The 288,358-nt window shown below is 41.5% G+C and overlaps 1 protein-coding gene and 1 long non-coding RNA gene across 4 annotated transcripts; both read right to left on the bottom strand.

The window, feature by feature from the left end:
• Positions 1-65,351: 65,351 nt before the first annotated feature.
• CHD7 (chromodomain helicase DNA binding protein 7) lies at positions 65,352-254,141 on the bottom strand. Of its 3 annotated transcripts, none has more exons than XM_050938872.1 (39): positions 254,037-254,141; positions 252,159-252,261; positions 185,755-187,593; positions 132,557-132,987; positions 123,708-123,843; positions 118,920-119,057; positions 117,695-117,760; positions 112,070-112,125; positions 109,652-109,766; positions 106,742-106,825; positions 105,372-105,509; positions 105,154-105,275; positions 104,409-104,652; positions 97,543-97,719; positions 95,235-95,378; positions 92,263-92,518; positions 87,139-87,349; positions 86,295-86,490; positions 85,897-86,064; positions 85,407-85,586; positions 84,951-85,061; positions 84,665-84,870; positions 83,808-84,007; positions 83,127-83,286; positions 79,555-79,644; positions 78,986-79,089; positions 77,453-77,582; positions 77,021-77,093; positions 76,711-76,768; positions 75,324-75,552; positions 74,953-75,161; positions 74,091-74,768; positions 73,159-73,319; positions 71,080-71,311; positions 70,408-70,847; positions 69,562-69,783; positions 68,968-69,108; positions 68,162-68,266; positions 65,352-67,250 (listed from the first exon to the last, which is right to left on the bottom strand). In XM_050938872.1, exons 3-39 carry the CDS (start codon positions 187,417-187,419, stop codon positions 66,318-66,320), a joined length of 9,009 nt encoding a protein of 3,002 aa, XP_050794829.1. In that variant the 5' UTR covers positions 187,420-187,593; positions 252,159-252,261; positions 254,037-254,141; the 3' UTR covers positions 65,352-66,317. The 3 variants fall into 3 exon arrangements, with proteins under 3 accessions (XP_050794829.1, XP_050794831.1, XP_050794830.1); XM_050938874.1 differs by having other exon boundaries at positions 73,159-73,316; XM_050938873.1 differs by lacking the exon at positions 252,159-252,261.
• An 8,265-nt stretch (positions 254,142-262,406) lies between these two features.
• Positions 262,407-268,952, bottom strand: LOC127044312 (uncharacterized). The gene is made up of 2 exons (XR_007772453.1): positions 268,900-268,952; positions 262,407-264,487 (listed from the first exon to the last, which is right to left on the bottom strand). It is a non-coding gene; the product is annotated as an uncharacterized LOC127044312 (long non-coding RNA).
• Between the last annotated feature and the right edge of the window lie 19,406 nt (positions 268,953-288,358).

Below are 288,358 nucleotides of genomic sequence, written 5' to 3'. Positions count from 1 at the left end.
CTATCTCCAGAATGTTGCAAACTCCAGGTGTGCATTGCCTAGTGCCTTGAGACACTGCACACAAATAGCTAAGATGGAGAAGGGGAGAAAAAAGCAAAATGGTAATCTTAATCTTCCTTTTAATATGCTACCCTATGCCAGATAAGAGCAGCTGTGCTTGCACAATGTGTCCAACTGGGCATGATAAATAGACATATATATACATATACACACACACATTCTCTTAAGGTTTTAAAACATGTTTATTTACAGGGGGTGGAGGCTAGCTCACAATGTCTTATCAATATAAAAGCTGAATAGAAAAAAGTATGGCCTGCCAGAGCTGGGACTGCAAATAAAATTGTACAGTAAATATCTATCAAGGTAACCCAAAGGGTTAAACTGATAAATGAACAAATACTGGAGCTCCTCTTGTTACAGTTTAAATGCTGATTGGAAGGAAGAGATCACTGTAGGTCAGCATGTCCTTTACATTGTGAATAGCTTGACAGAAGCTAATAAAAGCAGCCGCCTATGGCAAAGATAATTTATTTTATATTCCTAGACATCACATGCAATGTATTTTTTTTTAAGGAGGGGATAGCAAACTGGTTCAAGGAAAATGTTAAAACAGGAGCATGGGAAAATTTGGCACCGAAGTTTGATAGCTCAAATCTCTCCACCCTTTTGTGATACAGTATAATTCTATTTATACCTTTACATTTTTCTCTTCTTTTAAGTGTGGGACATGAATGTCATAGCCAATGTGACTTTGAGCCAGTGCAGTGTGGTTCAGTGGACTTCTTGGCGATTGTGGATAAAGGTAAATCCACACACACCACTGCCTCAGAGGCAAGCACATATAGATACACACCCCTCTCCTGTCATAAAATAAACCCGGTTGATTTATGAAGAGCCTCTTGAATCAAGATAATTATAAACTAACAGATTTCAAGTTTATTTCCTGAGTAGTCCGGTTGAGGACAGCTCCTCCACAGTCTTCTAATGAGGAAGCCAGACCCTAGAGAGTAGTCTGCTTTGCTCCTGTCTTGCACTTGCTACATTTCACATGGATGAGGTAATTTGACTGCAGATGAGGTAACCGTGCGACTTGCCCATGAGCTGGAAGAGGTTACCATATGATCATTCATGTAAACATAGGGACAGTTCCCCTAGGACGCTGACTGACAGCTGCGTTCTGCTGTTGTGCTGTGCTCCGAGACTGGTAGAGGAGAGGAACCAGTGGGAGTAACACAGCACTCACAAAGCCTGTCTGCTCTCTTAAAGGAGACAGATCACAGACTGAATAGTTGTCACATACTACAGACACCAGTACACCCAGCAACCACAGCACAGCCCTGAGCAAAAGAGGTCTTGGGCCTGTTATGCCTTATACCAGCACATGGTTTACAAGAGAAGCAATCAGATCCACTAGGTGGGTCACTACCACCAGCTATGGACTGTTTGGGTAAAATGAATCTGAAGGCATGTTACTGTGCAAATCAGACTGGGAGCTGGTGGGTTGAGTCCACAGAAACAGAACAGGTGGAGTCAAGAATTGTTTTTCCCATTAAGGGATACAACAGAAATCCAAATGAGTTACTGTAAGTATAGAAGAGTAACTGAACTACCCCATCCTGCAGTTTAACCCAGCCCTCTGCCCTTGGGATGGAGCCTGCCTTTCCACAGGAGATGTGCCCCAGGTCTCCTAAGCAACCAGTTTATAGTTCTTTCCATGAGGATAGGAAAGGGGAAGCTGAGTGAAGGTTAACCTCCCATTCATGAATCCTGACATCACCACAAGTCCTCTCTAGAAGCAGTGTCCATATTGCACTGCATCAGTGATACAGGAACATTTGCTTTTTATTGTTCATGGAACATTCTTAATATTTCATTTCTTTTTATCTGGGGTAGGATTCAGATTTTGCATCCTTGTTTTTCTTCTCTCCCTACATTGCCATTTCTAAATAAGTGCACAGCTTCTCTTCTCCTTCTCTCAGTCCAGGTGATTATGTTTTTTTCCCAAGTCTCTGGTTACTACTCAGGGGCACTTCTTCCTTTGCTGAAAAGTGCTTTACTCCCAAGTTTCAAGGCACCATTGTTTGTTCCTTTGCCCACAGAGTGTACAGTGAGGAGGGCAAGGTACCTACCAGAAAATCATGAGTTTTGCTTGTGGAGGCTGAATTTTTTGTACGTGATGGTAAAGATTTCATCAGTTCAATTCAGAAATGGGGTGAAAGTCCCTGAATCTGCAGGAAGCTGAGTGTAATTATTTTCTGCTAATGGGCACAATATTTTCCCATGATATTCATGTCTTCCTCTCTCCATTGGATGCAGGTACAGAATGCCTAGGCCTCACAGGATTTGCTGGCCACATTGGCCTGACATGCAAGAAAACACTAAAAACACCCACCCTATGTCAGGGGCCTCATGACATTATGATGATTTACATTATGGCAGAGCTTAGAAACTCCACACAAGGATCAGAGCCCCATTGTGCTAGGTACTGTACTGACAAGTAAAGACAGCAGTCCCTGCCCCAGCGAATTTACCTGTCAGACTAAACAAAATAGACTAGGTGGACTAGGAGGATGAAGTAACAATAAAAGGAACAGAAGGCAGCAGAGGAAAGGAAGTTCTCAGAGTCCTGTGTTATCATTCTGGAGCCTGCTAAATGCCTAGTAAATTATGGGAGTTTCCCAAGAGCATAGTTTTGGCTGAAGATCTGCCCAGATCAAATTGTAACGCAGTTCCCAGCAGCGACTTCTGCCTCAGTGGACTCTATTTAACCTCAGAATGTTTGTTTAAACTACTAGTTTAAATAAACTTCATTTCAGCACACTGACTGCTGTGGGTGGAACTCTGTTCTAGAGAGACCACAAACCAAGATAACTCTAGGAACAAGCCACGAACAATCTAGGGCCCCCAAGGCTAATGTTGATGGTGCAAGGGAGGCACATGTTCTATTCAGCCCCAGGTCCACCAGATTTACAAGGCTGCACTTATCCAGCCCAGGCCTTAGATAGCTGAACTCCTTAGAAAGGTCGTTTGTGGCTGGTCCAACCAATCAGTGACAGTGCAAAGCATTGCCATGTGTAAGATCCAAGTGCAGGACCCTAGGTCAGTCCCTGACTCCCAAGCCAGCAGGTGCTAAAAGCACTGTGGAGTCAGCACATTCGGCCCCTAGGGGGAGGGAGCACTTTCAATCACTCTTTAGTGAGCCTGCCTGGTCAAAATAAGGAATAGCGCTAATGGGCCCTGGAGGGAGCCACACTTTTTATCCCTCTCCTCCTCTCAGAGAAGCGGTCCCAAGGAAAAGGCTTCATGAGATGAAAATTAATAGTAGTTATAATTAGAATGTATACAGAACAAAAACTTCAGCATACAAGGCGAGACAGTGCCTGACCATTAGGGTGGTGCAAAGATTGGACACAAGGAACCTTTTATCTCCCTTGATCTTCCATCCTTGTTTAACGACCAGGCAACTCCCACGCAAATCATCGTGAAGAGCAGGAAAAAGGAGGGAGGCATAGCATGCTCTCCATCCCTCTGCATCAGCCGGCAGAGCTGACCCACCCTATGTTACAGAGCACTCTGCACCAGCTAGAGGAATGATACAGGGTGCATGCTTCCCTACATAGCAGCAAGAGTTGCACTTTCTGAGACACCTCCTCCCTGGGCCAATGAAGCTCTCCTCCGTGATTTGCTCAGACTGCAACTCCACAGCTTGATTGAGCCCACAGCATGTGGTCAGCCTGTAAATTCACTAGTGCAGGATGTTGGACTCAGACACCACAGCTAGATTTCGAAAAAGAACTTGCTAATTTTATAACCTATAACATTTGCTGTCTTTAACAGTAAGATACAGTTAAATCATACCCATGCCTCCTGCTGCAATCTGATTGTTTGCACGGTCTCTCCTCTTCGCGTAACATGGCTAGATGAAGTAGGTTTCTCACCTTACTCAGAAGCATGAAGCATTGGTCATTGCTGGAGGCATGATACCTGGCTTGACAGAGCAATGGTCTGATCACATATAGCAAGTCCTAAAGTGTGTTGCCATTTCACAGTGTCTGTGAATACAAGGCAGATGCATCTCAAAAAGCTTGGGTTGCTCTGGAACCTTGCCCTCTCCTGTAACTCTGAAGTCTTTAGAGTTGGGGGCCCTCACACTGAACACTATCTGTTTTAGGTATTTATATGGTTCCCACTATTGTAAGTATCTGGGCACCTCACAATCTTTAATGTATTTGTCCTTACTTTCCCAGAGTGCTGTGAGGAAGCACTATTATCCCATTTTACAGATGGAAAACTGAGGCAAAACTGAGGGTACACCTACACTTCAATAAAAGACTCGCAACAAGGCTGCAGTTGGCCTGGGTCAGCTGACTTGGGCTCACAGAGCTAAAAATTGCCTGCCTAGACATTTTGGCTCAGACTGGAGCCTGGGCTTTGGGACCCTGCCCCTCTCAAAGAACCCCACAGCTCAGACTCCAGCCCCGCCCCCAAATGGCTACAGAGCAATTTTACAGCCCCGCACCCTGAGGCCCGTGCGTCAGAGTAAGCTGACCTGAGCCAGCTGTGGATTTTAATTGCAGTGTAGACATACCCTAAATGACTTGCCCCAGGTCACACAGGAAGCTCATGGCACACTAGAGCCTTGAACCCTAACCACTGGATCATCTTTCCTTCAAAGCATAGCATCATCTCTGACAGTTTTACAGTGCAAGCATAGAATTTGCTAACAGTACTCTGTGCCGTACCAGCACACCCAATGCCAGCAGAGGATGGGAATCATGCTTAATGGATAAATGTATATTAAACATATAGATGTTATAGAGGTTATGTCAAACGAGGTAGTGAAAAAACAGCAAAAGAGTTAACAGGTGTCAGCGCCTTGTTGCTAATCAAGAAACTTGGATGCTATCTCACCTTAGAGGGTAACATGCAGCTAGTCCTTTCTCAGGCATTTTTTGGCATGTAGCCTTGTCAGAAAACCACCTGTTACTTGGGAGAGATTCAAAAGAATTTTAAGCCATAATTAAACAATAATGATTTAAAAAACATATTGTATGTTACTATCTAACCTCTAGACAGATGTGTCATTTAAGTATGGTTATGATCTATGCTGTTAATTTTAAACAACATATGATCAAAGATCATGTCTGGCTTTGTGTTTTGTTTCCCTTCAGCTTCTGGCTTATGCACTCATGCCAGACAGTTGTGGTTTGTGTCATATGGCAGAAAAAGCTTATTTTACATGCTGTCTAAATTTGTACTATACAGCACATTAAAACATCTCAGTCAGCCCATCAGAATTAAGTTATCGCATCATTTAGTATGGCAAGTGAATTGCAGCTGTAGGAAAGAGGGCACAGTGTGAGATAACAGGGATTTTTAGGCACATGTACCACCAATGCTGAAGGCTATCAGACTGCTGCCTTCAAAATGACTGAAGCACAGACTAGCTATATTCCCTGGGCACGTGTATTTGAATAAGCCTATGTAGCCAGTGGCTACTAGTGTAGCTTGGCTGAAGAACACTTGAAAATACCAGTGCTGCCAACCCCAGACATCCTAAAAATCACGAGGCAGGTCCAAAAAAGGAACGTGATTGACTTTAAAATTATGAGATTTAAAAACTAATACACCCTGGATTCTTTTTATTTGCCTTCTGGTTTGAGCCTGCGGGGTTCATCTTTTCAAGCTTTTACCTCCACAGCCATGAAGGGCTAGAAAACTACCTTTAAAAAAAAAAAAAGGGTAGATGAGTCTTATTCTAATTCTCATTTTCCAGTCTGTATAGTACAGGGTAAAAGCACACACAAGACCAGATTTCACAATCTGTGACACATTTTTCATGGCTATGAATTTGGTCATGTGACAGGGCTACAGTATATACTAATACAAGCCTGTGACTCAAAGGAATAGGATGACCATGAGAGTTGCTGTCTAGAGCAGAGGTGGGCAAACTTTTTGGCCCTCGGGCCACATCTGGATATGGAAATTGTATGGTGGCCATGAATGATCATGAAATTGGGGGTTGGGCTGCAGGGAGGGCAAGGGCTCAGGCTGAGGTTGCAGTCTCTGGGGTGGGGCTGGGGATGAGGGGTTGGGGAGTGCAGGAGGGTGCTCCAGGCTGGGACTGAGGAATTCGGAGGGTGGGAGGGGGGGATCACGGCTGGGGCAGGGGCACAGGAAGGGGGCAGGTGGGCAGGCTCTGGGGGATGCTTAGCTCAAGCAGCTTCAGAAGCAGCGACATGTCCTCCCTCCAGCTCCTACATGGATGAACGGACAAGCCACACTGTTTGCTGCCCCATCTGCAGGTGCCACCCCTATGGTTCCCAGCCAATGGGAGCTGCAAGGGCAGTGCTTGGGGCAGGGGCAGCGTGCGGAGACCCCGGGCTGCCCATATGCATAGGAGCCAGAGGGGAGACATGCTGCTGCTTCTGGGAGCCACGTGGAGCGGGACAAGCCCCCAACCCTGCTCCCCGGCGGGAGCTCTAGGGCCAGATTAAAACAGCTGGAAGGCCAGATGCAGCCCTCGGACCATAGTTTGTCCACCCCTGGTCTAGAGAGACCAGAGAGGGATAGAGCTGAAGAAACAGCCATAAGGGACCTGCACTGAAGGGTCCTGGAGAGGGCCTAGGAGAGGCAGACTACAGAAGGAGGACTTGTGTGAAGGGGAAGAAGACACAGAGAAGACACAACCACAAGAGATTCTGGGAAAAGAGAAACAGGTCAGTTTGAATGTGGACAGGTCGTGGTATGGAGTCCCAGCACTAATGACCTGTAGCAGAGGGAGGGGAGAGATTTATCCCTTTTTTTCCACCCACAGAAATGGTGCAGACATTTCTGCAACAATGGGGCCAGGAGCCTGAGAAGGCTGGAATGACACTTGGGCCAAGAAACTGATCACTTCTCTGGACAGGGTGTGAGGGAGCCACCCTTTGTCCTGTGTCAACAAGAGAGATCAACATTCACTCTGGTAGGGAAGAGACAACTAGTGCCTGAAAGGGGACTCCATGGGGGAGACCAGTGTTTCAAAAACTGGGGTTCCTAACCCAAAATGGGGTCACTGGGGGGTTGCAAGGTTATTGTAGGGGGTCATGGTTTTGTGACCCTTACTTCTGTGCTGCCTTCAGAGCTGGGTAGCCAGAGAGCGGCAGCTGACAGCAGGGCACTCAGTTCTGAAGGCAGCATCCTGCCCGCAGCAGTGCAGAAGTAACAGTGGCAATACCATATCATGCCACCCTGACTTCTGTGCTGCTGCCTTCAGAGCTGAGTGGCCGGAGAGTGGTGGCTTCTGGACAAGGGCCCAGTTTTGAAGGCAGCAGCGCAGAAGTCAGGGGTGGCATGGTATGGTATTGCAACTGTTACTTCTGCACTGCTACTGGTGGGACGCTGCCTTCATGATTATTTTGCCATTATGCAACTTCGTATTTTGTGTCTATCATGCACCAGGCTTTACAGAATCCACAAACAGATACAGAGAGAGAGTCTTTAAAATAAATCATGGCAACTTTGCAACTGATACGGTAAATGATGATCCTGAACAGAAGCAGAGGAGGTAGATTTAAGTGTCATTGAGTCAAGCCTAGCCATTGGTGCACATCCATTGGCTTTAGTGAGCTGACACCTCTCCCCACCAGAGGCTTGCGTTCAAATGTGGTGTAGCTCAGAGGTGAAATGACTGGATTTCAGCTTCCAACTCTCACAAATTATGCAAACAACATAATTTTGGTCCCTGCAGGAGCCAGCCTCATCACAACACCAGAAGCTCCAGCCTTCACCTGATTTTCAGCTCTGTCCAGGGGAAAACCTCTTCTGACTGGTTCAGTCTGTCTTCCTCTCTTTCCTGCCTCCTGGTGAAGAGCAGTAGGTGAATACTTCAATCTCCCTGGTCATGCTATAACACAGGGGTAGGCAACCTGTGGCATGCGAGCTGATTTTCAGTGGCTCTCACACTGCCTGGGTCCTGGCCACTCATCTGGGGGGCTCTGCATTTTATTTAATTTTAAATGAAGCTTCTTAAACATTTTAAAAACCTTATTTACTTTACATACAACAGTAGTTTAGTTATATATTATAGACTTATAGAAAGAGACCTTTGAAAAATGTTAAAATGTATTACTGGCACACAAAACCTTAAATCAGAGTGAATAAATGAAGACTCCGCACACCACTTCTGAAAGCTTGCTGACCCCTGCTATAACAGGTTTAAAAGTCACTATTCTTGAACAAAAAAACTTCAGAAACAGACTTCAAAGAGAAACTGCAAAACTAAAATTAATTTGCAAATTTAACACCATTAATTTGGGCATCAGCAGGGACTGGGAGTGGCTGGCTCATTACAGAAGCGGCTTTGACTCTCCTGGAATTGACACCTCCTCATCTATCATTGGGAGTGTACTACATCCACCCTGATTGAATTGGCCCTGTCAACACTGGTTCTCCACTTGTGATGTAACTCCCTTCTCTTCATGTGTCATTATATAATGCCTGCATCTGTAACTTTCACTCCATGCATTTGAAGAAGTGAGGGGTTTTTACCCACAACAGCTTATGCCCAAACAAATCTGTTAGTTTTTAAGGTGCCACCGGACTCCTTGTTGTTTTTATTGTTCTGGTGAAGAGCAGCCATACAAAGCTGCTACAGGAAGCAGGTACAACTCGCCTTCTGTTTCAGGAGCGAAGAGGAGTTTTCAGGTGGGATAGGGGGAAGGGAGAAAGAGCTGGCACCATTGTCACAGGAGGGGAGGAGCAGAGGGATCCCAACAGCTTGGAGCAGTCTGTTCCCACTTCCTCCTCCCTTGCTGTGAACAATGAGTCAGCCTGCTCTCTGCTCCCCTTCCCCTCTCCAACCCTGCAACATCAGACCCAGGAAGGGAGTGAAGAATTTCCCCAGCTGCAAGAGAAGCAGATGTGAGGGTGAAGGGCAAATGGGATTGGAGAATTGATGTGTGACTGGTGGATAGGGTTGATGTGGGTGCTGGGGAACAAAAGTAACTAACATAAGAGTGCAGCAGCAAAATCATACCAAAGAATCCCACCACAGTAGCATTTAACTTCAAAAAGGGGAACTACACAAAAATGAGGAGGCTAGTTAAACGGAAATTAAAAGGAAGTCACAAGAGTGAAATGCCTGCAAGCTGCATGGGAACTTTTTAAAAACACCTTAATAGGGGCTCAAACGATAGGTATACTCCAAAAAAAATTTTTTTTTTTAAAGTAAGAGGATCAAAAAATGCTACAATGGCTAAACAGAGTAAAAGAGGCAGGTAGAGACAAAAAGACATCTTTTAAAAATGTTCCTCAGTAGACATCCTTTAAAAATGTCTACTGAGGAAAATAGAAAGGAACAAACTCTGGCAAATCAAGTGTAAAAGTATAATTAGGCAGGCCAGAAAAGCATTTGAAATCAACTAACTTAACATTTCTTTTAAGTACATCAGAAGCAGAGAGCCTGACAATCAGTGGTGTCACTGTACAATCAAGATGCTAAAGGAGCACTCAACGAAGATAAGGCCATTGCAGAGAAGCTACATGAATTCTTTGCATCAGTCTTCATTGCAGAGGATATGAGGGAGATTTCTACACCTGAGCTATTCTTTTTAGGTGACAAATTTGAGGAATTTTCCCAGATTGAGGTGTTAATACAAGCGGCTTTGGAACAAATTGATAAATTAAACAGTAATACATCACCAGGACCAGACGGTATTCACCCAACAACTCTGAAAGAACTCAGATATGGAGTTTCAGAATTACTAACTGTGGTATGCAATGTATCACTTAAATCAACCTCTGTCCCAGTTGACTGGCAGATAGCTAATGTAAAGCTAACTTTTTTAAAAGGCTCTAGAGGCAATTCAGGCAATTATAGGCCAGTAAACCCAACTTTAGTACCAGGCAAATTGGTTGAAACCATCAAAAAGAACAGAATGATCAGACACAGATGAACATGATATGTTGGAGAAGAGTCAACATGGCTTTTGTAAAGGGAAATCATGCCCTGCCAATCCTAATTCTTTGAGGGTGTCAAACAAACATGTGGACAGGGTTGATCCAGTGGATGTAATGTATTTAGACTTTCAGAAAGCCTTTGACAAGGTCCCTCACCAAAGGCTCTTAAGCAAAGTAAGCAGTCATGGGACAAGAGGGAAGTCCTCTCATGGTTCAGTAACTGGTTAAAAGATAGGAAACAAAGGGTAGGCATAAATGGTCTGTTTTCACAGTGGAAAGAGGTAAATAGCAGTGTCTCCTAAGGATCTTTACTGGGATCAGTGATGTGCAGTATGCTCATAAATGATCTGGGGAAAGGGGTAAACAGACAGGTAGCAAAGTTTTCAGATGATACGAAATTGCTCCAGATAGTTAAGACCAAAGCTGACTGCAAAAAGTTACAAAGGGATCTCACTAAACTGGTTGAAAGGTGGATGAAATTCAATGTTGATAAATGCAAAATAATGCACACTGGAAAATATAATCCCAACTATACATACAAAATGTTGGAGTCTAAATTAACTATTACCACTCAGGAAAGAGATCTTGAAGTCACTGTGAATATTTCTCTGAAAACATCTGCTCAATGTGAAAGCAGCAGTCAAAAAAGCAACAACGTTAGGAACCATTAGGAAAGAGAGAGATAATAAGACAAAATATCATGATGTCACTACATAAATCTATGGTATACCCATACCTTGAATACTGCATGCAGTTTTGGTTGCCCCATCTCAGAAAAGATATAATCATAGACGTGTAGGACTAGAAGGGACCTTGAGGCAAGACTAAGTATTATCTAGACTATCCCTGACAGGTGTTTGTCTAACCTGTTCTTAAAAACCTCCAATAATGGAGATTCTACAGCCTCCCTAGGCAATTTATTCCAGTGCTTAACCACTCTGACAGTTAGGAAGCTTTTCCTAATGTCCAACCTAAACCTCCCTTACTGCAATTTAACCCCACTGTTTCTTGTCCTACCCTCAGAGGTTAACAAGAACAATTTTTCTCTCTCCTCCTTGTAACAACCTATTATGTATTTGAAAACTGTTATGTCCGCTCTCAGTCTTCTCTTCCAGACTAAACAAATCGAGTTTTTTCAATCTTCCCTCATAGGTCATGTTTTCTAGAAATGTAATCATTTTTGTTGCTCTTCTGTGGACTTTCTCCAACTTGTCCACATCTTTTCTTAAATGTGGCACCCAGAACTGGACACAATACTCAAATTGAGGCCTAATCAGCATGGAGTAGAGCAGAAGAATTACTTCTCATGTCTTACAACACACCTGCTAATACATCCCAGAATGATGTTTGCTTTTTTTGCAACAGTGTTGACTCATATTTAGCTTACGGTCCACTATGACCCCCAGACCCCTTTCTGCAGTACTCCTTCCTAGGCAGTCATTTCCCATTTTGTATGTGTGCAACTGATTGTTCCTTCCTAAGTGGAGTACTTTGCATTTGTCCTTATTGAATTTTATCCTATTTACTTCAGACCATTTCTCAAGTTTGTCCAGCTCATTTTGAATTTTAATTCAATTTGTCCCCCAAAGCACTTGCAACGCCTCCCAGGCTGTTATCATCTGCAAATTTTATAAGTATAGTCTCTATGCCATTATCTAAATCATTGAAGAAGATATTGAACAGAACCAGCCCTAGGACCAATCCCTGCAGGACCCCACTCATTATGCCCTTCCAGCTTGACTGTGAATCACTGATACTCTCTGGGAACAGTTTTCCAACCAGTTATGCACCCACTTTATAGTAGCTCCATCTAGGTTGTATTTCCCTAGTTTGTTTATAAGAAGGTCATACGAGACAGTATCAAAAGCCTTACTAAAAAGTCAAGATATCACATCTACAAGATATACCACATCTCCCTTCCTCCCCCCCACCCACCCTTGTTACCCTTTAAAAGAAGGCTATTAAGGTGGTTCTAATATATTAGATATATTAGAATTGGAAAAGGTACAAAGAATGCAACAAAAAAATGACAAGGGGTATGGAACAGCTTCCATATGAGGAAAGATTACAAAGACTGGGACTGTTCAGCTTAGAAAAGAGATCACTAGGGTGGAGGGGAGAATATGATAGAGGTCTATAAAATCATGAATGGCATGGAGAAAATGAATAGAGAAGTGTTATTTACTCCTTCACATAAAACAGAAACCAAGGGTCACCCTATGAAATTAATAAGCAGCAGGTTTAAATAAGCATATAAGGAAAGACTTCTCTGCACAATTCAGAGTTAACCAATGGAACTCATTGCCAGGGGATGTTGTGAAGGCCAAAAGTGTAACTTGATTTAAAAAAAAATAGATACGTTCATGGAGAATAGATCCATAAATGGTTATAGCAAGGATGGTCAGGACACAACCCCATGCACTGGGTGTCTCTAAATCTCTTATGCCAGAAGCTGGGACTGGACAGGGAGTCACTCAATAATTACCCTGTTCTGTTCATTCCTACTGAAGCATCTGACCCTGGTCACTGTGGGAAGATAGGATACTGGGCTAGATGGCCCATTGGTTTGACCCCATATGGCCACTCCTATGTTCTTATGTTCATATTTCTCATTGTATAGTGGCTACATTAATTATCAAACATATTGGTAAGGTGACCAGACAGCAAATGTGAAAAATCAGGATGGGGGTAGGAAGTAATAGGAGCCTATGTAAGAAAAAGACCCAAAAAGTGGAACTGTCCCTATAAAATCAGGACATCTGGTCACCCTAGATATTGGGGACAGAAAGAGTTCAAAAATCAGAAAATGGCTCACAAAACATTATTTAATCTCTTTTTTTTTGTTCAAAAAAACCTCATGCTTTTAGGAATCAGCTGAAGATTTTCAAACATTTGCAGTTGGCCATACTGAATTTATAGTCAAACACAGCCAAATCAGAGGCCAGATATCAGAGTGATGGGTACAGTACAAGAGCCCAAATTAGCAAGAGGAAGAGAAACTGTTTTCAATGGCTACACCACCAAACCTGACCCAAGTTTATCAGAATGACCATGAAATCACTGCAAGTCACAACTGAGAAGCAAAGACTAAGACCAAATGGTGAAGGTAAGCTTACATACCACTGACATGAGATGAGCATTGTGCGGGAGGCACCCTCGATATTTAAGAAATTTGCCAAATGAAGAAATAGTGATGTGAAGAATGAAAAGGAATGAGTGGAAATAAGATATTTCCTCCACTGGCAAGCCAGTGAGGGGGAAATCACAGCCCCACCTGCTTTCCTCCCTAACCCCTTTCAGATAAGTCATTTCTAGAGGGTAGCAACATAGCAGTAGTCCCGGTGCGCCTTAAGCACTGGGGACACAATTCTTACTGGATTTATTGAGGGGGCTGGGGTTCCTCCTTCCCTCCCTACTCACTGCACAATAACTGAGGGTGCCACAAACTGGCCTGCCACAAGGGCAGTTTTGAAAGTGTGTCTCTGTTCCCTGCTGTGACTGTCGTCCAATGGCATCCTGTTGTTGCTACTTTGTGGTCTCCTAATGGAACGTGGATATGGGGTCTATAGAGACATGAGCACAAGTATGAATAACTAAAGGGAAAAGTATCAAATTCCAATTTCCCCTCCTACTTTTCTGAGTGGCACAGTGTCCCAATTGGAACTGGGTGAATAATAGATTTTTTGATTCAGCAACTGAACCAACAGAATTGAGAGGAAAAAATTGTTTCAGGTCAGCCTACAATGACAGTTTTTCAGTTTTTCTTCCTGAAATGAAAAACCAAAGAACATTTAGTGTCCGGATAAACTGAATAATCAGTTTGATCCAAAACTAAAGTTTAGTTTAATTTTGGGGTGTTGTTTTTAATCCTTTTCTGTGGCATTTTTGTTTTGATTTGTTAAATCCAGCTAAATTTTTAAACTAAACATTTGGAAATGAAACATTAAAACATTTTGTTATAAAAAATATTGACCTCAAATTTTTCGAAGTACTGGGAATTTTTTCTCTATTCTTTTTTTGGCCATAGCTATTCACAGACATCAGCCTGAGTTCACAAACAGTTTAAGTTGATCCAAAACTCTATTTTCCAGCCAATAAACTCTTCACCAAAAACATTTTGCCTATCTCTAATCCCAATGCCAGAAAATCACTAAGAATGATCTTCTGGGGAAGCAGCTGTCCTAAAGCTTCACATCTACATCCTGAAAATAGCAAGCAGAAAATTTTGCATGAGAAATAACTGTCCCATAACCAAAACATTTGGTAAAGGCTTCTAGAAAGAAAATGATTAGATTTAGGAGGAAGGCTATCCTCAGGTTCTGCCGACTCCTGGAAGCTGGATATAAGTGCAGCTTGAGTACTAGCAGGTGCAGCATAAGCCTGGGTTAAAGTGATCTCACTGTGCTGATTTAGTGTGCAGTACGTACTGTACTTGGATGGCTAGTTTTAGAAAGACTGAACACGCGCGCGCACACACACACACCCCTCTTTACCAGGCAAGTGTGTGTGCGGGGCAAGAGGGGGATGTCTGAGGCAGAAGATTGCAGCTGAGGTGAATGTGTATCACACAATAAGAGTGAAGGTTTTAAAGAAAGAATAGTCATTACATGACTCAATGCAGGAATCACTGGGTGAAACTCTATGACCTAGAGTATGCTGGAGGTCAGTTTAAATGATCATAACGGTCCCTTCTGGCCTTAAAAAAATCTATGAATCCATATAGGAACTTTGAAATGACCAGATTCCTCAGAAATTGGATTTCTGTTGCTTCTTTATTTATATGTTAATATACTGTCAGACACAGCACCCTCCTGGACAAAGAGGGAGATGGTAGCCGTGGTCATAAGTATGCTTTTTTTCTTACTGGTAATAATCTGTTTGGGGTGAGGGTTTGGAGGGTTCTTGGTGCTGAGCAGATTTTATATTTCATTCAAAGGAGAAAAGAAGGGGGAAATATTTCAAATTAAAAATCAGAAATGTGGAGCTGGTCTAGAAAGGAGGCACTGGGACAAACATGTGGGGAGCCCAAGTAATTGAGTGCTAGTGTTTTCCTAACAGGCTTTTTAAATTGCACTTTCCCAACCTCAGATTAAGTAGCTCTACACTCTCCTTGGAAAGGTGCACAGACCTAATGATAGCTGCACTAATTGCTGTTTCCTTTTGCCCATTAGACAAAGGAGCTCCCCTATTGTCTATTATTACTTCATAATTTTAATTGTATGAAAAGCTTGTGCACATCACAAGGAAGAAAGGACAGCAGTAAAATACGGACCCTGGACTTCAGAAAAGCAGACTGACTCCCCCAAGGAACTGATGGGCAGGATCCCCTGGGAGAATAACATGAGGGGGAAAGGAGTCCAGGAGAGCTGACTGTATTTTAAAGAATCCTTACTGAGGTTGCAGGAACAAACCATCCCAATGTGTAGAAAGAATAATAAATATGGCAGGCAACCAGCTTGGCTTAACAGTGAAATTCTTGCTGTTCTTAAACACAAAAAAGAAGATTACAAGAAGTGGAAGATTGGATAAATGACCAGGGAAGAGTATAAAAATATTGCTCAGGCATGCAGGAGTGAAATCAGGAAGGCCAAATCACATTTGGAGTTGCAGCTAGCAAGGGATGTTAAGAGTAACAAGAAGGGTTTCTACTGGTATGTTAGCAACAAGAAGAAAGTCAAGGAAAGTGTAGGCCCCTTACTGAATGAGGGAGGCAACCTAGTGACAGAGGATTTGGAAAAAGCTAATGTCCTCAATGCTTTTTTGCCTCTGTCTTCACAAACAAGGTCAGCTCCCAGACTGCTGCACTGGACAGCACAGCATGGGGAGGAGATGACCAGCCCTGTGTGGAGAAAGAAGTGGTTCAGCACTATTTAGAAAAGCTGGACGAGCACAAGTCCATGGGGCTGGATGCGCTGCATCCGAGGGTGCTAAAGGAGTTGGCCAATGGCTCTGCAATCACATCTGCTATTATCTTTGAAAACTCATGGTTATCGGGGGAGGTCTTGGATGACTGGAAAAAGGCTAATGTAGTGCCCATCTTTAAAAAGGGGAAGGAGGAGGATCCAGAGAACTTACAGGGCAGTCAGCCTTACCTCAGTCCCTGGAAAAATGATGGGGCAGGTCCTCAAGGGATCAATTCTGAAGCACTTAGAGGAGAAGAAAGTGATCAAGAACAATCAGCATGGATTCACCAAGGGCAAGTCATGCCTGACTAACCTAATTGCCTTCTATAATGAGATAACTGGCTCTGTGAATGAGGGGAAAGCAGTGGATGTGTTATTCCTTGACTTTAGCAAAGCTTTTGATACAGTCTCCCACAATATTCTTGCTGGCAAATTAAAGAAGTATGGGCTGGATGAATGGACTAAAGGTGATAGAAAGCTGGCTAGATCATCGGGCTCAATGGGTAGTGATCAATGGCTCCATGCCTAGTTGGCAGCCGGTACAAAGCGGAGTGCCCTATGGGTTGGTCCTGGGGCCGCTTTTGTTCATTATCTTCATTAATGATCTGGAGGATGGCGTGGATTCAGGGTCGACTCCAAGGTTTTTGCTGCCCCAAGCGGCGGGGGTAGGGGGAAGCCACGATTGAGATTGGTGGCACTTCGGCGGCAGCTCCACCGCACCGCTTTCTTCTTCAGTGGCACTTTGGCAGCAGGTTCTTCCCTCTGAGAGGGAATGAGTGACCCACCGCCAAATTGCAGCCGAAGAGCCGGACATGCCGCCCCTTCCCCTTGGCCATCCCAAACACCTGCTGGATGCGCTGGTGCCTGGAGCCAGCCCTGCGTGGATTACACCCTCAGCAAGTTTGTAGATGACACTAAACTGGGAGGAGTGGTAGATACGCTGGAGGGTAGGGATAGGATACAGAGGGACTGAGAAAAATTAGAGGATTGGGCTAAAAGAAATCTGATGAGGTTCAATAAGGACAAGTGCAGAGTCCTGTACTTAGGACAGAAGAATCCTATGCACTGCTACAGACTAGAGACCGAGTGGTTAGGCAGCAGTTCTGCAGAAAAAGACCTAGGGGTTACAGTAGACAAGAAGCTGGATATGAGTTGACAGTGTGCTCTTGTTGCCAAGAAGGCTAACAGCATTTTGGGCTGTATAAGTAGGGGCATTGCCAGCAGATCGAGGGACGTGATCATTCCCATCTATTCAACATTGGTGAGGCCTCATCTGGAGTACTGTGTCCCGTTTTGGGCCCCACGCTACAAGGAGGATGTGGAAAAATTGGAAAGAGTCCAGTGGAGGGCAACAAATATGATTAGGGGCTGGAGCATATGATTTATGAGGATAGGCTGAGGGAACCGAGATTGTTTAGTCTGCAGAAGAGAAGAATGAGGGGGGGATTTGATAGATGCTTTCAACTACCTGAAAGGGATGGATCTAGACTGTTCTCAGTGGTACCAGGTGACAGAACAAGGAGTAGCAGTCTCAAGTTGCAGTGGGGGAGGTTTAGGTTGGATATTAGGAAAAACTTTGTCACCAGGAGGATGGCGAAGCACTGGAATGGGTTACCTAGGGAGGTGGTGGAATCTCCTTCCTTAGAGGGTTTTAAGGTCAGACTTGACAAAGCCCTGGCTGGGATGATTTAGTTGGGGATTGGACTAGATGATCTCCTGAGGTCCCTTCCAACCCTGATATTCTATATTCTATATTCTTATTGATTATTATAATAAAAATACAGAAATAAAAACTATACATTATTAGTATTTATTTAGCATCATTGTTATGCATGCCAATTTGTAATAGAAAATTAGACAAGTTGTCTGTCCCAAGGTGCTTTTCAATGTAAGGCTCTAGTCCACAAGCACAAGACCTGATCCTGCCTCCCAGTCACACACTGAGTAGTCCCACATTCAGCAAGTAGTCCTATTCCTACTTGCTGAGGCACGTACCACTGGGTCCAACTGCCACTTCAGCTCCTGCAGTAGCCCAGAATTAGTAGAGCTCAAAGGTGACTTAAAGCCTCCATCCCTCGAGGCTGTGCCCCTGGGAGGTGTGGCACACATGCTGACCCATGAATTATATCTGTGTAATTATGGGACACACAAGGAAACAAGTTTCAAACACCTGTCCCCTCTGTGTCAAAGCAAGCAAGTTTGGAACAGACCAAATTCCCAGTGCCAGACTCATTCACTTGCAACTTTCAGCTCAATGATACTTTTGAGGGAAGAAAAAAATCAAATGAAAAAGAAATACTATTAATATTGAAAATTGTAAGCCAACAAGCTTAGGTCCAGTAGAAGACCATTAATCTCGGAATGCTTCTAAGTACACCTTTTAAATCACTAATACTTTGTTCAAATTCAAGCATAAATAGGATTTTTATGAGGACGTTACTGCTCTTGCTGCATTGAAAGCCATATCATGTTTTACGACTACTAAGGCTGAGAATACAATCAGTTTGCAAATGGAAGGAGCTTTGCACAAGATGTTCTTAGCACCAACCACACAACAATTTTGGGCTTAAACTTACTTCTGTGGAAAGTCAGATACTAAAACAGACAAGTACATTTCTCTCCCAGAACCTTTCAGTAGTGTTCCAAGGACTAGCGGGGCAGGTAAGTTGCATTTTACAATTTTTATTTTTTACAACTGATATGAGCATGCTATCTTGCAGACTAACCACATCCTCTCTCTTAAGCTGCTTCTCCCTTCCTGCCAGCTAATCACAACTCATACAGCTGTGCTGAGAGGCAGCTTAGGACAAGCAGTGAAAAGCAACTGCTTCCAATCACCTAACCCCATTTTCTCTCTTTCTTTCAATAGGATTATCTCCTTTTATCTCCAGCCACCCATTTTGCTGAAGAGAGAAAAAAATACAGATCCCCCAAATTTCTTCAGCAGGAAACATTCTCAGGGGATCAAACCATTGGTAGATCATTTTCTACCACTCTGACATGTCAAATACTCCAGTGATTCACCAGCCATCTAGCTAGTGCAGTGTGATTCACCTGCAGCAAATGGGAATGACTGCTTCCCAGAAGTGTTATTGTTTACACTATAGTTCAAAGCGCACACTTCCTCTTTTAGGATTGGAGCATACCCAGCAGCAGCTGTGTGCTTCTCAGCTCCTAACAATGAACACTCTCAATTGAGCTAGTACAATGAACAAATAAACAAACAACAAAAAAGCCAAGACATTCAGGGTTTGATCTTTAGCTATATGCAAATCAAAATCAGGGAATTTGAGGGTCAGTATAACCTCATATTCTCTATTTGGAGAGCGAAAGTTGAAAAGAAAGAAGCATTTTATACCCACCCTCCATTCCCATATAAGGGTGAAAAAAAACAGGGCATGGGAGAGGCAATGTGAGTTAGTTAGAATATATTATAGTGCTCACTGAGTTCATCTCCTTGCCAGCGTAGGATACAGTTCCTTGGAGAGGGAATATCAGCAACAGAACTGATGTGACACTAAATGAGAGTTCTGGTGGCAAATACATTAAGCTTGTAGAAAAGGGGAGAGAGACGCAGCAACCATGTGATGGTTCATCTCGGAAAGCCTCCAACTGCACCCCTTTGGCTCAAAAGGGAAGTAAAATTAGCCATGCCTCAGGGCAATAATATAAAGATATGGAAGTAGGAAGGGGACAATTCATTAAGCTGTTCCCAATGCAGAGGAACCCCTTATATTCCTTCCTAATACTGGCTATATTGAGGCTGCTGAGTTCCAGGATATCCCAGGGGTTATTCTGCCCCTGAACCCTACCACCAGATCTGGTTCAGACTCAGTCACCAAACCTGGAGCTGCAGAGGGTGACAGGTCATGGGGGCCATACCCAACCAGGGACTACTGAAGTGTGAGGGTGATGTTTGCCGTTTGTACTCTAATGCACATGGTGTGGAGCAGGAACTGCTTTGTGCTGATAAGAGCTCAGAAACCAAGTCCTCTAATGAAATGTGTTGTTTCTCCACATATTCCTCCTAGAAACCGCCATCCCTTACTGAAGATTCCTTCCATCACTAGACATCTCCACCCAATGGAATTGATGCCCTCTTCCCAGAAGGTGATAGCAGAGCAGCTTCAGGAGGTGTAGTGGGAAAAGAAAGTCGCACATTAAACCTGGGGCCTTGCAACTGCAGAGGGGAGGGTGCGGTGGGGGCGCTGAACTGAGGGGCTTCACAGTGGGGACTCAGATTTCCTCAAAACAGCCATACCAGTTCCAGTCGAGCTATGGAGAGACAAGCGGTGAAGGCAGTGGAGTAACAGCCTGCAGGACCCCGAGGGAGGAGAAAGAGACACAGGCTGCTAAACTGACACCAGCCAAAAGTTGGCCGCATTTTCTTTGAACCATGAAGGAATAGCACAGGCAAGTCAGACATGACCATGTTAAAGGAGCCGTGAGAAAATAAAAACAAGTGACAGCTGACTCTTGAAGTGCTTGTGGGGGTGGGGCGAGAAAGAGGAGAAAGATCAAAATATTGGGGGAAGGGCAGTCTGCAACCCAGGAGCCTTCTGCAGCAGCAGATGGAGAGGGAAGTTACTGCTGATTCCTGCGGAGTCCGGGAAGGAAAGAGACAACATGTAATAATGAGGTGATCTCAGAAATAGACAACCAGGGGCAAGAACAAAAAGAGGACGCAGGAGAGAGAAACCCAGAACTGTGCACCAGGGGCTCTTCTCAGGTGTTGCTGCTGTGAGTATTGCTTGCTGGCTAGATGGGAGTTTCAGGCAGAAAACCTGCCAAGGAGACTAGAACGGGTCAGAGTGAGGCTTTGGTGGGAGTAGATGAGAGATAGGGGAGACCATGACATGGGGAAGTTTGGGGAGGATGCAAGAGAATACTGTTTCTTGATGCCACAGAATAAGGGATTTCTCCTTCCTCAGCCCCAGTAATTAGGGACAAAGTGGGAGGGCCAGGTACCATGGAAAGCCTAATTCTCCGCACCCTGGGTTTTGGATTGGGCGTTTCCTTTAACTGACCATAAGACACAGCAGCAGAGATTGAAATTGCGTTGTCTGCCTTTATGGCAGCAGCGATTGCACACTACGGTGCAGACGATTCTTGTTACAACAGACACTCTTGTTATGATTGACACCTCAGGGTTAGTTCAAGGTCACTGCTAGAACATCTCCCTTCATTTGAATGACTGAGAGTCAGTCCATGACCACAGGCCAGGGCTAATTATTTAAGAGCCCAATTCCACCATTTAGGTAGAGGCTATAATAAGGGATGATGCAGAGCCACTGCACTCCACGAGGAGCTTGGGTAGAAATTCTCACTCAGGGAGATTCTTTCCTGAGCTCGCCAGCACTCACGCAGTGCATATCCACTCATACACCCCTTCATGGATTCAAGGCAGATTATCTTCCTTGTCCCTTTTTGGGCACAATGGTATCCCAGGTAACTAGGGCCTGCAGTTGTGCCTAGTTATTATGTGGGCCATAAGAGGGGGCAGAGGAGATGATAGCAGGCTCCTTGAGACCCATCAGGCCATAATTTAGGGAATAATAGATGGCAAACAGACTTTTGATTGGAAGAATATCATTTTAAAATACTGTGGGGAAAAGGTTAGGCCACAAGCCTCTGTAATAACTAACTTCTTTTGCAATATAAAATAACATATCTAACAACTGAAAAACTTCTTTAAAATGGGGAACATTGATACAGATCTAGGCTGGCTTTGTAACTTAGTAGTTTGCACTTTTAAACAGGTGTGGTGGGACTGTACCAAGTCCAGATTTTGGGGAACAAATATTCAGAGAAAGCAACCTGATCCTACACAAATTACAATGTCTCCTACTTTGCCTGGCTTGGATAACATCCCATTGCCGTGTGTCAAGAGTAAAGAACCAAAGCAAAAGTCACCTTCTTCTAACACAGAACAAGGAACTGTATTAAAACTGTATAATCCCTAAAGCTACTCTCTCTCGCACACACACTTTTTCACTATAGAGATATTGCCTGGAATCGTTTCAGGTTGCCAGAATATGCAGGTCTACCAACCCGGGTAGACAGACTTGCGCTAGTTTTGTTCGGGCTAACATGATAAAAATATCAGTGTGAACGTTGCCACACTAATGGAGGCTCAGGCTAGTCACCCAACCTTGGATGCACCTGATCCCCCAGGGCTGAGCTTAGGTAGCTAGGCGCAGCCTCTGGCAGTGCTGTAATGTCCACGCTGCTATTTTTAGCATGGGAGCTCGAGCTGAGCTAGACCACGTCTGACTACCTGGGCTGTGAGCCCTGCTCCCAGTGCAGTCTAGACATACCCTTAGGTGACCAAACTGCTCAATTAAATATTCTCTATACCTTATTGACCCACTGGGTTATACTGAAGTGTATTCTGTTTTGTCTAACTGACCTCCCCCCTGCAATATTTTTTTCTATTGTTATGTGATTGTAAACTCCTTGCGTACAATTTACATGTATCCAAGTGACTTAGGAGCCTAAGTCCCACTAAAAGCTTTTATGTTGTCAATGTGCATCATATCATTCGTGTATCTGCACAAGCACATAGCCTATTTCTTTCACTCTCCCCTCTACAGTAAAAATTAAAGATTTGCAGGTTGCCCACTTGAGAAATGGGAAGTTGGATCTTGAGGCATAGATGTTGGAGTGGGCCATTTTAAATAATCAAAAAGCAAGTCAGGAGTAGCCTGTGTGCGTCATGTCTGAGAAGGCCAGGCTTTGCATCTAGAGATAAGATACAACATGATCCTGATATTTACAAGGATATATATTCATACATGTACACACACACACACACACACACACACACACACCCGTTCCTGTGGTGCCTCTGGCAAAGAAGCTGGAATTCCTGGAAGGATTCCCGATACACTAAGCATATCCAAAGATTCTGAAGCCTAATGCAGAAGCAAGTTAGATGCCTCACACAATGTACATTTATTTTTTGGGTAAATAAATACAATTAAAACACTATTCTACATTTTCCTTTAGCTTCTCTTAATAACTGTGGTTCATAACTTACTTAGGCCCAGAGTCTACTAATACTCCTATGATGTGTCCAGCACAATGGGGCCCTGATCTTAATTGAGTAATGTAAATATTAAACAACAGTAATACCGTGTGCTTTTGTCTGGGATCATGAACAGACAGACAGAAAAAGATATAACTGATAATAATTCACACTCCTATACCTTGAGCAGCTTACAGTTGTAAACTTTTAAGCATATATATTTTACAGCCTACCAAATGCCTCTTGTGCAAGTGGCCATAATTAAGTAAAATATATGTAATGAATTCATCATTCCATTCCATTCCATTCTGTGACTGTCTAATCCAGGACAGGATTTAGAAAGACCCATTGTGGTGACACTAGGCACCACACTGTGAGAGTCAATGTGGGAGCTAGACAGCTAGAAAAAAACTGGAGCTTTAGTCTGTGTCCAGTAGCCTAAATAAAAAGTTTCCTTTATATTCATTACAGCAGAGTCCTATGTCTTCTCTAGCGCAAATATGCACTACAGTATAAATGCATACACTTTGCTGATGCAACATTAAAGTTGCACTGTGAAAAGCTCAAAGACCGGAAATACAAAAATTAAGCTTCCAACAATAATGTTACATCAGCCAAATTGCTCTTTTATATGTCTCATGGCCTATATTCACTATTGCTAGACCCAAACATTAAAAAATCATGAGCTGAGACCCGCAAAACTCATAAAATTGGCTTAAAAATTGTGAGGTGTTCTTTAAAAAAAACAAAAGAAATTTGGGGGTCTTTTAATTTGGTTCCTTGTTTCTGAGCCTTTACTTTACACTTCAGTCATGTTTTCAATCTTTTCTCTACAACCATGATGTTTAGAAACTTATTTCATTTTAGAAAAAAGAAAGCTGAAATTCTTACATATTCACATGACTCCAGGGACTGGGACTTTATGTAATAACCAAATATCATAAGATTCATGATGAAATTGCAAGAGTTGACAAAGCTGTACATTTTACAAGATAAACAATAATATTAATCTACACATTAAGCCAGAAAAAGAGGCATTGAAAATATACTTTATGTGCAATGCCTCTGACTTAACATTGCTGATGGAAACTTAACATTTGCATTTCCTAACTTTCTGTGATATTAACTATTTGCCATTACCACAGCATTATTAATATAGTTTTATAAATGTAATTTCATTGACTTAAAAAAGAGAGAGAGAAAATGTTTGCTTAACTTTAGCATTTTAGCAGTTCCAAATAAGCATGGAAGTTCATGCCTCTCAGGGGTGAATGAAGTGGGGAACGATAATTCCCTTATGGTTTATACCCACACTGCTAATTGGACAGAGGCCACTTCCTGCAAGATTGGATTAAACATGACATCAGCACACTGGCTTCCACTGAAATAGCTGGGCCTTTGCAAGGGGGGAAAAAACCTTTAAAAACAAAACAATAATTTAGGATCTGCAGAATATTGTAGATTAAAGTGAACATCACACACCAAATCTAAGATCGACTTACATGCATGCTACTACAAGTGTGACCATGAGAGTTGCACCTATCTGAATGCAGAATTGGTCTCAGGAGGGATCCATCATTTGTAGGCATCTATGAGTTTCCTCACTGTTGATGTTAAGAGAGTTTTTTGAGCATTCTGATCATTTTTTAAAATCTTCGTGCCCTGGTATGTAGAGCCCTGAGCAGATAGAAATTTATATCCACGGATGCAGATATCCGCAGATATAAATCAGTATCTGCGGAACTGCAGGGCTCTCCCGGGAACCACAGTGGTGAAAGGAGCAGAAAGTGGGGCCGCCACTCCCAGGAGCCAGCGCCCCACGCCGGCAGCTCCTTGGGCACAGCGGTACCACCCCAGCCCTGCCCCCTGGGACAGGCAGCAGGCTCACTGGCAACTGCCTCTGGTTATGCTCTTTGTGTTCAAGCAGCACGCATGCCCACAGACAGGAGATGCAGACAGCTGCATGGAAGGGACAGGGGTGGGGCTCTGGGCAGTACAACCACACCAGAGGAGCAGCCAGCAAGGTGCACTGGCTCCTGTGAGTGGCGGCCTCATGTTCTGCCCCTTTCACCACTGCCCTGCGGTTCTGTGGATACCGATTTATATCCCTAGATATCCGCATCCACAGATATGTGTATCCGCACAAGGCTCTATTTGTCTGTGCTTCGGTGACATACAGATGACCTCCATAGGCAAACTGTCTCCAGAACGGCCGCCAGAGCTGCCAGAACTGGATGGGAATTATGACCTTTATAAAGCAATCAAGGAGGCTGGCGTTCAGTAGAGTTGTTAAAATTTTAGCGGTTGAGACCAAGCATAATTAGAGTCATTTTTCAGTCACAGCATCTTTCATTTGTTTGTCCTCTTCAAATCAAGCAAGGTCCTTAGTGAGGACTACGTCCATGGTGACTTCAGTCATTTTTGGTGTAGCATTTTAACTAAGCCCTGAAGCATGAGGATTTAAATCTCTTTCAAACAGAGTTTGGGAAGGGCTACAAAACCTCATGCTTCCTAATTTAAACCAATCTCTACTTTAGGGTTTAGGAGGAAAATTTTCTGGGGGCTGATTATCCCACAGCTCCCTATTGTGGATTATTTTTCACACCTTCTGCTGAAGAAACTGTGCCGGCCATTGGCAGAGACAGGCTATTGGACTAGATATGGGTCAGATCCAGTATGGCAATTCCTATGGTGCTGTTCAAAAGACTGGAATTTCCTTTTCTTCGTTTTTGTTTTCACAGTATTCGCCCCTATTCACAGTGCTCTTTCATTACTCAAATATGGGTTGTAAGGAATGTGCATGGGCAGAGACCAAATGTAGGAAATTTCAGCCCAAAAAATGAATGTTTCAGAAAGTTACAAACATAAACTCAGAGGGCTACATTGGAAACTGTTTTACAGTCTTAACTATAATGAGCAGGACACGAGCCGTATCCTCTTCGAACAAACACAGGTGCTGGCCAACATGTCTGATCCTAGTCTCCAGTTTCTGCCTCGCCATCTCTTTCCGCTCCCACTTATTCTGCTCTCCTGTCACACCTTCTCTACCCACTCTCCCGAAAGCTGACAGTGGAGACAGTAGACAAAGGATGAGCAGCACGGATGTAGCCATTCAAAGCAGCATGCCACACAGTCGTCTTTCACTTGCATTCCCACAGCTGCCAAACAGTTCCTCTTTCAGAGGAAGGTCTTTTCCGCTGTCACCCTTTCCATTAGCCCATCTCTTTAAATGCCATCGTGTTCATTGTTCACCTACTTCCAGGACTATATTCTAAAGGTGTTTGTGTGGCTTCATTTTTAAGCTGCCACAAACCTCCCCTCTTCATTGCTGGTTACGCCCATGCAACACACAGCACTAATGGCAAACATACAGGGCCTGCCTTGGTGCCCCATTCGTTTGAACAGGCATGCTGTAGAAAAGCCCTGCTGAAACACTGGCCATCAGAACAGCAGAAAAGGGGTTAAAGGGTCTAATAGCAGAGGCCACACAGCAAAGCAGAAGTTAGACACAGCTGTGCCCCTCCCCCTCCTTTCCCTTTGCTGCTGCAGTCCTCCCCCTTTCCACTGAACAGCTCCAGCAGTACTGCCTTACTCAAGTGCCTCTTTCACCCACCGTGCTCCTGCCCCACTTGTGTGATGTAAAACAATCCTTTTGTTTCCTTTTTAAGACATTAGCCTCAGGGGCCATTATAGGAAAGAAAGGTAGCTGGGGCTCTTTTATCTGAAAGAATCCATTAAGAGTTTTTTCCCTGCCTGGTGATCAGCTCACCCCTACACACTATTCCATGGTTATCTACTTACCACACTTCAGAAATCTGCCAGAGCGAGTCCACCGAATGCAAATTCAGTACAGCCAGCCCAAAGTGTTAAAAAATCATGAGTTCGGGCCCCACAAAATCAAGTGATGAGATTTTTTTTTAAAATATATTTTGGATTCCCTCTCTTTGCCTTCTGGTTTTTAAGCCCTGACATTTCACATTTTCAAGGATTTCTCTGCAACTAGGAGGGCTAGAAACTTACTCTTAATTTTTAATGAAAGCTGAGATTCCCATGTAAACATATGACTCCCAGAGCTGGGGCTTAAAGAAAAATGCCAAATATCATGAGGCTGAGGATACAATTGTGAGATTTGACACACTGAAACAACAAATTAATAGCAAAATATAAGAATGGAACAAGACAGCTAACACTGTGTGCTTTTACCATCTGCACCAGCCCTTCTCACTCTGCCACACCAGGAGTCACCGAGCAGCTCATAAATTACCACTCTGATTTCATGATGTGCATTCCACTGTACAAAGCTGATTTGAACTTTAGTCTGTAGGCCCTATCATGTATTGTTGCCATGCCATAAGGAGCATATAAGAGAATCTCAGAATGATTCATTTACAAAGTCAGCCTGTGTTATTAATGAAGATATTAACCTCACCTGCTCTGTACAATACATTCCATAAAGAATCTTGGCATCAGATCCTCAGCTGGTATATGTTGTCATAACTCCAATGAGGATTTGCTGCTAGAAGAATAAGTAATTTCAGGACCAGATTTCTCAAAGGTAAGTAGGTGTCTAAAGATGCAAATAGGTGATTAGTGGGACTTTCAGAACCTGAAATCAATGGGAGTTAGGCACCTAGGTGCTTTAAGTCCAGCTAGGTGCCTATCCACATCTTTAGGCATCTAAGTACCTTTGAGAACCTGGTCCTTGGATACTGACTGTGTTGATGGGTACCATAGAACACCTTTAAAAAGAGGGAGCCATTTGATTAGAGTGAATAAATGTGAACAGCTGCTGAACTTGTGTCTGAGAGTGAAAGAGAAATGATGTGTGTGAAGATTTCATAGAAGGGGAAAATTTGTGTGTATGTAGATTAAGGACAGTATGAATAGGAATATGTGTGCGCCTTTGTTTTTCCCTAATTGGAAACAAAAAATCTTTTAAAACTTTTTTTTCAGAAACAGCTCTGCCTAGTACATTTGAGGAGACAGTTGATGGAAACAACTAGAGGTTTCATGTGAATCATCAGAAAGTAATCTAACACAGATTAATTATTTATATCTTCCTTAGAACTTGTGGCCCAAAATGCACACTCTGCATGTGTGCAATGCATTACCTTGTCTCCTTGTCAAAACAATAAGAGAAAGAAATGCCAGCAGGCTGAGAGCAGAGGATTGCCTACTACAGCTTTCAGTTGTGGCTCTGAAGGGAAAGGGAAGAGGGGGAGGGGAAAAACAGTTTTGAGCCATCACAGCTCACATTAGTCTCAGGAGACACATATTGCCGTGGTGTAGGATCTATGTACTAGTTTTTGATGTGGTTGCTTTTAGAAATGCACCTCAAAGGAAAGGATGCTGGGGGATGCATGCTCTTCTTTTCAAAATTCTGCTCTTATACTCCTCAAAGTGATGAACTCTACTGCTGAAATATTAGAAGTTTGTGAAATCTGTCATAAAAACACAAGGATAATGTCCCCTTAATGGAATATACAATGCAATGGTAACTTAATATATCTGCCCAGAATCCTTTCTGTGGTGAACTCTTTAGGATCATCTTTTGCTCTTTTACAGTGAATATAAATGTTTTCCCGATTTACCATATGTTACACATGTACTCCACTGATTCCACTGACACAATTATGTTAGGCCGCAGGCAGAGGGAAAGGAATGGCCTCCTCTAATACTGGAGTGGGGGGTGGAAGCAGTGTGTGTGTTTAAGGGACAATGTCACTTTCCTCTTAGTCAAGATTCTTTGTCAATTGCTAGGGAAATAATTGACCTCAAGCTACTTCAATCACAACCAATAGAAAAATGAAACAGTGATGAGTCCAGCTGTTGAAGAAAAGGCAGACAAGAGTAGGGGGAAACAAAGGTAGCAGGAACAGAGCTGACATGAAAAATATTTAAAGCTTCATGTTGAAATTCTTGTGCAGTTTAGGAATTTTGCTCTTAAAGGCATATAGCTCTCTGAAATTCCAAATCTGCACATTTTGGTCCCCGAAATAATTTTTGTTTAATATGCACTTTAAAAGACGAAAAATAGATGCTACATGACTTTTCATAAAGCTGCAGTTGGTGGTGTGACCTTTCCACGGCATTTACTATCTCTTAAGTTTTTAAAAATATTGTCTCCACATTCCCAAATGAAATTTGTTGTCATACTGGGCTGCTTCACATTCTGTCTGCTTTGGTTCTGTATTCTACTGGCTCATAAGGCATTCTAAAATCATAGATAAAAGGCCATAATCTGATCTTCATTGCCCAGTTGTAAATCTGGAGCAACTGGCAGATTGACAGAAGCTGGCCCTTAAGAAGGCCCTTAATAAGAAAAAAAAATCCAAAATAACGTTCTCTCTTAGATCCCCTGCTGGGCTCACAGTCAAGAGTGGCTTTTTAAAACATCTATCATATTCCAAACCACAAGCCATCCCATGTACTAAGATGTTCCTGCTTCATTATATTATAGTCTAATCAAGTTAAATATATATAATCAGTGAACAGGTTTCATGCCACCAATGTGGTAACACTCAAGTACCAAATCAAACAGGAACTGAGCTGGGGCTTGAACATGCAAATCTACTGCCCTCACATTCAGGGTCTGATCCTGCATGTGGCAGAACTTCTACCCCCATCTCCACTAATTCACGCTGTCAGAGGAGCTGGTCCTCATTGTCTAAGTGCTGCTCTGGAGTTTAGTGCTGTGTGAGAGGCAGAGAGGAAGGCAGGAGAGAAATTGCTCAGAAGGCTCCAAACTGGCAAAAGTAGGAGCAATGGAATAAAATAAAACAAAGTAACACTTACGCTGCACATGGCAGTTCCTTCCATGGTTACGTAGGCCAGGCCAGGGTTTACAGAATCCCTGGATATGGCCAGGTGTGTCTATGCACACATTTTAAACACAACTTAATTTGCCTAGTCTAGACAGAGCCTCTGTGTGGTGACATTAGGCCCCATTGGCTGTGCTAGTCAGTCTGGGAACTAGAGATCCAGGGAGAACTATAAGGTCTATATATTTTATCTAGCAGCCCCAATAAAAATCATTTTTGCGTTAGCTGCAGTGGTGCCCAGTGTCCTCTACTGTGAGAGCTCATGACAAACATGAGAGCTCAAAGGAATGTGATGGGGAGTGGTAGAAGCACCACGACTTGATTGACTGAGCAAAGCGTTGAAAATTTGATGTCGGGATCTCTCCTGCACTGCCAGGAGGAACTAGAGTTGGGGCCTTCTAAGACAGAAGTATTACGTATTGATGGACTGATTATGATTTACATATAAAACCCACCTGTTCCAGGCACTACATCAATAGCATACAGTCATTGGGATTCAGACTGCTAACACCTACAGAATTATTTGAGAACATATCCCCATGCATCCACTGAAGAAAATAATTTCATTTTTACTTCACCGCCTTTACCCATAAAGAAGTTGGTCCAAATTCCACTGAGGTCAGTGGGAGTCTTTCCATTGAATTCAATAGGTCTTGGGTCAGTGAAATTTGAACATGGGGCTCCTGCAGTTGGTTCAACTATTCCATCCTACAAATCTCATCCCCTCCCCTTCAGGATTGAGCCCAAGAATTTTATCAGCCTTGACTAGATAAAATTAAGGTACTCGTGAGAGGGGGCTGTGAAACCAATTTTTGCAATCAAAATTGAGTCAGTCTTCTAGAAAATAGAGGGCTCTGGCTATAAGAGCTTGTCATACAAGTGATGGAACAAACACATCGAAGGATTTGTCAGGTTCTCCATTAGAAAGTTCTCCCAGGATTTACAGCTTGGCCATAAAACTGTGCAGTGGGGTGAAACTTGGCCTAGCACAGCATGGGAGCAAAGTTGTGGCTTTATTATTTTGAAGCAAATTTGATTTAGCCATTTCTTAACCCTTACACTGCTAAAGAAAAGTCTACTTGTCCTCGACATTATGCACTGAGTTAATTAAGTTTACTCACTGACTAGCAAAACTCCCATTGAATGCAATGGGAACAGGAGCGGGACCTTAAATACAATTAATATTATTGTGTCTTGTACAGCCCCAAGCATATCTTCAGTGCTTGAAAAAGAAATAATAATAATGTTGTGTTTGATCATAGCATCTCTACATGATTTAAAAATATTAAAGGCTAGGTTGTGTAGCAAGGTTACGGCATGGATGACACATTGCTGCACTACCTAGGAATAACCCAAGGAAGGAATAATGAATCCCTGATCCTCCTTTGCTCCAGGTTGGGTAATAAGATGCCACCAGCCTATAGAAGCAGCAAATTACTGTCCCCTGCTTCTCACACACTCAGTCAGCACTGCTGGTTCTCGGACTGAGTCAGGGGGGAGAGCCAGCTCGCCACCATCCCCACTCACCTGCTCCAGGGGGAGAGGAGGAGGTGCACAGCACCTGTTTGCCTCTGCATGCCCTGTTCAGGGTTGGGAAGTCCACACAGGGTTGTAACAGGGGGCTTACTCCCATCCACTTGTGCCCTTGCACATGCATGCACGCAGAGGATCACAGTCTTGCCACAATTCATTAAAGAAACACAGTCAATTAACAACACAAAATCCCACTCTGCCTGAAAATATGCTAGGGGTAGCCCCTAAGGGTACTCAGACTGAAAGAGATCAGAGAAAGAGGATCTTCTTTTTCACTTCTCCCCCCGCCCCCCAGTTTATTTCCTTGGTGCATTTGTCACCACTCATTGTTTCTTGTCTATAATGAATTAGTCACTGTGTTTCCCCTCATGGTTGTGGGGATCTTTCATTAAAAATTTTTAAATAGGAAAATGTGTTTATGAAGGCACAATAATTGGAAAGGGGCCTCAGGTGCAGTCTCTGAAATTATTTTTAACTTTTCTTTTAATGGGACTATACTTTAAGTTGAGGGAATTTCTTTAAGAAATCAAATTGCATACTACCCTTTGGCAGGAAGTAATATTATACCAATTAAGGGTAAACTGAGGCACAAAGAGATTAGCTTGTCAAGGCCACACACTGAATAGAGCTATGCCAGTTTACACTAGCTAGGCTCTAACCCATTAGGAGGCACAGGTGCTCAGCACCTCTGAAAATCAGACCATTTATTTAGATTCCACACTTCAGTTACTCAGCCTGATAACATCGTATCTTCCCTTGCATCATCCTCCATCTTGACAAGAGTTTTGTGTTACAATCTGCCATAAACACAGATGCAAAGCTAATGATTTCAAGAGAAATCCAGTTCCTCCAGAACTTGTGCCACTTTCCCCGTCCATGCACTTCATTACCAAAGGAATCACACAGTGCACCGTGTCAGACTTGTTTTCAGCTTCTTTTTATGCTCAGCACCTGAGCTTCAACCACTCCCCATTTCAGTGATACTAGAACTGTGTAACACCAGCCCTCAGAGATACACTCCATTTCCAAAAGCAGAAAACGTAAAATTAAGCTGATGCAACTTTGGAAAAGGAAACCTTGTCAAAACAGTTCTTTTTTTCCCTGCAAACTTCAGGCATGGCTATCTTTAGCACACAAAATCTTCCTGAAATCAAGTTAATGGAAGCCTGGGCTTCCCTTTTAAACAGATGAAATGGGGTAGGGGGTTGCCATAATTGGATCACTTACTGTGTGACTAATCACAGTTGTCTGTAACCACAGTGACTGTGGTTTTAACCTTACTTGGTCATTTGTAAACCACATTGATAAACCAGCCATCTGCATGAGGCAGTGTCTGTCTGTGAGCTCACACCCCATCCCTTGAGTATCTGAGGAAGCTTGGCCTGTTTCTTCATTACCTACCACTGGACCCAATACCAGCTCACTCACAGTTGCCCCTCCTGCAAGGGTCAGTGCCGTGATTGAAACTGATTGGAATTTTACAAACCCATTCCAGGCAGGTCTTTCCTTCACTGCCTTCCAGGCACCTTTGTGACAGTGACTTCTGTGCACTACAATAGGCAACAGAGTTTAGCACAGCAATACCCGAAACCGGCAGCACATGATATTCATTAAAAAAAAAAAAAGTAACAAACAGAACCACTGGGTTTATCTTAGCAACAGGCCTAAGCTGTGAAATACTGATCTAGATCTGAACTTCCTCAAAGTCTAGGGTTCTTTGGATTCATTGCAGAAATGGACCAAGCTGTGAAGTTTGGATCTGGATCTAACTAATGTAACCCACAGTTATCACAGCAGTGGTATCTGATCCTCTCTGGCTGGCTGGGGTATATCTATATCTGGCAGGAGTGTCAGATTGCTTGATTACAAATGATGGAGAAGATTAAGTTTTGATTCTTTTTATTTGAGCAAGAACAACCCTTAAAAGCTATTATTAACCTCTTTACCTTTAATCAGCCAATTGCTGACATCCTAGTAGCCCTGCTTTTCCCAGATGACCTGATGAACCTGAATGCAGTTCAGGGCAGTGGCAGGAGGCTACTGCTGTTGCTTATCAGGAAGCTCACTCGCTAAAGAGTGCAAATCATTTGCGTTTCTTTGCAATAAATATACAGACCTATGGTTAGGTTTGGGAATCCACTTCTGGCCCTATACAAATATAGTGCATGGTGATTTTGGCAGTTGTTTCTGCTCTTGCTCATTTTGGGTTTGGAGTTTACTTTCTTGAAATAGGGGCGGAAGGAAGCAACAAATGGGAAGGAAACTGGCCTGCTTGTGAAATCCAAAACCAAATTGGTAAGAAAAACATCATAAATTATGGATCCCCTGGAGCCGCCAGCAGCCTGTCATTGTGCATGATCTGTCTCCATTGTACTTTTCTGTGTGGGTGAAACTGTTGTAAACTAACACAGGGCATGCTTTTTCTGCTTAGGATCACTGCCTGCTGCTCAGATAGACCTGTGCCTTCCAGCACAAACACGCCATTGGAAACCAAATGTTTCATGTAACTGATAGTGGCCCCAGTGGATAGGCAAGCCCTTGACGGGGGATGAAGGAGAATGAGGGTTTCAGCTGATCTTGTTCACTGGAGCTTAGTACTGGTAGAAGCGCCAGCTGCAAGGACAGGGACGCACAGTCTCAAAGAGCACAAGGCTGGCTATTGTTCCATAATACACTGATTTAAAAAACAAACAGATTAGGGTTGTTTAGTTTAGCAGCAGCAGCATTGTGCAACCGTAGCATAGGAGACCCAGGTTCAGGAGCAGCCATGACTGTCTCTTGCTCTGGGCTGGTGGAGCTCAGGCACATTGAAGTGCTTCCTGGAGAAGGGGAAGGATAACGACCTCTCACTACGTGGAGATGGAGGAGAGGAGAAAATTCCCTGCCAGCTAATCCAGGGAACGGGATTCATAGTGCACTCAGGGGAGGCCTCCTCGCCAGAGAATGCATGGTCACTGCCTCCTGGAATGGCAAGGGTTAAAGGGATCAAGGTGGGAAGCTGTGGTCCACAGAATGGAGAATGTGTGCAGAGAGGGGATTTTTAGGACCCTTGGCTGTACTAGTCTTCATTTGTTGCCAGATGCAGAAAGGGTGGGGAGGGAGGAGAGAATGAACTCAAGGTCAAATGCTGAGGGGAGGAGGTGGAAGAGGAGATGGTGCTCGGAAGAGGAAGGGCATCCCCCACACAGAGATTCACTCTCTCTTTATTCACCACACAGACGCACACACAGAGACAGTCTCTCATGAGGACATTTATGAACACACACAAATGGGATGCAAAAGAAAAACGTACTTTGCTCATTCTCTTTCTTCAAAGAGCAGATGTGCTATGCTCCCTGCAAATCTAGACGGACACTCCCTCGCTATTAGCTAACTGAGGCTCACAAGCTGGGCTTCGCATTTAGAATAAAAATTTAATAGTAAACCCCACTAAAATTAACAGACATATTTTTGTGCTTTTTTGAAATTTCACAGAAAATGTTTTTTGTGTTTAATCTAAAAACCTCTCTTTCTGCTGTAGCATTTGTAACCCAAATGTTGCAGCATCCGGCTAGTGCATGAGAGCCACGTAAGTGAATGTGACTGGAAACAAAATCAAAGCTGACTAATGAGCTATTTCCATGACAGGGACAAAAGTAAAAAAACTGCAAAAATAATTAACAGGACGTGTGCTAAGGTTTGTTAATAATACAAGTAAAAGAGTGTGTGTGCGGGGGGAGAGAGAGAGAGAGAGAGAGAGAGAGAGAGAGAAAATAGATATTTTTATCAGGATCATATTTTAAGAGGTTGCCAATTTTTTAAAACCACGTTCCTCCTTATTTTCCAGGGTTTTTTGGCAACATTTCAGCTGGTCATAAGAAGGTGGGCAAGTCCCTCATTTCAGATTCAAAAGCAAGTCTGTGCCAAATTGACCTGCTGTTATTCCCCCTTTCAGCTACTGTAACCAACACCACACAAACAATGAATTATGAGATTAGAGGTCCTGAAAAATGGACTCATTCTGCAGATGTTGTGTCTGGAACAAGTTGCTCTGTCTAATGTTTGTTGTGTCATCCCCCCCTCTCTTCCAAGCCCCACATTTGCTGGGTGGTAATTTGTGCCATAAGCCTTGTTTTGTGAAGGGTTAATTATCAGCTTCAACTAAAAAGGAAAAAAAAAAAAGGGTGGCGGGGGGAGGGAGAAACCTTATTTGATAAGAGAATAGCTATTGTAAGTGAATGGAAGAAAGTGAATTTTGACCTGAGAGAAAAACAAAACAGAGATCGGGGTTATTTTAAAGCAGAAAATGTATATTAGAGTTGCACAGGCAAACTATGAGGGATGAAAAGTAGAAGACAGCATGTTGTTTTTCAGACCCAGGAAGCCAGCAATGAAATCCCATTTGCAGGGATGGGAGGAGAGGACGCCCTCAAAGAGAGCTGTGAGATTTCTTTGTTTTGTTTGTGCTCTCAGGAAGAGGCGGGGGATGTGAGGGCTGGAGGGCGGGGGAGGGAGAGTGTGTGTGAGAGTGTTTGAATCAGTATACTACTGTCAGCTGTTCAGCACTGTAACAGCTGGTACCTGTAGACCATGATACAGTGCACATTAGCAGCATCATGATTTAGCATCACAGCATTAAAAATTTAATTGCTTATTAGGATGATTGGGGTGTTTTACTATAATGGAACCAACATGTCATCCTTTAATGGTGTAGTGATTTGGGGACAGGCAGAGACGTGGGGTGAAATCCTGGAGCCATTGATGTCAGTGGGAGTTTTGCCATTGCTTTCAATGGGTCCAGGATTTTGCCTATGAAGTTCGCTAGTGATGCTGAGTGAGCTGTGTGGGTACATTCTCTTTCACCTTGTATTACATTTGTACCCAAGATTCCAATAAATAAATAAATAATTTTAAATCAATAATTAGGTCCCAGTTACAAAAGCAGAGAAGGATAGAAATAAAGGCCTTCTCCATGCTGAGAGGCAGCTTGTACTCTTGAAATCCATGTACAGATTCTCTCCCCTTTGCACTGGGAGAAAGGAAACTGGCTGCCTGTGGGGCAATGTCCCTTATTTTCCCCAGACCCTGCAAGGGTTCTCTGCAGAGCTGTAAGAAGGGAGTGATGGGGTTTGGGTGTGTTTGGTTTCAGAGGCTGGGAAGTATACCCCTATCCCCCTTGCACCCAGTAGAAATGCCATAGGAAAGTTATATGCAGTGTTGTTGTAGCCATGTCAGTCCTAGGATATTAGAGAGACTAGGTGGGTGAGATGATATCTTTTACTGGACTAACTTCTGTGGCGTGAGAGACAAGCTTTCAAGCTACACTGAGCTCTTCTTCAGATGTGGGAAAGGTACTCAGTGTCACAGCTATAAATACAAGGTGCAACAGACTGGAAAGTTAGTCGAGCCAGAGGTTGTATCAGCTTCCCTGTAGAGCCTCACTCCTGTGGCTCGATAGTCAAACATTGCCCTTCCTCACTTTCCTCCTCCTCTGCTAAGAGTCACTGAGCGAGATCTCCACTTCCTGCCAGGCCTGCTGCCACTATTCCCATTACGCAGCTTCCCTCAGCCACCACAGTGTTGCCTGTTACCGGAGCGACAGAGAATTGTGTAGTCCCAACCTGGGAGATAGACTGACAGGGCACACAGTGGGAGAGGGAACCCCCATAGCCTGCAGTGACAGCACAGAGCTCTTCTTCCCACGGGAAATGGGATTTCAGATTTAAAGGAATAGCATCGTACCCCAGAATGAGGCACTCCGACTTCCTCTAGGGAACACATGAGAGCCCCTAAGTGGCGGTTTGTTGCAAGCGCTGCTCAGTCTCCCCTCCTCCAGGGGGCACTACATAGTTGCCTCTATGGTAACAGGGAACACTGTGTAACTCTGCAGGATCAGGACACCGGGAGCAGAAGCCTCAGCAGTTGACTCAGGTTCCCTGGGGCCATTGAGAGGTACCACTGAGGGGTACTTCCAGGGAGATACCATATCTGCTCCTTGATGCTTTTTTTTTTTTTTTTTTATCATCTCCTAGACAAAACGTGTGTGTGAACAACTTCCCTAGAAGACCCACACACATTGTCTGGGGATGCTGCAACCTTGGGCTCTGCAATGCCTATGTTTTCCTCTATGTCTCTATTCCTCCTTCTCTTAGATAATCTCACACTAGAGTTCAACTGTCTGGGAAAAAAATCAAGCTATACATCTGCTTGAGAGACCTACATCTAATCCTGGTCCCAACACTGGCTATGTCAAGTCACCAAGTATCAGTTACCCTTGCTGAAAATTGGACTAATGATATTTACTTGTGTCATATGAACATTAGGAAGTACAACCAAATGATACCTGCTAAGACCAGTATGTAGCAGAAATAGGAACAGAACTCTGGCAGCCTGTATTATCAGTCTTATTCACAATCTTGGAAGCCATGTTCTCAGATGGTGCTACCTCCTTCTCCTCGGATCGTATAAGGTTCTGCATTTCCAGAGTCATGTATACATATAGCCCTATTTTAGCTGATAAAAAAACAGACTAATATAAAAATCCTACTGTACATACATAAAGAGGAACTTTCACTACACATGACTACTGTTCCAATTTTCTTAAAATAGCAGTGAGATCTACAAAACGTGCCATGTTTGAACAAAATCTAATCTAGTCATTGTTGAATTATCAAGGCACAAAATTTGTGATTGGAACAGACGATCCAAGTATTTTTGTTTTATAATATACCCACAAAATTCAAAAATAGATCAACAGATTTTCTGAAACTTTATCCCTGCTACAAAAAATATCACTTATGAGTAGAGTCCAAGCAAGGAAAATTTACTCTCTGATGGAATTTGAGAGAGTAGGTTGAAAAAAAGACTTCTAATGGAAGTGGCATTCCAACTTTAATTCTAGTGGTCACTACCACACCAGTTACAATGCATGTGCTAGGCGGCAACTGTATAGCTTAAGCCTTGCTCCCAAGTCTATCTTTTGATGGATCTGTGTAGATCACTACTGGCACTTAAGACTTAGGGCAGATGTATTGCTGAGTATTTTCTTTGGACATCCATTTGCTTTACCTTGCTGTAGCCCCATAACCACATAAGCTTTTTACACAGAAGCTTTCTCAAAGGTTCAATGGTTATCAGCCACTATGGAATATATTAGTGTATATCTAACCATATCCATTACTTTGTGTAAACTTTTTTTTAATCTACAGGCACTACCATTTGAGTTATGACTAACCTTTGCTTCATTAGTTTTAACTCTTTACAGAATCACTTCCTGACTCACATATATCATCTCAGCAACTTTGTTTCTGTCTTATCTTCACTAAATGTAATGTTTTAATCTCTTGCTACCTTCATTATCTTTAAATGGATGGTATCATCCTGATCCCCATCAGCTGCAGCTGTATATACTTGCTCACCCAACTTTAACTTTGTGCACCTAAATGCTCTTGGAATATCACTTCTAGAATATTTCACTGACATGGTTATCTTTTAGGATTAAACAGCAAAATGTGTAATGTACCTGTACAGCATTGAGTGGATACAACAGGGGATTCCTCACCCAATTTCACTTGCCAATACCCCTCTTTCTTGTCTAGTTCTGTAGAAATCTGCTCATCTGTTTTGTTTATCTTCTGGAGTTCATATAGGATAGTGCTGCCTGTGAAGGCCTTTATTAATAATCTGAGGATAAAAAAAACAAACAAACCCCACATTATGTCCCAGGCTCCTTTTTATAGGTACAACCAAACAGGTGGCAAATCAATTGTCTTAATAAGTGCTATATTTTCTAATTGAACAATAGTTACTGTAAGTTTACTCATACACAATGAGAGGTATCTTTCTACAACTCTGTATGACTGGAAGGTTGTCATCAACACAAATATTGTGTTCAATTTGGAATTATCTAATTTCATCACATCATCTTCTTTGGTACATTTGTGGTACCATTTACTCTGTAACATTTACTCTGTGTCTGACGTCCAGTACCACATATCCCTGTTTATCAGTGACAGTTCTATATCAGCTCTGAAGAGTGACACATATGAAGTTTTTGCATCACATGCTGCCACATTCAACATTGTGCCACCTCCGTTTTTGTCTTGATGCACTTTCTCCAAAAGCAACTAAAGGCACACAGGGGCTCACAGAGTTGTAAGAAACCAAAATTTATTGAACAGATTTGATGGATTACTCCTACTTGTACTCCAGTGTCCAGTATTAATGGGAGCGAGACACGGCACCATTCCTGCTCCAGCCAATGCTTCAGTCCTGTTGATTTTCACTTTTCCTCACAACACTAATAAATACTTCCTCACACTCATAGATTTACCCTCGGTTGGGACACCTAGTCTCACCTTGATATAGCCCATCTCATATCATCAGCTGTCACAATTTTTGGCAAAACCTTCATTGTGGTTACATTAGGATACATGTTATCATTCCTTCTGGGAAAATCTCCTGTGATAGGGTGAACTTAAAAAAGTATTTTTATATATTTTTCTCACTTCCTGAAAAGAAAGAATTATCTCCGGGTTTGAGTTGGGTGCTCTTTGGAGAATCTTTATTGGATTTTCCCTCATAATGTAGCCAGTGTTGACTAAAACAAGGAGTCGAGTGGCACCTTAAAGACTAACAGATTTATTTGGACATAGGCTTTTGTGGGTAAAAAGCCCACTTCTTCAGATACATGGAGTGAAAATTACAGATGCAGGCATTATTATATGGATACATGAAGAGAAGGGAGTTACCTCACAAATGAAGAACCAGTGTTGACAGGGCCAATTTAATAAGGGTGGTGTGGTCCATTCTCAATAATTGATGACGTGGTGTCAATTCCAGGAGAGGTAGAGTTGCTTTTGTAGTGAGCCAGCCACTCTCAGTTCAAGCCCAAATTAATGGGGTTAAATTCGCAAATGAATTTTAGTTTTGCAGTTTCTCTTTGAAGTCTGTTTCTGAAGTTTTTTTTGTTCAAGTACGGCTACTTTTAAATCTGTTATAAAAAGTCCAGGAAGACTGAAGTGTTCTCCTACTGAATTTTGTATGTTACCATTCCCAATGTCCGATTTGTGTCTATTTATTCTTTTACATAGAGACTGTCCGGTTTGGCCAATGTACATGGCAGAAGGGCATTGCTGGCACATGATGACATATATCACATTAGTAGATGTGCAGGTGAACGAGTCCCTGATAGTGTGGCTGATGTGGTTGGGTCCTCTGATGGTGTTGCTAGAGTAGATATGGGGACAGAGTAGTAGTACTTATGTGTCAGTATAATAATGCCTGCATCTGTAATTTTCACTCTATGCATCTGAAGAAATGTTTTTTTTTTTTACCCATGAAAGCTCATTCCCAGATAAATACATTAGTCTTTAAGGTGCCACTTGACTCCTTGTTGTTTTTGTGGATACAGACTAACACAGCTACCCCAGATACCAGACTTGATTAGTTACCTTGCTATGCGGAGGGACATCAGGGTTGCAAGAACCACTTTTCCTTTCCTTTTTTTGGTCTATCAGGAATATTGGTTGCTCTATTTCTATTGCAGTTTTCTTCTTTTTCAGCAGCTGTGCCTATTGGAAGGCTGGATGAACCTCATCAAGAAAAGAAGCATCCGTCCATCTGTCCATCCATCCCTTCAGCAGTGAAGCACCCTGGGAAATCGCTCTAGGGTATAAAGATCAATCGTGTGAAAGGATTTCAGTTTGGTGGAGGAAGTAGGAACTTAACTGAGCTAGGTGATTCACTGGGGTACCAGTGCTGGTCATAGTTTTGTCTGATTTTTTTCACTAGGGTTTTGTTAGTACAAATATATTAGAATGGTTTTGAAAATTGCATGTCATCTTAACTAAACTACAAATGGAATTTTCTAAAGCACTCAGTGTTGGCCTAATTCTGCTCCCATTGACTTCAGTGGTAAAACTCACTTTGATTTCAGCGGGAGCAGAGTTAGGCCAACTCTGAAACCTTTTGACAATCCCACGCAAACCTTTCTAGGAGAGTTTCTAAGTCTGGTTTTCCTTGTTCCCCAGTGATCAATGGGTTATGCTTAGATGTTTGTTTTGTAGGAATATTTACAATTATGTACACAGGTAGGCATGGCTTAGATGGGGAAAAACAGAAGTATGTGGTGGAATATTGTTCTGTGTGAGATTATGCAAAATGTTACACAAAATATTTTGCATAAACATGTACTTGGTGCAATATTATTATTATATGCTGATGAGTCCATAGGTGGTAGTTAGAGGGTTTTATAGACTGATAAGTTTGTGTGTAAGCAAATTGTTATAGCTCAAGTACGTTATACAGTTTACTGGTTGAAAATCTGTGAACTTGCATAAAAAAATTGCAAAATGTTTTCAATTTTTTTGGTGAAAAATTGTCATTGTCTTTTCCAAGCAGCTTAGAGAGGCGCCTATATTTATTGTGGTTATTTTTCCAACCAGCTCTTTTATTCAGCATGAAAATGAGAGAGTGATATTTGTCTTGTTAGCCTTTGTCTCCTGCACATTATAAATGTTCCTCCCCCATCGTGTGCAATAAAGCGGCTACTCAGATGTCCTTGGTCTTTAGGGAGTTTCCAGAACAGCCTATGTGCTGAGGTTGAACTAATCTGCAGCCTGAATCAAGTATGCAAGTTGTTTCTGAGGCTGCCTGTCAGCAGCAGCCTGCTCTGTGAACAGTCCTGCTCCATTACTTAAATCCTTTTTCCTGCCTCTTTCTGTTTAAGATCATAGTTTACTGTATGATGACTATCTGATAATGAGTTGACACACACACACAAGGGCTGGTTAGAGACTGTGGCCTAATTTTCAAAGGAGCCATAAGTGCTGAAAACCAGGTTGCTAAGCTTTATTTTCTGGTGTCAATCACATAACATGGGTCATAGTTAGAAGAGTTTACACCCATCAATTCCCACTGCACCCAGGGGGCTGTTGTTATAACCATTCTATGCCATACTCTGGTAATTAACGAGCCAGGACTGGTCAAAGTCTAGGCATCTCCAGTTGATATCCAAGACACAAAACTATCTTGAGTTTTACCAAGAGGGACAGAGGAGCCCTAAAACAGAGCTGACTTCATCTCCAAACCACACACATGAGCAGAGGAAGCTGGTTTTTCCCCACAGACCATAATGAGGTTCTGCACATGTCACACTTAACAGTGCCTGTATCTTATAGCTAGGCCTCAGAAAGGGAATGAGCAGGAAAAAGCAAACCGGAGTCTATGCCACAGCAGGAAATTGCACAAAAGGACACAAGGCCAGAGCAATGGTAGCCAGGCTGCAGTTTAATGTGACGGGCAGTAGCTAAGAGTGGGAACTAATGTTCTAGAGGCACTAGTCCCTGAGTTGAGAGAGCCCCTGGCGAGGCAATATATAGCCCTTAGCAAGACACTATATTTTTCAGGACAGAAAAGCATAATAGTTTCTATACCAAGGCGTTTGCACATCAGAGAAGGAATAGAAAGACATGGTGAGCAGCACACTCCTTTCTGGCAGGGGCACACTGTTATGTTTCATCGGGCGTGGCATGACAAACGTATCATGTAAGTATCACAAAAGTTGTTAAGAAATTATATTTAGTCTCCTCTAAACATTCCTGGAAATTCCCATAGTTAGCCAGCACAAAAACCAGGGTCCAGGGACTGAGCATGGAGAGCAGTGATTACACAGACACAGTACTACCCACCCTAAGAGTTCAAAAATCAAGGCATAGGCCTCCTCCAAATCATGAAATTTTAAAACAATTTATATGTTTTGGGTTCTTGTTTGTTTGTTTCTGAGTTTTGAGCCTTTTGGGTTCACTCAGGTCATGTTTTCAAGCTTTTTTTCCGCAACCACGAGGACTAGAAATTCTGCCTTTTAAAGGAAAGCTAGGAGTGTCACATAATCTTTGCTTACAGGACCTGGGGCTTTGAACAAAGCATCTAATATAGCAAGACTCCTAATAAAATCATGAGAGTTAGCTGCACTGCAGACACTTCCAATCTAGAATTGCCGCACAAATCAGGTGCGTGGTCCATCTAGTTCAGTATTTGGCCAGGGCGCAGTTACAAATATTTCAGAGAAAATGCCAAAAAAATGTCATAATGGGCATTTCTGGCCTATAGAGGAAATTTCCCTCTATCCTCCACCAGTTTGAGGTGGGCTTATGTTCTCTCTCAGGATTCATATGCAATTTCCCAATTCCTTTCTGAATCCTGCTAAATGCATGTTCAGTGATATATTGTGGCATTGAGTTCCATTGGCTAATTATGCATCACATAAGAAAGTATTTCCTTTTATTAGTTTTTAATTTGATCTTTCAATTTCATTGAGCATCCTCTTGGTCTTGTATTTTGAGAAGGGTAAGCAGGTGCACCTATCCACATTCTCTGCACCGTTCATTATTTTACAGGCCAGGTCTCTTCTGCATTTTTCTTAACTATGAACTAACGGATCTTACTCTTTTCACACTGTCCTTGTGTGGAAGCTTTCTGTACTTCTAATCATTTTCATCAGCTGCCCCAGAACACGTTTCTTTTCTGGTATATCTTCCAGAGTGCCCAGAAATCAATAGTCACCCAAGTGAGGGGGTATCAAGAAGGTCCAATTCATGAACCTAATTCTCACTATTCTAGAATCGTTGTGGTGCATGCATCATGCCTTTAAAAGGAGCGATCTCATTTTAAACATTTGCCATTGCACATGGCTACAGCTAAATGGAGTAATAATTTAATACCTTCTACAGAAGGACGATATCCTGCTTATCTGGAGGGGAGAAGAGCTGCACTTGATGATGCAACAGGTCTTTTCCCTCTGCAGTGCTGATCCTGTGGCTCACTGAAATGGACAGCTACCAGAGCAGGTTTCAATGCAGGAGTAAATAATAGGTTGGACAGGAGCCGCTGTTTAAATCTTTTCCATATCATAAATGTTTGTATTATTTCCCAGCCTGACTGGTTGGATTCATGAGTCACAAATATTCCCTCAACTGCCATTGCTTCGCTCAGCCACTCTGCCTGGTTAAGGAAGCACTATGCTTCCCTGATAACTATGGGTTTTAAAAAGCTGCCATCTTTGGGGTTGTCTACACAGCAACGTAAGCCCAGGGGTCATGGGACTCAAATCAACTGACCAATGTTAGAAAACCTGGGGCATGGGCATCTATACAGATTCTTAACCCTATGGTAAAGAATTTTCTAACCTGGGGCTCGGGCATCCACACTGCAGCATGCTGATCTGAGTCAAACCATAGCTCAGATTCCCTAATGCCTTCCCAAAATGTGGCCTCTCGAGCCTTTTGAACATGGTGCACTGTGGGAAACTTTACTGCCCACCCTTCACATTACAGGAAGTTTGAACAGTCCCCCAATGCAGCCTGTTGCACAACGTAGAGGAAACCCTTGCTTGCACTTTCCGTCCTGCATCAGGAAACAGGCAGAGCTTTCCTGAGCAGCTGTGAGCATTTCAGCAGCATTTTCTGACCCACCAAAGGTTTCTGACAAAGCTTAAGATGGAGCAGTAAGAGGAGAATCCAGGCATGACAGACTTACAGTGCCTGAGGCTACTCAGTACACTCTGCATAGCCGCTGATGCCCCTGTGTAGACTGATGCTTCTGGAACGGGGCCCCAAGCACAGACTAGGGGGACCACATCATGCAGATCTTGGACAACCAGCAGTGGATCCAGAACTTTCACAGGAAGAAAACTACATTTCTGGAACTTTCTGAGCCGCTTGCCCTCACCCTCCAGCATAAAGACACATGCATGAGGTCACCCTTGCTGGTCCAGAAGCAGATTACCATCTGGAAGTACCCCAAACTGCTACAGTCCCATTGCAAACCAGTTTGGTGTTGGAAAGTCGACTTTGGGTAAAGTGGTGGCACAGGTTTCTGAGGAGTCAAGCACATGGTTTTCCCCAGGGTGCCAGCCATTAAAGTTATTCCCTGAAGTAAGTGCTGGCTTTGAGAGATTGGGGTTTCCAAACTGCACCAGGGTCATTGATGGGACTCGTGTGCCCATAGTTTGTCCTCCTCAGGAGCACACAAGTATATAAGCTGCAGTGGGTACTACTCATTGTTATGCAGGCCCTCATGGACCATTAAGGCCTGGAAAAGAGGCAACTAAGGGGGGAATATGATAGAGGTCTATAAAATCATGAATGGTATAGAGAAAGTCAATAAGGAAGTGTTATTTACTCCTTCTCATACTACAAGAACAAGGGGCCACCAAATGAAATTAATAGGTAGCAAGTTTAAACAAATACAAGAAAGTATTTTTTCACACAACACTGTCAGCCCCTGGAACTCCTTGCCAGAGGGTGTTGTGAAGGCCAGTACTATAACAAGGTTCAAAAGGGAGCTAGATAGGTCCATCAATGGCTATAAGCCAGGATGGGCAGGAATGGTGTCCTTAGCCTCCGTTTGCCAGAAGCTGGGATTGGGTGACAGGGCATGGAACACTTGATAACCTGTCTGTTCATTTCCTTTAGGGCATCTGCAATTGGCCATAGTCAGAGCACAGGATACTGGGCTTGATGGACCTTTGGTCTGACCCAGTATGGCCATTCTTATGATAGGAATAAAAGGTCAGTTTTCACAGTGGAGAGAGGTAAATAGCAGGGCCCCCCAAGGATCTGTACTGGGACCAGTGCTGTTCAATACATTCAGAAATGATCTGGAAAAAAGAGTAAACAACGAAGTGGTAAAGTTTGCTGATGATACAAAATTACTTAAGATAATTAAGTCAAAAATTGGGTGTCCTCCTAAGCCTCTGTATGCTAGAAGCTGAGATTGTATGACAGGGGATGGATCACTTGATACATTGCCTGTTCTGTTCACTCCCTCTGAAGCATCTGGAACTGGCCATTGCTGGAAGATAGGATACTGGGCTAGATGGACCATTGGTCTGACTCAGTATGGCTGTTCTTATGAAAATGTTGGCAATTCTTTTTCACTCGCTATCAAATGTGTCCTTTTTACTAAATTTTTTTCAGCACAACAAAATATATCTATGAAAGACCTCCAGTGCAGCTCCAATAAATAAATTAGAGTGATTATACACATTAGTTTCCATTACCCATTACCCATAAAAGACATGAATTGAGACATAATTAAAAAGGCCAGAATAGTACATCACCAAATGTACTTTGGTCATTCAACGTGGCTATTGTAGTTCATGATGGCACCCACCTCACTGGTTGGGACCTCCCATGTGGGCAATACTGCTGCAACTGCAATCAGCAGTGGCCACTGGGCTTAGGAAAACGGGAGCTGGTGTTCATGGCTGAGCTCATTTGTAGCTGAAGGAGTGTCAACATGCAGCTCTTTGATCTATTTTACGTGTAAATGATGAGATCACGAATTCATGCATAAGGAATGCAAACACCCGACCTCAGATCCTGGCAGAGAACTGAAGGGTGAAATAATTTTTCCAGGGCAGTAGAAATCTTCTCACCTGCACTATTTGTCCAAGAATATCAGTTACTTTTCCATGAGATGGGAAAACAAGCCTGGAGGGAAGTCTCACATTTCAGTTTGACTTTTAAAATGTAGTTTTTTTTAATAATTAAGGCTATGCACATATTCTATTAAAGGTTTAACGGCCTTGAGCAGGACTTTCTAAGTATTTCCCCTTCATTCGAATGGGAGCAAGACTGGGCCCCAGGTGGAGGAAGCAATGGAGCAGAGATGTGTTGAAAGAGGTGGAGAGACTCAAAAGCTATTCCAGATGGCAGGAGCTGTGGAGGAGAATGCTGTCACGAGTGGAAAGATAATGGAAAGGAGCAGAGTGCAAGTTCTTCTGGACAGAGTCTTATCTATGTTCTGTAAACTATTATGTAAATTTATGGCACTATATAAAAGTTTAATAACCACAGGGAAGAGGCCTCTGAAGAAAGGAAGTGCTGGTGAAGATAATAGTGACAGACTTCCTGTGTGCAGTAGGCTGGAAAAAATCCATAGTTTTAAAAGCAGTCATGATTTGGATCCTGAAATGATTGGGCAGCCAGTAGATATCTGAATAAGGGTGATATGGTCTGACTTCATTGTACAAGTGAAAAGGCAGCAGCAGTCTATACAAGGTGGGAGCCTGAAGAGATGGTACCTTGGGAATAGTGTGGAAGAACATGGTATTCAAGGTAAAAGAAGATGAATGTGTGGATGAAGAAAAGGCACAGTATACTCAGAATAGTCAGGGTCAGCTCCAGGGTTTTTGCCACCCCAAGCAGCAATAAAAAAAAAAAGGCAGCCGCGATCGTGATCGGCAGCAGTTCCACTGTGCCGCTTTTTTCTTTGGTGGCAATTCGGCAGCAAGTCCTTCCTTCCAAGAGGGACCTGCCACCGAATTGCCACCGAAGAGCCCGACATGCTGCCACCTCCCCTTGGCCCCCCCAAGCACCTGCTTGCTGGGCTGGTGCCTGGAGCCAGCCCTGAGAATAGTGTTATACAGAGTCATCTGCAGAGGTGGTGAGAGAAAGATTTACAGACATGTGGTAGGGAGAGAGATCAGGTCAAGGACAGTGTCAGTATTAGGGGCAGTAGGGGCCAATGGAAGGGCTGAATCAAGGTGTTGGAGAGAAGATGGGATTGTGCCTTCAACTGTCAGAATCTCAGATTATTCCAACACGAATATATAATCTGTAATGAATCACCAGCCACCTCTACCCATGATGTGTATGAGAACTAGACCCCCAAAATGTATGTGTGCTCTTTAGAGTTATTCAGAACATGCACATTTTCCTCCAGGATTACTCTATGAAAAGTGGCAAGCTGTACTGCATTGTTCTCTGTGTAAGTTTAACTTTGTATTCACAAAGAAACAGTTGTCATTGTGTGCTCAATGACACTGCATGTTAGAGAGGACACCAGTGGCATTTAAGTAGAAAAAAGTTACCTTTTCCATAACTAGTGTTCTTCGAGATGTATTGCTCATGTCTATTCCACAGTAGGTGTGCGTGCTCGCCACATGCACCGCTCCCGGAAGTTTTTCCCCTAGCAGTACCCATAGGGGAGAGCCCCAGTAACTCCTGGAGTGGCGCCTTGTCAAGGTTCCTTCCTCACTCTGAACTTTAGAGTACAAACATGGACACTTCTAAGCTTAATTACTAGCTTCGATCTGGTACACTGCCACCATCCAGAATTTCAGTGTCTGGAGCACTTTCTGTTCCCCCAAAACTTTCCCCTCCCTGGGTTGCCTTGAGGGACTTCACCAATTCCCTGGTGAACACAGATCCAATCCCCTTGGATCTTAAAACAAGGAAAAATCAATCAGGTTCTTAAAAAGAAAGCTTTTAATTAAAGAAAGAAAAGTAAAAATCATCTCTGTAAAATCAGGATGGAAAATACTTTACAGGGTAATCAGATTCATATAGCCCAGAGGAACACCCTCTAGCCTTAGGTTCAAAGTTACAGCAAACAGAGAGAAAATCCTCTCAGCAAAAGGGAACATTTACAAGCTGAGAAAACAAAAATAAGACTAACACGCCTTGCCTGGCTATTACTTACAAGTTTGAAACATGAGAGACTGATTCAGAAAGATTTGGAGAGCCTGGATTGACGTCTGGTCCCTCTTAGTCCCAAGAGCGAACAACCCCCAAAACAAAGAGCACAAACAAAGACTTCCCTCCAACCAAGATTTGAAAGTATCTTGTCCCCCCATTGGTCCTCTGGTCAGGTGTCAGCCAGGTTTACTGAGCTTCTTAACCCTTTACAGGTAAAAGAGACATTAACCCTTAACTATCTGTTTATGACACGCTTCCATGGCGCAGTATCAGGGGTACTGCGCAAGTCCCCCACCCTCAGTTCCTTCTTGCCAGACAACTCCGACAGAGGGGAAGGAGGGTGGGATGCGGAATAGATATGAGCAACACATCTCAAAGAACACTAGTTATGGAAAAGGTAACTGTCTTTTCTACTTAAATGCCACTGGTGTCCTCTTTAACATGCAGTGTCATCGAGCACACAATGACAACTGTTTCTTTGTGATAGCTCATGTGTATTCCACAGTCAGTGATTCCAAGCTATATCTGTTGGAGGTGAGTAGTTCACAAATTCTCAGAACAGAGCACAGCCCTGCCGAACCTGGCTTCCTCCCTGGTATGGGAGACGATCGCATACTGTGAGGTGAAAGTGTGAACTGAAGACCATGTGGCAGCCCTACAAATGTCCTGGATGGGGACATGGGCCAAAAAGGCAGTCTACAAGGCTTGCACTCGAGCAGAGTGCACCTTCACAATTGGTGGTGGGATGATTCCCGCCAGGCCATAACAGGTACGGATGCATGAGGTGATCCAGTTGGAGAGCCGCTGAGTGGAGATTGGCAGACCTTTCATGTGCTCGGCCGAGGCGATGAACAGTTACAAGGACTTTCTGAATGGCTTAGTCCGCTCCAGGTAGAAAGCCAGAGCCCGTCTCACATCCAGCGTGTGGAGGCGGCATTCCTCACTGGACTCATGGGGCTTGGGGCAGAGGACTGGCAGAAAAATGTCCTGAACCATGTGGTAAGTGCAGACTACCTTGGGAGGAACGAAGGGTGTGGGCGGAGCTGGACCTTATCTTTATGAAACGGTGGCTTGGAGGTCAGGGCCCTGAGTTCCAAGACCCATCTAGCTGATGTGATTGCAACCAAGAAGGCCACCTTCCACAAGAGCTGTGACCAGGAGCACGTAGCTAGTAGCTGAAACGGGAGCCCCATAAGATAAGCCAACACCAAGTTTAGGTCCCACTGCGGGACAGGGGGCCTAACATATGGGAAAAGACAATCCAACTTCTTAAGGAACCGGCCAATCATAGCATGAGAGAATACCGTGTGGTCCTGCACTGGCGGATGGAAGGCTGATATGGCCGCTAGGTGCACCTTGACTGACAAGGACACCAGGCCTTGGGCTCTAAGGTGAAGCAGATAGTCCACAATAAGCTGGATGGGGGCAGCCACCAGGGAAAGGCCCCACTCGTCCACTCATCTGGAGAACTAACACCACTTTGCCAAGTAGGCTCGGTGTGTGGAGGGGCGCCTGCTATCTAGGACACGCTGAACCCCTTCCAAACACATCCTTTCCTCCCTCCCCACCCATTGAGCAGCCACCTCATGAGGTGGAGTGCCACTAGGTTGGAGTGGAGGAGGTGGCCCTGGTCTTGGGAAAGCAGACCCAGGCGGGATGGCAACGACCATGGCAGGCGACCGCCAGGCCCATGAGGGTCCTGTACCAATGGCGCCTGGGCCATGCTGGGGCAATCAGAAGGACCCAGGCCTTGTCTGACTTTATCTTTTCCAGGACCTTGCTGATCAGCGAGAATGGGGGAAAGACATAGAGAAAATGGCTTGACCCAGAACAGGAGGAAAGCATCAGAGATAGCACCCTGTCCCAGCCCTCACCTCACAAAGCAGAACCAGGGACAGCGACAGTTCTGCCGAGTCATGAACTGGTCCACCTGGGGAGTTCCCCACACTTGGAAAAGTGTGTGTACCACCTCTGGGTGGAGAGACCTCTTGTGCTGAGAGGAGAACTTCCTCATCAAGCGATCCACCCACTTGTTCTGGGCGTCCAGCAGATGAAAAGTCTGTAGGCAGATGTTGTGGGCTAAACACTAGTGATGAGAGAAGTTCCTGCTCAAGCAATCCACCCACGCATTCCGGGCACCGGCAGATGGAAGGGCTGTAGGCATATGTGGGCTATACAAAAGTCCCATAGCCTGAGGGCTTCGTGGCAGAGGACAGAGGATCAGGCCCCGCCTTGCCTATTGATATAGAACTTCGAGGCCGTGTTGTCCATGAGGACCCTGACCACCCGGCCCTCCAGGTGTGCACAAAAGGCCATGAACGCCAGCCATACCACCCTGAGCTCCTTGATGTTTATGTGGAGGGTCAGATCCTGAGCCAACCACAGACCTTGGGTCTAAATGTTCCCCACATGGGCCCCCAATCCCAATGCGTCAGACACTAGTTCCAGTGACTGGGTCTGCCCCTGAACGGGACCCCTTGGAGCATGTTTCTCAAGGAGGACCACCACCGTAGGGAGGTGATCACTGGCTCAGGCACCATGAGGACTTTGTCCATCCTGTCCCTGGCCAGGGAAAACTCAGAGGCCAACCAGAGCTGGAGGTGGCCTCATCCTGAGTCTGGCATGACAGAACACATACGTGGAACGCTGATATGTGACCCAAGAGTTGGAGGTACGTTCTGGCTGTTGGCACTGGAAACCTTGTGACTGTGTCGATGAGCACCTTCATGGTCTCGAACCTGTCTGGTGGGAGGGAGGCTTTGGATGACGAGGCATCCAGGACCGCCCTTATAAACTCTATGCACTGTACTGACACTAACATGGACTTGGTGTTGTTTACCAACAGAGCCAAAGTGGTGCACGTGGACAGGAGCACCACATGATCCAACATCTGCAGCCAGAAGCTGCCCTTGACCAACCAGTCATCCAGATAGGGGAAAGATCTTGAGCCCTCCGTTGCCTGAGGTAAGCCACCACAACTGACATACATTTTGTGAATACTCTGGGGGCACTGGACAGGCCAAACGGGAGGACCATACACTGAACAAACAAGCAAAGCTGGAGCAGAGCAGTTCCAAAGCACCTTCACTGGCAGTAAGGAGGAACTGAGGGCGGGGGGAGTGCACAGCACCCCTTATGCCATAAAGGTGTCATTCCAGGAGTCGCAGGGGGAAAACCTTTCAGCACGGGTGCACGTGGCAAGCGCACACACCTACTGTGGAATACACATGAGCAATCACTCAAAGAAGAAAATATAGATTTTATTAAAATAATAAATCTATTTTAGTCTTTGTAGGTGTGGACTCACACAAGTGAAACAGGGCACTAGCACCAGCCTTTCTGATAAGCCAGAGCTATAATCCAGTATCATGAAAAGGGAAATGATGGTAAAACCTCCCTTTTTCTTAAGGCTCAGATTCCACAAAACAGAATCCTGACCCCATTGTAGTCTAGGTGAATTTTGCCTTTGTCTTCAGTGGAGGCAGGATTTCACACTCCAGGCAGGCCAGCTCCAAAGCAAACTCTTGATACTGAGGTTACTCAACGTTTTTCCAGCATTTTTCCACCATCTGCCCCATTGTCTAAATGGTGCCTCCCACATTTCTGGGACTCAAAAAAAGAACCCAAACACAAACCACACAACGCAGTTTAAACAGGTTTGCAATAATGCTCCTTGCATCTACAGGCAACCAGTACATACACCCAGTCAAATGTGTTCTGGTGTCATCTTCTTTTGCTTTGCTGACATTTATGAATCTCTAGTCTGCAAGAAAGCAGGATAGGATGTTCATTACTGATGTAACTTCCCCTTTCATCCGTCATAGCCATATTTAATTTTGTTGTATTGGTACAGGCTGCAATTTAAAGCCATGTTGATTAAATGAATTAGCCCTTTCCTCATCTTATTTGGAGTGCCATATTTTGACTATATGCAAAGTGTATTAGAAGCATTTTATTAGAAACACTCTCTTCCAAGTCCTATACTCTGTCCTCTCTCTGGTGATTTTATTAATCCAGGCCTCCCCTTCCCATTTGTTTTGAGTGCAGACTGCATTCATTATTTTATGTTAGGTTGTTTAGCATGTATCATTACAGAGTGGGATGTGGCTTTAGGCGTGATGAACATTGGACTTGAGTATATGCATATGGCCTAAGAAAGCATACACCATTATTAACTAGACAGTTAACCCAGTGGGTAAAAATAAAATGACCAGGGAGTACAATTTGTTCCTGGGCAGAGGGCTAGCACCAAGCCTGAGCAGCCTGTAAGGATTCAAAATAGGGGCTAAGTGGGATTGAAGTCCTGTGCTGGCCTTGTCCTGGCCCTCTACACTGGAATGAATTTCACCCAGTGATTTGTGTGTGAAATTTGACACATAGTTGGCGTAAAGGTCATGCCAGACTTGCGGTCAATTTCAGCCTGGTGCCTGATAGGGTAGAAAACGTGGGGAAGAGTCAGCGGGATCAACTGTTTTATCCTAGCAGACTCTGCTAGGTAAGATGGCTTAGAAGGGACTATCAGAATCAAGGAAGCAGGGCCGGCCGTACTTGTGGGTGCCATGGTCGGGGGGCAACATGGTCAAGAGGCAAGGAGCAGGGTAGCCCTGGGGTGCAAGGTCATGGAAGGGAGCTCAGTGAAATGAGGGTGGAGGGATGCAGTAGGGCCAGAAGGGTGGGTGGGAGGCAGCGGGGGCCAGGGTCACCAAAATGCAAGTTTCCTTAAGGCTGACCCTGCAAGGAAGGAACATTCTACTTGGAGGGAGCGCTGGTAAGCTGAATGGGAGGAAGCAAAAGTTTTCACAAAGCTTCTGACAGTATAAGGAGGCCCTGTGTGGGGGCTTCAAACTGTTTACAAGTAGCAAAAGTTTCACAGGACTATCAATCCACCAGGAAAAGTTTCTATTGTGGCAGCAAACTGTAGCTACAAAAAACTTTCCTGCCCCTTAGGGCTCATTATTTAAGCTTTTGTTTTTCATGCACGAGCACAGATCCTGGCAATCAAATGGCTAGGATCATTCTTCTCATGGAAGCCTGAGATTGTGTGTTTTTCTCTTTGAAGTTTGTCAGCCTTTCTGTACCTGACAGAGAGAAGTCTCTCCCTGTACATTTGAGAGGTAACTAAATTCAAAGTTGAAAACACCCTTTTTCTATTCTTGTAGAATCTCCATTTACTTTACCATTGAACTGCTATGGGACATGACAATTTCCTACGAGCCATATGAACAAAGTGTGCCATTGTGAACCAGTGTTTTACTTTCAGCAAAGTTTAATATAAATGTAATGTTGTTAATGTTACTAAACTTCACTTTTGTAAGTCAGTTGGTGCATTTGATCAGCCGGAAAGCTAGGCTACAGCTACTTAAAAAGTGTACTTCTTCCTAACATCATATCCTCACTACTGAACTTCTAACCTGACATAAATACATTGCATACTGAAACCTGTTTCTCCTGATTATTAACCTTGAGCATGGCAACCTATAAATCATTGGTGAAACAGCTGGTGCTCAGCATTGCCCCAAAGGTGTATGATTACGATCATTTTATATATATATCTTGGTATGCAGACATGAAAAATTCATTGAAGAGCTTGGTATCCTAAGCCTTATTGTAATGAATTTTCTTAAAAACATAGATCATGCTTAAGATAGGTGTCTGCTCATTATAATGCAGCCATTTAGATCTTCTTGAATTACCTAGTCCACGTTCTGCCATTTTCTTAAGAGTCAAACATGATGGTTCCTAAACAGATTTACAGTGGTCAGCTTCTCTGCACTCTAGTGTAGGACTTTACATTTTATCCTTATGCTCTTTATTCCCATAGAGGCTAGGACATGACTATACAAGAACATTAAAGGAACAGAGAGAGAATTTTCCTAAGTTTTAGAATTCACTAAGACGTCTTCTGTGTGGATTTAAACTACTGTTTGGTGCTTTAGATATGGTTAAAGCCCTATAGATAGATGCATCTAAGTCATTTGGGATCTAATAGGCAATGAGTGAAACTACAGTAAAACAAGTCTGTGCTAAGCTGTTTATCAAAGAAAACAGGTTGTAAAGCAACCTTCATAGCAATAAAGCAGGTGGCTGGTCCTCCATGATGAGAAATTGCGCAAATGAGTTTGTGAAAAGTGTAAGCAGAGTGATACCTAATGGGCAGGGTTTCAAATCAAGTGGTAAAGGGGCATGCATGCAAGACCTTGCCCTAAGGCAGATCCACTATTTGGCTTACCCTGGAGCAAGTAGGAGTTGTTACAGTGAGTCAGGCAGATAACTGTTTGAAGCTGTCATTGGCCACATACCTCAGGCCTCAGAAACATATTTCCCTCCCTGCTAGCCACATCTACATAGTGTATGGGCTCCAAACCCACTCCAAGTTAATGGGAGGGAGTAAAGTGTCTCTCTGAAGCAAGTTGCTGGCTAAAATGATAGCCAGCCCCTACGTCCCAATACTTCAGTTACCTTTCACAGGAGTGCTCTTGCTGGCTGTGCCCAAGATGGCAAGGATGGATGGCTGAAAGCCTCCACTGGAACTGGCTCACACTGCTCATTTTCCACACTGCAAATCTTGACTATTTCTTGATGCAGTGCAAGAGGCCTGTGTCACCTACTATCTTTATTCCCCAGTGTCTCCTCCAGACAGGTCTCTCAAGTCCCTCATTGGTAGGAGAGAGTGTAGGAGAGGTAACTTTATTATGTTAACTGCTGGCCACAGTTGATTTTGCTTGTTTATAATATGGCCCCAGATATCACATGATGGGCACAATGAATGAGGAAAATTATCTCCCTATCATAGCCTAGAGTAGCTATCATTGTCTCCATGGACTACACCAAACCTGTGGGGCTACATCAAAACTTTGCCACTCTGGGCATAACCAGTTATTTTAAAGGAACATCTAACCCCACTCTGTTCCCCAAAGATGTCACTGCCTAGCCAGAGGAACAGCTACTGCCAGTCTTTCAAATCCTCAAGGCGGCAAACAATAAAGCCATTATGAAAAAGAAATTCACACACACTGCCTCTAAACCGCTATATCAAACAAATCTTAAATTGCAAGTCTGTTCTGCTTGCTGCCAATCAGAGAGGGCTAGTACAAAGCCCAAAAGCCTGGTGCTAAAGGGGATTGATGCCACACCATTGCCTGTTCACTAGCTTCATGGCCAGTGTAAAGATCAATGCAGTTTTAGTTTGCTTTACCACACCTCAGATGGGATGAGGACAAACACAAAGCATTTAGCTTTCAGACTATTCCTCTAGTCTGAATAGACAATATACTTATTCCAAAAAGCAAACAGTAAAAATACAGCAAGAAAACCTCTGTTATTAATGCATTAGCTATCGCTCAAGTCACAGCTGGCATAATCTGCTGAGTGGAGATCTAAAGTGCTATCTCCACATCACAAGCCACACATGCATTACAAAGCATAATCTGCTCCAATTTACTTATGATCCTGTTAGCACTTCTACTGTAAACTGCTTTTTGAAGGTGTTCATTAAACTATGGGCAAGAAAACCCTACTCAGCCTAGCATACAATGAAACCTCCTTGCACGAGAACTGCTTTACAGGGGCCATACTAAATCTATGTGAAAAGCACCCACCTGTGTAATGTTTCTAGCCAAATGCTAAACACACCCAGATGCTGCAGTTGTATATGATGATCCCTGCTATCTACCAATAGTAGAGAAATTGATACAGCAGCATTGAAGGCGAGTCACTCTGAAACTGAAAAGGCACCAGTGTTGGCAAATGCATAAGGAGGAGGACAGAGCTACAATAGCTGAAGACATAATAAAAGATATCCATTAACATTTGCTTGCCAAGAGATGCAGGAAGATTGCTTTCCTGTAGTCACACATGAATCTAGGATATGTGAGAAATAGAAGCGGTCCAGTGGATGGGGAGAGAAACAGTTTGAATGAAATTGTAGTTTAAAGCTACTAGATAAAAAAAACCCATCACACTCCTGTAAGTGTGCTGTTATTGCAGACACAAAACCCCATTGATAACAGAAAGTTGGGCGAAGGAGCTTTGGTTTCAGGTTAGGAATTGGAGTTTGACAGCTAGAGCATTAACTGTAGGAGTTTTAAAAACTACCAATTTCAGCAAGGAGACTAGTGGGCATTGGGAAAAACTGTGCTAGACTGCTTCCAACTATCTCATCTGTTCAGCCAGACAGCAATAAAGAACAAGAATGATTCCTCCAGCCCACCAACTCCCTCGTGGAAGCAGTTGCAGACAATATTGGGGAGGGGGGGCACTTTAAACATAGCTCTGTTGTTCTGTGATACTGTGACTACTGAGAAAAAAATTGTTAATTGGAAAAACCACAGAACTGTCAAGCATTCCACAACCTTTTAGTGTCAAAGCTGCCCAAGATGTATAGAGAAGCCTACACTGCACAACATAATGGATGATCTTTTTTTAAGACTATGAAGCTGTAACAGTGTCACATACCTTACTCTTTAGAAACAGTGCCTCAATATTTAGCTCTATCTAGGTACTTATCCTAGTCCGTCTGTTACACTGTAACCACCACTGGGATATCCCAAGTACCTTCCAACGCTGTAGTAAGTTACATGGATCAAATCCATTCCTCTTCTCCATGGGAAAATTACACACAAATTTTTGTTTGCCCTTTGTTTTATGATGCACCACTTGTAGTTTTACCAGGGAAATGCACCTCACCCATGGAATGGAAGGTAGCAAAGGTGGTTCTTAGATCAAGTAGGAGTGAGTTCCATACTCTTCAACTGGCCTTTAAGAAAGCTCTGTCCTCCTGCGCAGATGACCTTTACCTTTGCAGTAAGCAGTTTCACTGTGCCAAAGAAATAGAATTAATGACTGCAGTCCTGGTTCCAGTCTTGAAGCAATCTTTCTGATATCCTGGGATCCTATCATTAACAAACTAGAACATACAAATTGAGATCTTAAGATTTTGACACAACTTTCTAGGGCAAGCCAGTGTAGCTAGTGGAGGATTGATCTGATGTGCCTATGGAAACCCAGGTTGCTATGACCATTGGAGTAAACAAGAAGTTTGGTGTTACATTTTGTACTAGCTGTAGCTATCTCAGGACTGAAATTTTCTTGCCCCAGTAGACTGAGTTACTACAGTTCCGCCAGGATATAATGAGCCCAGATGCAGTATATTCCCAATTTTCCCTGTAATGGGCATTGAGATTGTCAATGAGGGGTTCTGCTATCTGAGTTAACTAGATTCTTCACCTACTTCAGATGTTCTGCACATTCTTCATGTAAGCAGGGTATTTTAAGACTTTTGGTAGCCATGGGGGATGGATTTAGTGGCTGCTTTGAAGATTGTTTTTGACAGGTGAATGTAATACTCTTTCGAATTATTGTGTGGTATACACATCATGTACTCACTCAGTCAACTCCAAATATTTTTCCAATCTACTTTTCTATAGTTCCACTACAATCTAGGGATAGTGATTGTTTTAGGGATCATCACTCCCATCCAAGTAAGAATGGGACAGTGCTGGCTGTGTGGGTAGTTGCCAAGAATTTCACAAGAGACTAGTAATTGATGGCCCCCTTCTGAGGTGACCTGACTGGACACGACAAGGTCAACAGGAAAGCATGGTCACTCAAGCAAGTTTGGAGAAGCACAGACGTACCATCCATACATCGGTATAAAGTGTTCCCAAACAGCATTGCCATACGACTAACATGGCAAAAGCCAGAAGGAACAAGACCTTTGAGGAATCAGTTAAGAGGGAATGGTGTAGATACAGATTGGCTCCACCTCTAAATGAGGAAAACATCTTTCAGCCTTTCTGCACTTGGAAATTGGGGAGAGCACTGAGCATCATGAATGCCAGAAAAGCATGTGGCTTTGACAAGTTTTCACCTTGGTAAGAAAATGGTGGTCAATTTTCATATCCTGTGTCATCCAGAAAAACAAGATGCTAAAGATATGGAAGAAAGCTAGGGTAGTAGCTATAGCAAAATCAGGAAAGGACCATTCCCTTCCAGCTATTTACCATCCAACATCACTTCTTAGCTGTGCTTGCCAACTTCTGGAGCAACTAATTCTGGAAAGAATCATGCCCATGGTAAAGCAGAGTCTGGGTGATGACCAGGCAGATCTGAGACCTAATAGGAGCACTAGTTACCAAGTCTTAGCTCTTACCACCTATATAAAAATGGTTTTCAGCAGAAGGAAAACAAGTCAGAGGCTGTTTCTTGACTTGACAGCAGCATATGATACTGTCTGCATATTGGTCTGCTGGTTGTTACAACAGTGGGTTGTTATAGATGCAGAAATAATGCTTTGAAACAGACAATTCCAAGCAATACTAGAACATGGACTGAGCATATGGAGGATCCAGAAGAACAGACTACCTCAAGCATCTGTTCTTGCCCAACTTAGACAAGGGTGTGTGTGTGTGGTAATATCTTTTATTGGACCATCATTCTGCGACCAACCCAGCTACAATTACACATATCTCATGATTGTCTTGCAGGAGGACTTTTCAGACTCCACACTGCTGATCTCAAGGATATTGAATGGCTAAAACTTGTGTGATGTCTACCTAAGCCTTTTTGACATTGTTTTATTTCTACATCTCCCTACTTTGTGTTTTATTTTGAACCTTTTCTCAACTTCAATGCACTACAGATATTGAGCCCAGAACACCATGGGTGCAGTCTCATTGCAGCCAGCCCTTATCACTGTAGTATCCGAGCACCTAACAGTCATTGCTTAATTTATCCCCAACACCCCCTGTGAAATAGGGAAGTATCATTATTCCCTGTTTTACAGATGGAAAATGCCCAAAGTGACACAAAGAATTTGGAAGAACTAGAAACTGAATCCAGAGTCCTACTTCAGTGGTTTAACCACCAGACCATCTTCCTTTCTAAACTTGTGGATACACAGCTTTTAGAAATTAAACTGTTAACTCTTGTCTATAATCAATGGATGCTGGAATTACACAGACTTACCTTCTACTGTCAGTCTTAGATGATCTCTCCAATTACTAAAATGGACAATTAAAAGAGCAACATTGCTTTCAAAACAAAACCATACCTGCTGGATGCTAGCCGGCTAACAAGTTGGAATTGGTGTGGGACTCGTGACAATTGGGAAAGAATGCAATTATGTTTTCTGACAACTTACAGGAAACACTATCATGTGATGGGGAGTCTGCACTGCACAGCAGCACCTTGGTGAACTGATTACCCATATACCAGATAGCAAGCCTGCTGCATATTATGAGAGAGCTGAAAATGGCATATCTGCTTGTTAGGAAATTGAAGACCAGGAAGGAAAGGCAATGCTTCACAGATACAATCTAAAATGGAAATTCAGCTGAGATGGCTCAAGCTAGGCAACGTATAGGACTTGTATCAAGATTTCCTTGAGCCGTATCTGCCTATTGATGAGCTGGTGTGCAGACTGGATACTAACATTACAGAGCTGTTTGTATTTGCAGTCTTGACCCATGAATGAAAACCATTCACTTCATCCCTCTCCTTTGCACAAATCCATAGCAAGGGGGAAACAAAGCTATTGATTTTTAAAAATTCTTCTAAACAAATGTACATATTTTGATCTATAAAGTTTCCAGGAACCAAGAACAAAGTAATATGCTGTCTCAAATATCTTATAGATGGCTTCTGAAAACACTTATTTGTGAAAAGTTAATTCAGGAAAACACATTGAGAACAGATCTTTAGAGAGCAAAGATTTTGCTTTCACATCTTTGGCTCCATTTGCTATATATTTTAGAGGTGGGGGGCTTGGCATGTGTTTAGGGAAAATTCATGTTTTTAATGGTGTTAGGAAATGCTTCAGGCTATTCAGAGTCTGCACAGATGCTCATCAGCAGCCAACCATGGCTGAAGGGGCAGAAACTATGGATCGTAGAAATATGCCATCTTTGTCTGGGGAAGAACAATGCTTCTGCAGTGAAATACAATGGCCGTCTCTTATTTTCTACTCACCCTTAGAAAAAAAATGGAAGGGATCATGCAGTTGCCTCGCAGGGCCTCTGAGCTGAGTGAGAACACATTAGCTCTGCAGCCACAGATATGCAAATCCTTTATGAGTCCAACAATAGCAGAAAAACCCTGTGGGAGGAGACTGATAGCACAAACACCAGAGCTGGAGTGGACTCCTACACGTACAAAAATGACAGGTTTCAGAGTTACGTAAATCTGCATCTGAAAGGTTAAAGCATCATCCAAGAGGAACAGAGTTATAGAAGCCACCAGATCCCGAGTTGCTGACAACATCCACTTTAAATCAGCATTTGATACACTCTTGTAATTACTACTGGACATTTTACAGCTTGCACTTAATTTGTCATCTATACTGGTTAATAGATATACTTCAGGGCCATCACACACATTTTACTATAAATAAATCCAAAGTTCAATGGCTGCACATTGCTGTCAGGATTCAGTGTTAAAATGCTGCACTATACATTAATAAGGCATGTGGGTAAAAGTCTTTTTTTAGTTCCAACATACTATTCTGGGTGGCAATTCCCATTCATAATTGTGGGAACTCCTCCAATTTAATGATACTTTCAATAAATCAGCCTGTCTGTGACATCATTTGTACAAAATCTGACACTCATGTGCTTTTTAAAAGCCAGAACATGTGTTACTAGGATTTTAATATGATCACTAAACACTCATTCGTGACTCAGATTTGTACCCAGATCTCTAGAGAAGTACAGCTAATTCATTAGACCACTGCAATATCTAGAACCAGGGCCGGATCCAGCTTTTTTGCCACCCCAGGTGGCGAAGCCAAAAAAAAAAAAAAAAGACAGACAGACAGACAGACGCGATTGGTGGCATCTCTACTGTGTCGCTTCATTCTTTGGCAGCAATTCAGCAATGGGTCCTTCCTTCCGAGGGAGTGAGGGACCTGCTGCCGAAGACCCAGACATGCCACCCCTTTCTATTGGCCGCCCTAAGCACCTGCTTCCTTTGCTGGTGCCAGCCCTGTCTAGAACCCTGGGAATGTTAACGCTCAGGCTTGTTCTGTTACTACTGCTAAAGTGAAGCCATGAAGTGTATAACAAAAACAAATCTACATACAACATCTCAGCCCATTTTGAACATCTGAGTTATTTTTAGTTTAGAATTAAGTCACATTGTTTACCAGAAATGGGTACTATTTTATATTCACACAGTTATGACCAAAAGTTAAATGCAGGGAAGGTTTTAACATTTACTTGTAATACCTTAATTCTGGAGTGAAGATTTTAGATTTAGCAAGACCACTCAGTGCACTCATGTAGACAGATGAAAAAAGACTGGTGTAGTGTTGGCTGAAGGGAACTCTTACCTGAGACTTGTACAATGGCAACTATCATTCTTGGATTTGAATTTCTCTTGACTTGTTTTGGGCCAAACAGTTGGCTCAAGCATTTCTTAGGCATCCACATGTGAAATCTTTAATCAACATTTAAAAGGACAAACCACTGGTTCCTCCCAAGACATCATCTCAGCCAGAGAGAATAAAAAGTAGACTACTCATAGCATCTTCCACATAATCAAGCACAAGGAAGTTTACAACACAAAGTCCAAGCAGCACCCTTGCCTATTGAATTGGATGACTCAAAGCATCCATTAGCCTATGCCTTTCAGACCCCACAAGGAAGAGCTACAAGTCAGAGGGGCCAGAGTTATCAGATGTCCCATGTCACTAGACCGCAGACCCATAGAGTAAGTTCTCAAGGTCACTGAAATGCATGGTGCCAGATTATTTAATAGAGCTCTAAATGTCAAAGCGATTTTGTATGCCATACAAAAAGTAATGGGAAACCTAATAATGGAAAATAGGTTGAAAAACCTGCTATCCTCTAATTCCCAAAACGGCCCTTTCTTTGAGACGCTTAGCCCATTGCAGTCAATGATAAGGTTATTCATGGGGGAGTCCTGTATTTGAACATTATTCCAGTAAGTAAAACACAAAACCTATAGTAAGTTCTGCAAGTACACAGACTTAGTATTGGATATTGTTATGAAACTGTAGAGACCAAAGCTACCGGGGGACCCTGGGGACCAGTTTAGAGAGTTACTTAAATTTCATCGGTGAGCATTTTCCACCACTTGTACTTTGTAACAGTTTCATATACAGCCTCAGTTAATAGAACAAGAATATAAACTTTTAAAAAAATGTTTAAATATGTATAGTCTTTAATCTGATAGTTTGAGCAGTTTTGTACTCTAGGTGAGCAGGCACGAATAGTAAATACACAGAAAAAGGCCTAGTTGAATGCTAAATTACAAGGCACACCATTTCTATACTATGATAGAGTTTCCATTTGCAATCGTTTTCTCACTTGTTCCTTGATATTGCCAGTAGGTTTCAAGTAACCACTCCAGAGACCAACAGAAAATGGCTGTTTAACAGAGATAGACTTCTCGTAAAGCAGCAGGAGACAACCTGTACTCCACTTTTACTTAGAAGTCCGGAGAGGTATCGTACCTGATACGGTGCAACCTCCTGTGCAGGATTTCTCCTGTGCAGGATTTTAAAGCTTTATAGTTTTTTCAGTGGCTAACGAGTAAAAACATTTCTCCCATGAAAGCACACACTTTATATTTTCATGTAATACAGATCTTGGACATTAGATGGCAATCCCCCTCGCTTCATTTTTTTTTTTTTTAAATATGAAGGCTGTTGTCCTATCCAAAAATCAAGTGTCATCTTCTTTTAGAAATAACAGTAGATGCCTTACATTCTAAATGTAAAAAGTTACAGTGTTGAAAATGCTGGTTGTTTTGCTTCCTTAATAATTTAATATTAATTTGTCACATATCACGTTACACACAATTTCAATTTTTCTTTGAGTAGGAAATGCAGGTGCTACATAATGTTAACTATTGCCCTGTAAAATGGTCCTCTGAATTTTTCTATAGCAAAAATAATGTTGTGGTCTAATGGACAATCCATGCTAGGATCCAGATTTTCCTGTGCTGATGTCCATTTGTCATCAGTGGGTACATCAAAACCATGATTTTAAAACTCATTCCTACTCTTCTCAATTAATAAAGGCTTCCCCAAGGATAGCATAAGCTAGTGTAAATTCCTTGCTGGTAATTGTGAAATTGAATAAAACTGGATACTGTATTATTGGTAAAAATAATATAGTTACAAATAATCAGTCACAGCAGACACTTCTGAAAATTGCATAATTGGTTCCAAAAATCAGTTCAACAAAAAGAATTCAAGTAACTTCAAAAACTGATTAAAATGAATGCTTCAGATGAAATTTGCCACACCCGATCAGACTTGTGGCCTTTCAAGTTTGGTATCTAGTTTTTTATGGTAGCCTGTGTGTGATGTTTTAGAGAAAGGAAAGAATAGTGCACCTAGTCAACTGTGCAGTGAAGCATACAGGGAAAAAAATCCTCCCTGACCTTCATTAACTCTGAATGATCTATTAAAGGGGCAGAATGAGCCATTTTGATTTGTCCTCATTTAGAGTTTATGCATGTGATTCATTCATACAATATTCACTTTCTAGCTTTTCATTTCTAATCTTGTATTTTCATTGCTCATTAAGTGCTCTTTTTAGGTCAAGTTCTGTCCTCTCATACACATCTACCTCCCACTGAATTTGGCCCTTGGAACATTGGTCTATTTGAGACCTTGTGTCAATCTGTACTGCAGATCAGCTTAAAGTTCTCAGCCAGCTACAATTCTTACGGCAGTCAGTATAACTTTCTTCAAATGATCATTAGGATTTACCCACTTCGGACATTCTGGGGAACATTTTCAGCATTGTGCATGGGTTTCTTGTTTGTCACTGGAGTTGTGTGCCCATAGAAGTTAAAAATCCAGTTTTTCCATGCACTATAGTGGAAGTCTACCCCTTTAACTTCATGTCAGGAGGGTTATGTGTATGTCCAGGTGACACAACAAAGTGAAAACAGTAGTCCTCAAATGATACATTATCTCAAACATCAAAGGTCACGTAAGGGTACAAATCAGTAGCTCTCCAGAAAAGGTTTTGGTTTTAGAAAAGTGGGTCATTTTTAGTTTCACGTAGGTTGTTTGACATGGTGGTTTCTGGCATCACAAGCTCTGGTCTACAGGATACCACAGAGTCTTTGTGTCCCTTGCTGACACTACAGCATTGTGTTTTTCTTCCCATTAACCAAGGATAAATGACCTAGATATTGTGCCTATTAAAGCCTCATTTTTCTTTTGCCCTTTTGTTCTTTAGTGTACCACATTATCACATGCTGAACACATTTTAAAGTATTCTCAGTCCCACATGTCCTTTTGAGGGAGTAATGCAGGGTTTGTATGTGTTTTTCTGTAGAATGAGTTAGAGTGGAATAATGTGAAGGTAATTCAAGATTTTTCGTCCTGCTTAGTCTCCTGAAGACAATCAGTTTGACATATTACTAACAGTTAATCTAGTAAAAGAGGATATAGCCAGAAACTGTACAAACAGCCACAATTATGTATTTTGCTTCTACTATGAATACACCCCCATTCCCCCCCCAAACCAACCCCCCCATACCTATATATATATATATATATATATATATATATATATATATATATATATATATATATATATATATATATATATGGAGGGGGAGAGAGAGAGCGCGCGCACACACCATTTGTCATTTCTCTAAACACTACATTCTATAATTACAGCTCTGCATATCATGGGTCACTTTTATTAAAAGCATCATTACTACAGTTGGCAGCAATTTACATCTTATCTTACATGATAGCAGTTCCCAAAGAAAAAAATAAAAAGACATCACAACAAAGAAAACAATACATTTACAAAGTCATGTCTGTAAACTTCAAGGCTAGTTTAGAGTTGAGGTAATGCTGTTTAGCTTTGTGGCTAAAGTAACAAAGTCCTTTAATTTAAAAAAGGTACCTGATTTTCTTTATTTTTTTCTCTTTCTTTTTTTTTTTTTTGTTTATACCAGTGCATTACAAGATCACGAGACGATTAAACTGTAGTTTTATCCTGTAAGAACCTTCTCAGTGGGTTAATTTCCAAAAGGTACTCTTCACATTCAACAGCTGCCTTATTATTGCTGTGTCTCAAGACAGAGACATTCACACTATCATGGAGATTGTCAGAAAGAGTGTGTGTGTGGGTGTGTGCACGCGCGAGTGTATGAACTCCCATACAGTCAAAATGATGCGCAAATATGATATGTATGGTAAATTTCATCTTGACCTTCACAGCAAAAATTAAAAATAAAAAATAAAAAAATTAAATATATAACTTCATACTTCCTTTAAGCAGCACTTCCTTCTATTAGTGCCACTTGATTACAAATTGCTGCTTTTATAATACCACCAATGGTACCAAAAGGAAAAAAAAAAAAAGCAGAGCATTATGTCAATTTCCTTAAAAAGACATGATCACCTCTCAAATTTCATCTCTCCTAGGGATAATAAATAATGCACTGCACAATACTTAATGACCAAGATACCTTTTGACACATCTGTATAACATGACTTGAAACTTTTTTTTTTGTTGCTACACTATGTTACAGAACAGCTTATAAAAACTAAGTATGGACATTAACTGTGAGAGTGTAAACAGTAGGACTACCATTTGTCAAAAGTTTAAAACACTTTAACTGTAATTGGTACTGGTTATTCATCATTTTCATTGTTTTCTATTTCATCCCCCCCATCAAGCGAGTCTAATTCTTCACCCTGTGCTATTTCATCTTCTAAAACGGAGGAATCTGCAGTTTTATCAAGGCTCTCCTCTGCATCACTGCCTTCTAAATTCTCCTCTTCTTTAAATGCAGCCCCTTCAGTTTTGTCAGTAGCCTTTTCTTCATTGGAGCCCACTGCATTCTGAAGTCCGGCTAACCCTGGGAAACCAGGCAGTGTCAATCCTCCCAGTCCTGGAGGTAGAAACATAGATGGATAGAACAGGCCAGGAGCCATGGTGGACAATAGGAAAGGATTGAAGGCCAGAGGGTTTGTGGGCAATCCAGTGTTGTTGCTGGTGGCAGCGACGGCAGTAGCAGCACTGACAGATCCATTTGCAGAGTCAGTAGCAGAAACGTCTGTGCTTTTCTCAGAGTCTTTGTTCTCCTCTTCGTTCTCATTTTTCTTCTCTTCTGCTTTTGAAGTGCCATCTTCAGTTTCTCCTTGACTGGAAGCAGGAGTGGTGTTTCCAGGAGCAGCTGTTATTGGGTTATTCAACAATCCACCCAGTCCAAACATGTTGGGTAACCCTGCCATACCTGGCAACATCAGAGGCAGCATGGCAGCTGGATTTTTAGAATCACCTCCAGCAGCCGCAGCTGTTGCTAGTCCTGGAGGGAAGCCCATGAGGCCGGCAAGCTGGAGAGACTGTAGATTCTGTAGATTCTGAAGGCTTGTGAGGTCCATTCCAGCAAATAGACTGTTCATTAGCAGTGGGTTGATTCCCGAAGTTGAAGCTACAGCGGCAGCTGCTGCAGCTGCTTTGGCAATTTCACTTTTTGGCCTTCTTCCTCTTCTGCTTGCTCCTTCCTCTCTCACAACTGGGCCTGTGAGAAGACGGTCAAACATGGACTCTGGAACAAAACCCTGAACAAAGAGGTGAAAAAAAGATTCTTTATCAATATACTTTCAGTTTTAAATAGGAACGGTTGATTATGCACTGTCAGTGTTCAATACTCAGAGTATATGTTTAATGGGTCATGTGTGAGAGAAGAATTGTTACACAATACTTCTGAATTCTTCCATGCTGGTGGTGGTAAAAAAAAAAATTGGTAAGTGACAAATGGAGACAGACTAACATGAATGTTGGAGCTGGCAGAAAGCATAGGAAATGGAACAAAGTGAACAGCAAAAATGCTAATTTTATACATATAATCACAACGATGGGACAAAACATGCTGAATAGAATCAGAGCTGTGAAACACACATTTCACAGACTGCTCACCAAATTCAATTAAAATACAATGAAAACACTGCAATTACACGCTGGTCATGGTTTTTCTATTTCTACTGAACTACTGTTTATCAGCTGGGCATTATCCTACGCTTTCACAGAATAAATGAGTATTTGCAGTGTTGCTTGCTTCTGCTTCAGATGGATCTTTTAAAATGAAAAGCTGGAAAAGTTAACCCCTGGATGTTGGTTGATACCAATATGCTTCAATTAAAGAATCCATTTCTTATATGGATGTGACTATTGGATTAATATTCAATTAGTGAATGAGTATTTGTATTTAGCAGTCACTCATATTTATATGACTATGAAAAAAACCTTAATGTATAATAAATGTTTAAGATTGTGCACAAATGGCTATCTACTGCAATCCCATTGCACATTTCTATCATCCTCTCCCAAATGCCGGATAACCCCATCCTGCCACTAATATTTCCTTAGTTCAAAACAAGCTACAGTCAATGCTTATGTGGCGGAAATGTATACAGTGTTGATTTCTTTTTGCAAATAAACTTTAAATGGAACAACTGAGCCTTATACTTACAGACTGCTTAACAATATCAGTCCAGTCTGGAGCAACAGCAAATTCAGGATTTTCTTCCAACCACCTTGGTAGGTCCTTCATTGGAGGGGCCATAGCTCCACCCATCTAATTAAAGACATTAATTACTCTTAAAGAATGAAACAATGCACACATTTCATATGCAGTAGATTACTTTTCTTTTCTAAAAGTTATAGTGGCTTTTAGTAGTGCAATTCAGAGGTGATTAAGGGACACCAAGTATCAGAGGGGCAGCCATGTTAGTTTGTATCCACAAAAATAACGAGGAGTCCGGTGTCACCTTAAAGACTAACCGATTTGGTTTTTACCCACGAACGCTTATGCTCTAACAAATCGGTTAGTCTTTAAGGTGCCACCGGATTCCTTGTTGTTTTTAAGAGATACTGTCCGTCTTAAGTTATGTCTATGCTGAAACTTCATGCAGGGCAAGCAGTGTGTAAATCTACGGTGATCTAGCATGGTGCGCACTAACTGTCTGTAAAGAGAAGCCCTTAGATACCAGTTGGGAAACTGAATATTTTTGAACTAATATTTGTGACTCAAGCAGAGTCAATAATTTGAAGTTTGTTAAATATTTCATTTAAAAAAATCTGACAAAAAAAGTCAAATTGTTCAGCAAATTATTTACCCACTAGCTAAAAGGGCTGTAAATCGGGGGGCTGCAGGCCCCCTAAATCAGCCTCTCAGGATTAAACCTTAAATCATCTTGGCATGAAAGACTTGCTTCCTGGGTGCCAGAGATGCTCTGAAACAGTTCTAGCAGAAGAGAGGACTAGTCTAAGTTTTACCTTCTTTCCATTTCGTTTATTTACAACAGGTACCCTCTCTTCTCCTGTTAAGGTGTTTATATCCAATTTATTAGGGTTTCGACATCTGTGTCTTTTTTGCTTCGGCTTCTGAAATGGGGAAAACAGCACATCTGCACTCTTCTAAAAGGAAAAAACAAAAAAATATAGTGTGTTAGGTTTTTCTATTTTCCGGTGAAAAGAAATAAACTTTCAATCAACTCATTGCAATAAAAGTTTTTAAGACTATATATAGCCAAATTCTTTGCCTCAAGATTTTTCTCAGAAATCTTATCCCTTTTTTGCCAGAGGGAAACAAACATTCTGCACAATTTGATGTATATTTTCCAATACACATCGCTGTTGAATTTAAATATAAAAATTAAGTTAAAATAACATTCTGGCAACCTATGGGTCCTATTTCCATTGAAGATTAGGGGAAAATTATGACTGACTTCAACAGGACGTAGGATCAGATACTAAATGAGTATGCCTGGTCTTCGCAATCTCTTTCAATAAATGTGTTTCAATTTCTTTGAGCCTTAAGGCCACACTAATTTGATGTAAGCTATAGTTTTATATGTGACATCTACTTACTGGTACATAACTTGGCATATCAACAGTATAGGTAGGATGCAATTTAAGCCATTCAATTAAATCCTTGTTTTTAGGAGCATCCTCTCCCACCAGCCTGGTCCCATCCTCTAAGTTAATTACAGGGATCCGAGTGTCTGGGTCCAGTTGTCCAGGAGATGGAATGTTTCTTGCTGGTGGGGTCTCCATATCGTCTTCGAATACTTTGGTCACTTCTGCATCCTCCTGCAAAAAACACGATGCTGGTATGAATTTTCACCTCTAAGGAATATTACCTCGGAGAAGTGATTTCCCAAAATGACTAGCTAAAATCAGAGCTTATCCATCAGGGAATCTCCCTAAACTATTAAAGTTGTTTGAATAAATCTTACCATATAAAGCAATACTGTTACATTACGGACATTTGGGAAGTTTAATATTTTACAAGAGCACATTATAGCCCAAAAGGCTAGTTCTGAGGGTATTTTCTAGCTGTTCCCAATGCAGAGTCCCTGGTCTTTCCTCTTTTCTCCATAATTAGTATTCAGTAAAACCTCAAACTGGAATTCCATTTTGTTAGTGCACCTGTAAGGTTTTTGTGAAGAGTGAAGTTTGCGGTTACTATTTAAGAGGTGTATATCACACATAAAGTTGTCATTTGCCACCGTTAAAAGTGCTTAATTTGAAATGCATAACATTTTAGTCAATAATTAAAGAAAACATAGCTCAGAATATGAACAAGGAGCTGATGGACTTAGTAAAAATAAGAAATTTCTACACGGTCACTTAGACTAAAATAGCACTTCAAACTCAGATACGTGGAGTAATAGATATAAAGGAAAAAACAGAAAAAAAATATTGCTCTCTTACAACAGTCAGCGATGTCCGTTTGTTGCTCATAAACAATAGATCAAGCCCTTCTACATTTTTCCTCCTTCCTCTCCTCCTCTTCATGGGCGGTTCTCCATCCATTAAAGAACCATTTAGTAGATGCCTTGTGGGTGTGCGTGAAAGACCTGCTTGCAGCAGCTCCATTTGAGTTTTAAAGGCATCAGACACTGGTGCGGAGACATTAGGCAAGATAAACTTAGAAGTAACAGATGAAAAATTTGAGGTAGAACTTGTTGCCTCTCGTGAGGCCTTTGATAAATCTACAACTTTTTCTTGTCCATTTTCTGAGACCACCTGAGACTCTCGTAACTGGGCAACCATTTCCATAAGATTTCTTCTCTTGGCCGCTCTCTCAGCCTCGATTTCAATCTTTCTCCGTCTCCTCCTCCGCTGACGTGGGACTGATAAATTGAGTGCATCTTCCTAATAAAAAAAATGAGCATTTCTAATTACTAACAAAGCTGTACTGAATTTTAGAAAAAAAACCCACTGATGTTCCACTTGACCATAAGACAGAAAGATTGCACAAACATTTTAAGAGACAGAAAGGCCTCATTTTATTCAGCAAAGTAGTTTAAAGCAGCCTATTTTTCTTTTTCATCTCCTCCACCCCTGGTTCCTTTTTCTATAATGTAACCAGAAAGATTAAACTTGCCTTTGATAACTGAGGAGAAACAGTGATATCTTCACTGCCACTGATGCTGGCTTGACCAACCATGGAGAGCTCTGCAAAGCTCCTTTTCTGTAGAGGGCTGTCCACAGCTGTTGGAGTATACCCAGGTATGAGCCCTTGGAAATCAAACATCTGGCGCCTATTTACTGGCCACTTCCCTTTTAGCACTGCTTCACAGATGTTGTCTAATCGGTTGATCATTACTCGGTCCTGCATAAAGGAAAGTACATAATAAACCTTTGGTGCAAAAGTAGCCATTTAAACTCAGTCAGACTGAGCACAACTGCACAGTTTAATAGCCTGCAAGACCTGAGAAATACAAGCAAAAATATCTAACAGAATGCTTACAGACCAGAAAATATACCAGTTGTTCTAAACAGTTCACATACAGAGAATTATGGTGGAGAGAGATGAAGTTACTGTTCATCATTTAAAACTAACGTGTTGGAAGAACTTGTTTTCTATAAAGAAAAATTACACTAGTTGACGTTTACAAAGCACTCACTATTGTTTACATAATGCTGAACTTCAGTTCAGAAAAATCATCAGTTTGGACAGGAGAATTAAAATATCTGCAATCAGTATCTTAAAGCTATGGTATTTCATATCCAACAGGCTGGATTCTGCAATTCTGTCCCAGGAAGTGGTTCCTCGTTAGCGTCACTATTAATAAAGTTCAACATTATGAAACGGGCACCAACCTAGGGACATCTAATGAATGTCAATTTTCATTCCACTTCCATTATCACTTTAAATTTCATTGAAGCATGTACATTAAAAAAAATTCTAATTCCAGTTTAGTTTACTTAGACAAAATTTACACATATTAAAAGCGTTTGTTACTATGAACCTTTAAACTCCTTTGGTGAAACTTTCTGAATCTAGCAATAGCTGATTTTAGCATTTTGAATGTTTCCAAAAATGACTTTATGAAAAGAAAAAGAAGGATCACTTGATTTTTCCATTTCAGTATTCAATGATTTTGTATTCTAGCTTGCTTGAAATATACTGAAACACACTACAGATGCTCCCCGGGTCACGCACGACCTGACTTACACAAATTATAGCCATAAGCCAGAAATAGGATTTTTGAGTTGTGGACATTTTTGCGTAACGTACGGGTATATGTTTCCGACTTATGCAAAATTTGAGTTACGCAAGGCTTTCCAGAACGGAACGACTGCGTAAGTCGGTGGGCATCTGTATATGAAAAATACTGCTGATTAGGGAATAGAATCATCCTTTAGCTTCCTGAACAGCAGAACACTGCAAAAGCCACTAGCAAGTCTCAGCAGCTGCAGCAGACTGCTTGCTTTCCCCAGGAATAAGCCTATTAGAGCAAGTTTTTTTTCTAAACCAGATGGCCCTGTTATGGTGATTAGTAAGCTTAAGACTATTACTACTTTATTTCTCTCCCTACCCTCTTTGCAAAACCAGGAAACAAATTTATAAGGATTTATCACAAAATCACTGTTTTATAGATGTTTCCTATTAAATAATTATCTGCATTGTTACAAAAATAAAATACAGGACAAAACTTCATCTGCAGTTGCTGCTTATGTTTACAGGAAACCTTAATTCAATTACATCTGTCAACATTATATAATAGTTTGGAACAAGTAGGTCATTAGTATGCTCTCTCTACAATCTCCTCACCCCCAACATAAATGGTAATCTTCCAAACCTCTGCTCTTAACATTGTAGGCACCTCTGCAGATGAAACCCATAAATCAAGGTAATAAATTTGCTTCTATCAACAAAGGTGTGATTCTGTTGACATAAGAATATATAGTTTGCAAAAAAAATAATGCATTACCAGTCTGTCTATACCAAAGAACGTAATGTAATTCCTACTTTTTTCTCTGCCTACTCTCAAATAACTGAAATTTATAACCTTATTTCATAAACTTCCTAGGTCTCTATTAGACCACTAATAAAATGTGTTTTGAACATTAGAGAAACAATCTGCAAAACTGAAAGTCCATTAATGAAATAAAGCAGGAAGTTTTCCATGTTCTATTCATACTGAGAAAGGTACTACTCAATCGTGAACCAACCTTAGGCCAGAAAGAAAAGGCAAATGTTCTCTCATGAAGCAACTGAGCGACTGAAGGATCTCCATCTTCCAAATAGAATCCATCACGGGTTTCATCCCTTGCAGTGCTCATAGATGCATTGCTTTCTTCATCAAAATTCTTACCCTGAGAAACTGTTCCTGCTGAGGAATAACAATCACCAGGCATTAGCTACAAACAGACCAATCATCTTAACTAAAAATCTTTGGTTGAAATGTGGAATGTAGAGGAGAAAGGTACTCTTTTTTTTTTTTAAAGTATACTTTTGGTCCTTTTGTAATGTAGATCAGTCATGCTGTAGCTTCAGAATTGAGTAACGTTTGGTATAAACATTATTTTTCCAGAGGAGCTTTCCATATCCTAATGAAGAAAACCACTAACTTAAATTCTTCTGCTATAAAACGTTGACCAAAACCTTGCAGCAATCACACTATTGGCATTTCAGGGTGAAAAAAAAGGGAATTTAGTATACCATTTTGTTAACCCTTTCAGAGGATTTCAGGTTTCTACTGAAATATTTTAAAACAGTAATTAAAAAGCAAGATTGATAATCTTGAGGCATAGTAATGCTTGTAATTTAGATACTTATTGAATAATTGTTGGGGCACATCCTTGGCCCTTCTACAGCCTCTGTGTGCTCTGATGGTGCCAAGGGCCTATATTATTGGCTCAATTCGCTATCTTGATATTGACCTGCTATGGGGGAATCCCCAGGTGAAACAGCACTGTTGTAGCTGCTCTTACACCACCCTATCTGGGCCATTGGCCTAGGGAGAGTGGCTGGGGAGCAGATGTATCTGTCCAATCCTCAGTTGCCATAATGGCTCTTTGGCTGCCAACTATCAGCTGGCATGACTTTTAACATTAGCTTCATGGCTCTTCTCTGTTAGTTAAATCATTTCTGTATGTATTACCTTCAGGTTGAGAGGACTCTTCTGATTTGTCATCATCATCAAGTTTCTCCTCTTCATCCTCTTCTGACCCTTTTTCAGAAATAGATTTTGGATCTACATCTGTACTCATTTCTATAGCTTTCCTTTCACATTTAACAGGTCCAGGCTCAGCCTCAGCATCACATTCCTGCTTAATGCCTTTTTCTGCAATATCTGTCTCCTCTTTGATATCAGACTTTTCTTTGGCTGCTGAATTTTCAGACCCCTCAACTTTAGACTCAGCTTGTTCTGTAGCCTTGTCGTCTTGTACTGGTGTGGATGGGACAATAGGGGGCGTATGACTGCAGCCAGCACCCAGTGGGTTTAGTGAAGACACACTACTTGCATTACCTGCCCCTCTGTTTTGAGCAAAACTTCTGTGGGCATCAAGAAAAGAGAGTTCAGGGTCATTCAGGATGTGATAATCTGTCCTACTGACTCCATGTTTAGCAGCACCAATCAGTAAGTCTTTGTCATGTTTACCACACTCCCACCACTCTGGTAGATCCAAGCTTGGCTGGCACAATTTTAGCCTCTCCCCCAACTGAGGGTGATGGAGAACCTGCTCACGGATTTTTCGTAACAGTTCTATGCGATATAAAGTCCTAGAAGCACGCTCCTCTGTGATTGGCTCAATCATGGTGGAAAGATCAGGTGGTTCTGTAACAAAATTAGATTTTCATTGTTTAACCTGATTGAATATAAAAGTTGGTTTTTAAAGATTGAAAAAGTGCAAAATTTGTAATTACTACGTTTTGTTATCAAATCATGTTTCAACAGGATTGGTCTCTTGATTTTAAACAGGGTAAGTTATTCATGTGGATTTTTATTATTATAAACTTACCTTCATCTGGTTTGGCTGGCATTCGGCATACCCGCCTGCACATAGTCACAAAACAATTAAAGTACTTCTCCAAACTTTCATCGGATTTCTTATCAAGCCTAGCAAAAGCTCTGAACTGGTTCCAGTCAAATTGTTGTTTCATAGGGTCAAAAATAATCCCAAAAGTAGACACTACACGATAAAAATCTGCTTCTTCTCTTCTTGTCCATCTAGAGCGCAGAAAATTAAGAATGGTTAGAACAAGGCCTGATTTAGTGCACCAGAAGACCCCAAATGTTAACTATTAATCCAAAGCAAAACTGAAGTGATGGCAACATACATTTTCATAGATATCTGCCATTGGGATTTGGGGGAAGAAATCTTAAACTCACTTTTGACGTTTTTCAGTTATTATAGCTTCTCTTTCTGCTTCTAGTGCTCTCACTTCCTCTCTAGGCCGACGTCTCCGTCGGTCCGTCTTCATTAGTGCCTCTTGCCTCATTTGTTGCCTTTTGTAGCTGCGCTGATAGGCAGTAATGAGGCGACGCAGACGGGTAGTCAGGGTTGAAGTGGTGGGCCAGTAGAGTTGGCCTAACTCAGTATTGCTTTCACTGTGCTTGCCTAGAGAATAGAAAAATATATGTGTATTGTAAGGACAACATTAGGCATTTCCAAGTCTTTATGACTACATAGGATTCTAATTTTGTAAGGTGAAATTATACTTCATTACTCTAGAAGTGAAATAAATAAAAATTGGGAGTAACTATTTTTGTTTGAAAGGGAGGAATGGATAGGATTAGTAAAAAACCTACCTCAGAGTTACATAAATTTGACAAATACTTACGCATAGCCAACTGCCTTCCTCTTATTCCTAATATTTCTATCACATGCACCTTCCCTGTTGACTTGCTTTGTGACATCAGGAGATTTGCATTATAGAGTAAAGTTAATGCGATAGATCTCTAAACATATGTACTAAAATTATTCAGTCCCCTATGAGGAAACATTTACGATTTCCCATCTATTATTTTTTACTCTTACACTTGGCAAGCTTCCTCACTACTGAGAAACATATTTTATATGATTTAAATATTATCCAAAAATATCAATGGAAAAATATCAATGGCTAGACTTTCATATCTTAAATACGTAGAGTTTTACCATCCCATAAACTCCACTGTATAATCAGAAACTGAACAAGACACATAATAAAGTGGGATTGTTCCCAAGTACCTACGAATTAAGATCTAAGACATCCATTCTCAAACTGTGCATTGGGAACCAAAGTGGGTTATGACCCCCTTTGAATGGGGTCATCAGAGCTGATTTAGACTTGCTCAGGCCCAGGGCTGAAGCCGAAGCTCCGCTGCCCATGGCTAAAGCTAAAGCCCGAGGGCTTCAGCCCTGGACGACGGGGCTCAGGTTGCATGGTCCCTGCCTGGGGCTGAAGCCCTTGGGCTTCAGCTTTGGCCTCCCTGCCCAGAGTGGTGAGGCTCGGGCTTTGGTCCCGCCAGCCGATGCAGTGAGGCTCGGGCAGGCTCAGGCTTCAGTCCCCGCTCCTGGGATTGTAAAGTAATTTTTGTTGTCAGAAGGGGGTCACGGTGCAATGAAATTTGAGAATCCCTGACCTAAGACTCTGAAAGATTTGACTTTTCTAAGCACTAAAAAGTTAACATCGATTTGTCCAAAAGGACTCAGCTAGTATCTTAAGTATGGGTATTAATATGGATAATAATTAAATGCATTAGCCTCTCCCTTTTCACTTTCACAAACCCTTACTTGTTGTGTGGCTCTCTATGGATTCTTCTTTATCTTCTGGAGGTGAGTTTGCAAATTCCTTTGGGGAAGACAAGAGTTACTTTAGTTTTAGGTTTCAGTTGTGCTTTATCTTTTAGAGGAAAAAGGGCAATCTTCCAAAAACAAACAAACAAACAAAAAACCCCAAACACTAGCAGCAAGGTATGATTATCACAAATGTGTTTTATCTGGTGGCTTGTGAACTTTTATAATTAAACATCATTCTAAGAACATTAACACAGGCACTGAATGTCAACATTACATATGTGCATTACTACATTGAGGTTCTTACATCAATTTCATCCTTAAAAGGAATTCTGGTTGGTTTATATTCTGGATCTTCATCTTCTCTGTCAAACTCTCCTCTACACAAAATTTAAAATAATAAAAATAATCAGAACAGAAGTATTTTTCCCAAAACAACCCATATTACTGATGTTATATGTCTCAAAGAACAAGTGACAAAAACAGAAGTGTGAAAAAAACCAAGCATCCGTTTGTGATGTATTAATACACAAATATGTCAAGTTCACCTGTCTCAATTTATCTGCTTCTCTGAAAATATTAGTCTGAAGTATTTTTACACTGTATTAACTAATACATTATCACTTAGTATCCTCAAGTCAGATGTAAACACAATAAGTGAACTCACGCCAACCATATACAGCACTTATTTAATTAAAATCAGTTTATTATTTATTACATTTATAAATATCCTTCTTACCCATCACCACCATCTGCTAACATATCTGTCCCTCTCTGTTCAGCAGCTATTGCCTTGGCATCAGGCATACCAACCCGTTCCAGAAAGCACAGCGCAGGGTCAGCTCTCATAGAATTGTACTTCTCATAGCCTGTATGGGGTGGGGTAGAAGGGAGGGAGGGAAGAAAAAAAGAAAAAGAAATCACACCACAATTGAACAGAATGATTTATGTTATACGGACAAATGGTACATGTTTTACTTTCATAAAACAAATCTCTTCCTCATCATCTTGACTTGAATCAAACTGTTTCATAAAAGATACTCAGGATCCTGGAAATTAGTTTCTTTCTATTCACGTAACAAAATATTCTCGTATGAGTAACTTCACCAATGTAAAAAGTACTAATGTGAAAACATTTGCAACAAATAATAGCAAATGCTAAACAGGAATATTTTCAAGGCTTTTTTTCCAATACCCAGTTTTATATGACACATGAAAAACTTCTTAATGGTTACTTTATGACCTCTGCAGCAGTTCTCCACATTCACCCTCCTCCTCCTCCTTCACCCTCCACTTCCCTCTCTTTCTATAGCTCTGGCCCTGCTGGAACCTGCATTAAAGCTGAAAAAATGCTGCATACATGGGTTGTACACAAGGCCAGCGAACCTGTCTTATTAGGTTTAGGATGATGCATGTCAGTAAGATGACACTGTTCTCTCTATAGTTTTCAAACTGCTGTTTGCTTTTTTTTACTGCCCAAGTTGACTAGATGGAAAATGGCAGATCCCAACAGTGCTCTGCAGGAAAATGATTTTTAGACTCCACTTGCCTCAGCTGAGCCCACAAAACGGAGCTCCTGTACATAGGCAGAACAGCACAATTCAATTAGGATTTGTACTACAACACACTGCTCCTAACTGCTGTAGAGCCTCAAGCCAAACTGTAATCATGAAAGGTTTTATAAGCCATCATTCTCCCCTTTAGTCAGGCTGCGCTGCTGAGAATACCTCTGCGACCTCCAGAGAATTGGGATTATAATCAGGAATCGCTCACTGTATATATCATGCCAGCTCTGCATCCCCAGCCTTTCAAAGTTAACAAGGCTGCATCCCACTCAAGGGAGCCGGGAGTTCTCAGCACTGACATTTGTGAAATATTGCTTGGAACAAAGCCCAGGAGGCACTTGTACAGATTAATAGCAGAGGTTAAGCCCACCGTCCACTTTGACACTGGTTGGCAGAGTTAGCAAGTGAAGCAGTGCTGGAAGCAAAGTTTATGGAGATCTATAGTATTGCTTGGCTATTATTAAAACAAATATGGTTTTGTTTTATTTACAGCCAAGAAAGTAATGTTTTCTTCTCAAATGTTCTGCAAATATTTAAAAACAGCATCTGATATTTACAACTCATATTACATTTTTTAATACAAGGGGGAAAAAAGGAGATAGAAGCCAACAGTTCTTTGGAACTATACTTGTTAATATTATGACTGCTTAGTTTTACACACAGAAAGCTTTACAACTGCATTTTGCTCAGAGTGAGACATCACTTACCATGTTTGAATACACCAATTAAGAGGGATTTATCTGCTTCTTTATCCCACCAGTCTGTAGGAACCTCAGCATGGAATGGTTCAGGTATCCACACATCTACTTCACTGTAAAGACAGGGTTACATTTTTATTAAACCACTATTGAAGGACAAGGCACCACACATCTATATGCATTAAAGCGATGTGTTTAAAATTATTCAGCAAACATACATTTCTTGAAACAAATCTGAAATCGAGATTCCTGAAAATAATCAAAAAATGGTCCAGTTGTAGGAATTATTTTGGGGTGTAATGCTCAAAAACTGTCCAAATGTTATTCATTTAAAGTTTTTTAATGTTAACTTAAAAATATATATTCAATGTTTAAGCAGGGAGTGAATAATCCTCCAATATAAACAAAGTTCAAAATCCCATTTGTCACCTTTTACCCCCAAATATCCAGTACTTAATGATGTTTCAAGTTGCTTGAAAATAGATGTGTAAATTGATGGATTATGAAGCTCTTTAAATGTCACATTACAGTATTTTTCAGTGTTACAAAGCAAAGAACAAACCTGCACTTGCACTAACCTTGAGTCAGCACCCTCTAAGATCTTGTCTGCTTGGTCCCCTATAACTTCTTGTCTTAGATAGTACAGCATGCGGACACGCAGCAGGACCCTGGAGAGGAAGGCAGAGGGGAAAAAGTTCTTAACTTCAGGACTGTTTGCCAACAGTGGCTTTTGGCAGCTGCTGCTGTTCATCCATCATCCTGCCAAGGCTGATTAGCCATGCTGTATGGTAGGCTTGAAGCGTGACAGATGGTGGCACATAATCACCTCTGTGTGGTGCTTTCTGCTGGCTTCCAACAGGCCTGCCTGGCAACCGCTTACACTGCACAGAGAGGGATCGAGCTCAACCCAGCCCAGGCGCATTTCATTTAGTTCTACCTAGTGCAGCTTGTGAAGTTTAAACACGTACTCTACCACTGCCTCTGAAGTATTGAAGCAAGTTTGTAAACAACTGAGCAGATGGCTTTCAGTAACTGTTCTGCTTCATTATCTCATAAAATTTCCTCAGCTGCTGCCTTAATACCATTTTTGGAAGCACATCAGAAGTTGTAGGAATAAACGAGATATAAAATCTGGTTTTACTACCTTACCATAAACCCTCAATATGGAATGTCAGGTTTTTCAGATTATACAACTTTTTGCTTCAGAGAATGAAAAAACCAAAATCCCCCCCATTTCCCTTAGGAGATATTAGTTATTTTTACATGTTCCTATTCAAACTGCTATTTTATTTCACCTGTGCATCTGCATAACTGCTTGTGGAAGGTGGAATTTTAGTTATTCAGGTTTACTGTCTCGTCTCTGAAATGCTACAGATAATTTTCTGAACCATTATCAAGTATTCAGAGTCAAAGTTTAGACAAAGTTTAGAAATGGCAGGGATTGCATTTTCAAGGTGGCTAGGAAAGCATTCTTTATAGCAAAGATCTACCTGGAAAACATGCTCTACTACAGTTACCCAATAAAGACACCCCCTGCTGCCCAATTAATGAAGTAACATCAACATTGACTACAATGGATTGCTCAGCCCACCCTCTCAAGCTGAATCTAAAGTCATCACACCAACTGTTGAACTGCTGCTGCTCCTGGAATAGTGAGGGGCATCAGAGAGGCAGAAATCTGATCACCAGGTTGCATGTGAAAACTTCAAACCACCACCAATTTTGAGAGCACCTCACCAGCAATTAGGAGCAGCAAACACCCAGTTTTGTGCATGTGATTTAAAGAAGTCCTGTGAAGGTAGCAGGGGGTACACTTTAGTTGGAATTTTGTCAAAAACGCAAAAAACTGTACACAGGTGTCAGACAGTTCTCATCCATTTATCCTTGCACTGTAAGGGACCCCTCTCAGGCTCACGCACCAAAATGTACATATGACTGCATAAGCATTGCATCATCTTGAGTGCCATAATATTGACAAAATGGTAATAGCAATTGGATAACACCTGTTGTTACATCAAGCCAAGTACGAAGGGAAGAGGGGAAAAAGGGGAGGAAAGTTGAGTGGAAAAAAATGTTTCATCGGGCTGTGCCACTGCCCCTTTCAAAAGTCCTATTCATCAAATTGTATGCAATTGTCACACACAAGGACAGAATGTTGATCCTTATAGAGCCAGTTTTGGTTGCCTCCCACCCCAGCATCCTCTTCATTCAAGTCAGCAGTGAGCTTCCTCCACTTCACCCAGAGCTAAACATGTTGCCTCTACAGTCCCTGCTCTCAGCGCCTGTGAATCTGGAAAGGGATAAGACTGGGACTGAAAACGATCCTGCATAATGACCTGCCATTCTGGGGTGCTGGAACAATGCGTATACTGGGGGTGCTGAGAGCCATTGAACCTGACTGTAAGCCCTGGATATGACTTTAAACCAGGGGATGAAGCAGCTCCCCCAGCACCCCTGGTTCCAGTGCTGCCATCAGCTTTCCTAATATTGTTAATTCTGTTATTATACCAATTTACTAGGAAGGGGCCAGGACCTCTATTTGGGGGCTGAAAGGGACAGTTGTGGTGCAAGAATTAAATAGTTATTTGAAGAGCAAATGAAGGTGGATTTGAGAGACAGTTTAGAAGAATCAGAGGTTTTTTGAGCCGAAGACTTGCACACTGTTATTCATTTTCATCAGTAGGTAGAAACTGCCTTTTAGCATGGCAAACATCTTGAAAATAACTGATAATTAGCTTGAGTACCTTTCCCCTTCTCTTCCACTCCACACCTAATATATCTAAGGAATATCTTCCAAGGACATGCCCAAGGAATATCTTTTCAGTGCCGATTATTTCTTTTAAACAGCATGACAATAGTAATAAGACATGCAACATACGTCACAAAAAGCTCTGAGTGGCACTTCGATGTGGGTATATTACATATTCCTGGATACCCATGTGGTACAGTAATAGTATAAAAAAAAGAGGGTTTATTTGGGTGAAGAGAATTAGGTCCAAGATCTTTGGTCAAAGTTTGGGACAGAGCATGCACAGCTGAGATGTGGAAGAGAACCAGCATATGATAAAAAAAGGATAGTGACAAAATCCCCAACTACTAAAGGTATGTCTAAACTTACAGCCCAGAAAGGCTCTAGCAGCAGGGAAAGAAGCCTTTCACTGCAGCACATAGCTACATTCTGTAGTAATAAGTTTTGATGCAGCCTGCCTTTCACTTTGACGTATAGGTACACGCAATACCTGTACTCTGCACAATGCCATAAGTGTAGACATAGTCTAAGATACGACAAAAGCAAAGAAAAAAGAATTCAGGTGGTCACTTCTTATTATACATTTACTTTGTACCAAAATATATAGAGATTTAAAAAAAACAAAAAACACACACAATAGGACAGTCTCTGCCCCTGCAGATCTGGAAAGACTAGACTAGGAAAAATGATTCAGGAAGGAATGGACATTGTGATTTTGATGGGAAAAGACTGGAACAACTCCCAGAAGGGCTGAGTTTTAAGGAAGGATTAACAGGGAAGTGGAGGCTTGGGAGGCAAGAAGTTGACACTTGTTCCAAGCAAAGAGAGGAGCAAAACTGAGAAGAGGCCAAAGGAACAGGAAGGAGAAATGTTTGGGTACAACAGAAGGTGCATGACGGAGAGTAGGAGAAAGTGAGATGAGGGCGAGTGGTAAAAGCCTGGGGGCCAAGAACCCACATCAAGGGATTCAAGGAAAAGGTGATGTGATGATGAGTCTGGGAGATGGGGAGGAGAAAGAAAAGAATTGTGGAGAACTGTTAGCATCAGGATAGTTTTGGATAGCCCTGAGATGCTACACGTTGTTGGAGAAGCTGTCTTAAAGCCAGATCCACTCCTCTCTTTGGCACGCTGGGAATAATGAAGACTCTCTCTCACTTATTGAACAAAACAAACTTTCTTCCTGACATGTCCTCGTTAGAGCCAATCATCCCCCGCAAAAAGTTTACAGCCAATCACCCAGACCTGGTCTGAACTCTATGTGATGTTTCATCACAAGTTAACAGCAAGGTACAGCAGTTTACAGCCCCACTATGTGGTCCTGTGGTTCTATTAAGGATATCCAAATGAAGGTTCTCACACATATTAAGAACTATAAGCTCATTATAAATTAAACACACTTACTTATTACAGTGATGTTTGAGGTGTTTCTTATAGCTGTCCTCTTGAAACAAGACATCTGGGTTACAGCTTGCCAGCCAATCAGCATCTTGCAGCATTGGCTGTGAACTCTGGGCTTTCACTTTTTTGCCTTTCCTTCCCCTGGGCACTGGTGCAGATAGGCCTACAAAACATGCCCCAACACTTCTCACAGTCTGAATTGAAGAAGTTTGATCCTAAAGTGCATTACTGACAAACTGATATGAAAACTAAGTACCACCGCAGCCACTTCTGAGGTGAAACATATCAATTCACAATGAATAGCAACACAACAATTTAGTACAAGGGATTCTGAATACCAAAGTCAGTTGAAACTATAGTAAGAATTTAGCTATGAAGAGTGTAACTATCCACGGTGTAGTGTATCTGGCCAGGATAATGGGGTTAAGTTCCCTGCTTTTGTGAAAATTGCCATGGGAACTAATGACTAGACATCACCTCCAGCAGCACAATGCCCTCTAACACCATGCTGGAGTATTTGTACAATTCTGACTCAGAGGAAGAGTACTACTCACTGAACCAACACCACTTCCCCCAGCACATAAGGTGTAGTATATGCTACAGTTTAGAAGTAGTATATAGTACGACTGCAGCAGGGCTCCCCCCACCTACAGTAGCACCACATTGGTATGGTGGTAGACATACCAGAGTGGTTAACCAAGGCTCGTGTTTGTCCATCTGCAGTTGGAGTGATCAGATCCCAGATGAAACTTTTGATATTTTCATCTCCTTTGTAGTGATTAAGACAATAAACCAGGATTGTCCGGCAGATGGTTTCCACATCTTGTTCCGTTAGCGGACGTTTATAGCGCCCATGTGAAAGGATGTCTGTCCACCGACCCCAACTACAAGAAAAATATGCTTAAAGAACACAGTTCTGGCACTGGAATTTCCATTTGTGATTTTCATTTTAAACCCTGGGTGCCAGATGAGTTAGGAGCTCTTGTATTTGCATTAGCAGGTCATGTCAGGAAATCCAACTTCCAGCACTGAAAAGTTAAGAATGCTTATTTTACAGAGCAGGCAATAAGTTCACTGCTCATAAAAGCTGCAATTGAATTATACTGATAATAATAAAGTACATGTGTCTAACAATAATGTTTCCAGTAAGGTATGAATAGGGATTTGAACCCCAGAACGATTTTGGGTCAATTTTAGTTTGATCCTGAAATACATCATTCATAATAATCACATGCAATCTTTCTGGATAAAGAGACACAAAGTGACTAATAAGCGCACCATGATGGTAGCCACATATAGCTGCCTGCCTGCTAAGACACGAGACTCAAATTGGGCTAACCACCATGAGATAAGAGAAGTTCCGCATCCAATTTATCAACTGGCAAAACAGGATTTCAGAACAATACTAGATGATGTTTCAGTTATTGACTAGAAATTATAAGACTTCCATACTTCAGAATATTTATCCACAGCTCTCTTTGGACTGGTATAAAAAAAAGACAAGTATTTTTCACATAGCCATTCAGATGCCTTCTACTTACCCATAGACCAAAAGGTTCTTCTCCACTCTAAAACATTCACTCCTTGCATAACCCTGGGATTTGTCCTGAGGTCTACGGGGCTTTGTACAGGGCTTTTCTTCAGAATCACTTTCCAGGTCTGAAAACTCCATTAGTTCATCTTCTTTGACTGCACTATACAGTCTGGTCTGCTTTCTTACTCTTGGCGTATCAATAACTAGGTTGTTCTAAAATGAAAATGTAAAGAACGTGAAAACTCAGAAAAATCCTCTTTTAAACGAATTATGAACTTGTATAAAGATCTCACCCTTCCATTTAAGGCATCAATATCCAACTCAGCCTTCTTAGCCCACTTCTGCCAGAAATTGGGGTCATCTAAGGAAATGTCTGTCCTGTTCCCAGATGCAACAAAACTAGCCTAGACAATATGAAAAACACTACATTGAGTTCTTTACTGTATATCATCAGGAAAAAGTTTCCATTTTCAGTTGTAAATGTAACTTTTTAAAAAAAAAATTATTATAAAAGCAAAAGGAGGTGTCCCTTAAAGTTAACATTATGGAGACACTAAAACACAGTAACTGGACATACTGAAACACCAATATATATTTATATGGAGATTTGCTCACAGTCCAATCAATAGGCAACAATAAGTTGGACAGCATAAATCTAAAAGCTAAATTAAGCAGAAAGCAGATTTATCACTATTTTCATCTATCTTGGTAATATTTTATCAACTTTTTCTTCAAATTTCAAAGCACACCTTAGCAAATGTTGAGCCTTTCCCTTCAGACTCAATAGTAATTGTGTGTGTTCGCCTTAGGAGAATCTGATCAATGTCTTCTTCACAAAATTTGGACCCTTCATCCTCCTCATCCATAAGAGCACCATAAGCCCCCTTTCGTAGAAGATCTTCTATTTCTTTCTTAGAAAGCTGCTGCACCTATAATTTGGGAGGAGAGAAACAATCTCCTTGGATATGTCATTGTTTACATCTCATAGCATAGCCAGACAATTTGCCTTTTACTTAGCCCTGAAAAACTGTAAACTTCTAAAATGTTTAGTTGGTCAACAAAAGCATTCACACTTGTTGCACTTATCTTCTGCGAAGAACAGTAAAAACAAAGGTAAACCTATTCTAAAGCTAACTGACAGTTAAACCCCCCCCCAATTTCCTTTAACTAAAGCTACAGTAAGCAAGAAATAGGATACATTTATGGCCTTTGGAAGTCTGCATCTGAACATATTCTCACCCCATTTGTAGCATTTTCTCTTCCACTCATAGACTGCAGTACAGCTTTATCAAGGCCAAGCTTTAAACTAGCTTTGTCAAACATTTCTCTTTCATAAGAATTCCTTGTTATCAACCTGTAGATTTTCACTGATTTGCTCTGTCCAATTCTGTGACATCGAGCTTGAGCCTGGAGAAGTATAAAAGAGAATATTGTGTTACAAGTCACACAGAAATGAAAAGTCAACGCCTAGATCTTAGTATGTTTATTTTAAACACTCTAATATTTTTAAAATATAAATTCCAAGCTTAATATGTTTTTAAGAGGCAATAACAGACATTTCCTCCCAACTGGGTAGAAAAATACATTGCAGACAACTAAAGAAAATGTTTAACAAGAATTGCCTCTTGCAATATTACCTGGAGGTCATTTTGGGGGTTCCAGTCTGAATCAAAAATGATGCAGGTATCAGCAGCAGTAAGATTAATGCCTAAACCTCCTGCCCTTGTACACAGCAGGAAAACAAATCTATCAGAATCAGGTCTGGAAAACCTGTCAATAGCTGCCTGACGAAGGTTGCCTCTCACTCGACCATCAATTCGCTCATATGGGTACCTGAAATAAAGTTGCGTTATAAGCAGATTTTTACCATCACTTTCTCATCACTAGCTCTCTCATCATATCTTCCAACATTTTTTTTAAAGAAAAAAATCTCAGCATGACTACCAGTTCAGCAGAATTCCAACAAAGTGGAGACCTGAAGATGAGCTTTATGTAGCATAAAAACTGTCTCTCTCACCAACAGAAGTTGGTCCAATAAAAGATATTACCTTGCCCACTGTCTCAGCAAACTAGAGAGCATGTATTCTTGAATCAACTGTGTGAAAAAGTGAAGAAGATACTCCATCCTCTCCCTTTAAGCAACTTTCACTGCAGAAACAGCTGTCACCCGAAAGAGTGAAATAGGCCTTCAAGCAAGAGCTAGACGACATTCTTACTCTAAACTTCAGATGGACAATCTACCTAACCAACTAAAAGGTGATCCATTAAGGTTCTGAGAGATCACTTGCATTTGCCCATTAGGAAATACCACATTCCTTTGCAATTACAGGTATGCTTTTTTCCTTGCCAGAGCATTAATAAGTAACATTATTAAGTGTCTAAGTTCCATCCTTTTACAATATAGAACACTCACAGGTTAAATACTTTGGCCACTGAGGAAAATACAATTTATTTAGAAATGTATTGTATAGTTGCTCTCACCGTCTTTGAATGAGGTAGTCTTCCAGTATGTCCAAGCAGCGCACCATCTGGGAAAAGATAAGCACCCTGTGGCCACCAGCCTTCAGTTTTGGCAGCAGCTTGTCAATCAGTACTAGCTTGCCAGCAGCCTGGATCATTGCCTGGAGCTGAAAATCTGGAGAGTCGGCATTGTGTGTTTCTTTAAACTCTTCCAAAATTTTCTCTTCAGCACCTGCAAAGATTGGACAGCAATATACGAATACCATAAAGGTTTTATTAATAAAAACAATGAGCTTTCCTTCAATACCCTGCGTATAAGCCCCAGTAATGTTTTAAGTATTAGGTGTATAAACATTTACACAAATACATTAGCTTAGTTAAAACTAAATATATACACATACGCACGGACACACACAGAGGAAAAAAAGATCTTAGCTTTCAGCAGTAAAAGATGAGGAGAAAACCCCTTCCAAGTAAATGAATATTGACTATGAGTAATACATGAATTTCAACAGGAGACTGTCAAGCCAGAAGTTGTATAAAAAAAAAGCAACAGACCAGACATTGGCTGAACCATTTTAAAATAGATATTTAAGGGACAGAAAAAGCAGTTTAACAGATAAGTATAAATGTGAAAGATGAGTATTCTGACATATTATTTAGAAATTGTCTTCAGCTTTTAAAAAATATTTATATTCAAACAAAAGAGTAGAAGCTGTAGGCCTGCTACTACCACAGTGCCTTCATAGAGCCCAAGTTCAGACAACAAAATATTTAATTGGAAAAGCGAAGAGGTTTGAAATTATTTTGTTTTACCTCCTCTTTAGCTTTCCTCTCACTGCATGTACTCCTTCGTGTTTGCTTAGTTTGCAGGATCTATCACACACACGCACGCACACTTTCCAGTCACTCTTTTCCATCTAAGACTGCTATGGTTAAGAAAAACTGCATGGGACAAAAGGTAGTTCAAGTTTTTTGCCCATTCTCTCTTTGACCTCTCTTCTGAGGCTGCCAACAAGAATGCCATTTTAAATAGGGAGCTTATCATGCGGACACCTGCCCATTAAGAACTGAACAGACCACTAAAAGCACATCAGATAGTTATTTTCAGATGTGCAAGAAGCTTCACACATGGCATTTTTCACAATTTGCTTCCAGGTTGATTCCATGCATGAGAGATAGTATTTCTGTGACCTAATGGACAATGGATATTTTTCTCTCTGAAATTTTGAACAAAAGCTGTTTTTTAAATTATGTATTTCAGAATTGTACATGGACCATCTTGGATACTTGTCTTGCACAACATGAGTGAGGGTAAGGGAGACAAAATATGATATACTTTTTTTTTTTTTTTTTTTTTTAAGTTTCCTTCCTAGCTTCCTAGGGCACTCACATACATGTAGACGGAGTACTGAACCAGCAGTCCGTACATGTCTGTTGTATGTGAATTGTCTCACCTATATATGAGCCCAAGTCAAGAAACAGAAACTGAAGTGACTACATTTTCAGTATGTCTGACAGCTCTATATTAAATCAAGGAGGATAGCGTACATATGATAGAATTTAGGCCAGGTTACCTGGACAGAGATCTGCAATGCTCAGCAAACACCTGCATAACTAGGATTGACAGAACAGAGTTCACATGAGAAAGTGCATGTGAAATGCCTCACAAACATAAGCATCTTCAGCTGAAGCACACAGCTGGACTATTGCCCACCAGACTAACTAATCATTGATCCTTGTGGCCTAAACACTGCACAAGAATGATGACTAATTGAAAAAGTCTAATAAACATAGGTAAGAACAGTAGAATTAGACAGATCTTCCAGCCTAGTTTCCATCTAGAATCCCTTCTCAGTGTTGTAAAACGTGCAGCCATCCTGACCTATGAGAGTCAAATACTTTACTGAACACATGCCCCAAGCCGATTGTAGGCTATCAGCCAGCTTATGTAGAGTATACTTCAGTTACAATATTTAGGTCCACCAATAGTTTTCCTCTCATCACACTCAAGTTGTACGACTATGAAATGAACAAAATCATGCAAATCTCTACATATAAATATGTAGCCAAGCTACATACAAAAAGACATACTAAGCCAGCCACACCATAGCAAGCCTACATACAAATCTAGTGATAGAGGAACCTCAGAACAGCCAGAGTTTGGTTTAGATAAGACCACTTCCATAAGAGACATCTCTGCAAAACACACTTTACCCTTTCCACAACCCTTCCCCAACAAACTCTGTCAAAGAATGCACCCACTCTGCCCCTCAAACAGTCTTCCTCACCGTCCAATAGTCTTCATTATCCCTACTTGGTCATTTCTTTTGGGGAGAAGTATCTGGTATTTTTGGCTGATTGTAAGCCAGTAATACCACCTTTCCTTCTCCCTCCTCAGCTTCAGGCTGTTCATTTTTAGGGTGGGTGGGTAAGAGAAGCGGGATTTGTGGACCACCAGGAGGGCCAGCGCTCTCACACTTGCCAATCAAAAATGACTTCCAGAAGCACAAGATGTTGTGAGGGTAAAAGAATGCTAAGCCCTCTCACTATGCCCCACAACACTGCAGCAAGAATCAGCATAGAGCCACATTCTGCTGCTGGCTCTCTCGGGTGTGGGGAAGAGGAATGATCTATAAGTCCTTGAGAGTGGTTGTTCAGAAAACTCCATTGCTCATGATTCTAGTAAAACAGATACTGCTTTGTCTGTCTCAGAACACATACAAAATACAGCCATTCCCTCAGATTAGGGGAATCAAAATAGTTTCTGCTCACTCCACCAAGGAACCATAAGAAATACCATGTGACTTCAACCATAAAATTTCCACTATCTATTAAACACAATTTAAAAGTACTGTGAAAAGCTGCCTCAAAATTTACATGGGACCTCAGGTAATTCAACATACTTAATGCCCTAGTTTGACAAAAAATGGATGATTAAAAAAGAAATCCTAAACCAAAAACCTTCATGTCCAACGAAACACGTTTGCAGAAGCTTTCATGAACTCTAAAAATAGGCAGTGTTCTTAATTTTCCCTTAAATATTACACATCACTTTAGTCAATGCCAACTGTGCCAAATATAACCTGGTGACCTAAGGAGTCAAAATATTTGCATAATTGTGTACACTGAAAAATATCAAAGGAATAATCTGCACAACATCTTTAAATACAGTAGTGACAGTCCCTCTTGAGACCTTGCAACCGCACTAAGCTGTCTTTGGACAGAATAGTGATGCAAAGCTGCTGTATATATCCATTGTAAGGTTTTGAGATAGAATTACAACTAGCTTGTGTCATTGTTATAAGTGCAAAGATGTTAATTATTGATCAATAGGATAAAACCTGAGGCTCAGACAGTTACAGAAGGCAAGAATAAGAAGAATTTCTTCTCTAGAATTAAAGGACTTACTTTGGTAAACGTCATCTCATTATTTTTCTAGCTAAAGCTGAGGATTTGTTTAAACATTTAATGCCATGAAACTGACAGCACTGTTTTGCTAAACATAAGTTTTCAATAAGACACCACACACACACACACACACACACACACACACACACCCTACACGCCCTGCCCCCAAACAAAAAGCCTTCAGTTTACCTATTGGATCAAAGTTTTTTTTTTTAAAAACTACGCTAGTCCAGGATCAGCTGAGCTTGAAGACACGCATCTAACATGACAAGATGCAAGATATTCCAAAATACTAAATCATATCTCAGATTAATCAAATGACATCAGTATAATTACTTCTCTTTTTCCCTCTATAAAAAAATATTCCAAGAAAATTTAGTTAAGCAACACAATCTGGAAGCCTCACAATATTCAAAACTGAAAATAATTTCTTTAACATTGTGGTCATGGATGCAGCTTAACAGAAAAGGCCCTTAAATCAAGGATCTTACAATCAGCATCACATCAAACACATACGATAGATTATTGTGGAAAAGGGAAGAGAAGCTGGTGGGCAGACACACAGTAGGAGGGAAGTGACATTTACAGAGGTATGTAAATGCTTTGCTTCCAAAAAACAGATAGTAGGTTTAATCACCTAATGCATGTAAGTTAGCATACTTTAATTAGCTACATTATATTAGCTTGTAATGAAGTTATACAGGTCCATCATCGCGCACTTGCTATATTCCAGGGGTAGGCAACCTATGGCACGCGTGCCAAATGCGGCATGCGAGTTGATTTTCAGTGGCACTCACACTGCCAGGGTCCTGGCCACCGGTCCAGAGGGTTCTGCATTTTAATTTAATTTTAAATGAAGTTTTTTAAACATTTTAAAAATCTTATTTACTTTACATACAACAATAGTTGAGTTATATATTATAGACCTATAAAAAGAGACCTTCTAAAAATGTTAAAATGTATTACCAGCACGCGAAACCTTAAATTAGAGTGAATAAATGAAGACTCGGCACACCACTTCCGAAATGTTGCCGACCCCTGCTATATTCAGTCCTGATCTAAAAACAGCAGTGTTACCCTGAAAGACCAATGACAATGTCTGGGATCTTACAAATGTAAATATTATTTCCAGAACTTGTTCCTAATTCTAGCAGGTCATGAAATATCTGCTTTAATATCATGCCTAATCACCACTTCTTACCCAAAAAGTTCTATTCAGAGATTATTTTAACTGCATATCAAGATTCACTAGAGCTAGAAGATGTGATATACCCAAATGCAGCTTTGTAGTGACATAAAGCAACAATCTCTAACTTGAGTGGTTTGACATATTGGCCAGCTAAAGTCATGTTGGAATTCAAGTGGCAGTGCCGTGGAGGAGGGAATAAGAAATGTTAGAGGGTAAGGTTGACCTAATCATCTCACAAGTTACCAGGGATACAGGAGCAATGAACTTTTCTAAGCAGTGATCCTGGATGTGGACCTGGATGTATGATGATCTCTAAAGAGAAATGTTTTGTCACTCTGCTGGGGGAAATTAATAGTATGCTCGTATTTTACAGGTTTTGTCAAGACATGCAGAACATCCATCCATCTGTAGTGATTTTATCATCATGTGAATTTTTGATGGAAAGGGGGCAAATCTACTATTTCAGTGTACATACTGGAACAGCTATATCATCTTGAACTTCCCATAGTTATTATGAGAAAGAGGGGATCAATATGCAGGCCTACCATTAATAAGGTATGGATGATTGCAGCATTTTCTTAGTTCCATCATAGTGTTTAGAAGATTAGGTACGTTAGCTTGACCGCCGCCCTTGGAGAGAAATGTGAAATTCTTTTCAAGAATAGCGCGATAGTATTTCTTCTGAATGTTTGTCAGCTCAACTTCAATGATTGTTTCTTCTTTGGGGGCCAGGTTCTTTTCTACATCCTCTTTAAGGCGTCTCAACATCATTGGCTTCAAAATGGCTTGGAGCTTTTGCACCTAGGAGACACAGCTTAAGTAAATAATTGTGTAACAGTAAAGCCTTAAATACTAAGTTTTTATTTTCAAATCATATTATGCCACCTTCACTTTTAAGGAGATGCTCTGGTTACCTCCATCATGTGCATCACCCTACTCCTAGAATTCCAAGAACCTCTAAAATTTCCTTTTCTCCATTTTCTACCACAACTCAGATGCAGAAGGGTTTCAAAAAAGAAGATTTTTCATACAATTCACTAATGACTGAATTCTGCTTTGATTACCCTATGCATACATAAGACTACAGTTAAAAAAATGTTACTGTATTATTTCTGGATGGTAAATTTTTCCTCAGGTGTGACCATGTATTTAATGTTATGAAATAGATCTCACTTGAATAAAAATTTCCCAAGCCAAGAACCATCATTTCAGACCAATCATAGCAGCTGAGTGGAGTAAAGGAGTGTAACTGAAGACAAACTGATATCTCCAACACTTCAGGGTTTTTGTTTTGTTTTAGACAAAACTGGCAATAATGCCTATTATAGGGTGCCAAGCACTGTTTATTATAAGACCCTGTTTTCAGTTGCTTATAAAACTAACTGTTTAGGCTGAAATTTTCCATGCCGATTTCTGCCGAAGGCATAATATTACTTTATATAATAAAGTTCCAAGGAAAAGCTTTTTGTGAGAAGTAGTTAGGGGGAAAACGTGTGTTTATTTAAGATGACTTGCACCTGCATGCTTTGGAGCAGGTATTTGTAATTTGGTAGAATTGCCCTGGAGAGATGCTTTTGGTGTCTGAGTGAAAACCTACCAAAATTTGGCCAAACTATAAAGGTTCTGAAAATCCCTGTTTCTACATCTTCAGAGGTGTGTGAGAGGCTGGCAGCTAAATTCTCTGAAGATTCTTTCTGCATTGCCTGCCCCACTATGCAATTGCCCTCAGTGGCAGGCCTGAGCAAGAATTACTCTGCAATTGTTCCTCATCTACCAGTGGCTACTGTGGTGCTGGGCACCAGAACTGAGAGAAATAAGACCATCTCCTGTGCTCTCAATGCTCCGCCTGCTGTTGATCAGGCAGTGTGGAGAGAAGTGGTGTAGACTAATGCAGAGGGCTGAGGATTAGATGGAAATAGGAAGCCAGGGGGCAGGGGAGGAAGAACGTAAATCATTAGAGCACACGACCTTCCAGAATCTGAAACGGAATCCAGGATTCTGGAGAAGAGAGGAGTAAATGGGGACAGTTTCAAGTACATAATTTTTCACCCTCCTTCTTGTAACCTTTCGTTTTTTTAAACATCTGAGGATAGAACAAGAAGCAACAGACTTAAATTGCAGCCAGGGCTGTTAAGTTGGACATTAGGGAAAACTTCCTGTCAGTAGTTAAGCACTGGAATAAATTGGCTAGGGAGGTTGTGGAATCTCTACCACTGGGGATTTTTAAGAGCAGGTTAGACAAATATGTGTCAAGGATGGTCTAGATAATACTTAGTCCTGCCATGAATGCAGGGGATTGGACTAGATGAGCTCTCGAGGTCGCTTCCGTTCCCACAGTTCTATGATTCCAGAGTCCCAACACTCCTCTGCTGTTCAGCAAACAACTATGAAATCCACTGTCAAAGTGAGATGCCTCATCCCTGTCTTGTGGCTGGTCAATGCAGGGGATATTTCTATCCGCAACCTTGTTAGTTCAAGTGGTATGGGACTGTGCTGTGAATCCAAAGGTGCCAATCCTGCTGATGTCATAGGTAGAGGGTTATTATGATCCATATGATGTAACTGCTGTTTTTTTTCAGTTTGCTTTTTTAAAAATATAAGCAATTAAATTAAAAAAAGGCCTTAAAAGGAAATTAAGGTCACATGTCAAGCAAACAGAAGTTAATACTACCAGAATTAAGGTGTTTGAAGCCGAAACAAGACAGGATCCTGCTGAAAAAATAGTATGTCAGCGTTTAATTAAAGACTATATCATAACTCACCAGGGAGCTAAATTAAAGTTGCATGGATAACCTTTATCCTGGCATTTCCTAACTTTTGAGTGCTCAACTTTGCAATCCTAAACTCCTTTTAATGTAGTTTTTGTATGCAATTAAAAATTAGTTTCTCTTGATATTTATCAATGACTTAAATTTAGCACCTATTATGTTATGCTGCAGGAATTTTTAGAAATCTTTTCGTTTCTTTCAATGGGAAGCACTAGAATAGTCTATTTCTGAATAAAGATTACAAGCACAATAATGTCTGTATTGAGTTAGGTCATTTACTAATCTGGGATCAGACGTAATCCTGCTCCCACTGAAGTCAATGGCAGTATTTCCATTTGTTTCAAGGGAAAAAGGACCAGCTCCTTATTCTGTTGCCATGTTAAAGGGACAATGTCAACTGGAAATCTAGTCAATCTAATCAAAAAAAAGAGTGAAAGCTGTTTCTGCTACTACACCTGTCCCCAGATCCCCCAGTCATTTTAAAAATTCCTTTTTAAACATTTTTGAGCTGCCCTGGTGCTATGTAAATGATTGACTGAACAGAGGACACAGTGAAATTTATTACACAAAGTATACTGTCTAACGCACAAAGTACATAGACTAGAAAAAGATTTGTCTCCTTTAGTCTTCCCTTTCTGAAGATCTATGGTGTTGTTTGTAATAAATCATAATAATTAGTTAATAAAAATTACTGTAGCAGGATTAAAACGGTCTTTTTAAACAGGGAAACAGTGTATGACTAAAATTACCTGTTCTTCAGTTTTCAGATCACCAAACTCTTGCATGAATGTGGTTTCTGATGGGAAGCGACCTGGCTCCAAGAAATGAAGCAAGCTGAACAGCTCTTCTACAGTGTTCTGTAATGGGGTACCAGTGAGCAGCACCTTGTGTTCCTGCAAGAAAAATTAGCAGCTGACTAGAAACCATCTGTGCAGATGTTTTCTCCTTATTATGTTTTTGTCCTCATCATTCAGTAGTCCCTTCAACTCTATGGCTCTTTGTAAATCTTTTGTGACACCAAACGCTCTGGTCTTCCTCCAAGGGTACTCTAGAGCATTAACTCCAAATCAGTCCAGGCACTCCACTCAGCTTCTTGCCAAAGATAGATCCTTTAGCCAACCAGCCAGTGTCCTTTCTCGCTTATCTGTGCTGCATGACCCCATCCCCTCCACAAATCTTACAGACTTTTAAACTAGGGATATGCTACAGGCTCTAACAACTCTGCTTCCCCCCACCATCTCTCATCACTAACACAATGGAAATCCTTCAACGTACTACAGTACATTAACAATATAGCTAGAACTAGTCACCTCTTCTCTACTCTCCACTTTAATAGTAAAAATTCTACACTACTCATGGAGCATTAGAAAAGGGCAGTTACCTATCTGTCCTAGCTTTTCAAGCATTTCAAAACCAGCTGAGTAAACATTTATTTGTACACAGTACCCTACGTTTGTTCAAAGCTGACCCGTTTTTTTCTTAAGAGTCAGGAAGTAGAATTATCAAGGTGTAGACAAGGATGAAGGGAGCAGATCTGGCAAGTGAGCTGCTGAGGCATAAGACAGAGAACGTGGGAGAAATTAAGATTTGGCCCCAGAGTCAATGGGGAAGGACAATTGTTGCGGTAGGGTGGGGGAGCAAAATGAAAAGTTTCATATTGCTTAAGTAATATAAAAAAGGCAAACAAAAAAATTTAAAAAAAATAGTGTGTTTAGTGTTGGTGGATTGAAAGCTGAAAAATAAAGAATAATGCTATTTACTTATATCAGAGTAGCTCCTGGAAGCTGATCCAACACTGGGACTCCATCATGCTAGGCATTAAACAGATGCAGAGTCCCTGCCCCAAAGATTTTACGATGTAAACAGACAAGACAGTCAAAGAATGGGAGAAATGAAGTATCATTATCTGCATTTTACACATTAGGAAAGGAAGCACAAAGGTTAAGTGACTTGCACAACATTACATAGGAAGTGTGTAGTAAAGCAGGAATCAAAAGCAGATCTCCTGAGTCCCAGTCTACTGCCTGAGCTATAGTCTATCTTCCTCTCAGACATTATACTAAATGCTTTTACAGAATTTTACAAACATTCATTAATTAACCCTTAAAACCCCTGTAAGCAAGATTAATATTATTTTACAGATAGAGAAAACAGGTAAAGGTTAAAGGCAGCTTGCAAAATAAAAATAAAATAAAAGCTGTCTTTGAATATTCATTTTTTTCCATTAAAACAGAACAAGAACAAAAAACCACATCGGAGATACCAGGTTTTTACTTTCTTAGTTTTGTTGGAGAACCTACTGCAGGTCTGGAGACCACTTTATTTCATTCTTCTGATGCTGCAAGGAAATCTTCCAGCAAAAGCACAAGACAAAAATATCAAGAGTATCATGTCTTAAGCCCACCCCCTCCGCCCCCAAAATTTACTTTTCAAAGCATCTTTCAATGCTTTTTTTGGTATACAAGAAAGAAAATGGGGCACCTTTTAACTACCTCCCCATGAAAGTCAGTTTTAAGGAACTTGCTCAAAGTTATACAGCAAATCTCTGGCAGAGGCAGAACTGGAACTGAGCAGTTTCGATTGTCTACATCAGTGTTCATTTCACTTCACCATGTTTTCATTAATTACACATTTAAAATAGATAAGTGGCCAATTTTTAAAGATGGGAGGCAGGGAAAGGTGTAGATGGAGATAAAGAAAGGACAAAAACGGAGTTTAAAAATGGCATGATATGGGAGGAAAAGTAGGATAGAAAGAAGGACTTCTCTTTGTCTTCCTTTCTTAAGGGAGAAGACCAGCTTCCAGGATTAAATTTAATGAGGAGATTGGTGGGTTCTTCAGCACTTTTAGTTTAGGGTTTAGTTTAGTTTAAACTAAAGAAGTTTGTAGATATGTTCATTTGGCTAGCTAGAAAGTCTTTAAGAAAAGTTTCTCATACAATTCTCTCTCAAAATTGAGCTGATTTAGTGGATAACACAGGAAAAGCTTACAAGTTATCTTCTTAAGAAATTATCAACCAGGACTATTGTAAGTACATAAGATTCAAGAAGCCCCTACCAGGTCCATCATCTTCAGTCCTTCCAAGAGCTTGCAATTCCTGTTCTTCAGCCTGTGGGCTTCATCAATTACTACACAACGCCATGGAATGTTACGCAGCTCAGGGCAATCAGTCAAAATCATTTCAAATGTAGTGATGATAGCATGAAACTTATAGGACCCCTTTATTACCCGACCCTGAAAGAACAGCAATGATTATAAGTAGACAACCTTACTAATAAATAAAGAAGATAAAGATTAATTTTTTTAAACTTCACATTATATATAAAGAAAATTAAAAAAACAGTGCAATGAGCAAAATATTTAAATACAATCATTACCACTGACATCAGAATAAAGGAATGCAAACAAATAAGTCTGCTGCTTTATGCTGTTTTCCATTTGTTAATTTTGCACAAGAACCAGTGCTTTATCAATGCACACGAGACACAAAGATAATATGTCACTGCAAAAATTTTATCACATTACATCACAAAAAACAAAATATCAATGCAACACCAAGTTTTAGTGTCATTTTTTCCCTTTTTTTGAGAAATTTATCTTCTCCATCAAAGCTGTGTTTGACAGTTCTTTCAAGCATTCTGAATAGACTGGAGGAGAGAGTTCCGTTTTTCTGAGTATTCCATATTTTGTTAATTTACATGTCAGTACTTATGTCTTAGTGTTCACTACATATATAATCATTAATTCTAATAAGCAGAGTTTTGGAGAGGAACAGATTCACAACTGTGGAAAGATCTTTGCACATATTTCTCCAGTATTTCCATAATATGAAGTAAGAAAATTCTATGGGACAGTTTAGCTGATTACTGAGGGCATCTCCACCATTTACTCTGGTTAGTTAATCCTACATTTTTCAGCACCAGTGTCCAATAAAACCTATTAAATATTTTATTCTGGAAATATTGTGAAGACAATGGACTGGATGTAATTCTGACATATTTCTTCCCAATCTTCTTCAGACAAAAAATGTAAACTAGCTTCCAACATGTGTTTTAGTTCCAAAGTCAGTGGCTACAATTTGACAATATTTGACATAGTTGTCATTTGCCCAGCTTTTCCCTCCTCTCATATGCTGAAACCACAGTTACTGTAGGGTAAGTAACTGTATATACTTGTTTATTAACCCGTTCGTTTATAAGCCCACTCCCCCAAGACGGTGAGGTAAAAATAGCAAAAACTGTATGATCCTTTCATTTCAGCGGTTGGAAAATGTTGGCTCATGGCCCTTCAGGGTAAGCCACTAGTGGGCCTGGACGTTTTGTTTACCTGGGGCATTCACAGGCATGGAGTCCCTCAGCTCCCATTGGCTAGGAAGGGCGAACCGCAGCCACTGAGAGCTGAGGGGCTCTATGTCTGCAGATGCTCCAGGTAAACAAAACGACAATGTATTAGCTATTCAATTCAATTATTACATAGAGTTCAATATCATCAAATTTTGCTGTAGATCCACTTATAAACCTACTCCTGCTCTTTGACGAGTCACTTTTTTACCAAAAATATTCGGCTTATGAATGAGTGTCAGAATGGATCCCAATGGGGGTAACTAGCAAGCAGTGTCCCTTCTGAATTGTGGAAATGAGGAGTGCCACCTAAGGAGTCAAACCTACATTCTTTCAATGTTTCCATAGCCTCTCTCTATTACCTGATGGGACCAAATGCTTTTAACTGTCTCCTTATCTCTTTTTGTGGCTATATCTGGCTCATTGCTTGGCTTTTTAATCTCATCACAGAAAATTTCAACTTGTATCACACACTATCTCCACCTGTTGGTTAGCTGCTGAGTCAGAAGCTGAGTCAGAATGCCAACATCAGTGCAGATGTCGGCCTTCTGCCTGCTTCAGGAACATGCCAGAACTTGATGCATGTAAACCCACTGACTTTTGTCAAACATTATGACCTTGATATGTTGGGTAGGTTTGATGCCAAGTTCAAGACAGCAGAACTTCATATTCTTCTCTTAGGGTATCAAGTATAGTTTTGAAAAGAAGGCTGGTAGGTTAAAATGACGGATTTCAGTGAAACTTTGAGACCGAGACCAGATTTGGAATGAATTTAGGATGCAGTCTCAGCACTGACTTGCCCCTGTGAAAAGGTGTGTAGGGAGATCTGGACATGAGAACTTGGAGCTCACTGACCCTCCATGCTGAGCCAATGGTCACTAGAAAGACCATGTTAAAGGTAAAGTGACATATCCAACAATTGGAAAGCAGCTTAAAGGACAGGAACAATATTGCAATGCCATGTAGAAAACAGGTCTTCAACAGGTACTTAAGTATGCAGGAGGGTCCTTAAATGAATCTTGATTCTGACATGTGAAAAGCCTGAGTATGACTGAATGGAAGCAGGACATGATGATACTGTTGCAAGATGGACTTTGGGAGAACTAAATGCCAATCCAGTTTGTTTCTGGTTCAGAATATAGTTGAAGATCTGTGGTGTCAGAACCTCAACTGAGTCCATGTTATATTAGGCTGTCCAACAGTTTCCATTTGGAGGAGGAGATTTCCAAGCAGAATGCTTCCTATTCTGTATGAGGAGTTTTTTAACCTGTTGAGAACAGTCTTTTAGTGGTGCTCAATCAGTCAACATCTAAGCCAACAGGTGCCACAACTGCAGGTCTAGGATATCATATCTGGGAAGATCAAGAAGGGAGGTCTGAATGGAAACGTGCAAGAGATCTGACAGTCGAAACTGCTGTGTCCAATTGGGAGCCATTAAGGTCCACATGACCCTGTCCTGTCTGACTTTGGATATCACTGTACGCATCAAGGGAACCAGGGAAAAGGCACATTTGAGACCAGTAGTCCACTGTAGCAGAAAGATGTCTCATTAGAAGCCCAGGTTTATGCCCTCCCTGGGTAGAAGTTCATTTATTTGGCACTGTCCTCAGTGGTGATCAGATCAATTACTGGAGCCCTCCAATGGCAAAATATCAGCTCTGTGATAGATTTCTGCAGCAGCCACTCTTGGCTGGTTACCATCTGCCTGCTTCAGAAGTTTATCATGTCACGGCTAGTACCTGTAAGGTTCCTGTTTGGATGACACCATGTCCACAGCCTGACAACTTCTTGGCAGTGAGGGGATGATTAAACACATCCTTGATTGTTGATATAGTGTATTCCAGATAGGCTATCCATAAAGATCTGCAGCATAGAGATCTTCAGGAATGCCACGTAAGCCAGCCAGATGTTCCTGAACTCCAGGATGTTCATATGCAGCACAAATTACCCTGGCACCAGATGCCATTCATCTGCAGGTGGTCTAGGAGGGCATCCTAACCTGTTTGAGGCATCTGATGAGGCACAAGAGTAAAATGTTTCTCCAAACAGATAGAGGCTTTTTGGGTTCTTGTCATTAGCAGTACTCCTCTTATTCCAATTGTTCCTGTAGTGCCTTGTTTGATTTCAGTTGTTCCTGAAATGACTAAGGAGCCTGGCCTGGGCTGGGCATAACAGTACTTAAATCCAGATTGAAGAACCTAGTACTGTTTCTCTATCCATGTTTCAGTCAAGTTATTATGATAGGTGTATGCCCCAGGGTTTTAAACCCTCATTTATGGGGAGGGTGATTCTGACAACAACTAGTCCTGCCAGAATGTTGAACAACTTGTGAGATTTCTCTTATATGACCAAATTCTATCTCCAGAGTCTCAGCAATTCTAATAAGAAGCTCTTGGAATGACCTGAAGTCATCCAGCACTAGTATCGGTTCCAAGAATACCGTCAGATGACGATGACAGGCCCTTTGGTGGTGAAACAGGACATTGCTGATTCATAGATTCTAGGACTGGAGGGGACCTCGAGAGGTCATCAAGTCCAGTGCCTTGCTCTCATGGCAGGACCAATTACTGTCTATCCGGGATGGTCTAGACATTTATCTAACCTACTCTTAAATATCTCCAGAGATGGAGATTCCACAAACTCCTTAGGCAATTTATTGCTTAACCAACCTGATAGTTAGGAACTTTTTCCTAATGTCCAACCTGAACCTCCTTTGCTGCAGTTTAAGCCCACTGATCCTTGTTCTATCCTTAAGAGGCTAAGATGAACAAGTTTTCTCCCTCCTCAAGACATCCTTTTAGATACCTTGAAACTGCTATCATGTCCCCTCTCAGTCTTTTCTTTTCCAAACTAAACAAACTTATGAAGGAAGACCGAAAGAATTGGGTCATGTTTTCTAGACCTTTAATCATTCTTGTTGCTCTTCTCCGGACCCTCTCCAACTTTTCCACATCTTTCTTGAAATGCAGTGCCCAGAACTGGACACAATACTCCAGTTGAGGCCTAACCAGCGCAGAGTAGAGCGGAAGAATGATTTCTCCTGTCTTGCTCACAACACACCTGTTAATGCATCCCAGAATCATGTCTTTTTTTTGCAACAGCATCACACTGTTGACTTATATTTAGCTTGTGGTCCACTGTAACCCCTAGATCCCTTTCTGCCATACCCCTTCCTAGACAGTCTCTTCCCATTCTGTATGTGTGAAACTGATTGTTCCTTCCTAATTGGAGCACTTTACATTTGTCTTTGTTAAACTTCATTCTGATACTCTACTCTGGGGTCTGGCTCTTCCTGGTCATCTAACATAGGTGATGTGGGCAGAGAAGTAGAAAGGAATGGGAGCTGTTCCTCAAATGCAGTGGAGATATCATCTCCTCGAGATCTGTGAGGACAGACTCTAGCAGGCCCATCAGGTGTATGGCTGGCTTGTTTGGTAGTGAATAGACCAATGTCATTCCTGTCATGAGGGCGGCTGAACACGACTAGGGGAACTGGAAGGCCTTTCAGGGGACGCTGACCACAAATCTCAGGGGAGAAGTTTCCTGCTTGAAAATAGCAAGATTATGAGACCTGGTGACAGGGAGGAGGAACAGACTTACTCTATGGAAAACAGGGTGTACATCAGTACCAGTAACTGTCTTGGCTTCCTAGCAGCTCATATATGGCTTTAGGCATCAACTCAGGAGGGTGCGGGGCTGGAGCGGGGATCAGTGCTCAAGAAGGCCCTCCCTCTGTGCCACACATTGCACTGGGAACTCATCTGATTCTCCACCACGACTTCCAAGTCTTTTTTTAGAGTCACTGTTTCCCAGGAGAGAGTCCCTCATTTTGTAAACATGGATTTTGTTCTTAGATATACAACTTCACTTTTGGCTGTACAGAAACACACACTGCTTGGTTGTGCCCACCTGGATAAGTGATCCAGATTACATTTCATCAGTTACCTGTCTTCTTTATTGGTTACCACTCCCACAATCTCTATGCCATCTGCAGACCTTATTGATTACTGATTTTTTATTTATCAATTTTATATTTTCTTCTAGTTAATTTATAAACATATTAAATTGCTTAGAAACAAAAACTGAAGGACTCCAGCAGAAACACACCTGCTCAATTATTATGATTACCTGTTTACAATTACATTTTTGAAATTTATCCATTAGCTAATTTTTAATCCATTTAATGCCAAATTTGTACCATTCTAATTATTTTAACGAAAATGTGTGAAGCCAAGTCAAATGTCTTACAGAACTCTAAGTATTTCACATCAACACTATTATTCTTTATCAATTAAACTTGTAATCTCATCCAAAGAGGTATCAAGTTAATTCAATAGGGATCTATTTTCCATAAACCATGTTCATTGGCATTAATTATAAACTGAAGCCCTATTATTCAGAAGACAAGTACAGTGAAGCTGCAGTTTTTATATCCTTCTACTTTCCTAATACTATTTTGCCCGCACCAACAACCTCCCTGCTTTAGACTTACTAGCTCACGTCCAAATACTGACTAGTAAACAAACTAGCTATCTGCCAGAGGTCATGGCATCTCATTCTTTTTAATAATAAAAAACCTGCACTGAATTTAATCAGAAGTTAAAGAGGACAGTAATAACTGAACTATGTTGTCTCTACTATTCAGCAACATACAAAAGGGTGGATTTGAGGATCATATTTTCTTTATCCAATTATAAGTTTTTAAAATGTCTGTTTCTCCCTATAGCCCTAACACCTATCATCCCAACTAATTCTTTATTTCTAGCATGTTCTATTCAAAGTGCTTTTGGGGGTTTATTTATTTTATTTTTCTGGATTTTTAGCTATTTTGGAGTTTTATGCGAGTGTCCAAAATCAGAGGTTTTGGGGTTCTTTGTATATGCTGTTGTCAGAAAAGTCCATTATATTACTTTAATATAGTACTGTGCACTTTAATGAAGAAATGTTTTAAACGGCAATATATTCAAGTGCACATGGGGACCTTTAGTGCGCACCAGCAAGGTCTACACAGATCAGTTAACGCACAGCACATTAGAAATCACGCCCCTGTAGTATTACTCTGCCTAGATAAGGCTTTAGATACAAGTAACCATGGGGGTGAAAGGATAGCTCAGTGGTTTGAGCATTGGCCTGCTAAACCCAAGGTTGTGAGTTCAATCCTTGAGGGGGCCATTTGGGGAACTGGGGTAGAAATCTAGGGATTGGTCCTGCTTTGAGCAGGGGGTTGGACTAGATGATCTCCTGAGGTCCCTTCCAACCCTAATATTCTATGATTTCCAGTGCTAACTGCATAACCACTGCTTTTTTTTTTTTTTTGGGTATTGGGGTTAAAATCTAAAATTAGAAGCCCTAACTACTCACTTTCCGATATTCTCCTTCGCGCACAATGGCTTATCAAGATTGTAGTGATCTCAAGAAATATTTGTGCAATTTATGGAAGCTGATAATATAAAAATTTCCATTAAGCGGGATTCTACCTTAGCAGTATTAGAAATTGATGTTCAAAGCACATAAAACTCAACCCACTGTAGCCTCATTACTTGATTTTTTTAAATTACAGTTTTACAAAATTCCAAAAAGTACCTGTGGATCTTTGAAGTACATTTCATACAACTGAATGGTCCGCCGGCTGGCTTGACTCCCATGATACACAACCACATTCAACTCTGTCCAGGTGCGGAACTCCCTTTCCCAGTTAGGAATTGTGGACAGTGGAGCAATGACCAAGAAAGGACCATGGATTCCTTTCAAATAGATCTCATAGAGAAATGTAATAGACTGGATAGTTTTTCCCAACCCCATTTCATCTGCTAAAATGCAGTTTCGTCTGAAAAATAACACAAATGGCTCTATTATGACTCTATTCTGAATATGGCATTTACAAAACAAAAACATCTGTAAAGCTAAAATCTGCAAGATCAGATATATAAATTAATAGATTAGTATGGATTTAAACAGGACATAACACTCTCAAAAAAGTTTTAAATAAATATATTAGCTGGTGTTGCAACAGGATCATTATATTTCTCATCATACAGTTCTCAAGTATAGGTGTGTGCGTATATATATGTTTGTCAAATAACAAAGACATGTCTTTATTATGTAACATGATATATATATATATATATATATAATAAAACTATATAATATATTATCTATAATAATAAAAACTATTAACTTTATGTAATCCACATAATAAAAATAGTTAACATAATTTTGAAGTCTCACTTTTAAAAGACTATAAAACATTTAAAATATTAACATTAAATTTAAACTACAAAATCTGCTCTAAAGCAGCAGTTCTACAATAAAAAGTTACTTTACGCACGTGTTATACCAGTTGAAAAGAAGCCAGTTTACTCCCTCCAACTGGTATTCCCTGAGTTTGTTATTGTTTTTATACTCCCTGGAACTCTCCGATTTCTTCCAGTCATCGGCAGGAGGTCGCTCCTGTTTCAAATACAGCAAATCCCATTAGTGGTTTCTGAAAGACCACATTACTTAGCTATTTTCAAATAAAATCCTCTATACAGAGCCAATTCTTACCACACGCTCCATTTGTGGCTCCCTAGACATCAGTTTCTCAAATTCTTCAATCTTAGCTTGGTCTATGTCTTGCTTCAGCTCCCATGTGCTGTCTTCATAAGGAAGTGAACACCATTTCACCAGATAATGAGTAACAGGCTTTGTTTTTGATCAATAGTTAAAGAAAGGATAAAATTAGATTCAAATGTAAAACAATACAACAAACTTTTCTACATGACATGTAACTAATTAAAGGAAAGCTGCAGTGTAACATGAAAGATATTCTAGATACTACATAGAATGAAAAAGAATTAACAGATTTTTTTAGAAAATGTCTTTAAAACAGCCAGAAGGATAATCTAACAGCAGGCTGATCTGTTGTAAACCTGATGATTTAAGATAAAAATAAAGGGAATGCAGTTGACCACCAAGATGAGTGGCAAAGCTAAATTTTGTAATTTTAAATTCCTAAAATTAATCAAAGTTTAGAATAAATGAAAAAAACAACAACTTTGCTTTACAATTATGACGGTCCCCTGTCTTTGCCACACATTCAGATGGTGAGCTGTATTTGTCTTGTCCATGTATCATCACAAACTTTGCAGTAGGAAATCCAGAATCACTGAAACAGCAACTGTCAAGGGGAGACATCACTATTCATTGATGCAGTGATAAACCAGAAATAGGTATTATTAAAGCCTTTTCTGCTCTCAAGAACAGGATGGCCCACTGGAGTCCTCCTGGAAGTCAACCATGCAAGCGATCCTGCTCAGGGGATGGGGTCATAAATGATGAGCTGACAATTTAGGTTCTTGTGCAATGATGATTAGAGAGGATTAACAAAGTGCCTAGCTCCTTTGGTGATAGTGAATTAGAAATGCAGATTAGATATGGTTTAATAACTATTTAGCTGTACGTTTAACCTCTATAATGTCCAGTACACTTTCTTTTAAAAAGTTAGCAATTACCATGACAGCTTTATTTTACAAAAATAGCTACATTATTAAACTACATGCTTTTTCTACTTTACAGACATATCCAGAGGGCAATAGCTTAGTAATAGTTCAAAATGCTACATACATTTCCTAAAGAGCAAAATGCTAAAAACTAGACCTCTTGTCATGTTCTGATCAGGTGAACTGGAAACCAGGCTTTTTAACATTTGAAATGTACTGTTGAATATCCAAAAACAATTCACTAAAGAGTGGTAGAATATTAGGTCTATGAACTTTACTGCAGCAATATGTATATACATATACATATCCCTGTCATAATGCTCTCTATCTTCACTTCTACAGGATGAAATAAGTCATTAAAAACCAACTGAAGTTTCTACTATTTATATAGGCAGGTGTACAAATGGCTGAAAATGTACCGACAGTTTTCTTTACCTCTCCATTATCATCTGTGCTACGTGAAAAATCCATTATTCTATCAACTTCCACATAGTCTGGATTAAAAAGCTCGTCATCAATCTGTTGAAAGACAGCAGGTAAAAAAACCAAACCAAAACAAAAACTTTGTTAGCCTATCCTTGGAGCAAAAATTATACTTTTCACCAGGTAACAATATTTTGGGTTATGGTAACATAAAATTTATATTTGGCAACCTTCAGTATGTTAATTGAAATGCCACAATTCAGCAAGATCATTCCCCATGAGGAAATCAGACTTCTCAGACTTTGTTAACTAGGCCTCTTAATTACTGTGTGAAACCTTTTACTGTGAGAGAATGTTTAAGAATATTTTAAATGAAGTGTGAAATTACAATTCACTAATGAGCAATCGAAAAGGCTTATGGCATGCAATGCATTTAGCATTCTTGAAAACTACAGCTTGCAATAAAGAAATTAGAGCCGCGTACACTAAGTGCCATTAGATTACCATAACTACAGGAGTTGTCAGACTGCTTTATAAGCAAGATTCAGAGAATATTATTCCAAAAAATGGAAAGCAAACTAAACATACTCCCCTTCCTGAAGTTTATAGTTTGTAACCTCCCTCTTCCACCCCAAGTTCTTTACTCAGTGATATATGTACAGAAATGCTCTCTTTCATTCTTTTGCTTTGTACTCAACTACTTTGATGGCTGTGTGTGGTGAGGAGAAAGGTAAGGAAGAGTTGTAAGAATGTATACAGTTTAATATTTTGACAGCTTACTCAAATAAAAAACATCTACAAGCACTTGTTAAACAGAAATAGTACACTCAAAAATATAAATAGTAAAAAAGTGAAATATGTGGTCTGGTCACCTGTTACATCAGTGGTCCCCAACGAGGTGTCTGCGGGCGCCATGGCGCCCACCGGGGCATTTATGTGTGCCCATCTAGTGCCCAGCAGGGGAGAGAAGCTGGGGCCCCATGCCTGCCAGGGACAGAGAATTCCGGGGCTGCAGGCTGTGGGGTTCTCTGTCCCTGGCAGGCGCGGGGCTGTGGTTTCTCTCCGTCTTCTCTGGGACTGCAGGCGACGGTGTTCTCTGTCCCCAGTAGGCATCAGGCTGCAGCTTCCCCCCGGCTTTGAAGCCGGAGAGAAGCTGCGGTCCCACCCCTGCCGGAGACAGAGAACTCCAGGGCTGCAGGTGCCAGTGTTCTCTGTCCCTGGCAGGCTCAGGGCCGTGACTTAAGACGGAGAGAAGCTGGGGCCCTGCGCCTGCCAGGGACAGAGAACTTCGGGGTTGCAGGCTTCATTCTATGTTAAAGAAAGAATAAGTATATTTGGACCAGCAGTTCAACAATGTTTAACTTTTTTAAAATATATCAGATGAAAACTGTTTATGATATTTATTTTGTAAAATTCCTTAATTTTTCTTACAGGTAGATACAAAAGAGCAAATTCACATGGTAAGGTGAAAGAGTAATTGCGGAATAATTTAATTAATACCTTTTACATGTAAAATTACCCTTTTTCTCTTATAGATTCATATATTATGTAATATTAAATATGATGTTGTTCGTATTATTTAATGTACAAATACAAAATAGGCCTTGAAAAATTGTTGGCGCCTGCCACACTCTTCTGAAAAAGTGAATGTGCTACTGGCCACAAAAAGGTTGGGGACCACTGGGTTACATAAATTTCACAATGTTGTGTCATTAACCAATTTTTCTAGAGTGCATCTAAGACACATTTTGGCAAATATATCAAGTATTGGGGTTCTTTTGAGATAGTCATTTAATCTGAATGTTCCTTAGTCATTAGAATAACCTGATACAGCTGTCCTCCCACTTTCTAATTAATTCAAAGGCATCTTTTAGATGTTTTGACCCATGGCTCATAGACATTTTGTACCTACTTGTAAAAGCACAGAATGTGGAAAATAATAGAATTCTGGTAAAATTTACACAAATCTCTCTGCTAACTGTATTTGGTCAGAAACCAACCGTGATTTTTTAATGGAAGTTTCCAATTCCCTATTGGCCCTGCTTGGCCTGAAGTACTCTATTAAAAAAAAATTCATAAAAAAAGATCAGGGCACTAAACCCTTTATTTCAAATTACTAAATTTTGCTGAAAGGTAAGGTTTCACAAAGATTGGCAAACCAGAAAAGCTGCCCCTTTATTGGCAAGACCTCTGCTATAGTACTGCTTGTGGCTCTAAGTGAAATTAAATTGGTGATCAAAAGCTCAGAATCCCTAGTGGGCAGTAGTCCAAATCACAGAAAATTGCTATGCATTTTTCTGGCATAACTGGCTGCTCAGGGGAGAGCTCTGGTACCGATTCTGCAGGACACTCAGTCTTTTCAGTGACTATGGATAGCTGAGTAGGGCTTACATTATTGTCCAAGTCTGAATTTTAAGATCAACAATTTGCTAATGTCTATTTACTTACAACCCATATGGCTAACCTAAAAAACATGTTTAAATTTAAGAGAACCCTTCCATACCTGCGTGTCATCTTAAAATTTTAAACAGACCTTTGTCTCCAATTCTCTTCTTCAGGATAGAGATGCTACGAGTCAGGATGATATCACAATCATTTCCACATTAAATTGTGGTGGGATTAAGTTCTCTTAGAACAAATAAGCAACAGGAAGACCAAGTAACTTCCTGTTTATAAAAGTGAGCAATTAACCATTTACCAGTAAGAAACAGCAATAAACTATAAACGGAAACTATGTAACTTTATGTAACTGAATTCAAAAGCCTCTGAATTTAGTTTAAGAATATTTTTACATTGTGATGAAAGCTAATTTTATATCAACAAGATGTTCAAAATCTTATCTACATATAAGAGATTAAGCATTTATGAGAATATCTTTTTTTTTAAAAAATCTAACTGAAATAGTTATGAAAACAGTCATACCTCTGAGAGGAACTTGTTCTGACCCTGCTTTGCCTTAAACCGCTTAACCTTTTGCTGAATTCTCTTGTCTTTGTCCAACTGTTCTACAGATGCCCACTGACAATGAAGGTAAGAGCTAGAAGATAGAAGAAAGAAAAACTTCTTCAAAGCAATCCCAGCCCAAATGTTTCCACTGCGTACTACTATTTGCTTCCCTGCATCTATCTATTCCTTTCTCTGATTTCCTCCCAAACTTTTACTGGAAACTGAACAGAGTAGCACCATGTTATCTGGAATACCAGATACTATCTTTCATTTAACTAATCACCTTTACTGGCAGCAATCGTACTTACTATCTAAGCCCTCGTCCAGACTAACCCGCGGCATCGGCGGGTTAAAATCGATTGCTCGGGGATCGATATATCGCGTCTAGTCTGGACGCGGTGTATCGATCCCCGAGCGCGCTTACATCGATTCCGGAACTCCATCAATCCGAACGGAGTTCCGGAATCGACACGGAGAGCCGCGGACATCGATGCCGCGCCGTCCAGACTGGTGAGTACCTCGATTTTAGAAATTCGACTTCAGCTACGTTATTCACGTAGCTGAAGTTGCGTATCTAAAATCGATTTTAATTCCTAGTCTGGACGTGGCCTAATAAAGGTACTGGTCAGAATAATCAGTATGGCTCATATATATATACACCTCACACTTCTGGCCTTTATCTTAGAGTGCTCAAGATAAAATTTATTGGGAGCATTCAGAATATGTAACAAGACAAAAATGTACACTCTATAAACTTCATTACTTATTAATTCAAAAGTATAGTGGGATTAAAACTCATTGAAACGGTCTAAAAATACCTTTAAATCCATTGTGTTACATAGTGCATATCTCTAATGTAGAGCTGTAATTAGAGGCCCTGTGCAAGCCAATTAGCACTACAAGACAATTTTAATCATACTTTTGGGAATATTCCATAATCAATAGCTTAAGCCTTAACATATTTTCTTAAAGATTAAATGTTCCATCATCATAAACCTGCAATTAAAATTGGTTTTATTTTAAAATTTTGTTTTTAAGTAATAAAAAGTTCAATATCAAGTTATACAATTACTATAAATAACACATAAGCATTGGTCACATGTGGTTAACACTACAATAAGAATTACAAATAGAATGAAACAAAATAAACTGGATTTAAGCTATTAATCATCTCAGATCAATGTGAAACAAAGAACAATAAATCTGGGTAGTTTAGCTGCTTATATTTGATAATCAGTATAGTTAAATGCAGGGCGGGTGCAAGGATGTTTCAGGCCCTAGGTGCCCACTCCCCTCCCCACAGCAGCTCCCCACACCCCACCCTAAAGCGCCCCCCTGTGGCAGCTCCCCTCTGCTCTGCCTCCTCCCCAAGCATGCCGTCGCCACTCCACTTCTCCCGTCTCCCAGGCTTGCGGTGCCAATCAGCTGTTTGGCACCACAAGCCTGGGAGGGAGAAGCAGAGCGGGGCAATGTGCTCAGGGGAGGAGGTGGTGCAGAGGTGAGCTGGGGAGGGGAGCGATTCCCCTGCATGCCGCGCCCCACCTTAATTGCTGCAGGCAGCCCTCCCCGCACCCCCCTGCCCCAGGTCCCTCCGCCTAAATGCCAACGACGACTGGGGCGGCCAAAGAGCTGGCCACCGCAGTCGCCACCGAAGGACCCGAAATGCCGCCTCCCCAAATGCTAGCTCTGGTCGCCTAATGGGTTGCACCAGCCCTGGTCAACCTGCAATTAACTGGAAATGAAAGTGAATTTCTATCATATGTTGAAATTTATTTTACCATTTTAATATACTGTTTCTCAGTTCAGCCCCTACTCTTTCTCCCTTCCTTAAAAAGGAAAATGCACTAGAGTTCACAGTCAAATGTGATACAACATGTTTCCATTGCTAATACTGGACATTCCAGGAAAATTTAGCTGCCATCATGAAACTGTTGGAAATAAAATTCTATTTAGCAGTCTAATCAAATGTCAGACATTTTGCTGAACACTCACTTTTTTGGGGGAAGGAATGAAAAGGTTAATTATTTTGATGACCTTTTTGTAAATTAAGAAATTAAGGCTCCAATGCTGCAGTCAGATCTATGGAGGCTCTGGCGCCTGTCTGCATGGATCTACCTGCAGAATCAGGGCCCTATCGAGCAAAAATCAAAGCCAGTTTGACCTTGCTCTTAAAATGGTTTCATTTAGAGAAAAAACTTAAATCATACAGATAAGAATGCATTCAGTCACCAAATCTAGCACCATGCCAATGCCAAAATGCCTATTATTTATTATTCATTGTTTAAGGTGAAATGTTAATAATGTGTCACTTTCTAAATATAATTTTGAACAAAATATTCGGAATCTGCTGATATTTTTAAGGAAAAAGGTAACAAAAGTTACAAGATTACTTACAAGTTTTTGTACTTTACATAGAATTCCTCTGTTTCCACTTCCTCTCCATTCTCCATCTGTAACAAAATAAGATTTCAACTGTGTGTTGAACCACTAAATATCTCACTAGTTTTAATCATTCCCTCCAACTAAAGTACAGTATATTGTCGAAAGGTATTACTGATTAAAGTTTCAGAAGAGCGCGCACATGTATGTGTGTGGGGAGGGGGAGGGGGAGAGATGTATGAAGGGAAATGGAGAAAAGGATATGGGTAAGAAGTTTCCTCCATCAGCTTACTCAAGCACATATTACACTGCTTAGTACAACTTCCAAGACATGAATCATTTTAACTCCTCCCTAACCACATGCAGCTTCATTCACAACAACCTCACCCCAAATCTGGCTTTCTGCCAAACCCACAGTGTTAAATAGAAGCCAAGCGTACCATTTTCTCAGGCAGCAGCCAATTAGCAACTGCACTCCTGAATACCATATGTATTATTTTTGGCCGGATCATGGCAACTTTACATTGTGGGTTTTGTAACATTTTAAAATAGACTTTTAAAGGGGGTTTATGCCTCCATATAGTTAATAACACTAAACAAGAAGCCATATAAAACTAAGCCTTGTACTTCTGCTATAATTTTAGTGCATCACTGTTCATGGATTTAGTTTTACTCAATGGTGCAATTAAATTCACTCAGGCAAGATGTCTCACGTACAGAGCAGCCAAATTAAATTAACACCAAAATACTATATTTAAGCAAGGTTGAATTTGTGATAGAAACCAGCAAAGCCAAGGGCATTCAGTGTTAAGGGTTTAGACTGTGCTTAACTCATCCCTGGTGCCAGAGTATGGGGAAGCATATGGCATGTAATTCAACAAAGTCTTATTCCTGAACTCTGCTATAGGACAAATTAAGGACAAATTTGAGGACCGTCTCAAATTTAGGATTTTGTTTATTTCACAACATTAAGCTAAACAGTTGTTGTGTTAATATGCTTTGGAACTGTTACTGTCTATTATACAATAACAATTTTCAAAACTGACGGCACACATAAGCAGGGTCAGTTCTTGGGGTTCTGTGAAAAGTATTATTTGCAGAGCTACATATACTTACATTCCCTCCTATGCCTTGAATCCTCATCTCCACATATTCCATCCCTACCCTTAAACCCCCCTTACAGATGGAGAAAGGGTGTGATGTCCTGAGACAAAGAGCAGACTACTTATCTGCCAGTATTAAAAATATTTTGCTCACTAGATATTCTATTCATTCATTCCACTGCTACTAACAGTAGCAATAGCTGCTCTCAAGCTCTGTTCCAGTACACTTATGTTTCTACTCTTTGCAATAGCAACAATAGCTGCTCTCAGCTCTGTTCTAGCATACTTGTGTTTCTATGCTTTGCTGCACCAAGTACTCCCTCTCTTAATATACCAGGGAGAAACTAACACCATCCTACACCATGCTCCCTTCGCCCCCTTCCCAGGAAAGGAAGTAACACTACCCTCCACTGAGATCTCCATACAGAGTTACATCAGGGGAGAGAAGGAAAGGTGTTCTTTATATCCATCTCCAGTTTCTCCCAGCTCCTATGTAGAAAGAGATGAATAATTCCCAGTTCTAATTCTGCAGGGGTAGGTTGTGCAGCCGCACTATGAAGACACCTCCAAAAGAGGGAGTTTGAACTCTGCCAAGGCTTTCCCACTCAAGACAACTAATGGCATATGGAGATTTCTGAATTGTATATTTGTATTTGGAGGAACTAACATAACAGAAGTACAAACTCCAACTAGGAGTATTTTAGTAACCTGAATCTTGTCAGCATCTCTATGTGATACCAACCATTTAGGAAAGTAGCTCCTAGTAAAAAAAATAAATAAATAAAATAAAATAAATAATCAGATATAAATATCCTGGCAATCATTTTAGAACTTGTACTTTATTACACTATGGCCTAATCTCTCTATTTTCATTTTTAAATTGAAAATTTTAAATGCCAATATCATCTGAAAACTGATTGATGTGTATAACATCCACATAACTTTAAAGTTAGCAAACATTTTTATTAATTTAGCATACTTCTGCTAGGGTTTAGCCTTATGAAAATGTCTCCACTCAATTGATAAATTAACACCACAACAATTTACACTGAAAATGCTGACAGACTCTGTACTATTGCAGTACCAGAATGTGTTACTATATTACCTAATAGATACTAAACTTATTTTGTGTGCAATAAATATACTACTTTTCGTCAAACTGTATGCATTTAAGTCACTCTTTAAAGCAAATATTTTGGAAACAAAACTCTTGATTCTATGTTTTTTGAACATGGAATATCAGGGTTAGAAGGGCCCACAGGAGGTCATCTAGCCCAACCCCATGCTCTATCCCTGCCCCTCAATTTAAAATTAAGTTTTGGCTAACACATTTACAGTAACCACAAAGTAATAATCTTTTACAAAGTCGAAGAACTAATCTACTTGTTCTCTGTACATCTAAAAACCCTAAGGTTGACAATACATTGGTGCAGTACAGGTTATGAAAAGCAGCTTAAGAATATTATATAACTGCAGTCTAAAATATTCAGTCATGAACTTTGTTCTGACTCAATAAAAATAGACTGATGTCAGACTAAGTAGAATGTTTGTGTGTTTCTCAAATATCGATGAAGGAGTCCTAAGATGGTATGCATCATGTTTGGGCAACCATGGATACGCTAAGTAGGCCTGATTAGAGCTGGCTGAAACATTTTTGCAGAAATATACTGTTTCACTGAAGCTGAAACATTTCACAGAGATGTATCTGTTTCCATGAAACTTTTGTCAGGACAGTGTTTAGGTCTGCTGAAGTAAGGAGACAAGGGAAAGGCGAAGACAGAGACTATAGCCGACTGATAAGGGTACTGATAAGGGTGCCTGGGATGTGGTAGAACCAGGTTCAAGTCCCTGCTCTGCAGTGCTAAGGGATAAAAAAATTCTTCTAAAAAATGCTGTGAAACAGAGGTGTCATCCTCCAGCTCGCTCTAGCACTGATCATATCCAGGTCTGAAACTAACCGGCAACTTTGTTTATAAGCTTAACAGAGAATTGAATGATCGTGAGGACTGAACTACATTCACAGTCCAGCAGCGATCCATATCACCTCCTCCTCCAGGAGAATATTATAGCACACATTATTGAGGCAGCATGGATAAGCTTGCATTATCACTGCCTGTACTTTACCTACTCTGTGGCAGTATTTGCAGACAGTTATTGAGGCTACTGAGACTAAGGAAGACTGAGTAAATTCAGGAACAGTTGAAAGTTAGATGAATGGTTAGCACAACGGACGTAGAAAGAATAAATTCAACTATTGATATACATCACAGAATTCGAAACTATCCAGTTCAGAAAAAGATTTGGGCATTGGCAGCTGGGTGAAAACATCTGCGCAGCATGCACTATTAGGCATATTTTCAGTATATTCTTTCTATAAATCAATTGTATGCCTTCAGTTCTAGTCAACCCATCTCAAAGAAGATTAGCAGAAATAGGTGTCTGGTCACAGAATGAGTGACAAAATGATTACAGAGATGGAACAGCTCCCATATGAAAATACACTGAAGTGACTGGGACTGTTAATTCAGAGAGAGGACATGACAGAGGTATCAAAACAGTACATTGGCTAGCTAGCTAAACTGGCACTATTTACCCCCTTATAATAAAGGCAAGGGAACATTCAATAAAACTAAATGACAGAAAATTTAAAAGTGATAAAATATTTTATTTATTTTAATGTTTATATAATGAAATGGTTTATATTTTGTTTTCTATACATTTAAATAAAATGAATTTTAAGCCCAATGTTTTAGGCTCTTCACACAGAAATATTTTGCATCTAGCAATTCTAAAACCAGACCCATGATATTTTGGTGGAAACCAGTAAAACTCAATGACAAGAAGGCTGTCCAAAAGCAGTCTCATTATCTAATATAGTCCTTTGCTAAGACAAAATCTTTTGCTGCACCCCAATTTGCTGAAAGACTTCCCAGTGAAGCCTTTTCTAAAGTTTATTTTGTGTACTGGTCCTGATCACAGCTATTTTATTTTGATTACTAATCTAGCAACCATGGTTTTGATTATATCAGTAATAGTGCAAAAGAGATTTAATAAATACACCGTTGGGTACTTTAGATGTTAACATTTAACATCCTCAAACATTTTCTGTATAGAGAGTAGGGTGAGATGGAGAAGAAGAGAGAGAGGACAGATACCCCTCAAACCTGTAAATGCAATCCATAAAAAACATTAAAGGAAGAGCTCAAAATAGAGCTTGCCTCCAGCCGAGCTTGCAATCAAAGACATGCAGGCAGCAGACCAACCACTTTCCACAAACTGCAGCAAAATACACACTCCCCATGGGTAATCACACCTTTGCTTGCAGGGACGAGGAAGAAGAGAAGAATAATTGGTGACAAACTGCCTCCAATGTAAAAACATTTATGAAAAGACTAAATTCTCCACTGTTGTCTAGAGGACCATCAGGACAACTAATTACTGAGTTTAAGATTACAATTAAGTCTACCTGAAAAAATAAGCCTGTGGGTTGAAATACAAAACATAGTTCTGAACTATAATAAAGTTAGAATTATTATGCTGTGATGACTGAAAGGCCAAGTCATCAAAAACACTCATGACATGCCATGAATTTAGATTAAAGCACCTGAAAGTACTAGTGCAACCAGGAGTAAGGTTCAAAAGTTAAAAAGCCCTACAAAACCCCCAAAAGAATTGAGGAAAAGTTTTTTCCTCTCCTAGGACACGTGAAAGTCTTTATTTAATCATGATGAACTTGAATATATTTAGGTGAATCATAGAAGTTGAATTTCACACAAAAGCTACAGCATAAACAATAAGTAAGCTATAGAGAATGTCTTGCAGAATTCAATAACGTTTAGACCTTCGGTAAATGACCACCCTCTTTGCATTTCCCACAGAGTAAGGAAATCCAATAGTTTGGAATTAGCATGTTATTTTGCTGTACAGGTCAGCCAAGCTCTATTGAGGAACTCAATGATTCAGCAAAATGATTGCACAACAGACATTTTGGATAGGGGATTGGAGGAGAACCATGTTAACTGTTCCACGGCCTCAAACTTCAGTATTCAACATATTTCTGCAGATAGCCAGATATGATCCTCTTGATCACATGTTGATTCTGTTAACTGCATGGGGATGTCCATTGTGAGAAGGTTTGAAATGAAAAAGGCCTGCCCACGATTTTACCACAAATGCAAAAAATTAAAAATTTAAGTTTCAGGAGAAGGATATCTCCCACTACACCTCCAAAGCAGTAAATGGTACTGCAGTGTAAGTTCTGATAAAGTGAATGCAAAAGTGCATCAGTAAGTGCTGATAAAGTGAATGCATTTGCAAAAAGTAAAAATTCTCATTTGTACATGCACAGAAAAAAAATTGGAAGGTCGACCACAAACATTTTCTTGTGTGCACACATATACTTAAAAAGCCTATATAATGGAATTTTTAAGGAGCCCTCTTCCTTTGCTAAAGCAGCTGTTTAACTGGAAATATTTAAATTCTGAAAATGAAAAACTAAATTGGGCATGGGCATTTTTTTTTATTAAAAAATAATTACCTGTTTCTTGACTGAACGACTACTCATGATTTTTTCTACTACTGGACCTTCAGCATCAGCTGATTCCTGCAAAATGAATGTTGCACAATAGTTACAGAAGTAAGCAGAGTATTTTTGTTCTTTAGAAACTTTCTTCAGGAAGACTTCCTTTAATAATTTATCATAATCCGAGTTTAGTTGCAGGAGAATTTTTTTCTGGTGCATGGACTGTAGAACTCAATTACATTTAATGCCTTATTAAATCTGGTGGAAATTACATTTTAAATAAATATTTTTAATACAATAGGAGGCTGACTAAATTCTTGGTTGACATTCATTGGTGGGAATCACGCCAGCAGAAAGGCTAATCAGTGACACACTGCATGTGCCAGAGACATGTGTGTGTTTTCTTGTTGTGTAATTACGTGGCCAGTTACTTCTCCCATAAAGCTGAACACCCGCTTTGCTGCCCAGATTCCCAAAATCAGAGGACTTTGGAAAATCTCAGTTGGCAATGAACAGTAACAGTGTCCATGTGATAGCTGTCAAAAATAAAGTTTTTTCCCACTATTAAAGCTGCAGGTAAACATACCCATGCCTCTTCTGTTAGGGGTATTTATAGGAGATCACATATGACATTTCACAAAGCTTAACATAGCACAAATTGCCAAATGAAGTACCAAAAAGTATATATACATTCACCAATGGCATGTCGGTTAGTTAAGCGAAGTAGTGATATGAAAAGAGCACTACAAAACAATAAGATTGTTATAGTCATTTGTGCATTATTACCCCTCATTTCATTCAAACTATTTTATCCATCATTTACATTGCACAGAGAATAAAGTGTACCCTGCTGGGTACTACAAGGCAGTAATTTCATAAAGGGGTTCTTATGGTGCCTAGCAGCAGGAGACAAGCTTGAGTGGTTTATTAAAGTCATAGAAGCCAGACCACTGAATTTACAGAAGTAAATTCAGTCTCCTTGATGTCTAGTTTTAGGCTTCTCCTTAGCAAAGACCGTTATATTTCACGAAACTGTGTCAATTTACATTATTGTAGGCTTGTAAAATACAAAAAACTCAAACCGTGAATGAATATAACCTTTAAGAACCTAAATAACTAATTTCTTTTGCCAACCTGAGATGAAAATCCCTTGGTAAAAAGGCAAACACTTAAAATTTTAAATACTTTAGGATGTTGTTATAACATTTCCAGTCCGTCCATGTTTGGAATATGAACTGACCTGAAGCTCTGACTGAGATGTATTTGAAGGGGAATCTCTTCCTGCAGCATCCGCATCATCAGCCTCCTCATCTGAAATCTTGAACTCCAGGTCTTCTGTGTAACGTTTTCTCTTAACCTGCCTGCTGGATCGTCTCTTCTAAAAAGAGATCATTGATATTCTTTGTAAGAAACAAAAAGGTGGAGTACAGAATAAACACGAAAAAAGCATCTTTACAGTTTTCATACACTGTACTACTTTTTAAAAATCAATTACAGCATTCTGGTAGTGACAGTAAAATTAAAGTGGCATTTTCATTGGAAATTTTTTAGTTGCTTGTAATTTTTGCAAAAAGTTTAGACTAGAATTCCTCATGCTTATTTCTGAATTGGAAAGATGCTTTATTTTATTTCTATTTTAATATTTAGCCGTTTATAGAACTCATAAGCAAAAAGGGTGAATTTTCCTTAGTTTTGTTTTCAGAGTTGGTATATATGTAGTCATGAATGAAGATAGTTGCACTCACTGATGACTTCATCTTCATTATTTCATTGTGAGCTGAGGGCCTATACACTTTGCAGAATTAAGCCCCTTGTTTAAAGGTTTAAAGAAAAATCTCCAAATTTGAAAATAGAGGCTAGCAAAAGTGTAGTACAATATTTTCCTTAACTCCAGATACTGTACTGAAGTTTTACTCTAGTTATTCATGATTTTAGGATTTCCAGGGAGAGCTGGTAAAAAAAAAACCCCAAAAAACCAAAAATGTATTTAGGTTGTTTCACACCTTCTTTTATAAAAGATTTTTGAGACTCTCCAACATCTCCATTGTTACAGCTGGACAAAGCCCTGGGGCTAGATATGCTTTCTGCTTGTCCCATGAAATTCTATTCTGGTTTTGCTGGATACACAGACTGAGGAAAAAGTTCACTATTTCCCTTTTCTCACTTTCCATAGGTGGTGTGTGTCTTTTGTTTGGGGAGGCTAAGCCCAGGAGTGCCAGTAGCTCCCTAGAAGTGGGTGGGTGGGGGTTGGGGAAGAGAGAGAACACCAGCATCTAGACTGTTGTCAAGCCCCCAGCCCCACCCCCCCTCCTGAGGCCCTGCCCACACTCCACCCTCCCCTGTGGCCATCCTTGCTGCCTCTTCTGCTCACACTTCACCTCTTCCAAGGCCCCATCCGCTGCTCACTCCTCTCTGGACCCCGGCTCAGAATGGGGCAGGAGAGCATGACCTTCCACTTTTTTTTCCTTAAGGGTGGAGTAGGAGGAGGGAAGGGGCCAAGCTGAGGCCAGGGCCACCATCCGGACACTGGTGCCTCCACCCTACACTTCTAGGGAGCTTCCCAGGGTGCAAAGGGGGCAGGTCTCCAAAGGAAGGTGAGCTGCATCCAGCATTTGCCCCCTGCATGACCAGCCTCTTTATTTTGGGGAGGCTTAACCTCCCCCTGCCTCTTATATGTGCTGCCCATGAAGACAACTGTGGATCTGAGATTTAAGTTTTGAGTGTTTGACTTTGCAACTTAAATAATATCCTTACATTAAAACAAGTTAATTCAAATATATGTTTGAGGAGAAAAGAGATAGAGACTATAAGAAGTATCCTATAAATGCACATCTACTGCAAAATTTAAAATTTATTTATTTTTAAACAATCACTAGTTAACCCCCATTTTCTGCAACAATCCTTCTCAACTTTTTCAACTAATCACTAGTGTGGCAAATTATACATTTCTAAAGCTAATACGATATTTTTGCAGTAGTTGTTCTAAACAAAGAGGTCACAGTACCTGGATTGTTAACATCTTAGATTCTTATTAATGACAACCTGAACATTTCAATTTACTCTTCAATATTTACACTAGTTACTTATTTCATTTTTCAGCTTGGTGACTGAAAAATCATATAAATTAATTACAATTTTGTTTGTAGTAATTTTCATTTTATGGTTCGTAGTGCTATAATGGTCAGTATGCAAACACAAAGGGAATATTTATAAAAACAGCTGTTTCTATTGGACTATAATAAAACTATTAGAAATCTACCTTTTCACAATCCCTCAAACACCAATTCTCTTATTGCCTTCACACAATAAATACAAAGTTAAATGATAAAAAATTAAAGACTAAAATTATGACTGTTCCACCTAACAAGCCACATAGCCTTCTATGTATGCCTCCCTTCCTTCTACCTGTCTCTTTCCTTTGTGTCATCTCATGAAACTAATTCAGATTATAAATTCTTTGGAGTAAAGACTGCTTTTACTTTGAAAAACACCATGCACACCTACAGTGCTAAATACAAATGTGTATGACTCACTCAGTAGATGTATACATTTCAATCCATATTTATATATCTTTTGATCTGTATAGATGGAGCTAAAGATATTTACATCTGGATAGCTCTAGAAATATTTATATAGCTATATAAATATTTATATATAAAAATACTACCTTCTCCTAGGTTCTCTTACAAAATCTAAATTTTGGGTCAAGTCTGAGTTTACAGCATATCTTTAGGCAAGATATTGCAACTATATAATTATATCTTGGAAGAAAAAAGTTACGGGAGTTCCCCTTAAACTGCAATATAAAGGCAATAGTTGGATGTTTGAAAATATTTGCTACTACTTCTGGTGCCAAAATCTCTTCTTGCATTTCCTTAATGAAAAGGATGCTGAACGACTAAGGATAATCCTGCATTTAATATTTATTTACATGGTTAGCTTCCTGTTTCCTGTAATGTCCTCATGAGCCTTTTCAATTTTTCTGGATTCTTGTCTGAATCCATGTGTGTATGTGTGCGCTTTCAATTCAACATTTTTTTTATTGCTGGTTTGTAGGTAGCAAGATGGACAGAGTTTGAATAAAAACTACAGATCTATATTTAATGTTCCATTGTGGTAATACTTACAGCTATGACATCATAACACACTATAATGTGACAGCACAGCAAAATTATTAAGACTATACTGTTTTCCCCTAATTAAGGAGCAACAATAGGAAAAGCTACACATTTGTAACTAAGTCTTACTGAGGATTCAGTATTAAGAAAAAACATTTTCTAGTTTTAGATTTTAACTTCATATTGTCTATAAACTAAATATGCATACATAAGTGCTGAAACTAGGGGAGCTGGGGTTGCTGCTGCAGCCCCTGGCTTGAAGTGGATTTCATTATATACAAGGTTTACAGTTTGGTTAAATAGCTCTCAGCACCCCCACTATTCAATTTGTTTCAGCATCCCCGTATGCATATGTAACTATTTGTATTACTCTCTATAGATTGGTGATAAGCTAATGCGAATTCTTATTAACAAGCATGTGTGCGAAGGAAAAAGGTAAAGTTTTTGCAGGAACATTAATTCTGAATGCTCTAATGTGTATAATTATGTCCTTCCTTAATCACATAAATATAAAAAACAAGCATTTCAAAAATATAAAACTAAGGGCACAAATGAAAAATCAAATATTTGAGTGATATCTTATTACCAAATGATGAAAAAACTGTTTTTCATTATTTACAGAAAGACAGATTTATATTTATACAGAAAGAGAGACAAAGTTCCTATGTCTTCCTTCTAATCCTGAGACAGTTTTTGTCCAGTTAACACAAACTAAAAATACCAACACAATATTGTTTAAGTTGATTAGCACAAAACTGAACCCTCGTGTCAAACATGCATCATTTACATCAGCAACATGCTGAATTCACCCATTAACCAGGCTAAAAGGAACATTGAACACATAACTAAAAATGCATCCTTTAGATCATCTTAATGTCATGCTGTTTGTATCTGCTCTTCTGTTCCAGAATGCATTATTCTGAGATGTCATAGCTACTAAGGAGTGAAATAAAAAAAAGGGAATGGACTGAGGGAAACAGACAAATAGTGCTTTGGGTTGTTTCTGTTTGTTTGTTTTTTGAACTAGCATACTGTAAAAGTTGGAGTTTTATTATAATAAATTCTATAACCTTTATTGAAAAACCGGGTGAAAAGAAAGACTAATTGTGCCATAAACTAAAACGTCACCTCTTGCCAGCCTACTTTACAACATCCAGAAATGATACATTCTGTGGCATTGCTGGTCAGTGGAACATCTTTAACAGGCTCACAAAACAAAACAAACAGTACATTTGTGACGTGTGCTGAACACCTCTGTGTGTGGTTACCTGAGCAATATCTGAATACCTCCACTAAACAAAATGCATGTTTTTGTTTCCAGATTTTATTTAAAATAAGAATTCAATGATAACATGAGCAGAATACATCAACAAATTCCTAAGGGAATTTAGCACTCTTGACGTTTACAACTGACAGACCTACAGATGGAAGTCCTTTATTTATCCACAGGACAGGTATAGTACAAGCAGTAGCAATAACAGTTTCCCTACCCTGCTCTGTCATGCTTTATGCTTGACCTAAAAAGGGACCACCAAGTAGTAAATGCAAAAAACCAAATGTTAGCTGGGCTAGACTACATAAAGACTTCTGGTAATACATCTACACTAGAAAGGTCAGCATCAGAATACAGTATAGTGACAGAGGGGAAAGAAACTGAAACTCATTTGTATATATTCAGAGATGGCAAACCAGTAAAGCCAAATTACAAACAAGAGAGTTCTTTTAACATACTATTCGCCACTGGGATCTCTGATTCTTACCTTTCTTGATATACTGTTTCAGCCAACAAAGAAAATATTTTAAAAGCATCTTTCTAATGGAGTCAGAGTTTATGTTTTACACATACATATACACATATAGCTACCTTGTGCTAAATAATTACGTTTTGAATGTCAAAATAATGGTATTACCTGAACACCTGGGTCATCATCTTCTTCATGAGGAGATGGTGGTGGTGTTTTCTCTAAATCCGAGTTTTCAGAACCTTCCTTTCCCTTGTTGACCTTTTTCTTCACTGCACTAGTTTCTGATTCTGGTTTCTTGTTACTAAAACATAAATATCATTGATTAGTGATTGAGTGAGAAAAATTTAAACAATAATGTACTATAATATGTTGAACTATGAAGACATGTTTATCCCTAGTTATTTTATTACTCTAATCACTTTGCTTTATTTTCAGGAGCTAAACAAATCTTTAAAATATCACTTCCCTTTGACCTTTTTACAATGACATCTTACTTTCCTTTGCTAAGGTCAAGCTGCTGATGTGGCCTGCACTTAATGTTGGATGGACTGACTGGAATATTTGATAAGAGTTAAATGAGTAGCTAAAATGAAAACTTGACTTCCACTTCAATATCTTTGTGAATTCCAAACAGTAGTTGAGCTCCATGATAAATCTGAGGAAAAGTGAATGTTTGATTACTACGTGCATTTGTCTTAAAATACAAGTATGGAGAACAATCAGCTGAGCAGAGCCTAAAGGAGGAATTTATCAAAATAGTGGACAGAATAAGCAAAATCATCCTTTTTATTCTGTAGTTTCATGGTATTTACAAGGAAACTGAGGTAAGACAGTTTATTTCAAGTCTCAGGTCAGACATACCCAGTCAATTAGTACAACCATAATTTGTAGGTGTGGTCAGTTTGTGCAGCAGGGATTAATTACATTTCACTTCACCTGACCAGGTCTGTAATTGTCCACCGTAACCAAAATGATTTTTTCCCCTAACTTGCCTCTGCCCAAGTTCTCCAGTGCTTTTTACTGGGGAATGAGGAGAGAAGAGATGAACACCAACAGCTGAAGATTCATGAGAAAGGCTACATCAACAAAACAGTAATGTGATGGGGGAATTTTGTGTGCGCACGCACGCGCGTGCATTTGTTTTTTAAAACAGATTCAAGCTTCCAAGGAGTTGGGTATTTTGTATAATCCTCTCACTGTATTTAACACTGTCTGGGCATATAAACTTAATTTAAAGAAACGACATACCTGAGAAGGCATACCTCAAAATCTCCATCTTCCAATTAAATACTAGGGGATTTTGAACATTATATAGGTCAAATTCTTAAATGACACCAAAAAATGTAAGATTGAAGGGGGAAATTTTATAAGCAATTTAAAATGTCCTCAATTTTTGAAGTTTTAGGTAGATTTGTGTGTTCTATATACGTGTCCTTTTCCCCTCCATGTCTGTTGCAGGTTTGACAGATGATTGCTTTTAAAGAGTGGCTAACATTTGTGCTGAAACATTAAAAAAAACCAAAACATTTAATGTAGAATCATATGCTGAGTTTTGTCAAGTGAAAAACTGAAACAGGCAGACATCTCAAGAACTTTAAAACAGCTTCCATTTATTTAAATTCATAATTGCATATCAGGGATGCCAGTTGGAAAAAAGAACTTGGTAATTTTCAATTCTGTAACTTCTAATAAGAAACTCAAACTTGAACTGACTTAAGCATTTATCAGATGAGAGCATATTTATATTAAGATTTGTAGAACAAATCAGACAAATATATTTACACCATGTTTTGGTTTTAAGAATTTCTAGGGTGTATTTTTCCTGTTTTGTAACATGGTTATATATTTAAAAACAATGTTGACAAGAGATTTTTGTATGTTTACATGTTAATATATTGGGAAATTTAAAAATACAACTTAATTAGAGCAAAATTCTAGGGCACAGTAATATAGTTTAGCTTTCAAATATCTCTCAATTCTGACAACGTTCTAAAGAGTTTGGTACCACCGAAAGAACCACATAAGACAAATCATTAAAAAAATAATCTATAAAACAGTTCCCCTTCCAACCATCCTAGTGTGCATGCTACACATGGACAGAAGTCTCCCCTACTATGAGGCTCCATTTCCAGCATTTATTTCCGCTCTAACTGCCACAAATTATACAATACTACAGCTGAACACTGGGCCCCTTTCCTTTCATCTGCACGCCAAGAGCAATCAGATTACCCTGGTAACCAGTGGTCACATGACCAGCACCTGCTCTTTTGGCTGGATGCCACTGACTAAAGCCATCTGCTTCTCTCAATCAGCTTTCAAACATTCTCAACACCTGCGCTGCAGCGTTTTGTGGTTTCTTTTATCAAATCAGTGCAAAACTGCTTCCAAAACTTTACATATTTCTCAAATTTGTTTAAATCAAAGGTAAGCTTGTCAGGGAGTTGAACCATTGCCAGGTAAAGTAAGTTGACAGGCTAGTGCTTTTCACTGGTGACCTCTATAAATCAGAGCAAAGCATACAATTTAATTTAGTAGTAGTTACTATGCCCTGGGTGCACGATCACATATGAATAACAGGCTTAATGTCCTGAAGAACAGAATAGCCCAGGTTTGATAAAATATCAATTTGCTGAAAGACAAGAAAGTGCTAATGATTCTCTATCTGCCCTTCCTAAGAATGCTCTATGGAATGTCCACAAATTGTTCAAGTCATACAGCATCTCCAAATGCTTATCACACAGGAAGATTCAGACAAAGAACATGCATCCCAGTGAGGTACTTGTAGCGGATTTAACTACACAAAGATTTCTTTCTGAACTCTATTAGACCTTCTTAGTAACAGCAGAAGGTGTGAGCTAAACACCTTCATATGTGCCTTTTATGACCTACATATATAAGCTGTGCTTCAACTCCCGCAAGTCTCTCTTAGTAATAGGAGACATGTACCAAGTAATTTAGACAGGATTTCAAATCATCCTCATGCCATGGCTGCTGAAAGCAGGTACATATAAAAGTACTATTCACGTGTGTGTGTGTGTGTGTGGGGGGGAGAATAATCTAAATTGCTTTATTACAGCAATTTTTCTACAAGTCCTATATTTGGCTTTAGTGAACAAGTAAACTGCAGATTCCGTTGTTTAATAATTTCAATTATTTTTTTAAAATCTATCCACTATATCACTTAGAAGAGAAAGAGTGAAGGAAACTACAAAAGCAACAAGGCTCAGTCTCTGAACTGAATGAGGATTTGCATTCACACTATAGTCATGCTGCAGGCCCACTAGGAGGTGACTTCACCTGGTGGGTGGGAACAAACACTTCCTGAAGCTGTCAACAATCTTGCTTTCCTCTCCATGGTTCACAAATCAGGTGCAATGTTCATAACTACTAAGTGGATCCCTTACAACCTGCTTTGCTTCCTAACTAGTTAAATCCATCTGCTAATAAAAAACAAATCCCATTCAGAGTTTAGATACTTCAGGTATTTAGGGCCCAACTTTTAGATGCAGGTGCCTAAAGTTAGATGCCTAAAGACAAATTTAGGTATCTAAAACCAATGTTAGACAGCTAAAAACTGACTGATGCCTTAGAAGCCTGTATTAAATATCAATATGTACAGGATGGTATTTCCTAATTTTTTGGAATAAACTCAAGATGAGATAGGCTATTTGTACATATTTAGGTCATAGGCACAAGATCTCACAGGCTAAGTGGTTCCAGGCACCAAACAGAATGCATCAACCTGGCACAGTTTAAAACAAACAAAAATAAAAACAAAAATCAGAATTTGCTGTTAAAAATAGCCCTTTTATTTAAAGCACACACACCACCAGGCATAATTTCAGATTCCATGATTCGGAATCCGATATCCAATACTAACTTTGTGTTGAATGTTCTTATTCCTTAAGGCAGCATATCATACCATCCCATATAAAATCACTAGCAGCATAACCATCAGAATGACAATGGGGGACAACAATAATAAAAGAAATACAGCACGAGAGGAAAAAAGTGTGACAACAAGGAAGAAAGAATTAAAGTTGGAGACAATGTGCATCCCAACAAAATAAGCTTTTTGTCAGTCAGACAACAAACACCACCAGAAGAGCCAGGTCAATGCATCACAAACTGGGATTGCTGAATCATGCAACTTGAAAGTATCAAAAAACAGTGTGGCAGGCTCCGAAGGATTGAGCAGGGAGGTCAACTAGTTCTTGTTATAAAGGTACTCAGTTGAGTTATTTAATCTGATCGGGGATTACTAACTGGTCCGTTTATTCATTAGTGTAATGTAAAAGTGTGTCAAGGTTGACCAAAAACATTAGATGGGTACTCTTATTGTCATCTAAAAATCCAAATAAATAAATCCTATGGTTAAAATTCTGATCCCTTTCTTTTTTCATTTGTGGAACACTAGCCCACAGACAAATTTCTAAAATAAACCCTGCAATAAAAGGAAAACCTGAAAAAATTAACATGCAACCACTTGCCCTGGAAAATGAATTTAGCAAACAACCCTGTCCCACAGTTAGTTCTGCTCCCAGTCCACCTGACAACAGAGTAGGGGAGCGGCATGCCAACCCGAAGTACTGCAGGCATGCACTCAAGAAAAGTGGATGAGTCTTGTGACTGGTTCTCTGCTTATGTGCTGCAAGCAGAAGAGGAATCAGGGTGCCCTGCAGGGATGAATGATCTTCTCTCCCATTTCTGGTGGAGATGGAAGTCTGTTTCCATCCTCTATAGGTGAGAATGTTGCATTAACACCACCCCATTCCAGTAGCTTTGGACTGCAGGAAGGAGAGAGGAGCTTCATCCCAGAAGGCAATAAGTTAGATATACACAATAATTCAGAATTTAGTAAACACTCATTAGTCAAGGTGATACAAAAGACAAGAGTTCCCCTGGCAGGGTCCAAGAGCTCTGAGGGTGAAAAAAACCAATGGTTCCTTTTATTCATAAGCAGGATGCTGCCCTAGACTCCATCTTTATTATGGCTTTTTGCTTAGGTTTAGTCCTCCTGATAACAGGTATAGAGAAAGCTTTAAAACACAAATCCTCCCAAACTTAACTGTGTCCCTTGCACAGGGCCAGGGCCCAGGGCAGGCTCCAGGCACCAGGTCAGCAAGCAGGTGCTCGGGGCAGCCAAGGGGAAGGGCCGGCACGTCGGGCTCTTGAGCGGTGGGTCCATCAGTCCCTCTTGGAGGGAAGGACCTGCTGCAGAAGAAGAAAGTGGCACGGTGGAGCTGGCCCTGCAGAGGGCTGTTTAGCAATACAAATATAAAGAGTCAGGGGGCTTTGTTACAACATGGTTATCTCGTGCCCAGCTCAAGATACTGGCCGGATGAATGGGCCAACTATGTCCCATAACTGGCTAAAGGCTTGGGTCTAGGTTAAAGTGTCCACACTAGAATTGTTAACCACGTTGTAACTGGGTCACAAACAACCATGTAATAACCAAGTCATCTGACTCTCATACTGCACCTTATGTGACTGCCTTAAGAGAGCTGCATGGACTTTAGGAGCAGATACAGGACATTTCAGAAGTGCACATTTCCCATTTCCCCATCTTCCTCAAAACTAATGGATGGATTCCTGTAGACAGAGACAGACGGACAAAACTTACTACTTCCTCTCCCTCAAATGCTGGCACTGACAAAATTTCTGTACAGCCTGGGATTCAGTGTAACATTTTCTAAAAGCTTTTAGAAAAACCAAAAAGCTTTTCAGATGTTTTATACTCAGTTGAAATAACTAATAGAAAAAATGGCAGTAGGGATGAACAAAATTTCTTTAAGTAACCTGGGCTACCCGACTAAAAAGGAAAACTGGCAGACTTAAGTGACCCACAACCTTTGGCACACATGTAGTCAATATACTGAAAGGATGTTTTTGGATACTATCTGATCTGTACTCAGGGCTCAAAATTTTGCACTGTCTCAAAAGTACTATCTGGCTACAGTGATCTTGAACTGATTTCTTGAGAGGGCAGGGGGGCTTCATTTCTTCCAGACGCCATTTCTGTGTATCGTTTTACTATTGCTTTTTTAGGGCCAGGCTACCAGCCACAGGAAGTTAAACCATGCCATCCTAGTCTATGGACTTGCTTTACAAAAGTACCAACTGTACAGTGAAGTTCATTTTTGAAGTATTTTGAAGTTTCCTAGATTTCTGGGGTGCCACTGGAAATGTATTTCACAAGAGCACTACAAAAGTCAACTTTTCTTATTCAGCTGTTTGTTCACCATGTGATTACGGTGTATCTCAACCACACAGCTTACACATTTCTTCAAGGCTTACTCCTAAGAAAGGAGGAGGGGCGATTCCAAGATTCTTCTATATTTTCATGGTCAATAAGAGGATTACATGGCTAGTTAATTCTGATGTGCTGTTTTAATAAAAGTATGCATATTCATTAGAATAATCTGCTACTTTAGTGTATTTTGCCCATTTTATAATTGAATTAAATTCATTTTTTCATCCTCTCACTTCAGTGGTAGTTTCTCTCTCTGCCTGTGTACGTCTACACAGAGATACTTTTTTAACAATCCAGTAAAAGGGGTTACCCTTTTCCAACCGAATTTGATTAATGGAAATGCCTCATTTTGTATGTAGAAAGAGACACCGCTGATTGTCTCTGAATTTTCTCTCACTTCAAACACTTATTCCATCCCCTAAGAAAATGGCTTTTTACATAAAACTCAAGTCAGTTTATTTGAGGTTGAAAGTAACTAGTATCACATATAAACTTTCCAAAATGCAAAATTGGCACTACTGTAATCCAATGCCTAGGAGCAAGCTACTATGACAGTATAACAAGCACTAACATAACCAAAACACCCCATCACCTTCAGCACTACATATTCAATTTATGTAATTATCCTTTGCCACTCAGAATTTACATTTAGTTACATTCATTTTAGTCATCTCTGCTATTGTGATGTTATATCCTTCCTAGTGGAGTAGCACTATAGCAAGACCAAGATACATCACGTCAGATTCCTTTGACCATCTGAAGCACTATGGCTCAGATTATTGGTTTATCCTGTTGATTCACTTAAAACTGATTCAATTACCAATGTTACTGGACAGATTTCCCAGCCTTTGTATGGCAAAAGCAGGCAAATATCTTTCAGAGAAGTCATATTCCTTATTAATCTGTTACACACCCCACCCAAGTCAGCAGGTTCTTCGACAAGGTTTACCTCCCAGATACTGAAGCTATCAAAGCAAACAAACTGGACTTGAAAAGTACATTTGGCAATGATGAATCAAGACTGTGACTGACTGGGCAAGTACACTTTCCTTGAACAGTCTGGCCTATTGGGGTAAGAGGCTGCAAGTGTTGTTCATGCTCCCAGGTACATTTTTCCCACTGAGTGGGAAGAAGAGCACTTTGCAGCTATGAAAAGTATTACAAAATTCACCCTTCCAATTACAAGGGGTACTGCAAAGGGAGGAGGAAAGAGAATAAAGTCCCGCCCTCTCCACCCCCATAGGCATGCAAGAGAACAGCTCTGTTCCCTGGAAGGAGAGAGTCTACTCCCCTGCCCCCAAAGTGCTGTCCCATGACTCCACTTGGGGTGACCTGCACAGACTTATCAGCCTGGGTTATGTGGCATCTCAAATGTTGAGGCCTGATATCAATCTCAATTCATAGGAAACGACATATATTTTGGAACCAAATTCTTTCTAACCTTGGTTTGTTAAGCATTATTAAATTCTTAAAGATTGTCTGTAGAAACTATATTCATAGCACCTAGTTCAAAAGGTTTGCAGTGAGAAGCGTTTTTCAAATAAATCTCGTGTCTTTCACTTCTTGATGTAGAAATGGTTGGGTGAGACCTATCTTATGGTGAGAGGTTGATTTAGATAATCACAATAGTTCTTTCCCTTTGTGGCCTTTTAAAAAAAAAAATCTCACAAAACCCAAAAACTATGAATATCCTGTCCCCATGCAAACAGTTAATCTTTTCATTGAGCTGATACAGTCCTCTAGTTTCAAAAGGATACAGTGGGAAAGCTGTTCAGTCCAGTACCTAGATTCAGTAACATGTAACCGAAAATTAAAAACTACTGTACGTATAAACCCATCATTTCAGCAATCTAGAACATTATATATAACATTTTGTAAATTATAAGTAGGTTCAACAGTACTGGAAAGCTAATAAAGCTTTTACGGTACCTTTCACCCTGCCAACTTATACAGAATTTTCAATAACACACTAGTTTTGCTATCCACCCAAAGAACCTTTCATTCTTACTAGAAGTCCATAATATCTGAGCTTCATTCATCCATATATCTGTATCAAAGAATTAAACAGTAACCAGCCTTGCAGAACACATGCAAATCAGATTTGTTAATCAAAATGTTTTTAATCTTAATACAAATGGATTCTGCAAACTGATTTGGATTAACCAGGTCTGGCTATGCTTCCATCTGGAAGTTATATATTTTCTTACATTAGCCACTTCTTGAAAAACAGATTCAGATGTTTGGAACAGGTTCAGAACAGTTGTAAGAAATTTTAGATACAAACGAAAAAATCAGTTTTAATGTCTTTTTCCCCTCTCAGTTTTCTCAGTGAACATTTGTACTCATGATAGTCAGGGGTGGAGGAAACGGGGGCGGGGAGGTGGTTTGCTTTGGAATGACTGTACAGTACGGCGATTTGATCTCTTATATTGCCTACTAGGATTTTAACCCTGATCCTAAAAAGAATCACAATATCAAGTGGAGATAATTCTCCTATTGCAACTACTAGGAAACAGGGCTAGAGAAGCTACAATTTTTGTATCAGCATAACTATTTCACTTCGGGCTGTGTGGATTTTTTGCCCTCCCCCCTTTAAGAAAAGGCAAAATAGTTAAAATTGGTATAATCTCTAGCCAACAAAATGTTTCCCCCCATTCTTTTTTGCATTATTTTTTTTAAAATTCCATGAATACACACAGTACATTATTTTTGTTTTGAACGCCAACTTATCACATACCCAAAGAGATATTTCCTGACCTACCTTGTCTTTTTGCTAGTCTTGGGTTTTGGTGTGGCATTTTTTGCTTTCTTTTCCTTTGGCTCTTTGGGAGGCTTGGGGGTTTTGGGAGGCTTGGGTTCCTTAGGCTCCTTCTTTTCCTTGGGTTCTTTAGGATCCTTCGGTTCCTTTTTTGACTTGGGCTTTTTCTTTTTCTTTTTCTCTTCCTGGGAGCAATCCAATGAGTTCCTGGTTTGATCCTGGCTGTCAAGACCACCAGGAAAATCTTCCTTACCAAAACCTTTACTGGGACCCTCTGCAAGAATGTGATTGTTTTTCTTTTTCTTCTTCTTTTGCTGAGGCTGTTGTTCAATCGATGGCAAGTAATCATCATTTTTCACTAGCTGGGTATTCAGTCCACTAACCTGAGTCATATCCGGCACTGGTTTCTCTACAAAGGGCTCCGATGGAGAATGCTAAGAAATACAAATAGGCATTAAATTAGTATAGCATAATAAAAACACACACATTTGTTGTCTATAAAATTGTTTACTTAGAGCTCTATATTTTAGGGCTGAGAGGTCATGGAGGGAGACAGGAGAAAACAGAAGGTAACGTTAATTGGTAACATTTCAAACAAATATTGTACAATAATTCTAAGCACTGCTACGCTGCTTTAAGGTTGTGGCAGAACAGCTATAAAGTACTGAATATTGCAAGTATAAAATTCTTCACGACTAAAAAAAATATATATAAAAAGGTATAAATCCACAACAACATTTCATACATCAAATAAAATTAATTTAGACTTAAAAATGAAAAGATAAGGCAGACATTGAACTCATCCCGCCAACCAGCTGTTTTATTTAGCCTGACCATATGAAGCTCGGGAATATATTCTTGGGGGCTGGGGAGTTGGAGGGAGGGGGGCAGCAGCAGCATAAGCTGGGTGGTGTAACAGCAGAGCCCCTTCCCTGGTGGCATGATGGAGGGGCAGCAAGGCCAAATTTGGGTGCCATTATGACTTTGGTGTCAGCAGGGCCTCATGTGCGATCTCTACCTCCACTCTGCTCCCCTTCAACACAGGCTTCAACTTCATCCCACGCCACCTAACTCTGGTTACTTCCTATGCTTGGTGGAGGGTGGGGAGTTAAGGCCCTGGCTGAAACCTCACTGGCTTTCAGCTCCCAAATCATCAATGGGTAGGCATGCTGATGAGGCAGTAGAAATTTTACTAAAAGACTGCGTGCCTCAGCAATCTGGCTCAACCTTTAATTTTTTGGAGGGAGGGAGGTTGTTTTCTGTATGGCCTGACAAAGGGGTTTTTAGTGGATTTTATGGACCTCTGCTGTCCTAAAGTTGTTCATCTCTGAAATAAAGGTTATTTATATAAGACTTTCCCATATTCTGGTAACAGCTATTTTGTATGCTTAATCTGGGACTTTTGTCATCTGAAAACAAGTATTAACTTTGGCTTCTATACATACAACTGGAAAATTAATAGGACACAATCACAGGGTGCATTTACACAAGAGAACTGCATTGGTGCCATTTACACTAGTGCATACATTACATCAACATTTTGACCAACATCCCAAGGACTGAACTGAGGACCTCTAGAGCTAAGAGCATGATCTTTTACAGCATATGCTAAAGAGCCATGGTTCTCTAGGCGGGGTTGCAATGGACTCTTATCCTCTGCAGATCAGGCACACAGTAGGACTAATTCAAAAACATCCATGCTGTTCTGAATTAATGGCTCCCAATCCTGCTGGAAAGGTATAACAAGTGGGGTTCCGCAGGGGTCTGTTTTGGGACTGGCTCTGTTCAATATCTTCATCAACGATTTAGATGTTGGCATAGAAAGTATGCTTATTAAGTTTGCAGACGATACCAAACTGGGAGGGATTGCAACTGCTTTGGAGGACAGGGTCAAAATTCAAAATGATCTGGACAAATTGGAGAAATGGTCTGAGGTAAACAGGATGAAGTTCAATAAAGATAAATGCAAAATGCTCAACTTAGGAAGGAACAATCAGTTTCACACATACAGAATGGGAAGAGACTGTCTAGGAAGGAGTATAGCAGAAAGAGATCTAGGGGTCATAGTGGACCACAAGCTTAATATGAGTCAACAGTGTGATACTGTTGCAAAAAAAGCAAACGTGATTCTGGGATGCATTAACAGGTGTGTTGTAAACAAACACAAGAAGTCATTCTTCTGCTTTACTCTGCGCTGGTTAGGCCTCAACTGGAGTATTGTGTCCAGTTCTGGGCACCGCATTTCAAGAAAGATGTGGAGAAATTGGAGAGGGTCCAGAGAAGAGCAACAAGAATGATTAAAGGTCTTGAGAACATGACCTATGAAGGAAGGCTGAAGGAATTGGGTTTGTTTAGTTTGGAAAAGAGAAGACAGAGGGGACATGATAGCAGTTTTCAGGTATCTAAAAGGGTGTCATCAGGAGGAGGGAGAAAACTTGTTCACCTTAGCCTCCAATGATAGAAGAAGCAATGGGCTTAAACTGCAGCAAGGGAGATTTAGGTTGGACATTAGGAAAAAGTTCCTAACTGTCAGGGTAGTTAAACACTGGAATAGATTGCCTAGGGAAGTCGTGGAATCTCCATCTCTGGAGATATTTAAGAGTAGGTTAGATAAATGTCTATTAGGGATGGTCTAGACAGTATTTGGTCCTGCCGTGAGGGCAGGGGACTGGACTCGATGACCTCTCGAGGTCCCTTCCAGTCCTAGAGTCTATGAGTATGCCCAGTGTACCATATTCTCGCACTGCCTATGTGTTATACATATCCAGAAATGGGCTAACTTTTTGACCCAAGGGCCACATCTGGGTATGGAAGTTGTATGGTGGGCCATGAATGCCAATGAAATTGGGGGTTGGGGTGCAGGATGGGATGAGGGCTTCGGCTGGGGGTGTGGGCTCTGCGGTGGGGCTGGGGATGAAGGGCTGGGAGCGCAGAAGGCTGCTCCGGGCTGAGACTGAGGAGTTCAGCAGATGGGAGAGGGATCAGGGCTCGGGCAGAGGGTTTGGGGCACGGGAGGGGGTCAGGGGCGCAAGCTTACCTCAAGCAGCTCCCAGAGGCAGCGGCATCTCCCCCTGGCTCCTATGCGGAGGTGCACAGACGGCTCTGTGCACTGCCCTGTCTGCAGGTGCTGCCCCGCAGCTCCCTGGCCAATGGGAGCTGCAGGGGCAGCACTTGGGGCAGGGACAGTGTGCAGAGCCCCCTGGCTGCCCCTTCGCATAGGAGCTGAAGAGGGGACATGTTGCTGCTTCTGGGAGCCAAATGGAGTGGAGCAAGCCCTTGATCCCACTCCTCGGCAGGAGCTCGAGGGCTGGATTAAAATGTCTGGAGGGCGGATGCGGATCCTGGGCCGTAGTTTGCCCACTCTGTATGTGTCCCACAGTTCCTGGCATGACCGTCTGGAGCAAGTACAGAATGTCTTCATCTACTTTTCTTTTTGTTTTGTTCCACTCAGTGCTTTAGATAGTTCTGCCCTACAAAACTATCCACACAAATGCTATGAAGACAAGGAGTTATGTCATGCCATGGCATCACGCCATCAGTGCAGATGCAACTAGCTTCCCTCCACACCCATGGGATCTCCTACTAGATCAGCTCAGAGTTCGATCATCCAGAGTTTGCTATGACACTACTGAGGATGTAAGGAGCAATATTACTGCTTTTCCCTATATTACTTTTACAACTTTGTATTTTGTTGTGTAGTTTGCCTTCCCTATTTCTTTTTGGGTTTTGTTTCATTGAATTGTTTTCCCTCAAGATGAGGGAATGAGATGACAGGCCTGATTCCAGACGGAAGAGGGCCCTACACCAGGCTTTTCCTGAGGTCCAGCCTTTTGGAAGACAGGGATCACTGAGCCATGGAAAAGTATGGGACAATAAGTAGTGAGGTGGATATTTCTTCTGGGGGACAAGCAGCCTTGTGTAACTGTATGTAATGTCATTTTTTCTTTGAGATGCTGGGTGTGTTTCAGAGTTGCAACTGTTTGACTGCAATTCCAACACTGGTCTGCCATTTAAGTAGTGGTAAAGGTGTGAACTGTCTAGTGCGTGTATGTGTGTGTATACACACACACACACACACACACACAGTTTATTACCCATCAGGACCTAATATGTGACAAATGCATGTGGACCTATGGTATGTTACAGTTTTGTCAGGAGTCTAAATTATGGATAGCATGCCAAATTTTCCTAATATAGACACCTTTTATTTTGTCATCCAAGTTTTTCTATTTCAGGGTTTTAATTCCCCGTGGCTGTTAGAATAAGCTGCTGAATGTAAATCCAAGTAGTTCTGTCCTAGCAGCTATATGTACACTCAGAATATTCAGCACTTATCCTATTAATGGCCTACCATTGCATTAAGTATCCACAGAAACACTAGCATAGACCGGGGGAGGTATTTTTCCCCTCATTGTAGATACAACTAGTGCCTCTGCTGCAGATCACAACTTTCCAAAGTAGCTGCAATGAAATTACCAAAAATATCACTTTCACTCTACTGATGCTTGGGAAAGCCTTAGACATCACCTCATAGGAAATGGAACTATTAATGGCAGAGAACTGAGGAGAGGGTTGAAGAGAGGGGAAAGGGACTGGGAGACAGAAGACCAAGGTTCTATTCTTGGCTACAACAATGACTTGAAGAGAATTGCCCATGGTCACACAGCATCTATTAGACTAAGTTCTTTGGTGTAGGGAATGTCTCAAGTATTTGTTGAAATAGAGCCCCAGATCTCAGTACAGACCTCTAGTTACTATTGTAATAGTGATGAGGAAGGGGATTTTCTGCTACAGCAGGAGAAAGGGATGGTTGAGAGATAAACTAAACTCATTCTTCCAAGATTAAGAGAAAACGGCAGGGCAGGTTGTTTCAAATTTATCAGACACTTTACTGATAGTGGCCAATATAAAACATGGCATCCCTAAACATAGTCCAGGATGACACGTGGGAATTACCACATCAGACCATTCATGTGGTCCATATAGTCCTGAATCTGACTGTAGAAACAGATACTTCAGAGGAAGGTGCAAACAACCTGAAGTTAGGCAGATGTGCCTGCACATTAGGTCTCCTCCTAAATCCCTGTGGGAGATTGGCTTCCACCCTGAAGCATGAGGTTTAATATTTCTTCCAAAAATCTCTGTTCACATTAGTGATAACTATTATTGATACAAATAGCTATTATAAGTTATTACTCACACAAGTGTCCAATTTTATTTTATTTATTTTTTTTAACTCCGCAAAATTTCTGGCCTCAGTATCACCATTTCACAATGATTTCCACAGTTTAATTACATATGTGAAACAAATATTTCCTTTTATCAGTTTTGAATTTGTCACTTTAATTTATTTGAATATCCCCTTGTACTTGTGTTTGAGACAAAAACAGAAGCTCTTGATCTACCTTCTAATGCCATTCATTATTTTATGTACTTTTATCATTTCATCTTATTCATCTCCTCTCTGAAAAATAGTAAAATTACCAAAGTCTTATATAGTGCTCTTCATCCATAGCTCTCAAAGCGTTTTACAAAGGAATAACCCCACTCTTACCAATCTTTGAACCTTCTAAGTTTGCCCCCCTTTTTTTGGAAAAAAAGATAAGCAACCATTTCTGCACACAGCATTCGATGTTAGGTTACACTCCATCAACTTAGACAAAAGTATTACAATAGTCCCCATATTATTCTCCATTATATACCTATCCTAAAACCTTGTTTAACTGCAACTGCACATTGAGTCAAGGTTTTCACTCAGCTGCCCACAATGGCACTCAGATCCTTTTCCTGAATGATACAGTGAATTTAGAACCCTGTAAGGTATACGAGTAATTCAAATTTTTCCCTCCATTGCAAAGTAAATGAACAATCTGCTTTCCATTTTCCCAGGAAACTAGGGTTGTGAACACTCCTCCTAGGCTTTCTTCCAGGTTGCTGCCTTTGGATATCATCACAAAGACTTTCTTTTAAATCACACTTTAGATAGTAGATTGAGTTGTACTATCCAGACAACAAATGTCCAAGCCCTTGAAACATCCTTGCTTATTTTTTTGCCACTTGATTGCTTTTAGAACTGCTCTTAGTCTAGACAATTAAACTCTATTAAATCAGTTTCATTGGTAGATATTCAGAGCTTCTGGTTTTGGTTCCAATGCCAAGGGGAAATATTTGTTTAAAAATGCTGTGTTGGAATTTTAAAAACAGACATTTCTATTGATCTTAAGTTTTGAAAAAGCTAAAATATCTAATTTTGGAGCCAAATTAGAGTTTTTATTTTAAAAATGATTCACAAGGAATTTAAAAAAAAATGCCTAGCAGCCAGACAAGCCACTAACATTAACAGCTTCAATAAAGTCTTTTCAATGCGTCTGCTCAATGAGCTACAAGACTGAGGATGTTTAAATTTTAGCCACTTTTCAAAATGTGCCTGTGAAGCCAAGTTCACAGGATTGATCCACTGATTTCAAAATGAAAGTTATTTTATTTTTGTGTGCATGCATGCGCACACATTTTCATGACTTTTTGTGCAATCCAAAAATATACCTGCCTCACCTTGCCTCTCCATCTCCTGAAAGATTTTTAATCTTTTGGAAAAAGTCAATCTAGAAATGGCAAGATTTAGAACAGACCAGTAAAAACCAGGATATTTGAAGTTGAGGCTCACATTCTCTGCAATTTTCCCCATGCACAATGGTGCAAAAATGACTGGTATTGCTGTCACAAATTTAACTTTTCTGCCTCATGTCAAGACTTTACATTAAAATATTTAAAATATTGTTCCCCATCTCATTCCTTTCTTAAGAACTTCTCAAAACTACAGTGAATTAAGTTTTGTAAGATGTCAACCTGTAGACTTTCATGTTCTTTCAGTCCCACTCACTACCTCAAAAAAGCATATACCCAATTTATATATTTCATGCACAAATTACGTATGAAATTGGAAAGCCAAAAATCTAAAAAAATTATACCAACTCCTATTCACAATACTGGGTTATTGAGAATTAAAAATAGGTATCCCAGTTCAACAAAATAAAATACCTTATACATTTAAACATTTCTATATTGCTAGAAATTTTCATTCACATACCTCAAAAGCATACATTAGTGAAACAGCCTATGCCTGCTCTAATTAGTTTTCAGTTCATATTACTTCTGTCTCATTTTACTTTGCAAATGTTTTAGTTTAAAAATTATATCAACATGATCTTAATTTTTAGCATTATACTTTTCAAAAGTGGGTGTGATAAAGTCTAATTTTCTGCGCATTTTGGGTTAATATGTTTGCACTGAACTTGATAACCCTGACTGACAGCCCCACATTGCTCCCTAGTGCGAAGATGTGTAGGAGCAGCACAAATCTGAGAGGGGGCCGAGAGATCAGAGGCAGCATGAAGGAGGCATTTCTCCACCCTAAAACTGTTGTCTGAATTGTTTTTTTAAAACAGGGTTGAGAAGAGAAGGAAGGTAGGACAGGTTACCACCAGTAAATATTGACTTAAACCTATCATAGGGATTTATTTCAAATAGTTCTTCATCTTTATATCTACATTGGATTAACTACAGTTACAGGGTCTCAATTTCCAGTGACAGAACCCTGTTTTCCATTTATAAAACATTACAAAACTGTATGTACTACATACTTTTACAAAAAGATTGAAAACTTACTTGCACACTTTAGAACACATATCATCCACCCCCCCCCCACTGCTTTTAGTAATGAATGAGGCCATAATTTAGCATCTTGTTACAGAATTTAATCTTCCACATGAAAGAAAACAGTAAAGACTAAATACAAATAAGTATTAATCCTGCCTGTTTGATATGCAGGCAGAATTATTTTTGGTACTATTTGAAATAAGGTGAAAAAGGTGCTCAGAAATATTGCAGTGTTTGCTAGATCCACATCTCCTTAAATCTTTTAGAGAAAAGCTGTTTTTGTAAACATTTAACAAAGAACAGATGGCCCGTTTTAATCATGTGAAAAAAACCTGGAGCTCACATTAATACTCCTACAACAGACTACTGGGTCTAGTCACCTCCCTAACCAGCGGTACTGTCTTCAGTAATGCCATTTAATTTTACTATGGACATTTTCTCATCAATTTCCACTGCTTGACAGTTAATCAATGTCATTAAAATTCAATATGACCATGCAGGACATTGCTAAAATCTTGTTTATTAGAGCAAATGTGGAGATTCTCAAATCTTCAAAGATTTTAAAAACACAATTTATTAAACAATAACTTGACACTCAAAAATTGCCTTTGATAGCAAAATGTTTTCATAAAATTAAAGCCCAGCCATATTTGACACAAATTTCACACAAATATGGTATTTATTTCAGAAAATTCTTCGGATCTGTACAATCTCACCCCGGGAGTTCACATTTATTTATTTTTTAATTTGCAAACAAACATCTGATGCTCAAAAGATTTAATAAATTAAAAGTAAAGAAGCTTGTGCGCCATGGATGTTTACACATTTAGATCCAAACTCATTTTCTACTGCTCAGAAAAGATGGATGGCTCAAATGCGGCCTGTTACGTAAAGTGGTAGGATGGACAGGATGCAGAATTAATCCAATGACTGTTAGTGTGAGCGAAGGGGGGAGGAAATAGTGGGGAATTAAGGAGGAGACAATCTTTCTGTTGCTTGAACAAGGATTGAAACAACGTGAACTACACTTAAGTAGTGATAGCAGGTGAGTGTCAGTTCCCTGGCAGAGGAGCCTCTTGAGATATTGAGCTTTTCAGCTCTACAGTAAGAGCAGCAGAGTATGTGACTTGACTCAGCTAACTTTGTCAGATATAAACACCAGAATTAAAAAAATCCCTATTTACTCTGACAGCTTAGAAATCCCATTTTAATTTGCATCAGGTGCTCTTCTAGATGACTCCAGGAGCCCCTTCAGACTCTATGAAGCACATCTAGGGTAACCACATTTTATTTACCCTTTTGGTCTCTTATCTGTTAACAATGGCGTATAACTTGAGAAGAAATGTCCAATTAGTTTCCTGACTCCAAAATCTGAACTGCTCTCAACACCAGCCCCAAATTACAGGACAATATGATACAGATCCAAACTTTTCGGTTTAAGCAAATTACTGCTGAATACTTTTCCTCAATAACAAGTATAATTTTGATAAGTTTTATCTCCTCCATCTAACAGATAAGCAGATTCTCTTCAGAAAGATGCAGACAGCATCCAGTGACTGAATTCAGACCTCTTTTTAAAGAGGTGGCAGTAGGGCCAAGAGGTTAGACAACAGGAGACAGCAGCAACACATCGGGAAAATAGAGTTCTGTATAAGGCCAGGGCCCTACCAAATTAGCAGACGTGAAAAATGCATCACGGACCATGAAATCCGGTCTCCTCCGTGAAATCTGGTTTTTGTGTACTTTTATCCTATACTATACAAATTTCACGGGGGAGACCAGTGTTTCTCAAACTGGGGGTTCTGACTCAAAAGGGGGTCAGCAGGTTATTGTAGGAGGTTGCAGTAATGGCATCCTTACTTCTGTACTGCCTTCAGAGATGGGTGGCTGGAGAGCAGTGGTGCTGGCCAGATGTTCAGCTCTGAAGGCAGCATCCCGCCAGCAGCAGTACAGAAGTAAGGGTGACAACATCATACCATGCCACCCTTACTTCTGCGCTTCTGCCTTCAAAGCTGGACGGCTGCAGGCCCAGCTCTGAAAGCAGAAGCGCAGAAATATCGGTGGGAATACCATACCATGCCACCCTTACTTCTGTGTTGCTGCTGGCGGCAGAGCTGCCTTAACAGCTAGGTGCCCGGCCAGCAGCTGCTGCTCTCCATCCACCCAGCTCTGAAGGCAGCACAGAAGCAAGGTTGGTAATACTATGATCTCCCCTACAATATCTGTTCCCCCCCCCAACCTCTTTTGGATCAGGACCCCTACAGTTACAACATTGCAAAATTTCAGATTTAAGTATCTGAAATCATGACATGACTATTCTAAAAATCCTCTGACACTGAAATTGGTCAAAATGGACCGTGAATTTGGTAGGGCCCTAACCATGGAGGTTAGTCATTAGTAGGTTCAAGCTCAATGGCAAGGTCGTCAGGGAGATTAAGTCTCCACATACAATATATGCCCCATTCCCATCACTTTGAATCCCTTCATTAGCTTCTCATCTTTTACTGAATTAAATTCATGCTCTTAGTCTTTACTTACCTGTACTAGGCCCTATAGGACTTTTTACCTAAATATCTATGCTCATTTTCTTTTACCGCCCCTCTCACTCCATATGCTGTTCTTAAAACTTTCACCCTCCTGACTCCTTTGCCTTCATACCACTCGGGTTTTGGGCCTTCTTTCATGCTGCTCCCTACCATCTTGAACATGCTCAGGCCTAGTCAACACTAGCAAAAACAGTAATAGCAATAGTCCAGATGCAAAACTGGAAGAATCAGAAGACAGGGCTCACCACTATGTGTTTGTCAACTCTGCAACTGAAGGTGTGCTTGGAGCTGGAGCATGCATACCCGTGCTAGCTATAATCCAGCAAATGAAGCTAAAAATAGTGGTGTAGAACCAGCACTGCGGGCTGCGCAAGCCTGACCAGAACCCTCAATACGTACCGTCATTACTAGATCCCACACTTGGATCAATGTCACCATGTCTTCATTCCTATTTTTAGCTGCACTAGTTAAACATACTATGAGAATGTTTACATGAGCTGCAATCACACCCTTGATTTCAACACAGACACACCCATAAAGTCTTAATCAACTACTAGTACAGATGCACCAGTGCTGGAATATGGGTACAGACTCACTGTCATCCAGCAAGACTATTCTTCCTTCTTTAAATCCCTCTGTGCAACCTCTCTTCAAATAATCCTTCCTCATTCTCATCTGCTCCTAAACCACCATCTTAAATTTAACTGCAAGATCTTTTGGAGCAAGGGTAAATCTGATAATACATAAGTGTTCAGGCAAAATAGCATTATTCATTGCCATTCACTTACAAGATACAATAGTAGTAAGACCTCAAATACTTGCCATAGTTAATATTTCAGGCTACAGGGTGACAGCTGATTTAATCTGCTACAAACTAATTTTTTCAGAGGTCCCTTTTACAATAAGGAAAAGCCAAAACTTTTTGAGAACAATAATTCTGAAGAGTTTCCATGTTTTCTTTAAATACTGTAAAGAAGGTTAACGTATTATAAACTATTTTACAAATGGGCAGGGTAATAATTAATCTTGAAAATCTTTAAATTAGTTTTGTAAATCTGGGGACACATTGCCATGTCTCATTAACACCTTTTGAACAAGAAATAGTGTTAACAGGCCACTTCACCTAAACAATTTATTCAATCTTGTATTTAGCTATGACATTCTGAGTACCTTTCCCAGACCTGAAGAAGAGCTCTGTGTAGCTTGAAAGCTTGTCTCTCTCATCAACAAAGTTGGTCCAATAAAAGATATCGCACCCCACTTTGTCTCTCATATATCCTGGGGCCAACACGGCTACAACATCACAGCATATAACAGTTATTAGTCATTTTTCCCAGGGAAATACTTCAACAAAAAACGTGGGTGTTCTTTAAATGCCATTTTATTTTTAAAGCAATTTTTTGATCCCCTATGACTAATTATAAGGATCTATTCTGAAAAGGAGAAACTGATTGAATATAAAATGGGAAGTAGTAAAACTAGCTATACACAAAATTCTGTCAAGATGCCCAAAGTAAACTGAAAAACAGAAAATTAGTTTTGCTAACTTAAACTAATCTTAGGTGTTTTATAACTGGTACAAAATTTTTCAGACAAATTACTTTCAAGTTGACAGTGTCCTAAAGATCATGAGAGAATGATTAGAACTGTCCTCCAATAGGCCCCAGTTCTATATTCTTGGGCTATCATTGCAAGAGCACATTCACCCACTATTTAGCTGAGCTGAAGATACAACCCAATCACGGTTTAGATGTGTCATCACCGCAACAAGCTGATAATTCCCCCCATTACAGTGTTGACAGCCAGTGGAAAGAATTCAAGGAAATTAGTTGCGTTTGCAAATGATCCCCAAACAAGGAAGCATGTGGATACATTTTGCAGTAGTTGGATGTAGCAACATTTGCTTTGATACTTGTCTGGAGCCCTGGGAGTTACAATTCCTAAATTGTGGTCTGTGAAGCACTGAGCACTTGGTGGTGGATATGGAGAGTTGACTAGTCGCATTATATTGACTCTCCTTGCTTGCCACTGAAAGACTTAGAACTGATAGGAGGGGAAACTGACATGAAGAGCAAGAACAGACACTAAAGACAGCTGAATATACACCTACTTTCCAAGCTGCTTTTTCACATAAGCTATTGCAGTAGTTGCCACAGCCATTTTATACATGGGACGTGGGATGGTCCACAAAACAGTTCTATTATGAATTGGTCCACAGTATGAGAGTGTTGGGGACTCCTGGCTTAAGATAGCTGTGCAAGATCACTGCTAAAGAATTTAGGGTGAATTCTACACATTACAAATCTAGCAATGCACACATTCTAACTTGACATGTTTTTCCTATGAATAGAGTAGTCAAAACCGCCCAAGTTAACAGATTTTACCAGCTCTAGTTGTACTGCCATCAACACATGATGGGACAAACTGGACATAGAATTCATCACAGTAATGACCTCAGCTCAACATCTTCACCACCCTGCTAGCAGAGTACTATTTCAAATGGATTGCATTTATCCAACCCATAGTCACCTCTATGAAAGTTCCTGACACCAATTTACAGCACAATGGAAAAGGTTGTACTTCAGTTATCTATGGTCCAAGAGGCAAGAAACATACTAATGAAATTCCCACCCTGCACTTTTCATACTTGTGCCCAAAGAACTCAAACATTAAGCAAAAGGTGGGGGGAAAGGATGGACACACTAAAGGAAGCCTGACACACACAACTAACTCACCATTACTTTTGATCTCATGTCTTTGACGTATGACCTGAGCCAATGGTCTGTTTTTACATGATTTTGGTTATCCGTTTTCTTATAATGTAAGCAGGACTTTTCAGTTGCTCCAACACAAGATCAAAAAGGAGCCTAACACCAGAAAATCCCCCTGGTTGTTCCAACAGTACACATAAACAGAAGGTTTACTCTCAACTTTATTTACAACAGGTGCTGGCTATGCAACTTTTGCTAACCTAATGGAAGTTGCCTGGGTGAATTATCAAACTGCGATTACTCCAGACAAATATTTTGAAGGAATGTTACATAAAACTGAAGAATTTGAAGTAGTTTTGTGGGAAATTCAACACAATAGTTAGGCTGATATTACAAGAAAAAAAATCACACCTATTCACCTTAATGCAAGTGTTCAGAACTAGTGTAAGTTGTTTTGCTATATAATTCCTGGAAATAAGTTGTGTGCTTCTATCTTAGTTGCAAAAGATTGATCTCAGTATAAAACTGAACACAGTAGCTGCAGCAAAATCAAAACCCTTTTGCAGCTATGTCTAGAAACAAGAAAGTTCTTTTGGAAGGATGAGAATTATAATTATATTCTTCTTGCTACCCTCCTACTTCTTCCCCCAACATAAAAATATGTTCTTTCAAGTTAGGCACTGAAGTTCCAGTCTGTAATATATAGCCTAAGTTGGAAGGAGGCAGTTTCAGCATCACATTCATAATCTCGACATGACATTGTAGTCACCGTCAGGCCTTGGTTGGTTTTCTTCTTAAGAACTAGCAGTCTTTACTTAGTATGCTCAACATTTTTATAGCCAGGTTATTGTAATTAATAAATATCCCAATAATTTTTTTTTAATCAAGCAATGCTTCAAATCACTTAAAAGTGTTTTAGAATTGCCCTTGTTCATTCAGGTTCTCGTCCAGCAGTAAAGTTCGCTTCTCCTACCCACATCTTAATTACAGTAGCATATCATAAACATCACCCGGCTTAGTGCAGAGCTGTACTCCAAATACCAACACACAGAGCAGACAAGCCACTAATGTTGATCCTAAAGGATAAATTAGTAAGGTCCATTTATCTTCCCATTTCAAGATGAAATTGGGAAACAAAATTAACCTAGTACACACTGAAAATTAGGAATCCCTTAATATACTAATGTTCCGCCTTTCCTCCCAACCCCAGACAAACAGTTAGGGACAAAACTGCTTAATTAATAGCTACATATGAAATTATACATTCAGAAGACATGGCACTGCTGCTTGTTTAGTGAACTTCTAATTCGGAAAGAATAGTATATACTTGGGCCCAGCTCACTAGTGAAAGCATCATCTAGTGGTTAAAAGCTCAGAATTGGTAGGCCAGGAGATTTGGGTTCTAGTGTCAATTTTGCCATAGACTGACAATTTGGGCAAGTTCTTTTTTTTGCACAGCTGTTTCCCCACCTGTAAAGAACAAGACCACCACCAACCTGACCAGATTAATTCACTGTTTACAAAATGAACCTCTTAGATGAAACATGCTTTAGAAGCTCACGTTCAGACATAAGAATAAAGGTGATGTCTACAAAATGGTTTCAAACAATTCACTTTTAGAATATTGTAAAATTTCTATTAATGATATTATGGAATGAATAATTATTTATACTAGGATTTTGAGTTAAGATTCAGCTTATCTGATTACACATTTTAGTGTTAATATTAGAAGAGGCTCCCAATACCAGTAAGAATCAAGGGAGACGAACATGCTATCACATGCTATGTAGGTAACTGCTAGCTTTTCATCCTAAGAGTTAGGTTCTTTGACTGACTAAATTGATTGGTTTTGAGAAAGTCTGCACAAGAATAGTACATTAACCTACTGGTGCAATAGCAAATGTGGATCCAGTTTACTGGGCCAATGAAAATAGTGTGTGCACAATCTACAAAGGAAGTTTCATGAAATTTGTCACTAAGCATACCTACCAACCACAGTATGAATAAAGAGCAAAACCTTCCCCCTCAGAGGTGTAAGCATATAGCACTATTACAGTAGCCAAGGAACAGGGAAACAGCTTATTGATTTCACCCGTCTCTTAAAATGAATCAAATACTTAACTTTACTGACAGCAGAGTTCAATTACCCTCAACTCATGAAACTTTACTAGAGGTTAGGCAAAGACAGTTTAAGATTTAAAGAGGATAATTATGTCCTTAAACCTCATTCCAGTAGGAGTTACACATGAAACTGAAGCTATTAAAGCAATTAAACATTTTACCAACATTTAAAGGGTCAAAAAAAAAAAAAAAAAAGGGGGAGGATCATTTACCAACCAGAAATATAGTAACACCAGTGTTATGTAGCTGAAGACATCATTGACATAACACTCTTTACAGATGGGGCATTGTTTTAGAACCCTTAGTTTTGATTCGTGAGCGCACACACATTTTTATAGTAGAACAGGAATGACCTCCTATTTAAGGTTGCCTAACACTTCCAAAAAAACCAAAAAAAGTATAAGAATTTGATGTAATGGAACAGCTCTAATATTTTCATTGTTTTCAGCAAGATTCTGAAATTTGACAAAGGGCTGGTTCAGGAAAGTGCCTTTTGCTGTCTTCATGAAAATCAATTCATATTAGATTGAGTTATAAACCAATTTTTTTTTTTCTAAGAAAAAACACCATTTCCCATCCATTTAACAGAACCTACTTTGTTTTTGGTTTGGCCAAAACCCAGCAGCATTCTAGAACACTGCATGTGTACCACCTTGTTTTTTCAACTTCAGAATTCTATACAAGGAGCTCATACTTGGATGTGACATACACAAAAAATATATATTCTTCACTTCCTTTTATTCCCTCAAAATTCTCTTTGATTTAGGAGAAGTTGTAGCATAGCAGAAACCAGGAGACCAACTTCGCCCCACAGCCTATGAAAAGAATAAATATCTTTGTCCCTGGCTATGCCACCTATAAATTCAGGTTACTCATACATAGATGGAGAGATTACCTACCTTCTATAAATGGAATTCAAGATTTGTGGTCCCTATCTGTAATCCACTATAGGTATGTATATGCTCCATGCATTTAAGACTGGAAGATTCTTTCTAGTAAGGTCTGTTGGCATGAACCTGTACACTCTGTCCTCTTGTGCTCTGAACCAGGGGCATAAAGGGTGGGCTTCTCCAGTTCCTTCTCTACTGCAAATCACAGTTAAGATCCAAAGCAAAGTAGGGTAACAGAATACGGATAGAGACCACATATCTCAAAGAACTAAGGTTAAAGAAAGTAGCTGTGAGCCTCAGAACACCCCCAATGCCAGTTAGCACACCTGCCATGATATATAACCAAAGGTGACATGAAATATATCACTGAAAAACTAATAACTCACTGATCATTAATATTTTTCATAATTTACGTATAGTAAACCCAGAAGGATCTTTACGGATGTGTGCTGGAAATATGTTCTTAAAAAGTATCTGGCAAGCAGTGCTTAAGCCACTCCCGTTTCAAGTAGGCGGAACAACATTCCTCTGTGTGGATGCGTCTCCAATGTAAATTAAACAAGGTGTGACCAAAGAAAGAAATGCACATTTACATGAAAGGTAAACAAAGCTGTAAGTGGGGGAAGTTGACCACTTAATTTCTGTGGGGAATGGAGATTACATCCCCAGGAAGCCTTCCTGCCTCTTGAAGCAAGGTCAATGAACTCTGGGAAGATAAAAGCAGAAAGAAAAGGCCATTTTGGCGTCCTTCTTATCGGAGGAGACAAAGAAACCAAATACTTTGAGCTCTACATGAAGGGACCTGGCCAGAGAGTCTAGTCAGCCATGCTGGAAAAAGAGACTTGGTGAGAAACTTCTTTGAACAAGAGTCTAGTTTGTTAAATCAGCTTTTAGTCTTAAAAGTTTTTTTACTTTTGTTTGCTTGTAATCCTTTATCATCTTTATTTCTTATACTCTGTATCACTTAAACCTATGACTTGTTTTACTTTTACTATTAGCCAGTTCAGTGCTTTGATTAAAATAGTGTTTGTTAACACCACTTAGGGTAATAAGCTGCTGGGTACTGTCTCTTTAAAGAAGCAGGCAACAGTTTTCTAAGTGTTCAGTGAGAGGGCTGGATACTACACGGAAACTTGGGACTGGGAGGGTGTTACTGGATGGCAGAAACCAGGATGTGACCTACATGCTTGTATGCTGGCTGTTGGTGTCAGAATTGTGAACCACAGCAACATAGCATTTAAGGCACCAAAAGTTCCAGAGCAGACAGTGACCCTTACTAGATTGCATCACAGTGACCTCCCTCTTTCTTCAAGTGCATTCCACTGTGAGTAACTGACAAGCACTACTTATGATTTCATTTTGACAAATAGGGAAGAACTGCTTGAAAATTGAAAGTGGAAGGCAGCTTGGGTGAAAGTGATCATAAAATGATGAGCTCATGATTCTAATGAATGATAGTAGGGAAAACAGCACAATGAAGAAAATGTATTTTAAGAAGGCAGACTTTAACAAATGCACAGAGTTGGTAGGTAAGCTCCCTTGGCAAGCAAGTCTGAGGGGAAAAAACAACTGAAGACAGTTGGAAATTTTTCAGACATACATTAAGGGCACAAGAGAAAACTATCCCACTACATAGGAAAGAGGAAATATGGCAAAAAAACTAGCCTGGCTTAACCAGGAGATCTTCAATAATCTGAAACTCAATGAAGAATCCTACAATAAGTGGAAACTAGCTCAAAATTACAAATGAATATAAACAAGAGGTATGATGGGATAAAATCAGAAAGGCCAAGGCACAAAATGAGATGAAACTAATTAAAGACATAAAGGGTAACAAGAAAACATTCTACAAATACATTAGACCGGGGTCGGCAACCTTTCAGAAGTGGTGTGCCAAGTCTTCATTTATTTACTTTAATTTAAGGTTTTGCATGCCAGTAATACATTTTAACATTCTTAGAAGGTCTCTTTCTATAAGTCTATAATATGTAACTAAACTACCGTTGTATGTAAAGTAAATCAGGTTTTTAAAATGTTTAAGAAGCTTCATTTAAAATTCAATAAAATGCAGAGCCCCCAGACCAGTGGCCAGGACCCCTGCAGTATGAGTGCCACTGAATATCAGCTTGCATGCCACCTTCAGCACACGTGCCATAGGTTGCCTACCCTGCATTAGAAGCTAGAGGAAGACTAAGGACAAGGCAGGCCTTTTACTCAATGGAGGGGGGTCAACAGAAATTGTGGAAATGGCAGAAGTGCTAAATGACTTTGTTTCAGTTTTCACCTAGTAGTAATTGGATATCCACAGCTATGTCTATACTTGCAGAGTTTTTGCGCTGACAATTTCAACGGTGATAGTGAACCAGTGAAAGAAAAGACCTTCTCATAAACAAACTAGGGAAATATAACCTATGGAGCTACTATAAGGTGGGTGCAGAACTGGTTGGAAAACAGTTTCCAGAGAGAAGTTATCAGTGGTTCGCAGTCAAGCTGGAAGAGCATAATGAGTGGAGTCCTCCAGGGATCAATTCTGGGTCCAGTTCAGTTCAATATCTCCATCAGTTATTTAGATAATGGCATAGAAAGCATACTTATGAACTTTGCAGATACAACCAACCTGAGAGGGATCGCAAATGCTTTGGAGGATAGGATTAAAATTCCCAATCATCTGGACAAACTGGAGAAATAGTCTGATGTAAATAGGATGAAATTCAATAAGGACAAATGCAAAGTATTCCACTTAGGAAGGATCAATTGCACAAATACAAAATGGGAAATGACTGCCTTCCTAGGAAGGAGTACTCAAGCATCAAGATAAGATCCCAAGATGGGGGTAGGTTATAGTAAACCATTCAGAAGCCCCATAGTCACTGGATGCATGAAGAGGGAGTTGCTGTCAGAGGGCAGCAAGTACTGATGGTGAGCTAAGGAGAAAGACTTGAGGATTTCAAGGCAAGTAGGTAGTCCAAAATGGTAGAGATGTCATTTCCTCTAAGGATATATGGTAAAGTAGAGCTCAAGTAGAGAATTTTTTTCATTTAGCTAAGAAACTTTCTGGTGAATTCTTTTCTACTATTCTACTGTGCCAGGAGGTCTGGGAAGGAGCGAATGATAATTGGTGGACAGGACAACAGTCAAAGAAGAATTGGGAACCAAAATTATTGTGGACATCTGGGAACAATGAAGATGATCCACCACAGTGTACTCCTGGACATTTTGTGCCAAAAATTAAAAATTCTGCAAAGTCTGTCAAAGTAACCGGTTTCAATTATTTTGGTAATTTATTTCAAAATACCTGTCAGCAAGTAAGTCTGTAACAATACAGACACTCAAAATTCCCCCCAGGAGAAGAGAGTTAAAGAAACCCCTATGACAACCCAGTTCCTCTTTCTCTGCCCCTTTGCCTGCCCCCTCCCCCTGGCTTGGCTCTGGGGAGGGGGCAGGCAGACACCCACAACCCCTCCCCCGCAGAGCCAACTTGCAGGGTGGTCCCCCCACCCGAAACACCTAAACTCCGTCCACGCACTATAGCCAAGCCACGGTGGCCCTTCCAGTCCAGATACCCACACCCTCTCCCCCACCCCTAGCTGCCCCCCACCCTTACCCAGACACCTAACCCTCATCCCCCTAGAGCCCAGGGATCCAGATGGAGAAACAGTCTGACGCTCAGTCCCAGGCTTGGACAGAGTTTCCTGAATATCACCCTCTCTTCCCTCAGAGCACGCTGGGAACTGCAGCTGCCAGGAACCCTCTAGCTTCCTCTTCCTCCAACAGCGGTCTTCTATATGCAAGCTGGGCTCTGCCAATTCCACTGGCCCCTAGTGGCAGCTAGCAGCACTGCAGCCCACTTCAGTAGGAGAAAGGAAATTCTGTGTGCGCTTTAATTTCTGCAAAATTCTGCACTGCGCAGTGGCACAGAATTCCTGCAGGAGTAACAATGGCCTATTGTATCTTTCTGAGAACTCAAGGTAAGATTGGGATACGGGGAAAGCATACACCAGACTTTCAGACCATGGGATTAGAAGGAAAACTCCTCTAGAATTGTGGCCCTGTACCTCCTTGGAAAATTACCTTGTGCATTTCTTGTTGTCCTGCAATACAGACAGGTCCAGACACAGAGATCCCCATCATTGGAATGGGTCTCACCAATGAATTCTGAATCTTCCATTTATGTCCTCCTTAAAACTACAATTCCCACCTGGGGAAGTGAGGAAACAGATTGACAGAGCGAGATGGGTACCCAGAAGTCACTTATTACAGGATAGGCCCAACAAGGAAAACAGAACACCACTGGCCATCATGTACAGCCCCCAGCTAAAACCTCTCCAGCACATCAACGATCTACAACCCATCCTGGAAAACGATCCCCCACTCTCACAGGCCTTGGGACGCAGGCCAATCCTCGCTTACAGACAGCTCCCCAACCAGAAGCAAATATTCACCAGCAACTACACACCACGCTACAGAAACACTAACCCAGGAACCAATCCCTGTAACAAACCCCATTGTCTTCTCTGTCCCCATGTCTACTCTAGTGACACCATCATAGGACCCAACCACACCATCAGGGGCTCATTCACCTGCACATCTACTAATGTGATATATGCCATCATGTGCCAGCAATGCCCCTCTGCCATGTACATTGGCCAAACCAGACAGTCTCTACGTAAAAGCATAAATAGATACAAATCAGACATCAGGAACAACATACAAAAGCCAGCAGGAGAACACTTCAATCTCCCTGTACACTCATTAACAGATTTAAAAGTAGCCATTCTTCAACAAAAAACGGTCAAAAACAGACTTTAAAGAGAAACTGCAGAACTACCATTCATTTGCAAACTTAACACCAATTTGGGCTTGAACAGGGACTGGGAGTGGCTGGCTCACTACAAAAGCAACTTTCCCTCTCTTGGTATTGACACCTCCTCATCAATTATTTAGAGTGGACTACATCCACCCTGACTAAATTGGCCTTCAACATTGGTTCTCCACTTGTAAGGTTACTCCCTTCTCTTCATGTGTCAATATATATTTATGCCTGTATCTGTAATTTTAACTCCATGCATCTGAAGAAGTGGGTTTTTACCAATGAATGCTTATGCCTAAATAAATCTGTTAGTTTTTAAGGGGCCACCAGACTCCTCGTTTTTTGTGGATACAGACTAACACAGCTATCCCTCTGATACCTGCTATCAAAAAGTGATGGCTGAGGACATCTGCCAATGTGTTGGGGATTCCAGGGAGGTGTACCACCGACAGTATAATTTGACAATGACTAGATCAATTTAACACAGGGCACCTTTACACAAAGGCTGTACATTTTGCTTCCCCCTTGCTTGTTGATGCAGAATACTATCATATTGTCCAACATCACCTGAATACACTCTAAGTGGATAAATGGTTTGATATTCTGCTCTCAGTTCCAGAAAATTTATATCCATCCTTGACTCACAGGGGGTTCCATATAGCCAGGGCTATGTGTTCCTTTACATGAGCTTCTCACTCTATCAGAGAGGCATCTGCTATTAATATCTTCTGAGAAGGTAGCGGACTGAACGAATTTCCACACACAGTTTCATCCTGTAACCAAGCTAGAGTTTCATAGTCTGTGAGGGTTCTTAACTAATCTGTCCAAATTATGCCTGCCTGGTATGTCAAGTATGAAGCCAAGCTTGAAGGCAGCAAAGTCGGTGTCTTGCAAATGGGCTTACATATGTGAAAGATGCCATATGACCCAGGAGGATGAGGCATGTCCAAACCAATGTTTGTGGACTCTTTTGGAGCTGATTGATCAGAATATTCACTTTTTGGAGCTGATTGATCAGAATATTCACTAATTGGACCCTACCCCTGGGGAGGGATGATCCAGCTGCAAGTCTACCTTCTTGAATAAGGGCCTGGGATTACACACTATCCTCTTGAGGGAGCTTGTCTCTAAATTTTGCAAACTTGGAATATTTGACAAAAAGTCATACATTTCAAGTAGGGTTAGATAGTTAGCTTTTTGGAATTGCAAGCTTGTTGATCAAATATCTTCCTCCCCAGAAGGCTCAGGGCATTTCGCTTCCCCATCGGAAACAGAAAACCTGCTTTGCTGTGGACTACTCCTTTGCAGTGTGGCTTTCACCACTAAGGAATTTGGCATAGGATGAATAAACAGGAACTCAGCTCCCTTATCTGGGACAAAGTATCTTTTCACTGTTCTTTTAGATGTAGGTGCACATGTTGCTGGAGTATGCCTCATCACCTTAGCCAGCTCCAGGATCACTTTGTTTACTGTGAGCACCACTGTACTCAGCCCAGCACTTTGCAGAATATCCAGAATGTTCATGGCATGACTTCTGGACTTCCTCCAGAGGGATCTGGAGCGCCTCAACAACACTTCTCAATAGCTCCTGGAACTGTTTGCAGTCAATGCATGCGTAGATGATGCTGAAGCATCCACTTCAGGGAAGGAAGATGTTATACCCAACTAAACTGGAAATGCTGTTGGATCTGATTCTTTCCCCTGCCCCTCCATGGGTTCCAGAAGGTGCTCTAGTTGGTCTCTGGAAGGAGAGGGATGTGGCACTCTATGGGATCATATCAGTATGGCTAGTGGAAAGGATCCATCATGGATTGTGGTGGTCCCCAAGCATGTGTTACCCAGCAATTCCAGGGAGGGTGCGGTGAAAGAATACAAGAGGTTCTAGATTCTGCATCCAGGCTAACCTTCCTTGGTGGGAGTAGTAATAATCTTTCCCCAATGTCAGATACTTCCGATAGAGAGGTATGGTTGGTCTTTAATGTCAGTGCCCTCAGAACTGCTGATGTCTTACTGAGGAGTGACAGTTGGAGAAGTGTCTCTCTCCTTGTAGTAAGCCTGCACCAAAGTGTATCTGGTGAAGAGCAGTTCTGAAAAATGAGGATCAGACTGGAAAGTGATAACCTCAGTTGTGGCATATCCCTCCCCAGACAAGGGACGAAGGTTTTTGTCTCCTTGTACAGATGGAGCTGGTGCATGAAGCCCCTTAAAAGTTTTAGCTTCTGAATAGAAGTGTGCTGTACCATCAGTGCTTGTGGCTCATTCTGAGGCTTCTTAGCTGGTATCTTTGGTAGTGGACATCTGGGCTCATGGTGCTTCTCTTTTCACAGTACTGCCACTGAGGCAGTAATAGCTGATAACACCATCACCATGTTCTTAATCTTCTGAGCCTAAGTGTTGGTGCCATGGGTCTTTGTAGGGCCAGCACGCAATGATTCAGCCAACTTTGACAACATTGGGGAGAAGGTCTTCCTCAGAGGATTTGAAAAGGGGACTTTTCTCTGAAATGCAGAGAGTGCCTCTCTTGAGTAAAAGAGTCCTTAATTCTATTCCAACTCATCCCATATTGGAAGTGACATACTACGGGGTGTACTTCTTAATGCTGCTGTCCAATGTACAGGTGGGTCTGCCCGGCTTGGGTCAGACTGCAGTCTCATCGCCTAACTTTGCAAGACGTGGCCTGAACCTTGATTCTCATACCTGGCAGGGGAAGGAGCAGCAGATGCTGTACCTGGCTTCAATCTGCACTTACCCCTGACTATACTAAAACACCTAAAACTAGTTAAATTGTTTCTTAAATAACTACGTACAGATAATCAAAGGGAGCAGTTCGAGGACACCAGAGTGTTCTACCTCAGACCACACAGCAGTAAGAAGAAACTGGAAAGGTGCTTATACCTTCATTTCAGAGCACAAGGAGAGAGAGCACAGACATAAACCAACGGCCACTAGTAGCAAGAAACTTCCAGTATCAGGTGCATGAAGTGTATGCGCACCCACAGTGCAATACACACAGCACTTAAAAAAGAACCCACTCCTTTCAGCATTTTCTCTCATCCTCCTCTAGAGGCAGGTTCACATATGATAACGGTCCGCTCCAGCCACCAGCTAATGGAGTTAGCCTTGTAGCTCAAGCAGTAGAGGTTGGTAACGTACACTGGAAGATGAGGACTCAAAACATGATGATACAAGATGGGTGATTGTTACAATTGCACAGAACTTGTTTGACTTTTTAAAGCAAATCTCAAGAGTCACATACAAGAAAAAAAACTAAGTTATTTAGGTTTCAATGTCAAGCACTTGAAAGTTAAGTGCAAGAATTAAGGTCATCTTTAAAACTAATTCTACTTCTTTGTGTATATGCATTAAGATAGTCTTGATTTATATGATCATATACACACCCTCCACCAGCCACTGAACCCCTGCTTCATTCAGTTCACAGGATGGATTGCACTCAGAGAATCAAAGAGGCTGTAATCTGTAGGTCCCCTACTTTACTTGCTCTTGAAGTTGGAAGGAGTACACAAAAAGGGACAGGAGATTGCATCAGAAGATGATTGTGTGGTTAAGATATGTAAATGTCACCCATCTTGCCTCTGCCACAGGCTCTTAATGTGATGTTTTTCTAGCCATTTAAACCAAAAATTTTGCAGATGACACTAAGTGCCCATTCCTCATTTTCTGGATACATAACTTGTACCTGCAGCAAGATTTAGAGATGCGCCAAGCACTCACAAATGCAGCTCAATTAAATGGGAGCTCAGCACCCCTGGCATTCAGGCAGTGCAGTCTGAAAGAATGTGCACAAAAGGTGAACATCTGGTACTCCAGAGTCCTAGCTCTCTCTCTGATTTACTGTGTTCTTTTAGGCAAGTCGCTGACTTTCTGTCCCTGTTCCCCCATCCATAAAGTGAGGATAACAATACTCTTATCTTGCAGAGTTGCAAAGAAATTCATTACTGTTTTGAGGGTCTCATATACCATTGTGATGAGTGCCACAGAAAAGATCAGGAGGCAACTAAATTCCTTATTCAGTGTAGGATTTGGACAGAATACAGTAAATAAATCATAGGGCCACACAAGGAACAATAAAAATAAAATTACATTAAATAGCTATTTAAATAGTCACTGACCACTGACTGAGATGGGGTCCTACGGAAAAACAGTAAGTGATCATGTAAAAAAAGACTGAATCATAATGCTTAGTAACAAAAGTTGCCAGAATTAAGGTTGCTTTCGCATTACCTAACCTTTGAATGCTTAACTTTGCAAACTTAACATGCTTTAGACATAAGTTATATATTTGAGTGAGTGTGTATTCATATATGCCTTGTGTGGACTGATTTTAGAGGTGTTGGACTAATATTGCTTGTTCTATAGTTTGGAGATTTTTTTTTTTTTTTTAGGGGAAGGGATTATTCAGTTAACCACATTTTTAGTGGCCACTTGAACATTCAAGATTTTCTGTTTTTTGAGGCAAAGTATATAGGAACATAATAAATGAAACAGGCTAACTAACAACCTGTTAATATATTTTTACTATACATACAAATAAGATACATTGCATGTGGTTAAGCACAGTTATACTTTCCTGAGATGTCCTTATTACACATCTCTTCTAGAGACATTTTATCTTGTTTGTTCACAGCAATATGAATAATTAAGGAGTGTGACACCCTGGTGTATTGAAAAAATAGAACAAAGTAGCTTTCAACATTTGAACATTTAACCTTCACTGTGTTCTTGGAATTTCCTCTCCATTTTGATTTTTTTTTTATTGCAATAGTTTCAATGTCCACTTTTTCTGGCAAAGCAAAGAATTTCAAGCAAAGAATATAGAAACAAGATCAATTGTACCATTTGGATATTTACTCAGGTAAAATGTTCAAGAAATAATTTCTCCCTTTAAATTCCAGACTTTTTAATAATCATTGTAGTCACATCAAAGGTATATGCTCCCTGGAGTAAAATACAAGTCCTCAGAAGGTGGTCAAAATACAATGGGCAAAGTAGCTTTCCTTCAATTAATCAGTAATGAAAGCACAAACTGAAAATTAATTCCTTGTGAGATGGTGTCACCACGTCTTCCTTGATTTTAAACAAGTTCTTATATATAAAGGACAAGTGGCTAATTGTGGAAAATAAACTTTATTCAGTGGCAGAATACCTAAACACCTTTCAAACTCAAATGGTTGATTAATATAAATTTAATCAGAAACATACAATATATATCCAACAGTGATTTATATTACATCAATTATATCTATTTTATGAGATAAAACTACTAAAGCTTTAATGGTGGTAATTAAAAAAGCCAAGCATTTGAGTGGCTCAATGGCTGAGTCATAGACCTTTTACCCATAATGGGTTCCATTATAGCCCTGAGCTCAATTTGGGAGTGGTGGAGGTGGGTGAAGGAAAAGAAGTACTTTTAAATGCGGTTGTAAAATAAGATTGTATTATTTAGGCACTGGGCAGTTTCAGCTGACATTGCAGTGTGACTTAACTGGTAGATATTTCACTAGATGTTCAGAATCCTATTAGTTAAGAAGGTGCACAGTAATTTTAAAAAGTTTGACAGCATGAAAATATTTTTTCAAAGACTTTATGAACTATTAAGCCAACATAAACCCAACACCATTTGAACTATCATTTCTTATGCAGCATCTCTGTTTAGTTTGAAGGTATCAAACTCTAACTGCCCTCCAATAGCTACATCGTTGTCAAACTTCCGTACCCACATACGTTCAAACAAAACGGAAGACAAAGCTCTTTAGCTGGAGTGAAGAAGAGTTTGCTCAAAGTTCTTACAGGCAGATAAAGTATTAGCGATGAAAATCTGAACTAAATAGTAAAGAAATCAGCCAAGGGATCAGAGGATTCTTCCTTAGATTTCAGAACAACATTTATTTTAATAAATAAACTTGAGTTGTAACACTATTATACTTTTAAATTTGGAAATGAGTTACAGCATGGTATGCACCATTTATGGCTTTAATATTCAAAGGAAAACCTTTGTAGTTTCAAGCATGCACATTTACAGTTATTCTGTTGGTTCATGCCACAGTTGGGATCTGCAAAGGCACATCACCTGTATGCCCCTCAGTTTAAAATGGAAAGGGCTACCGACAAGGTATTCTGACGGAAGAACCTTCAACTCCACAATTTCTTCCTGCCATTGTCTGCCTGAGCCCACTTTGGATAACTTTCCAGACACATTGCAAAAGGCCACATAGGCTGTGAGTACACCAGAGTTGTGGGATTTTTTTAAAGTATTGATTGATTTTATTAAAGCTATACAGAAAGTCTACTGTTTATATTTGAAATGATTTTATGTAAATATTTAGGGCCTGGGATGCACGTTTCTAATAGTTGTACAGGGAGATTAAAATTTTTACAATCTGTAACAAAAGATACCTGATTCATTTTAAAAAATCCTCTTAAAAACTAACCTTTAGAAATACAAAAACATACAGTTTTTTTAGATATGACTAAAAAACAGAAGCTCTTTAACAAATAAGAGTCATTCTGGAAAACACTATTGGTGACATGTCTGAAAATCAAAACTAAACTGCCAATATTGCTAAAGACTTGCAGATTACATGGCAATTATATAATAGATAGGTTCAGCAATGCAAAAAAGTTAATCCTCAAACAGAATGTCACTAATAAGAAGCATTTAGAACTTGCTTTGCATGTATGACACTGAACTAATAATAATTAATCCTTACAACATTCATAAAGGTAGGGATAATCATTCCTTTTTCACGTACGAGGAAACAAAGGTAAATGACCTGACCAAGGCTTTACAGTTAATTGAAAGCACAACCTAGATTAAAACTCATGAGTTTCTAGCTTCTGGTTTCCTTGTCAAATTCAAACCACTGTTTTTGTTTGTTTTAAATATAAAACAAAGTATTTTCCCTCTATCTTCACGTGGTCTGTAGTTTTACATTTTTCACTGTCAACTATAAATATCAAATATAAAAATTAAACCTTGTCTAGTGGCAAAAGGAAAAAAAAAAAAAAAAAGAGTGGCTTTCCTGGGAATCTTCCTCAATCCTTCAGTTTTTGAGTAGGATGAGAGAAGGCAAAGAGGAATCTAGCTACAAAAAAGCATTCCCAGCAGTTAGCGTATTTGATTATATTGTCCATTTTTAAAAGTGGGGAGGGGAGAATAGATAAGGTTATGCTGAAAAACCAATTCCATGTAAGTTACCCAAACAGAGCTAGATAAACTCACAGTTTCTCCCTTCAGAGTTGGGGAGTTGTAAAGTTTGAAAGTTCTCCACATTAGTCAAGATTTAAGATTTAACTTTCGTAGTTTTGTTTTTAACTAAGGACAAGACACAAGGAAGCTTTCTTGTAAACCACCAGGTGATTTCTACCACCAATGTTCTTTCACAACACTAATGTTAGAGAACTCACTTTCTTTTAAACAATGACCTCAATTTGCTCAGGTGTTCTATTATGGGCTAAGTTTGCCCAAACTGATGTGGAGATATCACGTAAAGGCCACTAAGATGAGAACAAGTTTTCCCTTCTGCACTGTTAGTCCAACCAGTAGGGATCTCAGATGTAAATAGTTAATTGCAAGAAGAGGGCAAAGTGTAAATCATACTCTTGTAAAAAGTATTTTCTGGGGTCCATATGTCTAACCAGTAGCATTTTTGAGGGAAAAATCGAAACATTTTATGTGGCTGTCTTACACAACTGCATAATGCACGCATTTTTTTTTTAATTTAAGTAGTCGCTGTAACTCAAAGAATGAGTTTGTACACTAAGAGGCAGATAATCTTCACAATAACTTCTGCAATACAAGAGTTAAGCTATGCAGTGTTTTGTGACTTTTGGTGTATTAAGTGGCATTTTTCTAGGATTAAAATAATAGCCATTTCCACATAGACAGATGATATTCCTTTTAAATCCATGCAACAGTGCTACATGAAAAATGTCTAAATATCTGGGACAGAAAAAAACGTTTGTAAAATCTTCTAAATGATTAGAGACAGCTACTGTCTAAAAGTAGAGTGGTCCCTTTCAAGTACATTGCAATGCTCAACCCATTGTACCAAAAGTATAACATTTGATGATGTAGGGTAAATATAGGGCAGAAATCATTTTATGGCACTAGAGAAATTTACAAGAAGACAACAGAGTAGCTGAGTACTGCTCAGAAAAGTGTAAGTGTGTGTATTTATTTCTGAAATTTGACCTGCTGAAAAAGATCTGGATCCTGAATGGAACTCTAGATAAAGCAGTCAGTCTCTGAGGGAAAAGATGGGTTTGTGGCTGAAGCACAGGACTATGATTCAGGACACCTACTCCCATCTCTGCCAGACTGGGTGGGTGATCTACTCAAATCCTATGATGGAAACAGATACAGAAACACAGTATACAGTAAACTAAAATGGTCTTTCCCCATAGACTTATTGATGTGATAAAACCAATACTGGTAGTTCAAATGACTACAAATCTGAACTTCCATAATTTCTGTAACATACTCATCTCTCAGCTTCAGGGAAAGGTACATTAACTGTTTCCTTTGGGTCTAAAATAAGGCAGACATTTCTACTATTATGTTGCTCTTGAGCCTGCCAAAAAATAAAAAATAAAATTAGGAAGTGACAAATAGCATGTTACTTTAAGAGTAAGCAATAGAACACTAACTTGTTCAGTCATTCACCTGGGAGATTTGACCCTGAACAAGTCATTTGTACATTTAATTTTACAGCAAGGTACAACTACAGATATTTCCAATAACTTTTTAGTCCACAATTAGAACAGATTCTGCTAGCTTCTATCACTGCTTAGAGGAACAAGGGGGCCCAATGGATATTTGAAATACAAGACCAAAAAAGTTGGTCAAGTAAACACAGCTGAAGACTTATCTATCCATTATAAATTTAGTTTGGGGAAGATAGATACTATCTTTCCAAAAGGTTTTTCCAGTATTTTATCAACTTCAGCATGAAAATTAGCAAAGTGGGCCTGAAATAATAAGCTTGTTACAGTCCTTTTACATTATATATGCTGGCCAAGAACTGGGCATGTTGAAGGGCTCAAAGTACTATGCAAGCTATCAAATAATAATGCCATCCTTACAATATTTGTTGTCTGATCATTTTACAAGGTGACATCAAAGCAAGGTTTTTTCCTAGCTTCTGAAGTCATTGAACCGTGGGCCATGAATTATATGCATTCTAAATAGATACTTAGAACTCGGAATTAGATCCTTTAAAAAAAAAAAAATCTTTAAAGCAAGATTCCAGCTTATGAGCTCCAATACTTCATTTAGTAGCACCATAAAGGCAGGTAACAATAAATGCCATGTGATTAACATGTGTCTCAAATATTAACATAAAAACTATCCTTGGTAATAAGAGTACCTAACTGGGTGCAGCCATTATTTGGCTGCTGTATGTTGCATAGCTTGACAGGGAGGAGGAAGAAATCAGTTTGGCATCATTAGACAACAGTGATTCCTGCATGGAATACAGAGCTTCTTGCTCCTAGAAAAAAAATAATTCAGAATTTCATAACTTTGCTTCTTTACACAAAATAGGTCACCTGTAACCCTGTGGCAGAGCTGTTAGCAGAAAAAAACCCTGCCTATTTTAAGCTTAAAAAAATAAAGTCTAACTTTTGTATCAAACATGGTTAAATCCTGAGCTAGAAATACTCCAATGGAAAAGGTCGTAAGAGGAGGGAGAAAGTTGTCTAGAACTCTCATTCCCTTTGAGCAGAGAGAAACATCTAAATTCTAAAACAGCTCTTGTGGGAAAGAGATGGAGGGAGAGATTCATTTTCCATGGAAGCTATATTAAGCCCTCTGATCAAGGATGTTGATAAAGAAGTTGTTTCAAGGTTGGAGATAGAAGTCAGTAATAAAGAGAGCTTTTGCATAATCCACTGTCCTCCAGAAGCTGCTAGAGAGATGCTGTAGTCTTAATTAAAGATGAACATGGTGGAGAATGGGGGCGGAGAGAAGATACAATTAGCAAAAATAGGAAGGATACCTACCCACCCCCAGCCATAAACAACTTGCGACAGTTACTTAATTAGCTGGTACACACTATCATGGTGAGCTCTGTGAACTGCTCAACACTTGTCACAATCTTGTTAACTAATATTTCAATAAGATATTTTGGAGTGTGCAGATCTCAAATACCCTCACAATGAAGTTTTTAGTCCTCTAGTCTAATAAGGTAGAATAAAATGTGTCAAGAAGTCTAAAAAAGCAATATAGATAAAAATGGCTGTAATTCCTGTAGACCACCAATTTGTATCAAACATTAACTCGATATAGAAAGTTTGGACAAACTGTGCAGTAGCATGTGCAATCCCTAAATATTCTGGTTGCTAGATCAGCATTAATTTACCCTGAAGAAAAAATAAATATTTATTCGTGGCTATATTTCAGCTTTAAGATATAGATTTACATCACTAAAAGGAAAACTGTTTTAAATGGTTCCTCAACTCTTCCCTCCCTTCCATAATCCATACAACAGAAGACTAAATTTTATGATACATCAAATACAGTGTTCATCAGCTTTAGCTCAGTCCTGAACTTGACACTAGGAAGGCAGCATGATCATACAGAGTATGAAACCAAGATACCTAGAACACTATAGTAAATGTCTGGAAAGAAGCATACACTGATAAAATGCACCTAAAAATAGAAACCTTATTTTCATCCTTGAAGAGCACATATGTTTTATTATTTAGGAATTCTGGTTAAAGTTCTGTTTTTGTATCAGGGATTTTTAAAAGGGTGTCAAAGAAAAAAGACAGTTACTCACCTTTGTAACTGTTGTTCTTCAAGATGTGTTGCTCATATCCACTCCAATTAGGTGTGGGAGCGCCACGTGCACGTTTGTTGGAAGATTTTTACCCTAGCAACACTTGGTGGGTCAGCTGGGCGCCCCCTGGAGTGGTGCTGCTATGGCGCTGGATACATACCCCTGCCGACCCAACCCTTCAATTCCTTCTTGCTGGTTACTCCGACAGTGGGGAAGGAGGGAGGGTTTGGAATGGATATGAGCAACACATCTCGAAGAACAACAGTTACAAAAGTGAGTAACCGTCTTTTCTTCTTCGAGTGCTTGCTCATATCCATTCCAGTTAGGTGATTCCCACGCCTTACCTAGGCGGTGGGTCAGAGTGAGATGTTGCAGAATGCAAAACTGCTGAGCCAAAGGCTGCATCATCTCTGGATTGTTGAACCAGAGCATAATGTGAAGCAAAGGTGTGGACTGAGGACCAGGTAGCTGCGCGACGTATCTCCTGGATAGGTACACAAGCCAGGAAGGCGGCAGATGAAGCCTAAGCCCTAGTAGAATGCGCAGTGATGTGGCTTAGGGAAATATGAGCCAAATCATAACAAGTGCGGATGAACATCACCACCCAAGATGAGATCCTCTGAGAGGAAACAGGTAGGCCTTTCATTCGGTCTGCTACCGCGACAAAGAGTTGGGGCATTTTACGAAAGGGCTTTGTCCACTCAATATAAAATGCGAGCGCTCTACCGACATCCAGGGAGTGCAATTGTTGCTCCCATCGCGTTGAGTGTGGCTTCGGGAAGAAGACCAGGAGAAAGATGTCCTGGTTAACGTGAAAGGCCGAAACCACCTTAGGGAGGAATGCTGGGTGTGGTCGCAACTGCACCTTGTCCCTGTGGAACACAGTGTACAGCGGATCCACCGTAAGAGCCCTAAGCTCGGAGACGCGTCTGGTTGATGTAATGGCTATGAGGAAAGCTGTCTTCCAAGACAAGTATAGTAGCGAGCAGGTTGCTAATGGTTCGAATGGGGGAGACATAAAAGTCTGGTTAAAACCAGGTTGAGGTCCCAGGTCGGGGCTGGGCGGCGTACTTGGGGGTATAAGCACTCCAAGCCCTTGAGGAACCTCGAAACAATAGGGTGTGAACACTGAACGACCACCTTCGCCTGGGTGGAAGGTAGAGATGGCTGCCAAGTATACCCTCAGTGATGATACTGCTAGGCCCTGCTGTTTGAGAGACCAGAGGTAGTCCAAAATAGAAGGGATTGAGACCTCAGTGGGAGTAAGATTAAGCGTTTCACACCAGCAGGAGAAACGCTTCCACTTGGCCAGATACGTTGACCGGGTGGAAGGTTTCCTGCTACCCAGGAGAACCCGTCGTACTGATGCAGAGCAACGTAACTGACTGGTTTAGCCACGCAGCAGCCACGCCGTGACGTGAAGGGCCTGCAGGTCTGAGTGGTGAAGTCTGCCGTGGTCCTGAGTTATGACGTCTGGGTGGAGTGGCAGGGTAATTTGGTTGGCTATCGACAGGTCGAGCAACGTGGTGTACCAGTGCTGCCTGGGCCACGCTGGAGCGATCATGATGATGCGCGCTCTGTCCCTGTGGAGTTTTAGCAAGACCTTGTGAACCAGCGGAAACGGTGGGAAGGCATAAAGGAGCTGGCTCTTCCATGGCATCAGGAAAGCATCCGAGATCGATCGCGGGGAGAGACCTTGGAAGGAGCAGAACATCCGGCATTTCCTGTTCTCGCGGGAAGCGAACAGGTCTATGTGGGGAAATCCCCACTTCTAGAAAACAGAATGAATAACGTCTGGGCGGATCGACCACTCGTGAGACAGGAAAGACCTGCTGAGTTGACCCGCCAGAGTGTTCCGAACGCCTGGGAGAAAGGACGCTACCAGATCTATCAAGTGGGCTATACAAAAGTCTCAGAGTTGGATGGCCTCCTGACAAAAAGGGGGAGGATCGTGTCCCTCCCTGTTTGTTTATGTAGTACATGGCCGTTGTGTTGTCTGTAAACACTGAGACACAACGGCCTTGCAACTGTTGCTGGAACACCTGGCCCGCCAGGTGGACTGCTCTCAGTTCTCAGACACTTATGTGTAATGCCAGCTCCTGAGATGACCAAAGGCCTTGAGTACGAAGGTGACCAAGGTGAGCACCCCAATCAAGAGATGACGCATCCGTCGTCAGGGACATTGAGGGTTGGGGTGGATGGAACGGCATCCCTGCACACACCAGGGAGAGAGTTAGCTGCCATTCTAGGGAGCCTAGGGTGCTCATGGGAATGGTGACTATCATGTCTATTGGGTCCCTGCCTGAGCGGTATACTGAGTTGAGCCAAACTTGGAGAGGACGGAGGCAGAGCCTGGCGTGTTTGGTTACAAACGTGCAGGCAGCCATGTGACCCAGGAGACGAAGACAAGTGCAAGTCGAGGTCGTCGAGAAATTCTGCAGACCTCAGATGATTGTTGCCATCGCCTGAAACCGCGGCTGTGGTAAGCAGGCTCTGGCTAAATTGGAGTCCAGGATAGCTCCTATGAAGTCTAACCTCTGCGTGGGAACCAGAGTGGATTTTTCTATATTGATCATCAGGCCTAGATGTGTGAATAGGTCCCTGACGATGCCCATATGCTGAGTGACTTGTGTCTCGGAGGCCCCTCGGATGAGCCAATACCCAGATATGGAAAAACGTATATCCGAGGTCGGCGGAGGTAGGCAGCAACTACAGCCATACACTTTGTAAATACCCTTGGGGCTGCAGAAAGGCCAAACGGCAGGACCGTAAACTGGAAGTGATGACGGTTGGCTACAAAGCGGAGGTATCTCCTGTGTGAAGGAAAAATGGCGATGTGAAAGTACGCGTCCTTCATATCGAGGGATAATGGTCCCCAGGGATACCATGTGGAACTTCAACTTTATCATAAACTGGTTGAGTCCTCACAGGTCTAGGGTAGGTCTGAGACCTCCCTTCGACTTGGGGATTAGGAAATAATGGGAGTAAAACCCCTTGCCCCTTACATCCATTGGTACCTCCTCTATAGCTCCCATGGCGAGGACCGTCCGCACCTCCTGTAAGAGGAATTGCTCGTGAGAGGGGTCCCTGAAGAGGGACAGGGTTGGAGGGCAGGGTTGAAATAAATTGGAGGTGGTACCCATACTCCACCGTGCATAGGACCCAGTGATCTGAAGTTAACTGGGACCACGCCGGCAGGAAGTAGGAGAGATAGTTGGAGAAGGGAGGAAGGGGATCCTGGCCTGTAACTGGTACGCTGCCCTCAGGCACACATTCAGAAGTTCGTCTTTGGTCCTGGTGGTGGTTTCGAGGGACCTTGATTTTGGCCCCCTTGGGGTCCTGATGGTCATCTGCGACCACCTCGGCCGTGACACCTGCCAAAGTCCTGTCTTTGTCTAGGTGCAGAGTATGGGCAGCGAGGCTGGGGATGGCAAGGCCTGCGTTGGGTCACCAACGTATGCATGCCGAGAGCGCGCATTATGACCCTGTTGTCCTTCAGGCTTTGCAGCCTGAGGTCAGTCTTTTCCGAGAAGAGGCCTTTACCATCAAATGGCAAGTCCTGAATGGTATACTGCAGCTCCGGTGGGAGGCTTGAAACCTGAAGCTATGAGATGCGCCTCATGGCAACACCCGAGGCCAGAGTCCTGGCTGCTGAGTCGGCTCCATCCAACGAGGCCTGGAGGGAAGTTCTGGCCACCTTTTTCCCTTCCTCCAAGAGGGCAGCGAACTCTTGGCGGAAGTCTTGAGGGAGAAGCTCCGTCAACTTACCCACCGCCACCCAGGTGTTATAATTATAGTGGCTAAGCAAGGCTTGTTGATTTGCCACCCGGAGCTGTAGTGCACCTGCCGAGTACACTTTGCGGCTGAGTAAGTCCATTCGCCTAGCCTCCTTCGATTTCGGGACTGGCACCTGCTGGCCATGGCGTTCCCTCTCATTAACAGACTGGACGACTTGTGAGCAGGGAGGAGGATGGACATACAAGTACTCGTACCCTTTAGAGGGCACCATATATTTACACTCGACTCCCCTGGCCGCAGGAGGGAGAGAGACTGGAGACTGCCATATGGTATCGGTATTGGCCTGGATGGTCCGAATAAATGGTAGGGCCACTCTAGTAGGGGCATCCGCCGATAGAATGTCCACTACTGTGTCCTCTACCTCCAGGACCTCCTCCACCTGGAGGTTCATATTGAGTGCTACCCTCCTTAGGAGGTCCTGATGGGCTCTCAGGTCGATTGGAGGAGGGCCCGAGGAGGATGTTCCTGCCACCGCCTCACCTGGAGAAAAGGAAGAGGAGATGCCGGCGACGAGCGGGTCCTGTGTGGCCTCTTGCTCTTGGGCGACCTCTTGCTCCAGTAGAACCTGGGAGTCCGGTGAGTGAACTGGGGCTTCCTCTGTAGCAGTCAGAGGGGGACGGCTAACCGTCGCCTCTGGCACTCTGTGCTCTGATGAGACAGAGCAGGACGGAACTACTGGTATGCCCTGCGCCTGGTGGTACGCCCAAGGTGTCCACAAAGACCACTGATGGGGTCCTTGGTCCTGGGCCTGGGTCTCTTGGAAGACTCTGGTGGGCACATCAGAATCACGGTCCTGTGCATAAGAGCTGTCCGCGTGCGACGACACTGATGCATGTCTGGATGGCCATGGAGGGGCTGAAAAGCCCTGGTCAGAGTCTCTGTCTCTAGTGGACCTTGCTCTACTCGGCACTGGGGACTGGTACCAGGAGGCATACAGGTACCGGGAACGAGATCGGGACCTCTGACTGGAGTGGTGCTGGGAGGTCGACCGAGATCTCGAGGCTCGATGTGGGGAGCAGCTATGGGAGTCACAGTGCCTGGAGCGGTGCCGGGAGCTGGAATGGTGCCGAGAGTAGCGGGTCGGCGAATGGGATAGTGAACGGTGCCGCGAGTGCGACCGGTACTGAGGAGAACGGTGCCAGGTCTGTGAGTGGCGTCGGGAGCGGGAGTGCTGACGGGACCTAGAATGTCTGCGGGACCGTGATCATGAACGGTGCCGCTCTGCTGTACCGACAGAGGATGGTCTTATCAAGGCAGGCTTGCCGATAGACTGTATTACCCGCACCGGCAGTGCCGGGGGTTGAGGCAGCGTTGATTCTGTCATGGCAATCAGATCCCTCGCCGTTGAGAACGTCTCTGGCGTGGATGGAATAGTAAGCTCAACCACAGCTTGCGCTGGGGAGCTGATAGACACCGGACTCGACGACCCTTGTGGGACCGGAATCGACGGTGCCAACGTCGTCGGTGCTGCGGCAGGTGTCAGTGCCGGGCAATCCGACTTAGACGAGCTCTCTGGCTGCGGTGCAGGTGGCATGGAAGCAGCAGGCGTCTTAGGCTTTCTCGACCTCAGGGAGAGGGAGTGGTGCCGAGTTGACTTCGGTGCCGGCGCCGAGAGGCCTTGACAGTACCAGCGCGGTCCGGTGCCGAGGAGGCGCTTCTGCCCGCCGATTGACCAGCGCTCGGTGCCGAAGGCGGAAGGGTAAGAGCCGCCTCCATGAGGAGCTGTTTTAGCCAAAAGTCCTGCTCCTTCTTTGTTCTCGGCTTAAAAGCCTTGCAAATGCGACACTTATCGGTCAGATGAGATTCCCCGAGGCACTTAAGGCAGGAGTAATGTGGCTCTCCTGTCAGCATCGGCTTATGATAGGCCGAGCACGGTTTGAAAGCCGGTGAACCAGGCATGGGCCCCGGCACCGGGTGTGGGGAAGGGGCTAATCCCCGAACCCCTCTTAACTATACACTAATTATGAACGATAAAAATTAACTAAAACTATATAACTTTGAACTATATACACAAAAAAATAACTAGAGAACTACGAGTAGCTAGGGAGGTGGAGGTCAGTAAAACCGCACTCCACTGTTCCAACGACCGACACGGGTGGTAAGAAGGAACTGAGGGGCGGTTGGGTCGGCAGGGGTATATATCCGGCGCCACTCCAGGGGGCGCCCAGCTGACCCACCAAGTGTTGCTAGGGTAAAAAAATCTTTCGACGAACGTGCACGCAGCGCGCACATACCTAATTGGAATGCATATGAGCAAGCACTTGAAGAAGAATCATTGGTATAAATCAATATCATGTGCACCTGAGGCTTTCCCCTTCTTGCAGTAACTCTTGATAACCCAAACCCTCCAGATTCATTGGGTGGAATGAACAAATTGGTTTAACAGCTAAATGGGCTACCAAAGTACAAGTTTCAAGAGCTCATTGAAAACTTCGTTTACACTTTTTTAAAAAAAAAAAAATTCAAGGAATGCCAATATTATGATCACTTTTGCCCCCTATCCCAGGCCCCACAGTTCCTTTGTTGTTTAACTGGACCAAATTGATAGCCCATATGATTCCTAACCCAAGCACTAATTGCAGCTACACTTCCAGCAGTTCTCAAACTTCGTTGCATTGCGACCCACTTCGGATAACAAAAATTACTACACAATCCCAGGAGGGGAGAGACTGAAGCCTGACCCCCACCACCCCGAGCAGGGGAGGGGGGTTCAAGCTTCAGGTTCAGCCCCAGGCCCCAGCAAGTCTAATGCCAATCCTGGAGATCCCATTGAAACGGAGTCATGACCCACAGTTTGAAAATCGCTGAGGGTATGTGATACCTTGTGGCTGCTAGTGTCTGTTTCTCTTCTGCTCAAGTATAGGTGGCAGACCACTGACAAGGAAGCGTGGCCAAGAATGCTGCCTATTAAGTGGGTCAAGAACTTACGTTTCTTATCCATATGCATGTATTTTGGGCATTTTATTTGTTCATTTGCAGATTTTTCTATGGCGCTTATCAGTGTGGTATGAGCACTTCAAACACTGAGTACAGAAATATCCCCATTTTACAGATAAGGAACTGATGCAGAGAGAATTTAAATGACTTGGTCAAAGTCACTTAAGGAATATGCGCCAGAGGTAAGAATAAAAACAGGATCTCTTGAAGACCAGTCTAATGTCCTGACCACAAAACCATCTTCCCGAAACATTTTTTCAGGAGAATAGTAGAGAGAAAGAGATGTTAATTTTTTAAATAAATATGAAACCCAATTTCTAATCTTTTTTAGGCCTTTATTCCATTGACATTATTTCTTCCAGTTCATGGCCCCTACCACTGATAAACATTTGCAATACCTCATTGTGAAAATGATTATGAAAGGTATGTATCTAATAGCTATGAAGCCAAAGATTTAAGAATGCATATTGCCCCAATCTAAAAACATATTTAAGATTAGCGTCAATATATATTATACACTAGTATTTGTAACTTTTACTCAAAAATATCACAAATTCAGAACCATAAGCTGTGTTTATAAACTGTACATTGTATCCAGCAACAACTGGCTGACACGGATGAAAGATTTCTTCCAAAAATAAAGCTAAGCACTTCATATTAATCAGCTCTCCCATATAGGGAAAATTACAGTGTTATCACAGTCAACAGGGCCAAAAAGATATGGGGTACCAGAGCTGTAAGTGGATACAGGGCCATCTGGAGAGAGAGATGGAAAGAAAAGTGGAAAAACAGAGTTCACATTGGCATCTAAATCGCAGGAAGTTCTTCATGAAGCTCTATTTTCCCCTTTATCTTTAACCTACAGGAACACGATTTAGACTTAAAGCCAGTAGGACGTACTAGCTGCTCAGCAATGGTGGTCAATGTGTTTTTGATTACAACAGCTGACATACCGTTTAGAAATAATTTAGCTACATTTAGGCATAATTAAAGTTTACTGATTGAGATTTTTCAAATTAGTACACAGGTTTTAACCATATGACTAAATTCCCTGCTTTGAGAAGTGTTTATTACACATTCACCCCTCAAACTCTTCCATACTTCAAACAAACACTTTTTTTTCTCTAAACAGGCCCAGTATAGTTAAGTTAAATAAATCAGTTCTATTCTTATCTTACCATGTCTTAACTACAGTATTTTTATACCAATGCAGTAAAGTCATTGTATGCCATATACACTACTGAAATGCAATAGCTGTTGCACTACTAAAGCTAAATAATTGTGGTTTGCAAAAAAAATGAAGTTACCAGCAACTTTATGCAAGTCTAAAACTCAAGAACATTGAAGTTTCCTGAGATGCAGTTTCCACTGAAGAAAGTGGCTTCATACAAATGTACACCAAAATCAATACATAGATAAGATTGCTTCCTCTTTCTTTCTGGAGGTAGCTGAAATGGAGGGAAGCTGAGGCTGGTTATACAGAAGCAGTTGCATTTAGCCTTTAATGCTCTTTGCACTTTCCCCTGCAGGACTGGAGGAAACAATGCATCAGCTTCTTCCTCCCTTGCAGCAGTATCTATCTGAGAGAAGAAAATTTGGCAGTGATTTGAGGAAAGAGAAGAAGAAGCTACAGAAGAACCAGCAGGAACAAACTTCTCCCCAGAAAACTCTGGCAGACCAGAGGACTGCAGACCTTCTGGAGTACTTCCAGCCCTTGGATTACACAGCAGGTGCAAGCCTTGTAAGCAAATGCCAAATTCAACTTTTCCTTAGATCCGCCCTTAAGACCACAGTGTCCTCCACACAGAGAAAGTCACTTTGAGAAACAGGCATAGAAGCTGAGAATTACCTGTAGATGGACAGCACAGTGTGATTTAGTATATTAGATACAGGAGTGAATCTGAAGACCATGGTTTTAACAACTTGGATTCTACTTGAGCAAAATCACAACCTCTCTTCCCCTCAACTTATTTCAGTTGATAAAGTGGGGGTAATACTATTTATTTACCTACTTCCTAGGGAAGTTGAGAATCATAACGAACATTTGTAAAATGATGCATTCAGGTCAGTCAGATGCAGAGGAGTTGTAAGAACTGGCTCAGATGTCTGGTCAGACCACTGATCCATTCTACCATGACCTCTATTCATAAACCTCCTTACATCTTCCAGTCAAAAAATGTAGACACGAATGAGAATTTTTATTGCAAACTTAAAAATGTTGTAAAAAAATCTGAGCTGAGCGGGGTGTAGTCACACAAAACAAGACTGCACGAGAATTTCCAGTTTCATTTAAAAATGTTTCTAGCCCTCTTGGCTGCAGAGAAAATGTAAAGCACATGCACAGTAAGGGCTCAAACCAGAAGCCGAATTAGAAGAAACCAGACTATATTATCTAAAACAGATCTCATGAGTTTTTGGCTGAAGACTTTTGAACTCATGAGATTGGTAGTACTGTTATAATGTTTTTGTTTGTTTGGGGCCCAGTAACAGCAAGCAACAGGACTGCAATATGATCTGTGTCTACCTAATGAATGGAAAAGGGAAGGTGACAAAATGTTATGCATGATGAAGCATGGGGTGGGGGGAGGAAACTGTACAAACAGCGGGTTTATTTATGTAAAGATATGGAGGCAAGTTTTATTTTATTTTATTGTATATTTAGTAATTTAATAGGGAAAACAGGTAGTTGAAGTAACAAATTAGTTATAACAAATATTACTAATGGAGGCAGCTGAGAAGACAGCAGTCTGGGTAATGGTATCATCAACAGCAAACAACGGTGAGCAAAACTTTGATTTTTAAATATTTTAGCTAGCTTTCAGAATGTAGAAAACAAGGTTTGCATTTGGCTCCAAAATTTTAGGCCTCTGTAACCAAAAAGATGGTAAACCTTTTTAGATAGTATCTTAAAACTTTGCTGTTGGTAGCTATTTCATGACATGCCAAAAACTAAGCCACCACTACCATCTATTAGACATAGTTCCATAGAATTGTTGCCAATTACCTAGGATTATTAAATAAGAACTCCCTCTCTAATAGCCAATCTTTTAATACTGTTTTCTCATATAGTGAAGGTGTTATGGTAAATTTGAGACGCTATTTCTCCAGACTGATGTAAAAAACCCAATATTTAGGCATCTCTGCAGGAGAAAACTGTGGATTTGTAAAAGAGAGTAATCTTAAAATAAATCTTAACAGCATGATAAACACTGAAAAGTATAAATGAGAATTGTGTTTGGTGCATTTCTTCTGAAAGTTAATTCAAGTGTGAGGTTCCTTTTTAATATAGCAGTAGCTGTTGTATGGCTGTTTACACTTATTTTACAGTATCCCTTCTATTGTTATTTTAAAAGCCATAATACTACTTTGAAAACATCAAAGGTCAAGCACTGCATTGGCCCACTAAATTCAGTATCTGCATGTTGATCCCGCAAGAGAAAGACTGATGTTAAAAGCAGGATTCATAACCCAGAGTGGTGGAAGCTAAGGCTATGTTTTCACTGCATGCTAAGCATGGCATAAAAATCACAGAGAAACTTTACCAATGGTAGTTTAACCCATGAAAGCATGACCACATTACTGTCTGGTCATGATCCACACCAACACTGGGTCCGCATCTGGCTGAGGTAAGCAATGGCTATCTGGGCACATATCCTAAGATACAGTGCCACAACTCACTGCGCTACATTGTGTTCATATTTGCAGGGTTTTGTGAGACAACTCATCTGCTACTGTGGATATCGTGTGAAGAAATGGTCTAGGTCCATGAAATTCATTTTCTGGCACACCCTTTCCATGTTTCTGTCTCTACCCCCAGAGAAAGCCATATCCTGTCTTTGGGATAACCCTGTGTTCCTTCCCCAGGACAGATTCTGCCCTCTACCACATCTCTGTGCAGACTGCGAGGACTTTGAAGTGTCCTCAAATCCACAGCCACTCTCTGAAAAGGATCTTCTGCGATAAGCAGTGACCTCATGACTGCTGCACCCGTATTTTGGGTTTTTCCCCAACCTCAGGTAGGACTCCCATTATGCAGTCTTCCTTAACTGCCTCCATTTCCTCAGCAGGAGTCTGCGCCATAGCAACACTAAACTATGTATGAAGCTAGTGAAACTACAAACTGTAAGCAGGAAGCTAAGTAGAGGCAGACTGGAGGACCAACATGTCTTGAATGTTGTGACTGCCTATAGCTGCATGCTGTCACTGCAGTTACCTCAGCGTAGCAATATGCATTAACAATTACTTCAGGATCTGCCCTGAAGTTTAAGGGAACAATAGTTATCTTGTTGTGTAGCACCGAGAGAGATGTGATGTGTGAATGTGTAGTATGTTATGGGGAAAACTTGCTGTCTACAGTGAAGACAAGCCCTTAGATATAGTCAGCTTTGAGGGATCAGAAAAGGAGGAAGATGAGCTAAGTTACCAGCATCTCACACCCAAGAAGTAGTAAGCAGTGGCACTGTCCTCTGTCCTGGATGGTGCCAACATTCATTTCACAAAGTGATGTACCGCAAATTTTGTGTGATTTTTTTCCCCTTTTTGAGAGAAGGCTGACAGTTACTGAATTTTAAGCTGAAGTTCACAAGTTACCAGGATTTTCAGAGTATTTCAAGTCAAAGACCAATTCTCTCCTTTGCACCAATTTTCCATTATTTTACATTTAGTTCATCTGTTGATCATGTAGATATTGAGATGTGCATTGAAATAACAGATTTATCTTTAGAAAACGGTTTTTAAATTGTGAAAAGAGACACTTTAAAAATAAAGATATAAATACATGCCAAAGTGCATGGCATATTCTACCTGTGGAAAAGTGGCAAAGAGATCTGATCTGAAATGACAACTTAAAGATCAAAAGAATACCAAATAAATTATATTTAAAAATCCTAAATGTAGTTGTCTGCATAACCATTAATCAAAAATGCTTTTTTAATTCACTGTTCTGGAAACTGTATCTGAAAACTCCTTGCCCAACTATTCCAGGGGGAAAAAATTTCAGGTCAGCTTTTCAAACTGCCCACATTCAACGCATTAACCTCTAAGAACAAGCCAAATGACTCTACAGTCTACCAAATCAGCATGCTGTTGTGTACTTGTTTTTTTATGCTAATACTGCAAACTGGCTTCAGCCAGCCTCATGAACAGATAATTTAATGGCACAAATTACTTTCCTCCAGTTAACTTATGGCACCTGATGTGGCAAAATGCTCCTAACAATGTTTCTCAAAGTCATTTGTATCTCCTTAACTCCATTTTTTTAAACTAAGACTTTTTGCCCAAGGGCATATACACTCAAGAGCTAGTCTCTAATCTCTTATTTAGAAGAATGTATATAGTCCCTTTGTTTTCTTGGGAACCAGGGGGAGCAGAAATGGAGGAAGAAGAGGGTAATCTTTACATCCAAAGTTAAATCCCAAGACGCTCTCAGCAGTAAAAAATGCAAACAATTCTCTTAGAGGCCATACATTTTTCTTAATTATTCATAAACATATTAGAGTTTTGTAGTTTGCACTTTGAATTTCCTCTGCAAAACATAAAAGAAAATAATTGGCATTAAAATGTTATACTCTTTGAATGAGAGAGATGGAATGCAGACAAGCTCACTGTTGGAGCATTTCCATAATAATAAATAGAAGACAGCTAGTCAGTATAACTTAAGAATAGATATGAAATATCTTCCTTGACCTTAACTGATAAGAGTTTAAAAACAGTCTCATAATTGTTCAGTTTCTTGAAAGAAAAATACAGATAAATTTTAATTATGTTCTGTCCCTCATACAAATGAAAGACACAAAAGTGTGGCAAAACAAATTACCATTACCCCATACTTTTTTCTGTACTAACCTCCCTCTCAACTCATACAGATTTTCTTCTTTACTTTTCAGTTCTAGTAGAATAATCTTCATCTAATGTTGATAATATTGGGATGGCTTGCAGTTTCTTGCAAGTGATACTGCCACAGCAGTCAGCAGTAGTTACTGCCTGAAAATTGTATTTTACTCTGGCATGTTGAAGAACCCAGCAGCCAGCCAAAGAGAGATTAAGGTATATATGCATGTTTTGGCCGTCTGACTCCCAACGAAACCTGCAGCTGGCTTGGATAGAGAAAAACATCAATTTTTCCACAGTCATACTCTCCACTCAAACTGGCTAAGAGTTTTTTGGACTGCCAGAATTTGCACCCTCTCACTGTTGGCTTCAGGCCTAAAAGATGCCTCAAACAGATTACGATTCCAGTAGCAACCATCGTTTTATGTTGTCTGAGATGGAAGAGCAGTACACAGGACACTTCCAGAAGATCTATCAATAACAGCAGCATTGTATGAGAAAGATTACTACTTCTATTTCTGATACAGAAAGTTAAGACAACTTTTAAAAAATTATTTATAACAAGTTTAATGAAAAAGCCGAACACATGCTGGATAAGAAAAGTAAAAACTAGTCTTTGCTTAAAATTCAATATTTAATAGTGACAAAACACTGACTTGTTCGCAGTGTTGTAGCCATGGGATATGACACACACAAGGCAGGTGGAGGTAATTTATTGGACCAGCTTATGTTGCTGGAGGTGACAAGCTTTTGAGCTTCACAGAGCTCTCTCAAAAGCTTGTCCCCTCCAGCAACAAAAATATCCAATAAAGGATATTGCCTCAACCACCCTGTCTCTCTCAAAGGCCTGACTTGTTAATCTCATAGTATCAGTATTTTGTTTAGCCATATAATATTAATTTAGGTTTGGTAACCAAATGAAAGAAACTGGCAGCGTAAATTACAGATCAGTAAAAAAACATGATCTGGTCACTTTTCTTGCTACAACCCCACCTACTCTGTATGCAAATTAAGCCAATTGGAGGGTGAAATTTTCACCCTTTCAGCATGCAAAGAACACCAATTTATTCACACTTTCTGATGTGTAGCTTAGTACATCATTTAAGCTGCCTCTGAATTTGACTATTAGAATCTAGGCTATTCAGATTTTTTAAAAGGTAATATTCTTAATTTACACAATTTTCAGAGAGAGTCTACTAGGACTGAGGCTCAATCCCAAGAAGTTTGAAAAACTAATGGACCTGTCACAAGAGTTACGCTGGTAAGGATCTATTGAATGGTCCCTCCCTTTGTTCTCTCACACCTCTCAATCCAGTAGGTCAGGCAATGTCCCACTCCTTTGCGAGTTGCAATGTTGCAGCTACTGGTAAATTTTAATCAGTAGGCACCATGAATGAGTTCAGTACAACACACAAACTAGGAGCATTGGCTCAGCTCTTCTCAGAAACTCCATTTCAGCGAGAAATCAAGCACCTCAAATAGTATCCCCCTTCCGCAGCAATGTTACAGTGCAGCTATTGCAGTGCTCCTCATTTTACTTTCCAGACATTATTGGAAAAAAGTTTCTATGTCTCATTATTTAATTATTCCTATATTTAACTACAGTAATGCAGATTACTTAGTGCTTGCGAAATATGATTGACAGACAGCACTTGAGACTGAAGACTTCAACTTATGCACAGCTAACTGAAAATGTCTGTATTGTGCCTCCCTCAGTATGTCTGAATTCTGACTGGAAGGAGTCTCTGTGCCCATTCTATTTTTGGCATCTTTGCCACGTCTGCCAAGAAGGGTGCTAATTACAGTGGTGATCCTTGTGATATGATCAGTCTACAAGGAACCAAAATGAAACCTGCAACTCACTCCTAATAGGCCAAACAGTAAAGGATTCCACTTTCTACTGATCTGGTCTAGATATCAACTGGTGACCTAGGATTGTAAAGATCCTTATCCCATTACTAATCCTCAGCCATCCAGTCCCTGTGACTCCCAACCAGCATATATTTTTCATCTTTTTTATATATTTGTTGGCAGTTTTTAAGCAACAAGAGATAGGGTGTGCAGAATTCTGTACATTTTAACTTCGCTCTCAATTTATAGACAAGGAAATGAATGTTTAATTTCCTTCCAGGATGCCGCTACATACAATTACTCATTTAGCCATGATCATTATAGGTGATTATAGTCCAAAGTGAGACTAGCTTGGAACCACTGAGAAAATTACTAAAATTGCCTCCACTGTCGTCAAAGTTATGCAGTGGTTTTTATTTCTTTTTGAGAAAGTTACTTTTGTGTTTTAATTTTATACAAAAATTATAGAATCATAATTTAGGGCTGGAAGGGACCTGGAGAAGTCATCAAGTCCAGCTCCCCTATGCTGAGGCAGGAACAAATAAACCTAGACCATCCCTGTCAGTATTTGTCTGACCTGTTCTTAAAAACCTCTAATATGTTGGGGATTTCACAACCTCCATTGACAGCCAATTCTAGAGTTTAGCTACCCTTATAATTAGGAAGTTCTTCCTAATATTTAACCTATATCTTCCTGGCTGCAGATTAAGCCCATTTTATTTCTTATCCTGCCTTCAGTTGACATGGAGAACAACTGACCACAGTTCTCTTTATAACAGCCCTTAACATATTTGCAGACTTTTCAGATCCCGCCCCCCCCCCGACTTCTTTTCTCAAGATTACCCATATTGAGGTGGTTTTTTGTTTTGTTTTTTGTTTTTGTTTGTTTGTTAAAACACACTTTTCCTCATGGGTCACATTTTCTAACCCTTTTATCATTTTTGTTGCTCTCCTCCGGACTCTCTCCAATTTGTCCATACATCTCCTTAAATGTGGCATCCAGAATTGCATATGGTACTCTAGCCGAGACCTCCTCCATGGCAAGCAGAAGAGGACAATTATCTCCCACATCTTACATACAACACTCCTGTTAACACACCCCAGAATATTAGCTCTCTTTTACAATCGTATCACATTGTTGATACATATTCAATTTGTGATCCACTAAAACCCTAAGCGAAGTGAAGTACTGTGCACTTATCTTTACCGAATTTCATCTTATTTAATTCTGACCAATTCTCCAAGGCCCTTCTGAAATCTAATCCCATACTCCAGAGTGCTTGTAACCCATCTCATCTTGGTGTCATTTGCAAACTTTATAAGCATACTCTTCACTCCATTATCTAAAGTTATTAAAGAAAATATTGAATAGTACCAGACCCTGGACTGACCCTCACAGGACACCATGGATATGCCCTCGCAGTTTGACAGCAAACCATTGATAACTGCTCTTTGAATATGGTCCTTCAAACAGTTGTACACCCATCTTATGTGAATTCATCGAGACTGTATTTCCCTACTTTGCTCATGAAAACGTCACATGGAATTGTGCCATAAGTCTTACTAAAAATCAAGATATATTACATCTACTGCTTCCCCCCATCCACTAGGCCAATAACACCATCAATGAAGGAAATTAGGTGGGTTTGACATTTCTTGACAAATCTATGCTGGTTATTCCTTATAATCCTATTATCCTCCAGAATTTTAAAAACTGATTGATTAATAATTTGTTCCAGTACTTATCCAGATATTTAAGTTTGGTTGACTGGTATGCACTCTCTTAGGTCTTCTTTGTTCCCCTTTCTAAGGACAGGTACTATGTCTGCCATTCTCCTGTCCTCTGGGACATCATCTGTCCTCCAGGAGCTCTCAAAGATAATTGCTAATGATTCCGAGACTGCTTCAGCAAGTTCCTTAAGCATCATAGGATGAATTTCATCAGGCCCTGCTGACTTGAATACATCTAACTTATCTAAATATTCCTTATAGTTTTGATTTATGTTCCTTCCCCTGTTGTTATTAATTGCATTAAGTATCTGATCACCCTTAGCCCTTTTAGTGAAGACTGAGCAAAACAAGCATTAAGTACCTCAGCCTCCTTGATGTCATTAGTTAGCAGCACTCCTTCCTTGCTAAGTAAATGACATTTTCTTTTGTCTCTCAACATATTTAAAGAGCCTCATCTTATTCCCTTTTATATTCCTTGCTAGGTGTAACTCATTTTGTGCCTTAAGCCACGTCTACACGTGCAGCACTGCAGCTGCACTGATACAGCTGGGCTGCTGCAGTGCATCTGGTAAAGACGCTATGCCAGCGGCATAAAAAAAAGCCACCCCCATGAGCGGCATAAGCTAGGTCAGCGGGAGAAGCTCTCCCACCAACTAAGCACGGTGCACACTAGCGCTTATATCAGTGTAACTTATGTCACTTGAGAGGTTGAATATTCACATCCGTGAGCAACCAAGTTTTGATGATATAGACACTAGTGTAGACATTGCCTTAATCTTTCAGATTTTTCCCCTATATGCTTGCACTATTCTTTTGTTGTTCTCCTTAGCAATCTGTCCACGTTTCCACTTTCGGTAGGATTCCTTTATGATTATCTGATCATTAAAGAGCAACTAATGGAGCTACACTGGCCTCTTACTATTCTTCTTATCTTTCCTTTGCTTTGGGATAGTTTGCTGTTGTGGCTTTAATACTGTCCCCTTGAGAAACTACCAGCTATCCTTAACTCCTTTTTCCCTTAGATTTGGTTTCCCGTGAAATCTTATCTACCAGTTCTCTGAGTTTGTTAGTTTTTTTAAGTTCATTGTCCTTATTCTGTAGCTCTCGCTCCTTCCTTTCCTTAGAACTATGAAATCTATCATTTCAAGATCTTTCATGCAAAATGTTTTTCACCTTCAGATGTGCTACCAATTCCTCCCTGACTGTTAGAATCAAGTCTAAAATGTCTGTCCCCCGGCTACTTCCTTCATTTTCTGAAATAAGAAGTTGTCGCCTATACATTCCACAAACTTACTGTAAATTTTGTTTTGCCATATTACTTTTCTAACAGATGTCTGGATAGTTAAAGTCCAATATTACTAGCAATACTTGTGTTTTGGATATTTCTGCTACTTGTTCTAGAAATGCCTCATACACCTCCTTTTCCTTATTTGATGGCCTGTCGTAGAACCCCCTGCCATGACATCACCCCTATTTTTTTCTTACCCCTTTTATATTTACCTAGAGACTTTCAACTGGCCTGCCTCACCTCCTCCTGGACCTCAGAACAGGTGTATATATTCTTGATGTATGATGCAACATCTTCCTGTGCTTACTAAAGAAGCTATACCCCTCTATACCAACATTCTAGTCATGACATTTATCCCTCCAAGCTGTGATGCCAATTAAGTGATAATTTAGCCTACGGACTTACACTTCTCGTTTAATACAAAGTAACTTGAAAGAATCAAGCTTTTCATGAGTATCAATCTCTCGCCAACTCAAATGAAGAAAGCAGAGAGATCATAAGACATCTGATGGACATGAAGCAAACAAATTCTGTATCACTGGTTTCAGGTTATAAAAGCACAGCAACAAGGATTTCAACACTATTGTAACCTTCATTTAAAGAGGAAAGTCTTCACTAAAATGGGCGCTTCATGTTCAAGTTGTATAGTTTTTAAGGAGAAAGGGATACTAAAGTGTCTATACCAAGTATTAGTCAGGTGAGACATGGCAAGCCAAGTTGCATACTGTATTACACAACCTTGCACCACTGCTTAGTGCAATTTAATCCATTTAAAATAATTGCCCATTAGGAAACTGTTTTCTTCTATTTTAATTTGGTCAAACTAAAGGAATCTAGATTTTCCATTCAAGGAGTAACATCTCTAGCCACAAAATGCTTGATTTATACTTTAAAATATTAGAATGAAAGCAGTCATGATTATAGTCAATTACTCTACCACCATTCACCTTTTTCCAATTATATGTATGAGTTCAGGATCACTAATGAGCTATCAAAGCTTTTATTTATTTAGCACACAAATTGCTTTTATTTTATATTTCACCACAATACTCATTTAAAAATTAGTGTCTCAGAAGTACATTTGGAAAGATTTTTCACTGAAATAGTAGACAGAACTTTCTATGTCGGGGTGGGCAAACTTTTGGGCCCAAGGAAGGGTCATATCTGGGAATAGAAATTGTATGGTGGGCCACGAATACTAACAAAATTGGGTTTGGGGTGCAGAAGGGGGTGAAGGCTCTGGGTTGGGGGTTTGGGCTCTGAGGTCGGGCCAGAAATGAGGCGTTCAGGGTGTGGGAGGGGACTACAAGCTCAGAAGGGGGTGAGGGTTCCAGCTAGGGGTGCAGACTCTGGGATAGGGCTGGAGATGAGGAGTTTGGGGTGTAGGAGAGTGCTTCAGGCTGGGACCGAGGGTTTCAGAGGGTGGGAGGGGGATCAGGGCTGGGGGAGAGGGTTAGGGGCTCCGGCTGGGGGTGCAGACTCTGAAGTGGGACTGGAAATGAGAGGTTTGAGGTGCAGGATAGTGCTCTGAGCTGGGATTGAGGGGCCTGGAGGGTGGGGAGGGGGATCATGGCTGGGGTGGGGTTGGGAATTAGGGGTTTGGGGTGCAGGAAGGGGGATCATGGTTGGGGTGCAGGCTCTGGGGTGGGGTTGGGAATTAGGGGTTTGGGGTGCAAGTGGCTGCTCTGGGCTGGGATTGAGTGGTTTGGAGGGTGAGAGGAGGATCAGGGCTGGGGAAGGGGGAGGCTCAGGGGTGCAGGCGCCAGGCAGCACTTACCACCAAGCAGCTCACAGAAACAGCAGCATTTCCCTTCTCCAGCTCCTACGCGAAAGCGCAGCCAGGCAGCTCTGCATGCTGCCCCATGCACAGGCACCACGCTGCATCTCCCACTGGCCACGGCTGCCACTATGTGCAAGAACTGGAGGGAAGCCATGCCGCTGCTTCCAGGAGCTGTGTGAAGCAGCCCCGACCCTGCTTCCTGGCTGGAACGCTGGAGCAGGACAAGCACCAGACCCCACTCCGCAGTGGGAGTTCGAGGGCCGGATTAAAATGGGTGGCAGGCTGGATCTGGCCCAAGGGCCATAGTTTGCCCACCCCTGTTCTACATTAAAGACAATATTTCTTCCAAACCCTCTAATATGGCAAAATGTGAGACTGTTGAAAGTTTTACTGTGGCGCTACCAGATGTAACACTGAGTGAAACTGTGGTGTAAATTTACAGTGCTCCATATATTTTTAATAAGTAATATTTATTAAAGGGAATTTAAATTATGCAAGTCTTTTGGAAATTAGGGTCCATCCTCACTACCATTTTGTGAGAGATCTTCACGTGAGTTTCATTTCACCTCTTTTTTGCCCAGGCTATGTTATTATTTCTTCGTGCATCTGTCTCATCATGTTTTTGCAAGTTCTGCTTTCCATTTTTCCATTCTTGATTTTTCCTCCCTGTTGCTTTATATTCTCATCCTTTTCTCTTCATTTGTCTCCTTGTCTTCACCTTGTTATGATGTTCAAACCTCTTGTCTGTCCTGCAGCATTCTTCTCCTCCTTATATCATTTTCTCCAACCTGTCTTACTCTTTTTCTAGATCCCTACCCATTCTAACACAAACACTTAGTTTTGCTCTCCTTTCCATCTTCCCCTTTCCTTGGGATACAGCTGGCAATATATAAGTATTTCCAAGAACAATTCTGCCAACTAGCAGATGATGGATAATTCTCTGGGCATTCTGCTGAACTTTAATTTAGAGAAAAAAATTGCAAATAAAACATTCGAAATTTACTAGAATGCACACAGCCTGCACAAGGCTCCTTCAACTCACTAGCTGATTTGAAAAAAAAAAAAAATATCCTGAAAATATTCACCCCCCTCAAACCCGTTTCTCTACCCCTGCTCCCACACAGCTTCTCCTCTTATCCCCACATGGCTTCCACCTCTTGATTTCCACCCATTGCTTCACCTACCCTGTGGCTTTCCCCAGGATTTCATTTTGTCCAGCGAGCGCAGAAGCCTCTCCCACCAGCTGAATCACCATCTCTCCTCCACCCCCCACCAGCTGCCTCTCTCCACCCATGCATCTGATTCCCAGATCCATCACATGCTGTGCTGAGCAGCTAGCAGAAGCAGCCGGCAGGCAGCAGTCAAGTGGGCTGCTGAGCAGCTGCTTTCCATGCAGTGCTGGGACAACTGCTCATATGATTTATTAGACTTATTGTATCAGACCTTATGACTGCATTCCAACAATTATCTCCAAATATTTATGGGTAGTGCTACTTGGGATTGATTTTGGATATAATGAAGAATTGAAAAAATGGAATATATTATACCATGATGTATCTGCCACCTATACATACAACAAAAAGCTCATGTCTGATTGGGCATATCAGTCGAGATATAGTGATGGCAAACTTGAAAAAGATGAGAGATCTGATTTGATCATGCACAAAAAGAGTATAGATGCTTAGTCAAACCTGCTAAGTTAGGTTGGAAAAGGCTCTCAAGAGTTCCAGTACTTCCAGCTTCTGAATGGGAAACACTGTCAGAGCAGTGCTATTTTAAGTGGAAGCAGGAAGTTAAGAGACTCAGTAAAACCAAAGTTGTGTGCATGTGTGTGACTCATCCAAGCCTCAAGAGGTTTGGTTTTAGGCTAAGATTCACATCTGCTCTTATTTTATCTAAACCAGGTTGCCCACCTCTCATCATCAGGTGCATTATTTAGTGCTGGAAAGTTTCATATGAAAAGATGGGGAACTTTTCCTTGACGAACTTTCAACTTTATACTAAATTAAAGCATTTCAAATCTGCATCCCAAGCCTAAATTTGCTTTAATCAAGAAGTACAGCTATATTAAGCCAGCTTCACTCTGCAAGTTTGCAAATGCTTAAGTGTTGGTTTAATGATACTGTGAAAATTTAGACACAAACTTTCAGCTTTCTCTCATAAGATTCACCACAATAATAAAATAATTGTTGCATTCAGGATAATTTTGATGTTGCTTCACATTTAAACGTACTATGGTGTAATCTTGTAAAAACCATCACGAGACATAGGCAACGAATGAAGTTCCGGTAGCTTGCTACTCAATAAAAATATAAGTAAAATAGGAAAGACAACCACCAGTACATAGAACAGTCAAGGCAGAAAATGGTTTCAGAGCAATAAACCTGTATCCCAGGGTCTGAATAGATACATAATTGAAAAACAAACACTCTCTTTCAGCTGGAAGTAACTTACCTGAAGGACAGGCACTTTTTGTGGTGTATTCTGTGGTGACTGGTGAAGCTGTGCCCAAGGCTGGTGGTGGGGATGTGGTGGTGAAGACTGATGATGTATCCCTGGATGAGGTGGCATGGGAGGACAAGTTGGAATTTGCTGTTGAAAAGATGTCTGTTGGCTGGGATGCTGCTGGCCAGATATCAGTCGTTCTTGTATTGCTTGTGGATCTGCAAGGCCAACACCTGGACAACCATTTGGTCTCATGTGCCCACCCATCTCCCGTGGAGTTGAAGACATACCCATAAATGGACGACTCTGTTGCATGTTTCGGGGGCCCATATTCCTCTGTCCAATTCCCATGGCACCAGGAGGCTGGTGTGATGGCTGAGGATGGGGTATATTTGGATAACTACCAACTTCCATTGGTATTCCAGCACTACCAGGCCTAACCTGTGGAGGGGGGGTACCTGCTGGATTACTCATTGCTTTCATAGGTGACATGGGAGGTGGAGAGGCATAAGTTCCCTGAGGCTGTGAGGGGTGCATAGTTTGTGTGTTCATTTGGTTGAGTGAGCCACTAGGGTGAATGGGCTGCTGGTGCATTAGTCCTTGACCGCTGTTTGATGGAAATCCTACAGCATTTGTGTATCTTGGTACAGATTGATTCATTGGAGTGTTACTTGTAAGGCCTAAATTCTGATTCATCCCTGTATTGTTAACTAATCCCTGATTTAGGTTACTGTAAGGATATCGAGAATACTGCCCTGAGTTGTTTATAGTAGGTGAGGGTACTGTCTGGCTCCGAGAACTAAAATTAAGTGTTTGTGGCCTAACAGAACCCTGCTGAGGAGGATTAGGGGAAAATCTGGGACTGTGGGCTACTGATTCTCCATGGAGCGCGGTGGGGGGATGGTGGTGAAATTGTTGGACTGAGTGTCGCAAAGAAGGTGCCATGCTGGGATTCTGTTGGGGCACATGAGACAAGTGGCCAGGTCCTGAGGTGGCAATGAAAGGATTTCCCTGATTAAGACCTTCTTGACCTTGAGAAAACTGGTTCATCCTCTGCTGTTGTGGTTGACCATGCTGCTGCATTGAAAAATCACCACGAGCCATGTAGTTTCCCATTTGCTGCATGTGCTGAGAATGCCCCTGCCCAGGGGGTCCTGACGGTGTCTGTGGTTGCTGCGTCGCTTGCTGCTGCTGGTATGGCGCTCTTATTTGGTCAGGCACCTGAACAGCCCGCGGTCCCCACAAAGAGCCACTGTCTACAAAGGGTTGCCCATGCCTTTCATTCTGCATATTAGGATAGACTCCCATCTGACCACCAGTGCCACTGCCATGAGGAACCTGAGGAACTGGAGGGTTGTGATACTGTGAGTGAGGAGAGGCTATACCATTCCCAGGAGCATTACTCATCATTCTGTTAGGCTGATCCATCAGATGTATTTTTTGCTGTTCATATTGATTATAGTGATCAAAGTGGGTCAACTTCGCTTGGTTTTGATTGGTGGGAGGATGATGAAGAGAAGACTGTAAGGAGGGGAATCCTTGATCTATGGGCATTTGCTGCCCCATAGGATTTACTGTATTTTCAGGATATCCACATTCCCCAAGACCTTCCAGCCCTTCACTGAAAATATTCCCATCTTCTCCAAATAGACTCATCATTCCCGGATCTGCCATCTTTTTTCGGCACAAAGCTCCTCAGAGCTACAAGTAGAAAGCTAGTCTGTGCTTCACCTCACTGAGGTGTTTGTCCTCAAAGTCTTTAATCCTCAACTAATCTCCTTCATGTCATTCCATATTTCCTTAATTCTTTCGGACCACGTAGTGTCAGCCAAAGTCTGGTTACCGATCCTAGAAAAAAAGAGGAAAAAGAAAATTGGAAACAAATAAAATAGTCATACAATATTATAACACACCTCTGCTAGATGACACTAGATTGTTTCAGATGCTCAAGTGTATTTTTTAAATCTATTTCACTTTAAGAAAAACTCATTAGCTTCTATCAGAAGCTTTATTATGATAGGGCACTAGAGTGCAAGCAAAACACTAACCTTAACCTTAAATTAATCCATTCACTACACTTCCTAGTGTTCCATTCTTGGATGGAACAGAACAAAAGAACAACATGCAGCAGCAGCAGCTGCCACAGCAGGCAGGCAGATGTATGAATACAGCCAAGCAGCCCATCTGCTGAACTAAAGCCCTGAAAATGCTCTAGTTACCAACAGCATGTCCTTAACCTTATTCCCCTGAGCAGTGTAATCAGATAAGCAGGCAGCAGCATCAAGGGCTATGATAAGCTAAAGTTAGTTAAATAGACAACAGGATTGTGCAACAACAGTAGTGACCCTTTTAAAAGCTAAAGATTTTAAAACTGTAGATTTATATAAAAATTAAGGTGTTATTTTGCATAACAGTGATACAGGTCACAAATGGCTACTTTGTTAAATTAAAAATGGAACTATACAATATTGTTTCCCTCATTGCAAAACTATGAAGTTATTAGCTTCAAAACTGAAATAAAAATGAAAAGCTTTCATTCTGCAAGAGGGCAGATTTCTAAATGCCATGTTCAAACTAATACCCATGGCTCCAAACCCACTGCAGATCAAATCCATGACAGAATTTTTCTGTGGATAGAGGAAGTTCAATCACCGGGGTTCACTATTCACCTTCAGGCAAACTCCTTACTAATGACATAATACACATTTGTGACTACATACTAAAGTGTTTCAGAGTAAGACATACATTCTGCTTTGTATACAGTTGATATTCCTCCTGAAAACAAAACTCCAACTAACTACGAAGAACTGGTCACGGCTATAGTATTTTATTCATTTAAATACTTATGGCAGGTAATTATTACTGTTTGCAATATTGTTGTAGCTGTGCTGGTCCCTGGACATGAAAAAACACAAGGTGTGCAAGGTAATATTTTTTATTGGACCAACTTCCTTTGGTGAAAGAGACAAAGCTTTTGAACTACAGAATTATTCCTCAGGCCCAAACATGAAGAAATCTGAAGTTCAAAAACTTGTCTCTCTCAGTTAAGTATTACAGCACATGATGTCAGTTAAAAACTTTACATTTACAGTAATGGATTACTTCCCAAACAGAAAGGTTCCAAGAAAGTTCTAGCTTTTTCCATACAGGACTCAACTAAGTTTAAGATGGGATGAATGACATTTTCTTAAAAAAGTCATCTGCAAGTGGGATTAGGCTCTTTTGTGATTATTAAAAAGAGGACCTAAACAATTTTTTTTTTTTAATATTAGAAATTCAGATTCTGTGATCTATGGCTGGAGGACATCTCAACATGGTAAGGGGTTGTCCACATGGCAACTGGAACCAAAATAACTAACTTTGTAAACTATTATTTCAGTACAATTCTGTTTCAGAACACTTATTTCTGTGTTATCAAAAGAGTTATTGTTTAAAACTTCATTTTTATTAATACCTATTTAATTTAATAGCCAACATTCGGAGAAAGGCCATCTTTTTGATGTTTCAACCACCATTCCTTCAATTGGAGATGTCAGCTAAGATGATACATTCTGTATCCTCCAGCAAAACCAAGAGAGATATTGCAAAGGGAAAAATGTCAATAGATTTTTGGTTGTGCATTTGTTTAACCACTTTCCAAAGACTTCTCTACAAAAAGAATACAAGCTCCCCTTCCTGTTTTTTTAAAAAAATCCATTCATCACCACTTTTAAATGACCATCAATCCAATAAGATCTAGATAATTTAGGGTAAATTTCTTGAGTCTCAAATATCCTTAGAAGTACAAACTTATTAAAAAGTCAGTTACAAAGGACATAATTGTAGAGGTGTTTAAATATTTAATTATTAACACAAACTTCAAGTCAGAAAAATCAGCCATATCAATGGTAAGGCCTGTTTCACTCATGCAATCTTACAGCACAAAGCTGCCGTAAGCTAGGCTACACTGTTGCTTTGAACTTTCTTTGCATAGAGCAGTGGTTCTTAATCCGTGGCCCAATCAGCGCGCAACTGCAGCCCATGTGAGATCCTCAGGGCCAAACAGATTGTATATATATTGTGTGGGTACAGCCCACAAAGGTAAATAGGTTGAGAACCACTGGCACAGAGGAATCCCTCCAGTGGCTTAGGGCCACTTCAGCAGCTCCTACATTACCACTCCCCCTGGCAATTGGTGTAATACATATAGCAGCTGGGGCACTCCTCTACATAGTCAGCCTCCAGCTATCAGAAAAGCCTTCTTGCCAAGGAGTGGACTAGCTCCTGGAGTTCCAGGGAAGCCTAAAAGGTGACTTACAGCCACAATAGCTTCCTACCGCCCACCTTCTCCTGCATGGAACACAGCTTGGGCAAGCCACAGAATCTGGCTCAAGCTGCCCAGTCATCTAACTGTTCAGTTATGTAGCATAATATTCCTCATTCCGCATTTCTCATCTTGGATAATGAAGAGAGTTTCTCTTTCAGGTTGTTAGTGCTTTGGATTCAAACAATGCATGAAAATATTTGTTTAGAGATATGTGTTTGCATTAGTTTCAATTTCAGGAACATTTCTGTTAACCTTATTTTTAAGGGTTTTTTATATTTAAATTTAGTATCAAATATAAAAGTTGATTGTGGCCATTTAAACGGGAAGCAATAATTTAGCTGTCCTTACACTTCCAAAAAGGGCTACTGTTAAAAAACCACTATCAAGAAATTTGGTTATGCCAAATATCTACTTCTGTCAGGAAGACATATCTTCTATGAAATATTCCTATCTCAGGAGTTTAAGCAGCATTATACAGAGTGTGTAATTACCAAGAAAGCTATTACAATATATAATTAAGATGATCAGCTAGAGAAAAATCAAACCAGAATGCATATATTGACTTTGAAATTGTCATGTCCAGATTTCCTAAGTAGGGTATCTTACCAAAAAACCCACAACCATGTAATCTTAGTGGTGTCTAGGTCTTAATTTCAAATAAAATAATGCTATGAAACAGTTCTGAAGGTCCCATATTGGTAGAGCAAAGGGCTTAAGTAAGCAAGTTCATCAGCTCAGTAGAGCAAACAACTTGCTCCACTAAATGTTCTACCTTTAACAGTGCCTAGCGATCAGTGAAAAATGTACTCAGTTTGTTGATGAAGATTAAAATTTAAGCATTCGACTTGGCTATTAAAAAAAAGTTACGTAGTATGACTAAGGACTATGGAGGTGGTGTGAAAATTTCTCAGCATTATAAAAAGTTCAGTATTTGTGAGTACTGCATCTTCTTCACGGTCATCATTTCCAAAATGCCTTAAAATTGAGAGTTCTGTTTCCATAGAGTAGACAAACAGGCTAGCCCAGTGGTCCCCAACATCACTTGTTGATGGCAAACGGCATCAGCGAGAGGCGTCGCTGCCTAAATGCCGCCAAAATTCGGCGGCATTTTGGTGGGTGCTCCACCACCGCAGTGGTCCTTCATCTGGCGCCCGCCAGACAAAAAGGTTGGGGACCACTGGGCTAGCCCATCTTTCTGTTGATAACGTACAAATAGTCTGGGCATGAGAGAGATTTATGGTCTTGAAGAAAGGGATGCTCTGAGCACCTTTGAAGATCAGGCTACCAGGGTTGTTTGCAATAATATAATTGTTTTATTTATTAAATGCAATGTTAAGGTTGCGTAGCTAAAATAATGCAAATTAAAAATCCAAAAACAATTTTAAGATAGCCTCCAAAGGAAAAAAAGATTGATGCATTTTTTTTTTAAACTTTGACATATAGATAAGGCCTGATCTTTTATTTAGTTTTGTGCTGGGGGAGAGAAACATTTTTTTCCACCCACCCATTACAGAAATATCAGCAATATTTACTCTTCTTCCCTGTTTTTCTGGAGGACCATAGAAATGAAAGAGAGAGCTTTTGAAGCCCTCAGTTAAAGGGACAGATTTGCTGACAGTATGTGGACACTGCAGTTCAACATGAGCCAGGAGACCTGGCTTGCAGGGCTGTAAAATTATGGTGTAGCCGTTCAGGCTCAGGCTGAACACTCAAATCTCTTAACTGTTACAAACAATAATCTTTATGCAGTCCTACTACAAATTCTCTCCTCTCACATTTTAACTTATTTGTGACATCAGAATCTTACTTGTTCTCCACAGCTGAATTTCTAATTGGAAAGAGACATCATTATTAAACCAGACAGTCTTTATACATTTTAAGAGAATAAAAAGATCACTTTTTTTTGGGTGGCGGGGGGGCAGATTATCCTTTAAATTGGTTGAACTGTATATCCTAAATGTTTCAGGGTATACATTTTACAACTCTGTAGTACGCAATAAGTTATGCATTAACACAAGCACAAAAAATATATCCAATGCAAATGAGAATGTGTTCTTGGAAGCTTAAAAAGTCAGCAATACACAACTGGATTTCAACTGTGCAGACAGTACACAGTATTAATGAACTATTTGAAAAATAATCTCTTTCATAGACCAAATAAGTTGATTTGAAAGCCTCATTCTCCCAAGGCAATGACATGGTGAGAAGGCTAGCCGAAGCCACCACAAAAATGTCCCTAGATTCTGTCTCAGAGCTCCATCTTCTACCCTCTGGCTAGTAGGGGTTCAAAAATTTGAAAAAATGTCATATTTGAAAATTAGTGTCAAACAGCTTTCTCTATCTTCTCCCAATCTCCAACTGGTATTTAAAACCTTTGCTCCTCCAGTCTATTCCCCTCATGATAAAGAAAAGAAAAGAATTCCTTTGTAATATAAAAGGGAGTTATTTATTTAGGTCATTGGACACAGACAAAGATTATTCTTTCTGGCGCGCTAACTCCTAGCCTAGACACAGATTGTGCTTCCTAGTATTCCCATGAAAGAGATCTCTGAATTTTAGCCCACGTAGGGATAGAAGGGAGTGGTGACTACACTATACTGTACAGATTCCAAATAGCTCAGCACCCTGGTTGAGAGAGAATGGTCAACTGAGGGCTTGTCTACACTTACATTTTATAGTGCTCTAACTTGCTGGCTCAGGGGTGTGAAAAATCACCCCCCTAATTGCAGCAAGTCTGAGCGCTTTAAAGTGCTAGTGTAGACAGGTTCTGAGCGCTGGCAGCCATGCTCGGAGCTAATCCCCTCATGGAAGTGGATTACCAGAAGCACTGAGAGAGCTCTCTCCCAGCACTCGTGCGTGACCACACTCGCACTTCAGAGCGCCGCCACGGGAGCATTCCCGTGGCAGTGCTTTGACGTTTCCAGTGTAGACATACCCTAAGGAATTTACAACAGATGTTGAACTCTGAATCGTTCTACACCAACAGGATAATAGTTTTCAACAACAGCTGAGAAAGAGTTGTGGAGCTGGCGAGGTGAGGACAAACTTTAATACTCCACATTGAACTAGCTAAGGTTTTCTAGCACAGGCAGCCTTCCTGTTATAAAATGTCCAAGCAGCAACTTGTTTCTGCTTGAGTCAGTCAGAAAAGATGCTTTTTATCATCAAAGAGGGTGGAATTTCTCTCGGATTTCATAAAATTCAGATATCCACTGCACATGCTCAGAAGTGATACTCTCATAAAGAAAATGTGTTAATCTTAATGAGGACTATGTTCTGTTTCAAACATCAGCCTTTTGTACCACAAAAAGGGATTTAAAAATATAATTTCAGAAAGTAGTAAGTTCTCTTCTCTCTCCTACAACTCAAAAACAGTGGAAAGGATTTTGAGACTTTCCAAAAGAGACCAAGCACAGGAAAATTATGCCCAAAAAGCAGATGTCTCACAGGTTTAGAAGCAGGAGAAAATGGAAGTGGTTAACAGAAATTTTTTGTTATCTTCACTAAACCACAGGTAACCAATGTCTTCTATAATTCCACTTAACTTGGCATTACTGTCACAATCCTTCTGGTCCTGAGGGATTTCTCTACAACCCAATGAACACTCCCCATCCTCCTCCACACTCGATGGTGCAGTGTTGCCAATTTAGTCATTTTCCAATCCCACTCCTATAAATTCTGACTCCCTCTAATTTCAACTCCTGGAGGAAACACTGCCTATAAGAACCTATCATGCAGGCTTGTTAACATTGCCTAGAGCAGGGGTAGGCAACCTATGACACCCGTGCCACTGATTTTCAGTGGCACTCACACTGCCCGGGTCCTGGCCACCGGTCTGAGAGGCTCTGCATTTTAATTTAAATTTTAAATGAAGCTTCTTAAATTTTAAAACCTTATTTACTTTACTTACACCAATAGTTTAGTTATATATGACAGACGTATAGAAAGAGACCTTCTAAAAATGTTAAAATGTATTACTGGCATGCAAAACCTTAAATCGGAGTGAATAAATGAAGACATGGCACACCATTTCTGAAAGGCTGCCGAGCCCTAGCCTAGAGGTATTACTGTTAGTTATTTCCTCCACCTCCAAAATAGTTTATTGCTTAGCAACCCCATAGGCCTCAAAAGGCTCCACTCAGTATTTTAAGGCCTAACTGACTTAGAAGCCTAAGTTTCAAAAGTGACTTAGACACTTAGGAGTGAGTGTCATCAACTTGCATTGAGACTTAAGGTTCACCTACACTTTGAGTAACTGTGGGTATGTCTACAACATAAAGAGAAACCCACAGCTGGCCCATGCCTGCTCACTCGGGTTTGCAGGACTCCTGCTGTGGGGCTGTTTCATTGTTGCAGAGATGTTCAGACTCTGGGACCCACCCACCCCACATGGTCCTAGAGTCTTAGAGCCTGAGCATCTACACAGCAATGAAACAGCACCACAGCTGGAGTCCTGTAAACCCAAGTCAGCAGGCATGGGCCAGCTGCAGGTTTTTCTTTACTGTGTAGACATGCACCGGCGTGCTACACAATAAACTCACCATGTGGCCAATGCTACAGTGCAGTGAAAATCCTGGAGTGTGGCTTAAGCTAAGTCTATACTAGTCACTTTTTTTGACAAAATTCTGTCAGTCAGGAGTATGAAAAACACATACCCCTGACCATCAAAAGTGCCAGTGTGGACAGCACTACGCTGGCAGGAGGCGCTCTCCTGCCGACATAGCTACGCCGCTCATTGGGAGAGGTTTAATTAGCCAGCAGGAGCATTCTCTCCTGTGGGCATGCAGTAGTCCATAGCGTAGACGCTAAGGCTACGTCTACACTGCCCATGTTACAGCACGGCCGTGGCATCGCTGTGACATGGGCAGTGTAGTCACGCTTTATTGCCAGGGGAGAGCTCTCCCAGCGATGATAAAACACCCCAAATAAGGGGTGGTAGCTTTCTCGCCGGGAGCTTTTCAGCACTAAAATTTTTGTCATTCAAGAGGGGTGTTTTTTCACACCTTGAAAAACTAACGTTTTAGCTTTGAAAGTGGTAGTGTAGACACAGCTTAAGTGCTCAGAGTAAAAGTTAATTTTGTATACATCTCAGTGCAATTAGTTCATTCTTCACTAAAAATAAAATAACGGTTCTTTTAAATAGGATATCTTAGTGGAAAATCAGTCAATTCTCTTAAGACACTGAAATCTCATAATAATCTTCAATAAGAAAGAATCCTGTCTCCCTTCCCTCAGACACCTGGCATAAGTAAAAAGTATCTATACTAAAAATGGTTCACCGCAAAAAAAATTAAGGCTAGGCTATATACATACCTCGCTATTTCTCAGATTTCTTGCATAAAAATAACGTATTAGTTTTCATGTAATATTAGGCAGGAATTAGATCAGGGTCGGCAACCTTTCAGAAGTGGTGTGCCGAGTCTTCATTTATTCATTCTAATTTAAGGTTTTGTGTTCCAGTCATACATTTTAACATTTTTAGCAGATCTCTTTCTATAAGTCTATAATATAAAACTAAACTATTGTTGTAAGTAAAGTAAATAAGGTTTTAAAATGTTTAAGAAGCTTCATTTAAAATAAAATGCAGAGCCCCCCCGGACCAATGGCCAGGACCCAGGTAGCGTGAGTGCCACTGAAAATCAGCTCGCGTACCGTCTTTGGCACATGTGCCATAGGTTGCCTACCCCTGATTTAGATTGTTATTTATTTCCTTATTACATCAAGTACCTTGGCACAGAACTTGAGTTTACAGAGGTAATTGAGGGCACAAGAGTTTTCAGAATATCTGGCCGCTTGCTGCTCTCAAGCAGCTGATGCGAGAATGACCAGCTAGTAGTTCAGTCAATGCCACACATTTGGAAACAATATCCTACGTCATTCAAATTCACAGAAGCTTTGATACAAAGCTTCAATAGTAGCACCATATGCAGAATACTGCTATGATGCAAATGCACTGAGGGCTTCCCAGTACAGAATGTCCAAGCTACGATCCTAACATGTGACTCTGCCAGTTTTAAATGGACAGTTATGACACAAAATAGGAAAATCAAGCATGGTCTTTTCTTCCCAATCCAGAAAGAAACCAGAACCACTAGAATTTCTAGCCATCTATTACCATTACTGATTTGGGGTTAAGTGGTGCAGCATTGAAAAATTAACACTACTTCTAAGTTTAAGTATATTTAACTATATTTAAATACAATACAATATACTTCCATTTTTTAAGGTAGAACACTACAGTTTCAGTGTTATTTAGTCTGATCTTAAAATGCCTTGTTTGACCATATGACCACATCTTACCCCTCAGAAGTTCAAAACGAAGAGGGAAGGAGACAGTTTGTCTAAAAATACTTCAAGATAAGGGGGAACAAGCAAGATAATTCCTGAAATATTTGAAAATTATTTTCAAAATATCTGATAGGAATATTATTTTGAAAAAAAAACGTGAAGGGAAGTAATTTAAGGCCAAGTATACTCACTAAATCAAGAAAGAATTTTGACAGCACAAATCTTGTTAATAATCCCTAGTATAAACTCTACATTTCACTAATTTCAGTATACAAAAAAGATGGAGTAAGATTGGGAGGGAGTAGGGAGGGAGTCAGAAGGGAAGAGTTATATTGTTGCCATTAGCTATCAAAAGATCTGCTAGCAATTACATTCTCCTATAAAGCTGACACTAAACCAATGGAGGATTCAAGAGGTGGGGCCAATGGCGACATGCTGAGGCACTGAAAAAACACCAAGCACAACTGATTACTCTCGTTAAGGGCCATGCTTTTTGTATACTTACTGCAGTTGTCACTGATTAACTAACTGATCTGGCAATTTCCTTCATTCTTTTGCATTTAAAAAGGATCTGAGAGGCTGAAAGTCATCCCCTTTCATATTCCAGGAGAAGTTTAAGACTGCACTCTGTCCTGATCATGTTATGGAGGGGCCTCTGTTCAAACAGGCTCCTCTTATGCACACTACCAACATTCTTTTTTCCAAGCTCGGAAGGGCTGCAGCTGAATCTCTCTGCAAGAGCACAGCATATGTGATTGCGAGGGAAACATATCCATCATGAATAAACTTGAGCACAAAGACAGGCTGAGTGTCACAGGATACAAAAGGGTAGAGGTCACAACAGTAAGCTGGAGGGATTGCACAGGGCTGTGGCTGTTAATGCATGCCTGCTTCATTCATTTTTTGGCATGCAAAACAAACGTTAGGCAAGAGCGTTTCAAGTTTAAAACATATCCTATGAAGGAAACACATCTTGAACATGAACTAAAAAATAATTGACAGAATGCTGAAGCCAATAAAATATCAGAGATCGAGAGGACACATAATAGAACATTTAAGCTATAGAAGGACAGCAAAAATTCAACCAAATTGCTGAAAACAGCTTTGATGAATTTTACAATTCTCAATTTTCCATGTTTTTTTTAAAAACATCTGATTACTACTGGAGTATAATTATTTCTTTTAGGATCCTGGACAGGAAGCTTATCAGTTGTCTTAAAGATTTAAACACTCCTGAAAGACATACTGCCAGCTACAGCATTCTGAGCATTTTAAGGAAGCCAGAACTTGTTATTTACCTTATCTGTTATAAGACTAATACAATCTTGTTTCATTTAGAGTTTATGAAGCCTGAGAAATCACTTGATGAAATTACAGTCTAATACCACCACACATGGTATATTTTTCCCCATATATTCTCTTACTTCAATTTATTACTTTTGTAGTTGAAAATTATTTTCCTGTACATGTGTTCTTCATAAATACTGGCAGATTACAGTCAGCATTTGCACAGGAACCACATATCCACACTCATTTTTGAGAAGATAAATACACCTCATACATTACAAATGAAAAGCCAACTTGAGTTTTCATGGGACTTATCAGAGCACACATTTTATTTGTGTGAAATAAAATGGCAGCTCTTCACTTGTGCTGCTTACATGTAGGGAGATTACTCATATTGCTTCTGGCATTTAGGTTTTTATTCACTTTTCAGAGTTAGGCAAAAAGTTATTGGCATCAATAAACTTAACATTTGTCTTGCAACTTAAGTATGTAATATCAATATTTACAAAGCATATTAAGAAACTTAAGAAGTAATTTATCTTACAATAAAATGTGAACTATTTAACAGGTTACAAAAGGATTGTGTATGATAATCATGTAATGAACCACAGTCATTATTTCAAAATAATAATAATGGGGGGAGGGATAGCTCAGTGGTTTGAGCATTGGCCTGCTAAACCCAGGATTGTGAGTTCAGTCCTTGAGGGGGCCATTTGGGGAACTGGGGTAAAAAATCTGGGGATTGGTCCTGCTTTGAGCAGGGGGTTGGACTAGATGACCTTCTGAGGTTCCTTCCAATCCTAATATTCAAAAATAAAAAAAAAATGCACCAAACACAAATGTGATCTGCCACTTTGCAGCTCTGCTGTACCCTCTTGGCACTAGGTCTTATATTAAAATAAATGGCCTCACAGGTTTTAATCTGTTATCTTGGAGGAACAAACATGTAAAGAATTGTTAAGTCTTTGCCCAGACATCCTGTCCATTTTTAAATAGTAAGTTTAAGTGTTAGTCACCAACTAAACACCAAAGCTACTGTAAAGAAAAGATTTGTTTTAAAAAAAACATTTAATGCAATGCATTCTGGGATATAAATCAGTTGATGTGATGGGCAGACACTGGTGGCTACTCACTCCACTTACTGAGATTGTGATCAGTCGGAGAGCCAAAAAAATCCTAAATTAATGTGGGTTCCGAGGCTGATACAGAGAAACATAAGAATACAGTTCTGCAAGAAGAAAAATAATCTTTAATACTCCTTATACCAGCCTAGGACTGAAAACTAATAAGCAATCCAAATTGAGTGATAAGACTAAGAAATTACAGCATGCAGGTCCCTTTTGGTCAAATGTGGCGTCATTATAACTTATTATAAGGGGTAAATGAAATGACTCCTTTCCAAGTCCACTGCTTTACCCATTTCTTAGCCTGAATTCTACTTTCAAGATCCAGGAAGCAGCCAAGAGTCGAAGAGGAATAACACAAACCTGAGCAGCTAAAAATTTACTTCTTAGCTTGTAGGCCTCACAAATACAAGAGGAAACTAAACTACTGCAAAGTTAGAGGCAGGAAGATCCTATTTAGCTTTGCAATACCACAAGAAGCTTCAGACTTTCAAAAGACTTTGTCCTGTGTAAATAAAATTAAGGTTTGTCCAGAACGTAGTAACCACTTATGGTACAGGGTGAGGATAAAAAAAAAAGGAGGAGTCTGTTAAGTGCGATTTTACTCTAAGTTTAACTCCAAAACTGTTACTTTGTCCTCCTTATTGCAACAAGGATTTTTTCATCATTCCAGTAGAGGAGAATCCTCCTGTGGTGTACAGCACAACTCCTCCAATACCACCTCACATGTACCTCAGCTTGGCTTGTAGAGCATAGGTGGAGAAAAGTGGATATGGCTGACTCTTTTCTGTGCTTCAGTAGGCACACTGAGCCACTGAGGATAATGGCAGACAGTTTAAGTTACACAGCCTGAGGACTGCTATAAAGTGAGGATATAATTTAGTCTTAGGGCTTGTCTACATGGCAAGATACTGTGTGGCAAGCCAGGGTGTGAATCTACAGCACACCAGCTTGTCACTGCTGCAGTGCACTGAAAGTCCTAGAGTGAAGTCAAGTGGCATCATTCTCTCCTCCTCTCCCTCTCCCCCCCATACTTTTGAAATCCATGCAACAAATATTTCTAGGGCACTGACTGGGCATAATATCTAAATAACCATGGAATAGCAGCAGAAGGAAAGACAAGATGTAGGTCCAAGGAAGAGCATCCTGTTCATTCACCTAAGAATTCAGGCTCGAATCTAGCAGAGTAAGTGAGGCAGTGCTCTTCTGCAACCGAAGTGTTCTAGGAAGAGCTTTTAAAGGTCTTGGCTGTAGATGGTAGACACCTGAATCACTCACACTTTAATGTTTAAGCATAACGCCAAGTGGGATGGTATCTACTTTTTAGGTACCTTTCAGCTTAGCAAAGCAGCTGGTATGGATTTCTTCAAGAAAGCCTTACTGAATCTCATGTGGTTTATTTACACCACTGCGAAGGAATCATAGCAGATATAAGAAGCCTCTTCCAGTTGATTTCAAAGTGATAATAAGTGGAGATATACTACTCTTGTCTCCAGTCACAGTCCTGAAAAAATATCATTTGCTTTGCACCATTATATTATGTAGTGAAATCCTCAACTTGTCAAGCCTACCGTAAGTGTTTAGCTACTACAATGATCTCATGGCTCTTTCCATCACACTACTGTTATTGCCAGTGTAATATTTTTTTGTGCATAAATATATTGGTGGATGCCAGACATATGGTCACTTATTTCATGCTGTTAGTATTATTCTTTGCAGTGAACATCTGTAACTTTGAACAGGGGATCAAATTCATGTTACACCATAAAGCACACTGTTTATTATCATCCCGACCCATGGTAAACACAGATGGCCCACTACCTGCTCTAGTTGAATCTTTTACTCGTCACTGTCCTTGACTCTTTATATGCATCAAACAGATCTCCCAGATACATCATCCATCTGGACAGGCTGAGGGACTTATTGCAAGTCACTGCACCCATATGCAAGGTTTTACTGTGTCAAGCTGTACTACCGTTTTAGGATTATGGCTAGCCTAGAATTATCAGAAGATTTAATATTCTCTGCTTGACAGTGGACATGAGCCATTAGGGGAAAGTATCTGTAAGACTCAGAATGATGCCAGTCCAAAACATAGGGGCATATAATGGAAATACACAACTTTTACAGATAACTTTATGAAGTGAAGGCTAGACTGCCTCAAGGAAATATATATCCCCTGAAGCTAAACAGCTATCTGAAGCGCCTCCTTCCTGTTGGGCAGCTTGCACTACTGATCTGTGTGTGTCTCATCTTTCTTTTTTGGTGAATGAACAGATGAGATCATAAGGAAAGTCACAGTAAGCCAACTCCAGTAGAATCTGAAGTCTTCAAAAGTTTTATTTTAGGTTTTGTTACAGTACTGAGACTTAACTGGTTGATCTGGTAATAGACATAGATACAGTGTCCATATAAAAGTGTTATTGTGATTATTTTGATTGTGTTCAGTTGCCTTCTGTATTCTTGCCTATGAGGCAATGATGTGTTTCAGATCCTAGAAGGGGAAGATATTTACCTAAACGGCTCCAGTTTTTTCTTGCCAGGAAACCAACATAGTAACATTGGGAAAATGTTCATCTGCCCCAAGGAGCTATCTTGTTCAGGGTTCTACAATATTCCATTCCCACTACTGTTCACTGTGTAACCAGTATCAGAGGGGTAGCCGTGTTAGTCTGGATCTGTAAAAGCAGCAAAGAATCCTGTGGCACCTTATAGACTAACAGACGTTTTGGAGCATGAGCTTTCGTGGGTGAATACCCACTTCGTCAGATGCATGTGTAACCAGTGCCATCAGGAGGACTTCAGTTTATAGCTGACACCTCTGTGTTTCCAGTTTACCCAGCCTGTATGATGTGGTTCAGTGACAAACATCACTGTCTAGAAGAGATTAGGGCAACGGTTGAGCACCAGCTAAGGAAACCCATTCTGCTAAAACATATAATGCAGTGATAGCAGCAGTTTTCACTGGGATTTGTTACTCAGATTCACAAATTGGGTCTCTCTTGAACACTAATTTGCTTCTGGATGTCTGGATGGCAGCTGTCTTTATGCACACAATCATTTCTACTTTGCAAGAAGGTTGTGAACTTTGTCTTTCAAAAGCACACGTCACTAGAGCAGAGAATTATTACAATGTACTTTCTAGAAGACAACATCTTGAAAATTGTGGCTACTGAGAAATAGTGCTGCCCATTTATTAAGTGTGACTTTTTTTCTCGTAGAACGTTACACCTGTTATCTACACGAGCGAAGAGTTAAATTTTCAGTGTGAAGGTTAAGAGTTGGTTTTGATGTAAAATCCCTAAACAATTTGGATCTTAGCCACCTGAGTCATCCTCATTCCCCATGCAACACTGAATATGAAGATACTTCACAGATTAGAAATGTGATATCTTTAAGCTTGATGTTTTGTGACTTTTCAGCACCAAAAGCTTTGCATATATATTTTTACAAAAATGAAATTAAAAAGTTAACACGGAATAGGAAGCGCTTTATAAATTCTAATCCTTCTTAACTTTCTCTGCTCCACCCAACAAAATCATTTTCTTCAGAAGGGGGATCTTATGAAACTGGAATCTCTAAATTTGGTGGACAGAACATTTTGCTGGAAGATTCTCTTGAATAATTGAAGTATCTGATAATTTCTTTTCACTATCAGAATCGGCCTATTTGAAAATGGGCAAAGGAAAATTCACGTAAGTACAGAGCTCTTATCCTTCTAGATCGCCAACTCTGGTAGGAGAGATTACCAGATATTATGTAAGGTGCAGGGTTCTCAAACTCTCTCACAGCATGAACTATGTTTAATAGAGGATCTGTGGACCACAAGGGTTGCATACTTGTAAGAATAAGAGTAGTATAGTTTAAGATTGCTTAATGAAATTTAGTAACTAAAAAGCAGGAAAGCCAGACTCAACAACTACCACCTCTTCCTCTGGTCTTGACATCTGCAGTTCTGCCTCAAATATCAAGTCCATTCAAAATGCTCCAGTCATTTTCCTAGCTCATCACTTTGACCATTTCACCCTGATACTCCACTAGTTTCCATCTTCTCTAGCACAAATATAAGCTTCTTGATTTTTACCTTTAGAGACCTTTATGACCTAATCCAACAATGACTAGTTATTCTACCCACCCATTGAATCATCAACCACCACTTTCACTCCAACGTTCCCAGCCTTTATTACCTAACTGTCAGCTTTTCCCCTCAGATACTTTTGTGCCTTCTCTTATGCTACCCTTCATGAAGGCAGGAAAAAAAGCTCCCTCCACAATTCTGCAAGGCCACTTTATGTCCTTCAGATTCCTTTTTAAAGATCACCTCTGCTACGATACCTACAAAAATACAGCTAAGCATATGGTGAGCTAAGTACTACCTACTGTGGAAAAGTTGTTTCACTAGTGCGCCAATCATTGTTTCATCCACATGTCACATCTTGCAATAACCAGAATTGTCAGCTCTATAGTAATTTGCCAATGAGCAGAGAACGGTGTCAAGTTAAATCCTTTATTATGAACAGAAATGATACAGAGACTAAGTAACAACATTTTCTACTATTCTGTTTAGCTGCAGCCTGCGACTGCCCTGGGCTTCTTTGTTTCCATGCCAGGAGAAAGCACGTCCCAGGAAACCAAAGACTGCATCTACAAATGTACAGGAAGTAGGACACCTCTATACTTACTGGAGGATTTACTCTATAGTGCATTTTACACTTTTTGAACACCTTTTTAAAAATTTCTGACTGATCTAACACACTATCAAACTATTACAAATACAATAAATGACAACTCCTCAGCTTGCTTAGACACAACCCTAACATATCTCAGTCAGTCTCCTAGGAAGTTTCAGCAATCTTCTTGATCTGCTATACTCCAAACCCTCTTTACGACACTCCTTAACTGTAACAACTTCTCTCTCTCTCTCATGGTCATTACTACGGTCAGTTTGTGAATTATTTTCAACTTGCATGTCCGCTATCACTTCACTTGTATATGCCAAGTTGTCTGGTATCTTGAGCAGATGCTTACAATTCCTTTGTGAGATTTTGCCTTCATCTGTGGTCAGAAACTGTGAGTGAGGTAATTCTAATTACTGTAGCTTTGACTGGCCAGTGCTCAATCTTGCCAAATTATCATTGAGTCTTAGTTTTTTGACCTGTGGAATAGGTCTTGCTCTTATTGTAATACTACGTCTGATAGTAAGGAAACCATTGGGAAAATACATTCACAGACTTTTGGCATCTTTTGTTTTTGTCCCATATCTGGAACTGGATATTTATACATCTGTTGTAGAGTAGTTCAGCAGGTGATTTTTCCACATTGCAGCATTGTAGCTCTATAGTTGAGTTGTGCTAAATATGTATCTTCTCTTGCATTCATTGCTTTTTTGAGCAAGTTCTTCACTAAGTATACTCCACATTCAGCTAGTCCATTTTCTTCAGGATATATAGAGGTCTCATGAAGAAAATCACACGTTTTAGCAAATTCCCAGAACTCCTTGTTCTTCAACTGTGGTACACTGTCAGTTATTACTATGGCTGCAAGTTTGTCACAGAGATCACAGACTCTCTTATTTTCCCGGACTTCTGGTCAAGCCGCCCCTGTGCCAGCTGCACCGGCCATTGCTGGGGCAGTCTCGGTCACCACCACCCTCAGCAGCAGCAAGAGTTTCGGTGCATGGGGGAGGGGGCTCAGGGCTGAGAGTTGGGGCATGGAAGGGAGTGAGGGCTCTGGGCGGTGCTTACCTTGGGAGGCTCCCTGGAAACTGTGACATGTCCCTCCCTCTTAGCTCCTAGCTCAATGTTCTGCCTTCGCCACCAGGCACCGTGGTTCCTGGCCAGTACGAGGTGCGGAGCCAGCACGCAGAGCTAGGAGTTGAGAGAGACATGTCGCTGCTTCTGGGGAGCCTCCAGCCCCACCAATGCCCTTCCCTCACCCCCCAATGTCCCTCTACCAACACCAACCCCCCCCCCCGAGCACCCACGGCACTCCCCTGGGCTCTGGACCACCCCACCCCCCCCCAGCATCCCCAGGCTGCCACCCCACCCCCCCCAAGATTTAGTCAGGAATATATAGTACACATCATGGATAGGTCACAAGTCATTAATTTTTGTTTACTGCCTGTGACCTGTCCATGACTTTTACTAAAAATACTAGTGACTAAAATGTAGCCCTAGTTATTACTATGCTTGGAATTCCATGATGTGCAAATACAGATTTAATGTGCTTAACAACTATTGCTGCTCTGCTGTCTTCAAGCATGGCTATTTCTGGGAAATGGTAATAAAAGAGTCCATTTTAACTAGGCCCTCAAACCTTCCCAAGTTGCATATGTCAATTCCAGCTTTGTCCCATGGAAATGCGAGTTGTTTGTGTGGTATCATTGATTCTTTCTGCTGGGAATCACTGTACTTCTGACATGTTCTGCACTTGATCACCATTAGCCTGGTCCACACTCAGGGGAGGGGGAAATCAATCTAAAATACACAAACTTTAGCTACGTGAATAACTAGACTAGACGCAGTAATCAACCCCCGCTGGATTGATCGCTGTCCGCTGATCCGGCAGGTAGTATAGACATACCTTTTGATGTCACCATTCATCTGTGGCCAGAATATAACTTCTCTGGCTCTTTTTAGTATGGTCATTCCTAGATGCCCTTCGTGTATTCATTCCAGTATTTTCCTTATCATAGTGGGAACCACAATCTGTGTTTCCTTGAAGAGCACTCCTGAGATAAATGAAAACTCTTTATGGTTAGAATATGCAGGCAGGAAGTATTGCTCTTTCCTCTTTTAATTATCACTTGTACCTAAGGTGACCAGACAGCAAATGTGAAAAATCAGGATGGGCAGTAATAGGAGCCTATATAAGAAAAAGACCCAAAAATTGGGACTGTCCCTATAAAATCAGGATATCTGGTCACCCTACTTGTACCTGCTTGCAGAATTTCATTTTTAGCTGTTTGTCTTCAATTTATCCTCATATGCCTGGAGATACATGTGAACAAAAGTATGTTTTTGCCTTGTTTCAGATCATCAGAGTGTGTATTGTCATATGGAGCCGATGTCTGCCATTCATAAGTGGCAGCCAGGAAGGAACTCCAGGGTCACACCATACTTCTGTATTTTCAAAAATAGTTGCTGTACTGTTGGGGGGCAATTCTCTATGTTGTTTGTGACCAGTTTCTGCTCTGAAGCTATGACCATAGAGAAAGACATGAAATTCCACACAACCATAGTCCAGACCTACTGTCTATTTTTCAGTTTGTGCATACAATCACCTCTGTAGCTGCCATAGCCCTCAATGCATCCGAGATTGGCAATCATTCAGTTCCAGGACACTGTGTGGTACTGTTCCCAGTCCTCTGTGGGGAGTTTGCTATCTTTCAGTGAGTCAAACTATCACTGTAACTGGTGTCAGGATGTGCTTTAACTTACTAAACTTCTGCATACTCCAGCATCCATGCCCATTCAGTGATCTGTGGTGGTGATGTCTTAAGATAAAGTTGTGCAAGAGTTCAGTATGAATTTGAGAATTCAAAATGTCTAGCAGCCCTTCAACTCCCTTTAGGTCTCAGCATGTTCAGTATTCCTTGAATCTTTGATTCATTGAGGAAAATTCCCTTGAAGGTCAGTCTCCCTCTCAAATAGGTCATTTGAAATGGACATTTGACTTTATTCAGTTTCAGAATATTAGCCCTCAGTTTCCAGAGCTCTCCTCAGTTATGCCTGACGTTCAATGGCAATGCTATCCAAAATTATGTCAGCAGTGTACATTTTCACACCTGCTAGACCCTCTAGCATCTGACTCATTGTCAGGGGAACTACTTCTGGAGCCAAACATATTCTGAAAAGTAGACTTGGGAAGTGATATCTGCCAAATGGTGTGTTGAAAGTCAGATCTCAGTGTCCAATGAGACCTACAGCTATCTAGCTGATGCAGCTAATGTGTTGAAGAATCTGGCTCCTGTCATGTAAGCCAACTGACCTCTTGGGGTGAAATGGAAGTTTCTCTTCTCTTATTTTTGTTCAGCTCTATAAACAGCTGTAATTTGCCTCCTTTTTATTTTCTAAAACTACTCAAGAATGAAACCAACCTGTTGGTGGTTCTGTACTCTGAATTATACCACTTGATGTTTCTCAGCTCTTATTCTAGCATCTTCCACAAGCCTTAAAAAAACTTTTCATGTAGGATGTACCTATGTTTACTTGCCTCACTGTCTCTCATGTCACACAAGTGCCACTGCTGCACATTTTAATTAACCTATCTTTTGAGTTTTCAGCCTCTTTCATTGTTGTGGTTAAGAAGGAGCTCTTTTTCACCTGAGGAATTCCATTCTGCACTTAATGCACTTTCCTGCTTCCTCTAGCATAATGGTTGGGTTTATTACCATTTCTACTTATTGGCCTGTATGCAAGGCATTTCCTATACTCATGTTGGTTGCTACATTGCTGGCATTGTTTATTATTTCCCATGTTTCTGTCCTTGACCTACTTCATTTTGGTGAATGTTCCCTTGTTCGTTTAGCATATCTGTGCGTTCTGTGCCTTTTTCTAGGCTATTTATAATATATGCTATGAAGCAGAAAAAATATAGTACCACTTCTAGCATCTGATTCATTCCCTGTAGAAACTATTCACTGACTTTTTATTGTTATACCACAGGTCAATCTGGTCTTTAATGAGTCTTAATATTCCATAATCACAGGACTGACTTTTTAGTTTCAAGTCTGTGATAAACTCCTCTGTTTCCCCTTCATTCGGTCCACTGAACACCTCTTTCTGATCAGTAACATTTTTCCTATGTCACAATGATCCTTAATGATTTCTGTTATTTCTGCAAAAAAGTTTCCTCTCTCCCTCCATCACCATGTGTATGGAATGGACTGTATACATCCAGGGCTTCTGTGCCTGCCACTTAAGAGCAATCTTTTGCTCATCTTTCAGTTTATTTGCCTCCATGTCTCATACAGCTCAAAATCATTGTTTGAAATCTTTCCAGGCATATTTAGCATTTCCCCTGATTCTCAGGGTTTGTGGGAGTCACTTGGAGTTGCACAGGCTCTGCAGCAGACACCGCAATCCTCCTCCTCTCACAGGGTCTTCCAGCACACTGTACCCCCCCTGGCTCCTGGTACCATGTAGTATTTTTATGATGACCAGAGACCAGTAGCAAGATAAACCCTTTATTATGAACAGAGCTATGTACAACCATGAACCTACTACTATGTATAGCTACAGCCTAAAACTTCTGGGCTTCTGTGTTTCTGCTCCATGAGGAAGTGTGTCCCAAGAAACCAAAGACAGCATCTACAGTGTACAAATAGTATGGCATCTCTGTATTTACTGGAGAACTAACTCTATAGCACAAGCTCCTTGAGGCTGAGATGATCTTTTTACTTCATCTCTATAGAGCATCCAGCAAACGAGGTCATGATCAGAGCTTCTAGGCACTACTCTAACACAACAGTAATAAAACCAGCATTGCTCCATCAAGAAAAAACGAATCCCCTATTAAATTTATTATGTGAATTGAATTTGGCCCTAGCAAGAATTCTGACATACTCTCTGTATTTCTTTGTTAAATAGCACTCCATTCAAGATGTGACTATCTGCACAGGTCTCCTTGGAAGGGTACTGTAAACAACCAACGTACAACTAGCCAGTCCTCAAATCTCTGCACTGCTAGGTAATCCCAATAAAACTGGTCTGTAAAAGGGTTGTGTGTTTTCTGTACAAGTCCAGGAACTCGCCACATGATTTGGTTTGAGAAATCAGAGCTCAACTATCAGCAGCACAATTGTGCACACAAAATGTGAATTCTTCAAACTACATGCATAATTCAGGTATTTGCATGTACAGTCCAGCCTTTAGGGATCTACCTGCCCTCTGACACATGCAATCACAGTAACGCCATGCAAAAATTAGGCAAGCAATTTTATTGGCAAACCAGGTTGTGTGTTCTGGAATTGTAAAGCATCGCTTTCCTTTTCTGAGATTTACACTCAGTTTAAGCCCAGAAAGGACCACCATTTATAATGAGGAAACAGATTTATTAGCCTGGCTTCTAACAGATGAAATGCATCTGTGCTAATAAATCTGTGTTTCTTCATTATAACTTAAATGGTAGGGTTATAGCTAGCAATTTGAAATTTGCACAGAGAGGGCCATATTTTCAAAACTAACTACGCATTTGGGGGGCCCCCCGACCTGATACATTTTAAAGGAGCCCTATTTTTCAGAAGGCCAAGTGCTCTGTACTGACAATTAGTCCCCTTTAAGGGATTTCAAGTTGGGCTTCCAAAATCACTTTAGAAAATTAAGATCACTGTGTCCCATTGTTAACCAACTGCTCCTCCCCGCAATCTCCTAAAGCAGGCTTACCAAAAAAACACCATAAATATGGGTGTAACTATAAATATCTAGCAGTGTTAATAAAAAGACTGAAAAAAAAAAAACCATGAGTAAGACCATAAAAATCTTACCCACAGAAATTAAAAACTGGATGCCATAGCACCATTCTAATAGAGGCACTTAAAGATTCTGGAGATAATTAAAATTTTTAAATGTAATTATAAGAAGTTAGAGATACATACTTAAGGGAACAGAAGATATTTATTTTATTTTTTTAAATATATACATGATACTGCCCAAGTAAATTTACTTATTCTTCTAGGAAATGGTGTAATTGGCCCTTTAAAAGTGTGCAGATACAATGAGGGAAGAGACTCTTGCTTTCTAGGTCAAACTGACTGGCAAGTGACTGTGCCAATGATAATTCAACATAGACAATGGCAATTTTGTTCAGCTAAGACAGACTGGGGGAAAAAATGACTGAGTACAGTAAGAAAAGTAATATAGAAAGGACACTGTTGCTCAATCATTCTGTTGTGTGTATTCCGTGTCATTTTAGTTCCAGTTTTTCTTCTGCTTTTCACACCTGTTACCATTGCAGAGCCAATACATCGCAGAGAGCTAGATTCTTGTCTGGTTTATGAATTAACTGAATTATTAACCAAGTTCAAGATTCTGCATCTGATTCTGCTCTCCCGTTCACCTGGGCAGCCCCACTGAAGGCAGTCACCTGGATAACCCAACTAAAATCAGTATGGTTACCTAGGTGTGATTGAGTGCAGAATTTGTACTTCAGAATCCATTACTAATGATGATCCAAAAGATAAAAAGAAAACAGCTTGACTTTCAGATCCCAGACTTGGTTTGAAGTGCTGACATTTACAACAAAACAATTCATTTTATTTGTAAAACTTGCTACTTTCACATGATATTTTACAAGGACAGCAAACATTGGACCCATTATTTACATTTTCACAGTTTTCATGAAAGTCCCTTTATGTTCTTTTTAAAGAGTTTGAAAAGTAGGAAGCTACATATTGTAGTTAAAGAGAAATACACATTACTTTTTGATTCTAAGTTAGAGACATTAGTAACAACTTTTGCATTGCCAATTTTTAAAAAAAAATCCAGTTTCTGAATTTAACAGTTTCTTTCAAATAGATTTGCAAGGATTCTTCTACTCCCCTGTTGATGTTTGCATGTGTCGTTCCAAGAATACTGAGGTGAGTGAAACTGACTACGAAAAGAGATATCAATACCTAAAGTAAACTGAAAAAAGCAGAAAAACTGTGCTTACTTTTCATTTACAGTAATCACAAAGTGGTCAGGCAAATCAAATTTAAGCCGGTGTCCTTTTAAGAGAGTCTCATGGGTTGGTTTAAAAATTAGTAGAATGGTGATGAGTATTGCATTTTAACATTACAATTAGGATTCATGTATAACATGGTTATGAAACTGTACAAGTGAGCACATCATTTACATTTTGTCCATCTGCCATTAACAATCCCTAGGAGAGGAGTAAGTGTGGTTGTGCACGAGTGCTGGGAGAGAGTTCTCCCAGTGCTCCTGGTAATCCACTTCCATGAGTGCTCGGAGCCTGTCCACACTAGCACTTTAAAGCGCTCACACTTGCTGTTCTCAGCGGGGTGATTTTTCACCCCCCTTGAGCCAGCAAGTTACAGCACTATAAAATGTAAGTGTAGACAAGCCCTTAGTGTCAAAGCAGAAGCAGGCAGTGGCTGCCAAAAGAAACCCCTAACCCTGTCAAAATCAAGCTTCACTCCCTTATGGTTTAGAAGCAACAAATCATGGTACTACCTTCCTCAACCGTGCACTGCTTCTTGCAAGTTGCTCGCTGCTCCTCACAAAACAAGAGTTCAGCCTTTTCTGTAACTGCCTGCCCCTGCTCCTTGCTGCAAGTTAAATACTTTCTTAACCAGTTAACACTGCCACTTAATTCCCACTTCACCAATGAACTCAGGTGTAGCTTATATTAGAGGCCTTGCCATATAATTTGGGTCTAGTACGCTGCACAGTAAAGAAGGCCCTGAATACAAGTTTTATTGCTTTAAAGAAAACAATAGCATTTGCCTGTAAACACAGCTGCAGGTTATGGACAAGGTAACAGCAGACATAAAACATGAACTTTATTCACAAAGTGTATTTCCCCCAGCCAAGGTTTGTGGGTGGGGAGAGATAAGAGTGCGTAATTAATTCTCTCTGAAATTTTTACGATGCTCGAGTAATCTGGGTTATTGTCTGGTCCTTTAAAAATTCTGTTTAGCTAGTGGGATTAGGCAGCAGTCATAACAGAGGGTTCTGTGACAGCTGGAAAACAAAGAACAGCTGAAGAGAGAACAGAGTTTTACAGTAAAGAGAAGTTGCATCTTCCCCTCCTCTCTAAATTTTGAGAGAGAAAAAACTGCAACATTTCCTGCACCCAGCCACCCTATTTTGCTGCATGCTGACCTGAGGACTCATTAGGCCCCAGAAGTGAGAGGAATGGGTGTATGGCTGGGTATGAGGTGCAACAGCACCTGCCCAGAATCATCTAGCCAACACCTCCTTTTCCAGCCCACAACTCTCTTCTGTGAGAAGTTGGAAAGACAGACCTAGACAGAGCCCAACAGCAAAAAACAGTTAATGACATCCTTTCCCCTCCTAGTGAAAGATAGCTAGAGAAGTGTGACTTCAGGAAAGATGAGTATAATAGAATGGGGAGAAAGAGAGGAAGCTGCAACTGAGGAAATATAACGGGAAGGTGAATTTGAAAGAGAAAAATAAGTAGAAACAAAGGCTTACCAGAGAGGAGAGTTTTGACAGAGAGGGGAAAGAAAATGATAGTGAAAGAGGGACACAAGAAATGTAGAAGGGCAAGGACAGGACAGGTGAAAAAATAAGAATGTGAAGAGGACAAATCAAGAGTGCTTTGAAGAGAAAGGAAAGGATATTTTAGTAAAACTGGACAGAAGAGAGACTACAAAAAAAAAAAGCTCATGAAAGTAAAATAAAGCAGAGAAAACATGAAGTACTGTTACAGAAAGTTTGATGCCAGTGTCTCAATACACACACAATAAATAGAGTAACTGTACTGAGTCATGCATAGTAACTACAATCAACTTCCTTCCCCTCAACTTATCTCACTAGAGGAGCATGTGGGCAGTGGGGCTTCATTCTAGTGGGAATAAACAGCTGTATGGGAATAAGAAATGTTTCTTTTCTGGAGCAGTCTGGAAAGTAGTCTCAAAACTAGAGAAGGAGACTGAGGTTATAAACAGCAGAGTTATTTATACTTTAACAGATTTGTTCTTTAATAAAAGTAAAAAAGTCCCAGGTATAGAAGTTAAACCTAGAAAGAGCTAGACAAGTTCACTGCATCCCAAGTACGATACAGCTGATAAAAGGGCATCTCTCAGAAAAATCTCTGAACAGAGGAGCAGAATGGAACTACAACTGATTCATGTATAAAGCAGCAGCCTTCAAATGGTGATATACTAGTATCACCTTGATAGCACCCAACACCCTACCATAGGCTCAGTTATTACTTACCTAACATACCATGTACATATAGCAACAGACTTTGAAATCTGATTGTTTCCAGGAATAGTAAGATATGCTGTTGCAGTTTCTTACATTTGCTGATTTCTAACATTGATGGCATAGTATAAAGTCTTAGTGACAGTTTGTGTTCACTATTTAATTTGTTATTATGCTTATTTCCATGCCAAAACAATGTGCTGTCATTCTGCTGTCTGTCTCTAACCTCTCCTCAAGATATTCTGGATACAGACAGGTAAGCCATCGATCTTAAATTTGGAAAGTACACCGCTACCTTGATACAATACCACCCGATATAACACAAATTTGGATATAACACAGTAAAGCAGCGCTCCGGGGGGGGGGGGGGGGCGGGGCTGCACACTCCGGTGGGTCAAAGCAAGTTAAATATAACATCGCTTCACCTATAACGCGGTAAGATTTTTTGGCTCCCAAGGACAGCGTTATATTGAGGTAGAGGTGTAGTACATTATACTTTGCATTCTGGATCCATACGTGACAGAGACACTTATTATTTAATAGGCTAAGTAAAGACTCCAAACATTGTCAATATAGGAACATTAAAGCCTTCCAACCTGAATTATGGCAATTTAGGACATTTCCACCAATTATTCCTAGCTGGCAGAATTGAAGTGCTACCTACAACAATGCTAAGCACAACTTCAGTTAAGAATATTCATGTATTTTAGTGTTTACTTCAGTATATTATAATTGAAGCATATCTGATTTACTGGGAAAATAAAGAACATGTCACTTGTATTCAAGAACTTGAGCATACATTTCTTGACGAGAAAAGGTCCCATCCCAAGAACAGCTAGCGCAGGGTGCTCAGAGGCCACTCCTCTCAGTATTACTGTCCAGTGCCATGCCCAACCTGTCCTTAAGGGATGATACTTCATATCCATTCAAGTTTATCACTAGCTGCTTGCCCAGTGGGCATGGAAATGCATCAGGAAAGCCAGTTGTACTCAAGCAAAAAAGGGGGCAAAAAAGGGAAGCTCTCTCAGCTGAACCTCCCTGACCACGCTATACCTCTCTGAAGTTAGAAAGAAACTCTTTCATCCTACCCCATACACATGTAACTATCCTCAGATTAAGATTCCTTTGGGACAAAATTAGTTCATTTTTAAACTTTGTTTTAAGGCAGTTCACCACAAGTACAACTTTTGCAAATCTCTCTCACTCCCTGGAAGCTGCTTTGTTCCTAGAACTGGCTCTTACCAGACTATTTTCTAGACACGGCAGAACAAATTCCTTTCTGTCTGAGAGTTGCCATGGTAATGAGTCCCCTTTATCACATCCATGGTGATTTGGGCTGACCAAACAGACGGCCTTTGTACTCCTCTGTGCTGATCCTCCACATGCCACTGTAAAAGTGAATGCTAGTGAAGGAAGAGTAAAATGAAGACTCACATCAGTTTCACACTACTGCTGTTTAAGCAACAGAACAGGTGTGGCCCTCTGGAAGAATCTCTCTCTTGAGTAAATCCAAGGGGTTGGGGCACAAGTATAGGATTTCTATAGGCTTGCCTACACTAGAAATTTTTGCCACTTAAACTATACCAATATAGTTAAGCAGAAAAATCCCCATCACGCTGACACACAGTTATACCAGTGCAAATGTTTATACTAGTAAAACTTATTTTAGTTTGGGGAGCAGAATAAACTAAACTAGTATAAAATGCTATCACAGTGGTATAACCACCAGTTTTTTAAAAAATGACAATTGACAAATGACAGTTACACAAGTAAAATTTAAATGTAGAACAGCACTAATATGCTACCTGTAAATCCCAGCAAAGGCTTGAAGAAAAATAAGTTTAGGACTAGAGAAATATGCAGAATTGGAGTTAATTTTTTTTTAAGTTATATATTATATTATACTGCAGTTCATGTCAGATTACTCAGTCATCTTAAAATAACATTTTCATTTAAGTTTAGCTTGTGACATTTTCAAACAAAATATAATCTGAAAATGTTTAGGTCCCACTACTAGAAAGTCATTTTTTTGTTTGTTTGTTTTTGTTTTTCACACACACAGGAATTTTCACTCTATTGAAATAATCTTTCAAATCTCTCAGATTTAAGGGGGGAAAAAATCTTCATCTTTCTTTCATGTTGCTATCTCTGAAGCTCTCTGTAGGAGCCAAATACTCTGTAGTATGAGCTGTGAAACCTTTTCAAAGTAATAATCCAAAAGGATAACAACATGGCCTAGAACTAGTGATAAAGCTTCCACTTGTCCCTCTGTTCTTTTTTGTGCCAGTCTTTCAACACTTAACACTCCCGTTACGTGTGTTTAGTTAGATATGGAAATTTTTTAGCTTTTTCTGCTAAAGCTTGTTTACTTACAGCGTAGCACAGTTTATAGTTTAGTTAAAGTTTGCTTTTAGGATTTATCTACTAGGAATAATCTGTTATGGGAGATGTTAAGTATAAAATTAGGGAAAGAATAATATATGTTATACCCTACACAAATGACCATTTAGGACCAACTCCTCCAGAGTTTGAAGTGTTTAGGTAAGGAATGTCTGAAGGGGTGATAAGAACCTCAGACTCAAAAAAGTCTCCAGGACACAAGCTACTCTCTTCTTCAGGAGATGGCCCAGGTCAGCTGAATCTGGCAGTCAGAAATGCATCCATCAGGAAATAATGATGCAGCCAGATTCAAGCTCTGTAAGTATCCAGCTATGTTCTAAGGTGTGAAGCTGTGCAGCTTCACAGGAGCCCATCAAGGGCCGTGCACCTGATGAGGAGAGCCCCACAGACATGAAGCCACAGAGGCCTGGAGAGGAGAGAGGTGTAAGGTGAGGTGGAGAATATGGGTGCACACGGAGCTTGGGGGCATGCAAGGCTGCTGTGGCCGGTGGGGGAGTCCTCTCTCCCTACCACAGCCTAAGGGCAGCCTGCACCCCAAACCGCTCACCCCCGGAGCCTCCCCGGAGCTCGCAACCCCAGCCGCAGCCCTCACCCTCTGCCCCCGCACCCAGCCCTAAGCCCCGTCCCACACCCTAAACCATTCATCCCAGCCACATCTCAGAGCCCTAACGCCCCCCAACACACACCTAAGGTTGCCAACTGTCTAATTGCACAAACCCAAACACTCTTCCCCAAGGTCACTTCCCCACTCACTCCAGCACCTCTCCCTCCATCACTTGCTCTCCCCAACCCTCGCTCACTGTCACCGGGCTGGGGTGAGGAATGAGTGGGAGCTCCAGGCTGAGCTTCAGGCAGGGGGTTCGGGTGCAGGAGGGTAGGATGTGGGAGGGGGTTCAGGGTGAAGGCTCCAGCCAGGTGGTGTTTACCTTGGGTGGCTCTCGGAAGCAGCAGCATACCCGGCAGCAGCTCCTAGGCTCACAGATGGCCAGGCGTGTCTGCGTGCTGCTCCTGCCTGCAAGCACCACCCCTGCAGCTCCCATTAGCCACAGCTTCTTGTTCCCAACCAATGGGAGGTGCAGAGTCTGGGCAGCGCACAGAGACCCGCCTCGCCGCTGGACATGTCACTGCTTCCGGGAGCAGTGTGGAATCAGGGCAGGTAGGGAGCCTGCCTTAGTTCTGCCTTTTAGGGGCTGAAAAACTCCCAGTTTGGCTTCAGTAGCCTCCAGATCAAGCTGGGAAGCTCCTGGCCAAATGGGAGGGTTGGCAACCCTACCCCAACTCTATGGCCCAACCCTGAGCCCCCTCCCACACTTCAAACCAAACCTGCAACACATTACCGCCATACTTGTGCACAAAATTAATTCCACACATGGATGGAAAAAGTTAGATGGAACATTGGTATCCATATCTTTGATCCCTTCTCTGCAAGTTGAGATGGTTGCCCCTTTACAGACTAAGAGTGCAGATACCAAAGAGAAAGTATTAGCTATGAGTAAGGCTACATTTTAGTCATGGGAATTTGTAGTAAAAAGAGTTAGGGACAGGTCACTGGCAGTAAACAAAAATTCACAGCCCATGACCTGTCCATGACTTCTACCAAAAATATCAGTGAATAAAACTTCTTTTCTTTTTCTTTTTTTTATTTTGGGGGGGGGGGGGAGAAAAGAGGCCTGCCTGGGGCCCTGCGGGTACTGGGAGAGGGCAGCTCAGCTCCTTTCAGGGCAGGCGGCAGCGCATGGCCTGGGACTCCAGCTAGGAAGGCTCTCTATATGGCTCCATGGCTTCCCCATCCCCAGTGGCAGCAGAGTTTGGGTGTAGGAGGGGGTAGGGGATTGAGGCACAGGATGGGGTGAGGCAGGTTCCGGGAAGCGCTTATCTGAAGCCATGACATCCCCCTAGCTGAGCTGCTAGGCAGAGGTGCTGCCAGGAGGCTCTGTGCACTGCCTGCACCTGCAGGCACTGCCCCCACAGCTTCCAATGGCAGTTCCCAGCCAATGGGAACTGCCACGCCAGCGCTCTGGGCAGAGGCAGCCCACAGAGCTGCCTGGCCACACCTAGCAGCTGAGCAAGGGGGATTTCGGCAGTTTGGGGGAGCTCCCCAGTAATCGCCCTCCAGAGCCTGCCTCATCCCCTGTCCCCACCCACACCAAACTCTGCTGCTGGGTGGAGCATGGGAACATGGTGGCTCGAGACTGCCCCAACAGCAGCTGGTGCACCCGGTGCAGGTGCTGCCTCAGCTGTCCCTTAGCCAGGTGCACCAGCCGCTGCAGAAGTCACAGAGGTCATGGAAAGTCACAGAATCCATGACCTCTATGACAAACTCGCAGCCTTAGCTATGAGGGATCCCAAAGAAACTAGGTTTCTGGTTTGATCCTTCACTGCTACAGAACCTGGCCCTAAAATCTTGAAGGTCCTGAAGCTGGCAGGGCCTCCTGTGAATTGACACATCCAGATCTTTACCAACTGGATCTTTGGAAGTGGCTTCCTCTGAGTCTTTAAGGCTTTTGCATGTGTTCTAGAAGGAATTCATCTGGACTGATCTCTCCTGTGCCTCCCCTCTGAGTGGAGTCCAGTTTAAGGTTATGGTCCAGATTTTAAGAACCTTGAATCCCATGAGTCCTGGCTGCTTAAGAAATGGACACAGAAGGGAGAGCATGACCTCCCATAACATTTGGGACTTGGGCTGCAGCTTGGAGTCTCAAGCCTACCTCTCTTCCTAGGCTTCAGAGCCTGAGTTCCAGTCCAAGCTGCAACTTCAAAGTGTTGTCTATGCCATTATTTTCCACTGATAGACAAACATCTGGACCAGTTCAGAAAAAGGCATATTGCTCAGTATCTCTCACTCTGCCAATGGCAAGTTACAGTTATTCTTGCAGATATATTTTCCTGACTGGCACAGGCACATTTCATAGGTGAGTTGAGAGTTTAAGTCTGTTAATGAGTACTTTGCTATCTCCTGATCTTCCTTAAGAGTCTCCTAAGATACCAGACATGGTAACCTTCATAGCTAGAAAACTGCCTTAAGTAAAGGCAACAACCCTTTTATTTGAAGAAACAGACTGATTCAACTTGGAGAAAAGAACTCTCAAAAGCTAACAGGTGAGCAGGTCAGCAGTGAGGTCTTTGGAGAAAAGTCAGTTTTCACTTAGGAAGAAGCATTCCCATCTTCTGTTATAGGAGCACCAGGTCTGCCAGTTCCTCAAACATGGCTTTTAGTCCCACTGAAGTTTAATACTAATCAAAGAACTCATTTATAGCCAATTGAAAGGCTATCTGCAGCCTCCAAGAGGTCACCTTCTTCAGGCTCTGCAAAGCAACAGTTCTGATTTGCCCAAGGACCTTCAAACCTTCCATTAGCAGCCCTTACCCTTGATTCTTTTTGGAATTTTTAGGCTTTCAACCTTTAAGTTCTGTACAGACTTAAAAAGATGGGAGAGACACAGGAAGTATCTGAGGTTTCAGATGAACTACCACCACTAAGTTACAACCCGTTCTTTTTAGGCTGTCTGCAACTAGAGAGTATCATGGGCTGCCACTACTGTCAAACATCATGAGGACACACAGGGAGTATCAATATCTTGATGACCACAATCACAAAGAGAGGTGCACTTCATATTCTAAAGTTTATGCTCTGTGTTTGTCTCGTATTCTTTCAATTCTAGAGAGTCGATTATGGATCCCACTCAGCTTCTCACCTTCAGAGAAGAGTTTCTCCTTAATGTTGGGCTGTACTGGATAGTGGTCTGAAGAGAACACGGCACTATCCATTGTGAATATAAACTATGACAGGCCAAGTGAGTGGGTTTTTGTGAAAGTGTTAGACAGAAGAAAGACACTATTTAAAATTAAGTTTTCACTAACTCCTTCACATTTAAATAATGTTCATGTCCCTCGCTACATGATTCTGAAGAGCAAGTTGAATTAGCTAGAATGCACACAAAACTAACATAGGAAAGCTGAAGCTGTGCTTTAGAAAGCATGAAGTTCTTATGGGCTTCTGAAGAAGTCCTGTTCTATTTGCACTATCACATCAGAAGATGAGGTCAACTTGCAATGACCTCAAAGTGTTTATGACATAACATTTTAATATTACAAAGCTTTATGAAATGCTATTTCTACAAAAATCATAAGTTAACTATAGTAGTTATACCATTTCCCTCTGATAGATATAAAAAGTTCCCATATTGCAGCATTCCATATAACAACATACCACAGTGATGTAAGAGTAATGAATAATGTTTAAAAAAAATGAATAAACGAATTGCTAAAGCAACTTTTTTCAGTATTAGCTGCCTAATGAATGGCTCCAAAATATTTCTGCAGCACTGGCCACCTAACAGCGATAGCTCCAAAAGGGTCTTTGAGAGCACTAACCTTTGAGAGCTCCACAAGGTTCTATATTCCCTTCAACAATGCTGGCTGTTCAGTAGTCTCTGTTCTGCTGTTTTCAATTACACTACCTCAGTGACAAGATACCAACACTAAGCTGCAGGATAAGAGGTTTTATAAGTTCTGGAGGGGATCCATTCCCAACCCTGTATTAAAACTCAGGTCACTAACAAAAGAAAATTACCTACCAGAATCTAGTATCACTCATAGCTCAAATCTCCACTTCAGCAAATAAGCTACTACTGAATCTCTCTTTATTCTCAGTTATGATATGGACAATTTTAATTGTCAATTGCTATATTAATTATAAACATGTACAAGTGACCCTTAAATTATATTTTATCAAACTTAGGTGCTAATTATGTTCAGTTTATCCTAAAGAGAATCGTAAACTGGAGTCCCTATCTACCATGCACCCATCCAATTTTACAGTCAAAATCATCAAACAAAAGATTTCATTATGACCCTGTACTGACAGAAGCCAATATTAATTATTATTTGAATTAATCTCTGAGCCGTAGTTTTCTTTACTACTCAATAAAGACAGGGAGAATTTCTAATTACATTCTACCCTCATGATTAGTCAAGAGGGTGTAAAGCTATGTCTGAAGAGATTACTACACTTTTGCCTTGAAAGTGCTGTGGACTTCACTGTAAATCTTTTGATATCATCCACTTAGTAACTTACTGAATGCAAAGACGTCAGCACAAAGGCTATTTCCCTGATAACTTAGCAAAGAGTGTTTTAAGCAATAGCATACTATGTACACAAGTATTTCAAAGAAAGTGCTTACATTCATCCTGTACTGCTATACGACCAAGAGGAAGTCATCAATTCCTACATTTTTACAGCAAATAAAAATCAGCAAATTTAACATGTATCAATTTAGAAATATTACGATTTGAAATAGTTTGGAAGGAGTGATGTCCTGACTAAAATAAATCCCTGCTCTTAAGGGATTAGTATTATCAGGTACTGCAATATAAAGAAAGTAGACTTCCAATATTTCAGCTGAAAATATGAAGTGGTTTAATTCTGTTTATTTTCATAACCTATAACTTTCAAATAGCCAGCACAGTTTCAGAGGTCATGGTTTATCAAGCTCAGTCTTGAAGCCAGTTGGGGGGTTTTGCCCCACTGGTCCCCATGGAAGGCTGTTCTGGAACTGCACTCCTCTGATGGTTAGAAACCTTCACTCAATTTCAAGCCTAACCTTGTGGATGGCCAGTTTATATCATTTGTTCTTGTGTTCACATTGGCATTTACCTTAAATAACTGCTCTCCCTCCCTATTTATCCCTTTGATGTGTTTATAGAGAGCAATCATCTTTCCCCTCAGCCTTCTTTTGGTTAGGCTCCAAAAACTTTTAAAAGCCAGGCTCCAAGTCTCCCCTCAAGATTTTCCATTGCTTGGATCATCCTAATAGCCCTTCTCTACACCTGTTCCTGTTTGAATTCATCTTTCTTAAACATGAGAAACCAAAACTGCACACAGTATTCCACATGAGGTCTCACCGATGCCTTTTATAATGACACTAACATTTCCTAATCTGTCCTGGAAAATACATCTCCGATGCATCCCAGGATAGCATTAGCCTTTTTTATGGCCAAGTCACAGGATGACTATGAGCTGCCAGCGTGATCAACCCAGGTCTTTCTCCTCTTCTATCTCTTCCAAATAATAAATCCACAGCTTACAAGAAGAATTTTTTCTATTAGTCCCTAAGTGCATGACTTGCATTTTACACTATTAAATGTCATCCCATTTCTATTATTCCAGTTTTCAAGGTTGTCCAGGTCATCTTGTATGATATTCCGGTCCTCCTCCATACTGGCAATACTTTCCAACCATATTATCCACAAATTTTATTAGCACGCTCTTGTGCCAAGGTCATTTATAAAAGTGTTAAATAAGACTAGTCCCAAGACAATCCCTGAAAGAGTCCACTACTAACCGCCCTTCAACTTGACAGTTCACCTTTCAATATGACCTGTTGTAGTCTCCCCTTTAACCAGTTCTTTATCCACTTTTCAATTCTCATATTAATCCCCATCTTCTCCAATTTAACTAATAATTTCCCATGTGAAACTGTATCAAATGTCTTAATGAAATCTAAGTAGTTTAGATCTACTGCATTTTCTTGGTCTGAAAAATCAGTTTTTCCCAAGTCCAGTGCACTATCCACTGAAGGACATTGTATCAAGAAGTATCAGAGGGACAAAAATAATTTTGTAAATATTGTCAATGTCTCTTAACTAGGCTGAACAAACAAGTCTCTGGTCAACTCTTCCTGCATTTTTGCTTTGCAGCTCACTACTAATATTGCTTAATTTCATCTGTGTTAGTACAGTATAAACAAATTCAACCTGTGTAAATTGGTAGGTTATATTCAAGGATAAGCAGCCATTGAATCCTAGCATTTGAAACAGACTTTTACCTTTAGTCATATATTGTAGACCCACTGAACGGCTCAAGTTTAAGAATACAATTATTCAGAGAAAGTAATTATGATTAAATTGACAGGGTTCGGCTTTTTTTTTTTTTAATAAAAGCTAAACCTTGAAACTAAACTAACAAAATATTTGTAGATGTTTTGGCAAATTCTGTTATGAGTCCAAACCCTAAGGCATAATAAACTCAGTGTACAAAAGGCTATTAGATATCTACTACAGAACAGAGGTAAAATTTAACCACTAAAGAGTCAAGTTTTCCAGTAGACAATGTGTATTTTCTGAGAGTTATAAGTCAAAGATGGTAACACCTATCTCCACGTACTCTTACCAAGTTAGCCAGTTTTACTGTATTATCCACCCTTGATTTTGCTACAGTCAGTTTAGCTACTAGGCAAATGGCCATTAAGTATGGAGTTTGGGTTTTTTTTTAAACTAGCTCTAGTTTTTCCTAAGGAAAGTGGTAGACACTTTCAATTTGGCTGAGACATAAGCTCTAGGCTAGGTCATAGGTGTCCCTATTGGCACTGATTTGACAACGTTAAGAATTTAAAAAAGTACACTCTGCATACAGTTATGTTTAGTTAGTTCTAACAAACTGCCAACACTGAATTGAAACTGCATACATATACAGTGGAAGCTTCCACTGAACAGACATTCTAAAGGAGCCTTGCCTTTTTACATATATTCACATGAGCGTGCACATGAAAAAAAGTAAGGCTCTGAAAGATCCTCAGTTCATTTCTCGGGAGCCTTTTGTTTGACTGCGTGCACACACTGTCAAGTGTTCTACTACTGTCTAGCACATAGTTGTATACAATGAATGTTTTTCATTAACCTTGGAAATTCCTTGTGTTTAAAAAAACCAAGATGTATAGTGAAGCCCTCAAGTCCAAAATTGTGACTGTATCCTTAGCTCTAACAATGTTAACCTATATCCCAAGAGCATAATGCACTGCAACCGTGGCTCCCAACCTTTATTCTGCCACAGCACATCTTGATACCTTTAATTATTTTGAGGCACACCATACTGTCTCCAAATAAACTCATGAATATTCATGGGCTAATCCAGACTGAGGCTAGTAGAGTTACAGTCAAAACCACCATGGTAGATGTTAGATCGTGATCTGTCTTTTGTGCCAGAATTAACAATTTTCAACAGTGGAAACTAAACATTAAAGCTAAATAAAAGAACTCTGGACAAAAGCATGCTCAGTGGAGAAAGTGAGACACAGCCCCCTATCTCACACCAATTATGCCCTCCATCCCTACCCAGCTCCCCCATCAGTTCTGCCTCCCAACTCCCCCACCCATAGGTGCTAGAAGTGCAAGGGGTACTGAAGTGGTTTCCATCATATGCAGGGCTTACAATTTGATTCAATGACAATCAGCACCTCATTATACAATTTTTTCCAGCACCCCTGCCCCCACCTCACCTCCTCCTGGAGTTCTTCCTCCTTCCCAATGCTGAGGGAGTGCAGCAGTGTCCCCACTCCCCTTCCAGGCTTGGGGGCAGCTCCATGGGCTCTTCCCCCAACCCAGTAGCTGAAGGAGGCGGGGGAGGGGCAAAGGAACCAACCTGTTGCTCTCAGGAGGGGAGGGAGTAGGAGAGGGAGACTAACCTCTGACTGCTTGCTCTGCCCCTGGAGAAGGCAGGGGAGTGGGGCCAGCAGCCACTCAGAAGGTGGCTTCCCCCCTTCGTTCCCCCTTGCCTGCCCCCACTCCGCAGGATTCAATGGAATGTGACAAATGCATAATATTTGAAAGGGGCCTTCTCCTGGACAGCAAAGTCAGATTGCATTCTGTACTCTTGACACTAAATTAACATACAAGGGAAGGAGTTTTGTGTTCTCATGTAGTTTTTCAAAAAAATCCTGTGGCACACCTGTTTGGGCCTGATGGCACACCAACATGCCACAGCACACCAGTTGGGAATCACTGCACTACAATACAGTGTCTAACATACCATTAACTTTCCCACAGAACCGCTTCCTCATTCAGGATGGGGACTCGCATAATGTGCAGACTATTAAGTATAGAATTCATATTGAATCCAAGAGATAAAATAGATATCAAAAAGCTTCTCCACTCCCAGAGCTCTGCCCAGCTTGTACACTGATGAGCCAAGAGTCCAGAAAAATAGCTATGTGACTACATAACTGAAAACTGTCAATGCATTTGCACAAGGAGGCAAAGCTCAAGCTGTGCAGGTAGCCTTAATCTTACTATTTCTAGATTTTTAGAACAACTATATTTTAAATACAAAACAGTCATTAAAAAGAATCTTAACTTTGTAAAATTCAGTCACTCAAAAGTTAGGAAGTATCAGAATGAAGGTTGCCTGTGCAATCTTAATTTAGTCCCTTTGAGTGCATGTATGCTAGAGTCTTTACTTACATGATCATATACTTCTCTCTCCATACAGGATCCTCTTCTCATTCAGAGCACAGGACAGGTAATGCTCACTGAATGAAACAGGATTGTATAGTGAATGAGGCTTCTGTCTGTATGACCTATACCCCAACTTGCTGTAGAAGTTCAAAGATGCAGAGAGAATGAGGGGATTTCATAGAGAAAGGATGGACTTGTAGTTAGGCAGCTGAATGCCACTTAAGAGAACAGGTTCTATTCCCAACTATGACACTATTTCTTGGGCAAACACAAAGTTTTTAAACTCACTAATTTTCATGGCCATATTCATTTCTTGATGCCCAACTTCAGCCTGATTTTCACAATATTGAGCACTTGTAACTGCAACTGAAGTCAATGACATTGTGAATCTAGCACAGAACAGTCTGGTTTGGAGGAAAGAACAGAGGGTTCAGAGTCAGGAGGTTCCAAGTCCTGAATCTGGCTCTGCCAGTGTATGAAATGTATAGCCAATGAAGTCCATTTCTGGTGCAAGGTTTTGATGATATGAAGAACAGATGATATAGGGCTATACACTGAATATTGAGAATAAATACTGAATAGTGTCTCATTCCCTCAACATTAGGCAGAAAACCTATTGAAAAGACATGTCATCATGTAATAAAAGACTATATAGCATGCACATGCATGAGGAGACAGTTAAGACTGAGTGAACATTTTTAAACTTCATAGTGCCTGAATTTGCAATCCTAATAAAGTAGATCTTGTGTAACTAATTTACTAGTTTCTTTTAAAATAGCCTACCAATTCTATATATGCAACTCCACTCCTTCAACAATCACCTGAATCTGAACTGTGATCTTCAGTGCATCAGCACAGAGCTCTGCACTAATAACCAACTACAAAAACAGGCAGCAGAAAGCTGCTCCCCCTGTGGATCAGCCACTAAATGAGAACAAGACATGTCAAAACGGGTGGCTATAGATGCAAAGGTAGTCCCATTTCAGAGACATGACTGAGCACATAAATATGGCAGATTCTGAGAGACAGTCTGACTAGATCTTATTTTGTGACTCACGGGAGGGTTAGAACAAATGGGAAACGAGATGGACAGGTCACAAATCACATTATATGGTGACTTCATTTGTGTACATATAATGAAGTTACTCATCGCTAATTTTTTTTTTAAAACTGAAAGACAGATATTGGTTCCCCTCCCTTTTTTACCATTAGTTCTATTTTTGTACTTTGAAATTTTTTCTTTAAATAAAAGCAAATTATGGCAAAAGGTACAATAACTTTACAGACTTTGAATGTTTATACCAAAATTATACAATAGAAAGACCATTAGTCTGATCCATTATAGCAATTATGTTCCTAGTAAAAATCTGAGTTGAGCTATCATGAGGGGGTAGGGACAGCTCTATGGTTTGAGCACTGGCCTGCTAAACTCAGGGCTGTGAGCTCAATCCTTGAGGGGGCCACTAAGGGTACATCCAGACTACCCGCCAGATCGGCGGGTAGCAACCGATCTATCGAGGATCGATATATCACGTCTAGACGAGACACGATATAGAGACACGAACATACTCCCGTCGACTACGGAACTCCACCAGGATGAGCAGTGGTAGCAGAGTCGACGGATGAGCCACAGCTGTCGATCCTGCACTCTGAGGAAGGGAGGTAAGTCGAAATAAGATACGCAACTTCAGCTACAGGAATAGCATAGCTGAAGTAGATGTATCTTACATTGACACCCATCCCCCTCCCAGTGTAGACCAGGCCTTAGGAATCTAAGGCAAAACCAGTACTTGGTCCTACTAGTGAAGGCAGGAGGCTGGACTCGATGACCTTTCAAGGTACCTTCCAGTTCTATGAGATAGGTGTATCTCCATATATATTTGAGACACATTACTCAGAGATCCTACCAAAGAAACCATACAGGAAGTCAGTCTAGGTGATCATAATGGTCCCTTCTGGCTTTAAAGTCTATGAGTCCAATTTTTTTTTTATTATAATTATTAAAGGAAGAGAAAACATTAGCAAAGATTAACTCTGACCATCACTAAAATAATATTTTAGATGTATAGCGACACTACTGTTTCCCTATATACCGTTCAGTTTCTCAGTCATCACCCTCTTCCGTGAGATGTACAAGTGTATGGAAAAATTAAGTTTGACCATTTTGTTAAGCAATTAGCCTCCAAAGTCACTGTTTACATGGCTCTATCTGGTATGGTATACATGATATGCCAATTGTACCATTCTGGGGATCATATATTAAATATCCAAGAGCAACGAAGAACCTATTTGCCTTAAACAGAAGAATCTTAGTCTCTTCTACACTGAACATCTTATCTGAAAAAGAAGTGAAACTAACTTTTGAACAGACATACAGAAATATGAACAGTGAAAAAAAACGGTAAAAATAGATTGAAGGCTTGGTAACAATCAAGACAACTGAGTAACTACATTATTATTCCTATGTTTGGAAACAAACATTTTACATTGTAACACTTATACATGACACTAAATCTGGTTCATGCTGACTACAAGTATTAAGCAACTACAGCAATGTTCTATATAGACAAGTAGTCTGGGAATAAAATACATAAATGTAGAGAACATTGATCTTTATTCATCCATAAATTTGTTTCAGGTTTATTGCTTTTCATACCAGGCAGGCTTATCTTATATACTAAGCCATTTGATGCAAGGACTATACTTCAGTGTTTGTACAGTATCTTGTACAACAAGGCCCTGACCCTTACTGACGATTTAAAAATTTAGCTTGCTACCCATTGCAGCCAAAAATAAGGGAAAAAAAATTACTATTGCAGCAGTAATAATCAAAGTGGCAGCTACCATTTTAACGTCACTGACGTTAAAAATCACAATATGAGCTCAGATCTATACCAGCATTCTTGAAAGTTAGCTGACTCCAAAGACCACCTAAGCCTGCAAAAACCAAATAAATTTAAAAAAGAAACACTAAGAGAAAAACTAAAGCCAACATCACAGTGGAAACAGATAGAATTATCAAATTGGAATGCATATATGGAGAGCTCAAGTTCCAAGTGACTTGCAGTATGTAGGTGGACGACGGACCAAATATATACTGAGTGAAAAATCTCATCTTTATATAGACTTCTCCAAAGTATTTTGAAAAACTGGGTCCCCCAGGTCAGCATCTCAATGGGAAATAGTATATGTCACCCTTCCAGCTAGTTGGAAAGGGAGGCATACTATGTTTCTCCTATGGAACTTCCAGCACTAGTATGAAGGCCATTCCAATTTCACATTGAATCTAGCTAACATCCCCTTGCTCGTATCTGCAACAGGTTAGGAAGAGAGGGAACAGACCCCTTTTTTCCCCCCTGGTGTCTAAATTGCCCCCCTCTCACCTTTCCTTTGGATAATATAGCTATGTCCTCCAATAAGTCACAATTTATACTGTGAAGTAACATTGGTTAAGAAAGCAGCAAACATGAGCAGATAGTTTCATGTAGTTGTCAAAGAGCTGGTTTTTATATTATGAAGTGCAAAATAGATGCATTTTTGCATAGTAACTCTGCAAAGAAAGGGAGGGAGAGTAAGCACTTTTTCCCTTTAAACATGGTTACAAATGGGGACCCCTACAGACTTCGTTAACTCCATAATATTTTACAGAAGGATTAAAGGGAATGCAGAAGTCTATGTTTACATTTATTGCCAGCTGGAAACAAAAGTATAAAGGAGTAGCTAGCATATAGTTTTTCAATGCTAAAAAAAAGCAAATACTAGTTGTGCATGTTTTTAAGTGTCAATATATCGTGGACACAATTTTGTCATATGTTTGAGATGCCAGTTTTAAAAAACAAAAAACTAGTTGTGCATAGTTTTAAAAAAGACATCACAATATACTGTGGATAGTTAGGGCTGCCCTACTATCTTCAGCAACAGCAACTCCCTTAAAAAAAAACAAAACAATCAGCTTTGCTCTCTTCCACTGCCAGTGGGTGTGAGAAGACACCACCTGACCAGGCCTTGATGCTGTGTAAACCATAAATCACCTGTGTTTAAGCCTAACTCTGGGTTCAGTAACAGGAAGTGTAAAAGGGCACAGTTCGGAGGTGAATCGCAGTCTTTTGTACTACACCTCTACCCTGATATAATGCGGTCCTCAGGAGCCAAAAATCCCTACTGCGTTATAGGTGAAACCCTGTTATATCGGGGTAGTGGTGGCAGGGCTCCAGCAGTGATTTAAAGAGCCTCGGGCTCCATCTGCTATGGGGAGCCCGGGCCCTTTAAATCGCCGCCCGAGCCCTGCTGCCGCAGCTCCAAGGCAGTGGTGACAGAGCTCCAGCAGTGATTTATAGGGCCCGCAGCTCCCTGCAGCAGCTGGAGCCCCAGGCCCTTTAAAGTGCCATCCAAGCCCCACTGCCGAAGCCCTGGGGTTACCACGCTATACGCAAACCTGTGTTATATCAGGTCACATTATATCGGGGTAGAGGTGTACTTTCTATAATGTTATTTCATAATTTGTCTGGTTGGAGTTTTGGAAAATTTACCCAAAGATTTAAATACAGTGCGAGGACAGTGAGAATCCCCACTTCTCCACCCAATCTGCTGCACTTTAACAGCAACTCTAATGGAGAAACTTGCAGACTAAGTTTAGTCTTGTATGCAGTGATTCTTCTTCTGCTCCCCCAGCTGAAGCATAAAATGGATACTTATCCTCATCAGTTTTACTCTTATGGGCAATGAAGAAAGTACCATTCTGCTTCCTCACATAGCAGTGGCCCTTCAAAGTTAACCAGTGGAACAATTTACCACAGCTTGTAGTGGATTCTCTATCACTGACCATTTTTAAAACAAGATTGGATGTTTTTCTAAAATATCTGCTCTAGAAATTGTTTTGGGGAAGTTCTATGGCTAATGTTATACAGGAGGTCAGACTAGATGATCTGAATGGCCCCTTCTAGCCTTGCAATCTATGAACCTTCGAAAAAGTTAGATGCAGTCAACTGGAGAGTGTTGGGGACAGAAGGAAGTAACTTTAAATAAAGGTGCCCAAAACTATTAATTTGAATCTGTACTAATTACCCAATCCCAGTAAATTACCTACGCTCTTCTCCCTGCCCTTCACAGGGAGGGTGAACCTCAAGTAATCTTCTGCTATATGAACACAAGGCAGAATGTTTCAGTTGGTGCCACTAATGGAAGGACAGAATGTTGGAATTAAGAGACTGTTGTGTTTGAATATGATCGTAGGAGAAAGAGTGAGTTTGAGGACAGCAGAAGTGCCCACGAGATGAAGGGGAGACATTCGTCTCAGTGAACACTGCATGAACAGTACCAGTGAAGGGACACCAAGAGCAGATAACAATATTAACCAGTCCATTAAGAAAATGCCAGCGTTTCCCCAGCTACCTCTGAGCTGAAGAAGTTATTTGTATAACTTCAGCTGTCACCTACCTGGTGGCCATTTGTTTAAACAATATAATCTCAAACCGCCATTTCTTCCCTTCTCCACTAATACCCAGCCACAGACTGAATTCTCATTCCTGGAATGAGAGCATCTCCGTAAGGAGTAAATGTAATTAATCTAATGCTCCCAACCACATCTGCCCATTTCCATCATATGGATAGTTAAATTGAATGACAGTGGGAATTCAGTCTTTGAGAATCAAGAACAGTTTGTAAATACTTTTCACAGGAGATTCCCCAACACCTTGCTTTTTTTAGCCAAGTCAGTAAAAGACCCTGTTGTGCTCCCTGTGGAATTTCAACCACAACCAGAAATGACAGATGTGCATCTAATCAATGAAAATATTAAGTAGGGTTAAATAGTTAAACTTCAAAAGGCTCAGGTTTGGGGTTAAAGTTGGTTCTGATTTTAATCTACCAAGGTTGCCCATCCTAACACTGGAGTTAATGTGTCTTTTTGCATGGGTATTGGTATATGCATCCATAAATGTAGGAATTCTTTCCTTAAGGGAAGGTCATTTGTCAGGATGACTGCACAAATCTTAAAATTCTCTCATTAATTTACAAGTGAAGTTGCAAATCTTGTAAATAAAGTCAAGGTTGATTTTTTTTTTTAATTCAAACCTAATACTCAGAGCTTCTGATATCAACCACCCTTTACCAAAAAAATAAAGAAACTTCAGTTGTCTCAGCTTCTCAATAACTGAGAATTTGGATTTCTGGAACAGATTATTTGTATTTGGGACTAGGTGAACCCCAATGGAGCAATGGCCAAATGAAGTGAAGACTGTTCCTGTCCCCAAAAAAGTGAAATTCCAAATTCCAAGTTTATAGAAAAACAAGCAGAGGCCCAGAAAGTTGTATTCCAAGCTTCTTTAATTATGCATATTTACAAACTTAAAGACTGCAAAAGCAACTGCAGAGAGCTTTTTTCACATTTCCAGCCAAATGATTTATCTATGTATTTAACGAGTCACTTCTATGTGCCAATGCCCACTTTTAAGATACAGTGGGGATGGAGAAATATTACACCATCTAGTTTATCTGTTTATATATTGTGACAAGAATCCCTTCCTGTAATTTGATGCCATTTTCTATACAGAATCTAATGCTGCCATCATTAACCAAGACTGAATGATGCCCAAGAACTAGTTAAAGGTTCAATTATGCTGATTTAGTCAGCTAGCCTGTAAAGCCTCCACCCTCTTGGACACTGATAAAAAGACAAAATGCCTATTTAATAGGCTAGTATCTCTCAACATCAATCTTCTGGTGTGCCATCACAGTACAATTTTTGCAGCTGTTGAGAGAAAAGAAGTCCAGATTTTAAACTTGCATTTTTTCAAACTTTTCTGCTGCTCCCATTTTAAAATCACATTGGATTTGAACTAGAACTCCTCCTCCTAATGAAAGTGCTGAATACTTCAACCACTTCTTCTTTAAGTACTGTCTACTACAGGAGTTCTCAAACTTTATTACACCGCAACCCCCTTCTGATGATAAAAATTACTACATGACCCCAGGAGAGGGGACTGAAGCTTGAGCCCCGCTGCCCTGGGAAGGGGGGCCCAAGGGCTTCAGCCTCAGACAGTCAGGCTTGAGCTTCGGTTTCTGCTGTGAGGCTTGGGCATTAGCCCCAGGCCCAGCAAGTCTAATGCCAGCCATGGTGAGCCCTTTAAAATGGGGTCGCGACCCACAGTTTGAGAACTGCTGGTCTACATTTTAATCATTCTAGTTCCATCACGTTTAAATATAAATATACAAGGTTTGAAACTCCTCCCTAACCAGCCTAGGGATTTAAAGTAATATGTACTACAAATCTTTGCTCTTAAATCACGAATACTCACTACTACAAAGGACTGTTTTCCATACACTAGGTCCTTTGCAATTATTCTTCTAAGGGGTTTTTAAGTTCCTGTCAACATCAGAACCAGTACTAGTGTAGAGAGCTCCCTTCTCAGTGACCCACAGCAACTGCAAATAATAGGATCATAGGACTGGAAGGGACCTGGAGAAGTCATCAAGTCCAGTCCCGCAGACTCATGTCAGGATTAAATATTATCTAGACCAGGGGTCTCAATGACCACAGGGGCCACATGAGGACTAGTACATTGGCCTGAGGGCCGCAATACTGACACCTTCCCCGCACCACCCTTGGTCCCGACTCCACTCCACCCCTTCCATGTAGCCCCACCCCTGCCCTGCCTCTTCCCACCCCTTCCCCGCCCCCATTCCAACCCCTTCCCCAAAATCCCCACCCCAACTCCATCCCCTCCCTGCCCCCAGGGGGTGCAGAAGGGGTGTGGGGTGTGGCAGGGGCTCAGGGCAGGGAGTTGGGGTGCAGGAGGGATGAGGGCTGCAGCAGGGGCGTGGCAGGGGGTCAGGGTGCAGGAGGGGTTCAGGGGGTGAGCTCTGGCCCGGTGCACACCGGGGGGCAGGGCAGGCTCCCTACCTGCCTGCCCGCCCATCCTGTCACTCCAGAAAGTGGCTGGAACATGAAGGAGCAAGAGCACGGTGTGTGTGTGTTGCTTCAGACACCGCCCCCAGCAGCTCCCATTGGCCGGGAACAGGGAACCGCGGCCAATGGGAGCTGCTGGAGGCGGTGCCTGAGGCAACATCAATACACACCCCTGTGCCCCTCCTCCCACAGGTTCCATCCACTTTCCAGAGCAGCACGGGGACAGGGCAGGTAGGCAGGGAGCCTGCCCTGCCCTGGTGCACATCAGGCCGGAGCCGCTCTAGGTAAATGCTGGAAGAGGGTGGGAGGACTGCAAGGACCTCAGAAAATAACCTTGGGACCGCGCGTTTGAGACATCTGATCTAGACCATCCCTGACAGGTATTTGGAGATTTAAGAGCAGGTTAGACGATGGAGATCTCATATTATCTCAACTAGGATGGTCACCAATGGAATTCTATTAATTTCTTTCAGTTAAATAAATTTTGGGGTGTGAACAAAATTGGTTCTTGCAAACATGACTGTATTTCAGATACTAGCAACAAGCCAAAGCAGAATTCATGGAACAGTTAACAAATTTACCAAAGTAGGGCTGTGCTGCACAAAACAGAGTCACAAAACAAAGGTACAAAACAGACAAAATTAGTTGTTTCTCAGGCCTGGTCTACACTACAAGTCTAAACCGATTTTAGCAGCGTTAAACCGATTTAACGCTGTACCCGTCCACACTACGAGGCCCTTTACAGTGATATAAAGGGCTCTTTATATCAGTTTCTGTACTCCTCCCCAACGAGAGGAGTAGCACTAAAATTGGTATTACCATATCGGATTAGGGTTAGTGTGGCCGCAAATCGACGGTATTGGCCTCCGGGCGGTATCCCACAGTGTACCACTGTGACCACTCTGGACAACAATCTCAGCTCGGATGCAGTGTCCAGGTAAACAGGAAAATCCCAGCGAAATTTTGATTTTCATTTCCTGTTTGCCCAGCGTGGAGCTCTGATCAGCACAGGTGGCAATGCAGTCCCAAATCCAAAAAGAGCTCCAGCATGGACCGTATGGGAGATACTGAATCTGATCGCTGTATGGGGAAACAAATCTGTTCCATCAGAGCTCCATTACAGAAGATGAAATGCCAAAGCGTTTGAAAAAAAATCTACAGGCTACACAGTGTTGCGTGACAAGCGTAACGGGAAGCCAGAGACTCAAATGGACGCTCATGGAGGGAGGAAGGGAGGGGGTACTGAGGACTCCAGCTATCCCACAGTCCACAGCAGTCTCCGAAAAGTATTTGCATTCTTGGCTGAGCTCCCAATGCCTGTAGGGTCAAACATATTGTCCAGCGTGGTTCAGGGAATAGCTCGTCAATTTACTCCCTCTCCCCACCACGTGAAAGAAAAGGGAAAGAAATCGTTTCTTGACTTTTTTCAGTGTCACCCTATGTCTACTGAATGCTGCTGGTAGACGTGATGCTGCAGCAGTGAAGAGCAGTATCCGCTCCTCTCCCTTCCCTGGTGGCAGACGGTACAATATGACTGCTATCCGTCGTCACCATCAGCCCGTGAGTGCTCCTGGCTTGCCTCAGGTGAGGTCGGCTGGGGGCGCCTGGGTAAAAATAGGAATGATTCCTGGTCATTCCCAGTAGATGGGACAGAACGGCTGGTAACCGTCCTCATCATAGCAACTGGGGGTTGAGCCCATCAGCCTCCTCCCTTTCCTGTGTAAAGAAAAGATTCTGTACTGCCTGGACTATCATAGCAGCGGGATGCTAGGCTCCTCTCCTCTGCACTGCTTAATGTCCTGCCTGGACTGTCATAGCACTGGGAGGCTGCCTCCCCCTCATTTATCTCACTAACAAGTCACTGTTTCTTATTCTTTATAACTTCATGACACAAATAGGGTGGACACTGCCACGGTAGCCCAGGAAGGTTGGGGGAGGAGGGAAGCAACGGGTGGGGTTGTTGCAGGGGCACCCGTGTGAATGGCATGTAGCTCATCATTTCTGCGGGATCTGACACGGAGCAGCTGTACTCTCTGATACACTGCTTCTCTAGTACACTTGCCCCAAATTCTAGGCAGGACTGACTATTTTTAGAAACCATAAAGGAGGGATTGACTCAGGGAGTCATTCCCAGTTTTGCTTTTGCGCCCCCAGCCGACCTCAGCCAGGGGCACCCATGATAGCAGCAGACAGCACAGAAGGACAGATAACCGTCATCTCATTGCCAAATTACACTGGCAGCAGATGGTACAGAACGACTGGTAACCATCTCTGCTATCATGCAAAAGCAAATGAATGCTGCTGTGTAGCGCTGGAGTATAGCCTCTGTCCGCGGCATCCAGTAAACATACGGTGACTGTAAATAAAAAAAGCTGAACGGGCTCCATGGTTGCCATGCTATGGCGTCTGCCAGGGCAATCCAGGGAAAAAGAGCGTGAAATGATTGTCTGCCATTGCTTTCCCGGAGGAAGGAATGACTGACGACATTTACCCAGAGCCACCCGCGACAATGATTTTTGCCCCATCAGCCACTGGGCTCTCAACCCAGAATTCTAAGGGGCGGGGGAGACTACGGGAACTATGGGATAGCACGGAATAGCGACCCACAGTGCAAAGCTCCGGAAATTGACGCTAGCCTCGGACGATGGACGCACACCGCCCAATTAGTGTGCTTAGTGTGGCCACGTGCACTCGACTTTATACAATCTGTTTTATAAAACTGGTTTATGTAAAATCGGAATTATCCCGTAGTGTAGCCGTACCCTCAGAAGATACATTATGAAGTAGTTGCTGTTTTTCTGTAAAGTTAGAATATTACGTTTCTTTGAAAATATGTATATTACATAGCTACAGTTGAATAAGCTCATTTGTTCTATCATAACCTCAAGTGCTAGAGATTTGCATTCAAAGGTGTACTATAACATTTTACATACATACGACAAAAGAGAGCCTCATTTTTAAGAGACCTCAATTCTAAACAATTAAATAAAATAAATTTACATTAATGCAATGTTATGGTTGAATTTTTCATATGTAGAGCCAGGAAAATGAAAGTTATGGTTCCCATGATAACCACAACTTGATTCAGTTGCATATTTATATTATTTATACCATTATATACTGAGAATTTATGTCATAACCAATTTACAGTTGCTGTGGGAATTGTAACTGAATTTCCTGACTTTATACACAAGTCTCAACCAAAATACAATAGTTCATATTTTGGATTTTATTTTAAAAAATAGTACATTCACATTACATTGTGCATGTGGCATGCCCCAACAAATGGAACACCCTACAAAAGGCACAAGATGTGCATGAGAAAGAGAGCAGAGGATGATGGCACAGACAGGCCACACTCATGGTTTCCTAAGGATGAGTATTCCCGGGCACTGGCAGAAAGAATGATACACAAACCAAGAAGAACAAGGAGTGAGGGGACGGATAGCTCAGTGGTTTGAGCACTGGCCTGCTAAACCCAGGGTTGTGAGCTCAATCTTTGAGGGGGCCATTTAGGGAACTAGGGTAAAAAATCTGTCTGGGGATTGGTCCTGCTTTGAGCAGTGGGTTGGACTAGATGAAGTCCTGACATCCCTTCCAACCTTGATAGTCTATGATACTTGTGGCACCTTAGAGACTAACAAATTTATTTGAGCACAAGCTTTCGTGGGCTAAAACCCACTTCATCGGATGCATGCAGTGGAAAATACAATAGGAAGATATATATACACAGAGAATATGAAAAAATGAGTGTTGCCATATCAACTCTAATGAGATTAGTCAATTAAGGTGGGCTATCAGCAGCAAGAGAAAAAAAAACTTTTGTAGTGATAATCAGGATAGCCCATTTCAAACAGCTGACAAGAAGGTGTGAGTAACAGTAGGGGGAAAATCATCATGGGGAAATAGGTTTTACTTTGTGTAATGACCCATCCACTCCCCGTCTTTATTCAAGCCTAATTTAATGGTATCCTGTGTGCAAATGAATTCCAGTTCTGCAGTTTCTTATTGGAGTCTGTTTTTTTGTTGAAGAATAGCGACTTTTAGGTCTGTAACTGAGTGACCAGGGAGGTTGACGTGTTCTCCGACTGGTTTTTGAATGTTATAATTCTTGACATCTGACTTCTGTCCATTTCTTCTTTTGCGCAGACTGCCCGGTTTGGCCAATGTACATGGCAGAGGGGCACTGCTGGCACATGATGGCAGTTTACATTGAATTTCAATGTGTACATCTATAGTACCAGATTTAACTGTGGTGTAAAAGTACTGGGTAAATAATGCCACACTGGATCAATTTTCTTCCAATAAGTCAAAGACACTTGTCAATGTCAAGTAAAACCGTGGGAAGTCTTAAAAATAAGCCATTGAAAGAATGAAATAAAAAGAATCCCCAAGTTAAACTGGTTAAAAAAAAAAACCCACCTCTCCTACAATGGAACTAAAACAAGCTTTTTTTTAAAAAAAAAAAACTGGCTATTTTTAAAAGGATACACATATGTATGCAAGTCACCATAGGGCAGGGGTTCTGAAACTGGGGGTTGGGGCCCTTCCGGGGGTCACGAGGTTATTACATGGGGGTCACGAGCTGTCAACCTCAACCCCCAAACCCCGCTTTGCCTCCAGTATTTATGATGGTGTTAAATATATAAAAAGTGTTTTTAATTTATAAAGGGGGTCGCTCTCAGTGGCTTTCTAAGTGAAAGTGGTCACCAGTAAAAAAAAGTTTGAGAGCCACTGCCTTAGGGCTACTAGGCATGAGAAATTTAATTGTAGAGTTGTTGTTTTTCCAAAGTTCTAGGTGCCTTAAAAATAGAGATTAAAATAAATATGCCTTAGCATTGTATTAAAACAAAACACAGTTTAACAACTGTTGTGACAAAATGACAAAAGGAAGTTCACAGAACAGATGGAGAAAATAGGATGGATTTATGAGTGAGAGAACATTACGTTTGAATTTCCTGCCCTTTTACTTAGTGTCACAAATATAATATTGACTTTAAGTAATAGTGTGCACTTAGTATGCACGTTTTAAATAATGTTCTTAGAAAAAAATATTTGTTTTTTTTAAATAAAAAAAGAAAGACACCACTCCACAAACACACCTTCTTTATTTCCACAAAGCTTAATTTCAAGCCATACCTTAGTGCTCCAAGGATGGATCTAAATTCATGCTTCAAAACATTGCAATATAGAATGAAACAATGATCCCCGAAGAGGTGAATAACATGCACTGGTACGATTCTGCCATTTATTTTCAAGTTCTAAAGGACTTTGTATAAAAAGTTACCCTAGTTTGAGAACAAAATTTCACAGCAAAGTATCTTTTTATAGTTTCATTATAAACTCTCGGGTAGGGTTTGCACCAAAAATTCTGACACTCTTATATACACCACAACGTGAACAATACATCTTGCCTAGATACTACCAAATACATACGTTGGTTCTCACATTTGATCTATTCCCAGACCAAGAACAATAAATATACATACACGCAGGCTTTAGGTTATACATTTTTCAAACACCATAAAAAGATTAGAATTGCAATTTTACAGAATGTTTAAAGAAATCTGAAGGCAAGGGAATTCAAAGTTGCACTTAAGTCTAAAAATATGTATCATTCATTAATAAAGGTGTTTTTGGAGTATCTTTAGTCTATTTACATATTTCCTGATTTTAACAGCTTAAAAGAGGCACTGTCAACTGAAGTCAGTCTGAAAATGTTTTACCTAGTATTCTTACAAGCAACACTTAAGATTACTATAATAAAGAACTACGAAGGTTAAATAAGCACTCAAAAGTTAGGAAATGCAAGAGTTATGGTAACCCATGCAACTTTGAGTCAGCCCCCATGAGTATAGGTACATTTTGATAGTTTTGTCAAACATTGCTTATAAGAACAGTAGCAAAGCCAGAAATAGAACCCAGCTCTGCTGATTCCTTGCCCAGTGTCTTAAACACAGGAGAGAATCCTCTATTCTTTCAGCTCTCCATCAGATTCATTGTACATACTGTGCACTGAATGAGGCAATGGTCGTTTAGCTCTATCAAGCATATGCACAAGTGGGCAGAATTAAAGTGGAATGGGCAATATATATTTTCCCCGAGCTTTAGTCTCAGAAGTGGCTATGTCATATTTGCTGAGATTTTCCTAAAATATTCAGCCTGAAGCAGTGACCAAGCATGGAAAATTTCAGTCAAAATGGTTAAAGTTAGGCAGAGTTATAAGCAACTGAAAACAGGAGCTTGTAATGGAAAATGTTAGGCAATCTAAACTCTAAAACTCCTACCAACTCTGCCTATAGCAGAACAAGATTTTTTTTTTTTTAGTTTATTTATTGTGTGTATTTGACAGCATTTCATGTATATTACGTTTCACCACTTCCCCTCTATAACTAGTTTCCTATGTTTAGGTGTCTTCCCCAGACAAAAGATACACACACAAAAACACTAATTTCTGCAAGTTCTGAAATTTTTTAAAAGGGGTTAAAGGGTAGGTGTGATACTTAAAAATACTTATGGAGGGATACTCAAAAGTGCTCAGCATTAAACTAGTTCTGCTCCCAACGATCACACTAACATACTTTTATAGAAAGTAGCAATAAGACATAATTAAAATGTATATAACACTAAGATCACTGATGAAATGTGCTACGTAAAGGCTAAGGCTTATTAACCCCATTGTGGCAGGCCTGAAAATACCATTATGAATTTTGGAAAACAGTTTAGAATAAAACTCATAGGTTCCTCCATGTGTTTGTTCGATCCACTAGACAAAGTTACCTAGTCTCTCAGTAGACTTATAAAGACTGACCAAATATTGGTCTCATAGGGTATGTCTAGACCAGAGGTGGGCAAACTACAGCCCAGGGGGCGAATCCAGCCCTTCAGACATTTTAATCTGGTCCTTGAGCTCCCACCAGGGCGCAGGGTCCAGGGCTTGCCCCATTCCAGTGCTCCAGCCAGGGCACAGGATTGGGAGCTTAGCCCATTCCAAGCGTGCCGTGGCTCCATGTAGCTCCTGCAAGCAGCGGCATGTCCTCCCTCCAGCTCCTACATGTATGGGCAGCCAGGGGGCTCCACACAATGCCCCTGCTCCAAGCACTGCCCCCACAGCTCCCATTGGCCAGGAACCATGGTCAATGGGAGCTGCAGGGGGTGACACCTGCAGACAGGGCAGCATGCAGAGCTGCCTGGCAGTGCAGGAACCGGAGTGGGGACATGCTGCTGCTTCCAGGAACTGCTTGAGGTAAGCGCCACCAAGAGCACACTGACCCCCTCACGTGACCCAACCCCGTGCCCCAGCCCTGATCCTCCTCCCACCCAAAGTACCCTCTTGCTCCCCCAACCCCTTGCCCCAGCCTGGAGCCCCCTTCCGCACCGTGAACTCCTCATTTCTGGCCCCACTCCACAGCCCGCACTCCCAGACAGAGCCTTCACCCCATCCTGCACCCCAACCCCCAATTTTGTGAGCATTCATTGCCCACCATACAATTTACATACCCAAATGTGGCCCTTGGGCCAAAAAGTTTGCCAACCTCTGGTCTAGACTGCAACTGGGAGGTGTGATTGCAGTATGTACAGACATATCTGAGCTAGCTTTGGTCAAATTAAAGTTTTGCACAAAGATCAAGGGTAGTTTATGGTCTTAACATAGTAGCTCAAGCTTTTGTTTACTATTCGTTCATTGCCTTGACACACTGGGTCTCAGGCAAAGGGAAATATACTCACTGTTATTTTTCCTATTTGTCTCTTCCTTGTCTTTGTGTCCTCTGTTCCTTCCTCAGAATTTCTTGCTGCAATTCCCAATTCCCACCAGCTTCCTCCTTTCATCCACTAAGTAGTTAATCTACATTAAAATTTTATCATTAGCCTGTACAGTTAGCACCCCAGACAGATTACTGGGGAGCAGAGTTGTTCATATCTGAGTCATTGTTTCAGGCTCAATGCAGACTCAAGACATCACCACTGCATTGATCTACACTAGGAGAATGACTAGGAGTTTTCTTTTTATTTTAAATCTGAATCTGAGCATGCCATGCAGGCCACAAATGCATCCGAGACTAGATCTGGTCCCACTGCCAGACGTTTTACAACCAGGTTCCAAAGCCCCTTAAAGCAAGAATGTAACTAAAATGTTCACTCTAAATACAATTAAATCCACCAGTCCTCACTGAGACTAACAGACGCTTGTAACTTTAAGTTCCAGTCACTGGAGATATGACAAGCCAAAAACGTTAGCATCATCTTTTATTGAACTTCTGTTGGTGAAAGAAACAAGGTTTCAAACTCCACAGAGCTCTTCTTCAGGTCTTCATTGCTATCACAACACTGCAAAACAGGAAACTAATCAGGAGTTAAAACCTCATTAAGAACTCATCTCAAATACACCTTGTCTACTTTGTCTCAAGCTTTCCAGAAGATTTCTACCCTACCATAAGTACACAGACATAAGATTTGGTTTTGAAAACAAAGGAGGAGGGGGAAGACCAAGTGAACTTTTAATGGAAAACTAGCTTAATCCTAAATGACTGAGAAATGTCTGCCCATAACACTGTAATCAATTTATGTATCTAAACAATATAGCTGCTTGTCATTTGAAGAACCTAGCCCAGGGGTCGGCAACCTATGGCACACATGCCAAAGATGGCACGAGAGCCAATTTTTAATGGCATGCGGCTGCCTGCTGGGACTCTGTGTGTCATTAAAAATTCTGCCAATGCGGCAAGCTGCGGGGTCCGCGGTCCCAGGCCGGAGTACCGGCCTGAGCACAGCAAGCCGCTGCCCCCTCCTCCGCCTTTCCCTAGAGCCCTGCTGCCGAGCGCGTAGCGCTCTGGGGGTTCGGGCTAGGCGCTCCCGCGGGGCAGCATTTGGCTCTGTGGGGAGGGAAAGATGCTCCCCGCTCATCCGGAGCCCTGCTGCCACACGCACAGCGCTCTGAGGGGTGGGGCGAAGCAGGGCTGCACATGCTGGGGTGGTGGCGGTGGCAGGGCTTCAGATGAGCGAGGAGCCTCATGGTAAGGGGGCCAGGGCCAGGGTTGGGTAACGGGTGGGGGCAGTCAAGGGACAGGGAGCAGGGTGGGTTGGATGGGAGGGGTGGTATACTGGGGGGTGGTTAGAGGCGGGGGCAGTCAGGGAGCGGAGGGGGTTGGATGGGGCACGGGAGTGGGTGGACAGGGGTCAGAGCAGTCAGGGTGTGGGGTGGTTCTCTAGAGGGGGTGGTCAGGAGAAAAGGAGCTGTGGGGGTTGGATGAGTCGGGAGTTCCGGGGCGACTGTCAGGAGGTAGGGATGTGGAGAGGGGTTGGGGCAGGCAGGGAGTGGGGGAGGGGGGGTTGTATGGGTCCAGCATTCTGGGGATCCTGTCAGAGGGCGGGGAGCAGTTAGACAGGCATGGGAGTCCAGGGGGTCTGTCTGGGTGTGGGGGTGTGGCTAAGAGTTGGGGCAGTCAGGGAACAGGTAGGGGGTAGGGTCCTAGGGGGACAGTCAGGAGATAAGGGACAGGGAGGCTTAGATAGGGGGTGGGGTTCCAGGAGGGGGTAGTTGGGACAAGGAGCGGGGGCAGTCACCCAGCCCTCTGCCCTGAGCCCTGACCACCCCCCCCCACACACACACACAACCCCAGGCCCCTGCCCTGATCCCTGTACCACCCAGCCCTCTGTTGACTCCTTCACCCGCCCCATGACCCCAGTCCTGCCCGGCACCCCCACACATATCAGCCCCCCTACCCTGACACATGCACCCCCCTCACATGCCCCCAGCCCTGACTCTTGCACCCCCCACATCCCATGCACCCTGCACATCCCCACCCTGAGCACCAAACGGGAGCCCCTGCACCCTCACTCACAATCCCACCTGCACCGCTCACACCACACGGGAGCTGCCCAAGTAAGTGCCCCCACACCCAAACCTCCTGCCCCAACCCTGAGCCACCTCCTTCATTCTAGCTCGTGGCCAGACCCTTCACCCCCAGCCCTGTGCTCAGTGCATCCGTACCCTCAGCTCAGTGCAGAGATAGGAAGAGAATGGGCCAGAACCAGGGAGAAGGTAGGTACCCACTGTATTTGGGCAGGGCCGGGACCCCAGACTGTCACTGGGCTGAGTGGGTCCGGCAACCGGGATCCCGGCTGTCAGAAGCCAGAGGATGGAACCCCTGAGTGGCAGTGGGCTGAGCCGCTCAGCCAACTGCCGGTTTGGGGTCCCAGCCACCAGCCCCACACAGCCCGCTGCCAGTCTGGGGTTCTGGCTGCCAGACCCTTCCCAGCTGGGGTCCCGGCCGCAGGCCCCACTCAGCCCACTGCCGGCCTAGGTGAACAGAACCCCAGACCGGCAGCAGGCTGAGTGGGTCGGTGGCGTAAGATCAACATTTTAATTTAATTTTAAATGAAGCTTCTTAAACATTTTGAAAACCTTGTTTATTTTACAATAAAACACTAGTTTAGTTATATAAAATATATAAACTTGTAGGGAGAGACCTTCTAAAAAACATTAAAATGTATGACCGGCACGCAAGACCTTAAAATTAGAGTGAATAAATGAAGACTCGGCACACTACTTCTGAAAGGTTGCCGACACTTGACCTAGCCCTTTAGAATAGTCTTGAAAATTACATCAAAACTATAGAAGCATTCTGTAAAGGGTACCCCAAGATACACAGCACAAAAATTCCTGTAAGTAATTTATGTAAGATGTTCATCCCTTCCTTGAGTGATGTATAAATGTGTTTAAGTATAACTGTCAATTTCTATTACTCTGGAGAACAGTGACAGCATAATATTAAAACTGCTCAGTTACTCACTGATATTTTACTTCATCCAATATCGCCTTCATGATTTCCCCACCCTTTTTAACCTAAGGAACATCTGATATGATGAAAGTTATATTACAGTTGTTTATTTCAATAATATAAAGCTTTAGACTTACTCTAGAAAATAGCCTGAATCAGTATAACAGCAATAAACATCTGATGAGACCATGCTGAGAAGTTTCACAGGATACAAATTATTCCTGGATACACTCATTTGATTTTTTCATTAGTCTCATTACATTGGACAAATATACAGGTGTGAATAATTGACACGATTGTGAGTGATTGCTAATTTGATAAAATTTTGTGATATTCAAGTTGACTCACAGACTTGAGAAGTCAAATTGAGGACTTGAGGTTTGCCAAAATAGGAACTGCAAGGAAAGGATCAGTGGGATAATAGAAGCATCTTTTTTTGTGAAGAGGCAATAAAGAAGATTAAGTATATCAGCTTAGGCAAGGCATTTTATACATGATTAAATCTTTAGGTTTCTCATCCTTCTATCCATAAAGAGATGAGTTGTCTTCACACACCATCTTAACACAACTGAAGTCTACGTTTATCATCAAGTGCCTTTAGAGCACTCATATCCTCACTAACTGCAACCAGTTATGGTTTAAAAATAAATATATACGGTCTTGAGACAAGATTACTCTTCTAACTCAATGACAATACACTCAACTGCAAAGCTCAGAAAACAGATTCCGAGCCCACCAATAGCATCCCTGCCTAATGCATGTATTGATGTTCATTGGGGACATTCAATAGCTTTCAACTGTATTGAAAGCTACAGAACTCTTTACTAAAGTAAAAGTCAGAATACACTATGTATGACATGTCTACAGTTTAGGCACTCAGATTTTCCAGTGTACTAGAAGTTTTTGCAATAGATGTCAGATTAAGAAAAGTCTTAAGACAAAGTTAAATAGAAGCAGAGGATAATGCAATTAAACAGAAAAAACTCCTACAATTTTCACATTAAATAAAAAACTTGGCCATGAACAAAAAGGACAACCAAATCAGCTTCCATAACAATAAAGGCAACAGCTTACATGACCATAAATTTCACAAAAGGCTTTATCATTAAGATTCTAAAAACCCATGTTCCTGATCAGCAATCTCGCCAATTTTTCCTTAATACAAGAGGGAAAGTGTTCTCTTTTGAAGCCATCACCACTATTAAAATATATTACAAGAGGATGACATCCATGCTCTCCAAAAACCCCAAGAAAAGTATTTGGAGAGAGACAGCAAGCCCACAAATGGCAAGTTATGTTTCCATATCCCAATGAGCGTTTGACCTAAATCTCTAGTTTCTTAGGTTTCTAGACCAGTGCTTCCCGACGCCCCCTTTCCGCAGTGGATAGATTTGCCATACTTTGTGAAAGACTGCCTAGTGCAGATATGCCATTTCATTTGAGAAATGATAAGTGAACACATATCAAACATCACTCCCACTGCAGAACTGGACTGTTTACAGTAGCAAATGGGCAGCTCAACTGCAAGAATCCTTGACTTGCTATTCACTCTGATGAAGTTCAAGGCATGCAACTGCAACCAGTCATATACCTTGAGGCACCTCTTTCTCTCTATTTGTTTAGCATCTGCATCAAGGAAATGCACCCTCTCCAAAAGCTCTATGTCGGTGCCCACTTCCACTATTCAACTTTAAGCACCTAGCACAGACAAGTGGCTTTTCTGATCTGTGAAACCTAACATTAATCTTTTTCACATGAAAAATTCTCCTCAGAACAGAGATCTAATCTAGTACTTTACCCAACACTCCTCTAGTACTCAACCCTTCTAAAAAATTCTCTCAGCACTGAATAACTGTTTCCCTCTCTCTAGTCTACCTTTTCTATTTCTTGAAAAATAGTCTTCCCAATATTCAGTCACTTTAGCAGGTTTTTAATCTAACCACAATTTTAAAAAGCCAACATAAAAATACATTTTTTTCTGTTTGACTTCTCTCTTTAACCTCAATGCAGCCTTCAACACGTGACTCCAGGACAACCTTGCTCCCTCAAACTAGGAATGATGCTGTAGTTATAGTTCTGCTTCTAATTAATAAACCATTCTTTCCAATGGCAGTTCCACATCTGTGACAAGACTCCTTCTGTATGAAATGCCACAACATTCAAATTTTTATCATCTTTTTTCTAGGTAACTGAGTTTTTTGTGAGGGTGAGGGAGGAAGAGGAGTTACTACACTTCTCTTGTCAAGTAGAGCTCCAGCAATATGAAACATATGAATTTCTTTTAAATATCACTTTCTCTTCTGAGGAAGGAATAGAACTTAAGAATCCTGCAACGGTGACTTCTCTATACAGAAGTAAGAAGGTATAGTGTGGAAATCAAGACAGAGAGGAGGAAGGCAAGAAGGAACTACAGAAAGTCTGCTTATCTGTCTCCCAGACTAAGACAGGAAGGCTGAACCAAACAGGGAGAAAACAAATCTGCCCCCTCCCTCTAGTAGCCAGGTGAGCTCAAAATATAGCATCCTCTTAGAAGAAAAGCTAACATGAAAGAGTGGCATTATCAAGCACACCTCTCCCAGACTTGTTAAGTCTCCTGCACCAGCAAGGTGCTCCTGTTTCTAGCTGCTTTCTAAATTGCTCCTGCTTAGGAGCTTAAATCAAGCGATTTAGAGAGCTGATGAGAAACTTTAAGGCTGAATCTCTACCATCAGGGCTGCTTGAGGCAGGATCTGGACTCTAGACATACAGGAGCCAGTGAGCAGTAACCAGCAGCCAGGGCCAGAGGTCCCCCAACCAGGGGGTAAGGGGCAAAGAGCAACCCCAAACAGCCACCCTAGCAGCACAGCCAAACTACCTCCTAGCTGATGACAGAAAGCAGATATCCTCCTTCTAACCCAGAACAAGCAGCAACCCGCACCAGGGGCAAGCAATTCTTCATCACTACAAGATATAGAAAAACTAGAGGCAGAGCCTCTGGTAAACACCAGATTTACCTAGATATCAACCCAGGGAGATTCCAGAGACAGCTATGAGCACAGCATTTCCTACACTCCTAAAGCTTGTTCAATGTTAGTTCTGGTTATCAGGGTATTTGCTACCATATACATAAATATGGCAATACATATCACTGAATCATAGAATATCAGGGTTGGAAGGGACCTCAGGAGGTCATCTAGTCCAACCCCCTGCTAAAAGCAGGGGGACCAATCCCCAGACAGATTTTTGCTCCAGATCCCTAGATGGCCCCTCAAGAATTGAACTCACAACCTTGGGTTTACCAGGGCAATGCTCAAGCCACTGAGCTATCCCTACCCACCAAAAGCTGGAATGATTTCTCCAAGATCCAGATTTCTAACTTTCAACTTTAACAGGTATGCTTTCCTATCTCAGCAAGTGTGGAGGTTTCAGCAAGACCAGGGAAGGGGTGCTACATACTGAACTATAAACTATAATAGAGTCCTTGGAACCCAGCAGTTCACCATATCCATCTAGGATTTTACATCACACCCCATCACAATATCTCAACAGCTCTTACCCTTATGCCCCTCCTCCATGCCAGCTTTTGAATCTGTCTCTAATAAATGTTTGATAGTTCTCAATTCAGATCTCTCCCCAACGATCTTACTTTCACCTTTATGCTAATACTAGACTACCCCTCTCATCACCTTTAAAATGACTCCTCTCTGCCAGTTTCTACCAAATAAACTTGTAGCTTTGTGTCACAACTTCCATAAGATAGGTGGATTAATAAATCTTTGTCAGAAAGAACACCTTGAGAGACAAATTACCCTCAGCTCCGTCTTTCACTTACTGAAACAATGAAAAGTGGCGGCATTCTTGACTTTGAATTCTTCTTTTCTCACACAGAGATAGTGAGATTTGAAGGTTTAGAGTATCATTCTCTCCCATGTATTGTACAGCTTCATCTCTACCTCCCTTTATTTCCTTTTTCCTGTGATCATCATAATCTCTCCATGGCCTTCTCAAGTCCCAATTCTTTAGGCTCCAGCCTTGTCAGAATGACACTTTCCGCATTATCTCTTACAAAGAATGCCTGCGGGCTCTTCAACACATACAAGTCAGCTCCATTCCTGTGTGAATCCACTAGCTCCCAATTTCTAGATTCAGAACACAACTCCCCTTACTAAAATCCTCTTTGGACTTACTCCAGTCCCTTATCTACTTTGTCTCTATTATCTTTCATGAAGGCTAGAGCATGTCTCCAGAAAAACTTCAACTGTGCAAGTACCTTCTTCCTTATACCTCCTGTCACATGGAACAGCGTTCCTGTATCAACATAATTATTTCTATCTCAATTAAAATCTCATCTGCATACATTTTTCCCATGCCTCTACCTCTTAACTAACTTCTCCAATCCACTATTTTAACTCTCAAGAATTCTAGGATAGAGTTTTCATGAAATGTACAACACAAAATAAAGCATCATGTGTAAAGCTGTAACATATTGAAAATATTTTCCTATTCAAAGATGCATGAATAATCCTGACTGCAACTTTCTGAAATATATAAAGTGATCAGGTTGAGCCATTCTGGCATTTTAGAGATAACACAACACATTCCCACTTGTTGCGTCAGAGTCTGGGTTCTAAACTGACTTCAGTGGGATTTGGATCAGACTCTTGGTTCTTCACACAAGTTAGAAGCTCCCTTACATCTTAGGGACAAAGTAAGATTAGGAATTGAGACGCTTGATTATTTTTGTAACAAATCTTCATTATCTGACCCTAGCAACAAAATAAAAAAAGCAACTCCATCAAGCAAACAAAGAGCAGCATAAACTGGGAGGTTTGACAAAGGACTTCTCAATGAAAATGCAAGAGGAGTGGTTCACTCTTAAGAGAAAACACAAAGGAGATATTACAAGTATTTTTTAAAATTGATGCGAGATCTAATTTCTACCTACAGCAAAGTTTACTACACTTCACTTCATAAAACGTTTATGTTTAATAGTGGGAGTGAAATACCAAATGAGATATTTAAAAAAAGATGTATGAAGTTTGAATTGTCTACAAAAAACCCTCCAAATATTTGCATGCAAGATAATTTATTGCAAAATTTGATTACTAGAGCAGGTTTTAATAGACAACTACCTGTTGAAATCGTGAGCTCATTATTTACAACATAAAACTTAAAAAGTAACAACAATATTACAGACTAGAGGGTTTTAGAAGTTACTCAGCGCTGCTTTCTGTTATTCACAGGAAGGCAACTTTTAATCATAGTAAACAAAGTGGGCTCATATTTCATTGAACTCTGAACAAAATAGCCTCTAGGATCAAGATTATATATGGTGAATCTTAATTTTCCTCACAGAACCATTAGGAAGAAGGCAGACATTTTGGCTGCACTGACTTTTCCAGACAATTGATTCTTGAAGTTATTTATTCCCCACCATTCCCCTCAAGGCCCTCTCATTACAGCAATTGTCTCTATGTCAGAGGAAGGTTGGATACAGCTCCCTCCAAAGCCAGGCAACACCACACCCAAAATAGCTACAGGGGTCACAACAGGAAGTGTTCCCTAGTTCATGAGAGCAGAAGTTTGTTTCAGCACCCCTGTTTAGGAACTGACTACAATTTGTAAGGGGGGGGGGGGTGAGAGCCATTGACCCAAACTGTAAAGTCTGTATATAATGGAATCCACTTTAAGCCTGGGGGTGCACCCCTAGCATCTATACTCCCAAATGCCAATCAACTTTCAAAATAGAGAGTTCTGATACCATTAATCTGACCCATTATTAAATGAGTGGTCTTCTTTATTTTTTCCCCCATTTTTAAATTAAGTTACATCCTTAAAAGTTTCACTGCCATCAGTCTGTGTTTCCAAGTTTTAATAAAAGCATACTATTTGATATAAACATGGAGAAGGGAAAAGAACAAACACGACATTCAGAAACAGTTATGGGACACTATGTATGAAATTAAAGAGGTCAGAAGCTTAGAGATAATCTGCTCCTACCTGCTTTTTTCTAGATGCATATTTACACCTTTAAAAACAAAACAAAAAAATCACAGTTGAAAGATAAGTATGCAGAAACTGATTAATTCCTAAGATCATCCTTAAGAGTTTTGTTATCATATTGAGAAACTTGGAACGTATTCCCTATGCCACAGACAGTTTCTTATTGAATAGAATAATTATTTAGAAAATAGTGGAGAATAAAGGCATTTCAGTATGTAACTATGCAATGTAATTTTCACTCTGAGCAATCCATGATAAGAGTCACTGAAAGTTAGATTATACAGATAGAAACAAAACAGAATGAAGGAGTCCTTCATTCAAGTTTTAGCACCTTGCCAGAAGCATTCTAAAAAAATAATGTTACATATCCTGTAACTGCTGCTCTACAATAAGTTATCCATCTCTCTGCAACAAAGGATCCTAACACCAGATTAGGTCTCCTTAGAATAAACTGTTTTCCTCCTCTTAACTTTGGTAGCATTCCAGCAACAGTAATCTTAAATTTTAGCTCAAATAAGTTATATTAGAGAGAGTCTTTACAGCAAGTGTCCTATTTATGGGAGTAAGAAAGAGGATGCATTAAGGAAAAAGTTGGAATCTGCCACAGATGGAACTAGGTAATGTCAGCAGATTAATGCAATGGTCTTTTGCCCCTTTGGAGAACAGATTAAAAATGGAAATTAAGGTCTTGTTTACACAAGAAAGTTTTACCAGTGTAACTAAATCAGTTTAGTATAGTTTTCATATTGTAAGCAAGGCCTAAGCCACAACAGTAGAAAGTACGCTGTTTCATCCATATTGCCTCCGCGCATCACTAAACAATTCCCTAATCCAGAACAACTGGTAATCTATCCACAGGAACAACATAGGAGAGGGGTTGCAAGACAAGAATGAGGTATATTTGTAGAAACTGCAGAAACCTGCTGTGCAACTGCTCCACATCACCAGCCCCAACTTGATCCAGACAGCCTCATTTGTGAACACTAAATTCATCCATTCAAACATTCAGCAGATTTTAAAAGCCTTCCATCTGGAAATTAATTGACAGATATACTACCTACAGGAAATGAAGGCTAAAGATTTGGTATAGAATTAAAGGCACTTACATGTTTGTTTTTCCCCTTCCCCATCTTTCAGGCCCCTTCTTCCCTCCTCACATGCACTGCTTAAATGTGTCACATCAGAATTTAGATAGATATAGCCAGTACCAGACAATATAATATGGTCATGCCAATCTAAAGAGTCACAATGCAAGATTTAGGAGATTCTCTTGAAATAGCATTGCAAATAATAATTAGTTTCTTATTAAGGCTTTTGTTCTTTACAGATGCACAAATCTGTTTTTCCCCACTGTCTCCTTATACTTAAGCCTGTCTTCAGATAAGGGCCTAGGCCATTTCCATTGAACATCTGAAGTTTAGGGCCTTTTTAGTAACATACTTTGTACTTGTACAGAGCTTTACTTTTGGCACCTTATATTTATAAAAATGGCGCAACATCTTCAGTCAAATCAAAATTGGCCTATACAAAATTCCAGCACAGTGGCAGATGGCTTGAAAATATCTGAAGCTAATAAGAAATAGCTAAAAAAAAAAAAGTTAATCTCTGTAATGCATCACAAGTGAAATTAAGTATTTAGATAATTTCTAATTTTTAATATATGATAATCAAGATCAAGATTGTAAACCTTAAAATTTTAGATTGAAAATATACTAACTTTTCCAAAGTAGATATGTGCTATTTTATAAAATATTGAAGGGTTATATCAAATAGCTGTGGTATACAGTTCGCATATTCAAGGGGGGCGAGGAGAGAACCACATTCCAGTGCTATTTAAAAACAATTTCACACATCCATAGGAATAGGTATTTCAATGGAAGTCATCAAAACCATACTGAAGTTTACCCTATTTGTGTACACTTTTTCTGCTTTCAGTAAGCAGGATTCCAGTCTCTTGTTATAAATTAATATTTCTGTTATGTCATTCCTTTACACACTAACATTTTAGAATAGGATTAACATCCCTTCCAAATGTTTACACACTTTGATCAAAACGTTGTTGAATAGCTAGACAGGTAGTAAACTTGTGTGCATGTTCTAAATTAAGAGAAAGCAAGTTCTTCTATTGTTTAAACCAATTAATTTGAATTTTAAAAAACTAAAAGGCATACCATTACAGTGTTAAATATCTAGTGAGAAGCTTGGTTTGGTGTTTATCCAATTGATAGCAATGCAAGTTTAACTGACTAAAGGATTCAAGTGTAAATGACAGTTTAGAACAAAGTAGCTCTGGGAAAATGTCTTTTTTAAATTAAAGTGTTGGTAAGTTTTAAATGGACTAAAAATAAGCAGCTAAAACAAAAAGTTAAGTGTTAAGCTGGACAGACCATAAGGTTTGTGGCATTATCCATTTCTATCTAAAAAGAAAAACACAAAACTATTGTTCTGTTTTCCAAAACTAGTGTTTGAAATTTCAAATAATGTTGTTCTCAGAGAAAGTAACTGTCATCTCTGAGAAGATATGGTATTATTTAGCTAAGAAAAGTTAAACTACATATTATGTAGTTTATCTAGCACCTTTATAATGCCATATAAATATCAAAAGAAAACAAGTAGCATGCTTATTTTATCCTCTCAGCTAGAGATATAAATGTCAGCACTGGTCCCATCACCTGTTACAAACCTCAGAAACAAATGGGTTAATTTCCCAATGTACTGCAGGTTATTTCGAAGGGAACTACAGTGATTTCCCCCCTATTGTTTAAACAGAGCAATTCTCTCTCTTAAAATAACCCCTATCTAGCTGTCTCACCATGGTTAAGTTCTTAAGCTACCCTGTTGTTCAGCATGTGTTATACAAAGCAACATGATTTTTTAAAAGGAAATTTTTGTTGAAAACTTTGATGAAGAAACTACAGAGCTTAGAAGTTCCTCTCTGCTGTGCTTAGCAATGCAAAAAACAGTCCTGCAACGTGCCCCAAGCATCCAGCTACATTTAGCTTTCAGCCTTTTTATTATCATTGTCAATGAATGGGCCCCAGTCAAATTAAAGCTGCCATTTTAGGTTAAAGACTGGAGAGTCTCTGTTGTGCAACAACAAGACAAAAACACTCCAAGCGACAGATGCAGCATTCTCTTCGGAAAATGATGGATTTCAACTTTTATAAAAATAATTACTGGTCATGCTTTTAATATGAATTATATATTGATACTCACACATTACTGCAAACTAACGGGATTTATAATTGGGATAAATCAGCTACCCATGCTGCTAAGGTCATAGTCATTAAGATTTTTTGCCGTCGTTAGAATGGATGATCTGTGAGGAAATGAACAGAAACATTTTTTGTTCAACTTGTTTCTTTGTATCTCCCTTAGTCCCATATACAACCATAGAAAATGACACACAGTTCCCTGAAAGCCATCTTTCAGTACAAACATCGCTCAGATTCTACTCTGATGAAAGTAAAATCGAGGCTCACATATACACAGAAAGAAACTTATTGCCCCGAGAAGGTTTTTCTGATATTTCCCAAACTAAAATCCACGTGAGAGCAAGTAACTGAAAAAACTCTCACAAACGAAAAATCTCGCCTAAATGTAGTTAGAAGGCACATTCAGTACCTTCCCAAACCAAAACAAAGGTAGAAAGTGGGGCAAGTACGTGGAGAGTTGTGTGGGGTATCTAACAATCTCTTAGTAATTCAAAGGGAACTCCCCGTGCATTGCTACTTTTCTTTTGTTCATTGTCCTTCTAAAAAACTAGTTTAAACCAAGGCGTGAGTAGAGGGTAAAAGTGATCTAAAGAAACCCGTCCGATTTAGAGCATGTGCACGAGAGTGACCCCGTTCCCCAGAACCAAGTGGCCCCTAAAATAACACTGCCAGCAGTTCGGAGGGTACCCCAGAGTGTGAGAGGGTATCCCCTTATGTAATGCGATCAGGATAAATGAATGCAACGTAATGATGGCTGCTCATTGCCTGCAGCTCCTTCTCCCTGAGTCTCACCAACAACCTTCCCTCCGCCCCCCTCCACCTCCCCCCCGTGTCCGCTTCCCACTTCCACCAGCCCCCCATTCAGTACCCAACCCCACCGTAGCAGCAACCCCAACCCTCAGCGGAGCAGGGAGACCCAGAGAGACAGAGAGAGAGAGAATCGCCTGCTAGCCTCATTTCCCTGTGTGAATCAAACACAAACAACCCCCCCCCCTTTCCCTGACCGCTTGGCCTCAAACCACCTTTTCCGCTCACCCACAAAATGGCCTTGATTTCAGGGGGAGCAGCCTCAGCTCGTGTGCGCCCTGCCCAGCGCTCCGCTCCGGACCCAGCCTGGGGAGGGGGCCGGGGTAGGAAGGGGAACCGAGTTGGTTCGCAGGGTTAAGTCTCTGTTATGCAGGCGCCGCCAGCACCAGTCCAGCTCGCGTTAGGTAGTGTCGCTCCCCCACCCCCTTCTCTTTCTTCTCCGGCTGTTGGAAGCAGCCGGGAGCCCCCTCGCCTGCCGGCCTCCCTCCCCCGGTCCCCTGCGTGTGACTCTCCCCCGCCCCTCCAGGGCAGAGACCCCCGGCGGCACCTCGTGTTCCCCCGCACACACACTCCCGGCCTCCCCGGGGGGCTCCCCCCGCGCCCCAGTTCCATGTGCCCGCCCTGGGAGCGCGGATGGGGGGGGCTCCCTCACTTTGTTAGCGCTTGTTGTGCTGCCGGCGCCGGGAGCAGTCAGCGTGGTCAGCGCTCCCCAGAGGGAGCAGCTCTCCCAGCGGCTCGGCCCCCCGCCTCGCCACCCGCCCGCTCCCTCCCTCCCTCCCTCCCTCCCGCAGTTTTACCAACTTTTCCCCGGTTTCCATCGCCCTCCAAACTTGCGGAGCAGGCGGGGGGCCCGTCCCCCTCGCCCCGGGCAGATGGAGCACAACAAAAAGCCCTTTGCCCGCGGGACAGCGCCCCGCGGAGACCGCGCGGCCCCACGCGGGGGTGCCCGGAGGGAGGGGCGCTGACACCGGCTCCCCGGGGGGCAGGGACCTGCCGCGGGTCTCTCTCCCCCCCGATATCCGGCCCCCAGCTCGCCGCCCTCCCTCCCTGCCCGCGGCGCGGGGTCACTCACCGGGTCAGCGCAGGGCTGGCTGGGCTCGGTGTCCCCCGCTCGCTCCCTCGCTGCCCGCTGCCGAGGGGCCGGGGAGGAGGAGGGGACACGCTCCGGAGTTGGTGCAGCGGCGGGGCTCGCACGCCCGGCGGAGTTGCTCCCTGGCGCCGGGAGTGCGGGGGCGGAGAAGGTCCCTGTCCGAGGTCAGCGCGAGTCCGGGGCCGTGTCGGGCTCTCCGCCGGGTCCCGGCTCCGCTCCGCTCCTTTGTGTAATTTTCACTCGATTCAAGTTTAATCCGATAGTTCCCGAGCGCGTCCGCAAGAGCCGAGCGAGACACCAGCCAGCCAGGCGGCTGCCGCTGCTGCTGCTACCACCCCCCTCCCGCCGCCACAAGGCGCGCCCCCGACACCGCCCCCTCCCCGGGGGCGAGCGCGCCCGCAGGCCCCGCCCATGCCCTACACGTCACCACCCAAGCCTGGCATAATTTATGCAAGAATCCAGCCCCGCTTAGGGGGGAGAAGGGTCACTAACCTCTCCCCCGCGCCCCGCCTCGCCGCCGGGCAGGGCCTGCTGCTCCTCGGGAGCTGTTTGCCGGCGGCGGGGGGTGAGGCGCTGCCCAAGCGCAGGGGACCCGGAGCCCACTCCCAGCTCCTCCATGCAGCCAGCCCCGGGGGCGCCCCAGCCGGCCTGGCCGCCCCGCGCCCGGGAGGGAACGAGGAAGGGGGGTACAGCCGGAGACACGAGCCCCATCGCGGGGTCCGAGCTGACGCCGGCCACACGTACTGACCCCCAGCGGCAGAGCCCTCGCCCCGGCTCTCCTCCGGGACCCCGCTGCGCCTTGCTGCCAGCGCGCACCCGGCTGCCTCGCTCCCCAGTCTTCCAGCCAGGCACCCACCCACGGCAGAGTCCCGGAAAGTACTGGCCGGCGCTGGCTTCTGCTCGCCGACGCAAACTTCCCGAGCGCCGCAAAGAGAAACTCCTCCGGAGAGACTGGATGTCACGGAGCCCGCAGGGTACGACGAGCCCCTCACGCTGCCGCTTGCTTTCCTCGGCTCGCTCTTTCTAGCCAAATCCCATGTCCCAGGAACCAAGCTCACTTCGCAGCTCCACTGGGACTCCACGGCACCATCCTCCAGTAACAATAAGCTTGTCAGAGCTGCGGCTCCTTATAGTGAGAGGGACTTATGAAAAGTAGGGAACGGTGGCTTGAAACCTACCAGAGCTCGGACAGATTCCATAGGGCCTATGAACATGTTTTTGTGAAAATACTGCCTGTTCTATATCTGCTCCTGCTCGAGTCCCTGTATCTGTGTGGTGATCTTTGCACCACTCGCTCAATTTTTCAAAATCAAGCCACCCTCCAATACTATCATGTGGTTTTATTTGAGTAGTAGGCTGGTGCTGATTAAGGCTCTGTGGAGGCCAGTTTCCTATTCATAAATTATAAATTCACATTCATCATACAAACTGAAATATCAACATCTTTTCATTCCATAAGTAAATCCCGCCCCCTGTAAATGAATGCTCTGCTGGCCTATTTAACATTCACTAAGACTACTCTTTCCTAAATCGCACGGAAAGCTTATGCTACTGTAAAGATTATATATCGGTGAGTTTTAAAAGTGAGCTGTCTAGCAAGTTAACTTATTTAACGTCTTTGGTTGTGTGACTGGGAGAGTAAGAAAATAATGTGCCTTCTCCTCTCTGACCCCACAACCTAGCTATTTTTAACTGATGGCTTTCTGTGGCTTTCCATCCCCTTTCATGGTAAAAACTGAGGTAGTCGATCTGGGAGAATCCATTCACATAGTTCTTCCTCAAATACTCCACTGTAGGGTATAGTCCTCCCCCACAATATGCCAGGATCAGGATGCTAGCCCTACATCAGGTGGATCCAGGGCAGTCCAGTGCCTCTGCACTAGCTATGGCCTCTCCATTCTTTAGCAGAACAGCTCCATGGGTTTGTGTGACTAGGGACTCCCTTTGGCTGTAGCAGCCTCCAAGACTAGGGCAGGGGCAGCTCTATGATAAAAAATTATAGATCTATTTTCAGGTTCTTCTGGGAAAATCTGCAAAACTGTGGAGGACAATGGGCATCCTGTCAGGCCTATCCTCTCTCCACCTACTTCCTGTGTGAATCGTACATTCATGGAGCACCTTTCACAGGGTCCCAGAGAAGGGACAGTTTATGGAAGCAACTGACTCCACTCCCTTCAATGCACATGTTAAAGAGCCCCATTGTGTGTGGACTGGGAACTCATTAGGTCCCATGATTGCAATGGGGAGTTCTGTTTAAAAGCTGATGGCACCAGTTGTATGTATGGGGCAGCGGGTCAGTTTGGCTTTGTCTTTTTAAAAATAAGTTTAAGGGAGTCTGGTACCACACATGCCCCAAGTACCTCTGGTGATTTTTCTAGTTTTATAATCACAATTTTCAATTTTTAACATGTATTTTTTACTTCTGTTGTGTGAAAGAGCCTCACAAACAGAGGACACTAACATAGTAACTGCCCATGCAAGAGGAAACTAAAACGGATTACACAATGTTGTCAAAGGCACAAAGTAAACAAACAAAGAGAGTTACTCGGCTGTAATTCTGCTTCTCTGAAGGTATCATTTGACTAGCATCCTGTTCTTGGGTCCCAGCTCCCAAGCATGAATCAAGCCAGAGTTCAACTAGCTTTCAAAGACTTTGTGCCCTCAAACACAAAAAAGCAAAATTCATTCTGATACTAACAGTCAGGGCCCCATGCTTCTCTAAAACATTCCCTTTCAGTTTCTTCATGAGCAGAAAGCAGAGTTCAGAGTTCTAACTGTAATAGACATTATATATATACACATACATATACATATATATATACATAAATAAAATAAATTAGACCATCAGCGAATATATATATAATCAATGGAAAACCATGTGATGAGAGGAAGAGGCATGAACAGGAATTCAATCAAATGTTATATTCAGAGAAGTTGAATTACAAGTATATAATTACTCTTTTAGAAAAGTTAATATAGTTTCCAAAATAAAACAGTTAAGATAATTGAATGGCATTAGGATTTGTTGTGTTAAAGCTTCAGTGTTATAAAACGTGAGTGACTTACCCTCACATGAAAATACAAAGGGAAGTTTCGGTTCTGTAAACTTTTCTGTTTTAAAAGGTAGATTTAGCAAAATGTGATATTCAGGTCTAAGCACTGTCACTTCAAAGAAAGACAGGATGGAACTTTACAAACTGATGCGTAGAACACCAAAAAATCATTTGTGCAATATCAGGGCTTAAGGCTACAAGGTCTCACTGGTCTATGCCTCATTTCCTACAACAGTTCATAAATACCCTGAGAACTTTGAGTGTTCAAAAACTACCAATGCGAAGTACAAAACATTGTGGGATTTTAAGGAGGCACATCTACCTAAAGAAGCTACAGATGTAGCAAATACATCTGCTTCTTCGTGTCAGAAGGACTGCAAGGAGCAAGGCCACATTTCAGAAGACCCCATCTACCTTAATCTCTATGATTTCAAGATGTCTATATTGAAGGGCTGCTTCCCTGCACTGATTCTGGATCTTGAAGTTCAAAGGACATTCTGCACACATATCCCAAACCTTGACATCTTGACTCAAAGCAACTCGCTCTCCATTATGAGAGTTTTAAAGGCTGCATCTCAGCTCAGTAACCATGTGCTTTGATGCAGAGCCTTTTAAAGGACTCCAGGATGGCATATGGTTTGGACTAAGATTTGTCATTTGAAAGTTTCAAGAGATCTCAGGTGCTCCGTTGTCTCCAATAAGCTGTGGTTAGTGTCTCCTGAACATAAAGAGATGTCCAACACAATACTCAGAGGTCTTCTCTCTTCTGAACTTGACTGAGGTGAGATTCAAAAGAGAAGGAGGAAGTAAAATTGATGCACTAAGTGAAGGCACCAAAGCAAACAACTGTGATGGGGAATCAACACTTCAAGATAGATTCCAGGGTAATGAAAGCACAGTGGGATGAGGTCAGAGAGATGTTAAGGCTTTCCTTCTAAGATATCTGTTATAGTAATCTTAAACAACTCACTGAGCAGGGATGACAAATCTGAATGAAGTAGCTGTTCTGCTCCCTTCCAGGATCAAATGTAGGAACAGTTAACTCAAAACAAAATCCTTAGAGTGCACCCACTTAATCTGTGAGTGCAGAAATAAAGTGAACCTGGACATCCAGCTAATCCATAAAGTCCCAGACACCAAAGGCTTTCAAGTGGTTTTGATAGAAATGTTGTCTGACACAATGGATGAAGTGCACAAGACTCTTCATCTTAGGAGATGAAGATGCTGTATTTGATATGATAGCCCCAAACTGCCTATCTGAACTCTCCACTTTAGGTTTCTCACAGGTAATCCCCAGATGCACAAGCCTCGGACTAGATCCTCAGGCTGAAATTGGACATAAATGCAAAAACCATCCCTGCCCTGGTCAGGCCACTTCCTACTTCTGAAGGAAATAAGAATTCTCTCTGTCACAAGAGGAAAATGATCATCATAATCCACCCCAAAACTCTTGGACTCAGCCAAATTCTAAAACTTACAGAAACCTCTATCCAGCCAATAAACCAAAGAATAAAAGAAATAGGAAGACTTCCTGATTTCTGCTATAGGCTGTTCTGCTAAAGTGCCCCTTCCTATCCAGCTACTGACTTAATTTCTTCAGTATTGGTCATACTATAGTATGCTTCAGGGTGGGTAATAAATTGCAATGATTTTTGGACAGAAAAAATAGGCAAGAAGAAACTGCACTGGAAAGAATCTACCACTCACTGTTAATGATCTCACAAATGGCTGTTCAGTGTTTAAGCACACTGAGAAGCTAGCAAAAAACAGTCTCCAAGTAGCTGTCAGTCTTCTAGGAACCTTTCAGCTAAAGTTTAGGCCAAAGTATGGTACAGAGACAGGACTTGAAGGTCTGGGGGATGAAGTCCTCTTGTGCATAGACAAGGAGAGTACATCCTGCTGTAATTCTCTGCAGCTGTTGATAATCAAATACTCTTGTACTACCTCCAAAAATCTGCAAGAGTAAAGAGAAATGCCCTGAAATGGCTTAATTCATTCATCTCAGACTGAAGCCAGGATTGCTGTGAGCTGTTCCTCAGCCTCCAAAGCCCCTAGCAGTGGAATCCCACAAGACTCAATCTTCTTCTCCATATCATTCAACCAGGGAGAGCAGAGGAGACAACACATACTGAAGTGCCAATAGAGCACAGCTGACACTTAACTCTACATCCTCTTTACATCAAACAAACAGTTCCATCTCCAGCATTCTGAAAACATATTTGAAATCAGCAGCTAGAGAAAGATCTTTATAAATCTAAACCCCAGGCAAGATTGAAGTGAAACTCTTAGGAAGAGTTACATTGGGGGAGGATTAAAAAAAAAAAGTTTGGAAGGTGTATAAATGCTTGTGCAAATTAAGGAGATGGGGAAGTTTCTTCCCCTACAGGCAAGTTATTCCATAACTGCCCAGTTCAGGGTTTCTGGTACTTATCACTATCGAACACAGTGTACTAGACCAGATGCTCAGTGATGGCAATTCTTGTGTTTCTATAACAAGTGAAGAACACTAAAGAATTTACTTCTACAACATCCCCGTCATGAGGACATTGGTTTTCAGCCTTGGAATATTTTTGGGCTTCACAATGTCCAAACAGCCATGATTTCATCTGCTCAGGAGATTGCTCCCCTCTCAGTTGGGTTCAGACCTGGCCATGGAGAACCACATATTTTTAGTCTTCATGCTTGATCACTGCAACTCAATATACTTAAAAATGAAGCTACATGCCCTGGAAGAGCTCAAAATGGTAAAAAATGCAATAGCTCATCTGCTTAGCAACACAGTTTGCCACAAGCAGATCAGCCTGGAGCTTTCCTCTCAGCATCAGCTCCCTATTGAAGACAAAGCTCAATTGAAGGGCTCTGCAGTGATATTCAAACCATCCGTAGGAATGGAACTAGTTACCTGAAAGGTCACTTCTGCCTCTGTGATCATAACTTCTCTCAACAGCTATATTCCACTGAAGCAATGGAACTCTTGGGCAACAGGAGAGGAGACCCAGAACTTTCACAGACTATGGCATTCATTACCACAAGAGGTAAGAAAGCCATGGACCTCACCATATAAACATTGAAAGCCAAACTCAGCTCTTTAACTCAGCGTTCCTTCAGTAAAGACTTCAGATACAAAGAACAGACTGATCAAACTATGTCTCATGGGCCTGGAAAGTAAGAGAAATGTAGGGGTGTTGTGGTTTTCTATTTTAAAATACTCAAGAGGCACTCAAGTTCTGTGCTCTTGGGGACCATATAAGTACCTAGATGTATAGTGGTTATTTGTTTAAATAGCAGATTAAAAAAATTCAAGTAGAAGTGTGATTTTAAGTTGATAATGTTCTGATAAATATTTATAACCAAGAATATTGTGGCAGTGAAAACATTGCTATGCTACTATGGATTAATAAAAAGTCATTCCCTCCAGAAATGTATACACATTCTTTAGCAAAGGATACTTTATGGGTTTGGGGAAAAGTTCTTTTCCCTTAACAATGACACCCATTGCAAATAATCCAGATCTTAACCCAAATCACAAACCAGAGAGTTTTAAAGATTGGGAAAGCCATGGAATACATACTGTTAGCCAGTTATTCAGTAAAGAAACTTTTCTAATTTAGAAATAAAAACTAACTTTAACTGACTCACTTTCCCATAGTACCAGTACTTTCAAGTTAGGCACTATGTTTCTCAAAATTTGTATAACTGCTTTATATGGAAAGCTAACTTTAAGAGATGTGATATCTAGTCAATTAGGAAACAAAAGAATAACTAATTTATCATTTATCTTTGCAAACAACTTTCGTAACAAAAACAAGTCCATATATGACACACTGGAAAAGGACCTGAGTAGACAAATTGCCTCAGAGAAATGGGGTTTGATCTGGAAAAGAGGACCAGCAACCTTAGGCTGTAGCACAATAAAATAAAATATCCTTAAAATACTATTCCAATGGTAAGTCAGAGAGAGACTGAATGGGGATAAATATTGGAGGAATTGTGGAGAACGAGATTTTATGCACATATGGTGGACATATTGGAGATGCAATATGTAACCAAATATCACAAAATGTTGGATATTTCTTACTAAATTATCCTTTGGTCATCCTGCTGGGGTTCTCAGTGGAAATGGTCATACAAAAAGAAATGAAGAATTAAATTTCTCATTTGCTAGTAGCTGCCAGGCTACCAATAGCCTTTCACAGGAAAAAGAAAAATGTCGAACCATAGAGGAATCGTTCAAATATATATATATAGATATATAGGATGTTATGGAAAATTCACACACCAATTATAGACAGAAGCAAAACAGACAGAAGACAAATAGACATATACCTATTTGGGTATCTTTTATTTAATACACAAAGTATATAAACCTGCAAAAACACCTGTATAACTAATTTTTTGAAATATTACCAATCGATAGCCTGGCCTGGTCTGTTAAGTATGCACAATAAGATATTTCACTCAGTTTAATAAAAATCACTAAAAATGATGAGTTGTAAGTCTTGTAATGATGCTCGTTCTGTAATATGGTAACACTCTTAGAGAAATCTGATGTCTATATTCCTGTATGTCTCTTTAAACAAAATCTCAAGTACAATCAAGGTGCTTTCCAAAACAAAAACAAACAAAAAAAACCTTCCTTTGTCTTCATTTCACAGATGAAAATACTAAAGAAGAAATATTAATTGATTTACACAGTTGCTGAGCATCTTCTTCAGTTGACTTCCCTTGGAGTTGTAGGTGCTTGGTACTTCTGAAAACCAGGCTATGACTTGCCCAGCATCATAAAAGGAATTACTGTGAAAGCCAAAATTAGAACTCAAGACATTCTAATTCACAGTTCCATGCCAGTAAACTATCCTCAAACCTTAAATAATAATTAGAGATTACCTATCTCCTAGAGCTGGAAGGGACCTCAAAAGGCCATTGAGCCCAGCCCCCTGCTTTCACTAGTAGGACCAAATACTAAGTGTCCCCCTCAAGGACTAAACTCACAACTTTGGGTTTAGCAGACCAATGCTCAAATCACTGAGCTATCTCTCCCCCTCTCATAATAGTAGGTAGCATAGGATTGATGAAGCAGTATCTCAAGTACTAGCCTATAAACAATGTGACAAAATGCATCAGCAATAACATTTGTTTTATTGTCCTAAGTTGCAGCTATAACTTATTACACTTTGTTACAGGTGAAACATGTAGAGTGCCTAAGAACTTTCAAAATGAACTTTATTAATCTGAACATTTGCCTTGAAGTTTTTAAGAATCATAAAAAGTAAAAAAGTGGGAGAGATTTTACACAATAGGCAGTCAGCCATAATTGGCACTTTTAATGCTTTTTTGAGGACAAGTTTCTGGTGCAGTAAGGACAATATTTAAAAAGAACACATTTTACATCTTTAGTAATCTCTCTCCTTTGCCTCACTCTTCCCATGTTTCCTATGCACAGATGACCATCTTTCCACTTTATCCATAAATAGCGGTGTCTCAGCTTTGCAGCACTGAGGAAACTGCACTGGAAACCTGGTTAACATGAAACAAATTCACGTCTAATTTGCATAAATTCACTTACACTTTTTTATATTAGAAACAACTCTGTACAACCATTATATTTGTTTGTACTTCATTGATGGATGAACAGAAATTGCTTGCTGTTTGAATTAATCAGTGATAAAACCATGCAGCTGATCAGCTTTATCTTCATCCTGAGGTTATGGAGGAGATAGGTGTGATTTGCATTTTGTGATGCTATGATCTCATATTTAGCTCTTAGGTTGCATTTTAAGTATCATTGTTTGTAGCATGATACAAGTTTCCCCATATTGCTCTTTAATGAAAAATAGAACTTACTTGTTTAGCACGGAGACCACATACATTAAGGTTGCCTTTAAGGAGGCAGGATTTTACTTTACATTATAATATAACTAAATAAAATAGCAATATCTGCTGGATACTAGTTTTCATTTTAAGACAAACACAGAGCTGATTCTTAAAGAAACATAAATATTCAGTACAAGTGTTTTTTTACACAGTTTATAGGGCAATGGATCAGTTTAATCTCTGGTGTAATAACTTAATTGACTTGACTTTAATGAGTTACACCAGGGAAGAATTTTACCAAATAGATTTTTTTCCCCAAGTATGAACATTCTGCTCAGTTCTGTGGGTTTTTTTAAATACATGATCTTTCGTACATAACTTTACTTTTTACACAATAAAAATATTTGTAGATGCACACATAAAAATTATACTGTATAGTTCAAACAAAATATGCACTCTCATTTATGCTAAAACCCACATCCAGAAGTTAATGAAATTATTCCATGCTGCTATTATTTTCTGATTTTTGTTTAACAAAGTCCTTAAATATTTTTATTAACTGCGTATTAGCATGAGATGGTATGGGAAGTAAGCACTGAAAGGGCTATGCAGGGAGCCAGTGAAGATAGAGACAGGCATGATCAAGTAGCCACAGCTTTATTAAACTTATAACTTAAACAAAATATTTCATGTAGACACTCAACTCATTGCTTCTCTGAAGAGTTGGAATTGCAGCAGAATGGAGGGTGGAGCAGAAAGAGGCTCATTTCCACCTGGCATCACTTCTTATGGGGCTCTCCCTGTCACCTACCAGCCAACCCTGATAACTGCAGGCAATCCAATTGCCCAGTGGCAGGCCTCCAAACAAGGGGTGGACAGGTAGTTTGTTTTTGGTACAGTGGGAAAAGAGGAGTCAGTGGAAAGATACAAAGAGGAGAGTGATGTAATCAAAACAATGAGTCAGGGAGATTATTTTTGCCACAACTTTTAAAAAGATTTAAGGTGGAGGGGAGCAAGTTGGGGATTTGTCAAGCCCAGAGAGGAGGTGGCTATATTAGTTGAGATGTGAGGTCTGGGGGGTTGGGTTTTCTTTGTAAGATATTTTTGATTAGGCTAGTTTACAATTAAGTCTTCTGAAATGCTATAATGTAGAATCCGGAAGCATATCTCATAGACTCATAGACTTTAAAGGTCAGAAGGGACCATTATGATCATCTAGTCTGACCTCCTGCACAACGCAGAATCTCACCCACCCATTCCTGTAACAAACCCCTAAACTATGTCTGAGTTATTGAAGTCTTCAAATCGTGGTTTAAAGACCGCAAAGTGCAGAGAATCCTCCAGCAAGTGACCCATGCCCCATGCTGCAGAGGAAGGCAAAAAACTTCCAGGGCCTCTACCAATCTTCCCTGGAGGAAAATTCTTACCCGACCCCAAATACGGCGATCAGTTAAACCCTGAGCACGTGGGCAAGACTCACCAGCCAGCACCCAGAAAAGAACTCTCTGTAGTAACTCAGATCCCACCCCATCTAACATCTCATCACAGACCATTGGGCATATCTACCTGCTAATAATCAGAGATCAATTGCCAAAATTAGGCTATCCCATCATACTATCCCTTCCATAAACTTATCAAGCTTAGTCTTGAAGCCAGATGTGTTTTTTGCCCCCACTACTCCCCTTGGAAGGCTGTTCCAGAATTTCACTCCTCTAATGGTTAGAAACCTTTGTCTAATTTCAAGTCTATACTTCCTAGTGTCCAGTTTATATCCATTTGTTCTTGTGTCCACATTGGTACTAAGCTTAAATAATTCCTCTCCCTCCCTGATATTTATCCCTCTGATATATTGATAAAGAGCAAGCATATCTCCCCTCAGCCTTCTTTTGGCTAGGCTAAACAAGTCAAGCTCTTTGAGTCTCCTTTCATAAGACAGGTTTTCCATTCCTCGGATCATCCTAGTACCCCTCCTCTGTACCTGTTCCAGTTTGAATTCATCCTTCTTAAACATGGGAGACCAGAACTGCACACAATATTCCAGAGGAGGTCTCACCAGTGCCTCTGATACATTATGTTGTCCTAGGCCGTTTGTCATTATGTAAATATAACTCCTGTGCTGTCATCAAGGATGTGTCATTAATAACACTATGTCAACATAAGTTTTGTCAACGTTCAAAACAATAACTTCTTAAACCTTAACTATGGTACTCACTGAAATCACCTTGAAACTTTTCACAAACATTTGTCTCTGCTACACATGGTAAACAATTACACACATTTAATTGCATATCCCTGATTGCTCTAGTATATCGTAAAAAGAGGTCCAAAGAAAAAGTTAGACATTGGAAATTATAAATTGGAGTTAACTCATACTGAAGGGGAAAGAAACCAAAATGTCATGAACTGCTTGAATTTTCTATAAGTTACAAAAATCATTTTAAATTGATCCTTTAACTCAAAACAGAGATTCTCTAAAACATTTTCACCCCTTTTAAAATGAAAATCCAGGTCCAACTTTAAACATGATGACATCATCATGCCACTATAATTTTACATAAAGGGGAAAACAAACAAAACAGAACACTTAGGAAACTTGGGAGCTAATCCTGCTACCACACATAGTGCTTGCTAAGATGACTTCAGTGAGACCAGTCAGTATTTGCAAGATCAGGGGCTGGTTTAGTACATATGATCAAGAGAATTTCTGGAAAATCATAAAAATGGAATAAGAGGAAAAATCCAGCCAATTATATCTGGAATCAATTAAGTATTGTTTTGTTCAGATGCTGTTTGTCTTTCTATTAAATAGAGTTAAATTGATACAAGTTATCAGCATGTAGCAAAACAACTAGACACTGCATACTATACATTGCCTCATCTTTAAATTGGCTGTATGTAGAGGAAGGGGTAGAGAGAGAAAGAGAAGCATTCCTTGTAAGTTTTTTAAGTCCTTAAAATTTGAACTTAAAATTAACCTGTCTACCCACTAAATGGCAAATAGCTCAGCATGACATCAATATACTGGCATAGTTTTCAGCTTCTACACGACATTTCCATGATGTACTGTACCTGCCTGAAAATAAAACTGAAAGTAAAGGAGTTGTTCTAGCAAAACCAACAGTTCACACTGAGTCAGATACACTGCATCCTAATTTCACTCATCTCCATGGGAGTTTTATTTTAAATATAATAAATAGGTACAAGTTTGGAACAAGGCAAGTATTAATAAATTTTTCTGAGAAAGAAACTGTATTAATTAGTATGCCTTAAAGTCCAGCACTAATTCATCTGGATTCATTCTGCAGAGAGGGCCCTAGATAATGGCAAACTGGTTATCCAGAACACCTCTAAAAGTTCCCATGTTTTTATTTTTATTTTAGTATATGCTAAACTGACCTTATGTACAATAAATATCAAGATAGGCACAAGGACATACAACACAGGAAGGTTTTGGGTTAGTTCACCTGTGAATGAATCAACTGTACTGAAAGAAGAGAGCTAGTCAAAAATTTCAACCAAAAATGGATTTTCAACAAAGAGGAAATTTTTGTAAAAAAGAATTTTTTTGTCCCTCCTCCCAACCCCATTTTTTGACCCAAAAACCCCCTCTGTTGACTTTAACGGAAACAGACTGGATCCCTAAAAAACTGAATCAGATCATTCACTTTGGGTGAAATTCTTATATAGGTGCCAAGTGCTCTTATAAGACCCTCCATACCACATAAAGCCTGTGCTGGGGTAACACAGAGGCATAGGGGCAAAGGTGGAGAGTGAAGTGGCCACATACACATGAGGATCTCCATACCACTGCGGAAAAGGTCTCTGCACCTATCTCACAAAGACTACAGCAAAGGTTAATGTGAAATATTGCAAGGGAAGGGCTATGTGATATAGAATCATGCAGATCTAATGGATCCAGCACATTGTGCAAGTGGTCACAGGCTGGGGCTGCCCATAGGCTGGAGGGGTGGACACAAGAATCCTGGCCCCAGGCTGCAAAGGTGAATTATGGTTCTCAAACCAGCCCTTTCCCACCCCTCCCTTCCCTGGCATATCAGCCATGCTCAGACTAATCATCATTCAGTAACAAGAAAATGTCTGTGGGAAAAGGGCATTACCTACAAGAATAGTTATGAAATAAACAGTAAAAGTACAAATAAGGAAATAGTTAATTTTGAAATAGTACACAAGTTTATTATTGGGTCTACTTCCTTACTGTGTACTTCTGAGTTAGCGTGTGAATGAGAGAAAGCCAGCAATTGCATAGTTATTATAGTATTGTAGAGTCAGATCCCATCCACATGGTACTGTAATCCAGAAGAGAGTCACTTTGACCTGATTTTAGGCAACTCACTCTCAACTGGATGGCACTCAAGTGCATTAAGATTACCTGCTCTTTCTAACAAGGGATGTCAGTTTCAAATGACACCATATCATTTAGATAAATTTGGACCTAATAAAAATAAGCTTCCCTGCCTGGCTTTGTTTTAAAAGCTTCCAAAGCATCCTCCCGAGGAAAACTGTAAGAAGGACATAACCTGTTAATGAACATGGTTTATAAAGACTGAAATCTAAAACCTACTTCACTGACCTACTGTTAAGTATTATTTATATTACAATAGCTCCCAGAGGGCCCTGATTAGGGTTGAGCCACACTCTTGTAAGGCACTGTACAAACATAAAAAAGAAGTCCTGGGCCATTTTGGCTGAGATTTTCAGAGATGCCTAAGGGAGTTAGGCACCCGACTATCTTGAATTTCCGTGTAATTTGGGAGCCAAACTCTCAGAGTTCTCTGAAACTCTAAACCAGAATGGGATGGGGCTGTCCTTTGATACATTTGTATCATGCCCAGAACAATAGAGACTACTCTGTGAATGTTAATTTTTAGAACATACAATATGATCATATAGGCAATTATACTACATTCACCCTTGTACTAATTGGGTAGGTACAGTCTGAAAATATAAAATCTAAATCAGTAAATCAAATATCACAAAGCACATTTTAAAAAGAAAGTACAGTTAAACAGGTAGAAAATCTGTACAAGGACGATGATAGCAGTAAGGATGGTCAGTAGAAGGAATTATCCCAAATTAAAGAAACAAATAGCAGTTTATTGGAAACTGGAGAAGAGGCGGTTTTAGGAAACACAAAGAAAGATTTAATCTTTAGAAGAGAGAGCTGAAAATGAACTGAAATAAAACACGGTGTCAGTTTAATATGCAAGTGTATGTTTTGCTGGCTCTTGCCATCTCTAATGATCAGGATCATAAAGAATCCCTCCTCTCCTAAAAGCAGGATTCTTCACCCTGTAACACCTCCCTCCCTTTCCCAACATCCCCTCATCTTCACCCCTCTACTCCAGAGTCACTACAAGTTCCCCTAACCAAGCATGATGCCATGGTACCCTCATTTCCACAGACTTATCCCCTGGGAATTCCTCCTGTGGCAGTTCCTTTCCCCTCCTTTTCCATGGCAACACACCCAGCTCCGCTCCCCCACCATCAGGCAGAACGACCCTCACCTCTAACTACCCAGGAATCCCTTTATCCCCACAGCTCCAGACACCCTCCCCACACTCACGGAGCCCTATTCCCCCCCACGATGCTCTTCCCCTGAAGTTCCGCACTGCTTCTCGGGATTGCTTCCCCCACCCCTAGCCCTGGGATCGCTCTCCCACCCCCCAGCCACGTGGGCAGCTCCCCGGGATCACCCTCCCTCACACAACCCCGTGGGCAGCTCCCTGGGATCACCCTCCCACACATCCCCCCGTGGGCACTCCCAGGGATCTCTCCCCCCACATCCCGTGGGCAGCTCTCGGGGATCGCTCCCCCCACCCTCGTGGGCAGCTCCCCGGAATTCCCTCGCCCACGAATACAAGTCCCCGAGGCCCGGATCTCTTTCCCCAAGCACCCCGCGCACAGGCGGTCACACGCTCATCGGCCAATGGGTCGGTTCAGTCCAGCCCCTCTCGCACCTCCGGGGCGGCAGCCGCAACTCCTGTCCGGCCCCTCTGCCCGGGATTCCACCCCCGCCGAAGGAGCCTCTCGGCCCGTGACGTCACCTTCACAGGGCTTTCCTTTCCCTGACGGCAATTTCCTCGTCGCGCTGATTGGCTGGAATCTCCGGCCAATGGCAACGGCGCGCCCCTCCCCCCCCCCCCCCCAGTGCTGGGCTGGAGCAGCGCGGGCAGGTTCTCCGCTCCCTGGGGAGGGGGCGTCAGACAGGAGGGGGAGCGAGCTTAGGCACCAGGTGGCCCAGGGCTAATCCCGTAAATGTCCGAACAGCTGCCCAGCGCCATTTAAAGAGACAGGGTCGCGCCGCGCGTGAGTGGGGCAGTGAGGGCAGGACAATGAGTCTCGCTGCGGCGTGCGGCCCGGGGAGGTCCCGCTCTGCGCTCCGCGTGGCGCGAACAATTCCCGCTGTGCCCCTCCAGGCACGACTCTAGGCGGGGCGCGCAGCAGCCCCCGCGCTGCGGCAGTCCCCCTTACTGTACCCGATGGGGATGAGTCAGGGCCCTGCGTCCTTGCTCCCACTCCTGGGACAGCACCTGGGGGAGGGAGCCCGGCCTTTGTCCGGCCCTGGCCCTGCCAGCCTGTGTGCATGCCTTGGCGCCCTGAGCCCCCCTGGCAGTGGGGAGGATAATACATGAGAGCCCCGCCCCCCTTCCCCAGTCTATTGAGACTGAAAGCTCTTCCCTGTGCTCGTGCCCCATGCAGGACAACAGGCCCTGACCTCAGCGAGGGCCTCCTGCAACTGCCTAGGCCAGCGTCTAACAAAATAATAGGAGCCTCCTCTTTCAGCTCTGCCCGGAGGGAAGATGGCCCTCGTGCAGCCAGAGTCCTGTCCTTTCCTGTGAGGAATCCTAGAGGGGGGAGTGAGGCCCTGGGGCTGGCACCCACGTACTTAATGGTAGAGAAAAAAACAGGAAACGACACGTGGGGGAAGGCGAGTTCACTTCTAACCACGAGAGCAGGGTGCCACGGAAACAGGGACCTTAAAGACTTAAAAAGCTAAAGTAGGGTGACCAGGTGTCCCAATTTTATAGGGACAATCCCAATTTGGGGGTCTTTTTCTTATACAGGCTCCTATTACCCCCCACCACATCCTGATTTTTCATACTTGCTGTCTGGTCACCCTAAGCTAGAGACAATATTACAGACTGGCTACCTGGCCTTTTTGTGAAGTGATCACTGTTTTAGGGATTCAGGTTTAAAGAGGGAAACTACTAGTTATTCCATTCGTTTTTGTTTTGTCTATATGCAGATGCTGCACTTGTTTAACTTAAACCCCACGTACGTACTCTTACTGCCCGTTAGTCTAAACCTGGTCCTAATCAGCCTAAGCTAAATCAAATGAAAGCAGCTTTAGATCATTCTAAGAGTGCCACAGAGCCGTCTGCACCAGGTTAACTAAACTGATTTTAAATCTCCCACTGTTAGTTTAACTGCTGCAATTGTGCATGTAGACAAGTCTGTGGTCTCATTTTCTCCCATCCCACAAAAGGGATGGTCAGGGACAGATTGTTTTACCGCTCCACCTAGCAGGAAGCAAAGGAGGGAAAAACTGGAACGGGTTTCTTGTATATAAACACAAGTCCACCCCTTCCTCCTCCAATTATCTACTGCTATAGTAATAAGGTAATGAAAAAATGGAGAAGTATGCAAAAAGCAGCAGCACCCTTCCTTGACAGGGTGTAGGATGGAAAAGGAAGTTATGGTAAATGGAAATATTGGTGTGTAATTTTTGCTTGTCTCGTTTCACTTTTCCCACTTTATGAAAGTCCATCAGGAACAGATGATGGATGTAAGAAGCATCAGCTAGGAGAAGGAATTACTTAAGGGAACTTAAATACTTTCCAAGTAAAGGTGGGGTCTGGAGTTAGCAGACAGCAGATCCAGCTGATAGCATGTTATAAATGTATGGAGTGTCACTTGCCACTTTATATACCTCAAAGGAGTGGCACTAATATGAGGGTTGCTTCCACTTCTGCCCTGAGTGTTTTTGCACTTGCTCAAAGTTCCATAGGCCATGTAGCCAGGGAGGAGGAAAGCGCATGGTCCAGCCACTTTCAATCAGCGGTCCCATACTAAATCAGTATGGGTGCTGTCAGAGTGGATTTGAGCACTGTTCTGGCTGTATGGGCACCACACTATACAGATGGAGGGGCAGTTGGGCCAGATTTCAGTGAGTGGTATTGTGATCTGGGGAGTCTGTTCCTGTATGATGGAGCACAAGGTGGGGAAGGATAGCTCAGTGGTTTGACCATTGGCTTGCTAAACCTAGGGTTCTGAGATCAATCCTTGAAAGGGCCATTTAGGAATCTGGGGCAAAAATGTGTCTGGGGATTAGTCCTTCTTTGAGCAGGAAATTGGATTAGATGACCTTCTGAGATCCCTTCCAACCTTGATATTCTATGATTTCTAAGAGAGTCTGCTGAGAACTTTAATTGCTCCCATGGCCCTACTTTGAGACTATGGGAGCCCAATTCTTTAAAATTTATTACTATCAAAGATATTTTGGGGCTGGCAGTTACTAAGTCTAAAAGGACTGAAAAATTGGACCCTCTCTCACCAATACCTCTCCATATCTACAATTCTTTCCAGGCAAAGTGATGCTTTTTAGCCTTTTTCACAAAGATGAACCCAAAATTTCATATTAATGAACATATTGTTCTTCCAGCCTTATATACCACTCAGGACACAAAGCTACTTTCCTTGGATGTCAGATTGATCCCATTGTGTTAATAGGGTAGTGCTAGACCTTTATAATAAGAATGTAACAAAGGTGGGAGCTAATAAGGCCGTGTGAATCATGAGATGGCTGAGGCATGAACTCTTAAGTACTCTAAAGTCCTTTCTTAAATCTTGACTTCTTACTGACTAGGGCATTCTCCAGGTTTAAGAATGAGCTTCTCTAGAACACCACTCAGAGTGGGTGGGACTTAGGGCAGGTCTACACCATAGCAGGGATCGACGCTCTGAGATTGATTCACCAGTGGTCGATTTAGCGAGTCTAGTAAAGACCCACCAAATCAACTGCAAATCACTCTCCAGTCGACCCCTGTGCTCTACCCCCAATGAGAAGAGTAAGGTAACTCTCCCGTCAAACCCCCACGGTGTAGACCCTGTGGTAACTTGACCTAAGGTACATAGCTGGAGTTGCATAGCGGAGGTCAACTTACTGCAGAAGTGTAAACCTAGCCTTGTCAGGAGTTTAGAAGGGAAGAGATGGCAACATTCCTGGAAAGACAGGGGCTAGGGGTAATCCAAGATGACAATCTGGGAGAAGAAGTAGACAGAGGTTTCTGAAGGAGAAATCACTGCTCTTCTCCAAGCTCCACCCTGCAGAGGATGCTGGTACAAGAAAACTGAAAGGTTAACAGGTCCCTGAGCAGACAGAACAGCTTGCTCCATTAGCAGATGTGAGATCAGACTCTGCAACAACCCAGAAAAATGAAGATTGATACTGGATCTCTAAATTGTTCCCTCTGTGAAATCCGTTGCTCTCAGCAGAGAACTTACATACAGAGTGAGTACTAGCTTCCCCTTATGCTTGGATCCTAACTGGCTTCAACTGGGGGAAAGGGGAAAGGAAGGAGGTTCTGGGATACCTATTCTCTCTCTCTCTTTCCTTTAAAACTTATAGAGGAAATAAAAAAGAATGCAAATCAGAAGGAAGAGAGTAGGCGGAGCAGGAAAAGCGAGGCAAGGGCTCTTTTCAAGTTGAAGGATGCACAGGAACTGAAGGGAGGAAGCAGATGGGGGCTGTTCTCGGGTGAGTTTCACTCAGAATTTCTTTGCATCATTGCTTTCTGATAAATGGAGTCCTAATATGTATATATTCCTGACAGGATCTTATGTAGGATGGGAGAAGATGTATATCCAACCATTTTTTATATAGAATCTGCCATGCAAAGTATCTTTAAGAAAAAATTCTCTATATAGATTGCAAAACAAAAAGATGGAATGGAGTCAAAAAAAACTTGCACACAGACAACTGTGACTTTAATGAAGATGCAGATATGAACTATTAGAGAGAAGGCAAAAATTACATCTCTGTAGGGCAGGGACTGTCCTGTCATGTGTTTGTACAGTGCCCAGCACCATGGAGGCAAGGACCATTAGGTGCTACAGTAATACAAATAATAGTAGATTCATAGATTCCAAGGCCAGAAGGGACCATTGTCATAATTTAATCTGACCTCTTGTATAACACAGGACACAGAATTTCCCCAAAATAATTCCTAGAGAAAAAACAGTTACCCACCTTTTAGTAACGGTTGTTCTTTGAGATTTGTTGTTCATGTCCATTCCAAGCAGGTGTGTGCGCGCTGCGTGCACGCCCGCCGGAAGATTTTCCCCTAGCAGCGTCCGTAGGGTTGGCCCTGGCACCCCCTGGAGTGGCGCCACTACGGCGCCCTAGAAAGGGGCCCGCCAATCCTCCACCCCCTCAGTTCCTTCTTGCTGGCACTCCGACAGAGGAGCAGGAGGGTAGGTATTGGAATGGACATGAACAACACATCTCGAAGAACAACAGTTACTAAAGGTGGGTAACCATTTTTTCTTTTTCGAGTTGTTCATGTCCATTCCAAGCAGGTGACTCACAAGCCTGAACCAAGATAGTGGGGTCGGAGTTCACTGCTGATTGGAGTACTGCATGACCGAAGGCTGCGTCATCCCTAGCCTGGTGCATGATGGCATAGTGCAAGGTGAACGTGTGGATGGAGGACCACGTGGCCACTCTACAAATCTCCCGAGTCGGGATCTGAGCCAGGAATGCCGCAGAGGAGGCCTGCGCCCTAGTGGAGTGGACCGTGACCGGAGGGACAGGGGTCTTAGCTGTGTGGTAGCATTCCCAGATACAGGCCGCGATCCACGAAGAGATTCGCTGAGAGGAGACTGGAAGCCCTTTCATCCTATCCGCCACCGCGATGAAGAGCTGAGTCGTGCGTCTGAACGGGTTGGTACGTTCAATATAAAAGGCTAAGGCCCTGCGGACATCCAGGGAATGTAGCCTCCGCTCCTCACTGGAAGAGTGTGGTTCGGATAAAACACCGGGAGAAAGATATTTTGTCCCATGTGGAACTGGGAGACGACCTTAGGGAGGAAGGCTGGGTGAGGTCTGAGTTGGACCTTGTCCTTATAAAAGACAGTGTCCGGGGGCTCGGATGTCAACACCCTGAGCTCCGACACCCTCCTGGCCAAGGTGATCGCCACCAGGAAGGCAGTTTTATATGACAAGTACCACAGGGAGCACGAAGCCAGGGGCTCGAAGGGAGGTCCTGTGAGGGTGGAGAGGACCAGATTCAGGTCCCAGGCAGGAGCTGGTTGATGAACATGCGGAAGTAGCCTGTCCATGCCCTTGAGGAAACGAGCAACCAGCAAGTTCGCGAACACCGAGGTACCCCCCTCTCCCAGATGGAAAGCCGTGATGGCCGCCAAGTGAACACGAATCGAGGAGAGGGAAAGGCCCAGGTGTCTGAGGTGGAGCAAATAGTCTAGGATAATAGGGATTGGGACCCCCAGTGGATCATGACCTCGCTGACCTGACCATATGGAGAAGCACTTCCATTTGGCCAGGTAGGTGGCCCTGGTTGTTGGCCTCCTACTACCGGGCAGCACTTGTCTGACCTGCTGGGAGCACTGCATCTCCACCAGGTTCAGCCATGGAGCATCCAGGCTGTGAGGTGGAGAGATTCCAGGTTCAGGTGGCGGAGGTAGCCCCAGTCCTGCGTGATCAAGTCCGGAAGCAGAGGCAGCGTCAGGGGCGCCTGAACGGACATGTGCAGGAGAGACATGTACCAATGTTGGTGCGGCCACGCTGGAGCTATCAGGATTACCCGTGCATGGTCCCTGCGGATCTTCAAAATCACCCTGTGTATCATGGGGATCGGAGGAAAGGCGTAGAGCAGTCCGACCCCCCAAGACTGGAGGAAGGCGTCCGACAGAGACCCCGGACTGTGGCCCAGGAGAGAGCAGAATCGTCGGCACTTCCTGTTTTCCCTCGAGGCGAACAGGTCTAACTGGGGAAAGCCCCGGAGCTGGAAGATTGAGCGTACTACATCCCGTCGGAGGGACCACTCGTGACCCTGGAACGAGCGGCTGAGGGTGTCCGTCAGGCCTTTCTGCTCTCCTGGAAGGTAGAACGCTGTCAGGTAGGTAGCATTCTGAACTCAGAAATCCCACAACGCAAGGGCTTTCCTGCACAGGGGGGAAGAGCGTGCACCCCCGTTTGTTGATATAAAAGACTGCCGATGTGTTGTCCGAGAGGACTGAAACACATCTGCCAGCCAGGTGGGACTGGAAGGTCAAACAAGCCAGGCAAACCGCTCTCAGCTCCTTGACGTTGATATGCAACTCGAGGTCCTCCGGCGACCACAAGCCCTGCGTCCTGAGATTCTCCAGGTGCGCTCCCCAACTCCGATCCGAGGCATCCGTTACCAGAGAGAGGGAGGGTTGAGGGGTGGTGAAGGGAACGCCCATGCACACTTTCTGCGGGTCGTGCCACCACTGTAGCCAGCTCAGCACCAAGTGGGGAATGGACACCACTGAGTCCAAGGGGTCCCTTGCCGGGTGGTATACTGTCGCTAACCAGGACTGTAGCGGGCGAAGCTGGAGTCTGGCATGGTTTACCACATAGATGCACGCTGCCATGTGACCCAACAGCCAGAGGCAGATGCGTGCCTTGGTAGTCGAGGCGCGTTGCAGTCCGAGGATGAGCTCGGACATCGCGCGGAACCTGGATTCCGAAAGGTACGCTCTGGTGTGGGTGGAGTCCAGAACCACCCCTATAAATACTGTTCGTTGCGTAGGAGACAGGGTGGACTTGGCTTCGTTCAAGAGGAGGCCGAGTTTGAGAAAGGTCTGCCTGATGAACACCACCTGAGCCTCCACCTGCTCCTTGGTGTGGCCCTTTATGAGCCAATTGTCCAGGTAGGGGAATACCTGGATGCCTCGCCTGTGCAGGAAGGCCGCCACTTCGTGAAAACCCTTGGGGCAGCTGACAGGCCAAACGGGAGCACCGTGAACTGCAGATGGGCATCGGCCACGACGAACCTGAGGTACCGACGGTGTCGGGGAATTATGGTGATGTGGAAATAAGCGTCCTTTAAGTCGAGGGCAGCGCACTAATCTCCTGGATCCAGAGAGGGAATGATCGAGGACAGGGAGACCATGCGGAACTTGAGTTTTCGTACAAACTTGTTCAGTCGCTGCAAGTCCAGGATGGGTCTTAGGCCCCCTTTTGCCTTCAGTATGAGGAAATACCTGGAATAGAAGCCTTTGCCCCTGAGCTCCTGAGGGACTTCCTCCCCCACCCCTGCCTCCAGGAGGGACTGCACTTCCTGAATTAGAAGTTGCTCGAGAGAGGGGTCCCTGAAGAGGGATGGGGAGGGGGACTGGTGGGGCGGGAGGGAGGAAAACTGGATAGAATATCCCCTCTCTACCGTGCAGAGCCACCCAGCTGTCCAATGTGATTCGGGACCAGGCATGGTAGAAGGGGGACAGACGTGACCCGAAGGTAGAGGTAGAAGAATCCAGAGTCTCGATTCATAGGTCACCCTCGACCGTACCATCAGATAGGGGGCCTAGGCCCCGATGACGGCCTCGGTTGACCGGACGCCTGGCCGGAGGGGTGGCGTTGATGATGCCTCCTGCCATTTCTGCCCCACCTGCGCCCCAGCTCCTGGTGAGTCTGAGGCTGGTAGGGGCACGGGGCCGTCTGCGGCCTAAACTGCCTGCGCTGGGTCGCAGGGGTATGCAAGTCCAGTGAGCGAAGCGTAGCCCTCGAGTCTTTTAGGCTATGTAAATGCTTGTCCGTCTTTTCTGAAAACAGCATCTGCCCCTCGAAGGGGAGGTCTTGAATGGTTTGCTGGACTTCATAGGAAAGGCTTGAGACCTGGAGCCAGGCTTCCCGCCTCATGACCAGGCCTGTGGCCAGGGTGCGTGAGGCTGAGTCCGCCGCATCTAGGGCCGCTTGGAGAGAGGCTCAGGAGATCAGTTTCCTCTCTTCTACCAGGGCCGAAAATTCTGACCTCAAGTCCTGGGGAAGGAGCTCCGTAAACTTCAACATGGCTGAACATGTGTTATGACCATATCGGCTTACGACCGCCTATTGGTTGGCAATATGGAATTGAAGGCCTGCCGTACAGTATACCTTTCTACCAAAGAGGTCGAGCCTTTTGGCGTCCCTTTTCTTTGGTGTTGACCCCTGAAACCCTTGACGCTCCTGTTGGTTGGCTGCATCTACCACCAGGGAGTCCGGGGGGTGTGTGTGAGTGTACAAGTGTTCGTGCCCTTTAGAGGGGATGAAATAACGCCGTTCCGTTCTCTTGGCAGTAGGGGCCAATGAGGCTGGCGTTTGCCATAAGGTGCGGGACGTATCCGCTATGGTCTTGATCAATGGAAGGGCCACCCTGGATGGTCCTGAGGGAGCCAGAGTGTCCACTACCAGATCCGCGTCCACCTCGATTTCCTCAGCCTGGATTGCGAGGCTCTGTGCTGCTTGCCGGAGCAGTTGTTGGAGGATCCAAGTGTCCTCCAGGGCCGGTGCTGCAGCCGTGCCCAAGATCGCTTTGTCCGGGGAGGAAGATGAAGAAATCACTTGGATCGGCTCTACCTCAGGTGCATGTAGCCCTTCGGGGTCCTGCGGCACATGGTACTGTGGTTGCAGTGCCGGTTCCGATTCTGAATGCGGCACCGCGACCGGTACTGGGGTCGCCAGTGAGCGGCTTGGCGTATCAAGCGGTGCCTGCTGAGCCCGAACCGTAGTCGCTGCCGGTGCCACTGCCCGGCTAGGTGGTGCTGAATTTGGATATGGCACACCCCTGCCTGGCGACGGTGCCGGTGGAGGAGTCAACTGCGCCAGGGCTACCGATGCGGAGGAGGCCGAGGCCGACTTGGATCGAGGACCAAACGCCTGGCCCACCAACTGGTGGTAGGCCCAGGGGGTCCAAAACGGCCACTCTGAGGGCGGATGCTATTGCTGCTGCTGCCACTGTTGGTAACGCTGGTGGCTCACCCCCGAAACCGATCTCCTGCTCCACGACTGACTGGAGAGGTAGGAGTCTGCCTCTGAGTCTGAGGTTTCTGAGTAAGAGGACCTGGGGGGAGCAGCATCCCGTGCCGTTGAAGAGCGATGCTGAGGTGGCGGGGAGCCTCCTATCTGGTCTGGTGCCGCCCTAGTGGCGCGGGGCGGGGAGGGAGGCGACAGCATGGCCAGCTTGCCCCTTGATTGTACTGGGGGCTGGGCCGTGGTAGGCAACTCCCTGTTACGGTGCGGGAAGGCCGGCGCCGGGAGTCCCCTCAAGTCTGAGGCCGCCTCGAATGCCTCCAGTGTTGAGGGGAGGCGCAAGTCTCCGCTAAGGTCTGGGGATCTAGGCCGGTCCGGACTCGACCACCCTCTCTGCGGTGCAGGAGTCGAAGGAGCAGCTGAGGGCAATAGCCCAGCCTGACCGCTTGTACCTGTGGATGGCGTCAGCCTCTGGAGGTCCTGGTGGGGTGACCGTTCCCTCACCAGCTTCCTCCTCTTAGCGGGCACCAGAGACAGTGAGTGGTGCTGCACTGAGGCCGACTTCCTATGACCCAGCTCTGTTCAGTGCTGGGTTTTGGGGGATTTGGGCTGAGCCCTAAGTCTTTATGCCGGTGCTGGGGCGCTCTGCACCGAGGAAGACGTGCCGCCTCGGCCGGTTCCGGGTCCGAGGATGGCCGCAAGGCAGCCTCCATCAGTAGGACTCTAAGTCTTTGAGCTCTGTCTTTGAGAGTTCTGGGGCGGAAGCCCCTGCAGATAGAGCACCGGTCCCTTTGGTGGCCCTCTCCGAGGCACCTCAAACAAGCAGAGTGCAAGTCACTCTTGGGCATGAATTTCCCGCTGTCCTTGCAGAGTTTAAACCCGGGGGACCTGGACATGCTCCAGCGGACAACGAAAAAGTGTGTGTGTGGGGGCCCCCAACTACCAAGAACTATATACAAATGACCTAAGTAAACTAACCATTTAACAGACTATACACGAGGATAGGACACTGCTAACTTGCTATCCGCAAGAGAAGTTCTAGCTAGCCGTCACTGGCGGTAAGAAGGAACTGAGGAGGTGGAGGGTCAGCGGGCCTCTTTATAGGGCGCTGTAGTGGCCCCACTCCAGGGGGCGCCAGGGCCGACCCTACGGACGCTGCTAGGGGAAAATCTTCCAGCTGGCGTGCACATGGCACGCACACACCTGCTTGGAATGGACATGAACGACCACTCGAAGAAGAATATATTTTAGAAAAACATTCAATCTTGGAGAATGCACCACAACTCTTGGAATATTGTTCTATTGGTTAATTACACACTATCAAAAACGTATGCCTTATTTCCAGTCTGAATTTGTCTAAGTTCCAGCCATTGCACTGTTACTCCTTTCTCTTTAAGATGGAGTCCATTATTAAATATTTGTTCCCCAGGTAGGTACTTAAAGACTAAGCAAGTCATCCCTTAACCTTCTGTTTGTTAAACTAAATAGATTGAGTTCTTTGAGTCTATCCATATAAGGCATGTTTTCTAATCCTTTGATCATTCTCATGACTCCTGTCTGCACCTGTCCAATTTATCAACATCCTTCTTGAATTGTGGGCACAAGAACTGGACACAGTATTCCAGAAGCAGTTGCATCAGTGCCAAATATTTCTGTTCGAGATTCCCCTGTTTATACATCCTACCCAGTACCCAATTAGCTGTTTTGGCCACAGTGTTGCACTGGGGATTCATATTCAGCTGATTATCCATCACGATCCCCAAATCTTTTTCAGAATCAACACTTTCAAGGATGGAGTCCCCCATTCTGTAAGTATGGCCTACAGTCTTTGTTCCTAGATGTATACATTTATATTTAGCCATGTTAAAATGCATGTTGCTTGTTTGTGCCCATTTTTCCAAGTTATTCAGATTGCTCTGAATCAGTGACCTGTCCTTTTGATTATTTACCATTCCCCCAATTTTTGTGTAATATTTATTCGTGATGGTTTTCTTCCAGGTTATTAATACAACTGTTAAATACCATAGAGCCAAGAACTTAGCCCTGCAGAACCCCACTGGAAACACCCCTGCTTGATGATGATTCCCCATTTACAATTCCTTTTTGAAATTATCAGTTAGCCAATTTTTAATCCATTTAATGTGCAATGTTAATTTCATATTCTATTTTTTTAATCAAAATGTGCAGTACCAAGTCAAACACCTGATAAACTAATTTGATATCTTTGTTTTATGAGATTACAAGTTTGGTTGATAATAGCATTATCAACCAAACTTGTAATCTCATAAAACAAAGATATCAAATTAGTTTATCAGGATCTATTTACCATAAAATCATGTTGATTGGCATTAATTACTTTACCGTCTCATAATTCTTTATTAATCAAGTCCCATATGAGCTGCTCCATTATCTTTTCCAAAATCGATGTCAGGCTGACAGGCCTATATTTACTTGGGTCATCCTGTTTACTCTTTTAAAAATTGACACAGCATTAGCTTTCTTCCAATCTTCTAGAAGTCTTCCCCAATGTGCTAAGACTTATTGAAAAGTCAGTGTTACTCGTTGAATAAGCTCCTCAGTCAGCTCTTATAAAACTCTGGATGCAGGTTATTTGGATCTGGTTGTTTCAAAATGTCTGACTTCAGTAGCTTCTGTTTAAGACCTTCCAGAGATACTAGTGGAATGGAATGTGTATCATCACCACAATTACACTATGTCATCTGCTTTTCTCCATATACAGAATATAAATATTTATTAAACATTTCTGCCTTTTCTGCATTATTATTGATAATTCTGTCTTTTTCTATCTAGTAATGGACTTACATCATTGTCAGGATTCTTTTTGTTCCTAATATATTTTAAAAACTCCTTATTGTTTTTATCACTGCTGTCCCTATATCTCCTTGTATCTGTTTGCCTCCCTTATCAGTTTGCTACAATTCCTAACTTCTGATTTATATTCATTACTATCAACTTCCCCCTATCTTCCATTTGTTACATATTTTTCTTTTTTATTTATTTTTATAGCTATCTTCACTTCCCTTTTAAAGACACTTGTGGGATTATGTCTTTTTGGGCAGCTAATAAGGTGTTCTTAAATGATTCCCAATTATCCTAAACATTCTTCTGATTAAATTCTTCCTCCCAGCTGACCTGGCTTATAATTGGTTTCAGCTTTATGAAATTGGCCCTACTACAACACCAATTATATATATTCCTGGTCTGGAGTTCATTCAGGTTGCAAACTATAACTGTGATCAAGTCTCAGAGTAGCAGCCATGTTAGTCTGTATCCGCAGAAAGAACAGGAGTGCTTGTGGCATCTTAAAGACTAATAAATTTATTTGACCATAAGCTTTCGTGGGCTACAGCCCACTTAATTGGATGCATAGACTGGAACAACAAGTCATGATCTTTGTACCTAAGTTACTATTAATATTTTGTTCTGTGATTGGAAATAAATGGGTGGAGGAAGAGAAATGGCAGAAGTTCCTCATTGCCAATGTAAAACCCACAGGAAAGAAAAAGAGGAATCAGAAAACTCCACAAAATTCACCCACAGGAGAGAAGGGTTTGTGGTTTCACACAGGATCAGAGATGTGCCTTTGAATCTCAACCTTAGAAATCCAAGAGGATCTGTGTCAATGGGCTAACACCTTGAGCACTGTTACTGGGTACCTTACAGCACGGCTTCATCAGGTGCTGCTAATTACTAGCCCTTGTGCCCTACTCCCCCCTTGGAGGTTTTGTCTATAATTTAGACTTTCATCACACTGCTAAGACTGCTGGAGCTCTATCTATGCTAGTGCTTACAGTGTAGGTGTACTGTTGCAAAAAAACAGGTACCAATTACTCTAATGTATTCACAACCTGAATGAAGTAGGCAACGCAGTTGAATACCTCCAGATTTGGGGAAGAGCAGACCACTGAGGGGAAGAAGAGCAGACCACTTTGGCTCTGAGCCCTTTGAACCTTTTAATCAAGCATCTTTTCTCCTCTCCACATAGCAGAGAAAGATGGAACCCCATTCATAGTGTAAACTAAAAAGATGTTATTTTGTGTGAAATTGGAGTACAACACTTTCAGAGAGCTAGGGCACTACAAGTAAAATCCCCTGTCCTGTGTTGCCTCACTTCTGACCCTCATCCTTTAACAACCCCCTTCAAAAAGCAGTTGGACAGAGAGGGTCCCATTGACAGTGGAGAGCAAATAATGGAGAAGAGTGACATGCAGAAGATGCAATGGGGAACATAGGACAAAGAATCTTTGGAGTTTGGAAAACCAGGAGGATCATCTGAGTTAGATTCAGAAATGCAGATAAAGCCAGTGAAGGTACTAGAATTATTTATTTAATCAGCACCACAGATCACTATTGTTTCTGCCTTCCATGAAGTGCTGATGTAGCAGGGCAAAGCCCACCCAATCCCCTGCCATCTCTAGGTGCAGTGGGATGCGTGGGGCTCAGCCCCTTCCTATAGGTGCTGGAACTAAGGGTGCAGCCACACCCCCTGGCTTGAAGTGGTTTCCATTATAACAGGGATTACAGTTTGGTTCAGTGGCTCTCAGCAACCCCACTACACAAATTGTTCCAGCACCCCATCCCTTCCCCTCTCTGCATTCTCCGCTAGGGCATGAAGCAGCTGGTCTAGTGGGACTACAGTCTGCAATGAGCTTCCCGGGTCGGGCTCTCTTCCACCGCCACTCCCAGGTTCACACCTGCCTGTAAAACAGCTCCTGACTGCCCACTGGCTGGGCCCTCCGCAGGACAGGATGTCTCATGTGTGAACGGCTCTATTCCAGCTGCCAGCCAAAGTCAGCAAGTAAGTTTCAACTTTCCCCATGTCTCTTCCCCCCCCATCCGAGAGGTGATGTGTGGGGTGGTCATGTGCCCCCCAACCTTTACATTATGGCCTCCCCACCATCGGGATTTAAGCATCGTCTCTGCTAAAAGGTTTTCGGTGGTAGAACTTGGCATCTGTATAATGTTAGCATAGATTTACAAAACAAATAATCTTACTATTTTATTTAATTTTAAACAGTATGCGCCATATCTTGTCTCATGGACATTCTTTCCCTCACAACATATACTACATCCCACTTTCCCAAATCAAACCAAAATGAAGGTGGTACAAGAAGCCATTTACTGCCAAATACATACAGAGCGAGTAAAACATTACAGTACATGGAAATAAAATTACTTTGTAGAACACTTTATATTTTCAAAATGTTCTATAAGTATTCATGTAACTATAATTTATTCTATTGAAGCTTCCTTAATTTAAAGTAACGGATTTAAGAAACCTTTCTTAGATCATGACTAGATCTAGAATTTAGCTTATGAACATTTTGTGATCAACTAGTTGTCCAACTTTTTATGAACAGATGTAATACGGTCATATGTTTCTTTTTCAGGAAGCTATTGGAAAAAAGAGGTTACTTATTTAATGAAACTGAAGTTCAAATGATTGTCTATTTGTATTCCAGTCTTGGGTGTCTGCACATCCCTGCACCAGAGTTTAGAATTGCTTAAATCAGCAGTGATTGTTGGCCCATATCTGTGCCCTACCTGCCCTGATGCCCCTCTACTGAGGGTCTAGAGGGGCAGGATATTTAAAGGGAGTATTGAACTATTGGAATATCTGGTTTCCAGCCACTCTGCTGCTACCAAAGAAGGTGAATATCCTTGAGTTTAATAGAACATGGCACTCCTGTTTCCATTAATTAGTATGGCTACAGATAGATCTGCTAAAATGTTTCCATTGCTATAATTCTGTAAAGCCAGCTTTGTGTTTATATTCTTCTAGTCCACAGCTTTCTACGGTGAAAATGATTTCAAAAGTTAAAAGGAGGGGAGAATACCAGTGTAAAGAGAGGTCAACACGTTTTAAAATATAGAGTGGTTTAGGACTAAAATACATTTATTTATATTATATATATTTTCTGACCACAGACTTGTACAGACTCTGCCCCTGAAATTCTTCTTGCTGTCAAGCTTCACAAACAAACAAGCACCTAGAAATTAATTATGCACATCATCACTTGGATGTAGAGGCCAAGTGTTCCCCATACACTTTGCTATTTAGGGCAGTGTCTCTCAAGCAGGGGTACATGTCCCGCGAAGGGGGTACTCAGAGGTCTTCCAGGGGGTACATCAACTCATCTAGATATTTGCCTAGTTTTACAACAGGCTGCATAAAAAGCACTAGTGAAATCAGTACAAACTAAAATTTCATAGGGACAATGACTTGTTTATACTGCTCTGTATATACTATACACAGAAATGTAAGTACAATATTTATATTCTAGTTGATTTATTTTATAATTATATGGTAAAAATGAGAACGTGAGCAATTTTTCAGTAATAGTGTGCAGTGACACTTTAGTATTTTTATGCCTGATTTTGTAAGCAAGAAGTTTTTAAGTGAGGTGAAACTTAAGGGGTATGGCAAGGCAGACCAGACACCTGAAAGGGGTACAATAGTCTGGAAAAGTTGAGAGCCACTGATTTAGCGTACTTTAGTACATTTTCTCAATATCTTCACCTAACTTGTTCACAACTGTGCCTTTTTAAATGGTTCCAATGCTTGAACTGTAAAAATTCAACAAGTCCTCCTTTTTTATCTGTTTTATTAAAGAGTTTAAATAAATTAGTTTAACAAAACTCTTTCAGTAAAGAGTTGATCTGTTCCATCTTTTACTGACCTTCTCTAAACAGAAGCTGTTTCTGTGAGCCCAGGAGCGCTAATCCTTCCTTAGGGTATGTCTACACTACCCACTGGATCAGCAGGCAGACGGCTATCGATCCAGCAGACTAGACACGATAAAAAATCAAACCCTGAATGCTCTCCCGTCGACTCCTGTACTCAACCACCGCGAGAGGCGCAGGCAGAGGCAGTGGGGGGGTGGCAACAGTTGACTCACTGCAGTGAAGACACCGCGGTGAGTAGGTCTAAGTACGTCGACTTCAGCTACATTATTCACATAACAGAAGTTGCGTAACTTAGTTTGATTCCCCCTTCCCCGCCCCCCAGTGTAGACCAGGCCTTAGTTTCAGTTTCTGCCTCCAGGAGTAAGGAGCAAGTTTAACTGCAATGTTGTCCTCTTGAATACTTTTCTGCTTTTCCACCTTCTTTATACACAATCTCATATAGATGAAAGGTGTCCTCTCCTGCATCTAACTTAGTTTCTGTAATTGCTCTTCATTATAATCAGAAATCCTAGACCTTTCTTCAGTTATCCCGTATCCTGTCTGCTCAATTAATAGTTCTGTCATAGTTGCCTTAGTTTCTTCTGATCTGTGCTCTTTAGCTTCCTGCCTCCTAATATGTTTGTGACCAATCCTGACAAATAGTAAGCACCCCCAGTTTCCACCAAAGTCAGTCCATATTTCTGGGCTTTCCTTGGCACACAGAAATGAGGGGGCACCATTGAGGCCTACCAGATTACATTAAGTACACCATAATCCTTCCTACTCTCCCTCGCACAGGAGATGAAAGACTGACTTCCTCCCCATTTATAAATATGTCCATCAGTGGCTCCAGCCTCTGTGGGAGGTATACTGTGAGCAACTCCATCTACATTCTAGAAAAAAATAGGGCTTCGTGAATTCAACACACACTGATACATTGCTTCACATACATCTGCATACTGACAAAGATGTAGTTTTACAAATTATAAGAGAAGCAGATAAGGTACCTCCAAACTAATTTGTAACAGTTTGATTGGGGGTGTGTTGATCTAACTTAGACTACATGCTGGTTAAAACATTCAACTAGAATGATTTTCTCCTCTCCTTATTTTACCTTTTTCAAAAATATAGGATCAAGTTATTATATGTCAAGTCAGGAGATCAGACACATACCATTTTATTTCCTGTAGCAAGTTTCAGAAGTATTCACTACCCTGCTAGAAAGGCCTAAAGTGTGAAGGTTGCAACCAAGGGCACTATTTTTTAAGTGAGCAATATATCTATATAGAATAGTGATTTCCTTAATCAAAGCTCCCCTGACAGCAGTATACTACTTTAGATTTAGACAAAGCTGATTGCCTAGTGTGTCATTTTACCTTCCCCAGCTTGGATTGCCTGCAATAAGGCTGTCATAGTTATAGTCTCTTTCCTCAAGCTGATCCTCCAGCAGAACACTTTTTCAGCTGTTAAGGAAAGCAAGCAAATAATTGCCTGGCTTAGCCCCTCCTTTTCTGGAGCCAGAGTAGAATAATATGCTGTAATTGGTTTTCCACGTTTGCCAAGAGTCTGTTTCCTCTTATCCACAATATTTAACACAGGTCTTGTAATAGCTCCAAAAATAATAAAATCTGTCCCAAGAATAAAAAACGATAGATCGACAACATGCTGCTTTTGTCATGGTCTTGGTTTGGTTAGATTCTGTTAGTAGTTTTTATTGCCAAATGGTGTGGTTTCTTTCATGCTCAGCAAGCCTAGTAAAGACATTTCATCAGCTACTTATATGGCAGTGACGTGGATTATTTACAAACTGAGACTTCAGTACTATAATAAAACAAATTACTACTGTATATTGTTAATAAGGTTAGCACATAGCTATATGGCAGAGGAATTGTAGTTTGGCAGGGGTCAGGGAGGCATTAACTCTCTAGGAATATAGGTGTTTATAATGTAGTCTTCTGCATGGTTCCTAACAATTAACATTAGTGCAGGTTTACATTAAAGAAAACCCTGATCCTTCCAGTACTGAATGGGAAAAATGGAAGAAAATAGATTATGTCCCACACACAAGCAAAATCATGCGTACATGATAGGAGAACAAATAGCACCTATGCAATTCTTTATCTGCTACATGATTACAACCAGGAGGAGAAAGGTACATTCCTTGTCTCACACACTAAATTGGAATATGGGTAACGTTACCTACAAAACATAGGTGTAATTGGTTTAGTGGAGCAGGGTTGTAGAATAACATTTTACTGATTGGACTCCAGCTCCCTGGCTCTGGTGTGGGAGTTCTTATACTTCTCAAAAATCAGCCATTTAAGTGTCTTCTTCTGACTGGCTTTTAGAACATAAGAGTATAAGAGTGGCCATACTGGGTCAGACCAAAGGTCCATTCAGCCCAGTAGCCTGTCTACTGACAGTGACCAATGGCAGGTGTCCCAGAGGGAGTGAACGTAACAGGTAATGATCAAGTGATTTCTCTCCTGCCATCCTTCTCCACCCTCTGACAAACAGAGGCTAGGGACACCATTCCTTACCCATCCTGGCTAATAGCCATTAATAGACTTAGCCTCCATTAATTTATCTAGTTCTTGTTTAAACCCTGTTATAGTCCTAGCCTTCACAACCACCTCAGGCAAGGAGTTCCACAGGTTGACTGTACGCTGTGTGAAGAACTTCCTTTTATTTGTTTTAAACCTGCTGCCCATTAATTTCATTTGGTGGCCCCTAGTTCTTATATTATGGGAACGAGTAAATAACTTTTCCCTATTCTTCACTTTTTCCACAGCACTCCTGATTTTATATACCTGTATCGTATCCCCCCTTAGTCTCCTCTTTTCCAAGCTGAAGAGTCCTAGCCTCTTTAATCTCTCCTTATATGGGACCCGTTCCAAATCCCTAATCATTTTAGTTGCCCTTCTCTGAACCTTTTCTAGTGCCAGTATATCTTTTTTGAGATGAGGAGCCCACATCTGTACGCAGTATTCAAGATGTGGGCATATCATGAATTTATAAAAGGGAAATAAGATATTCTCACTCTTATTCTCTATCCGTTTTTGAATGATTTCTAACATCCTGTTTGCTTTTTTGACTGCTGCTGCACACTGTGTGGACGTCTTCAGAGAACTATCCACGATGACTGCAAGATCTTTTTCCTGACTTCCTGTAGCTAAATTAGCCCCCATTTTATTGTATGTATAGTTAGGGTTATTTTTTCCAATGCGCATTACTTTACATTTATCCACATTAAATTTCAGTTGCCATTTTGTTGCCCAATCACTTAGTTTTGTGAGATCTTTTTGAAGTTCTTCACAGTTTGCTTTGGTCTTAACTATCTTGAGCAGTTTAGTATCTACAAACTTTGCCACCTCACTGTTTACCCCTTTCTCCAAATCATTTATGAATAAGTTGAATAGGATTGTTCCGAGGACTGATCCTTAGGGAACACCACTAGTTACCCCTTTCCATTCTGAAAATTTACCATTTATTCCTACCCTTTGTTCCCTGTCTTTTAACCAGTTCTCAATCCATGAAAGGATCTTCCCTCTTATCCCATGACAACTTGATTTACGTAGGAGCCTTTGGTGAGGAACCTTGTCAAAGGCTTTCTGGAAATCAAAGAACTGCAATAGATTAGTAAGACATGATTTTCCTTTGCAGAAACCATGTTGACTTTTGCCCAATAATTTATGTTCTTCTACGTGTCTGACAATTTTATTCTTTACTATTGTTTC

This window comes from Gopherus flavomarginatus, chromosome 2 (genome assembly GCF_025201925.1).
Source record: "Gopherus flavomarginatus isolate rGopFla2 chromosome 2, rGopFla2.mat.asm, whole genome shotgun sequence".
Taxonomy (NCBI): Eukaryota; Metazoa; Chordata; order Testudines; family Testudinidae; genus Gopherus; species Gopherus flavomarginatus.
Note: the sequence above shows the minus strand (reverse complement) of the source record. Positions and strands in the feature narration are given on the sequence as shown.

Coding starts and splice junctions, on each gene's coding strand:
- CHD7 (XM_050938872.1), bottom strand. CDS start 187,419: ATGGCAGATCCGGGAATGATGAGTCTATTTGGAGAAGATGGGAATATT. Junction 109,767..112,069: donor TATGTAAAGTACAAAAACTT/GTAAGTAATCTT, acceptor TCTATCTTCTAG/CTCTTACCTTCATTGTCAGT. Junction 87,350..92,262: donor TCATCCATACCTTATTAATG/GTAGGCCTGCAT, acceptor CAATCTTTGCAG/GTGCTGAAGAGAAAATTTTG.